Source organism: Tamandua tetradactyla, chromosome 4 (assembly GCF_023851605.1).
Source record: "Tamandua tetradactyla isolate mTamTet1 chromosome 4, mTamTet1.pri, whole genome shotgun sequence".
NCBI lineage: Eukaryota > Metazoa > Chordata > Mammalia > Pilosa > Myrmecophagidae > Tamandua > Tamandua tetradactyla.
Genome location: NC_135330.1, coordinates 107342573 through 107630930, shown reverse-complemented (window position 1 = coordinate 107630930; position 288358 = coordinate 107342573). Strand labels below are relative to the sequence as shown.

Genomic DNA, 288358 nt, shown 5'->3' with positions numbered 1-288358 from the left:
AGTCAAGGAATTTACTTTGGTTTTAAAATTAATATTCAATTTTTAGAGTTAGAAATTTGAAAGCTTAATTCTTCCTTAAACTTTTAAACTTAGTCTAAACCTCTTATTATTCTAAGTCAACAAATTAAAACAAAATCACGCTTAAGAGGGCCTTTGATGAATGTTTTAATGATTTAAAAACTTAATTAAACTTTGCCCTATATTTAATTTCTATTTAAAATTAAATATTTTGATTTTAAAAGTATGTTAGTTGTCCGATGTAACAAAACTTTTCTGAAGATTTCAATAAAGCTCACAAATCTATAAAAGAAACTTTAAAAAATATGGTTATTCTTTTAAATAATTCCAAGCACATAATGACAGTAAGATTTATATTTGAAATCACAAGTCTAAATTAATTACCCAATTAGCAATTTTAAACTGGAATTACAAGGCTCTTATAAGCCAAAATTGCTTAAACATTTTAAGTATGCTCAGATTCCTTCTAACTCTATCAAGGGAATGACTTGGAAGTTGTAACAAGGTAGTCAGACAAATAAATGAAATATATTCATTCAAAGGGGTGTTATTTTAATAGCCATTCAAGTTGTATCGTCCTAAGATACCAGGAAAAGTACGAAATTTATGCAGGAGTCCTTCAAAAGTTTTTTAGCTAGAAAACATATTTATATACCAAGATATGACCCTTTATGGATGTTGAAAGGATAATAAATGAATACTTCAAACAACTCTATGCCCACAAATTTGATAACTTAGATGAAATGGACTAGTTCCTTGAAATTCACAAAAGGAAAAATAGATAACGTAAAGGGCCCTTTATATTAAAGAAATGAAATTAATAATTAATAATTTTTGAAAAAAGAAAGCACTAGGCCCAGATGATTTCACTGGTGAATTCTACCAAACATTTAAGGAAGAAATGATTCCATAATCTCATCCAGAAAGCAGGGGGAACACTTCCTAACTCAGTCTATAAAACTAACAATATTCTAATACTAAACCCAGATAAAGACATTTAAAGAAAGACAAACGACAAACCAGTATCTTTAATGAGCATAGATGCAAATATCCTCAACAAAATATTGCCAAAGTGAATGCTGCAATGTATAAAAAGAATTACACAGCATGATCAGATGGAATTTATTCCAGGTTTGCAAGGCTGGCTCGGCATTTGAAAGTCAATCAATGTAAGCAAATCAAAAGACTGAATAAAAAAATAAAGTTGAAAAATCATATAATCATAGCATTTGATGCAAAAAAAGGTACTTGACAAAATCACCCAGTCATGATAAAAACTCAGTAAATTAGGAATAGAGGACTTCCCAAGCTTAATAAAGAATACTAGAAAAATCCTGCAGCTAGCATCAATGTTAGAGATGAGAAACTATAGGCTTTCCTCCTTAAGATCAGTAACAAGGCAAGGATGTCCTCTCTCATCACTCCTATATAATGTTGTATTGGAAGTCCTAGTTAGTGAAATAAGACAAGAAAAAGAATGAGAAGACATAAAGATTGGAAATAAATAAATAAAACTGTCTTTATTCACAGATTACCTGATTGTCTATGTAGAAAATTCCAAAGAATCAGCAAAAAATCCATGGAGTTAATGAGAGAGGATAGCAAGTTCTCAGGATACAAGGTTAATAAGCAAAAATATTGCTTTCCTATACACCAAATGCAGACATGTTATATGTACAGGATCTATATGTGGGAAACAACAAAGCATTGAAGAAAGAAATCAAAGAAGCTCTAAATAAATGAAGAATTATGCCATGTTCCATGTTCATGATTGGAAGACCCACTGTTGTTAAGATGTCACTTCTTCTCAACTTGATCTATAATTTCAATGCAATCCCAATCAGAATCCCAGCAGTTTATTTTGTGGATATTAACAAACTGACTCTAGAGCTCATATGGAAAAGCAAAATATCTAGAATAGTCTACAAAATACTCAAAAAAGAACAAAGCTGGAGGTCTCAGACTACCTGATTTCAAGACTAACTATACAGCTATAATCAAGACAAGGTGTTATGGTATTGAGAGACTAGGCACGTAGGCACACAGACCAATGAAGAAGAATAGGGAGCCCAGAAATAGAGCTGTACAAATACAGTTAACCAACCTCTGACAAAGGAGTAAAAGTAATCCAATGGAGAGAGCATAGTCTTTGTTTTACCACGAAATGGTGCTAGAATAATCAGAGAACTATATGCAAAAAAATGAATTTAGACACAGACCTTCTACCTTTCTGTAATTGATTTTGAGCTGTGATTTTTAAGTTGGAATTTCAATTAATTTTTCATATAGTACAGGAACATTTACAAGAACTTAAGATTCAGCGTATTCATAAACTTTTTTATCAGCTATGCAAGAATTATTTAAAGTTCTAAGGAAAGTTTGCATATTAAATAGAACTGAACTACTTAAAAAAGAAACTTGAATATATTAAATTTAGTTTTAAATATTCAAACAATAGACTCAATATTATCCAAAGCGCTTGAAAATGATCATTAAAATTTGCTAGAATTACAAACATAATATTTGTACACTGAACCTAAAAGTTTAAGGAATAATGAGGTCTCTGTGTTCTTTCTTCTTCTTCTTCTTATTTTTTCTATATTCTTATAAAAATGGAATCAGGTGCTCAATTAGAACCCTTGGTTCATGACAAATTTTCATCATTGGTCCATGTCTGGTGTTTATTCTATTGGTAACTTAAATAGATTTAATGCATTAATATTAATTTTTAAAACCAAAGGAAACCTCAGCATCATCTTTTCTTAATTCCAAAACTGTCTTTGAACACATAGTTCATATTCACAGGATGAGGGTGGGGTGCATAAAGGTCTAAAATATGTTTTTGTGTATAAAAATAACTGTTTAGAAATAGCAGCATTTAGCTTATTTATTAAAGGCAGGGCATTTGAACCCCAAAAAACAAAACAAAACAAAACTAAAAACCCACATCAAATGGAAAAACACTCTCTAGACGAGGTCTCTGTTGTGAAAGACCAAAGGATAGGACCTTTAAAATAAAGACTCCTAGAACCTGTAATATTAATTGACTAGATAACTAAATTTAGTGGGATGGTTCCTCACACAGGAAGCCCTCAACATGGCTGGAGGTTATGGTTAGATTAGTGAGACATGGTTTGGGCCATCTAAGTGAAAATGTTTGGAAGGCATTTATAGATATAAGACTGGTGTCTGTGAGAACTAGGGCTTGGAAATAATACTGTGGGAAACACCATCTTAGAGTCAAGAGCTGAAGTCCTCAGGACTGTGGTGACTTCCCTGGTGGGTGGGGTGGAGACCAGTCTGTTTCCTGCCAAATCTTCTACCCTTTGCATCATCTGCCTTCCTTCCTTTCTTCCTCTTTCCCAGGAGATGAAGATGGCTCTTCTTGGTTCAGTAAATAATCTACAGATGAAGAGGATGTCTTGTTAGAGGACACAGAGAGATTCCTTTGAGAACCCAAAGCTGTGGGAGACACAACCGGAAGAAAGCATCCCTGTGTAGCTACATATATTCAAGAGCAATCCACTATAAGATCAGTTTTCAGGGCTAACTTTTTGTCTTCTAGTGAATGCATGCACAATCCAAACTAGTTTACCTCTGTGAAAGAAAGAGGGAGGGTGAAGGAGAGAAAGTCGGTGCTGAGAGGAGAAATCAAAGGGAACACTGTGACCAGGCTAACCGGAGGCTGCCTCAAAATTGCTGTTTCCACTTAGGCAGACTTTCCCATGCTGAAAAATTGCATTGTATGATAACTTTACTACTGCTTATAAAAACTCTCTGAAAAATTTATAGAGAAAAATTGGCCAATAGTCAAGAAATCGCAAAATATAGGGATGTATATTCCCAGGGCATTTCTGAAAACATAGTGTCTCCACATTTTCAGCTTCCAAATTTTGTGATGTCCTCCTTGGCCTCTGACACAGACAAACCTTCTTAAACTAGAGGCTGTCAGTTTCTCAGTTAAAAATGAAGTTGGGATTTGTTTACTATGGACACACTAAGTGCTTAAAAAATAGTTCTAGAATGAATGATAGTTGTGACAAGATAACTCATAAACGTGCAGTCAGATTGTGTTAATTCTAACAAACCTCACTCAAATAAATTTCCATTTTGTAATGGTTGGGGATGATATCTGTGTAACATAACAAATGGTTGTGTTAAATAAACCTGTCTTTGATATGAACTCTAGAGAGTTAGATTGACCCAAAGCGCTGTCTTGAACACCACTGCAATGAAAGTTTAAGGCTGAGTTTTGACAATTAGATGGTTGTGTTAACTTTCAGGGTGATAGGAGTTAAGAGGCATGGAAGCAAGCACCTTACTCTTTTTTTTTTATAAAAAAGAAACAGATTGAAGGAGTTAAGTAACTTGCCCAAGGTACAGTTGCAAAGAAATACCAGAGCTGGGATTAGAACAGTGTCTCCAGAGGGTCGTTTTCTGCTGCACTGATTGTTTCCCACTCACTGTGAAGGCAAAGAATCAAGAAGAGGTGTCTCATTTCAATGCTTAAGCAATTAAATTCTCTTTTGAGGAAATCTGTCCAGGTGCATTTAGGTGGAATTCAATTATAACACTGTTTATAAGCATGAAACCTACAGTACAAATCAGTTTTTAGTTTGCAGATTAAACAAGCCCATCATTCACCTGCAAAATACAATTTTTGACAGTACTCACTATCAAGGGCATCTTGAACTACACATACAACTTAATAGACACTACAAATCAAGTAATTTGCACAAAGTGAAGGGTTTGCGGATAGATTCAGCCCGCAGTAACACGCTTGGTTCCAATGACTGGAAATAACCACCCTATTTTGCAGCTAACATTTAGCACTTTCAGTGGAACCAAACAACAATAGCTAATAATTTTCATAATTCTTCAGTGAGGTGTTACTGTCTTCACTTTACACATACGACTGGAATTCTGAAAGGTTAGTTGATTAATCCACCTTAACTTAAAAACTATAGTATAATACTACATATAGCATAGGTGGAGCAGTATTGAAGGTATTTTGTTAACATTTTTTTCTTGAACAGAACATAGATTATTTTAGCAGTTTTATTGAGATATAATTGACATATAATAAACTGTATAATATACAACTTGATAGATATTAACACATATGTACACCTGTTAAAAATATCATCATAATCAAGATAATGAACACATCTACTATCCCCCAAAGGTTTTTTTTTTTTTTGGAAGGTTTTTGACAAATTTTATTATTCCAAATCCCAGCCAAAAAATTCTTTACATTTCACATATAGACCCATATGTTTAAAACTCAAGCATATTCTAGGTTGATATGTCAAAGCATGAGGATATCCATAATAGACAATATGATTTTTTTAAACATTTTTTATAAATTTTTTTTCTTTTTTTCTTTTTTTATTAATTAAAGGAAAAAAGATATTAACCCAACATTTAGAAATCATACCATTCTACATATGCAATCAGTAATTCTTAACATCATCACAGAGATGTATGATCATCATTTCTTATTACATTTGCATCGGTTTAGAAGAAGTAGCAACACAACAGAAAAAGATATAGAATGTTAATAAAGAGAAAAAAAATAAAAGTAATAATAATAGTAAAAAAAAAAAACCTATAGCTGAGATGCAGTTTCATTCAGTGTTTTAACATGATTACTTTACAATTAGGTATTACTGTGCTGTCCATTTTTGAGTTTTTGTATCTAGTCCTGTTGCACAGTCTGTATCCCTTCAGCTCCAATTACCCATTATCTTACCCTGTTTCTAACTCCTGCTGGACTCTGTTACCAATGACATATTCCAAGTTTATTCTCGAATGTCGGTTCACATCAGTGGGACCATACAGTATTTGTCCTTTAGTTTTTGGCTAGACTCACTCAGCATAATGTTCTCTAGGTCCATCCATGTTATTACATGCTTCATAAGTTTATCCTGTCTTAAAGCTGCATAATATTCCATCGTATGTATATACCACAGTTTGTTTAGCCACTTTTCTGTTGATGGAGATTTTGGCTGTTTCCATCTCTTTGCAATTGTAAATAACGCTGCCATAAACATTGGTGTGCAAATGTCCATTTGTGTCTTTGCCCTTAAGTCCTTTGAGTAGATACCCAGCAATATCATTGCAATTCTATATTCAGCTTTTTGAGGAACTGCCAAACTGCCTTCCACAGTGGTTGCACCATTTGACATTCCCACCAACAGTGGATAAGTGTGCCTCTTTTTCCGCATCTTCTCCAGCACATGTCATTTTCTGTTTTGTTGATAATGGTCATTCTGGTGGGCATGAGATGATATCTCATTGTGGTTTTGATTTGCATTTCTCTAATGGCCAGGGATATTGAGCATCTCTTCATGTGCCTTTTGGCCATTTGTATTTCCTCTTCTGATAGGTGTCTATTCAAGTCTTTTTCCCATTTTGTAATTGGGTTGGCTGTCTTTTTGTTGTTGAGTTGAACAATCTCTTTATAAATTCTGGATACTAGACCTTTATCTGATATGTCGTTTCCAAATATTGTCTCCCATTGTGTAGGCTGTCTTTCTACTTTCTTGATGAAGTTCTTTGATGCACAAAAGTGTTTAATTTTGAGGAGCTCCCATTTATTTATTTCCTTCTTCAGTGCTCTTGCTTTAGGTTTAAGGCCCATAAAACCACCTCCAATTGTAAGTTTCATAAGATATCTCCCTACATTTTCCTCTATTTTATGGTCTTAGACCTAATGTTTAGATCTTTGATTCATTTTGAGTTAACTTTTGTATAGGGTGTGAGATATGGGTCTTCTTTCATTCTTTTACATATGGATATCCAGTTCTCTAGGCACCATTTATTGAAGAGACTGTTCTGTCCCAGGTGAGTTGGCTTGACTGCCTTATCAAAGATCAAATGTCCATAGATGAGAGGGTCTATATCTGAGCACTCTATTCGATTCCATTGGTCGATATATCTATCTTTATGCCAATACCATGCTGTTTTGACCACTGTGGCTTCATAATATGCCTTAAAGTCAGGCAGCATGAGACCTCCAGCTTCGTTTTCTTTCCTCAAGATGTTTTTAGCAATTCGGGGCACCCTGCCCTTCCAGATAAATTTGCTCATTAGTTTTTCTATTTCTGAAAAATAAGTTGTTGGGATTTTGATTGGCATTGCATTGAATCTGTAAATCAATTTAGGTAGGATTGACATCTTAACTATATTTAGTCTTCCAATCCATGAACATGGTATGCCCTTCCATCTATTTAGGTCTTCTGTGATTTCTTTTAACAGTTTTTTGTAGTTTTCTTTATATAGGTTTTTTGTCTCTTTAGTTAAATTTATTCCTAGGTATTTTATTCTTTTAGTTGCAATTGTAAATGGGATTCGTTTCTTGATTTCCCCCTCAGCTTGTTCATTGCTAGTGTATAGAAATGCTACAGATTTTTGAATGTTGACCTTGTAACCTTCTACTTTGCTGTACTCATTTATTAACTCTAGTAGTTTTGTTGTGGGTTTTTCTGGGTTTTTGACGTATAGTATCATATCGCCTGCAAACAGTGATAGTTTTACTTCTTCCTTTCCAATTTTGATGCCTTGTATTTCTTTTTCTTGTCTAATTGCTCTGGCTAGAACCTCCAACACAATGTTGAATAATAGTGGTGATAGTGGACATCCTTGTCTTGTTCCTGATCTTAGGGGGAACGTTTTCAATTTTTCCCCATTGAGGATGATATTAGCTGTGGGTTTTTCATATATTCCCTCTATCATTTTAAGGAAGTTCCCTTGTATTCCTATCTTTTGAAGTGTTTTCAACAGGAAAGGATGTTGAATCTTGTCGAATGCCTTCTCTGCATCAATTGAGATGATCATGTGATTTTTCTGCTTTGATTTGTTGATATGGTGTATTACATTAATTGATTTTCTTATGTTGAACCATCCTTGCATACCTGGGATGAATCCTACTTGGTCATGATGTATAATTCTTTTAATGTGTTGTTGGATACGATGTGCTAGAATTTTATTGAGGATTTTTGCATCTATATTCATTAGAGAGATTGGTCTGTAGTTTTCTTTTTTTGTAGTATCTTTGCCTGGTTTTGGTATGAGGGTGATGTTGGCTTCATAGAATGAATTAGGTAGTTTTCTCTCCACTTCGATTTTTTTGAAGAGTTTGAGGAGAGTTGGAACTAATTCTTTCTGGAATGTTTGATAGAATTCACATGTGAAGCCATCTGTTCCTGGACTTTTCTTTTTAGGAAGCTTTTGAATGACTAATTCAATTTCTTTACTTGTGATTGGTTTGTTGAGGTCATGTATTTCTTCTTGAGTCAAAGTTGGTTGTTCATGTCTTTCCAGGAACCCGTCCATTTCATCTAAATTGTTGTATTTATTAGCGTAAAGTTGTTCATAATATCCTGTTATTACTTCCTTTATTTCTGTGAGGTCAGTAGTTATGTCTCCTCTTCCATTTCTGATCTTATTTATTTGCATCCTCTCTCTTCTTCTTTTTGTCAATCTTGATAAGGGTCCATCAATCTTATTGATTTTCTCATAGAACCAACTTCTGGTCTTATTGATTTTCTCTATTGTTTTCATGTTTTCAATTTCATTTATTTCTGCTCTAATCTTTGTTATTTCTTTCCTTTTGCTTGCTTTGGGATTAGTTTGCTGTTCTTTCTCCAGTTCTTCCAAGTGGACAGTTAATTCCTGCATTTTTGCCTTTTCTTCTTTTCTGATATAGGCATTTAGGGCAATAAATTTCCCTCTTAGCACTGCCTTTGCTGTGTCCCATAACTTTTGATATGTTGTGTTTTTGTTTTCATTCACCTCCAGGTATTTACTAATTTCTCTTGCAATTTCATCTTTGACCCACTCATTATTTAAGAGTATGTTGTTCAGCCTCCATGTATTTGTGAATTTTCTGGCACTCCGCCTATTGTTGATTTCCAACTTCATTCCTTTATGATCCGAGAAAGTGCTGTGTATGATTTCAGTCTTTTTAAATTTGTTAAGACTTGCTTTGTGGCCCAGCATATGGTCTATCTTGAGAATGATCCATAAGCACTTGAGAAAAAGGTGTATCCTGCTGTTGTGGGATGTAATGTCCTATAAATGTCTGTTAAGTCTAGCTTATTTATAGTAATATTCAGATTCTCTATTTCTTTATTGATCCTCTGTCTAGATGTCCTGTCCATTGATGAGAGTGGGGAATTGAAGTCTCCAACTATTATGGTATATGTGTCTATTTCCCTTTTCAGTGTTTGCAGTGTATTTCTCACGTATTTTGGGGCATTCTGGTTCGGTGCGTAAATATTTATGATTGTTATGTCTTCTTGTTTAATTTTTCCTTTTATTAGTAGATAGTGTCCTTCTTTGTCTCTTTTTTTTTTTTTTTTTTAAAGGAAAGACAGAGAGAAGGAAGGAAGGATAGAAGGAAGGAAGGAAGGAAGAAAGGGAAACATCTTTTTTTTTAAACATTCTCTTGTTTTATTGTATTTTGTTTTTCCGTTTTTTGTTACATGGGCTGGGGCCGGGAATCGAACCGAGGTCCTCCGGCATAGCAGGCAAGCACTTTGCCCGCTGAGCCACCGCGGCCCGCCCCTTCTTTGTCTCTTTTAACTGTTTTACATTTGAAGTCTAATTTGTTGGATATTAGTATAGCCACTCCTGCTCTTTTCTGGTTGTTATTTGCATGAAATATCTTTTCCCAACCTTTCACTTTCAACCTATGTTTATCTTTGGGTCTAAGATGTGTTTCCTGTAGACAGCATATAGAAGGATCCTGTTTTTTAATCCATTCTGCCAATCTATGTCTTTTGATTGGGGAATTCAGTCCATTAACATTTAGTGTTATTACTGTTTGGATAATATTTTCCTCTACCATTTTGCCTTTTGTATTATATATATCATATCTGACTTTCCTTCTTTCTACACTCTTCTCCATACCTCTCTCTTCTGTCTTTTTGTATCTGTCGCTAGTGCTCCCTTTAGTATTTCTTGCAGAGCTGGTCTCTTGGTCACAAATTCTCTCAGTGACTTTTTGTCTGAGAATGTTTTAATTTCTCCCTCTTTTCTGAAGGGCAATTTTGCTGGATATAGGAGTCTTGGTTGACAGTTTTTTCTTTTAGTAATTTAAATATATCATCCCACTGTCTTCTAGCTTCCATGGTTTCTGCTGAGAAATCTACACATAGTCTTATTGGGTTTCCCTTGTATGTGATGGATTGTTTTTCTCTTCCTGCTTTCAAGATCCTCTCTTTCTCTTTGACCTCTGACATTCTAACTAGTAAGTGTCTTGGAAAATGCCTATTTGGGTCTAATCTCTTTGGGGTGCGCTGTACTTCTTGGATCTGTAATTTTAGGTCTTTCATAAGAGTTGGGAAATTTTCAGTGATAATTTCTTCCATTAGTTTTTCTCCTCCTTTTCCCTTCTCTTCTCCTTCTGGGACACCCACAACATGTATATTTGTGCGCTTCATATTGTCCTTGAGTTCCCTGATACCCTGTTCAAATTTTTCCATTCTTTTCCCGATAGTTTCTGTTTCTTTTTGGCATTCAGATGTTCCATCCTCCAAATCACTGATTCTGTCTTCTGTCTCTTTAAATCTATCATTGTAGGTATCCATTGTTTTTTCCATCTTTTCTACTTTATCCTTCACTTCCATAAGTTCTGTTATTTGTTTTTTCAGTTTTTCTATTTCTTCTTTATATTCAGCCCATGTCTTCTTCATGTCCTCCCTCAATTTATCGATTTCGTTTTTGAAGAGGTTTTCCATTTCTGTTCGTATATTCAGCATTAGTTGTCTCAGCTCCTGTATCTCATTTGAACTATTGGTTTGTTCCTTTGACTGGGCCATATTTTCAATTTTCTGAGCATGGTTCGTTATCTTCTGCTGGTGTCTGGGCATTTAGTCAGATTTCCCTGGGTGTTGGACCCAACAGGTTCAAAGGGTTTTCTGTGAAATCTCTGGGTTCTGTTTTTCTTTTCCTGCCCAGTAGGTGGCACTCGTGGCACACATTTGTCTGCGGGTCCCACCAGTAAAAGGTGCTTTGGGTCCTTTAACTTTGGAAAACTCTCGCCGTGGGGGAGGTTCACCAGCCGAAGCAGCTTGGAAGAGTGCCAGCCGGCCCGGGGGTCCGAACGCGAGGAGGGTCGCCGGCCGCCGCAGCCCGGGAGAGCGCCCATCTGAATTTCCTAGTTGGCCCGGGGCGCCAAGCATGGCGGGAGGGCGCCAGCTGCCGCGGCCTGGAGAGTGCACCGTTCCTAGCCAGACCGGGGAGTCACGTGTTTGCAAGGGACCCCCCGGTCACCGTTCTCCGTGGCCTGGGGATTTCTGATCCAATTCTCTCAGTTGGTCTGGGGGGCCGCGCGTGGTGGGGGTGCCAGCTGCCGTGGCTTGAGGGGACCGCCTGCCCAATTCTGCCAGCTGGCTCGGAAAGGAGGAGGGGAGGGACTCTGGCTGTTTGCCGCCCCACCCCAGGAAGCCTGCGCCCCTCCGCGATCTCACCGGAGCAGGTTCTCCGAGCCAGTCAGCCATTCCAGGATGGGGTACACTGTGTTTTTGATCTCTGTCGTGGCTCCGGGAACTGTTCTGTATCATTTCTACTCCCCTAGTAGCTGTTCTGGAGGATCAAAGGTGAGGATGTCAAGGCTGTCGAGGACTGTGGCGGAGGAGCTGGTGAAGGTGGAAGAGGGCACGGTGGTGGTTGGAGAGCCGCCACGCCACTCCCTGCCCCGCCCCCAGCTCCTGAGGGCCTCTCCAAAGGGATCCCCCAAAGGTTTTTTTTACCTCTTTGTACTTCCCTTCCTACCCATCACTCTCCAGGCAATCTGTTGCTACAGATTCATCTTCATTTTCTAGAAATTTATATAAATTGAAACATACAGTGTGTACTCATTTTTATCTGGCTTCTTTCATTCAATGAATTGTTTTGACATTCATCTATGTTCCTGAAGGTGTTAGTAGAGCAATTCCCTCTTATTGCTAGGCAGTATTCCATTGTATGTGTTAGTAATATCAGTCTACCTCTAAGTGATATTTGCCAGTTTATGCATAGTATAAGAACCTCACAAGACTATACTTTCATTTCTCCCCTCCTGGCCTCTGTGCAATTGTGCTTCTGTGTTTTACATCTTTATAGTTTATAAATGCCACAGTCTATTTTTAGTTTTGATGAAACAGCTAATTTTCTTCTGAAGAGACTTAAATAATAAGAAAAAATTTTATTTACCCACATAGTATTATTTCCAGTACTCTTCATTCCAATGTGTAAATTCATATTTCCATTTGGTATCATTTTCCTTCTGCTTGAAGAAATAGTTGAGGGCAAGCCTCTGCAGGTTACCAGAATCCTGTTTTTGTGCAGTGCTCCCCTCTCAAGAACTCTTCCCTGCGAACTTGCTCTCTTTGGATGTTAATTCTGTCTCCTCTGCTTTTGGAGTCTGCTGGAAATTGGCTTTGTTTCTTCTTTCTGTACCATGTCCTGGAAATTCTCTCAAAGCAGTAAGCTGGGATAATCATAAGTCTTGCCTCAGTTACTTCCCCTCTGTTAGGGATTGATCATAAAATATCTTGACAACTGATATTTTATGTATTTTGTTTGTTTTTTCATTGTTTCAGGTGAGAGGATAAATCAAATCCCTGTTGCTCCATCTAGGCTGGAGGTAGAAATCCAAGACTCAAATGGAAATGAAGACTCAAGGCTGTTCCTGAACTATGATTTTAAAAATAGTTTGTGTGTCCAGAAAAGATGGATAACTTGCTACTGTTGATTTCCTGAGGATTCCCTAGTGGCTAAACACAAAATGATATTTAATAATAGCTAAGCAAGATGGTATGGGCTGAAATCAGGTTGTAATATCAGCTCTTGAGAGAATTAGACATTTTAAAAATTTGCCTTGTATTTAAAGATGAAAATGTAATCAAGAAACTTTATTGACTCTAAGGAGAATTAATCATACATATCAAATTTACTTTATATGATATCATCAGGGAACATAGTGTTCTATATAAATGAATTTTTCAGAAAATTGGAGCTTACTTTGTAAAGTGCTCCAGCTTGTCTTATTTCAACCATTTTTTGATGACTAATGCTAAAATGTATTTAAAAATTCTGCCTTCTCTTATACACACTCTGATAGTTATATCACTTAAAGCTTTCTTAATGATTTCATGCCACGTCTATGGAATTTGTTTTATTGTTCCATCATGGTCTTTGTGACATAGTGAATACTGAAATGAGCAGGATTGTTTGTCCCTCTACAAAATGGCTCTGACTATAATATCTTAGAATTGTGTGTTTCTGTCTTTTCCTTTGTCAGACTGTCAGAGGTCACTTTCCTTGCTTTTGTTACATTTGTTCCTATTTTTAGCACATTTACTAGGTCTAATCTATTGAGGATTAGGAAGCCTAAATGTCAAGTTTGTTAGAATGGTTTGTATAGCAACAATTACTAGTGACTGATTCAGGGTGTTGAAGCATGTGTGTGAGTTGTGAGGTGCATGCCACATTTTGATGGAAAGAGTGAAAAACCCACGAACAACTTTCCAGCCTGTCTCCCCTGCAGTGGGGATAAGGAGGTCTTATGTTTGAATGGTGGAACTGTGTTGATAGAAACAGGCTGGATCAATGAGTTACTTCATGGAGAGCAGTAGCCTCGAGGGCATTAAACCATTGTAGAGTTAGGTTGCTGGGATTTGGTAATCTTTGTTATAGCAGGATTATCTAGCCTATCCTAGCTGATATTGAATATAAGAAAAGAGTGCTGGAATCTGAAAAGCTGATTTTGTGTAAATTGCATGATGAGTGTTGGTGAAATGAACTTAATGAAATTCAGTTTGAATGCTCAGAGGACTTTTTACTCCTTAAGTCTGGAGTCTCAGTTATTTTCTGAATAGTTGTGGTTCCTATATAAGCAAGACGTTTCTCACTTAGAATTGAAAAACTTAGTAACTTTATTCCATTAGGATAATTCTGTCCTGTAATTTGTCTTGATAGAATGAGATACTTGGTGAGGAGGTAAAAATTTCTTTGGAAGGCTTTAAAAACAAGAGTATGTTAAGAATGATTGCAAGTATTCTGGATGGTCTATTTATGATCTTTTCCTTTTCTTTTGTCACACTCATCTAAAAGATTTTTGAGTGCAAACTTTAAAAGTGTGGATATTTATTTATTACTCACATACATATATAACTTACAAATACATTTGTAAATTAAAAGCATGCAAAATTAAAAAATTATAAAGGATGAAATAAAGTTGAAGCAAACAGTATTTAAAAATGATTTTAAATTTTAATTTATTACCAATATGAAAACTATTTTGCTCCCACTAAAGTCATTATTAATAATTTTTAAAGTAAGTAAAAAAGTTTTATATTTGAATTTTATTCTATTGTAATAGTTTTCATTCATAATGTGTCCAATGAAAGAGTTCTTAAAAGAACAGAAGAAGGCTCGACAGTACGATTTTCTTCTTATTTATAAACACTCGCTTCATTAGTGCCAGCAATCTTCAATACATGGGTTTTTGCTGGAATCTTTTAAAGATATGTGTCCATTTTGTAAGAGTTACTTTATTTAAAATGAGATGACATTGCTTTTATTTTTATTTTAAAAAATATTTTTATTGACACATCTTTACACACATTCATTCAGTATATGGTATACAATCAGTGGCTCACAATGTTATCACATACTTGTGTACTCATCATCATGACCATTTTTTAGAACATTTGTATCACTCCAGAAGAAGAAATAAAAAGAAGGAAAAAACTCATACATACCATACCTCTTACCCCTCCCTCTCATTGACCACTAGTATTTCCATCTACCCAATTTATTTTACCCCTTGTCCCCACTATTATTTATTTACTTTTTATCCATATTTTTTTACTCATCTGTCCATACGCTGGATAAAAGAGCATCAGACATAAGGTTTTTGTAATCACACAGTCGCATCATGAAACATATCTTTATACAATCATCTTCAAGAATCAAGGCTACTGAGGGTGGGCCACGGTGGCTCAGCAGGCAAGAATGCTTGCCTGCCATGCCAGAGGACCCGGGTTCAATTCACGATGCCTGCCCATGTTTAAAAAAAAAAAAACAAAGAATCAAGGCTACTGGAACTCACCTCAACTGTTTCAGGTACTTTCCTCTGGCCACTCCAATATACCATAAGCTAAAAAGGGATTATCTATATAATGCATAAGAATAATCTCTTGACTCTGCTGGAAATCTCTCAATCACTGAAAATTTATTTTGTCTCATTTTTCTCTTCCCCTTTTTGGTCAAGAAGGCTTTCTCAATCTCTTGATACCAAGTCTTGGCTCATCCTGGGATGAGTTCTGTCCTACATTGCCAGGAAGACTTACAGTCCTGGAAATCATGTCCCACCTAGGGGGGAGGGCAGTGAGTTCACCTGCCAATATGGCTTAGAGAGAGAGACAACAAAAGAGGTTCTCTGGGAGTGACTCTTAGGCATCATATTCAGTAGTCTTAGCCTATCCTTTGCAAGAATAAGTTTAATAGGGGCAAGCCCCAAGATTGAAGGCTTGGCCTATTGATTTGGTTGTCTCCACTGCTTGGGAGAACATCAGAAATTCTCCAAATAAGGAAGTTGAATATGTCCTCCTTTCTCCCGAGTTCCCCAAGAAGACTTTGCAAATACTTCTTTATTCACTGCCTACATTGCTCTGAGATATATCAGGGCATAACACTAACCTGGACAGACCAACACAATCTCAAGCATTATTCGATATCCCCTGTTCTTATGGTTTTCAACTAAACTGACTATACAAGTTAAATTAAGAAATGCACTACCCAAAATATATATTTCGCACCAACATAAACATCTCTCCCTTTAGTCTCAAACAGAAATTGAAGTTTTAAGATATGGGTAATATCATCCTTCTTCCTGAATTCTGCTTTACCTTTGTCCTATCCAGATTAGTGCCCTTCATATCTCTACTCAAAGTCTGACCCTTTTTACAACTTTTTAAACAGTAGCTCTATGGAGTACTGCTGACTGTCATAGCTTCAGAGCTCTAACTCTGGGTCTCAGGTGTCCCATAAATACCCAAGGTTTCTGGGAATGACCAGGTTATATACAAACCACTCAGTATATCAGAATTTAGAAATAACAGTTACCTGTTATATATATATTACCAGTTTCTCACATATGTACTCCTGAATATATGTGACTCCTATAAGAGCTTATAATCTAGGACCATTTACAATAGGCCCCAACCTGATAACCCATGCTCTTGACTTCAGTTCACCAAGTTTTTATATTATAGTTAGTCCATATGAATTGAGGCACGATAATATTTGTCTTTTTGTTCCTGACATTTCATTTAACACACAGTCCTTAAGTTTCATACACCTATTTATATGTCTCACAATTTCATTCTTTCTTGTGGCTGCTCAGAAGTCTGACATATGCATATACCAAAGTTCCCCGTCCCATTCTTCATTTGTTGTACCCTTAGGCCACCTCCATTCATTGTGAATCATGAACACTGCTGCCATAAACACCAGTGTGCAAATGTCCATTCATGTCTCCACACTCTTCCTCCAGTATATACTGAGCAATAAGGTTTCAGGATCATCTGGCAACCCCACTCCTAGCCTCTGGTGAACCACCACACTGCCCTTCAAGGGGCTGCACCTCTCAGTTTCCCTACTAATAGTGAATAGGTACATCTCTTTCTCCACATTTTCTGTAGCACTTGTTTCTCTGTGTACATTTTTTTTTTTTTTTTTTTGCATGGGCAGGCACCAGGAATCGAACCTGGGTCTCTGGCATGACAGGTGAGAACTCTGCCTGCTAAGCCACCATGGCCTGCCTCCTCTGTGTTCATTTTTTTTGGGGGATTCTGGGTGATTTTATTTTATTTTATAAATCTATGTTTTTTTTTACATTTTCTGCAGTTAACCATGTACCATTTTTTATTTAAAAACCAATTTTACTACCTATAAAAATAAAGAAGAGTGTGCATGGGTGGTACAGTGGTAGAAGACTCGCCTTCCGTGCGGGAGACCTGGATTCGAGTCCTGGACCATGCACCCTGTTTCTAACTCCTGCTGGACTCTGTTACCAATGACATATTCCAAGTTTATTCTCGAATGTCGGTTCACATCAGTGGGACCATACAGTATTTGTCTTTTAGTTTTTGGCTAGACTCACTCAGCATAATGTTCTCTAGGTCCATCCATGTTATTACATGCTTCATAAGTTTATCCTGTCTTAAAGCTGCATAATATTCCATCATATGTATGTACCACAGCTTGTTTAGCCACTTGTCTGTTGATGGACATTTTGGCTGTTTCCATCTCTTTGCAATTGTAAATAACGCTGCTATAAACATTGGTGTGCAAATGTCCGTTTGTGTCTTTGCCCTTAAGTCCTTTGAGTAGATACCTAGCAATGGTTGCTGGGTCGTATGGCAATTCTATATTCAGCTTTTTGAGGAACTGCCAAACTGCCTTCCACAGTGGTTGCATCATTTGACATTCCCACCAACAGTGGATAAGTGTGCCTCTTTTTCCGCATCCTCTCCAGCACTTGTCATTTTCTGTTTTGTTGATAATGGCCATTCTGGTGGGTGTGAGATGATATCTCATTGTGGTTTTGATTTGCATTTCTCTAATGGCCAGGGACATTGAGCATCTCTTCATGTGTCTTTTGGCCATTTGTATTTCCTCTTCTGATAGGTGTCTGTTCAAGTCTTTTTCCCATTTTGTAATTGGATTGGCTGTCTTTTTGTTGTTGAGTTGAACAATCTCTTTATAAATTCTGGATACTAGACCTTTATCTGATATGTCGTTTCCAAATATTGTCTCCCATTGTGTAGGCTGTCTTTCTACTTTCTTGAAGAAGTTCTTTGATGCACAAAAGTGTTTAATTTTGAGGAGCTCCCATTTATTTATTTCCTTCTTCAGTGCTCTTGCTTTAGGTTTAAGGTCCATAAAACCGCCTCCAATTGTAAGTTTCATAAGATATCTCCCAACATTTTCCTCTAACTGTTTTATGGTCTTAGACCTAATGTTTAGATCTTTAATCCATTTTGAGTTAAATTTTGTATATGGTGTGAGATATGGGTCTTCTTTCATTCTTTTGCATACGGATATCCAGTTCTCTAGGCACCATTTATTGAAGAGACTGTTCTGTCCCGGGTGAGTTGGCTTGACTGCCTTATCAAAGATCAAATGTCCATAGATGAGAGGGTCTATATCTGAGCACTCTATTCGATTCCATTGGTCGATATATCTATCTTTATGCCAATACCATGCTCTTTTGACCACTGTGGCTTCATAATATGCCTTAAAGTCAGGCAGTGCGAGACCTCCAGCTTCGTTTTTTTTCCTCAAGATGTTTTTAGCAATTTGGGGCACCCTGCCCTTCCAGATAAATTTGCTTATTGGTTTTTCTAATTCTGAAAAATAAGTTGTTGGGATTTTGATTGGCATTGCATTGAATCTGTAAATCAATTTAGGTAGGATTGACATCTTAACTATATTTAGTCTTCCAATCCATGAACACGGTATGCCCTTCCATCTATTTAGGTCTTCTGTGACTTCTTTTAACAGTTTTTTGTAGTTTTCTTTATATAGGTTTTTTGTCTCTTTAGTTAAATTTATTCCTAGGTATTTTATTCTTTTAGTTGCAATTGTAAATGGGATTCGTTTCTTGATTTCCCCCTCAGCTTGTTCATTGCTAGTGTATAGAAATGCTACAGATTTTTGAATGTTGACCTTGTAACCTTCTACTTTGCTGTACTCATTTATTAACTCTAGTAGTTTTGTTGTGGATTTTTCCGGGTTTTCGACGTATAGTATCATATCGCCTGCAAACAGTGATAGTTTTACTTCTTCCTTTCCAATTTTGATGCCTTGTATTTCTTTTTCTTGTCTAATTGCTCTGGCTAGAACCTCCAACACAATGTTGAATAGTACTGGTGATAGTGGACATCCTTGTCTTGTTCCTGATCTTAGGGGGAAAGTTTTCAATTTTTCCCCATTGAGAATGATATTAGCTGTGGGTTTTTCATATATTCCCTCTATCATTTTAAGGAAGTTCCCTTGTATTCCTTTCTTCTGAAGTGTTTTCAACAGGAAAGGATGTTGAATCTTGTCTAATGCCTTCTCTGCATCAATTGAGATGATCATGTGATTTTTCTGCTTTGATTTGTTGATATGGTGTATTACATTAATTGATTTTCTTATGTTGAACCATCCTTGCATACCTGGGATGAATCCTACTTGGTCATGATGTATAATTCTTTTAATGTGTTGTTGGATACGATTTGCTAGAATTTTATTGAGGATTTTTGCATCTATATTCATTAGAGAGATTGGTCTGTAGTTTTCTTTTTTTGTAATATCTTTGCCTGGTTTTGGTATGAGGGTGATGTTGGCTTCATAGAATGAATTAGGTAGTTTTCTCTCCACTTTGAATTTTTTGAAGAGTTTGAGGAGAGTTGGAACTAATTCTTTCTGGAACGTTTGATAGAATTCACATGTGAAGCCGTCTGGTCCTGGACTTTTCTTTTTAGGAAGCTTTTGAATGACTAATTCAATTTCTTTACTTGTGATTGGTTTGTTGAGGTCATGTATTTCTTCTTGAGTCAAAGTTGGTTGTTCTTGTCTTTCCAGGAACCCGTCCATTTCATCTAAATTGTTGTATTTATTAGCGTAAAGTTGTTCATAGTATCCTGTTTTTACCTCCTTTATTTCTGTGAGGTCAGTAGTTATGTCTCCTCTTCCATTTCTGATCTTATTTATTTGCATCCTCTCTCTTCTTCTTTTTGTCAATCTTGCTAAGGGCCCATCAATCTTATTGATTTTCTCATAGAACCAACTTCTGGTCTTATTGATTTTCTCTATTGTTTTCCTGTTTTCAATTTCATTTATTTCTGCTCTGATCTTTGTTATTTCTTTCCTTTTGCTTGCTTTGGGATTAGTTTGCTGCTCTTTCTCCAGTTCTTCCAAGTGGACAGTTAAGTCCTGCATTTTTGCCTTTTCTTCTTTTCTGATATAGGCATTTAGGGCAATAAATTCCCACTTAGCACTGCCTTTGCTGCGTCCCATAAGTTTTGATATGCTGTGTTTTCATTTTCATTCACCTCGAGGTATTTACTAATTTCTCTTGCAATTTCTTCTTTGACCAACTCGTTGTTTAAGAGTGTGTTGTTGAGCCTCCACGTATTTGTGAATTTTCTGGCACTCCGCCTATTATTGATTTCCAACTTCATTCCTTTATGATCCGAGAAAGTGCTGTGTATGATTTCAAGCTTTTAAATTTGTTAAGACTTGCTTTGTGACCCAGCATATGGTCTATCTTTGAGAATGATCCATGAGCACTTGAGAAAAAGGTGTATCCTGCTGTTGTGGGATGTAATGTCCTATAAATGTCTGTTAAGTCTAGCTCCTTTATAGTAATATTCAGATTCTCTATTTCTTTATTGATCCTCTGTCTAGATGTTCTGTCCATTGATGAGAGTGGTGAATTGAAGTCTCCAACTATTATGGTATATGAGTCTATTTCCCTTTTCAGTGTTTGCAGTGTATTCCTCACGTATTTTGGGGCATTCTGGTTCGGTGCGTAAATATTTATGATTGTTATGTCTTCTTGTTTAATTTTTCCTTTTATTAGTATATAGTGTCCTTCTTTGTCTCTTTTAACTGTTTTACATTTGAAGTTTAATTTGTTGGATATTAGTATAGCCACTCCTGCTCTTTTCTGGTTGTTATTTGCATGAAATATCTTTTCCCAACCTTTCACTTTCAACCTATGTTTATCTTTGGGTCTAAGATGTGTTTCCTGTAGACAGCATATAGAAGGATCCTGTTTTTTAATCCATTCTGCCAATCTATGTCTTTTGATTGGGGAATTCAGTCCATTAACATTTAGTGTTATTACTGTTTGGATAATATTTTCCTCTACCATTTTGCCTTTTGTATTATATATATCATATCTGAGTTTCCTTCTTTCTACACTCTTCTCCATACCTCTCTCTTCTGTCTTTTTCTATCTGACGCTAGTGCTCCCTTTAGTATTTCTTGCAGAGCTGGTCTCTTGGTCACAAATTCTCTCAGTGACTTTTTGTCTGAGAATGTTTTAATTTCTCCCTCATTTTTGAAGGACAATTTTGCTGGATATAGGAGTCTTGGTTGGCAGTGTTTCTCTTTTAGTAGTTTAAATATATCATCCCACTGTCTTCTAGCCTCCCTCTGTGTTCATTTTTGAACAGTTTTATTCACACATCATATAATCCAATCTAAGTATATGAATGCACCTTCGCCGCAATAATCTATATGAAAGCATTTTCTTTCCTTCCACATAGAATCCCTAGCTGTTTTAGTTTGCTAGCAATACAACAGAAACGAAACGGCTTTTTAAAAGGGAAATTAATTAAGCTGCAACTTTACAGTGCAACAGCCGTGAAAACATCCAAATTAAAGAAAGGATATAGAAATGTCCAGTCTAAGGCATCCAGGGAAAGATACCTTGGTTCAAGAAGGCTGATGACATTCAGGGTTTCTCTCCCAACTGAAAAAGCACATGGCAAGCATGGTGACATCTGCTAGCTTTCTCTCCAGGCTTTTTCTTTCATGAAGTTCTCCCAGGGGTATTTTTCTTCATATCCAAAGGTGTCTGGCTACATGGGCCCTCACAGTTCTCATGGCTGTCTTGCAGCTCTGTTGTTCTCTCCAAAATACCTCCACCTTTTAGGATTCTGGTAAACTAGACCCACCTGGAATGGGTGGAGTCACAACTCCATATAATCAAGTTAATACCCACAATTGGGTATATCACATCTCCATGGAAATAATCTAATTGTAAGATTCCAACCTATATTATTGAATAGGGATTAAGAGAAATGGTTGCCTCTACATGATGCTCAAGATTAAAACATAGCTTTTCTAGGGTACATAATTATTTGAAACTAGTACAATATTCCTCCCCCCTACCCCCCAGTTGTTGCATTTAGTTTTGTCATAAAATGCCTTTGTTACATTCAATGGATGCATATTACAATGTTACTGTTGACTATGGACCCTAGCTTGCATTTATTGTACTTTTTCCTGTATACTGTCCATTTTCAACACCTTGCAATGTTGACTTTCATTTGTTCTCCCTCATGCAAAAACATTTTTTTATTTAAACATTTAATCACCATCATTCTCCACTCTAAGCATTCCTAAATTATACCACCCTTGTCCTTATCCTTTGTCTTTCCTTTTGGTTTCATACATGCCCCCAGCACTTCTCCCTCAATCATACTCACATTCAGCTTCATTCAGTATACTTTTATTATGCTACAATCAGATAGTATTATGCTATCCATTTCTGAATTTTTATAATCAATCCTGTTGCATACTCTGTATTCCTTCAGCATCAAATACCCAATCTCTACCCTATTTCTGTCTCCTGATAACCTGTGTTCTTAACTTCAACCCTCAAAGTTCATTCATTAATGTTAGTTCATATTAATGAGACCACACAGTATTTGTCTTTTTGTTTCTCGTCAGTTTCACTTAGCATAATGTCCTCAAGGTTCTTCCACGTTGTTACATGCTTCATAACTTTATTCTGTCTTACAGCTGCATAATATTCCATCATATGTATATACTACACCTTGTTTAGCCACTCAGAAGTCCATTGATGGGCTTTTGGGCTGTTTCCATCTCTTAGCAATCATAAATATTCATAAATAATGCTGCTATAAACATTGGTATACAAATGTCCATTTGTGTCCTTGCCCTCAGGTCCTCTGAATAGATACCTAGTAATGGAATTGCTTAACCACATGGCAATTTTATAGTTGGTTTCCTGAGGAACCACCAAACTGCCTTCCAGAATGGTTGTTCTATTTTATATTCCCATAAACAGTGAATAAGTGTGCCTCTTTCTCCACATCCTCTCCAGCACTTGTCATTGTTTTTTGATAATGGCCATTCTAGTGAGTGTCAGATAATATCTTACTGTGGTTTTGATTTGCATTTCCCTAATAGCCAGTGAAGTTGAGCATCTTTTCATGAGCCTTTTAGTCATTTGTATTTCCTCTTCTGAGAAGTGTCTGTTCATGTCTTTTGCCCATTTTGTAATTGGGTTGTTTATCTTTTTGTTGTTGAGTTGAAGAATCTCTTTATGTATTCTGGATACTAAACCCTCATCTGATATGTGGTTTTTCTAATATTATCTCCCATTACATATGCTGCCTTTTTACTTTCTTGAGAAAGTTCTTTGATGCACAAAAGCGTTTAATTTTTAGGAGTTCCCATTTACCTATTTGTTTTTTCAATGCTCATGCTTTGGGTTTAAGGTCTAAGAAACTTCTTCCTATTACAAGATTTATAAGATATTTCCCTACATTTTCTTCTGAAAGTTTCATGGTCTTATCTCTAATGTTTAGGTCTTGATTCATTTTGAGTTAATTTTTGTATAGGTGTGAGATACAGATCCTCTTTCATTCTTTTGCATATGGATATCCAGTTCCCCAAGCAACACTTACTGAAGAGGCTACTCTGTCCTACGTGGACTGGCTTGACTGCCTTGTCAATCAATTCTCCATAGATGAGAGGGTCTATTTCTGAACACTCCATTCTATTCCATTGGTCAGTATGTCTATCTTTATGCCAGTTCCATGCTGTTTTGACCACTGTAGCTATGTAATATGCTTTGAAGTCAGGTAGTGTAAGACCTCCCACATTACTTTTCTTTTTCAAGATATTTTTAGCTATTCAAGGAACCCTGCCCTTCCAAATGAATTTTGTTATTGTTTTTTTCTTTTTCTGTTTTTTTTTTTTTTCTATTTTGGGATTTTAATTGGTATTGCACTGAATCTATAATTCAGTTTGGGTGGAAATGACATTGAGCTATATTTACTCTTCCAATCCATGAACAGGTATGCCTTTCCATTTATTTAGGTATTCCATGATTTTTTTTTTTAACAATTCTTGTAATTTTCTGTGTATAGATCATTTGTATCCTTAGATTCATTCTTAAATATTTTTTTTTTAGGAATGAATTTTGGTTTCTATTGTAAATGGAATTTTTTCTTGATTTCCTTCTCAGATTACTCACTACTTGTGTACAGAAACACTACTGATTTTCAGGTGTTGATTTTGTACCCTGCCACTTTGCTGTACTCATTTATTAGCTCTAGTAGCTTTGTTGTAGATTTTTCAGGATTTTTGACCTATAGTATCACATCAGCTGCATATAGTAAGAGTTATACTTCTTCTTTTCCAATTTGGATGCCTTTTATATATTTTTCCTTGTCTAATTGCTCTGGCTAGAACTTCCAGCACAATGATGAATAACAGTGTGACAGTGGGCATCCTTGTCTTGTTCCTGATCTTAGAGGGAAAGCTTTCGGTCCTTCCCCATTGAGGATGATGTTAGCTGTGGGGTTTTCATATATTTCCTTTATCAAATTGAGGAAGTTTCCTTTTATTCTTACCCTTTGAAGTGTTTTCATCAAGAAAGAATGTTGAATGTTTTCAAATGCCTTTTATGTATCAATCGAGAGGCTCATGTGGTTTTTCTGCTTTCATTTGTTGATATGGTGTTTTAGATTATTTGATTTTCTTATGTTGAACCATCCTTGCATACCTGGAATAAATTTCACTTGGTCATGGTGTATAATTCTTTTAATGTGCTGCTGGATTCAATTTGCAAGTATTTTGTTGAGGATTTTCACATCTATTTTCATTAAAGAGATTGGTCAGTAATTTCCTTTTCTTATTATATCTTTGGTTTTGTTTTTAGGGTGGTGTTGGCTTCATAGAATGAGTTAAATTGCCTTCCTTCCTTTTCAATGTTTTTGAAGAATTTGAGCAGTATTGGTACTAATTCTTTCTTGAATTCTTGGTAGAATTCACATGTGAAGCTATTTGGTCCTGGATTTTTCTTTTTTGGGAGCTTCGATGACTGATTCAATCTCTTTACTTGTGATTGGTTTGTTCAGGTCATCTATTTCTTCTCAAGTTGATGTTGGTTATTCATGCCTTTCTAGGAAGTTGTCCATTTCATCTATGCTGTTTAGTTGTTAGCATATAGTTGCTCTAGTATCCTCTCATTACCTCCTTTATTTCTGTGGAGTCAGTGGTTATGTTTCCTCTTCCATTTCTGATTTTATTTATTTACACCCTCTCTCTCTCTCTGTCTTTTTGTCAACCTTACTGAGATTTTTGTCAACCTAGCTAGTTCATCAATTCTATTGATTTTTCTCAAAGAAGTAACTTCTGGTTTGGTTGATTTTCTTGATTGTTTTCATGTTCTCAATTCCATTTATTTCTGCTCTAATCTTCGTTATTTCTTCCTTTTGTTTGCTTTGTTAGTTTTCTGTTCTTTCTCTAGTTCTTTGAAGTGAACAGTAAATTCCTCAATTTTTTCTCTTTCTTCTTTTTGATATAGGCATTTAAGGCAATAAATTTCCCTCAAAACTGCCTTTGCTGCATCCCTTAAATTTTGATATGTTGTGTTTTCATTTTCATTTGCCTCAAGATACTTACTGATTTCTCTTGTAATTTCTTTTTTTCTGACGCACTGGTTGTTTAAGAGTGTGTTGTTTATATTTGCATATTTCCTGGTTCTCTGCCTATTATTGATTTCCAACTTCATTCCATTATGATCTGAGAAAGTGTTTTAAATTTATTGAGACTTGCTTTGTGACCCAACATATGGTCTATCCTTGAGAATGATCCATGAGCGCTTGAAAAAAATGTGTATCCTGTTGTTGTGGGGTGTAATGTTCTGTAAATGTTTGTTAAGTCTAGCTCATTTATCATATCATTCAAATTCTCTGTTTCTTTATTGAACCTTTGTCTAGATGTTCTGTGCATTGATGACAGTGGGAAATTGAAGTCTCCACTATTATATAAGATGTCTATTTCCACCTTCAGTGTTGTCAGTGTTTGCCTTATGTACTTTGGAGTATTCTGGCTTATGCCATAAATATTTATGATTGTTATGTCTTTTTGTTGAATTGTTCCTTTTATTAATATATAGTGTCCTTCTTCATCTCTTTTAATTGCTTTACATCTGAAGTCTAAATTGTTGGACAACTCCTGCTTTTTTCTGATTGTTGTTTGCATGAAATGTCTTTTTCCAATCTTTCACTTTCAAACTATTTTTGTTCTTGGTTCTAAAATGAGTCTCCTTTAGACAGCATATAGATGGGTACTGTTTTGTAATTCATTCTGCCAGTATATGTCTTTTGATTGGGGAGTTTAATCCATTAACATTTAATGTTATTATTATAAAGGCAGTAGTTTCTTCTACCATTTTGTCTTTTGGATTTTATAATGATATTGCTTTTAGACCTACTTAATCTAACACATTGGTTTTGTTTTGTCCAAAACTGTTTGTGTTTGGAATTCCCATTCTTTCCTCAATAAATGACATATGGCACCTGAGAGTCTGATTCAGCAAGATGTCAGTGTCAATTCATATAATACATTCCAACACCATTAAAGCTTAATTTCTTGGCTTGTAAAAAATAAGAAGAAATTGAAAATGAAGTTCTAATATTTTCTTCCCATATCACAATGGGTCATTTTGTTCTCTGTTTAGGAGACCATTGGTGAAATGCCTTTCTATCTTTAAACTGCTACATCATAAAGAAACACATTGTATCCTGCTCACCATGATGATCAAAATTATATTGCGTTTTCTGATTACCATGTTTGGTCTCCAAGATGGCAGGTGCCGTCTTACTTACCATATACTCTACATGACTTGGGATTGAAAAGAGATAGTTGAAAGCATATGACAGCCTAACAAGTAGAGGATGACGTAGTATTAGCAAGAAGACATAGACATTATTGCTTAGTCTTATTGTTCTGATGTTATTTGTTGATGAAAACTGTGGGAGGACATGACAATGCATATAAACAGGAGAAATTTCATCATTATTCGTGCTTCTTTAGAAAAAGCCAGCAACAGAAAATTATTTCCAAAGTATATAAACCACCTATGACTAATCACAGAATGACCAGTGTTACCCTTGTAAGGTGGAAATCAAATGAATTAAGGACATTTCCCACTAATTTGGGGTATATTTACAGCAATATTACACTCTTACTCAGATTTTCCTAGTGCAGGTGTCCACAATGTTTCCAAGTTTAGGACATTTTGGAGCCTACACATTTTCTCCCATTGGTGTTTATAGCCCACACTAAATAGAATTAGTAAAATGGGCACTTGGGTTGCTAGGCAATCCTTATACTTATCCTTAGCTGGATCCGTTTTTGTTCACTTCAGCAATGGTTTCAGATCTTTACAATCACTTACATCCAATAAATATTGACTAAAGAATTCTCCATAGCAGTACTGTACCCACAATCTCACATCCATGCTTTCTTCAGTCTCAGCAGATAAGTCAAATTTTCAACTCTTCATTTAAATTTCCTCCTTTTCCTTCCATATATATCCATTTCTTCACATCCTTAAATCTTTCTCTCCTCTCTCTCAGGAAGAGGCATCCTTCCCAAATTTATCCTCACTAATTGGTCTTGTTTATGAAGATCTTCCTGCATTATTAGGACCTTTGTTAAATATCCTGATTCTTTTATATCTTCAGTCTCTCCAAACGGAGCCTTCTGTCCAGAAAGAAATCTAATCATTATACCAGAGCTATCGTCCCTTTCTCCCTTAAACCCTTCAGTGGCCACTATTACTTTTAGGATATCCTAAAAAAGAAACTCTTCATCATGGCTTCCAAAGCCCTACATAATCTGGCTTATGCCTACCTCTCCATTCTTACTTTTTATGCAGCCCTCTCTCTGCTTCACATACACTGGATTTTCAATCTCTCAAACACGTCTTAGGCTCCCACCATAAGGCCTTGCATGAACTCTTTCCTATTTACATAGCAAAGTCCTGTTCTCTTCCATTTTAGCTCAAGCATCATTTCTGTAGGGAAGCTATCCGTGACAATGTCCGATTCCTCTATTATAGACTCCCATGGCCTGGCATTCATCTTATCCTTAGCTCTTGTCATAATTGCCTTTTTGCATTTATTGTCTATGATTATTTTATTCATGCTGACACCCTCTCTGAGCTATAAACTTTATGAAGGCAGGGGCCTGCCTGATTGTGCTCACCATTTAATATCAGAGTCTGGCCCCATATCTGATACTTGAGAGGTGCTCAGAAAATAATGGATGATGAGAAACTGCAGTTCCTCTCTGAGTTCAGTGGTGATCTCCAAATTGCTACATTTAATACTTCCTCTTTCCCTGATTTTATCCCATTTTAACTTTGCCATATTTGACTTTGCTAATCATCCATCCTTCCATTTCCTCCTTCCTTAACTCAGCCTTGTGTTTGTTAACCTCATCTCTTCCTTCTTTATCTCTTTTACTATCTTTTGAGCACTTCATTGTGGATCATCAATAAATCTTTGTTGGATGAATGAATGAAAGGGAAGTTTTCCTTAGAGTTCTGCCATTGGTTTTTTTCTCTCCTTCCTCTGCTTTCTTTTCCTTGGTAATCTTAACCTACACCATGGCTTCACTGTCATCCACATGTTGGTCTAGCCCTGTATTTCCAGCTGATTATCTTCCTGGAGTTGACATGTCGATATCGTAAACACAACACAGTCCAAATCAAACTAATTCTTTTACCTAAATGCTATCCTTCTCCTTTACCCTTGTCTTGATGAAGTTTCCTCCCACTCAGTTTGGAGGCCCTGAGCCCAAGATCTTAGTTCATTCTCAGCTCCGTTATTCCTCTTCAACTATTATAGTGTTGAGGCACATGAAATGTCCCTTTCCAACACCCCCATTTCTGTGTCCCTAGCCAGTATAGCCTCAATCTGTAGTTTTCAAACTTTCTTTTTAGAAGGAAAGTCCTTTTAAAATATGAACTCTTCCATAGACAGTTGTTATATAAAATGGGTGAAGCAAAGTTGCTCTAGTTGAAGGTGAGGAAAGTGATCTCAGCGCAATCCTCTTGCTCAACAAATGTCCTGGAAGAAGTTGTGGAACAGAGTTTAAAATCTCTGGCCAATGCAACTGCAACAGCTTTTAAAAAAACACATTAAAAATACACTTTTTCTTCATATATGAAACATGTAGAACATAGACACACCTTACCTAGTTAATGCAGCAATTAAATTAAATATAAGGTCCTTCGCATGTGACACATACTCAGTGACACCTGTAATCAATCTTATTCCTTAAAATCTTTCTTCATACTAACTTCTTATTTAAACCTTGCTGTTTCTCTCACACAGCTCTAATTAATCATGCAATTTAGACACTTAATATCAACTCTCCTCTTATTTCCATTCTCATTCTCTTGTTAGTCCAGACCTCTTGCCAGGCCATTTTCTGAGTAGCTCTTCTTCCACCTGTCAATTTCCCTAGAGTTGATCTGTATAGTTTATTCCCAGCTCAAACTTGTTCCTTAGCTCTACAATGACCACAAGACAAGTTCAAACACCTTAGCTTGGTGCTTAAGTTTCTTACCTTCACCCAAGTCCTTTCTTCCTTACTCTGTCATACAGACCCTCAGCTGAAGGCAAGTCGGGTTCTTTACTGCTCCTTGAATGCACCAGGCACCTTCCCACAGCCACTCCATGTATTTCCTCTTGTTCAGTGGGAAAAGCACTCTGATCTCTAAGTCCTTGACATTGTTTAAAGTTTATTTGTCAAGTCCACTATGTCTCACCAATTTCTGGAACTCCAACTGGGCACGCTTTTGCTTGTTTTGAGCTTTCAGATGCAGCATGGACCCCAAGAGGAACCAATTAATTCATTTATTCATAATGAATCCATGCTCATTATTTGTGGACTCCATATATGTGAATTTGCCTATTTGATAAAATTTATTTGTAACCCCCAAATCAATATGCGTGGCATTTTTGTGGTCATTTGACAACATGCACAGAGGGGCAAAAAACTCAGTTGCCTGATGCACTGAATAAGGCAACATTCTTGTCTCAGTTCTCATATTGTACATGTGTCCTTTTTGCAGTATAGTTAGTGCCATGTTTCTCACATTTCTATGCTTCCTGTTGGAGATTTTGCTGTTTAAAATGGCCCCCAAGTGTGGTATGGTAGTGGTATCTTGTGTTCCTCAGCAAAGAAGGCTGTGATGCTCCTTAAGAAGAAAATACATGTGTCAGATAAATGTTGTTTAGGCATAAATTATAGTTTTTTTGACCATGTGTTCAATAGTAATGAAACAACAGTATATTTTGAGTAAGGTGTCTTTGTACAGAAGCACACATAAAACAAGGCTATGTATTGATTGGTAGAAATGAAAATGTTGTGACCAGAGGCTTGCAAGATCCTATCAGTAGTCACTAATTCAGTGTTTGCACTGACTTGCGTAAATAATGAGAATCAACTCTGTGTATGAAATACCAAGCGTGGGCTTGGCCTTCCAGTGGGTGCTGGGGATACAATGGTGATCACGATAAACATAGCCCCCGCACGCAAAGAGATTATATCTACCAGGGATGACATAATGAAAGGTAGTTGTAATGAAGTGAAGTAAGCACCATGATGGGGGAATGCAAGGAGCTGTGGGAGTACATAGCAGACCTACATAATGCAGGGGCATCTTGGGGTGTCAGGGCTGGCTTCCCACAGCCTGAGACCTAAAATGTTGAATTGAAGTTAAGTAGGTGATGAGAGGGGCAGATGACTCCAGGCCAGAGAATCAGCCAGGAAACATCGCTGTTGGATGTCTGGAGGCAGATTTTCTGGAAGGCAGAGTTGCTGGAGGTGGAGTAGGCATTAGTATCAAGGTTTAGCTTTAACTTAAAAAGAACAAGGGGATTTTGGATAGGCTCGTTCAAGATGCTAATGCTTTCTCCATCCCTTCCTTGCCTCCCCCCACCTTCCCCACTTCTTAAAATGTGCGTACAATTCCTTTTCAGTTTTGATACTCTTTGGAATTAGTCTCTCACTTCTAAACTGGAAGCCAATAATTTAATCTGCAGCAGGTGATTTTCGGCAACCCACCAGGAGCCTGCCCCTCCCCCAACTCCACGTGACAACCCCAAATGATTCAGAGCTGCATAAGCCTTGAAACCACCTAAACCCATCCCAGAGACCTCACAACTCTTTTTTTGTTTTAAGTCATCCGCAAACAGAAGAATTTCGTGGGTTTATTTGATCTTTTTATGTTGTTGTTTTCAGGATGTAACTTTTCTCTTTTCCTCTCAAGCCTGGGTGGTAGGCAGTTATCCAAGAGAGGAGAGGTCTGGAGTCTTTGGCAAGTCCCAGGATACACTTCAAGGCCAGATGAACATACAGGCAAATGGTCTGGGATATCTTTATGAACACTACTCAGATTACTTGGCTGAAATCTTTCTCTTACATCACATCTCAATGGTTGTAACAACACAGTTTGATAAAACATTTTCTTTAGCAATCATGTCACAGTTATTAAGATATAACCTTGGGAACTCCTTACATGATTTAATTTCTCTTTGAACTAATTTCTTCTGATTTTACAGACATGTACCGGGTTTCTTCCCAGACACAAAGGAGTTTTTAAAATGGTAGTTGTATGGAATCTCTGCTTAGCAGAATTCTCTACTAATTTTTGAGTAGTTTTACCTAGAGGTTAATAGTAGAGGCAAAGAGAGATAAAAAGTGATTTGTGATGGTGTCACCTTTCAGTGATAAAATGGAGATAATAAAATATCCATGGAAAAAAAAGATCTGTGATTTCTTACTTGGAACTCTGGGAACCAGATATATTTAAGAATTCAAAATTTTAGAGATATTCGAAAGATAACTTGGTGTCCATAATTCATATTATCCCAAGAAGGGTCTGGGACAGCACCCTATAATCAAGCATACTGTATCTGTAATGGAACATCTGAATATTTACATCACATGGAATAACCTCATGTCAGTTCTCCAAATGAGTTTTGGTGCCAAACTTAGGAAAAAGACATTTGGTTTTTAGAGTATTCGGGTTTCAGGATTTCTGATAAGGAATTGTGAACCTGTCCTCATCATTTTACTGAAAAATTTGCTGTATTAGATGTGATGCTGATCATAAAAATGGTATTTCAACATCAGATATTATTATTTTATTGCCTAACTTAATAGCATTGGCATATCTTTGACCCATATCTGTTTGCAAGATCCTTTTGGGTTATAAAGAATGTAATTTTTGTGCCTGGAAAATTCAATATACTACTCTGTGATCTTTCTATCAGCTGCTCTTTGCTGAGCTGGCTGGCTTTCCAATATGCATTTCCTTCAGTACAAAATGCAGAGGTTTTTCTCTCCAGATGAACTGTCGAACACTTTTTCTAAAGTTGGGGCTGGGCTTGTGACTAGTTGATTGTGCTGGTCTGGTGGGCATTTCAGGTTTATTTAAGTGTCTAGAAGCCGTGCTCCTGGGAACAGTGGAAAGAGGAAAGTGCTTGGAATTCTCAGAATCTCTGGATTCGCACTGTGATTTCTGTTTCTTTCTAACCATGGTGATGGTGGTAGTCAATTCATTTAACTTCCCTGAGTCTTAATTTCTCAAAGTTAAGATAGGAATAATAACTGCCTCTATTACTTCTTAGGCAGGGAAGTAATACTTTCTTCAGAATAAAATGAGATGATGTAGTCGCAAGCAAGAAGATGTTCTGGAATTCACATTCAAGAAAAGGCAGCTATCTAATTTCAAGGACAGTACATATTTATGGGAGTGTCTATTGATAAATCTTGGGTTGTATGGCTTTATTCCTGCTTAGATCTGGACAAGGACAATTAATCGAGTGTCTCCTGTATCAGGAACTGCAGCAAGCAGGCATCCTTGTTTAATGCTCACAATGCCCTGTTCTAGTCTGCAAGCTGCTGGAAAGCCATATACCAGTAATACTATATCTTCTGGGAGTAACTTTTCTCTTAATTCCTATTCAGCACTATAGGCTGGAAACTTGATTAAATTATCTCCACAGAGCTGTGATTCACTCATTTGTGAGTACTGACCTTTCATTAGAGCGAGATGTGTCTCCACTCATTCCAGTTGGGTCTTGATTTGTTTCCTGGAATCCTTTAAAAGAGGAAGCATTTTGGAGAAAGCTTCAGAATGACAAGAGCCACGGGGAGAGCCCACACAGCTCTGGAGATGAAGAAGGAAAATGCCCCTGGGGGACCTTCATGAAACAGGAAGCCTGGAGAGAAAGCTACCAGATGTTGCCATGTTCACCATATGCCTTTCCAGTTGAGAGAGAAACCTGAACATCATTGGCATTTTTTTGAGTGAAGGTTACCTCTTGTTGGAGTCTTAATTTGGATATTTTTAAGGACGTGCTTTCATTGGGACATTTTCATGGTCTTAGAACTGTAAATTAGCAACTTAATAAATTCCCTTTTTTTAAAAGCCATTCTATTTCTGGTATATCGCATTCTGGCAGCTAGAAACTAGAACAAAGGAGAATTTATTAAGTTGCAAGTTTACAGTTCTAAGGCTGTGAAAATGCCCAAATTAAGGCAAGGCTATAGAAATGTCCAAATTAAGACACCAACAAGAGGCTACCTTCACTCAAGAAAGGCTGATAAAATTCAGGGTTTCTCTCTCAGCTGGAAGGATGCATGTCTAAGTCTGCTAGATTTCTCTCCCAGCTTCTTGTGTCATGAAGCTCCCTCAGGGGTATTTTCCTTCTTCATCTCCAAAGGTCTCTTCTGGCTTCATGGACTCTAAACCTTTTTCCAAAATGGTTCCCTCTGAAAGGGCTCCAGTAAGAACCCCGCCTTGAATGGGTAGAGACACATCTCCATGGAAACCATCTAATCAAAAGTTACCACCTGCAATTGGGTGGGTCACATCTCCATGGAAACAATCAAAAAGTTCCCACCCAGCTATATGGAATGAATATTGGATGAGGATTAAAGAACTTGGCTTTTCTGGGGTACACAACAGATTCAAACCAGCAAACACCTCTTTGAGGTGGCTGCCATTATCTCCACTTGGAAGATAGACTTTGCCAAGATCACACCAGTAACTGGTATCTGAGTCAGGATTAAAATCCAGATTTGTTTGATGATAAAGTCAGCATTCTTTGTAAATTGCAAAGAATATTTGCAATGGTGACTGTCTGTGATTGTGTTTTTGCAGATTGAGAATAAGATGGGAGTTCATGGAAATTTAGGTAGCTCACTTTGCTTGATTGTAAATTCCACACGGTATCAATAAATCACCCACTGTGGAAGCTCATGTTGAAACGAGCCATTATCTGGTGCTTTGGGATATCTTCATCCATTCTCCTTTGTGGTAGAATTTATTCTCATCATACCATCCTTATCAATACACAAAACGTTTTCATGTGTTTAAAAGCTGGTTTCCTATTTGTTCTTCTTTCATGAGATGCACTACATTACTTTTCTTTACTATCCTCTTGGCCTAGTTGCTAGCTTTCCCTGGATGAAATGTTGAATTGAGAAACCCAGGTAACCTTCCTAAGCATGTTCCTTTCTTATTTGCAGTAATCATTCTGATTCATAGTACGCGCTTATCCATCTGTGGTGGCTTTCACCGTGATCCTGGGAAGCACATGAAAAGAATGGGTTGGGTTGGCTAATGGGCACTGTGGATTCTCTTTATTTTAATTTCTGTTCTCCTTTCTCTGTCTGTCTGTCTGTCTGCATATCTGTCATTCAAGAAGAACAGAGCCTCTGACACCCCTTTGGCTGTGAGAAACAGAGAGGCCAAGGGCTGCGAGAGGCATGAGTCCTCTCAAAAGCCTCCCACATCCCATGATCTGCCAATTGGGATTTCACTCTGGAGCATAAGATCATCTATCTGAATTCAGATAGGTGAACTCTGCAACCTCCTGGCTGCAGACTTGTGTCTAAGTGTCAGTGGCCCCAATAAGGTAAAATACCCAAAGAAAGTAGTCTTGGTACAAAGGAATTTAACAGACTATGGGTTTTGAGCAAAAGAGAGAACAACATGGATTCCAGCTTTCCTATGACTTCCTTCTGGCTGGTGGTGGTCAGGACCAGGAATTAGGATGTGCATATCAAGATGACTAAGAGCTTCCCTGGCAAGTGTCACATTCTCTTAGCTGCTCCTTACACCTTGAATTTCCTTCATTTCTTGCTTTCTCTTCTTCATAATTAATTTGAAAAATATTTGTTGAGCTATGTCTCAGATCATGCTCCAATGCATATGGAGTCCTTTCCTCGTGGAACTCGCAGTCTGGTGGGGTACACAGATGTTAATCAAATAATTGAATAACACATCTAAAATTGTCACTGAACAAGAGGTGTTTGCTACTCTGCGAATCATGGTGGTTAAAGGAAGACTTTCTTTTTGTGTGGTGGATTCACCAATAGTGGGTTATTCACTTCTTCTATCCTTCTTCTTCTTCTTTTTTTAAAAGATTTTTATTGATAGATCTTCACACACATACATTCCATGCATAGTGTACAACCAGTGGGCTCGCCATATCATCACATGGCTGTGTATTCATCACCATAATAATTTTTTAGAACATTTGCATCTCTCCAGAAAAAGGAATAAAAAGAAAAAAGAAAAAACTCATACATCCCACACCCTTTACCCCTCCCTCTCATTGACCATGAGTATTTCCATCTACCCAATTTATTTTACCCTTTTATACCTCACTTCTTGTGAGCATTATGGCTTTGGTTACTTTTATTAGGTCTTAAAATCAATATCTTAGTAAGAAAAATATTAACTATGTAGTCTGTTAGATGGATTACTGAACTGCACTTAATTTTGAACAGTGAAATACGTATTTGGTTGTTTGAAAAATGTAGCTTCTTGGGGGTGCAAGAGTGGTTCAGTGATAGAATTCTTGTCTGCCATGCAGGAGACCCGGGTTTGATTTCCGGACCATGCATTTTTCACAAAACAAAACAATCAACAAACAAACAAAAAATTCAACAAGATGGTGCTGCAATAATGGGGTACTCACACGGAAAAATAATAAAATGTGACCCCACTGTACAGCATTCAAAAGAAAAAAAAAGTAGCTTCTTTTCTTGATTATATAAGCAATGTAAAAGTATTGTAGAAAATTTGGAAAATCCTGAAAAGTACAAAGAATAAAATGAAAATTCCCTAGAAATATCAGTGTTAATTTTTGATATATATCTTTCCATGCTTTTTCTAGACATACATATATTTTAAAATATAATTAGGACCATATTATAAATACAATTTTGCAATCTCTTTAAAAACTTTTCATTGAATTTTAAACCTTTATTATGTCATTAAATAATCTTAAAAGGAAAGTTTATTTACTGCATTATATTCTATATTTGAATGTGCCATAATTGATTTAAATATTCCTTTATTGTATGCTATGATAATTCTATTTTTTCTGCCATAAGTAATATTGTGAAGTACATATTTCTGTAATTTATGACAATTTACTGAAGCTGGATTTTGGGAAGAAAAATAATAGGGTCAAAGGCAATGAAGTTATAAGTCTTGTGATAAATATTTCAGAATTGCTTTCCAAATAGATAATATTAATCTAACTTCCATTAGTAAAGTGTGAGAGTGGTTATCTTACTGGTTACCTTATCATTGCTGATCATTGCTAATTAGATGATTGAAAAATATTATTTTCTTTTAATTTGTTTTTCTGGTGGAATTAAGCTCTTTTTATGTGTTTGTAAGCCAGCTGCACTTCTTATGAACCTCAGTTCATGTTCTTTGCTTACTTCTTTATTTGTGGTTTTCAGTACTTTTCTTATTGTTTGGTTAAAGCTTTTTGTTTATTAAAGGTGCCAATCTTTTGTTGTATGCAACAGTTTCAAAGGCTTTTTGTTGAAACAGAAGTTTTAAATTACTGTGTTGTCATATCTACTTACTTTTTTCTTCTTGATATCTTCTATCGCATTTACATTCAGAAAATCTTTCCATATCCTGAGAATCAGATAACATTGTGCCTATGTTTCCTTTTTGTTTGTTTGTTTTCATGGGGAGGCAACAGAAATTGAACCCGGGTCTCCAGCATGGTCGGCGAGAACTCTGCCTGCTAAGCCACCATGGCCCACTCTGTGCCTATGTTTTTAAAGTTGCATAAATTTTTATTGTGGTGCTCATGAGATACTTCAGCATCTGGGGGCAGTGCTCACTGTGACATTTCTGAACATGACGTGTGGTCAGTACATGCTGGCCTAATAGTTTGATCTCAGTGGTCATTGGTTGCTGGGGCAGTGTCCTTTGACAGGGGAGTGTTGTCCAGTAAAACAAAGGGGAGAAATATCTTCCAGATAATAGGATGAGCTCATGAAATGATATAGAGGTGAGAAACAAAACCCTTGATGTGGCAGGAATGCCTCTAGCAGGAGTTGCAAGCACATGCTGAGAGGGTAATGGATTAGACTTAGCCTGGTCCTAAAAGGTCTCTAAGACCATGCCGAGAAGCTTACAGTTACATCAAAAAGGGTGAGAAGTCATTGAAAGGTTTTCAGGAGGCAAGTGACAGGATCAAATTGACTTTATGAAATCTAGGTAGATTACTTAAATTTGCTCTAAATAGCATAGAGGAGATTGGAGAAGATGAAATTCAAGTCTGGGCCATCTGTTTGGAAAAAATTAAGTCTTCCAAGTCAGCTCTTAGAGGGCTTGGGTCAGGGCACCACAAAGACCAAAGGACATGTCAGGCGTGGAGTTAGGTATGAGTTTATTAGGACTCACAGATAGGAGAAGATCTTCTACGGTGGCAGCTGGCCATGGAAAATGAAGGTTAGCGCTCTGCAAAAGGGGTGGGGAATGCAAAGGCTTCTAAGGCTTTAGGACAAAGGTGGGAGAACAGAATTTCAGCAGGGTCTTGTGCCATGGGGTCTGAGGTTTGTTAGCAACAGTAATCAGGGGAGGGAAATTTCGGTGCTTTCCTGCCCCCTGAGGTCTGATGACCTTTAATGCTTGTTCCCGGTCATGTAGGTGACTACATGCAATGACCTACTCTCCATAAGGAGGAGAATCTCGGGCCTTGGATACCCAGAGTTAGTCTTTCCAACAATATATAAGAAATGTGGGAGGCAGTATCATTTTGGGCTAGAGAGGAACAGATCCAAGGCATTTTTAGGTGGTAGAATCTGTCCACTCCATTTCTGATCTTTTGTTGACTTTAAATAAAGACAAAGGAGGCAGCACAGCACAGAAGAATAAAGTTCCAGAGAGGGAGTCAGGCATCAGCCGCCATTTCCCTGGTCTTTATTGATTCCTTCCTCCCTGAGGGTCTCTATTTTCTCATCAGTAGAAGGCTTCTTTGGACTAGATGATTGTTAAAATTTTTAACAGCTTTAAAATTTCTGAGTTCTCATCGTTCTAGGTGCCAATTGAAGCATTTTGAAACTGTAAAGTCATCTGAGAAATCTTGTGAAAACAGGAACTTGCACTTTTCTAGGACTTTTTACTTTCTGTTTTTGGAACATTTAAGCTAGGGAGAACTCTAGCAAAGGGTCTGGATGAGTCAGCTGCCTGCTCATGGTGGAGTTCTCTACCTTGTCCTTTCACAGAGGGGAGTCTCCACGGCCCAGGCATGAGGCAGTTTGTTTAAGGAGAATTGAAAGCAGATGCACAAATGCGTCCATGCTGGAACTAGCCTCATACCCTGCTGTCTTATGATCAAAAGTCAAAGGGCCGACGTGCTCAAAAGTGACAACCTTGTAATAAATTAAATACAATGATTGCAATCAAAACCCATGGTTCAAATCCATTGGCAATTTTGGTAACACTGGGGGTTTGGTTCATTCAACATGGAAATGCTCTGTGGCGCCTTCGTCCTTGAGACAATGTGGCTTAGTCTCATTTTTAATCTTTAGTGGGGGCAGAAGATCTGAAGAAGGGAACAGTAAATGAGAAGTGCCTTGCATTTCAGAAGCCCCTGTCTCCTTGATGCTTAGTTTGCTATTTTCTGTCATTTTTGTCTGGAGGCTTTAGACTTGGGTCCACATTCTGCCGTCTGCTTTGCAATCTTATCTAAGGAATCTATAAGCAGCTTAACCCTGTCAAGAGAGGATTGTACTGAAACTGCCTCTTCAGGAAGCAACTGCATTCCACTCCTCAAGCCATTAGCTGTGTCTTACTTACAGGAAGCTTCCATCTTATCAGAGCTGCATCATAAGTAATGGAACATGCTGTCTGGATCCATTTGAGTGTTTCCATAGATTATTTGGACATTTCCAGCTTCATGGACTAGACAGAAGACCCTTGACCTCTGGGATGACAGCACGGAGGCCAGATATGGCTTCTTGTAGTCAGCCAGAGGAAGCCCATAATTACTCTACAGCTGCTTTCTATTATTTTTGTCGCGAAAATCTCTGGGTGTAGTCACCAAGTACATGGGAAATGAATTCATTTTGTGGGGTGGGAGTACCTTAGCAAGAAGAATTCATTCCTCAAGTGGAAAACTTTTAAGTTAATATAAATAAAGTTTTATCTGCCTATGATCTTGAGAATGAGTTTTTTTTTAAAGCAGTTTTATTCAGATATGTTCACATGCCATACAATCTATCCAAAGTGTTTAATCAATGGCTTTTAGTATAATCACAGAATTGTGTATTCATCACCACAATGAATTTTAGAACATTTTCATTACTCGAGAAAGAAAAACCTCATATCCCTCAATAATAACTTCTCAGTACTTCTAGCCTTCCCCATCCTTATGTATCCACTAATATTTTTTAAAAATATTTTTGAGATATCTTCACACACCATATAGTCCATCCAAATTATACACCCAGTGGCTCACAATATCATCACATGGTTGTATATTCATTGCCATGATCATTTTTAGAACATTTGCATCACTCCAGAAAAAGAAATAAAAAGAATAAAGAAAAAAACCCATACGTCCCATACCCCTTACTCCTCCCTGTCATTGACACTAGTATTGCAATCTATCCAATTTTTTTTTACCTTTTGTGCTGCCCTATTATTTATTTATCTTTTGTCCTTATTTTTTTTTTACTCAGATGTCCATACCCTAGATAAAGGGAGTGTCAGTCATAAGATTTTCACAATCACATGGTCACATTGTAAAAGCTCTATGGTAATACAATCTTCTTCAAGAGTCAAGGCTACTGGAATACAGTTCAACAGTTTCAGGTACTTCCCTCTAGCCGCTCTAATACACATAAACTAAAAAGGGATATCTATGTAATGTATAAGAATAACCTCCAGGATAACCTCTTGACTTTGTTTAAATCTCTTAGCCACAGAGACTTTATTTTGTATCATTTATCTCTCCCCTATTGGTCAACAAGGCTTTCTCAATCCCTTGATGCTGGGTCCTGGCTCATCCCTAGGAGTCATGTCCCACACAAGGGGGAGGGCAGTGAGTTCACCTGCTGAGTTGGCTTAGAGAGAGAGACAGAGGCTGCATCTGAGCAACGAAAGAAGTTGCCTGGGGGTGACTCTTAGGCATAATTATGAGTAGGCTTAGCTTCTGCTTTGCAGGAAAAAGTTTCATAGGGGCAAACCCCAAGATCAAGGGCTCAGCTTATTGAATTGTTTGTTTCCACTGCTTGTGAGAATATCAGGAATTCCCCAAATGGGGAAGTTTAATATTTCCTCCTTTCTCCCCAGTCCCCCAAGGGGACTTTGCAAATACTTTTTTTTTTTATGCCCAAATTACTCTGCAGTGTATCAAGGCATCACACTAATCTGGACAAACCAACAAGATCTCATTCCTTATTCAAGATTCCATGTAATATGGTGTTCCAATAAACTGACCATACAAGTTAAATTAGATAATGCACTATCAAAAATACAAATTTTGCACTGAATAAATATTTCTTCCTTTGGTCTCACACAGAAGTTGAAGTTTTAAAATATCATTCTTTACCTTGTATTTTGGTTTACCTTAGTCCCATCCAGATCAGCTTCATTCATATCTCAAGTTGAAATCCGATCACTTTTTTCAAGTTTTTTAATAGTTGCTGTATAGGGTAATGCTGACTTTCATAGCTTCAGAGCTCTAACTCTGAGTCTCAGGTGTCACATAAATGCCTGATGTTTCAGGGAACAGCCAGGTTATACACAAATAGCTCAGTATCTCAGAATTTAAAAATAACAGCTCTAACTCCATAATAGATGTAACTACCTAAGAGCTTACAATCTAGGAACTTTTACAATAGGCCCCAACCTGATAACCCATGCTCTTGACTTCAATTCTCTGAGTTTGTATATTACAGTTAGTCCATATGAGTGAGGCATGATAATCTTAGTCTTTTTGTTTCTGACATTTCATTCAACATCCATTCAAATAGGTAAGTTTCACTCATCTAATTGTATACCTCACAATTTCATTCCTTCTTGCAGCTGCTCAGTAGTTGGTTGTATGTACGCACCACAGTTCCCCTTTCCAAGAATGAGTTTTTAATTAAATTTTGATACTGAAAATTCATCAGTTTCTTTAAGGAAGTAAATTTAGGAAAGACTTAGGTTAACATTTAATTTTTCATGTACTTAAGATTCTTCCTGGTAAACTTAAAGACAAGGTTGTGTGTCCGATATTTATTACAAGTTGTTTAAGCTTAAAAATGAAATTTCTTGGTCCTTCTCACTCTTGTAGAAGCAGGAGTCTTCACAAACATTAACAACCTGCACATTATGAAGTCACCACTTTTGTTCTGTGCTTTAAAATAAAAGCAAATGGATGGCCAATTTAAAGCCAAGCACTTTCAATTTTGTTCATTCTGTTCATTCAACCTGAAAGCCCTTTTTTCTCAATTTCTGCCTATGAAAGTTTGAATTCATCTTTCAAGATTCAGATCAAATGCCACCTTCCACCATCTCCTAGGATAGATCTCTAAAATCTTAGAGATCTTAGGAAAGGAAGCAGTAGTCACCGGTAACCTCCAAGGTTGTTGGTAAAGAAGTCATTCTATGGAAATCTCATATCTTCTTTTGGCATTATAACTCATCTGGAGATAAAGGAAATGAAACAGGTATGAAACTTCTGGATTTCAGAAAGTCTTTGATAAGGTGGACAATATGATAGTACAAATAGGTGGCTTCCTAACTGGCTGAAACAAAAAAAATTACTGATTAATGATGTTTTGGTTATTAAATTGCTTCCTGTGGAATACTGCCAGCTTTTATTCTTAGCCCTGTCTTAGTGAAAAAAAAACATTAAATGTATCAGTCAGGATGGTGTTAGATCATGCTGCAGTAACAAACAACCCTTGCCCCCAACTTTTACTGGATTAAAACAATAAAGATCGATTTCTCTCTCACATCACATGTTCATCCTGAGTTGACAGGGGTAGTGAGGGACTTGGTGCCAGGGTCATACTCACAGTTGAGAACATGACTGACTGCCCAGGCAGAGGGAAAAGAGAAGGGAAAACCTGCATGAATGCAGTCACCTCTAACCTCAAGCAGGTGAGAGTGCAAGCTGGTCACGGGTCTGGAAAGAGAGAGCTGGCATGTTTGCAAAGAGCGCTCATGACCACCATGGCTGATTTGGATGGAAACATAAAGTATCAATGGGTGACATGAAGGTGGATATACAGTGAATGGGCTTTCTGGTAAAAAGACCCGTAGCAGGTTCTGGGCTCTTCTGCTTATTCTTTCTATTTCTCTGACAAAATCAGTTAAATTTCCCAGGTCTCAGTTTCCTCATCTATAAAATCTGATTATCAACGATATCAACTTCTCAGGCTGGTTGGAAAGTCCTGCCTGGCTGATGCTGGTTCTCTAAGCTCAAAGACAAGCTATATATTGGTGCTTTGTTCTTAGATGCACAAAAGATTTTTATTGTAAAATCTTTATTATGGATGGCACCATTTATCAATTTAAAAATTTGGCTTCTTTCAGGTTTAATGTCTTTTACTTTGAATTATATTTTGCATTTGCCTGATATGTGCTTGCCAATCTTAAAAAAATAATGTGCAATTCTTCTTATTCTAGATAAAACTCATATGGGTGGTTCACTATCATTTGTCTAGTCTGAAAGCCTTTGGTTTTTAGCACAGGCATTTGATATATTTGCATGTATTCTTGTAACTTCTGTTCTTCTTTTGGGCATCATGATCTATATTTTCTGTTTTTGCATTTCTCTTTTGTTCTCATCTGTGCTATATATACTGTTTGCTTTGCACTTCCCTTTTTGAGTGTAAACATCCTGTTTTTCACTCTACTAATGCATAGGTGAAAGAAATGAAATCCAACCATATAAAACCCATATTTCTTTTTAAATCTTTTAATGTGAAACACTCTCTAACTTAACAGGAAAGTTGCAAACGATATGAAAACAACACAGAGAACTCCAATATATTCTTATTCTTTATTTTTGGAGGACAATCCAGGATGGCTGGGTCATATGGCAATCCTATGTTTAACTTTTTGAGGAACCATCAATCTGTTTTCCACAGTGGCTGTACCATTTTACATTCCTACCAACAATGTATGAGGGTTCCTATTTCTTTGCATCTTTGCCAAAAATTTTATTATCTGTTTTTGTTTTAAAATAATAGCTGTCCTAGTGGGAGCGAAGTGCTATCTCACTGAGATTTTGATTTTGATTTCCCTAATGGCTAATGAAATGATGTTGAGAATCTTTGCATGTGTTTATTGGCTCTTTGTATATATTCTTTGGCCCTTTGCCCATTTTTATTTTGGGTTGCCTTTATGTTGTTCAGTTGTAGGAGTTCTTTAAATATTCTGGATATCAATCCCTATCAGATATACGGTTTCCAAATATTTTCTTCCATTCTGTAGGTTATCTTTTCACTTTCCTGACAATGTCCTTAGATACACAAAATATTTTAATTTTGATGAAGTCCAATTTATCCATGTGTTCTTTTGTTGCTTATGCTTTTGGCATTAAGTCTAAAAATCTATTGGTTAATATGAGGTCCTGAAGATATTTCCCTATATTTTCTTCTAAGAGTTTTAAATGTTGTTTTTCCATATTGAGTTAATTTTTGTATGTGGTGTGAGAGAGAGGTACACTCTCATGCATGTGGATATGCAACTTGCCCAGCACCATTTGTTGAAGAGGTTATTCTTCCCTCCATTATGAAGACTCGACAACCTGGCCATAGATATAAGTTTATTTCTGAACTCTCAATTCTCTTCCATTGGTCTATATGTCTGTCTTTGTGCCAGAACCACATTGTTTTGTTTATTATAGCTTTTTAATAAATTTTGAAATTGGAAAGTATGAGTACTCCAATTTTGCTTTTCTTTTTCAAGATGTTTTGGCTATTCAGGGCCCTTTGCCCTATGATATAAATTTGATTACTAGCTTTTCCAGTTCTGTGAAGAAACCTGCTGGAATTTTTATTGGGACTATATTGAATCTATAAATCAATTTGGGTAGGATTGATATTTTAACAATAATCTTCCAGTCTATGAGCACAATATATCTTTTCTTTTACTTTGACCTTTAATTTCTCTCAGCAATGGATTAGATTTCTACATACAAATCATTTACGTCTTTGGTTAAATTTTTTCCTAGATATTTGATTCTTTGAGTTGTTATTTTAAATGGTATTGTTTTCTTGATTTCATTTTTAGATTGTTCATTCATGGTGAATAGAAACATCATTGATTTTTGCATATCAGTTTTGTACCCTGCCACTTTGCCAAACTTGCTTACTAGCTCTAGAAACTTTCTTGTAGATTCTTTCGGGTTTTCTGTATATAGGATTATGCCATCTGCAAATAAGGAAAGTTTTACCTCTTCCTTTCCAAATTGTGTACATTTCTTGTTTGCTTAATTGTTCCAGCTAGAACTTCCAGTAAAATGTTGAATAACAGTGGTGAAACCGGGCATCCTTGTCTTTTTCCTCATTTAAGGGAAAAAGCTTTCAGTATTTCATTATTGAGCATGATGTTTGTCATGAGTTTTAAAAATGTCCTTTATTATGTTGAGGAAGTTCTCTTCTATTCCTAGTTTTCTGAGTGTTTTATTCAAGAAATCTTATTGAATATTGTCAAATAAGTTCTGCATCAATTGAGATAATCATGTATCTCTCTGGCACAAATTCCAATTGGATTCTCAGAGAACAGACTCACTGCTATGCACCCAAACAACATATAGCAATTTCCTGGACCCACACGGCAAACGGGACCAGCTGGGAGCAGGTAGTAGCAAAGGCAGAGATAGAAGGCAATCAATATAAATGTCTTATTCTGTGGCAATGTGCGAAACAAAATGGTGTCAGACTAGGGCAAAATGTGAGATGTACTCCAGGCCTGAAGCATCGCTGTAGTTTAAGGAAGATAATTTAATTTTCTATTGGAATCCAGAGTACCACATTTTCTAAGGTTTTGTTTTATTGGATGGACAATTTTTCTTAATTTATGGTATTTCCTTTGTTAGTTTAGGTGATTTTGGTGGGAAAGATTTCAGTGTATCCTCTTCTATTTCAGCCAGAAGCCCAGGGGGCATGTTTTTGTCCTGAGGACAGTGCTCCAAATCAAAGGACTTGTGTTTAGGAATTTCAAACACCAGTTGGCAGGCAGGGGAATCTGTCAACCTTCCAGCCTGAAACCAGGATGGACAGAAGCAGCCATTTGAGGGCGCAGATTTAGGTGCGACCTCTGCCTGTGTTTATGAGAAAGGATGGCTGCGGACCTGTTTGCAAAAATCTATGCAAAACATTTGCAAAAATCAAGCATCCTAGAGAAACATAAATACACATTATGTAGCAAACAGAATTGGGGTAGGTCTTGTGGAGCTAAGGCATTAAAAAAAAAACAAACATAGCTCACAGCTTTAATAGTCAGGCACAAACTGCTTCAGAATCTGCCAGTGGCAGCTGCAGCGTCTAAACAAACACCCAGCGTGTTGCTCGTGCGCCGCTAGGCAAGGCCAGGGAGCCGCGGCTTTTCAGCCACACCTGCTCTCCCAGATGGCCGCGGCCACCAGCCTCCACTCCGCAAGGAAGGACAGTCCCGGATTGTTTCACAGAGGTTCACTGATGGGAAAATAACTATGGATCACCTCAGGCTAACACTGTGGGAACATTCTCCTGCATTTCCGTGATCATGCATTAGAAAAATTCCTGCTTTCCTTTTTCTTTCCTTTCCCTTTCTTTTCCTTCCTTCCTTCCTTCCTTCCTTCCTTCCTTCCTTCCTTCCTCCTTCCTCCCTTTCTCATCCTTCTCTCCCCACCCCCATTCTCTCTCTTTTGTGTTCCCTACAGAAGACACCAGGTCTGATCACCTTAAGCCTTTTGCAACAAACTTGGGGCACAAACCCATTCACGGGCACCAAAGTGAATTTACACAGTTCTCCATGAAAACTGCCAGTGACTAAGGATGGGGTGACCCTGAGGATGGGGTGAACCAGAGCTGGCTCTGGGATTTGAAATTTCTGCCAGTCCCCATGGGGTTTGGGCTAAATCTAAAGGGTCACTGAACTGCATGTGCTCTTTGACTTTCTGAATCTCTTTTCTGTGATGGCTTTCCCAGCATACCCCCTCAGTTCTTTCTGTGTCCTCAGTCTCCTTGATGCTCTCCTTTCCCCAGCTCCTGAGACGTTATTGTCTTCCTTGGCCCTCATCCCCTCTCCCTCTGCACTTTGTCTGCGGGTCACCCAGTCCCCTCCCTTCAGGCCCACATCCATGCTGCTGCTGCTTCTGGGACTTATTCTCCTGAGTCTACCCGCCCCCCCCACCCCAGCACCTCAACTTCTCTTGTACTTGTGTTCTCTCCTTGTACTACACCGTGTGCCTTCCTCCTCCTAGAATTACCTGTCTTCCCTTGTCCCAGCCATGTCCTCTCTCTCCTTGGTGTTTCCTCTGATTCCAATGCCTTACCTCTCTTTTTCCATCTGGAAAAATCTTCATTTAGAGAAGCAATCCTGCTCATAAGCTAAAAGCTCTGTGAAACTTTACCCAATCTGCCTCCGGGCTGCTGGAATTAATTGCTGCCTTCTTCAGTAACATAAACTGTACAGAGCACCAACATAAACCGTACAGAGCACCTGCTGGATTCCCGAGCACAGCCTGAGGCACCAGGGACCCTTAGGAGCTCCAGGTCTGGTGTGAGAGATTGACAAGTGGTTAGTTAGCAACTGAAATGTGGCAATAAAGATGATAAGTGTGAAGTGCTGTAGGAGGAGACTCCCATTGGCAGGGAGGAAAGGGGACCAAGTTGAGTGAAATAAACCAGACACAAAAGAACAAATATTGTATGATCTCACTGCTGTGAAATAATTAGAATAAACACATTCATAGAATCTGACACTAGAATATAGGTTACCAGGGGCTGGGGTGGGGGGATAGGGAATGGGGAGTTAAGGCTTAAATTATACAGAATTTCTATTTGGGGTAATGGAAAACTTTTGGTAATGCATGGCAGTGATGGCAACACAACATTGCGAATGTAATTAACAGCACTGAATTATATATTTGAATGTGGTTAGAAGGGGAAATTTTATGTTGTACATATGTTACTAGAACAAATTTTTTTTTCCATAAAACCTCACCATAGGGCTGTACAACACAAATAGGGAGCCCTAATGCAAACCATGGGCTATCGTTAATAGTATAATTATAATCATGTTTTTCTATGAATTGCAACAAATGTCCCACACTAATATGAGGTGTTAATTATAAGGGAGGCCTATGGAAACTTTGCATATTCTGCATGATTTTTCTCTGCACACCTACAACTTCTCCCCCAAAATAAGATGTATAATCTTTAGTGTGTCTAAAAATCATGAACTATTGAATAAATGTATTTGTTCAGGACTTCTCAATTCAGTCAAGGAAAAAGAAGTGTTGTGGAGGCACAAAGAGGGTAGTCCCTGACTCTCTATCTGGGGACATCTCAGGTCTATCAACCGTGTGGAGCAGAGTGTGGCTCTAAGTGATACTGAGAGAGCGCTCCCAAGCCAAGGGGCACCCTTTCCCATGCAGATGAAAACCCAGCATGACTTCCTTCTTGTTTAACCCACCTTGCTTCCAACCTTGACTTCGTTCTTCCAAACACATCCATGGTCTATAGCTTCACAGAGTGGAGACAGTTTCATTCCTGCTTTCCTTTTCTTTCCAGATCTCAGAGGGAACTCATTCCCTGACCTCAACGTCTTTGACTCCTTCACCATGACGTGGGGATATTTGCTAAAAAAATTGAGCAGAATAAAAACACATCTCTTTCTTTTCTTTTCTTTCTTTCTTTTGTCACCATACAGGGCAGAGACAGCGTGTTTCTGTGTGCCAGCCTTGGATGGCTCTGAGATTCTTGGTTTGATTAGATGGCACGGGAAGAGGTATGTGTGCAAGCAGTCAGTGGATGGGCCAGCCTATGTGTACATTTTTCTAGCCATTCTCAAATGGTGCCAACACGTGGTTTGCTTCCCTTAAAACCCTCTCTTTGGAGCACACTCTCTACTTGAGAGCCTGTTTCTGGTGGATCTATGTCCCTTCCCCATGGACTTTGTTGCTGCCTCCTGCTGCTCTGACGGTGGAGTCCTTTTCTCTGGTGAAAGTGAGCCCACATCCCTGTACCCTGTTGCACAGGTTCATGTGAGGATCAGCCTGTGACTCTAAAGCTTAGTGGAGAGAAGACACCTTGTTCAGGGCATAGGACTGTGAGGGGGAAATCAGTCTTTGGGTCAGCACCCCTTCACATAGTATCTGGCAGGTTTCAGGGAACTGACATAAGATCATGCATTTGAGGAGAGAAGGAATTTTAGCAGTCATCTAATCCAGTGCTCTTTTATAACAAATAACAAGTGGAAGCCCAGAGGGATAAAGTGGCATGTCCATGGTTTGCAGTGAATTGTTAACGAGCCTGTCTGTTAGCCAGATTACATGGCATCTTTGTTCAGGGGTGCTCTTTCTACCACATGGTCATCCATGGAGCTCTGCTTGTAATTGCTTGCAATTATAAGCCTTAACCCTCTGTGATGGTTTGGAGCTATGTACTCCAGAAAGAAAAATATCCTTAAGCTTAATCCATTCTTATGGATGTAAATAGGACCTTTGACGAGGTTAAGTCAAGGTGTGGCCCACCTTATTCAGGATGGGCCTTAATCCTATAATTGAAGGCCATATAGGGAAGGCCACAGAGAGAGAAAAAAAGCCACAAGGAGCAACAAAAAGCTAGAAGTCAACAGAACTGAGAAACCAGTAGAGTCTACCATGTGCATTGCCATGTGATGGAAAAGTCAAGGACCAAGGATCACCGGCAGCCAGTTCCAGAATGCCACAGTCTTCCAGGAGAAAGCATTGCCTTGATGACACCTTGATTTTGGACTTCTTGCCTCAAAACTGTAAGCTAATAAATCCCCATTGTCAAAGCCAACCCACTGCATGGTATTTGCTTTAGCAGACAGGAAACTAAAATACCCTCATTCTGATAATTCTCTGAGGTAGATATATCTTAATGTATAGTTGAAGAAACTGAGTTTCTTCAATTGAAAAAACTTCAGCAGAAAGTTAAATAACTTGCCTAAGATCACACCAAACCATTCTAAATCTAGATATTCTCACTTATATAATGGGAGTAAAATATCAATTTATGGAATCATAAGGCATTAGAGAGATAAAATTTGTGAGATCAGATGATATTGTGAGATGCTAATTTATGGGTTGTTTTTCTTCACACTCCTTTTTACTTTGTGACCCACTCTTATTTAGGCAGCTAGATAGGAGGCCATCAGTATTTCAGAGAGAAAAGAGCCAGAGAACAAGGAAATTGAATAACTCTTAACCCTTACATTTAAAACTCTCTTGGTCCATGACGTAGATATTTATCTTTTTTTCTTCTGTTAAGAGTTCTGATAACCTTCTATTTTGGGGGATTCACCCCCCCAACCCCATGACCAGAGTCTTGTGGAAGGTAGCCTCTTGCCTCCCATATGGAAAGACACAGGAACTAGTTAGTCCATCTTTCTGCCACGTGGCAGCTAATATGTGGACATGCAACCTCAGCTTGAATGGAGGGACCCAGAGCCGAGGGAGAGTCAGTGGTTATCCACAGCACAGCAAAGGTAGGTCTGATGGTGGCCAGGCCCTATTTATCTGGTGTTTGGTTTCTGCTGTCAAACCATTTTGAGCTAAGTTTAGGCTTCCCAGTGATGACAGTGAACCAGTGATGGATCACTCCCTCTTCTGCTTAAGTTAGCTAGAATTGTTCCCACCAAGAACAATATTTGAAACCAAATGAAACCAAAACTGCAGAACACATTTTGTACAAGAGAGAAGTGATAAAGCCCTCTGGGCTGAGGCAGAGGGATAGAGAGCTGGAGAGGAAGGCGGTGGGATCTTTGAGAAGGGGCTGTGTGTGTCCCACTCCACCAGTAGAGCGGGATTCCGAGGGGGATGATAACAGACCATACAGAAAAATTGGGTTCGAGGATACAGGGGATGTGTATGTCCCATTCTCCTCTGTAGCCCTGGGAGGGCTGTCTCCTCCACAATTTCCCAGGGAGAGAAAAAAGACTGGAGCAGCCCACCAGGTCTTCTGTTGCACTCAGAAAGCTGAGTTTTCCTATGTCCCAAGGAAGGTGTGAAGTTGGCCAAGAGAAGGAGGGAGGATGAAGCTAAATAGTAATAGGAGAGCCAGTGGGCCTGAATGAATCTTAGGGTTCTACCCAAGAAGCTTTGCAGCAGAAGGTCGATTGGTCTATATTGTCAAAGATAAGACACCTCAGCAATACCAGCCTGGAAAGATGGAAACTTGGGAACCAAGCAGGACCAAATGATGCAAGATATGCTGAGAAGGAGGACAGTTCCAGGGAACATAAAACACCTGTACACCTAATGCCGATGCCAAGACATTCTACAAACACCATGGGACTCAGAAAAATGCAGGAGAGAACAGGAAAAGGAGGGGAGGTAGAAAATCCAGAACCGACTGAACAAAAGAAGTAATGATTGAGAAAACACCTCGTATTGAGTTTGTCTAGAATTGAGTAGGTTGAGTTCCCTAGTATTGGTGAACTAGGACTCTAGAATGAAAAAAATGATTGGCATTTTTGCTTGTCAGAGATGTGTGGGTCTTGATTAAGGAAAACTGCTTTCAGTGGATCAGGCTTTAGGCAGGTGTTATTAAAGAAGAATCCAGTACCATCCTGGCTGGATCACCCAGCTGAATATTTTCACCCCTGAGTCACATCTCCATGTGATGGTTATAGGGCAGCCCTCAGCTTTCTGGAGATGGCATATGGGTCTGGTGCACAAAACCACATGCAGCTTGGAAGTAGCCACATTGAGAAACTAACCAGGGGTGAAATGACCACCTGAGAAGTGTGAAGAAAACCATCATCACGGGAACAGCAGCGTCTCAGATTAAGGCATACCTGTTGGCAGAGAGAACCAGGAGAGTCATGGGGCCTCCATTTTCTTTCCTTCTTTTCTTGCCATCTCATACCTTAACAGCATTTTTATTTAAATTTAGAAAACTAGTTGCAAACTGGACGTTGAGAATGACTATTAACCCTTGTCATGGGTTTGAAGGGCTGATTATCTGATTATCTTCTTGAGTTTAGCAATCTTACGTAGCTTAGAGATGCTTAGCATCACCTGAAATTTTCCATCACCAGGACTTTCTATTGTTCTTTGAGATTCAGTTTTCTCAAAGCAGGGAGAGTCAATGAGGACATGGCTTATGTGGGTTGTTGCACGCTGATGTGACTGATGGTGAAAACAGTTTAATTTGGGACCTTTTCCAAGCATTAACAAACAGGACCACTACTCCAGAGAGTCCAGTGTGCTGAAAAGAAAGAAGTAGCAGAACCAATGACTGTTATGAACCCTTTCACTTCTCTCCATCTACACACACACATGCACACATATGCACACATTCTCACAGATCAGTTCCTTTTCAACACAGCACTAAGTATGCCACTTTGGAATACAACTGTGTGGGTCTTCACTGTACTGCACTCACCCTGGAGCCTGAAGATTTATGTGGTGTGTGTGTGTATGTGTTTGTGTGTGCATGTGTGCACATGTGGGTGTGGGGTGATGGGAATGAAGTGAGATTGGAGTTAGGTAGAGGACCTGTAGAGTGTGCTATGGAACTTTGGTAAGATTGATTTTTTTCTGAGCCTAAAGTTTGGTGTTTGGTCCCTTCTGGGATGAAAATAGGTGTCAGGCATAGTTCTGACAATATCATTGTAGATTAATGTCTACCTTTGAATGAGACTTAGTGGGTCTGGTCACTCAGGGCACCTTCAGATTGGGGATGCATGAAGTTTGTGAGTGGCTTGCACAGACCTCTCTGAAATATAGGATGTGTCTGAATCTTGCTTGCATGCTGACAGTGGGAAACCCTAGCCATGGTGGTCTCCTACAGTGAATTTTTAAGGAGTAACTTGACTAAGCCTGAGTTTGGGGCATTTGGAGATTTAATTAGAGCTCTGCAATAAATCTTTTGTATGAGATTTTGACCAGTCCCCTGAATCTCTCTGTGCCTCAATTTCTCTCATGAATACAAGATCATTTAACACTCTACTCACTCCTTCTTAGGACTGATTTAAGGATTAACTGGAAAAAAAAAGACATCAAAGCCCTTTGATTCCTAAAACGCTTCATGAGTAGCTCAGGTACACTCTCTCAATGGCATTTCATTTCCAAACGTTAATTTAATATATATGCCCTCTCCTGACTGCTATAATTCTTAAGATAATGGTGTGACTTAGGTAATGCAATGTGAAGAGAGTATCAGCCTGTTGTTGGATTCTTTGGGGCTTAAGGCTGAACCCACTTGATGCCAAAAAGTCAAATACAAAGAATTAAATCAAACATTTAGACATTCCCACATTCTAGTTTCTTGATATCATGTAGGCAAATTATCCAGGTGATTACATAAATTGCATATTATTTTAGCACTGTGTTCTGCATGATTGTGAGTTGTGTTGTGTTTCTGTGAAGTGTGAGTGGCTAGATTATGAAGAAAGAAATCTTTCTTTTTGGATATGTTTTCAGTTTCAGAGCTCAACTCTGTGGCAAATTCTGGTTTCTTTGCTCTAGACTTGCAGGTGCTGATTTCTGTTTCTCCTTTCCTCCTCTGATGCCAGATCTCTTTTTGTTCTAGTGCCTCTCACCATGAGGCTGGAGACCGATGGGCTGAAGTGATTAAGGCTCAGGGACCCCTTGGCATCAGCCCTGGTTCAGCAGCACCTGCTATTCCTTTATTTCTTGTTTTACTCAACTTCAGATCCTGCCCGTTTACTCCTCTGCCATCTGGCAGCCATCCTACATTCCATTCCATTACCGCAGGGATAAGACCGGGGGCAAACCAGAAATGGCAGTTGCTTTGGTTTGACAGACCAACTTCCAAGGGGCCATGCCCCAGAATCTCAGGAGATGTTGCACATAAGGAGTAGTGGGTTTGTTGAGATTGGCGGGGCTAGGCTTGGAAATCCAAAAGCTAGCTTTCCTCTGTGCTCTGCCCCTAAATCCCACTCACTTTGATTTTATCCTGAGAAGGACACGCAACTTTTACAGAAGTGCAATATTTGGGGAGCCAGTGTGTGTGTGTGGGGGGGGTGGGGTGGGGTGGGTGTGGGTGTGGGTAGTGGGTAGTGGTAAAACCACCGTTAGCTTTGTGGTCAGGCAGACTTGGGTTTCATTTGCAGCTCTGTTACTTATTAGTTTGACTCTGAAAAAGTTACTTGGCTCTCTAAAAATGTGCTTTTTAAAATTTAAAGAATATCTTAAATACAAAAGCTATTTCATAAATTTCCAGTGTATTTTAAACTCCTAACATAAATATCCAATTTAATAAACAAATATATATATACAAAATACAGTGCATAATATATAATAACAAAAAAAAATAGATAAGCATTTGCTAACCTCCCAAACTAAGAAATTGAGTATCACCCAAAACTTTGAAGTTCTTCAAGGCTCTTCTTGGTGGTCTCTTCCCATCCTTATCCTGAACTACTACCCTAAATTTTGTGTAAATTGTTCCCTTGCTTTTCTTTGCAGTTTTACCATTCATGCAGCTCTCTAAACAATATGTTAAGTTTGGGGAGATTTTTGAGCTTTTTAGAAATGGAATTCCACTGATTCTTTTCCTTCAACCTTTAATTTTTTATAACTTTTTACAGTGAGATATAACATATACACAAAAGAGCAATAAATTTTAAAGTACATTTTAGCAAGTAGCTATAGAATAGATTTCAAAGTTTGGTATGGGTTACAATTCCACAATTTCAGATTTTTCCTTCTAGCTGCTCCAAGACACTGGAGACAAAAAGAAATATCAATATAATGATTCAGCAGTCATACTCATTTGTTAAACCCTAACTTCTATTATAACTCCTCCTTCTCCTTTGAACCTTCTCCCAAATCTTCAGGGATATTTAGGCTATGCTTATGCTAACCTTTTCATATTGAAAAGGGGTGTCAACAAAGTGGGGTAGGAGAATGGAACTGGTTGACGTTCTTGGGGAGACTGGCCCATATGGGTTTCAGGACTTATCTGGCCTAGGAACCATAGGAATGTTTTAGCTTTCTGAAAAGTAAACTCAGTGCTTGAAATCTTGATAGGATTTCAGATAGAGCCTTGGGTGTTCTTTAGGGATAACAGGAATGATGTTGGTTGGGATTTGGCAATTAGCATTATTTAGCTGAAGCTTACATAAGAGTAGCCTCCAGAATAGCCTCTCAATTCTACTTGAATTCTCTTAGTCACAGATACCTTATTTTGTTACATTCCCCTGCTCCCCTTTTGATCTGGAAGGCATTGCCAATCCCATGGTGCCAGGGTCAGGCTCATCCCTGGGAGTTGTGTTCCACATTGTGAGGGAGATTTTCACCCCTGAATGTCATATCCATTTAAGGGGGGAATGTAATGATTTTCCTTGCAGAGTTTCACTTAGAGAAAGAGAGGCCATGTTTGAGCAACAAAAGAGGTTTCCTGGAAGCAACTCTTGGGCATAATTATAGGTAGTCTTAGCTTCTCTGCTACAAAAATAAGTTTTGTAAGGGCAAGCCTCAAAACCAAGTGCTTGGCCTATTTTTGGGGAGTCCCTAATGTATGAGAGAGTACCAGGGGTTTCCCGGGTGGGAAAGTTTAGTAGTTCCATATTTTTTCTCTAGTCCCTCAAGAGACACTCCCAATACTTTTAAATTTTGGGGCCACCATAGTCTGGGATGTATCTGGGTATTAAATTTAGCTATATGGAATTACAAAGCCTCATTCTTGTTCTGGGATCTGTGTCTTTGGGTTATTTAAATGAGCTATCCAAGCAGGTTGATTTAGATTGTGTGTTATAGAAGATTTAGATTCTAGATACAATAAACCTCTCTGCCTTTGGTCTCATACAATAGGTGAAGCTCTAGAATACATACACTTTCATCCTTTGCCCTGTATTCTGATTTATTTTACTTCCAACTAAATTGGCTTTGTTTTTATCTTTAGTTAAAGACTGACCACTTTTTCAGTTACTTTAACAGTTGTTGTATGTAGCAATGCTGACTTTCAGAGATGCAGAGCTCCAGCTCTGGGTCTTTGGTGTCACAGAGGTCCCCAAAGTTTCAGGAAAATACCAGCTTATACCACATATAGCACAGTATCTCAGAATCTAGAAATACGCTTACAACCACAGATTCAGTGTGACTGCTATAAGAGCTTACAATCTAGGCTCTTATAGATTTTCATATAACTGTTTTCTAAGAGAGACCACACTATATTTGTTCTTTGTTTCTGTCTTATTTTGCACAACATAATGTCTCCAAGGTTCATTCACTTCATTGAGTGCCTCACGACCTCATTCCTTTTCGTAGCCATCCATATAAATTCCATCATGTGTATACATCATAGTTTGCCATTCTGTTTCTCAGTCATTGTACCCTTTAGCCCCTTCCATCTATTTGGCATCATGGATCATGTCCAAAATAAACAATCTGTGTCTTACAGTGTCCTCACTTAGTTCTACAATCATCAGCACTCTCAACTTCAGATAATTTTCATTGGTCCAAAGAACCAATAAACACAGCCTCACAGAATATCAAATCTAAGCCTCCCCTTATCTCTTGTCCCTCCACCCCCATTATTTACCCCCAAATATTGCTGCAGTACTCTTGATGTCTTCCTGTTACACGTAGCGTATAGTATGTAATAGTAGTTTTCTCCCTATATCCCTCTATTGTTGATTCTTCCTACAAGACCAAAGCTTGGAAGAAGTTCATGCAAGAACTTATTTATAATTGTAGGGGTAATCACTTGCATACATGACTCTACACAACCCTTTTCAATACGGTGATTCACCTTCAAAATGACAATGTTACGTATAACCCCACTAATGAACTACTTTCACTTCTGTCCACTCTGTCACAATTAAGTTTATCATCACTGGGTAACTGTTCACCCATCTCTATCTTCTGTGTACCTCTAGGTCCCCTATATTCTACATTGTAATCCTCTGAGTTTACCTCTACCAGAGTCATAATAATAAAATCATACAGTATCTACTTTTTTGTGTCTGGCTTATTTCACTCAGCTTTATGTTCTCAAGTTTCATCCATATTTTCTTATGCTTCAGGACATCATTTCATCTTACTGCGACATAATATTCCATCATATATACACACCACATTTTGTTTATCCACTCATATCTTTTTTTCTTTTTTGCATGGGCAGGCACCAGGAATCGAACCTGGGTCCTCTGGCATGGCAGGCGAGCATTCTTGCCTGCTGAGCCACCATGGCCCACCCTATCCACTCATCTCTTGATGGGCTCTTAGATTGTTTCCATTGTTTGGAAATTGTAAATAGTGCTGCTATTTTGGTATGCAAATCTCTATTTGTATCATTGTTTTCAGCTACTCTGTGGATATTTTGATTATTGGTTTTTCCAGGTCATAGGACCACTTGATATTGAATTTTCTGAGGAACCGCCAAACTGTCTTCCACAGCAACTGTACCATTATACATTCCCACTAGCAATGAATAAATGTTCCAATTTCTCCACATCCTTTCCAACATTTGTAACTTTCTATTTGTTTAATAGCAACCGGTTTTATAGGTGTGAGGTGATGTGTCATTGTAGTCTTGATTTGCATTTCCCTTATAGGTAATGAAGATGATCATCTTTTAATATGCTTTTGTATTTGCTCTTCAGAAGAATGTCTATTCACATCTTTAGCCCATTTTATAATGGGTTGCTTGTTCTTTTGTTGTTTAGTTGTATAATTTCTTTGTGTACACAAGATATCAAATCTTTGTATGATTGGTGGTTTCCAAATGCTTTCTCCCATTGTGTTGGCTGCCTCTTCAACTTTTTGACAAAGTCCTTTGAGGCACAGAAGCTTTTAATTTGGAAAAGTTTCCATTTATCTATTTCTCTTCGTTATTTGTGCTTTGGGTGTAAAGTTTAGGAAGCTTCCTCCTATTACTAGGCTTTGAATATGTTTCTGTGTATTTTCTTCTAGGAGTTTTATGGTACTGTTTCTCATATGTAGGTTTTTGATCCATTTTGAATTAATTTTTGTGTAGGATGGAAGGTAGGGGTCCTCTTTCATTCTTTTAGCTATTGGTATCCAGTTCCCCCTGCCCATTTATTGAAAAGACTATTCTTTCCCAGTTCTGCAGATTTGGGGGCCTTGTCAAAGATCAATTGACCATAGATTTTGTGGATTATTTTCACACTCTTGATTCTATTCGGTCAGTATTTCTTTGTGCCAGAACCATGCTATTTTGACCACTGCAGCTTTATAATAAGCTTTAAAGTCATGAAGTATTAGTCCTTCCATTTTGCTCTTTTTTTTAAAAGGCTATTTTTACCTTTTTGAGGTCTCTTTCCCTTCCAAGTAAATTTGATAACTAGCTTTTCCAAGTTTTCAAAATAGGTTGTTAGAATTTTGATTGGTATTACATTGAATCTGTAGACCAATTTGGGTAGAATTGACCTCTTAACTACATTTCAACCTTTCTATTCATGAACACAGAATATCTATAGATGAGCACAGAATATCTTTAGGTCTTCTTTGATTTCTTTTGGCAATGTTTTGTAGTTTTCTGTGTACAGGTTCTTAACATCCCTGGTTAAGCTTATTCCTAGATACTTGATTCTTTTAGTTGCTATTTTGAATGGATTTTGTTTCTTAATTGTATCCTCAGTTAGGTCATTTCTTGTGTATAGAAACAGTAATCTTTAAACTGAAACTTCACCCAAAGAGGAAGAGAGGTTTTCTCTTGTACCCTGGCTCCAAACCACGGTGTCAATTACTCAGAAATATTGATCAAGCTTCTATTAAAGAACATGAAAAGGATGTAGACAACTCAGGTCTTCATTTAATAGTAAAGGGGAAGGGAAACATGAAGGTCCGCTGAGTTCCAGGCAAGGGGTAGGTACTTTCCTATATGTTTTTTCCCACAATAGGCCCTTCAAGGTAGATTTTAACACTTGAGTTCCTACAGATGGGGAACCAAACCTAAAGAGGTTGAGTCAGAAAACTTAAAATACATTTCAAATTCTGATTGTGTTCCAAGTATTGTCCTTGAGGACAAAATGAATATTACAAGATTTATGCCCTCAAAAATTTTATACCCAGTTTGACAGGGGAAACAGATATGAATATGTCTGCTACTGCATTTTCATGTGTTAAAGACTGTGACAGAGTTATATTCTAGGTACACTGAAGGCTTCTCAGAGGTAATACACTTAAACTGAGTCAAGAGCTTGTCAGGTAGCAAGAAGTGACATTCCTGGCAGAGAGGACAGTATTAGCAATGGATGCGTGAGATACATTCTGTTTCTTAAGGACATGCAGGGAGTTTGGTAGCTGATGTAGGAGATTACAAGGGGTGGGGCAGGGATTAGAAGAAGATGATTTTTGGTGACATAGGCAGGGGTTAGATCTTAGAAGACTCATAGGAGTCCATTAAAGGAGTTTGAACTTTATGGAAACCTTTGTAAAAGTGGTGAGTGACATGAAAAGGTTTTGGTTCTAGAAAAATCACCCTGATGGTTATGCATGTAAATTAGAAGGACAAGGCTTGGACCAGGAAAGTAAGAATATGGCAATGAGAGGTCCAGCAAGATATGAGGAACCCTGAATTAAGGCAGAAACATTGAGGATATATTTAGAATCGATTTGGGTTTTGGTGACTAATGGACACTGTGGGTGAGAGAGTGGGGGTGATCAGGATGACTCCTTGGTTTTTGTTTCACTTATAAACTGAATATTATCACCATGCACCACAATAGTGAACAAAGGAAATGAGCATGTTTGGGTGGAGCATGACAATGTTTTCAGGGATGGGCATGCTGAATTTGTGGTCCTTGTACGACTTTGAAGTAAACATGCCATTAGGTACTTAGACCTCTGAGGGTGACCTGCTCATTTTCTTTTGCCTGGGACTTTCCTGACTCCCAAGAAATCCCTTAGTCCCATGAAAACTGAGGAAGTCTAGAATTCAGTAGTCTGGTCTAGAGACACAGATTTGGTATTTATGGACACCATTTATATGGGTGAATATTCATAGAAAACGTGGACAGTGAGAGGAGAATGTGGCCAACATGGCTCCCAGACAGACCAACCTTTGATGGGTAGTAGAGGAAGAGGAATTCATAAAGGAGTCTTGAAAGGAAAGCCCAGAGAGGCAGCAGAAGATCTGAGAAAGTGAGATTATTGTGAAAGCCAAGGGAGAAAAATGTGTGTAAATGAAGGAATGGTCCCCTGTGTCTAAGACTCCAGAAATAGTGACTATTGGATTGGCTTTTAGAAGTGGATGGGAATTTTAGCAAGAGCAGCTTCATTTTGTAATAAAGAATGAAATCAGAAGGCAAGGGTGTGACTGGAAGGCAAGGGAGGGAACACATACATTTAAGAACCTTTATGGTGAAGGGATAAAGAGAGAGGAGCTATCTGTATGGGAAATAAGGATGAGAAAGGATTTGGATAAATTAGAGAAATCCTGGCTTGTTTAAATGGTGAGAGAAAGAAATTAGTGGAGAAAGAGATTGAAGGGGTATGATGGGGGAGGGGATATCTGTTGGAAAAAGTGGGAGGAATGAGATGTTTTAGTTTTTAGTTGCTCATGCAAATACCATGCATTGAATTGGCTTAAACAATGGGAATTTAATAACTCATGGTTTTGAGGTTAGGAAAATGTCCAGTTCAAGGCATCATCAAGGCAGTTCTTTAGAAGACGGGCATTCTGGGGCTGATTGCTGGTTATCCTTGGACTTGGGCTCCTCTGTCACATGGCAATGCTCATGGTCGTCTTTCCAGGTTCCTCGGGTACATACAGTTCCAAAACCACCACAGGATAAAAACGATGGACTAGAGCAGATCTCTATTCCGAGAACAAAGATACGGGTGGAGAGGGGTGGTGTGGGCAAGGCCATGCAACCAGTAAGCCACCACAGAGCTGGGGACTAAATCAAGGTCTGCCAGACTTCAAAAACCATATTTTTCCCACCTCATCATAGAGAAATACATATAAGTTCAATAAAAATGATATGCCTATATGCACAATCACTTTGCACTCCACACAGACAGACATGTGCTATGGGTAAAACTGGGGAAGTGATCAGAGAGATTGGAACCAGGTGTAGTTTCATTCTGGGGAGCATAACAGCAAAGGTGAAGTTTGAACAGAATTCGTAGAGAATGGAAGAATAAGGGCAAGACAAGAGTTGGTATGGTTTTTTTTTAAAGATGTAAGTGGTTCTCCAAATCAAATTACTATGAAACTTTCTTTGACTAAATAGGACATTTACTTCATAGTCTTACAACTATATAAATTCTCAATAGGTGAGATGCATGTCAACATGTGCTTCTGCCATGTAGTAGCAGGGCTACTAGTCCCCTTCTCTTCCATATGCACGTTTCTTCTTCTTCCATAGCAATAGAACTTCTGAGATGGTGGCTACTCAGCAAACACTACATTTCCTAGATGTTAGTTTTCTTGACCAGTTTCAAGCCAATGGGATGTGAGGAAGAGTGATATGAGTCACTCTGGGGTGTGCCTTTGGAGAGATGTGCCCTCCTTGCCTCTTTTCCTCCATCCTGTTCCCTGAAATGCAGTGGTAATGATGAGTCACCTTGGACCATGCAAATGAGGGCACCATCCTAGGGATGTAAGTAGAGCCTGGGTCCCTAGCAGTGAGGGTCTGCCTTGCCAGAGTCCTAGACTGTTTAAGGACTATTACATAAGCCACAATTATTTTGGATTTAAGTGACAGCAGTTGAACTATACACTCCACTGCTCATACATAAGATAAACAAAAAATTACTTATTTTGCTTGCTAGATTCATTACTTGGTGAATACGTTTTCAGTTATAGTCCTTTATTAACGGTTTCCAGAGTGAAGGGCCTCATGAATTTACATTCCTTTGCCTGCAGCCTAGCTCAGTCGTACCTAGTTAAAAATTACCAACCAGGGAAGGTGCCACAGGCTCAGTCTTGGTCCATTATCCCTACAGATCATCTTTATTATTTGACTCTCATGTGCAATACATATCTTGTTCTCCATCTACCTCATTTTTAAAGGAAGCTTTGAGGAATTGGTGATCAAATAGCATTGCATTTATCTCTGAATAACAGAAAATCAAGCTAGACAGTGGCTTAAAGCCAGGGTTTTAATTTTTCTTTTGTGAAATGTGTCCATCTCTCCGTTTCCACAAAGTAGGCAGCACAGAGTTTTACAGTACAGTCCAGGTACACTCAAGGATCCTTACGTGCCCCCCCCCCCCCCACACCGTCTGCTTTCTGCTCAGCGACCATTAACATGTGGTTTTTGTTCTCATGCTCGTCACCACGTGGTTCACATTAGGCATCGCATCTGTGTTCCAGGCAGGAAAAGGGGGAAAAGTGGAGGAAAAAGTATAAGACATCTGAATCAGCTCCCCCCTTTTCATAAAAATTTTGTGGTTGTGTGTAACATACATACAGAAAAGTGGACACACTATATGCTTCGATGCATGTTTACAAAGTGAATACTCCAAGGTAACTGACACCTAGAATAAAATGTTTGGCTCCAGTCCCCTGAAGGGTCTCTTATATTTCCAAAGCAACAGCATAGAATAATCTTGCCTAATTTATGAAATCATCGAATATGAACTCTTTGTGCCTAGCTGCCTTTGCTTAATACAACACCTATGAGATTCACCCATAAAATTGCAGGTAGTTGTAGTATTTATTATCCCCACTGTAGTATTCCGATACGTGACTATAACTTTTTCTTAAATCCACTCCACTACTGGAAGGCATTTGGGTATTTTGCAGATTTTAGCTATAATGAAATAGTGCTGCAATGATTATTCCAGTACTAGTCTTTGGAGAACGTACGTTGTATTTCTGTGAATTTATACCTAGGTGAGTAATTACTCAGTTATGGATTATGCTCGTGTTCAGCTTTGGTACTCCAAACAATTCTCCAGAGTATTTGTACCAATTTACTAACCCACTAGCAGTGTATAAAGTTCTGGACATGCCCCAACCTTGCCAATGCTTAGTATTAACTGTTTCTTTTGTTTTAGCCATTCTGATCAGTGTGTAGTAGTATCATATTGTGCTTTTTATTTGTATTTCCATGAGGAGTAGTGAATCAACTGAAGTTGAGAAATATTTCATATGCGTATAATTATTGACTAGTTGTATATTCTCTTCTGTTCAATTCTTTTGTCCTTTTTTCACTGCATTGTCTGCCTTTCTCATGTTGTTTTGCAGAGTACTCTATATCTCTGAATATGAGTCCTTTGTTAGATAAAAGTGCTATAAACATTTTCCCCACTTTGTCAGCTGCTTTTTCATTCTCTTAGTGGTGTCTTCTGATGAACAGAAGCTCTTAATCTTGCTATTGCTTAATTTATCATCCCCCCCCCACTGTTATCACTTTTGCTAGCCTACTCCAAAGTCATGTTTTGAATTTTTGATTCTAAAAGGTTTATTGTTTTTTCACATTTGGATCTACACTACATGTGGAATTAATTTTTGTATTGTGTGTCCAGATTTATCGTTTTCCTTGTAGCTCCAATACTATTCACTGAAAAGACCATCCTTTCCCTGCAGCACTGCTGTATTGCCTTTGGTGTAAATCAGGCATCCCTGTTGATCTGGATCTGTTGTTGGACTCAATTCTGCACCTCTGGTCCATCTGCATATCCTTGGGTGACTCCCTGAATAAAACGGGTCTTGAGAGAAAGTGGTTTAAGCTCTCCAGTTTTCTGCTCTTTCCTCTCCAAGGTTACCTTGACTATACTTTGTCTTTGCAATGCCACACACATTGTAGAATCGGCTTATCTGTTTCTACCCACCCAAAAAACCTTTAGTTGGTGCTTTTAAAAAGTTTTCCTGGAAGCCCCATCTCATCATGTCTGGGTATATCTCATTGGCTAGAACCGTCACATGATTGCATCTCATTGAAAGTGTGACTGGAAAAGATATTGTTTTAGCTGGGCCACTCCAACAAAAAGGTTTTCTTAGTAAGGTAAAAGGGAAGAATGAGCTTTGGACGGGCATCAAGGTCTGACACAGTTGCTAGTTCTCTAGAACCAGTGGGGATGAAAGAAGCCGAGCGGAAGTGGTAGGCTTCTCCTGTCTACCAGATGAGCAGAGTTCCAGGCTTTAGCAGTCACAGCTGGAATCCCACTGGCACAGTTCAGGTCAATCAGAAGCTATTATTATACCTGACCTGCTGGGATGGGGCCGAGCAGGAAAGAAGGTCTCAGCAACTCTTCTGGCAAACTTATGGGGTGGCCAGAGAACAGCACCCCCCCAAACTCACTTGTGATTGGATGGACCTGGGAATCCGAGAAAAGCATTCCATTGCATCCTGACCCAATTCATCACTGGTGAGAGAAAATTCTTATATTTGCTTTGGAACAAAAGAACATAAAATAACTTCTTGAAGGGTTTAAATGGTCAGACATAACTTCAAAAAATCCATAATCCTGACCATTCTTAGGACACTGGACTCTCATGCTTATATAATTATATAATTAGTTATTTTAATATGAATTAAATTATTTTTATGTAATCAAAAGTATTAACTCAAATTATTAATTAAATTAATATGAATATTTAATTTAAATATTTATTATTTTTACATGTATTATCAACCATACACTTTCTGCTTTTTTTTTTTTTAAGCTGTTTGAAGTTAGCGAATTTGAGAGTGAGAACTAGAGCCCTGGGTAATCCGCGCCTTGAAAAGAAGGAGATGTGACTTCATCTGCTCTCTACTACACTGGCTGTAACTGTGTCTTTTAGACTGTGACCCAATTTAACCCAAAGAAAAGATCTAAGCCCCCAGCCCCCTCATCTTTATTTAAAAGTAGCAGGCATATAAAAGCACGCTGTGTTAGTTTGTGTTCTCTGAGAAGCAGACACCAGGCTGGGATTAAATGTGTAAGGATTTTACTGGGAGAAATGCCCATGTAAGAGAAGATAGGGAGAGAGCTGGGAGAGTCCTTCTACCACAAGCCAGTCTAACCCCAGCTGAAGGAGAGAGGGAAGGAACATCATGGAACAAGGTAAGGAAGGCGCAGCAAGACCAGTGGGGGAACTACCAGCCAAGGTCGGCCATCTGAAGAGTCCCCTGATTCCCAGTGACAGCCTGACTTCGTACCCTGCCACCCACCCATTCGTTAGCTGGGAGCAGCCCGTGCCAAGTGTAGCTTTGGTGCAAATGTGAAGCTGGACAACCGAGCGCAGCAGCTGGAGTTCTCGGCCAGTTATATTCCCTGTAGTTGGAGCTTTGCAAGGTGCTTTCTCAGTTCAGCTTCAAAAGCTTGGTCAGCCTTGCCTAGAAATAGAAGACAGTGCTGGGATTCCCCGTACTTTTGTGACATACAAAACTCCAAGTTGGTTGACATTTGTTGCCATGAATAACTTTAGGCAAGGAATTAGAAGAGAAGGGAGAAAGTATATTGTCCCCAGCAGTCTGAAATATAGAACTGAGTACCTTATGAATTAATTATTTTCTTTTAAAATTTTATGGGATTTTCTCAGTTAGGTGTTCCTGAATCATTTTCTTAAAAATTAAAACAAGATTTCTTTCAAGCAGATTGACTTCACAGGTTTGAGCATATCGCCATCAAACATTTGGTGTTTTTCTGTAAACCTGCAACTTCTCAAATAATAATAATAAAAAAAATTGGTGTGCAGCAACATAGCAGCACAAATAGATGGCAGGTCTCTGGCCTGTGACATGTTGACAGGTTCACGGATGAGCCTCTGATGTTTTACAAACAAGGAATCTGGGCCTAAGGGGCAAGATAGCAGATATCTGGGAATCAATTTTTCAGTACTATTTTTCTTTTTCACACCATCAAGTCCTGGAATGGGGAAGGACAAGCAAGCACCACGGCTAAGCTCTGAACTTGTCCCAGGACGTGTCCGAGCGCGTCACATCCACGCAGCAGGGCCCTTCAAACTGACCTCCTCTTCTGTCACCTCAATAAATCACAACTTGGGCTGATAAGGTGACGTCATTTACTTGAAAGCAGAATGGAGGCGCTCAAATGAAAATGGATTGAATCCTAGGTTTGGGTTTTGAACACTTCCTTTAGCAGCAGGGCCATGGGCTGAGGGCAGCCTGAAACAGGTATCTGCGCTGAACAAGAGTAAGAGACAAAGAGGCTCATGAGATAATTGTACTCGGTTCACTGTTTTCTGCCTGAAAGGCCTGGGAGAAAAAGGGGGATGTCCTGAGTGATCTATATTTTCTTGCTGACTTTCTCCCTTGTCATCATCAGTGATTTAGTCAGTGACATTCCTGACATTTCCCTCAGGAAGAGAGTTCTTGCCTTCCCTGCCATTACTCCCCCTCTGAAAAAAAAAGCCAACAGTATCAGGAAGTTTCCTCCAATGATTTTCATTTTCTCAGATGATTTTCTTACCGTAATTCATCTGCCGTGAACAATGCTAAATTTTTTTTTTAACTCCATTGATTTGCTTTCCTGATACCTATGAGCCCTTATTCATCATTTGAACCTTCGCATACTCTGGATTTGGCCTTCTTTCTCTTTTCTGACCTAGGGGCAGGTCAGTCATTTGAGGGGATCTGCCACTCAGATGGTTTCATCTAAAGCTGTCAATCTTTTGCATTTTTCCCACTAGTTCTTGACAGGTCCTGTGACCAAAGGATACGTTTTCTTGAGCTCTTTCCAAAGGAACCTATTCAAAAGTAACAATTTCCTTGCCTATTTGGATCTATTCCCGCAGCAGCTTGAGGCTGAGTCCCTTGCTCAGTGATGGGGGTCGGGGTGGAGGGGGCGCTATTCCCGCAGCCGACAAGCCTCAGGCATGTTATAAAGCATTTGGAAACCAGAATAGCCGCCTTGGGAGCATATGCGGGGAAGTTCCAAGACATTGCACAAGAGGAAAAGGGAAAGCAAGAAAAGGGTAATTTCATTCTTTTCCCTTGATTGCCCCTCGCAGAACTTTCCCTGCCCTCCCTCCACGAGGGGTTAGCCAGGGCAGCTGGTTGCAAGGCTGCAGCTGTTCTGAGTTGTTGACTTTAGCTTAGGAGAGGGTCCCTTGTGGGAAACGATGCAGTATCTGCACCCGGGAATGGGCTTACAGGTGTTGGGGAAATGTTTTCTTTCCTCGCCGTTACGTGACACTCTGTAACAGACAAGCTATTATGTCGGACCGGCTGATGTCAGGGAAATTTGGGTTTTACCGGGCCCCGGGCCTCTCCCTTGCCCCGTTCATCTCACACCTGGAGCCGCTGAAAAAGGTTTGCTTATTGCTTGAGCCGAACGAGGGTGCATTTTCCCGATATTCTTGTCAACCTGCTCCCTGCAAACGGCGCTGGGTACGTCCACAGAGAGGGAATACCGGGTCCAGGACCTTTAACAGGCTGCTTCAAGTAGGCCGGATTGAAATGGGTTTTTAAAAATATGGGTGTGTGACAAATATTACCTTTTCAAGAGAAAAGAGCCTACTTGAGTCAAAACAAGGAGGCCTGGTATTTGTTTGTTTGATGAAACAAACAGTGAAAAATGCTTGAATTTGGGTCCCAGGTTCGGCCTGAGCACATGCTGATGTCTGTTGCTGACCTCACTATGGGGTTTCAGTCGCTGGTGGTGTGGGTCACGTGTGCAGGTCACACTCAGTGCAGTAATTTGAACATATTAATACCAGCAAAGAGTTCCCCCCCCCCCGCCCCCCACAACTCCTTTTCCCCTTAGACTTTGGGTAACTGGGGCTCCTCCTCTGCTCCACCTGAGACCCCTCCTTCCATACCACCAAGACCCTTCTAGACTGTGCTTTGACACCGGACTTTCCTACCCAAAAGGTCCTGGCCCCGTGTCAACCCTGGTGCCACACCCTTGTGGTGAGCTGTGGCTCTATTTATTTGAAGGTGAAGGGGGAGAAATGACAGAGACTGAAATCCTGTGCGTGTACTCAGAGATCCTCAAAACGCAGCTCAGAGCTGGGTGAGAGGACATGGGGTGGTCACAGTTCATGTGGGTTGCCTAAATATCTAATATCACAGATATTTAGAATGAGGCTTATCTTAGTTGGCCAGTTTGCTGTGGCAGGTACCACTCAATGGGTGGCTTAAACAATAGGCATTACTGTCTTATGGTTTTTAGAGGCTACAAGTCCAAAATCAAGGCATTCATGGGCCATGCCTTGTCCCAGAGTCTGTGGCATTCTGGGTCACCACAATTCTTGGGGTTCCTTGGCTTGCATCTCTGCCTCCACCACACAAGGATCTGTCTCTGTGATGGTCTGAAGGTATACGTACCCCAGAAAAATAGGTTCTTAAATCTAATCCATTTATGTGGGTATGAACCCACTGTAAGTAGGGGCTTGGGAAGAAGTTGCTTCAGTTAAAGCATGGCCCACCTCAAAAAGGACTATTGGAGTCCTTTATAAATGGAATGAATACAGAAAGAGAAGAAAAACGAAACAAAACAAAACAAAACACATGGAAGCAAGAAGCTGCAATCAAAGAAACCTGAAAGAGAAGGGAGAGACCAGCAGATGCTGCCCTGTGCTTTGCCATGTGACAGAGGAGCTCAGGATTGCTGGTAGCCAGTCTCTGGGAAGAGAACAGTGCCTTGATTTGGACATTTTCTTGGCCTCAAGCAGTAAGCCAATAAATTTGCATTGTTTAAACCAACCCATTTCATAGTATCTGCTTTAAGCAGTCTAGGAAGTTGAAGGATTCTCCTTGATCTCCTCCTGTGGCTTTCTCTGACTTCGTACATCTGAATTTCTTTTACCTTATAAGGACTCCAGTTGCATGGATTAAGGGCCACCCTGATCCAATTTGGCCTCATCTAAATAGTATCTTAGGAGATCCTGTTCATAAATGAGTGAGTACTTAACTAATTATAACGTCTTCAAAAATGCTATTTACAGATGGGTTCATACCCACAGGACCAGGGGTTGGGACTTGAACATGTCTCTATGGGGGATGCGATTCAATCTCAACAGGCCTGCATAACATACTGTCTCTCCTCTCTGCTGTGCAATGCTTCAAAAGAGATGAATGAACGTGAGTTTTAATGAAAAAAAAAAATACAGGTTAAGTTTCCTACTCATTCCAAATCCTAAAAGCAGGTGCACAGGAAATGAGACTGGAGGAAAGCAGAATGTGAAATGGACCAATTTAGTTTCCCCTTTTAAGGGATGTGAATTGCTTCCCACAGCAGATAGCATATTTATTCAAATGTTATTCAATGATAATTTGAATTTTCGGAAGTTGTTTTATTTGGGTAAAATACATCCAAAAGATCAGCAGTAACCTTTTGTTGCAGTACCACAAATGATGAACTCTATTTAAAGAAACCTATGAAGTGTGCCGGGGTCTTGGAGGCTAAGTAGGATCGGGGTCATACATAGCCACAACTCTTAGTTCAATCAGACTCGTGGGCTGATTTGACAATTCATCTATAGTACCCAGTCTAGTAACCACTCAATAAACACAGCATTTAAAAAATCGACCCTGTGTCTGGAAATGTGATCACAGTAGTTGATCCAATAGTCCAAGACCAAATTTCCTGGTATTTTCATCGCATAGAAAACCAACCTGGGATCTCAAAGCCTGACTTGCCATAGATACTTTAACATGATAAAATGGAGCTAACGTCTCCATTTCCTGTGCAAGTCACTTAGCAATGACACTTTGCATTGGTGTGCAATTGTTACAATTGATGACAGAATATTAAAATATTAATGTTAACCATAGTCTATAGTTTGCATTCACTATTTTTTCCCCCATATACCACCCTATTATTAACACCTTGTAGTAGTGACGTACATTTGTTCTAGTTTGTGTCGGAGCATTCTTGTACAATTTGTACAATTAACCACAGTCATCTTCCACAACAGGGTTCACTATGTGATACAGTCCCATGCTTTACAAAATTTATTCTTTACTTGGGTTGTCATGAGAAAAATTTGAAAAGCACGAACCTAAGACAAGTGATTTGATGGTGGATTTCTAGGCACATAACAGGCATCAGGAGAGAAGCTGAGGGGCAAGAGACCTTCTTTGCATAACTTCCACTACCCCATTTAGGCAGCTACCCTCCCACTTTGCCCACTCATTATGCTCATCCCTCCTTGTGTTGCTCATTTGTCTTTGCTTTGTAGAGGTCCATGATGAAATCAAACTATTCCTCAGTGAATAATACTGTTCTGCTTGTAAGATGTTTTTATCCACATTCTCCCACTTAATTATGGATTCTAGAGTCCAGATTCAAGGCCCATCCCAGAGGAGAGGCTGTCTTTCTGCCTCTAAGTGGCCTCCAGCATGACCTTATCTAGTGGGGTTTTATATTCAATGTTAATATGGTCATACAGAAGTTCTTTCCTGTGTATGATTAACTAAATAGTCTTCTCTTTTTAACTTTTGTAGTTAGATTGCTATTGCTTTACTGGAGCAAATGTACAATTGGTGTCATGACATCTTCAGTAGTGAAGGGTTGAATTAGAAGGGGATAAAATTGAGCAAGTCGGAATGGCACTGTAGAATTAGCATAACAGGTAAAAGATGGCTCCTTGCTGCTAAGCAGCTCGATAGAGGAAGGAGTGACCCAGCATTGTCGTCCCTTCAGGCTTCTGGGGTACTCCCTGAGGAATCACAGACTCAAGTGACCAACTGCTTCCCAAGGGGCTGTTCATTTTTAGTGCTATTTCACCACCATTCCAGAGCCCAACTATTGCCACTCTGGGGTCCTGCTGTTGCTAATTTAATTCCATTCATTTCAATCCCATTGCTACTAGGTAAAAGCTTACCAGTATTACTCCCTTGAAAATCTATTGAGACAGAGTGGAACTCGTAGATAAAAAGGGGGAGGGCTTACCTCTAGGGTGTTTGGTTACTGGAACCTATTTCTTTTCAGACGTCTTCTATCACGTAAGACCTGGCCCATGCCAAGGAGGGAGCCATATTGGATTTGTTGTCCTGGCCGAAAGCTCCCTACACTCACCTAAATCTGCAGTGGAGAAATCCTGGGCTCAGAAGGAGTTAAGCCATGTATCTGCACAGTGTGGCTTTGTTCTGGCAATGTCCCATCAGTTTAGGTCATTCCTGATGATTTCACTCTCCCGGTGACATCAGGTTCCAATCTCCTGAAGGTGAATTCATGTGCGAGTGCTTCGAGACACTCGCTTCCTGAGTTCCAGGCCATTCCCACTGGTGTGTGGACAGAGAGTGTCTCTCTCAGGCCACAGTCTGGCTGTGCACTCATTTGTGCTTAGCGTGTCGAATTACCAGGCTGACATGACCTCACCAGCTGGCATAGCCCAGCTCAGAAATGGAATGTGCTGGTTGCAAGCAAAAAACTGAAAGCTGACATTAACTCCCCCTCCACCAGGCCCAGGTACAAAATAAAAGCGTTAAAGGGATGTCTTGTCTGAGTCTCATTTTGATATTTTTCTAAGTTGCTCTCTCCCTCTATTCCTTTTAGGTAGCCTGCCTGTGGATTGTAGTTTTTAGTCTTTATTGTAGTTTTCAGTAAGTAATACCCACTAACTCTTGAAATTGTTTGACTGCTGATGGTATGAATTAAATCTAAGATCTTAAAACCATTTTGTGTAGCTATCTTGGCAAGTCTGTGAAATAAAGGAACCTATTCACCTTCTAAGATAATTTCTTTTCCTTTGCCTTTGAAATGTCATGAACGAATAAAAGGGTGGACATGAAAACAGCTTGGGCTTGTTGGTCAGGTGCCAGGAGTTGGCTTTGACAATGAAGGTGATGCTGTCTATATACGTGCCCAAAGTTTTCAGGGGTGCACATGCCTCTAAGGCATTGCTGGAAGGCTCTCCAGAGTTTGTTTAGTCCGTGGCCATTGTAAGCACATTTTATGACACTTACTGTTTCTCTCCTGTCTTCCACAAGCTGCGGTGATACCCATTTATGTCAGCAGGGATTTATAGTGCCACGTCACCTCCCTGACCCCTCTTATAAGCCTGGAACCTCCAGTCCTAGGAAGGAATGTATTATCCCTGGGCTCCTGGGTTCCTGGACCAATGTGGAGCAGAGATCAGAAGCATTACTGCAGAGGAGCAGAGACTTCACTCTATTTCCAGAATCTTGAGACTCTATTTCCTCATCTGATTAATGGCTCTTGGCACTGAGCAGCAGCTTCTGGGGTACAGAGCTGTCAGGCTACATGCTGAAGTTTAAAATCATGTCAGGAAAATTTTATGCCAGTGCTGTATTGTTAAGAGGAGAGATTGGTGTTTAAACAGGCCAATAAAATGCTGCTTTCACTATTGATCTTCATTTTATATCAAAGAGAAAGAAAAAGAAATGAAAAGAGCTTAAGAGCATAGCTACGTAGTTATCAAATAATCATGACCACTTGTCTCAGTTTTGGGGTCAGCCCAGAGGCTAAAGGGGTACTAAAAATATACTCCTTTTTTATTTTTAAACTCTGCCTCTTCACAAAATAAAAAGCGAGGCTCTCATTAGTTGAAGGAGGATGACTTGCAAATCTTTTGTGAAATGCAGCCGTGAGTAGGCTTTCTGAGTTTCATATCTGTTTTGGTGGGGGGTGAGGAAGATTGGCTACGTCAAAGGAAACTGGTGAAATCTTAGTCCAGGATGCTGACATTCTTATCAGTCACATCTGCTCAGGCACAAAAAGACACCAGACATTTTTTTTTTTTAAAGTCTAAGACAAAGTAAACCAACTTCCTATTTCCTCCTGATCCATCTCCAAGGAAGTCAAAATGTTTGAGACATTTCTTTACAAGTGCATCCTCAACTTTATTTTCTTCATGATTCAAGTGGAGAAAAATTAGAAGAATAAAGAAAAAATCCCTGAAGACATTATTAAAATAAGCGAAATAATAATAGTAAATATATCTTCTCATGCTCAAATTCCCACTTGATCTAGTCTTGCAGTATGGTTATTATATGTTTGCGCTTATTTGCCTTCCCATGAAAAAAAGAAACAGCACTTCCATGTTTCCAAGGAGTTGGAATTTCCCACCTCCCTGCTTCCTGCAACTTCTTGGGGAGCCCAAAAGTAGAGTTTTCTTGTTTGGCTGAGAAGACGGAAAGAGCTCCTTGGTAGCAGTGGAATATCTCACGTGGCAAGTTGGAGATGAAAGTACTGATGGGTGTCTGCCTTTGGTGGTGGCAGTGGGGTGTAAGGGAGCAGAGTGATGGAAGAAGGACCCTCAGATGAGCCCTGTATCTTTTCCACATGTGCTGTTGGGGTGGCTCCTGGAGAGGGAGTTCATGAGAGGTGCAATGATGTTTGCTTTTGTAGTGGAGAGAAAAGGCTGACAGTGTCTGTAATAGCAAGCTAGGTAGCCTGTATCTAATATCCTTATCTCCAGCCCTTTTCTGTAAGCCAGTGGGTTTTTTGATGAGCATGCCTAGCCCTGAGTTTGCTCAGACCACCAATGGGACATCCTTCTCCTGCATTTGGGATCAGAGGTTGACTTCATTGTGCCCACTGTTTCACCAACTTCCCCTGACCCCCAGCCCATCCAAGCCTCAGGGACTGAGCAGTCCTGAGGGTACCAAAGGGAGAAGGTTCTCCACCCCAATCTCCTTCCTGGAGTCTCCTTCTTAGACTGGGGCCATGTCAAGCTTGTGCCGTGCTCATGCCAACTGAAGAATCAACATCATCATCATACTAAATATAGACTTGGGAAGATTGCTGGTGGCTGAAAGTATTGGGGAGAGGGAAGCTGCCCCCAAAAGGAGTGGTGTGCATGTGGACACCCAAAAATAGATGGAATGTGAGTGTGTGTCATTCCAGCCCTGCCACCTTCTGCCACCTGACTCTGGGCAAGGAAGGGCCCTAACCCCTCACAAGATATTTTATTTGTCCTGGAACACTGACCTCAGTGTGTTGGTTCTGAAGGGAAGATGCAATGCAGCCACTGGAATGTAAGCACTGCTGTAGTAGGTGCTCAATAAGTATTGGTTAATGAATTAATATAAGAGCCAACATGGCCAGAAAATATTGTTAAGACATCTTCCCTATCTAGAAAGCCAGCTTAGGAGCTCCTGATTATGTGTGCATAGGCTTGACCTCCTGCCTGCCCACCCTCCACCATGCTGCCTGGAGTTCATGACCTGGTCTGGGACTAGAGACATCGATGTGACATTCCCACCCAGAGGAGTCACCTCAAAAGGCCTCATGCCAGCCCCAATGGACAACCAAAGCCTGCAAGTTCCATATGTCTTCATATGGTAGCTTTACTGGCACACACGGGCACTCAGTAAGTACTTGATGAACTGCTGAAGTCAACAAGAAACTTGATGTCAAATAAACCCTGAACGTGAAAACATGAAAACAGAAGGATTTGAATAAAGGATAAAACATTAAGTTTCAGTGTCTCCAGGGAAAAGAAACATGTAGTTCTTTGCAAGTACCCATCTCGATATACATAAATCAGTATACTTACTTTCTTCCTATTTTACATGTTTTAATAGTGCAGATATGGGGACAGGCTTTCTAAATGGGCTAAATCTAAAGGAGGGGATCCATAATTCTCTCTGAATGGGGGATCTTAATGTAGTGTCTTTTTGTCTTGAAGTTTAACTTCTGTTAATAGCAGTTAGGAAGTTAACTTCCATAGAGGTGGTGGCTTGTCAGATATTTTTTCCCTGCAATATCTTCATCAAGATGCTTCTTGTCAAAGAAGTAGAGCCATTGGTTTATTCATTCTACATAGTTTGTAGTGATAAGGTTGTTTCTTTTCTTCTTTATCATCTCTCTCTGTATGTCTCCTACTTCCCTCCACTGTGAATAGTGATTTATGCGTGACCTGTTCACCACTGAAACCTCAGTGCCTTGCCCAAGGCCTGGAACACAGAAGATGCTTAATGCTTGTGTGTTTAATGAACAGATTGGTGTGAATAAATGATGACTAGTGAGAAACATAACAGTGCCTGTCCTGACTCGGTTTATTGCACTGGATCCTGAAAACCATTGTTGGATATGAAAAAAAAAACAACTTAAAGTCAATTCTCGAGTGATTTTAGTTCTGCAATGGGTGATCAGTGTTTGGTCTATAGCATCTTTATGGGTATTGCTCATACATCATGCATAGAAGCCTGTCCAGGGACTCTGTTCTTTTTTTTTTTCAGAATTTGTTTTGGTTTGCTAAAGCTGCCAAAATACAATATACCAGAAATGGATTGGTTTTTATAAAGGGGATTTATTTAGTTAAAAGTTACAATCTAAGACTGTGAAAATGTCCAAATTAAGGCACCAACAAGAGGATAACTTCTTGGAGGAAAGGCAGCTGGTGTCTGGGTTCCTCTGTCACATGGTGTGCTGATTTAAAAGGATGTGTGTCCCCTAGAAAAACCATGTTTTAATCCTAATCCCATTTTGTAAAGGCAGCCGTTTCTTCTAATCCCTATTCAGTACTGTATGTTTGAAACTGTAATTAGATCATCTCCCTGGAGATGTGATTTAAACAAGAGTGGTTGTTAAGCTGGATTAGGTGACGACATGTCTCCACTCATTTAGGTGGGTCTTGATAAGTTTCTGGAGTCCTATAAAAGAGGAAACATTTTGGAGACTGAAAGAGATTCGGAGAGAACAGAGAATGCTGCAGCACCACAAAGCAGAGAGTTCATGAGCCAGCGACCTTTGGAGATGAAGAAAAATGCCTCCCGGGGAGCTTCATGAAACCAGAAGCCAGGAGAGAAGAAGCTAGCAGATGATGCTGTGTTCACCGCGTGTCCTTCCAGATGAGAGGAGAACCCTGACTGTGTTCACCATGTGCATTTCCAGATGAGAGAGAAACTCTGACTGTGTTCGCCATGTGCCCTTCCACTTAAGAGAGAAACCCTGAACTTCATCGGCCTTCTTGAACCAAGGTATCTTTCCCTGGATGCCTTAGATTGGACATTTCAATAGATTTGTTTTAATTGGGACATTTTCTCGGCCTTAGAACTGTAAACTAGCAACTTATTAAACTCCCTTTTCTAAAAGCCATTCTGTTTCTGGTATATTGCATTCCGGCAGTTAGCAAATTATAACACATTGAAAGGCACATGGTGATGTTTGCTGTCCTTCTCTCCCAGTTTTTGGTTCAAGCTGCTCTCTCAGCTCCTGTGGGTCTTTCTGGCATCTCCAAACATCTGTGTTCTCCCCCAAAAGTCCCTCTCTTAAAAGATTTCAGTAAGTGGATTAAGATCCACTTTGAATGGTCAGGGTCACATCTCCATGCAAACAGCCTAATCAGAAGGTCCACCCAAATAGGTCTGCACCTATAAGATTGGATTAAAATAATATGGCTTTTCTGGGGCACATAACAGTTTCAGATCAGCACAGCCTTGAAAAAAATTGTACTTTTGTTGTGTGTTTGGAGTTTTTGGCTCACGATTATTTTTTGAGCATCATCTATGCAGATCTCTAGGGAAACATAACCAACAGGAGATATCTGTAAATATTATAAGATATTTTAAAGAATTGCTTCATGCAGCTGTGGGGATGTGCAAATCCAAATTCTGTAGGGCAGGCTTTAAGGTGGAATTTTGTTGAAGGTTTTTGATGAATTCCCCAGGAGAAGCTGGCTGGCTGAAGTACAGAGAGAAACTCTTTTCTGACTGCTGAAATCATCACTTTTCTTCTTAAAGCCTTCAACTGATTGGATGAGAATTCTCTCAGTGCTGAAGGCAAGCTCCGCAGTTGATTGTAGATGTAATCAGCCATAAAGGCAATCATCTTACTGATGATTTAAGTACATGAAATGCCCTCAGTGCTTTCTTTTTTTAAAATTTTCTAGTGTAATTTTTTTTTAATTTAAAAATCTCCACTCACGTTCAGTTTATACATGATGTACAATCAATGGCTCACAATATCATCACATAGTTTGTATTCAGTATCATGATCATTTTTTAGAATATTTGCATCACTCCAGAAAAACAGAAAGAGAAAAGGAAAAACTTATACATGCCTTACACCATACCCTTCCCTCTAATTGACCACTAGTATTTCCATCTACCCAATTTATTTTACCCTTTGTCCCCCCATTATTTATTTATTTATTTATTTTTTATCCATATTTTTTACTCATATGACCATACCCTGGATATAAGGAGCATCAGACACAAGATTTTCACAATCACACTGTCACATTGTAAATGCTGTATCTTTATACAATCATCTTCAAGAATCTAAGTTACTGGAACACAGCTCAGGTACTTCCCTCTAGCCACTATAGCACACCATAAACTAAAAAGGGTTACCTATATAATGCATAAGAATAACCTCCAGGATAACCTCTTCACTCTCTTTGAAGTCTCTCAGCCACTGAAACTTTGTTTTGTCTCATTTCTCTCTTCCCCTTTTTGGTCAAGAAGGCTTTCTCAAGCCCATGATGCTGGGTCCCGGCTCATCCTGGGAGTTCTGTCCCACATTTCCAGGGAGATTTACACCCCTGGTAATCATGTCCCACATAGGAGGAAGGGCAGTGAGTTCACCTGCCAAGCTGGCTTAGAGAGAGAGGCCACATCTGAGCAACAAAAGAGGTTCTCTGGGGGTGACACTTAGGCCTAATTTTAAGTAGGTTTAGTCTATTCCTTTGCAGAAATACATTTCATAGGAGTGAACCCCAAGATCGAGGGTTTGGCCTATTGATTTGGTTGTCCCCACTGCTTGCAAGAATTTCAGATGCCAGTGCTTTCTTGACCAGACAACTGGACACCAAAATCTGGCCAAGTTGACAATTGAACTTAAGCATCACACATAGCTCATTTATCTTTTACTGCTATATATTATTGCATTGTATACATATAACACAATTTATTTATTTATTCTATTGTTGGATTTTTCCAGTTTGGGCTATTAAAAATGATACTGCTATGAGCATTCTTGCATGTGTCCTTTGAGACATATACCTTGGAGAGGAGATACTGAGCTATGGGACTTTAGTGTCTTTAATTTTAGTAGATAATGTCTGACGACTTTCCAAAATGGTTGTACCTAATTTTTTCTCCCACAAGTATTATAGAGAGTTTCAATGATTCACATCTTCACAGACATTAGTGTTGTCAACCTTTAAGAGTTTAGTGATTCCTGCCGGTATTTCCTTATGGTTTTAATTTGCATATTCTGATTACTTATCACATATACAATGGAGTATCTTTTTACATGTAAATTAACCATGGGGATATTGACAGAGTGGTTCCTTTTCAAGTTTCTTCCTCATTTATCTTTCTGTTGGGTTGTTTGACTTTTCTTATTGACGTGTAATAGTTGTTTATATATCCTAGATATGAACACTTTGTTGGTTATATATGCAGGTATCTTGCCTTACTCTTTGAATTCTTTAGAGTCTCTTTTGATGAACAGATGTTCTTAATTTTAAAAATGTCAATTTCATCTGTTTTCCTTTAACAGTTAATAATTTTTATGTCCTGTTTAACAAATCTTTCTCTTCCCAGAGATTATGCATATATTCTCCTATATTACCTTCTAACAGGTTACTGTTTTGTCTTTTATGTTTGATCTATAATTCCCCAGGGATTGATTTTTTTTAATTAATTAAAGAAAAAAAGAAATTAACACAACATTTAGAAATCATTCCATTCTACATATGCAATCAGTAATTCTTAACATCATCACATAGGTGCATGATCATCATTTCTTAGTACATTTGCATCGATTTAGAAAAAGAACTAGCAAAACAACAGAAAAAGATATAGAATGTTAATATAGAGAAAAAATTAAAAATAATAATGATAGTTAAAAAAAAGACACAAACAAACAAACAAACAGAAAAACAAAAAAAAAACCTATAGCTCAGATGCAGCTTCATTCAGTGTTTTAACATGATTAATTTACAACTGGGTATTATTGTGCTGTCCATTTTTGAGTTTTTGTATCTAGTCCTGTTGTACAGTCTGTATCCCTTCAGCTCCAATTACCCATTCTCTTACCCTGTTTCTAACTCCTGCTGGACTCTGTTACCAATGACATATTCCAAGATTATTCTTGAATGTCGGTTCACATCAGTGGAACCATACAGTATTTGTCCTTTAGTTTTTGGCTAGACTCACTCAGCATAATGTTCTCTAGGTCCATCTATGTTATTACATGCTTCATAAGTTTATTCTGTCTTAAAGCTGCATAATATTCCATCGTATGTATATACCACAGTTTGTTTAGCCACTCGTCTGTTGATGATCATTTTGGCTGTTTCCATCTCTTTGTAATTATAAATAACGCTGGTATAAACATTGGTGTGCAAATGTCCATTTGTGTCTTTGCCCTTAAGTCTTTTGAATAGATACCTAGCAAGGTATTGCTGGGTCTATGGCAATTCTATATTCAGCTTTTTGAGGAACAGCCAAACTGCCTTCCACAGTGGTTGCACCATTTGACATTCCCACCAACAGTGGATAAGTGTGCCTCTTTCTCCACATCCTCTCCAGTACTTGTCATTTTCTGTTTTGTTGATAATGGCCATTCTGGTGGGTGTGAGATGATATCTCATTGTGGTTTTGATTTGCATTTCTCTAATGGCCAGGGACATTGAGCATCTCTTCATGTGCCTTTTGGCCATTTGTATTTCCTCTTCTGAGAGGTGTCTGTTCAAGTCTTTTTCCCATTTTGTAATTGGGTTGGCTGTCTTTTTGTTGTTGAGTTGGACAATCTCTTTATAAATTCTGGATACTAGACCTTTATCTGATATGTCATTTCCAAATATTGTCTCCCATTGTGTAGGCTGTCTTTCTACTTTCTTGATGAAGTTCTTTGATGTACAAAAGTGTTTAATTATGAGGAGCTCAGTTATTTATTTCCTTCTTCAGTGCTCTTGCTTTAGGTTTAAGGTCCATAAAACCGCCTCCAATTGTAAGTTTCATAAGATATCTGCCTACATTTTCCTCTAACTGTTTTATGGTCTTAGACCTAATGTTTAGATCTTTGATCCATTTTGAGTTAACTTTTGTATAGGGTGTGAGACATGGGTCTTCTTTCATTCTTTTGCATATGGATATCCAGTTCTCTAGGCACCATTTATTGAAGAGACTGTTCTGTCCCAGGTGAGTTGACTTGACTGCCTTATCAAAGATCAAATGTCCATAGATGAGAGGGTCTATATCTGAGCACTCTATTCGATTCCATTGGTCGATATATCTATCTTTATGCCAATACCATGCTGTTTTGACCACTGTGGCTTCATAACATGCCTTAAAGTCAGGCAGCGTGAGACCTCCAGCTTCGTTTTTTTTCCTCAAGATGTTTTTAGCAATTCGGGGCACCCTGCCTTTCCAGATAAATTTGCTTATTGGTTTTTCTATTTCTGAAAAATAAGTTGTTGGGATTTTGATTGGTATTGCATTGAATCTGTAAATCAATTTAGGTAGGATTGACATCTTAACTATATTTAGTCTTCCAATCCATGAACACGGTGTGCCCTTCCATCTATTTAGGTCTTCTGTGATTTCTTTTAACAGTTTTTTGTAGTTTTCTTTATGTAGGTTTTTTTTTTTTATGTCTTTAGTTAAATTTATTCCTAGGTATTTTATTCTTTTAGTTGCAATTGTAAATGGGATTCGTTTCTTGATTTCCCCCTCAGCTTGTTCATTACTAGTGTATAGAAATGCTACAGATTTTTGACTGTTGATCTTGTAACCTGCTACTTTGCTGTACTCATTTATTAGCTCTAGTAGTTTTGTTGTGGATTTTTCCGGGTTTTCGACGTATAGTATCATATCGTCTGCAAACAGTGATAGTTTTACTTCTTCCTTTCCAATTTTGATGCCTTGTATTTCTTTTTCTTGTCTAATTGCTCTGGCTAGAACCTCCAACACGATGTTGAATAATAGTGGTGATAGTGAACATCCTTGTCTTGTTCCTGATCTTAGGGGGAAAGTTTTCAATTTTTCCCCATTGAGGATGATATTAGCTGTGGGTTTTTCATATATTCCCTCTATCATTTTAAGGAAGTTCCCTTGTATTCCTATCTTTTGAAGTGTTTTCAACAGGAAAGGATGTTGAATCTTGTCGAATGCCTTCTCTGCGTCAATTGAGATGATCATGTGAATTTTCTGCTTTGATTTGTTGATACGGTGTATTACATTAATTGATTTTCTTATGTTGAATCATCCTTGCATACCTGGGATGAATCCTACTTGGTCATGATGTATAATTCTTTTAATGTGTTGTTGGATACGATTTGCTAGAATTTTATTGAGGATTTTTGCATCTATATTCATTAGAGAGATTGGTCTGTAGGTTTCTTTTTTTGTAGTATCTTTGCCTGGTTTTGGTATGAGGGTGATGTTGGCTTCATAGAATGAATTAGGTAGTTTTCCCTCCACTTCGATTTTTTTGAAGAGTTTGAGGAGAGTTGGTACTAATGCTTTCTGGAATGTTTGGTAGAATTCACATGTGAAGCCGTCTGGTCCTGGACTTTTCTTTTTAGGAAGCTTTTGAATGACTAATTCAATTTCTTTACTTGTGATTGGTTTGTTGAGGTCATCTATTTCTTCTTGAGTCAAAGTTGGTTGTTCATGTCTTTCCAGGAACCCGTCCATTTCCTCTAAATTGTTGTATTTATTGGCGTAAAGTTGTTTATAGTATCCTGTTATTACCTCCTTTATTTCTGTGAGGTCATTCGTTATGTCTCCTCTTCCATTTCTGATCTTATTTATTTGCATCCTCTCTCTTCTTCCTTTTGTTAGTCTTGCTAAGGGCCCATCAATCTTATTGATTTTCTCATAGAACCAACTTCTGGTCTTATTGATTTTCTCTATTGTTTTCATGTTTTCAATTTCATTTATTTCTGCTCTGATCTTTGTTATTTCTTTCCTTTTGCTTGCTTTGGGATTAGTTTGCTGTTCTTTCTCCAGTTCTTCCAAGTGGACAGTTAATTCCTGCATTTTTGCCTTTTCTTCTTTTCTGATATAGGCATTTAGGGCAATAAATTTCCCTCTTAGCACTGCCTTTGCTGCGTCCCATAAGTTTTGATATTTTGTGTTTTCATTTTCATTCGCCTCGAGGTATTTACTAATTTGTCTTGCAATTTCTTCTTTGACCCACTCGTTGTTTAAGAGTGTGTTGTTGAGCCTCCACGTATTTGTGAATTTTCTGGCATTCCGCCTATTATTGATTTCCAACTTCATTTCTTTATGATCCGAGAAAGTGTTGTGTATGGTTTCAATCTTTTTAAATTTGTTAAGACTTGCTTTGTGACCCAGCATATGGTCTATCTTTGAGAATGATCCATGAGCACTTGAGAAAAAGGTGTATCCTGCTGTTGTGGGATGTAATGTCCTATAAATGTCTGTTAAGTCTGGCTCATTTATAGTAATATTCAGATTCTCTATTTCTTTATCGATCCTCTGTCTAGATGTTCTGTCCATTGATGAGAGTGGTGAATTGAAGTCTCCAACTATTATGGTATTTGTTTCTATTTCCCTTTTCAGTGTTTGCAGTGTATTCCTCACGTATTTAGGGGCATTCCGGATCGGTGCGCAAATATTTATGATTGTTATGTCTTCTTGTTTAATTGTTCCTTTTATTAGTATATAGTGTCCTTCTTTGTCTCTTTTAACTGTTTTACATTTGAAGTCTAATTTGTTGGATATTAGTATAGCCACTCCTGCTCTTTTCTGGTTGTTATTTGCATGAAATATCTTTTCCCAACCTTTCACTTTCAACCTATGTTTATCTTTGGGTCTAAGATGTGTTTCCTGTAGACAGCATATAGAAGGATCCTGTTTTTTAATCCATTCTGCCAGTCTATGTCTTTTGATTGGGGAATTCAGTCCATTAACATTTAGTGTTATTACTGTTTGGATAATATTTTCCTCTACCATTTTGCCTTTTGTATTATATATATCATATCTGACTTTCCTTTTTTCTGCACTCTTCTCCATACCTCTCTCTTCTGTCTTTTCATTTCTGACTCTAGTGCTCCCTTTAGTATTTCTTGCAGAGCTGGTCTCTTGGTCACAAATTCTCTCAGTCACTTTTTGTCTGAGAATGTTTTAATTTCTCCCTCATTTTTGAAGGACAATTTTGCTGGATATAGGAGTCTTGGTTGGCAGTTTTTCTCTTTTAGTAGTTTAAATATATCATCCCACTGTCTTCTAGCCTCCATGGTTTCTGCTGAGAAATCTACACATAGTCTTATTGGGTTTCCCTTGTATGTGATGGATTGTTTTTCTCTTGCTGCTTTCAAGATCCTCTCTTTCTCTTTGACCTCTGACATTCTAACTAGTAAGTGTCTTGGAGAACGCTTATTTGGGTCTATTCTCTTTGGGGTGCGCTGCACTTCTTGGATCTGTAATTTCAGGTCTTTCATAAGAGTTGGGAAATTTTAAGTGATAATTTCTTCCATTAGTTTTTCTCCTCCTTTTCCCTTCTCTTCTCCTTCTGGGATACCCACAACATGTATATTTGTGCGCTTCATATTATCCTTGAGTTCCCTGATACCCTGTTCAAATTTTTCCATTCTTTTCCTGATAGTTTCTGTTTCTTTTTGGAATTCAGATGTTCCATCCTCCAAATCATTAATTCTATCTTATGTCTCTTTGAATCTCTCATTGTAGGTTTCCATTGTTTTTTCCATCTTTTCTACTTTGTCCTTCACTTCCATAAGTTCTGTTATTTGTTTTTTTCAGTTTTTCTATTTCTTCTTTATATTCAGCCCATGTCTTCTTCATGTCCTCCCTCAATTTATCGATTTCGTTTTTGAAGAAGTTTTCCATTTCTGTTCGTATATTCAGCATTAGTTGTCTCAGCTCCTGTATCTCATTTGAACTATTGGTTTGTTCCTTTGACTGGGCCATATTTTCAGTTTTTTGAGCGTGATCCGTTATCTTCTGCTAATGCATTTAGACAGATTTCCCTGGGTGTTGAATCTAAAAGTTTGGAAGATTTTTCTGTGAAATCTCTGGGTTCTGTTTTTCTTATCCTGCCCTGTAGGTGGCGCTCGTGGCACACGTTTGTCTGCGGGTCCCACCAGTAAAAGGTACTGTGGGTCCTTTAACTTTGGAAAACTCTCGCCGTCTGGGAGGTTCGCTAGCCGAAGCGGCTTGGAAGAGTGCCAGCCGGCCCCGGGTCCGAACGCGGGGTGGGTCGCTGGCCGCCGCAGCCCGGGAAAGCGCCTGTCCGAATTTCCTAGTCGGCCCGGGGTACCAAACTTGGCGGGAGGGCGCCAGCCACAGCGGCCCGTCTGGGAGAGTGCACCATTCCCGGGGAGTCACGGGTTTGGAAGGGCCCCCCACCCGGTCACCATTCTCCGCGGCCTGGGGATTTCCAATCCAATTCTCTCAGTTGGTCTGGGGAGCCGCGCGTGGTGTGGGGACCGCCTGTCCAATTCTCCCAGCCAGCCCGGGAAGGGGGAAGGGAGTGACTCCGGCCACTTGCCGCCCTGCCCGGTGAAGCCCATGCCCCTCAGCGATCTCACCAGAGCGGGTTCTCTCAGCCAGCCAGCCATTCCAGGATGGGGTACGCTGTCTTTTTTATCTCTGTTGGGGCTTTGGGAGCTGTTCTGTATCGTTTCTACTCCCCTAGTAGCTGTTCTGGAGGAGAAACTAAGAACAGCGCGTCTTACTAAGCTGCCGTCTTCTCCGGAAGTCCCTTTAGTATTTCTTGCAGAGCTGGTCTCTTGGTCACAAATTCTCTCAGTGACTTTTTGTCTGAGAATGTTTTAATTTCTCCCTCATTTTTGAAGGGCAATTTTGCTGGATATACAAGTCTTGGTTGGCAGTTTTTCTCTTTTAGTAGTTTAAATATATCATCCCACTGTCTTCTAGCTTCCATGGTTTCTGCTGAGAAATCTACACATAGTCTTATTGGATTTCCCTTGTATGTGATGGATTGTTTTTCTCTTGCTGCTTTCAAGATCCTCTCTTTCTCTTTGACCTCTGACATTCTAGCTAGTAAGTGTCTTGGAGAATGCCTGTTTGGGTCTATTCTCTTTGGGGTGCGCTGCACTTCTTGGATCTGTAATTTTAGGTCTTTCATAAGAGTTGGGAAATTTTCAGTGATAATTTCTTCCATTAGTTTTTCTCCTCCTTTTCCCTTCTCTTCTCCTTTTGGGACGCCCACAACACGTATATTTGTGCGCTTCATATTGTCCTTCAGTTCCCTGATCCCCTGTTCAAATTTTTCCATTCTTTTCCTTATAGTTTCTGTTTGTTTTTGGAATTCAGATGTTCCATCCTCCAAATCACTAATTCTATCTTCTGTCTCTTTAAATCTATCATTGTAGGTATCCATTGTTTTTTCCATCTTTTCTACTTTGTCCTTCACTTCCATAAGTTCTGTGATTTGTTTTTTCAGTTTTTCTATTTCTTCTTTTTGTTCAGCTCATGTCTTCTTCATGTCCTCCCTCAATTTATTGATTTCATTTTTGAAGAGGTTTTCCATTTCTGTTCGTATATTCAGCATTCGTTGTCTCAGCTCCTGTATCTCATTTGAACTATTGTTTTTTTCCTTTGACTGGGCCATAGTTTCAATTTTCCGAGCGTGTTCCATTATCTTCTGCTGGTGTCTGGGCATTTAATCAGAATTCCCTGGGTGTAAGACCCCGCAGTTTGAAAGATTTTTCTGTGAAATCTCTGGGCTCTGTTTTTCTTATCCTGCCCAGTAGGTGGCGCTCGTGGCACTCATCTGTCTGCGGGTCCCACCAGTAAAAGATGCTGTGGGTCCTTTAACTTTGGGAAACTCTCGCTGTAGGGGGCGGTCTCCAGCCGAAGTGGCTTGGGAGAGTGCCAATCCGAATCTCCCAGCTGGCCTGGGATTCCGTGCGCGGGGAGTGTCGCCGGCCTCCGCGGCTTGGGGGAACGCCTGTCCAAATTTCCCAGCCTGCCCGGGGTGCCAAACATGGCGGGGGGGCGCCAGCCGCCATGGCTTGGGGAAGTGTTTATCCACCGTTCCCAGCAGGACCGGGAAGCACGTGTTTGGAAGGGATCCCGGTCGCCATTCTCTGCGGCTTGGGGATCTCCAATCCAATTCTCCCAGCTGGTCCGGGGAGCCGTGCATGGTGGGGGGGCGCCAGCTGCCGCGGCTTGAGGGGACCGCCTGTCCAATTCTCCCAGCCGGCCCGGGAAGGTGGGAGGGACTCCGGCCACCTGCCGCCCCGGCCTGGGAAAGCCCGCGCCCCTCGGCGATCTCACTGGAGCAGGTTCTCCCAGCCAGTCAGCCATTCCAGAATGGGGTATGCTGTCTTCTTGGTCTCTGTCGTGGCTCTGGGAGCTGTTTTGAATCATTTCTACTTCTCTAGTAGCTGTTCTGGAGGAGGAACTAAGACCCGCACATCTTACTAAGTCGCCATCTTCTCCGGAAGTCCCCAGGGATTGATTTTTGTGTATGGTGTGAGGGAGGGAGTTTAAGTTCTATTTTTTTCCATATGGAAATCCTATCATGCCACTGTTTTGGTGAATGGATCTCCCTTTGTTTCTCTCATGTATATCTTTCGTATATCTCTTCATCTATGTATCTACCTGTCTGTCATTCTATCTATCTACCTATCTATCTATCATCTATCGATCGATCGATTGATCGATCAATCTATCTATCTAGCCATCCATCCATCCATCCATTTTTTCTGGACTCTATTTCATTATTTTATTCATCTGTTCTTGGGCCAATACTATACTGTCTTACTTACTGTAGCTTTCTTAGTTAGACTTGATATCTAGTATACGCAGTCTTTCCAACTTTTCCTTTTCAACAATGTTTCTTAACTATTTGTGGGCTTTGCATTTACATATGAATATTAGAATCAGCTGATCAATTTCCCCTACTAATTTCCAAAGTTGGTATATTGATGGGGATTTCACAGAATCTCTAGATCAGTTTACTGAGAACTTATATCTTTACTACACTGAATTGTCAAACCTGAAACAAATTCCCTCTGTTTACTCAGGTCTTCTTTATTTTTACTCAGTAATGTTTGAGTTTGCTTAGTTAATTTTTGTGTATAGTGCAAGTTATATAGCAAAGTTCTTTTTTTTTGCATAAAGAGTGAAAGGTTTAGGAGGCAAAAGGGTAAGAAAGAAGGAAGGCAGACCAGGAAATTTAAAGTGGGCAGATTTATTTCTGTGCTCCTCGGTAGAGCTTACCAAACCCAAGATGGAGAGAGGTCAGTCCATGCCTGGGTTTTGGCGCAGACAGCTTTTAAGGATGGAGGTCAGGTGACGTCCAGAAGGGGCAGTTCATTAGTTCTGGAAATCAGGTTGGGAGGGGTGACACAGCCTCAGCAGCTCCAGTTGAAGTGCCTTTCCCCATTACCCTGACCTAACATTCTAGCCTTTTTGTGATAATAGGACACTGAGATCTTTCTGGCTACTTCCTGCTGTACTGGGGCAGCGTGGGGTTATAGGCTGGAACTGTCATGGCCAGGGGAGTGGGGAGGCTGGCGGTAGGAATCTGGTGAGGAAGGCAGGTGATAATAATTATGCAGGAGCATTTGGTTGACTGCTACCCAGGAAAGTTCTTTTATGCATCCCTGGAGGAATTTGAGGAGACAGGGAGCTAGGAGAAAAAAGAGACAGATTAGGATAACCAGACCTAGTAATGGGAGGAGCCATGTTGCCAGGGGAGAAGAAAACCAGTTTAAGGCAGAGTTGGTTCCTTGCTTTCTGTGGTAGAGTTCCTCCTTTAGTTTGTTTAAGGTTTAGATATTTTGTTCCACGAGACCCAACTCGTTGATGTAATAGCAGCATTCCTCTTGGAGGAATATACACATTCCTCCTTTTTCGGCTGCCAGCAGGTCTAAGGCCCATCGATCTTGAAGAGTTACCTGGGCTAGTGAGTTGAGTTGGCGTTGTAGAGAGGAGAGGGATTCTGATGTCGATTCCAGGGCTACCTGTAGTCGAGTTTCAAAGTTTTGAGAGGTTAAAATATTGTGTCCCAGCGCCCCTCCTGCTGTGGCTGAGGTTGCGACCAAAGCGGTTAGGCTGATGCCTACTAGGAGAGGAAGAAAGGCAGCCCTTTTTGAGCGAGGAGAGGGTAGTAGCCAAGTTAGTTCGGACTCCACATAGAGGGTCATTTGAGGAACAATAGTTACCAGGAAGCATGGTCCTGGGGCAGTGGAGTTAAGGCACTTGGTAAGAGCTCCATTACACCAGAAATATTGTCCTTTGGGAGCATGGGTGGTGTTGTGGATAGTGACGTTAGTCTGGCACTTGCTATGACGTTTTGTTTGAGGGTTTTTTATCCAGTGTAGTAAGTCTCCTAATTTGGCAAGAAGATCTTGCCCCATTAGTGGGCTGGGGCAAGAAGGCATTACTAAGAAAGAGTGTGTAATGGGATACCCTTCTATTAAACATGTAAGCAGTCCAGTAGTTAAAGGGTGTGAAGGATGACCGTCTAGGCCCATAACCGTGACTGGGGAAGGAAGGAGTTAACCTGAGTAAGAGGGGAGGATGGAAAAGGTAGCCCCTGTGTCTACTAAAAGGGAGGTGGACTTACCCGCTACCCTGATTGTTACCCTGGGCTCAATGAGAGTGATGGGGGTTGCTGAGGTCAGGCATTGTCAGTCATCAGTGGCCAGGCCCAGAACTGCCAGCAGTGGGTTAAGGGTTGGAAGGATGGTCCCTCCACGGCCAGGTGCCAAGGGGCAGTCACTTTTCCAGTGTCCCTTTGTACCACAGAGAGGGCAGGGTCCCTTGGGCGGTCGAGGATTGGGGCACTGGTGGGACCAGTGTCCATCGAGGCCACATTTGAAGCACTTTCCTGGTGGTAGATTAGTCGTAGCTGGCTTCTTCTCCATTGAAGTGAGCCACAGAGCCGCAATCAGGGATTGAGTTTGTAAATTCACCTTTCAGCGGTCCTGGGATTCCTTTTATGCCCTCTCTAGTTCATCATGAGTACTAAAAATTTTAAAGGCCGTGTTTACCAGGTCACGAATAGGGGCCTGAGGACCGTCCTCAATTTTTCTAAGTTTGTGCCTTTTATCTGGAGCCGATTGGGATATAAAGTGTGTGGCTAAAACAGTTTTACCAGTCTCTGAGTCAGGGTCTAGGCAGGTATATTGGGAGAGGGCTCCTGTGAGCTGGTGTAGAAAAGCGGCCAGGTTCTCATCAGGACCTTGGGTGATTTCCCTTAGCTTATGGAAGTTTACTACTTTATGTGAAGATTTCTGCATGCCTGCTCTGAGGCATGTAAGCATTTTGTCCCATCTTGTCTGCCTGTTCCTCCCCACTGGAGTGTCAACCTGATATTCCCACCCTGGCTCTTGGTTTGGCACTGCCTCAGCCCCTACCGGCATGGTGTGGTCGGTTATATGCACCTGGTTAGCATGAGCCCTGGCTGCATTGAAAATGTGGTCCATTTCATCTGTAGTGAGGAAAGAAGAGCAGATTACATGAATGTCATGCCAGGTGAGGTCATAGGCATTAGCCAGTTATTGGAATTCTTTAGTATAGGTAGTTGGATCGTTGGAGAAGGAGCCCAACCATTTCTCAATGTGTGAAAGATCGGCCAGAGAGAAGAGAGTGTGTACCCGAATTAACCCTTTGGGTCCCACAACCTCCCAGAGGGGACAGAGTAAAGTACTTTTTGAGTGGGTGTGGGAGCTTATGGGTGAGGGTAGCGAGGAACTAGCCAGGCGCAGAAGAGCCGAAGCAGCGGGTGGGGGCCATGCCGGTAATGGGAGAGCCTTTGGAGTAGAAGGAGGAAGGGAAAGAAAAGTTGGTGGCTGGATTGAAAGATGAGGATAAGATGGTGGTGAGTGTGCTGATGATGCAGGGGGGGAGGAAAAGGGGCAAGATGACGGCTAGACTGCTGCATGGGTAGAAGGAGGGAGTGAAGGATAAGATGGCAGTTGGAATGCTGCCGGAGTGGGGGGGAGGAAGAGAGGGATAGGATGGCGGCTGGAGCGCCACCGGTGGAGAAGGAGGAAGAGAAGGGCAAGGTGGTGGCAGGAGTGCTGCTGGCACAGAAGGGGAGAGAGGAGGGCAAGATGGCAGCTGGGACGTCACCGGAACAGAAGGAGGAAGAGAAGGAGAAGATGGCGACTGAAATGTCACTGAAGCAGAAGGAGGGAGAGAAAGGCAAGATGGCGACTAGGATGTTGCTGGAGCAGAAGGGGAAGGAAAGGACAAGATGGCAACCAGGATGTCACCAGCACAGAAGGAGGAAGAGAAAGGCAAGATGGCGACTGGAGCACCGCTGGAGGGAGGGAAGGGTAGAGTGAGGGAGAGGAGGATAATTTTCCAAGATGTGGTGGTGGCCTGGTTTTTTAAAGGAAGAGGAATTGAGGGGGCCAGAAAAGGAGGAAGTTTCATTGGAGAGAAGTGGGGATTTGGAAGTTTCCTTGGCTAGGAGAACCTGAGCCTTAGAGCAGGAAGTACAAAGGGAGGGGTGGGAGTGCAGAAGAAAAAAAAGCCTGGATATAAGGAATTTCGGCCCATTTGTTGTTCTTCTGGAAAAAGTTGCGGAGGTTTGTAAGGATATTAAAATCGGAAGTCCCATCCTCAAGCCAATGAGAATCATTATCCAATTGATATGGGGGCCAAGCCTTTTTACAAAAGTAAGTGAGGCGTTTTGACTGGATGTCTGGAAGTAAATCCAGTGTGGATAGGTTTGTCAGAAGACAATCCAGAGGAGTATAAGATTTGGTTTTTGAAGATTTATTGCCCATACTGATGGGTCTCAAAGGAGAAAGGACTGGCTCAGGGTAGGTCAGTGTCCCAACACCCTGAGAGAGTCCTCAGAGCTCTTACGAGTGGGGGCTCGTCTCCCCAGCGGACGTCTCACCCTGGTTTGAGGCCCTTTCAGGTCCTGGAACTGAATTTGGGAGGGAAACAAGAAGTGGGGTGTTCCCACAACTTTTCGAGTCCCAGAAAAGGGAGTGAGGCTTGCGGACATCCCCTTCACCTCAGCCCTCGGAAGAGAACCTGACGTGAATTCACGATTTTCAGAGAGTAATTTACAGACAGGCTTTCTTGGAACAGTGAGACCTGGCAGCAGGGCTAAGAGGGAAGGGACTTACCCAATCTGTGGTGGATGTAGCGACAGGCTGAAGGATCCCTTGTCGCTGGCTATGTGGAGGAAGGAGGAGAGAGGAAGCCAGGGCACCTCTGGCCAGGCAGGTGGCACCTGCGCTCCTCTCCCAGGTTTTGGCACCAAGATGAAAGGTTTAGGAAGCGAAAGGGTGAGAAAGAAAGAAGGCAGACCAGGAAATTTAAAGTGGGCAGGTTTATTTCTGCACTCCTGGGTAGAGCTCACCAAACCCAAGATGGAGAGAGGTGAGTCCGCGCCTGGGTTTTGGCGTGGGCAGCTTTTAAGGATGGAAGTCAGGTGTCCGCAAGGGGCAGTTCCAGAAGCCATGCTGGGAGGGGCGACACAGCCTCTGCAGCTCCAGTTGCAGTGCCCTTCCCTGTTCCCCCGACCTAACATAGATATCCAATTGTTCCAGCATCATTTGTTAAGAAAGGCTATTGTTTCTCCATAAAATTGACTTTGTTACCTTTGTTGAAAATTAGTTGTCCGTATATGTTTGTTTGTTTATGCACTTTCTTTTTGTCTGTCTTTATGCCTATATCACACCATATTGAATACTGTAGCTTTATAAGTCTTGAAATCAGGCAGTGAAAATGCCCCAATTTTGTCCTCTTTTTCAAAGTGTTCTAAGTCCTTTGTATTTCCATATGAATTTTTTTTTTGCAATTTTATTGAGATATGTTCACACACCATACAAACTACCTGTGCCAGTTTGAAGCTATTATGTACCCCAGAAAAGCTATGTCTTTTAATCTTCATTCAATATTGCTGGATGGGATTATTCTGATTGTTTCTGTGGAGATTGGACCCACCGAGTTGTGGGTGGTAACTTTTGATTAGATGGTTTCCATGGTAGGGTTGCATACTGGAGTCCTTTGACAGGGAACTATTTGGGAAAAAGCGTTAGATCCTCCAGTATCATCCTATAGTTGTAAATACATCCTCATGATCAGTTTTAGAACTTTTCATTATTTCAGAAGAGAAATAAAAAATTAAAAATAAAACCCAAATCCTCCCATACCCCTAGCCCCTGCTATTGTAGACCCATAATATTGGTGAGGTATATTTGTTACTATTGATAAAAGAATATTAAGATATTACTGTTAACTCCAACCAAAATTCCTGCAAATCTTAAAAAATACCTAGGGCATTATATAAGATTCTACAAAGGTTCCATGCACTGAAGTAACTTTCCAGAAACCTACGACCTGCAGATGAGTCCCTGGATCAGGTAAGATCTGAAATGCAGAGGGGCCAGCCTCTCCAGAACATCTATCCCCCTATCCCATATTATTCATAGCCCTTTGCATATGAAAAAGTTAGGATGGGTATAACCCAAATACTCCTAAATAGTGGGAGAAAGATCAAAGGTGATGATGTAGTTATACAGAGAAGTTACGGTTTAGCAAATGAATATGATCACTGAATCATTAAACTGATATTTCTTTTAGTCTCCAGTATCTTAGAGCAGCTAAAAGTAAAAACCTAAAATTGTGGAATTGTAACCCATTCCAAAGTCTGAAATCTGTTCTACAACTAACTGCTGCGATGTGCTTTGAAATTTATTGCTTTTTTGCATATATGTTATTTTTCACAGAACAGAAGAAAAAAGAGAAGGAGGAGTATAGCAGAAAGTAGGATCCAACAAATGAATATGATTGTTGAATGATTATATTGCCATTCCTTTTGGTCCCCAGTGTCTTGGAGCAGCTAGAAGAAAAAATGAAAAATTGTGAAACTGTAACCTATACCAAACTTTGAAATCTGTTCTATGACTACTTGTTAAAATGTACTTGGAAATTTGTTGTTATTTTTGTATATATGTTATATTTCACAATAAAAGTTAAGAAAAGGAAGTAAAAAAATTATTACTGTTAACTCTAAGCCATAGTTTTCCATAGGTACACATTTCCCATATACCCCTCAATTGTTAATCCCTTATAATAGTATTGTACATTTGTTCTAGTTCATTAAATAAGTTTTAAATATTTTATTTTTTACATTTATACAGTCAATCACAGTCATAATCCACCAAAAGATTCACTATTAGACATTCACATATTTTAATCTCCAACTTTCCTTCTAGGGGGCATATATAATAAAGTTCGTCTTTTCACCACATTCACACCATTCAGTACCATTAATTATTCTCACAATGATGTGACACCATCACCTCTGTCCATTTCCAGACATTTAAGTTCACTCTAGTTAAAACTTCTGCACATATTAAGCAACCGCTTCTCATTCTTTAGCTTCACTCCGTATCCTGGTAACCTATATTCTGTATTTTATGTCTATGACTTTACATATTTAGTTCAGATTGTTGAGTTCATGCATACATATTTGTCCTTTTGTGCCTGACTTATTTCACAGAACCTAATGTCGTTAAGTTTCACCCATGTGTCTCATGCTTCAGGACTTCATTCCTTCTTACTGCTGAAAGATATCCCGTTGTATGTATATGCCACATTTTGTTTATCCATTCGTCTGTTTATGGACACTTGGGTTGTTTCTGTCTTTTGGCAATTGTAAATAGTGCCACCATGAATATCGGTGTGCAAATGGGTGTTCACATCCTTGCCTTCAACTCTTTGGGGTATATCCCAACTAGTGGGATTGCTGAGTTATAAGGCAACCCTATACTTAACTTCCTGAGAAGCTGTTGCATTTTACATTCCCACCAGCAGTAAATAAGTATTCCTGTTTCACCACACCCTCTCCAACACTTGTAATTTCCTGTTTGTTTAATAACAGCCCTTCTAGTAGGTGTGAGATGATATCGCATTATGGGTTTGATTTGGATTTCCCTAATAGCTAGTGAGGTTGAGCATCTTTTCATGTGCTTTTTAGCCATCTGTATTTCCTCTTTGGAAAAATGTATATTCATGTCTTTTGCCCATTTTTAATTGGGCTATTTGTTCTTTTTATTGCTGAGTTGTAGGATTTCTTTACATATTCTGGATATCAAACCCTTATCAGATATGTGGTTTACATTTTTTTTTCCCATTAAGAAAGTTGCCTTTTCCATATGAATTTTAGTGTCAGTTTCCTTAGAAAGCCTTCTAAGATTTTGATTGGGACTGTATGCTAAATCTATAGAACAACTTGGGAAAAATGCAAATTTTAATATTATTGAATCATCCAATCCTTGAACAAAGTGTAGCTTTCCATTTATTTAGATCTTGAATTCTGTCAGCAATGTTCTGTAAATTTCAGTGTATATATCTTACATATCTGTCAGATTTATCACTAAGGATTTGTCTTTTTGATATTTTATTTATTTATTTTTTTATTAATTAAAAAAAGAGTTAACAAAACAATTAGAAATCATTCCAATCTACATGTACAATCAGTAATTCTTAATAACATCACATAGTTGCATATTCATCATTTCTTAGTACATTTGCATTGATTTAGAAAAAGAAATAAAAAGACAACAGAATAAGAATTAAAACAATAATAGAAAGAAAAAAAAACAAAAACAAAAACAAAAAAACCTATACCTCACATGCAGCTTCATTCAGTGTTTTAACATAATTGCATTACAATTGGGTAGTACTGTGCTGTCCATTTCTGAGTTTTTATATCCAATCCCGTTGTACAGTCTGTATCCCTTCAGCTCCAATTATCCCTTCTCTCTCTTTTTTTTTTAATTAATGGAAAAAAAGAAATTAACCCAACATTTAGAGATCATACCATTCTACATATGCAATCATTAATTCTTAACATCATCACATAGGTGCATGATCATCATTTCTTAGTACATATGCATTGGTTTAGAAGAACTAGCAACATAACCGAAAAAGATATAGAATGTTAATATAGAGAAAAAAATAAAAGTAATAATAGTAAAATCAAAACAAAACAAAACAAAACAAAACAAAAACCTATAGCTCAGATGCAGCTTCATTCAGTGTTTTAACATGATTACTTTACGATTAGGTATTATTGTGCTGTCCATTTTTGAGTTTTTGTATCTAGTCCTGTTGTACAGTCTGTATCCCTTCAGCTCCAATTACCCATTGTCTTACCCTGTTTCTAACTCCTGCTGGACTCTGTTACCAATGACATATTCCAAGATTATTCTCGAATGTCGGTTCACATCAGTGGAACCATACAGTATTTGTCCTTTAGTTTTTGGCTAGACTCACTCAGCATAATGTTCTCTAGGTCCATCTATGTTATTACATCCTTCATAAGTTTATTCTGTCTTAAAGCTGCATAATATTCCATCGTATGTATATACCACAGTTTGTTTAGCCACTCGTCTGTTGATGGACATTTTGGCTGTTTCCATCTCTTTGTAATTATAAATAACGCTGGTATAAACATTGGTGTGCAAATGTCCATTTGTGTCTTTGCCCTTAAGTCTTTTGAATAGATACCTAGCAAGGTATTGCTGGGTCTATGGCAATTCTATATTCAGCTTTTTGAGGAACCGCCAAACTGCCTTCCACAGTGGTTGCACCATTTGACATTCCCACCAACAGTGGATAAGTGTGCCTCTTTCTCCTCATCCTCTCCAGCACTTGTCATTTTCTGTTTTGTTGATAATGGCCATTCTGGTGGGTGTGAGATGATATCTCATTGTGGTTTTGATTTGCATTTCTCTAATGGCCAGGGACATTGAGCATCTCTTCATGTGCCTTTTGGCCATTTGTATTTCCTCTTCTGATAGGTGTCTGTTTAAGTCTTTTTCCCATTTTGTAATTGGGTTGGCTGTCTTTTTGTTGTTGAGATGAACAATCTCTTTATAAATTCTGGATACTAGACCTTTATCTGATATATCATTTCCAAATATTGTCTCCCATTGTGAAGGCTGTCTTTCTACTTTCTTGATGAAGTTCTTTGATGCACAAAAGTGTTTAATTTTGAGGAGTTCCCATTTATTTATTTCCTTCTTCAGTGCTCTTGCTTTAGGTTTAAGGTCCATAAAACCGCCTCCAGTTGTAAGATCCATAAGATATCTCCCAACATTTTCCTCTATCTGTTTTATGGTCTTAGACCTAATGTTTAGATCTTCGATCCATTTTGAGTTAACTTTTGTATAGGGTGTGAGAGATGGGTCTTCTTTCATTCTTTTGCATATGGATATCCAGTTCTCTAGGCACCATTTATTGAAGAGACTGCTCTGTCCCAGGTGAGTTGGCTTGACTGCCTTATCAAAGATCAAATGTCCATAGATGATAGGGTCTATATCTGAGCACTCTATTCGATTCCATTGGTCGATATATCTATCTTTATGCCAATACCATGCTGTTTTGACCACTGTGGCTTCATAATATGCCTTAAAGTCAGGCAGCGCGAGACCTCCAGCTTCGTTTTTTTTCCTCAAGATGTTTTTAGCAATTTGGGGCACCCTGCCCTTCCAGATAAATTTGCTTATTGGTTTTTCTATTTCTGAAAAATAAGTTGTTGGAATTTTGATTGGTATTGCATTGAATCTGTAAATCAATTTAGGTAGGATTGACATCTTAACTATATTTAGTCTTCCAATCCATGAACACGGTATGCCCTTCCATCTATTTAGGTCTTCTGTGATTTCTTTTAGCAGTTTTTTGTAGTTTTCTTTATATAGGTTTTTTGTCTCTTTAGTTAAATTTATTCCTAGGTATTTTATTCTTTTAGTTGCAATTGTAAATGGGATTCGTTTCTTGATTTCCCCCTCAGCTTGTTCATTACTAGTGTATAGAAATGCTACAGATTTTTGAATGTTGATCTTGTAACCTGCTACTTTGCTGTACTCATTTATTAGCTCTAGTAGTTTTGTTGTGGATTTTTCCGGGTTTTCGACGTATAGTATCATATCGTCTGCAAACAGTGATAGTTTTACATCTTCCTTTCCAATTTTGATGCCTTGTATTTCTTTTTCTTGTCTAATTGCTCTGGCTAGAACCTCCAACACAATGTTGAATAATAGTGGTGATAGTGGACATCCTTGTCTTGTTCCTGATCTTAGGGGGAGAGTTTTCAATTTTTCCCCATTGAGGATGATATTAGCTGTGGGTTTTTCATATATTCCCTCTATCATTTTAAGGAAGTTCCCTTGTATTCCTATCTTTTGAAGTGTTTTCAACAGGAAAGGATGTTGAATCTTGTCGAATGCCTTCTCTGCATCAATTGAGATGATCATGTGATTTTTCTGCTTTGATTTGTTGATATGGTGTATTACATTAATTGATTTTCTTATGTTGAACCATCCTTGCATACCTGGGATGAATCCTACTTGGTCATGATGTATAATTCTTTTAATGTGTTGTTGGATACGATTTGCTAGAATTTTATTGAGGATTTTTGCATCTGTGTTCATTAGAGAGATTGGTCTGTAGTTTTCTTTTTTTATAATATCTTTGCCTGGTTTTGGTATGAGGGTGATGTTGGCTTCATAGAATGAATTAGGCAGTTTTCCCTCCACTTCGATTTTTTTGAAGAGTTTGAGGAGAATTGGTAATAATTCTTTCTGGAACGTTTGGTAGAATTCACATGTGAAGCCATCTGGTCCTGGACTTTTCTTTTTAGGAAGCTTTTGAATGACTATTTCAATTTCTTTACTTGTGATTGGTTTGTTGAGGTCATCTATGTCTTCTTGAGTCAAAGTTGGTTGTTCATGTCTTTCCAGGAACCCATCCATTTCATCTAAATTGTTGTATTTATTAGCGTAAAGTTGTTCATAGTATCCTGTTATTACCTCCTTTATTTCTGTGAGGTCAGTAGTTATGTCTCCTCTTCCATTTCTGATCTTATTTATTTGCATCCTCTCTCTCCTTCTTTTTGTCACTCTTGATAGGGGCCCATCAATCTTATTGATTTTCTCATAGAACCAACTTCTGGTCTTATTGATTTTCTCTACTGTTTTCATATTTTCAATTTCATTTATTTCTGCTCTGATCTTTGTTATTTCTTTCCTTTTGCTTGCTTTGGGATTAGTTTGCTGTTCTTTCTCCAGTTCTTCCAAGTGGACAGTTAATTCCTACATTTTTGCCTTTTCTTCTTTTCTGATATAGGCATTTAGGGCAATAAATTTCCCTCTTAGCACTGCCTTTGCTGCATCCCATAAGTTTTGATATGTTGTGTTTTCATTTTCATTTGCCTCGAGGTATTTACTAATTTGTCTTGCAATTTCTTCTTTGACCAACTCGTTGTTTAAGAGTGTGTTGTTGAGCCTCCACGTATTTGTGAATTTTCTGGCATTCCGCCTATTATTGATTTCCAACTTCATTCCTTTATGATCCGAGAAAGTGTTGTGTATGATTTCAATCTTTTTAAATTTGTTAAGACTTGCTTTGTGACCCAGCATATGGTCTATCTTTGAGAATGATCCATGAGCACTTGAGAAAAAGGTGTATCCTGCTGTTGTGGGATGTAATGTCCTATAAATGTCTGCTAAGTCTAGCTCCTTTATAGTAATATTCAGATTCTCTATTTCTTTATTGATCCTCTGTCTAGATGTTCTGTCCATTGATGAGAGTGGGGAATTGAAGTCTCCAACTATTATGGTATTTGTGTCTGTTTCCCTTTTCAGTGTTTGCAGTGTATTCCTCACGTATTTTGGGGCATTCTGGTTTGGTCGTAAATATTTATGATTGTTATGTCTTCTTGTTTAATTGTTCCTTTTATTAGTAGATAGTGTCCTTCTTTGTCTCTTTTAACTGTTTTATATTTGAAGTTTAATTTGTTGGATATTAGTATAGCCACTCCTGCTCTTTTCTGGTTGTTATTTGCATGAAATATCTTTTCCCAACCTTTCACTTTCAACCTATGTTTATCTTTGGGTCTAAGATGTGTTTCCTGTAGACAGCATATAGAAGGATCCTGTGTTTTAATCCATTCTGCCAATCTATGTCTTTTGATTGGGGAATTCAGTCCATTAACATTTAGTGTTATTACTGTTTGGATAATATTTTCCTCTGCCATTTTGCCTTTTGTATTATATATATCATATCTGACTTTCCTTCTTTCTACACTCTTCTCCATACCTCTCTCTTCTGTCTTTTCGGTTCTGACTCTAGTGCTCCCTTTAGTATTTCTTGCAGAGCTGGTCTCTTGGTCACAACTTCTCTCAGTGACTTTTTGTCTGAGAATGTTTTAATTTCTCCCTCATTTTTGAAGGACAATTTTGCTGGATATAGGAGTCTTGGTTGGCAGTTTTTCTCTTTTAGTAATTTAAATATATCATCCCACTGTCTTCTAGCCTCCATGGTTTCTGCTGAGAAATCTACACATAGTCTTATTGGGTTTCCCTTGTATGTGATGGATTGTTTTTCTCTTGCTGCTTTCAAGATCCTCTCTTTCTCTTTGACCTCTGACATTCTAACTAGTAAGTGTCTTGGAGAATGCCTATTTGGGTCTAATCTCTTTGGGGTGCGCTGCACTTCTTGGATCTGTAATTTTAGGTCTTTCATTAGAGTTGGGAAATTTTCAGTGATAATTTCTTCCATTAGTTTTTCTCCTCCTTTTCCCTTCTCTTCTCCTTTTGGGACACCCACAACACGTATATTTGTGCGGTTCATATTGTCCTTGAGTTCCCTGATACCCTGTTCAAATTTTTCCATTCTTTTCCCGATAGTTTCTGTTTGTTTTTGGAATTCAGATGTTCCATCCTCCAAATCACTAATTCTATCTTCTGTCTCTTTGAATCTATCATTGTAGGTATCCATTGTTTTTTCTATCTTTTCTACTTTGTCCTTCACTTCCATAAGTTCTGTGATTTGTTTTTTCAGTTTTTCTATTTCTTCTTTATGTTCAGCCCATGTCTTCTTCATGTCCTCCCTCAATTTATCGATTTCGTTTTTGAAGAGGTTTTCCATTTCTGTTCGTATATTTAGCATTAGTTGTCTCAGCTCCTGTATCTCATTTGAACTATTGGTTTGTTCCTTTGACTGGGCCATATTTTCAATTATTTGAGCGTGATCCGTTATCTTCTGTTGGCGTCTGCGCATTTAGACATATTTCCCTGGGTATTGGATCCAAAAATTTGGAAGATTTTTCTGTGAAATCTCTGGGTTCTGTTTTTCTTATCCTGCCCAGTAGGTGGCGCTCGTGGCACACGTTTGTCTGTGGGTCCCACCAGTAAAAGGTGCTGTGGGACCTTAAACTTTGGAAATCTCTCGCCGTCCGGGGGGGTTCGCTAGCCGAAGCGGCTTGAGCCAGCCCGGGGTCTGAACGCAGGGAGGGTTGCTGGTCGCTGCAGCCCGGGAAAGAGCCCGTCCGAATTTCCTAGTCGGCCCTGGGTGACAAGCATGGTGGGAGGGCACCAGCGGCAGCGGCCCGCCCGAGAGAGTGCACGTTCCCCGGGAGTCACGGGTTTGGAAGGGGCCTCCCCCACCCGTCACCGTTCTCCGCGGCCTGTGGGGTTTCCGATCCAATTCTCTCAGTTGGTCCGGGGGGCCGCGCGTGGTGTGGGCGCCAGCCGCCTTGGTTTCAGGGGACCGCCTCTCCAATTCTCCCAGCCGGCCCGGGAAGGGGGAAGGGAGTAACTCCGGCCGCTTGCCGCCCCGCCTGGTGAAGCCCGCGCGCCTCGGCGATCTCACCCGAGCTGCTTCTCTCAGCCAGCCAGCCGTTCCAGGATGGGGTACGCTGTCTTTTTTATCTCTGTTGTGGCTTTGGGCGCTTTCTGTATCGTTTCTACTCCCCTAGTAGCTGTCCTGGGGAATAAACTAAGATCCGCGCGTCTTACTAAGCCGCCATCTTCTAGGAAGTCCTGTCTTTTTGATATTATCTTAAACAGTTTTGTATATAAATATCAAGTTCTGATTTTTCATTTTTAGTATATTGAAATGCAATTGATTTTTGTGCATTGATTTTGTATACTACAATCTTCCCAAACTCATTTATTAGTTCTATTAGCATCTTTGTACATCCCATGAGATCTTCTACACAGATGATCATGGAATCTATTTCCTTTTACTTTTCTTTTCCAAACTATAATTTCTATTTTTTGCCTTATTGCACTGGCCAGAACATTCAGTATAATGCTGAAGAATTGACTTCCTTGACTTGTTCCTGATCTCAGGAGGAAAACATCCTGTTCCTCACCATTAAGCTATAGTTTTCTTTTTTTGTAATGTTTTGTCTCATTTGGGTATCAGTGTAATGCTGACCTCATGCAATGAGTTGGGAAATATTCTCTCTTCTTTAATTTTCTGAAAGTGTTTGTGTGGAAATTTCTTTCTTAAATGTTTAGTTGATATTGCCAGTGAAGTCATTTGGGTTTGGAATTTTCTTTGTTGTAATACCTTTAAGTACAAATTTAATTTCTTCAGAAAATATAGGGTTAAAAAAGAAACCAGTTTATTTTTGTGTGGACTTAGGTATTTGTTCATTTCATCGAAGTTGTCAAATATATTGGCATAATGTTTTCACAAAATTCCTTATTTTCCTTTTAATACCTGTAGAACCTGTAGGGATGTTACCTCTTTCCTTGTTGATATTGATAATTTGTATCTCCTCTCTTTTTTCCTGATTAGTCTGGTTAGAGAATTATCAAGTTTATTCATCTCCCCAAAGAACCAGCTTTCGGCTTCATTGATTTTAGCTGTCGTTTTTCTTTTTTCTGTGTCATTGGTGTCTGTTCTGATATTTATCAGCCATTTTCTGGGTTAGGGTTGTGTGGAGAAACAGAACCAACAGGAGAGATCTGTAATTATGAGATTTATAAAAGTGTCTCACATAACCCTGGGAATGGAAGAATCTAAAATCCATAGGGCAGACTGTGAAGCTTGCAGTTCTGATGAGGTCTCGATGAACTCCACAGAAGAGACTTGCTGGCTGAAGAAGCAGTGAAAGAGTTTATCTTCTCCCTTAAAAACCCTCCACTGATTGGATTATCTTATTGTGGCGGGCATGCCATAGTTGATTGCAGATGTCATCAGCCACAGCTGCAATCAACGGACTGATGATTTAATACATCAGCCTTCCAGTTTATCAACCAGCCAGGAAATATCCTTGCAGCAATGGTCAGGCCAGTGCTTGCCTGACCAGACAACTGGATGCAATCATTTGGCCAAATTGACACCAGAACCTAACCATCACAGTCCACCCTTTCTCAACTTGGCAGCTGTACACATCACCTTGAAACATGCTTAATTTCCAAATAGAACACAATAGCAGGCATGTTTCTCCTAGCAATACACAGCTGTCCTGCATACAACCAGAAATGTACTACATCTCTCCAGAATAGGGTGCAAGTCCTTAAGTAACATTCATTCTTGAACCATATCCTATGACTTAAATTCTATAACATGAATGGTAAAACTTATGTCATATGATATGAAGAAAACAAGAAATTTGCTTATGTAAAAATGCAAACATACTCAAAACAAAATAGGGAGGAAATATTCATACAATCACAGTCCTCATTTCTATAGCTGGTCACTTGGTCATAATTCACGTTTATCATTACCTTCTTCTATTACCCATTCCATGTTCCCTTTATCCTCAGCAAGCACTTCAGCTGACTGTGGTTCATTGCCAGGTGGGGTGACTCAGACCTTCATTCCTGAACTTTTTGTGCCATTGGCAATCCTGCCTGAATTGGGTTGTTGCAGTTTTCCGTTGACTGTAATCACAGGGAATGGTAGTGCTAAGAGACACCCTAGGGGATCACCTGTATTCCAGGAAAACCTTTCTTTACTTCCATTATGTAGTTGCAGTCCTATTTCCCTTTGATGGAATCAATCATCCCAGACAGAAGAGAAATCCCCTTTTGTGCTTGTTGATTCAGTGTCATGAGAAGCTCAAAGTGGCCAGGTGACAGTCTTAATTTCCAGTTCAATGGAATCATTGTTGTGTCTCCAGGAAGGAAGACTTCCTTTTGGAACTAAGACATGTAGACAGCAAAGCTTAAGGTTTCAGGGACAGGAAGCAAAAATTGTCCTAGTGGATCACTAGAGGTGATAGTGAGTGGTGCCACCCCCATTTCCACCCTTGATTCCTGGAACCATGAATCCTGGCAATGGGAGAAAGAACACCACACAGTGGATGCTGATTCAGAGCATACACAGCCTCCTGGAGAACATTGCCCCACCCCTGCAAGATATTGCCACTTAGTTGATACCATAATTTGATCTCCAAAAGGCCATTCCGCATTCCATGAATCTAGCTGCCTCTGGATGATGGGGAACATGAGAGGACCAGAGAATTCTGTGAGCATGTGTCCATTCCTGCACTTCATTTGCTATGAAGTGGGTTCCTTGATCAGAAACACTTGTGGAATACAGTAATGGTGGATAAGGCATTCTATAAGTCCACATATGGTAGTTTTTGCAAAAGCATTGCATGCAGGGAATGTAAACCCATATCCAAGTATGTGTCTATTTCAGTTAGAACAAATCATTGTCCCTTCCATGATGGAAATGGTCCAATGTAATCAACCTCTCACCATGTAGCCAGCTGATCACTTCAGGGAGTGGTGCCATATTGGGGATAGAATGTGGGTCTCTGCTTTTGGCAGAGTGGACACTAAGCAGTGGCCGTAGCCCGGTCAGCCTTGGTGAGTGGAAGTCCATGTTGCTAAGCCTATATATGTATAACCTCCATAGCTACCACCATGACCACTTTGTTCATGAGCCCATTGGGCAATGGCAGGAGTGGCTGAGGAAAGAAGATGACTTGTATCCACAGGATGGGCCATCTCACCGACTTGATTGTTAAAACCTTCCTCTGCTGAACTCACCTTCTGGTGACATGGGACACAAATATCTTCAAGTTCTTTGTCTTCTCAGAAAGGTCTATCCACATACCTGTCCCCAGACTTCTTAGTCATCAATTTTCCCATCATGCTTCTTCCAATTCCCTGACTATCTAGCCAAATCATTAGCAACAGCCCATGATTTAGTATACAAAATGCATTTCCTTCCAAGCAAAATGATCAACCAGATGCACTGCTTGAAGTTCCACTCCTGGGAGGATTTCCCCTCATCATTGTCCTTTAAAGACATCCCAGAATGAGGTTGTAGTGCTGCAACTGTCCAATTCTGGATGGCCCCTGCATATTGTGTGGAACCATAGGTAAACCAGGCCTGAGTTTTCTCTTCCTCAGTCAATTGACTATAAGGAACTCCCCAAGAGGTGATAGCTCTGATCTGAGAAAGAGAAGGTAATATGGCAAGAGAGGGGACTATGGGTATTTGAGCCACTTCCTCATGTAACTTACTTGTGCCTTGAGCATCTGCTTGAGCCCTATCTCTACTATACCATTTCCATTTTATGATGAAGTGCTGCTGTACATGCCCAACTTTATGGCTTGATGGGTCAGACAACACCCAGCTCATGATAGGCAATTCAGGTCTTATTGTAACTTGGTAGCCCATGGTTAAGCATCCAGTTTCTACTAAGGCCTAGTAGCAGACTATAAGCTGTTTCTTAAAAGGAGAGTAGTTGTCTGCTGAGGAAGGCTTTGCTCCAAAATCCTAAGGGTCTGCATTGTGATTCCCCTATAGGGGACCTGCCAAATGCTCCAGACAGCATCCCTATTTGCCAATGACACTTTCAGCACCATTGGATCTACTGGATCATATGGCACAAATGACAGAGCAGCCTAGACATTTTGCAGAGCCTCCTCTTGTCCTGGTCCCCACTCAAAACTAGCAGCTTTTCTGATCACTCAGTAAAAGGGTCAGAGTAGCACACCAAAATGAGGAATGCATTGTCTCCAAATTCCAAAGAGGCCAAGTAGGCATAGTGCCTCATTTAGGTCGCAGAAGCGCCCAAATACAACAGCTTATCCTTAACCTTGGAAGGGATATCTCGAGTTACCCCACATCACTGGAAATCTAGAAATTTCACTGAAGTGGAAAGCTCTTACTTCAGTGGAAAGAGAGCTGAATGGGGATGTGGTGAGAATCAATATCCCTGCATCCTTCAAGTCTGTAAGAGTGGCACTAATCTCTGCAATCCTTTCTGGAATATGGTATTACTTCTGATTCACTATTTTGCTGGGTAGGGCAGTTCCAGTGGCTTCCACTTGGCCTTTCCTTCTATAATATCCTCACTCCATGAGTCAGAGAACCAATGTGGGGATTCTACCAGTTGCTAAGTATGTCGATTCCAATTATGTTTCTGTTAATGCCCTGTCTAACCCCTCAAGCTACTACATTGAATATAACATCTCTGCTTTTTGGGCCTGTGCTGTTTTGAAAGGTTGTATGGATCCTAGAAAAGCCATGTTTTAGTCAAAACCCCATTTCATAAAGGTAGAATAATCCCTATTCAATTTTGTATGTTTGAAACTGTAATCAGATCATTTCCCTGGATGATGTGATTTAGCCAAGAGTGGTTGTTAAGCTGGATTAGGTGACATGTCTCCACCCACTTAGGTGGGTCTTGATTGGTTTATTGGAGTCCTATAAAAGAGGAAACATTTTGGAGAATGAAAGTGATTCAGAGAGAGCCAGAGAAGATCAACATAACCATAAGGGCCCACAAACCAGTGACCTTTGGACATGAAGAAGGAAAATGCCTCCCAGGGAGCTTCATGAAACAGGAAGCCAGGAGAGAAAGCTAGCAGATGATGCCTTGCTCACTATGTGCCCTCCTAGCCAAGAGAGAAACTGTGACTGTGTTAGCCATGTGCCTTACCAGATGAGAGAGAAACTCTGAATATCATCAACCTTCTTGAAACAAGGTATTGGTACCTGGATGCCTTTGATTGGACATTTCTATAGACTTGTTTTAATTGGGACATTTTCTCGGCCTTAGAACTGTAAACTAGCAACTTATTCAATTCTCCTTTTTAAAAGCCATTCTGTTTCCAGTATATTGCATTCTGGCAGCTAGCAAACTAGAACAGGACCTATATCAATAAATCCAGTTTGGTCCAACTTTATATTTCTTCCACCATTATCCCACACCTTAATATCCATTCCCACACATATTCCCCTGATTTCTGTCTATATAGATTGAAAAACTCAGGCAGTTCTTTTGGAGTATAGCATACATCCTCATGGGTCACACTTTGTACCTCACCTTTCAGGGCGTGTTGGACTTTAGTCTAGTTATAGGTCTTGACAAAAAGAGGCATGGTGGGGATGGGTCATGAAAAGAAATAGAAGTGTCTTTCAAGCCAATTACCTCAGGGCATTCCATTGCAGTTTCATCTGGTGAAACAGGATTAGTCACTCTAGGCAGAGGAGTGAGGGCTGTTTCTCCAGGGGAGGTGGTTACATGGTTACTAGGCAGTGAAGGCTTAATCTCATTAGGTAGAGATTGCATGGCAGATGCCTCTGAGGAGACTGGGGGTGGTAAGCTATTTCCTCAAGCAGGCTGGAGGTTGAGAATCTCTTTCCTCAGGGCAGTCCATTATGAGTCTATCTAGCAAAGGCTCAGTAGATTCCAGGGATCCCAACTCCCCATCACCATCATTATCAAGTCATATATCACCATCCTACATTTCAGAATCCCATTCTTTTCCAATCAAAGCCCTTACTTTAAAAGCACACACCCTGCAAGGTTGATATTTTAGTTTACGTTGTAAATTTGCTAGTCACACAATGAGGTTTTGTATCTGGTTTTCAGAGATCTCAAGTCTGCGACCACAGAAAATACATTTTCTTTTGGGGCATACATGGAAACTTTTTCATCATTCATGTGTCACTGCAGTTTCAAATTTGAAGCCTTCAGCTTGTCCCTTTCCCTCATCACTGTATCCAGCATATCTAACAACATTCAACTGACATCATTATACCTCTTAATTCCACAAAAGTCCATAAAGGTGCCCAGAACATTATCACCCAGAGCTTTGCCTTGTATAAGTGTACAATTATCAGACTCTAATGCAAATATTTTGAGTATCTCTTTTGCTAATTCATCCTGTGGACTGTCAGTGTCATCTTGATTATTGGAAACAGAGTCAGTAGGGCCTCTGAGTCTAGTCAGAGTAGAAAACCAATTGTAAAAACCCATTTTTAAGATTCTGCCTCTCAGGAATCACTCCTGGTACCAGCTATGTTAGTCAGGGTTCTCTAGTGAAACACAACCAACAGGAGAGATCCATAAATATGAGATTTATATGGTGTCTCATACAACTGTGGGAATGGAAGAGTCAAAAATCCACAGGGCAGGCTGTGCAGCTGGTGGCTCCAATGAAGGGTCTGGATGAACTCCACAGGAGAGGCTCACTGGCTGAAGAAGCAGTGAAAAAGTCTCTCTTCTCCCTTAAAAACCTTCCACTTATTGGATTATTGTCTTGTGGGAGACACACCTTAGTTGTTTGTAGATGTAATCAGATGCAATGAACTGACTGGTGATTTAATACACCAACTTTCTGGTTTTTAACCAGCCATGAAATATCCTTGCAGCAATGGTCTGGCCAGAGCTTGCCTGATCAGACAACTGGGCATAATCATCTGGCCAAGCTGACACCAGAATCTAACCATCACACTTAGTTTGGTAGATTCTTAAGTTGGAAGCTTGTGTTATTGATTTGACACCTTTCTTCGTTTCTAATATAGACATTAGGATTATAAATTTCCCTCAAAATACTGCTTTAGCAGTATTCCACACATTTTGATATACTGTGTTTTCATTTTCATTCAGTTCAAAATAATGTCTAATTTTACTCATTTCTTTCATGACCTGTGTTATTTAAAATTGTTTTACTTAGTTTCTAAATATTTGGGAATTTTGCAGTGTAATATTGCTATTGATTTCTAATTTGATTTCATTGTTGTCAAAAACATACTTTTTGGAATTTTTATCCTTTTAAATTCTTTGAGTCCTATTTTATGGCCAAGTATATAGCCTATCTTGGTAAATGGTCTATATGAACTTGAAAAACAATGGGTATTTATTGGGTTTTTTAGTTGCAGTGTTCTGTAAATATCAATTTAGGTCACTTTGGTTGATTGTGTTTTTCAAGTCTTCTATAACTTTACCAGTTTTCTCTGTACTGATTCAACCAATTATTGAGAAAAGGGTATTGAAATATCTGACTACAACTTTGATTTGTCTTTTTCCCTTTTCAGTGCTATTAGTTTTATTTCTTCATGAATTTTGAAGCTCAATAACTAGGTGCATAAACACTTAGTATAGCTATGCGGTCCTTATGAATTAATGGTTAAAAATCATCTTCATTCCCAGACATCTTCTTTTCCCCAAAATTTACTTTTTAAAATACTAATACAAAATGTTGGGTTAATTTCTTTTTTCCGTTAATTAATAATAATAAAAAAAACTAATACAGCCATTTCAGGCTTAAAAAATTTGGTTTTTTTGAAATATCTTTTTCTAGCTTTTTACTTTTAGTCTATTTGTGATTTTGTGAAAAGTGTGTTTCTTCTTGGCAACCTATAGTTGAATTTTACTTTTTAAATTCTACCTGGAACTCTCTGCCTTCTAGTTGGGATGTTTAGACCATTTATATTGTGATTATGGATATGGTTAGGTTTAACTCTTTCACTCTGCTATTTGTCTTATATTTGTTCCATCTTTTCTTTGTTCCGTCTTCCTCTGGATTGAGATTTAACAAAAATAATTACATTTTATCTCCTTTCTTGTTTTATTAGCTATATGCTTTGTTTTGCTATTTTAATGGTTTCTTTAAAATTTTGTATTTTCATAATTCTTTAGGGTTTTGATATTCGTATTTAAGTGATTACTGTCTACTTTCAAATGATATTAAACATTTTCACACATAGTGTTGGCCAACTACAGTAGTACACTTCCATTTCACCCCCTTGATTTTTGTGGTGGTTTAAAACTGTATGCATTCTAGAAAATCATGTTCTTAAAGCTAACCCATTCTAAGTAGGGTCTTTTGGTGAGGCTACTTCAGTTGAGGTGTGACCCACCTCATTCAGGATGGGTCTTAATCCTCTTGCTGGAGTCCTTTCTAAATGGAATGAATACAGAGAGAGAAAGAAAAAGCCACAGAAGCAAGAAGCTGAAATCAATGGAACCTAGAATTGAAGGGAGAGACCAGCAGCTACTGCCATATGCCTTGCCATGTGGCAGAGGATTCAAGGATTGCTGCAGCAGGTCTTCAGGAAGAAAGCATCACCTTGACGCCTTGATTTGGACATCTTTGTGGCCTCAAACTGTAAACTAAGACACTCCCATTGTTTATGCCAATGCATTTTATGGTTTCTGCCTTGAGCAGCTTGGGAAACTAAAACAATTTTTATGCTATTGTTGTCATGCATTTTACTCAATCATATATTATAAACCCCATAATACCTTATCATTTTTGTTTAAACCATCAATTATGTTTTATACAGATTTAAGTATATGAGAAACATCTTGTGTATTTACCATTTATGAGTCTCTTCATTCCTTTGATCTATCTTTCCCGCTGGTATAATTTTCCTTCCGCTTCAAGAACTTCCTTATCATTTATGCAAGAACTTCCTTATCATTTATGCAGTGTGAATTGGCTAGTGATGAATTCATTCAGCTTTATGTGTCTGAAAACATCTTTAGCCCACCTTTGTTTTTGAAAGATATTTTCACTTGGATAGAATTCTCAGTTGCTAGTTTTTTTTTGTTTGTTCATTTTTTTTAACTTCAAAGATGTTGCTCTACTGTCTTCTTGCTTTTATTGCTTCCAATTTTATTTTTGTTCCTCTGTATATATCATGTCTTTACCTACGGCTGTTTTTAAAGATTTTCTTTCTTTGACTAGCTTTGAGAATTTTGATTATGACACATTTTGGTGTAGTTTTCTTCATGTTTCTTGTCCTTGAAGTTTGTTGAGCTTCTGAGATACATGGATTGATGGTTTTCAGAAAATTTGGAAAAATTTTAATCATAGTTTCTTTGGCATTATATTGGCATTATTTTTAATGCCTCTTTTCTCTGTCTTCTTTTGGGCACTCTACTTGTATGTGTGTTAGATTGTCTGAAGTTGTTCCACAGCTCACTAATCTTAGTTCATGTTCATTATTTTCTTTGTCTTTTTTTCTCTCTGTGTTTCACTTCAATGATTTTTTTTTATAATGTCTTATCTGCTATTATTCCCTTTCAGTGTAGTTTTGTCTTGGACATCGTGGTTTTCTTCTATAAACTTTGCTTTGGATCTTTTTAATATCTCCTATGTCTCTACTTCACTTTTTGAACATATGGAATACAGTTACAATGTATGTTTAATGTCTGTCTGCTATTTCTAATATCTGTGTCAATTTGGGTTGGTTTCACTTGATTGACTTTTCTCCTTGTTATTTTCCTTTTTCTTTGCATGCCCAATAAATTTTTATTGAATACCAGACATTGTAAATTTTGCCTTGTTGCATGGTATTTATGAATTTTTTTATTTCTGTAAATTTCTTGAGGTTTGTTCTGGGATACAGTTAAATTAGTTAGAAACTGTTTGATCTGTTTAAGTCTTGCTTTTAAAATTTGTTACACAGGACCAGAACATCACTTAGTCTAGGACTATTTATTTCCTACTGCTGAGGAAAGACCTTTCTGAGTCCTCTTCCCAATTTCCTGGGGATTATGCGATTTTCCATTTTGGTTGATGGGAACTGCTGCTTTTCTTCTCCTTGTCTCCTTGTAATTTTTTTGGATAGTTCTATTCCTGGCTTCTGTTAATTTCCTCACAAGCATGTGCTGGTCAGTACTATGCTGCATACTCAAGTGGGACCCTCTATTGATGCCAAGAGTTCTCTCCCCTGCAGCTCTTTTTTCTTCAGGGCTTTGTCCTACCAACTTTAAGTGTGTTGGTCTTTCCTAACTCTTAGCTCCATCTTATCATCATAGGGGATCTGTCGGGCTCTATCTGCATTCCCCCTTCCTGTGCCTGTGGACTGTTTCAGGGCAATAGGCTGGGGCTATTTTAGGTTTCTTTTCATTCTTTTCTGACCTGTATCTACTCTTGGATTCTGTTATGGTAATTATTCACTATCATGTTAACTCTCTTATACCATTAAGCATATGATTTTTATATTTTGACAGGTTTTCTAGTAGTCTTTAATGGGCAGTTTGGTAGGATTTACGTACCCTGCAATTATTAAGATAAGAAACTCCAACCTTTAAATTTCAACCAACATTTTTTCAGAAGGGTGAGCAGTTACTTCAGATTTGGTGGGGTCTTCAGGTAGAGTCTACGTGGGGTTCAGAACTGGTCATTTCACATGTCTAACATTTCTGGTGGAAGGGGGACCACTTCTCTGATGAGTACAGATAAAATGATTAAGAGACAGTTCATCCAGAGGTGAGAAGGAGCCCGGCATGATGAGCCTGACCCAAGAACAGAATCTTGGTTATCGGAATGGAGGGGAGGTAGTGAATATGATGTCAATCACTCATATTTGTTTCCTGCCCAGCAGCCGTGGATTTATGGAGAGTGGTATATATACACACATAGAGAGAGAGAGTTCACAGAAGGTTAAAACAGTAAGTTCACTTTTACTGAAAACTGCAAAAATTAGAGCCAGGAGACCTTCCATCAACAGGTGTGAGCAAGAGTTAGTGAAATTTGAGTTATTACTCCTAAGGTGACCTTTTAAACACCTCAGACTGGTGAGGCTCAGGGAAAATCAGGTTCCACAGGGCCCAGGTTATCCTGGGTCCAGCCGAGGCTTTACATGGTTTAATTAACAGATGAGATCCTTGGCACAAGTCCATTGTCTGTCAGGAACTGGCCTGGGGCCAGAAACTCATTTAACCTTGACCCTAGAATGTCCATCAGATGGCATAGAGCTCTTGCTTGGGACTGCTATTTTTCTGTACTGGTACTCAGAGAGACTGACTTAAGGGTCCTTAAAATTTTACAATGAGTCATCCATAAGGCCAGTTTTGCTGAAACTTAATGTGTTGGAACTGTCTGGGGACAATTTGTAGGTCACTGGAGGCACTGAAAAGATGTTAAAAATATTAATACAATGCATAAAATGAAAGGCAAGTAGTGGAGCTACGAGGAAGGGGGGTTGAGTAAACAACACCCAGTGAATACAGCTCCAGTTTAAGAGATGAAATCTGCATTTCACTCAGTAGAAGGTACATATCTGTATTGCATTAACTCAGCAATTCTAGCTAAAACAAAGACAGGATGGCAAATATTTAAACAGTGATTAAAACATTGCCCAGGCAATAGGAAATGCCTGCTCTTGCCAACTGTTTGCTTGGACGAAATAAAATAAATGAGGGGCACACAAACCACGGCTTTCTGGTTGCTCTCAGGGATCTTTCTCTGGCAGAGAGGACAGCTCCCTCAATCATTAACGTAAGCCCTATGGGGCTCACTGAGAATAGCCTAAGAAACTGAAAACTGTTAACAGTTAAAAGGGTATGTAAAATATGTTTATCGTTTTACATATTTTATGTATATAAATGACAGGGTACAACGAGAGCAGATTTTCCTGCCAGAAGGTTGAATTTTAATTCAAAACAAACCGGTGTTTGATTTGCTAATATAATTCTCCCCCCACCCTCTAATTTGACACTTTGCCAGTTGTTAGTCTAACTGCAGGGGTGGCAGCCTGGGATTCTACAGCCCTTGAGGGAAACTTGAAGAAAAGGTTGCCATTATTAATTACAGTGATGCTGTGATTTAAAGTAATGCTTTGTCCTTTGGAAGACCTAAAATGATATGGCAGCATAGAAGGACTAGAATATGTCCCTCAAACCTGTATTGCATTTTGGTGTGAGGTTAAAGCTCAACATTGCAATCATTTTGTAAGTGACACTTGCAAATTCTAAGTCTTTCTTTTAGTCAGGATGGCCATGCTTTCATCAAAGCCCACTCATCTTGAGAGTGAAATTGTTTTGTGTTGTTGACCCAGGGCAGTAATGGTGCTACTGGGCTCTTAGGTAGACAGGCAGCTGGCCTGGGGCTTAGTTCATGTCAGTAAATAGCATTTCCTATCACATTCATAGCACTGGACCAAATGCTTCAGGTGAGCAGCCAAGAGATGGGTCAGGGGTGATCCTGTCCTTGAGCAAATGGGACCCAACGAGGATGTGTGGCATGTACAGCACTGGAGATGGAGTGTGGAATGGAGAGGTGGTTGGCACAGACAAAGTTTCTGCAGGAGACAGATTTTAAGTTGATTCCAAAATGTTGTGATGAATGTCCTCAGTGACAATTGATGAAAAAATTTCCCCAGTGGATTCTTAATGGGGGAGGGGCTGGTGCATATCTTTCTCCTCATAGAATACACTCATTCAAATAATATGAGGTAGCCCCAACTTAATAGTCACTCTCTTTATTACTCGTAGGCCAGTGAAAGTACAGTCTTGGTTAATTACATAGATAAAAAGGAATTTGAGATGTAGGATGTGAAAGCCAAGAGTCTGATGGCTAATTATTCCACATCCAACACAACTCTCCTAACCCAAGTAGCAGTTCTAAAACCCAAGTAATTAGTACCCTGATGCAGCTTTTCTTTAACGTGCTAGAACAGACTCTCTGAGTTTGCTGATTTAGTGCAAATTTGGATCCAGCATCCATCTAGCAGTTCATTCCAACCCTCGTAGCCTCAAAAATAGAACATTTGTTTCCATGCCCAAGGTGGGCGTGCAGATGGGCTCCAGGAAACTCCCAGGTACTTCGCAGTGCTCCAAGGTGGGTATGCTCCAAGAAATTTCCATGTTCCTGCTGGTTTCAAGTCATACCAGAGCCATATCCAGTCTCCAAAAAGAATATCTGACCATCTCTCTCCCCTTCAAAAAAGTTTTGGGGGTTGCTTACTGCTTATAGAATACAGTATAAGCATGATGTTTTAATAAGCCCCTCTCTGGGCTCCTCTCCTGCCATACTCTCCTTTAGATGTACATCAAGTTACGCAAAATCCCAGTGCATGCTTATGAATCCTTCCCCAGGACTTTAACTTATTATCCTTTAAACTTCAATGCCCTTTCCTTCCTTTTCTACTGGTGAAACTCTAACTTATTTTCAAAACTTTGTGAGGGAACATTGCCTATGAAAGACTTCTCTGACCACTGCTTTCAGATATACTTAATAACCTCTTTCTTTGAATTATTTTTACATACTTCTTTATTGTGTATCTCATATATGCTGGTTTGAAAGTATTATGTACCCCAGAAAAGCCGTATTTTAATCTTCACCCAATCTTTTGGAGGCAGCTGTTTCTTTTCATCTTTAATCAGTATTGTAGGGCAGAAAATTTTGATTAGACTATCACCACAGAGATGTGAGGCACCCAATCTTGGGTGTGACCTTTGATTGGATGGAGTCCTCTTGATTAGTTTACTAAAATCCATTAAAAGAGGAAACATTTTTGGAGAGGGCCAGAAACAACATAAACTTCAGAGCAGAGTGGACACAGGTACTGACACTTGGAGAACAAAAACGCAGATGCTTGGAGATGCTTGGAGCCCAGCTGACGTTGTCATGAGATGTCAAACAAGCCAGAACCTGGAGAGAGCCAAGGGAAGCCTAGAGATGAAAACCAGCCCCAGAGAAGCAAAGTGAGGAGCCCCCACAGGAACAGAGGCTGAAAGCAATGGAGCCCAGGAGCAAGGGACCAGCAGATGCCAGCCATGTGACTACCCAGCTGACAGAAGTGTTCCTGATCCATTGGCCTCTCTTAAGTGAAGGTAACCTCTTGTTGGTGCTTTAATGTGGACATTTTCATGGGCTTAGAACTGTAAACTTGTAACTTATTAAATTCCCCTTTTAAAAGCTAATTCCTGTTCTGGTATATTGCATTTTGGCAGCTTGCAAACTAACACATCATACCATATTTAATGATTTGTTTATAAGTCATCTTTTAATCAACCTGTGGCCTCCTTGAGGGCAGGAACTATGTTTTATTTATATTGAAATGCTCAGTAGTAAGGACAGTGCCTATGGCAGATGATTAGTAACTAGCTAAATTAATTTGCCCACTCAAATATTTATTGAGCCTTTATATGTACTAGGCATTGTTCTGGGCACTGCTAATATGGCAGTAATCAAAATAGTCAAGGACCTTGTCTGCATGGAACTCACGGGCTGGTGGGGAAAGCAGATGATAACTAAAAAAAATATATATATATATATATATTTTATGTACTTTCAGGTACATAAAGAAGGGCAAGAGTCCAGAGAAAGTTGGTTGTTGTTGGATAGGGATTCTTTTAAATTCACAAGTCAAGAGATGATCAAATGAAACCAAGTACCTTTGCAAAAAAAAAGCAGAGAAATCTTTCTAGCCACCTTCTATTACTGATAGCTTTTGTCCAAGTCCACTTAACATGCAGCTAGAGAGAAGCAAGATGGGAGGAAGGGAACAGGTGGGAAACTCCTGTATGCCAGAATTGGGCTGGGAATTTTTCATTCATCAGCTCCTTGGGTTTTCACAACACTCTACGCTTTTTTGGGGGGGATGGGGGTGGACGGTGCATGGTCCGGGAATTGAACCTGAGTCTCCTGCATGGAAGGTGAGCATTCTCCCACTGAACCGCCCGTGCACCCTTTAAAACACCTCTTGATAGAAGTGCTATTACAGCTAAGTGAGCACCTGAACCTCAGGGAGACCAAATAAGGTCTACTTTGATAACTACTTATCAAGTGCCCACTTTGTGTCAAACCCTGTTTTGCGTGTGTGGGACACACCAGTGAACGAAAGATGAAGTTCCTTCCTTTTTGGAGCTCATTTTCTAGTGGAGGGTGGGGAGCAGGAGACAGACAATGAAAAATAAACAAAGTGTACATGTAAGTTATAAACTTTGTTAGAAGGAGGTGAGTGAGATGGAACAAAATAAAGAGGATTGGAATGGCTGGGGACAGGGGGGAATATTTTCAGTTTTAACAGGGTAACTAGTTATATGGTCTTTTAGAGTTGAAGTGAATTATTTGTCAGTAAAGCATGTCAGCCACGAAATTGTGCAAACTTCCCTGACCTCCACATTTTGCCAAAAATATCTCTGGCTTGCTGGAATTTTGAGAGTGTATTAGGTTTTCCAGAGAAACAGAACTGATGGCGTATATGTGTGTGTGTGTATGTATAAATTTGTTTTGTATAAATTTTATGATCTATTGTAGGAATTAGCTCACATGACCATGGATTGGCATGTCTGAATCCCATAGGGCAGGCCACAAGCTGGGAAATCTGATGAAGATTTTGAGGAATTCCCCAGGAGAAGCTGGCCAGCTGAAGTAGAGATAGAAATTCTTCTTTCTGCCTGCTGAAATTGTCAGCTCTCTCTTTAAGGTCTTCAACTGATTGGATGAGACTTCCCTCATTGCTGAAGGCAATCTCCTCTGTTGATTGTAGTTGTGATCAGCCAGAGATGCAATCAACTGACTAATGATACAAATCCACAAAATATTCTTACAGTAACAATCAGGCCAGTGCTTGCTTGACCAAACAACTGGACACCATAACCTGGCCACATTGACACATGAACTTAGCCATCACAGTTCAACCCTTGTTAACTTGGCAGCTGAACTTAGCATCTTTAAGCCATATTTAATCTCTAAATAAAAACAATAATAGGCATACTTTTGCCTAATGTAATTCAACTGTCCTGCATACAACCAGTAATGCACTAGCCCTTTCCCCAGGAAAGGATGCAAGTCCTTGGGTAATTGTCACTGTTAAATTTGATATCTTATAACAAATACTGTGCTTTGTATTTGTTATACAAAACATATAATAAAGGAAGCTAATAAAACTTATGATAAGGGGAAAAGATAGGGAAGAAAGGTAAGATATTTGCTTAGGTACATATATAAACAAAACCATAATAAAATAAGGAATAAATACTTGTAACCACTATAATCCTCATTTCTGTAACTGCTCATGTGAACATAGCTCATGTTTTCATCTACTATCTTTCAATACCCAATTCCACTTTCCCTTTACCCTCAGCTGGCTGTGGTTCTTTGCCTGATGGGGTGAACGAAACCTTCATTCTTGAGGATTCTGGGCCATTGGTAGTCCTACCTGGATTGGATCATTACAGTTTTCCATTGACTTTAATCACAAGGCATGGCAGCACTAAGAGATGCCCTAGGGGATCTCCTATATTCCAGGCAAACTCTTCTTATATCCACTGTGTATTAGAAAGCCTATTTCTGGATGAGAGTTAGAATCAATCACCCCAGACAGTTCAGAAATTCCCTTTTTGACTTTTGATTCAGAAACATGACGAGCCTAAAGTGGTCTGGTGGCAATCTTAATGTCCAGTTCAATGGAATCATTGTTATATCTCCTGGTGGAAGCACTCCTCTCTTTGGATGTAAATTCTGTAGACTAGCTGAACTTAAGCTTGGGGGGCAGGAAGCAGACATTTTTCTAGTCGATCACTAGGGGTAATAGTGGTGTCACTCCCATTTTGGTGCATTGATTCCTGGATGCGTGAATCCTGGCTATAGAAGAAACAGCACTATGGAGTTGATGCTGATGTACAGCCTGTTGAGACCATTACCCCAGTCCTGAAAGGTATTGCCACTCAGTTAGTACCATAATTGGGTCTTCAAGAGGTATTCCACTGTTCTGTTAATCCAGCTGCTTCAGGATGTTGGGGAACACAGTAAGGCCATTGAATTCCATAAGCATGTGCCCATTCTGGCCCTATATTTACTGTGAAGTTAATTCCTTGATCAGAAGCAATGCTGTAGGAAAATCATGACAGTGGGTAAGGCATTGTATAAATCCATGGATTGTAGTTTTGGCCAAAGCCTTGCATTCAGGGAAGGCAAATCCATAACAGGAGTATGTGTCTGATACAATAAGAACAAAATGTTACCCCTTTCATGATGTAAGTGGTGCAATGTAATCAATTTGCCACATGTAGCTGGCTGATCACTTCGAGAAAAGGTGTCCTATGGGGGACTGAGTGTGGGTCTCCGCTACTGGCAGATTGGCCACTCAGCAGTGGCTGTAGCCAGGTCAGCTTTGGTGAGTCCATGTTATTGAGCCCCTGCATAACCTCCATCCCTACGGCCACGGCCACTTAGTTCATGGGCTCATTGGGCAATAACAGGAGGTGCTGTGGGAAGAGGCTGATTGGTATCCACAGAACGGGTCAACTTATCCACTTAATTATTAAAACCTTCCTCTGTTGAAGTCACCTTCTAGTGAGCATTCACATGGGGCACAAAACATCTTCAGGTTTTTTGTACATTCAGAAAAGTCTTTCCACTTACCTTTTCCCCAGACATCTTTGTCATGAATTTTCCAATCATGTTCTTTCCAAGTTCCTGACCATCCAGCCAAACCAATGCGTATAGCCCATTAATCAGTATACAAATGTACCTCTGGCCATTTCTCCTTCCAAGCAAAATGAACAACCAGGTACTCTGCTGAAAGTTTACCTGCATATCATGCAAAACTGTCTGTAAACCAGATCTGAGTTTTCTCTTCCTCAATCAATTGATCATACGGAACTCCCCAAATGCCATAGCTACAGTCTAGAGAAGAGAAGGTAACGTGGCAGGTGTGGGCATCATGGGCGTTTGGATCACTTCCTCATGTTACATACTTGTGTCTTTAGGACCTGTTCTATCTCACATATGCTGCTTCCATTTTATGATGGAGTGCTGCTGTGCATGCCCAAACATTTGACTTGGTGGCTCAGACAACACCCAATTCATGATAGGCAAACTCAAGTCTCATGATAACTTCGTGGCCCTTGTTTAAACACTCAGTCTCTACTAAGGCCTAGTAGCAGTCCAAAAGCTTTTTCTGAAAAGGAGAGTGGAGATCTATGGCTTGGGTCCAAAATCCTAGGGGTTTGCCCTATGGTTCTCCTATAAGCACCTGCCAAAGGCTCCAGACCGCATCTCCACTTGCCACCAAAACTTCCAGCATCAGTGGATCTGTGGGATCATATGGCCCAAGTGGCAGAGCAGCTTGTACAGCAGTCTGGACCTGTCGCACAGCCTCCTCTTAAAGAGTTTTGGTCCACACTCAAAACCAGCAGCTTTTGTTTTGATGACTTAGTAAATGGACTAGAGAAGCACACCCAAATGAGGAATGTGTTGCATTGTGTCTCTTTTTCAGTTGTAGGAGGGGCCAGATGCAATAGCTTATTCTTTGCCTTAGAAGGGATATTTTGACATGCCCCACACTACTGGATCCCTAGAAATTTCACTGAGGTGGAAGCCTCCTGATTTTTGTTGGATTTATCTCCCACTTCTGACATGCAATTGCACTAGTAAATCCAGAGTAGTTGCTACTTCTTGCTCACTAGGCACAGTCAGCATAATGTCAATGGCATAATGGACCAGTTTGATGTCTTGTGAAAGGGAAAGGTGATCAAAGTTCCTGTGGATTAGATTATGACATAGGATGGAGAATTGATATATACCCCTGAGATAGGACAGCAAAGGTGTATTGCTGGTCTTTTCAGCTGAAAGCAAGCAAATTGTTTTTGGTGGTCCTTACTAACAGCAGTTAAGAAAAAAGCCTTTTCCAGATAAATAGTTGCAAACAAGATACCGGGGAAATGTTGATTTGCTCAAACAATGATACCACATGAAGCAGCAGCTGCAATTGGACTCACCTTTGTCTTTTACAAAAATCCATTGTCAGCCTCTAAGATCCATTTTATATTCTGCATAGGCCAAATAGAAAAATTGAATGGGAATGTGGTGGGAATCACCATTTCTGCATCTTTCAAGCCCTTGTTGGTGGCACTAATCTCTGCAAGCTGCACCCCCCCCAGGAATGTGATATTGCTATTTATTTACTATTTGCTAGCTAGAATCAGTTCTAAGGGCTTCAGCTTGGCCTTTCCTATCACTCCAGAAGTCAGGGAACCAATGTGGGAATTCTGTCAGTTCTTGGGCGTGTTTATTTCAATTATACATGCTAGAACTGGGGAAATAAATATAGAATGAGTTCAGGGAACAACGGGACCCACTGTGAGAATTTTAGCCTGAGCTAAATTCATAAGACTTGTGGACTGCAGTGATGTTTTGGGTGTCTTGAAATTAATGTCAGTTCAGAGCCAGTGTCTAGTAACTACTAAAATGTATGATTATCTCCTTTTCCGCAGAGCACATTCACCCTGGCAAAAAGAGGTAGGTCTGTTTGGGGAAAGCTTGGAGGAAGAGTAACAGTGTTAATTTTTGGCAGTGTAGTACGGTCCTTCCTGAAGGGTACCTGACCTTCCCTACATTCAATGGGCTCAGGGTCTGTAAGCTGTCTAAAGTCTGGAAATTGAGTGGCTGTGACTCTTTTTGTGATTCAAGTTGGGTTTCTGTTCACCTGACCTAGAACTCTTCTGCTTACACAAATCAAGTAGGAATTTAGTGGCTTGCCCATCTATTTTTACTTCCAGGTACCCTATGATCTACTAACCAATGGTATAGGTCTCTGCAAATCATACTCTTTTGATTGCTGCATCGAGTCTGCTGTTCTTCATGGTAGCCACACCCACCTAATGTTTGGTGATTAAGTGCTACCATTTGGCTTCCGCCAACCCCAGATCCAATCATCCTCATTGTGCTTAAGGATCTAAGTTCAGTAACAGAAGTTCCCACAGTAATATCTGACCTACAGAGAACAGCCACCACAGAACTCTTCAGGGAAGATGGAGTTACTCTTACAAATTTATTCCTTACTGTCCTGGTGAAAGGTGTGTTCCCTGGACATTCTTGTGTTGGGTGAGGAGGTCTTACATAATAAATCTTCTAGAACATTCCAATCTCTCTTAAGTCTTTGGCTCTCCTCATCTGCATTATACCAGTCTGACATCTCTACTTCAGACAACATCAGCCTTCTTTGGTTTATGTTTCAGCCAACCATCCAAACAATGCTATAGTATTGAATCTAGAATCTCTCAGTGGGCCCATATCAATAAATTATCCCATACCCTTAATATGCATTTCCACAATATTCTCCAACTTGTCTATATAAATTGGAAAAATCATGCAGTTCTTTTGGAGTGTTGTGTACCACCCCATGGGTTGTACTTTTTGGGGCCTGTTAGGACTTCAGTCTAGTTATATAGGTCTGAAAGAAAAGAGGTGTGGTGGGAGGTGGGTTATAAAAATTAAGAGTTTCTTGCAAGTCACTACTTCAGAGTTCCATTGCTGTTTAATCTGGCAAAACAGGGTTAATCTCTTCAGATGGAAATGTGAGAGCTGTTTCCTCAGAGCAGGCAGTTATAGGTTTGTCAGGTACAGCTGGGTTAATCTGTTCAAATGGAGGCAGGATGACTTCTCAGGCTGGACTGGAGGCTGCTACAGAGTAGACTAGAGTTCGGGTAGGTGATTCCAGGGCAGGTGGTTACAGGTTTACCTGGCAAAGAAGACTCAGCAAAGTCTAAGTTTTCAATGTCCCCACCATTGTCATTATCAAACCATATGCTACACTCTAATGATTAGTATTGTAATCCTTTTCAATGAGCACCTTCACTTAACAGTAAATACCCTACATGTTTGGGAGTCCAGTTTATTTTGTAATTCAGCCACTTGCCCACAGTGAAATATCTGTTTTTCAGCTATCTCAAGTGTGCAGCTACAGAGTTTCTTTCAGGTTACTTACAGAAACTTCCTTCCTTTATGTAGCACTTAAGCTAGGAATTTGAAGCCTTGAGCTCATCCCTTTCTTTAACACTGTATCCGTCATATTTGAGAACAACTAGCCAACATCACTATAATTTTTCACCCTACAAAACTCTTTTAAGATATCAAATTACTCTTTCTCATAGCTTTGCATCTTATAAGCAATTGTATAGCTGTATCCAGTGGAGATATTTTGAGTGTCACTTTTGCCAGTTCACAACATGGACTTTCAGGGCCATCTTGATAACTGAAAATAGAGTCATTAATGCCTATTAATCTAATCAGATTGGAGAATTAATTTCAGGAACCCCAGAATGAACTCAGAAATGTCATCATTAAGATTCTGTTCCTCAAGAACTTTTAATGGTTCCAATGTACGAATTAGGGTTCTCCAGAGAAACAGAACTGCCAAAGAAACATACCCACATATATGTATGTATCTGTGTATGCATATACATATTATATTTATTATAGGAATTGAATTATGCAACCATGGGGATTGGCAAGTCTGAATTCTGTAGGGCAGGCTACAAATTGGGAGCTCTGATGAAGGTTTTGATGAATTCCCCAGGAGAAGCTGGCTGGCGGAAATAGTCTTCTTTCTGACTGCAGAAATCGTCAGTTTTCCCTTTAAGGCTTTCATCTGATTTGATGAGACTTCTCTCATTGCTAAAGGCAATCTCTTTTGCTGATTGTAGATGTAATCAGCCAGACATGCAACCAACTGATTAATGAGTTAAATCCATGAAAGGTCCTCTCTGTAATAATCAGGTTAGTGCTTGCTTGACCAAACACCTGGGCACCATAACCCAGCCATGCTGAAATGTGAGCTTAACCATCACACATGGGAATTCAGTATCTTTTTGCAATAATATTCGCACACTAGCGTAGAGAGATTTTAGTGCACTAAGGTAGATGAAATGCCACATGGAAATGCCCAGAGGAGCTGCTTTTCAAGTATGTAAGACAGACAACCCAGGAGAGGTGCTGCAGGTTAGGGAATAGGGTCAATTAGATGGTTGATGGTGAATGAGAATAGGGTTTTTATTGTTAATTATTTATTTGCTCATTCCTTTCACTCCATGAGGGTCAGTTATGGATAGTTGCTGGGAGTTGGAACAGAAAAAATGACTGCCTTCAAAGAATGCATAATCTACTGGAAAAGTCAAAACATATAGCCATTGGGAATATCTAAACAACAATGCTATGCAGTTTAAGATTAAATTCCCAGATAAGTGATAGAGACCATTGGCATTATAGACAAGGATGATAGCCAAAGTATTTACTAGGTACTGCACAGGCCTCAGGATGAGTGCTGGCTCAAGCTGGACACACTCTGGGAGTGAACATTGGGCCACATGACCAGGCAGGGTGCAGAATATCAGCTCTGGTTATTGGAACATTGAGGAGCCAAGGTTCTTGGGACCTGGGAGGCCAGGGAGTTCCAACTGAGCTCGGAGAGGTGGGTAGGGAGAGAGGAATAGTGTCATGATATATATGGGATTCTTGGAAGATGATTCTGATAGCTGTATGTAATGGAATAGAGTGGAGAATCAGAGGAAGAAAACTGATGAGGAGGCTTTTATGGAAACTGAGGTGTGAGGTGAGGGAATGGGGCACACAATAGAAGAGAGAAAGACCAATCCACAACACAGGAAGAGCTGAGGGGTATGCAGAAAGTAAATTCATATCATACTGCTAAGAGCCAAGATATTTGTTCAGATGTGACTAGGAAGCATAGTAAAAGCCAAAATCCTTTGCACTCCTTCTCTGAAATTTCTCTCTTACGACCCAGAAAGGGAATTTGAAAATGATATTTATGAAGATACCTTGCAGATTAAAACCAAATTCTCCACGGGAGTGGCTTTACTAACAAGAATAGTTTAAGGTCTGCAATATTTGAAGTCACAGAAGTGGGCATCTCTGGTTTGGGTATTGAAAAGCATTATAAATTCTTTGAAGGTCCAAGCCCTGGACATCTTATTTCCAGGAGTTGCATCTTAGAAACTAGGGATCCAGAGTTATGGGAAGTTTCCTGACCTACTATTTAAGCAAAGCCCAAGTTTATCTCCTTGTTAAAGCTGGAGGTCAGACACTCCATTCTTTGGTTCTGTAGCTAGTCAAGCTTTATGTAGAATTTTGGAGGCTTTTAGAGTTTCCTTTCTGTGGTTTTAGTTTGCATACTAATCTCAAACTCTTTCGTCAAGCATTTGAAAAAAGGAGGAAGGAAGGTCTATGACTGAATGCATTTAAGCTTTCAGAAAACTACTCAAAATGATGAGTGTGAATGGTAAAGGGAGATGGTAGGTGAGTGGGGGGAAGTGAGTTGGAGTTTATGAGTTTAACTGAGAAGACTTTCCAAATACTGCTAGATAAATTTCGCCTATCAGAAATGCATTTGAGTGAATGTGCTTCTGGTTTAAAGTGTTAAATCTAAGAGTGATCACATTTTGTTCTTTCTGTATGGTGGAGTAATGTGATCAAAACCCAACTGGGATCAGCAACTCTCAAGGAACAGACTTCACAGGGAAGGAGGGGAGGAGCTTTTGAAGCTCCGACCTACAAAGGGAAATTTAAGCAGGCCAGACCCAGGCAGGATGGTTATTTCTGAACAGTGAGAGAGCTGCATTGAATATCAGGACAGGTGTGAGGCAACTGGGAGAAGTGGAGGTTGACACAAGGCCCAATGCAGAGGTGAGAGGACACCAAAGACAAGAACTTACCATATGCATGACTCTGAGTATAGAGATATACAAAACACAGTTCTTGTCCTTTGGGGTTCACAGCCAGAGAAACAGGCAAGTAAGGGAATGATTTGGTTGGAAGGTATTTAGTTAAAGGAATTTACAAACATCTGTAGGAACAAGGAGAAACAATAATCACTAACACTAATGGAACATTTCTGTGCCAGATACAGTGCTGAGTGCTCTGAATGTATTATCCCAACAGTTCTATGGTGGGCGTATTCATTATTTTCTATTTCACAGATAAGGAAACAGTTCTTCTTAACAAGATAAGTAATTTTGCCTAAAGGTACAAAGCTGGTAGGTGGCTGAGCAAGCATTCACTAAACAAATATGGTTCTCAACAAATCCTGGGATTATTGAGTATGTGAGTATCTGTGTGCTTTTGGGAAGGGGTGTCTAAATTTTGAAGTTCATACTAAAATGCTCTGAAAATTCTGAAAAAGAAGTATAATAAGGGGATTAGACCTACCAGACATTAAAATATTACATAAACCTATGATTCTTTAAGCACTATGATGCTAATACTATGAATAAATAAATAAATAATACAGAATAGAGAGCACAGATGGAAATACATGATAGTTATGCAGTGGGAATGGAGTATATGATAAAGACTGCATATCAGATGGGAAAAGGCAGTTTATTCTATAATCATGGGAAGCACACAAACAAATGATACCCTACTTCACTTTGTACATCAAATATGTAAGTATAAAACAACTGAAACCATAACAGTACTAGGAGAAAACAGTAGAATTTTTAGTAATTTACTATAGGAAGTGCTTTCCAAGCCTGCCACAAATCTCTGTAGTTGTTTAAAGAAAAGGTTAATGAAATGAACAAAATGAAAAGAATTTTTGTCATTAAAAACACCATAAACCAAGACAAAGGTAAGCAACAAACTAAAAAGCATATTTTCAATATATGACCCAGATAAAGCACTACTTCTTAGTTTGTTTCCTTAAGTTATTTTATGAGATATGCATGTATTGTAATTGATAAACCCACTGATTTTATTCAGGTTTCCCCAGTTTTACCTGTACTTATCTGTCTCTATGTGTATGTGTGTGTGTGTGTATTTGTCTATTTAACTCTATAGAATTTTATCACGTGTAGAATTTTATTGTTTATCCAGCACCATGGTCAAGATAAGAAACAATTCCATTGCCTCACACTACTTCCATACCTGCAGTCTCCTCCCAGAACCCTGGCAACCACTAATCTCTTCTCCATTTATAATTTTTTCATTTCGAACATGTTACTTAAATGGACTCATACAGTATCTAACTTTTTTTTTTTTAATTGCATGGGCAGGCACTGGGAATTGCACCCAGGTCTCTGGTACAGCAGGTGAGAACTCAGCCACTGAGTCACAGTGGCCGGCCCCTAGTATCTAACTTTTTGAGATTAACGTTTTATGCACAGTATAATTCCCTGGAGACTCATCCTGGTGGTTTTGTTCCACCAAACCACCATAGGAACAAACATCAATAGTTTGTTCCTTTTATTGATGACATTCCTTGGATGGATGCCCCAGTTTGCTTAATCATTCACCCATTGAAGCACATCTGGATTGCTTTCAGTTTTTAACTAGTATGAATAAAACTGCCATGAACACTGGTGTGCAGGTTTTTGTGTGCACATATCATTTCTCCGAGATGAATACCAGTGTGTAATTGCTGGGTGATAATGTAATTGCATATTAGGTTTTTTTTTTTTTTTTTTTTTTGGCATGGGCAGGCACTGGGAAACGAACCCAATATTAGGTTTTAAAAGAAAGTGTAAAGCTGTTATTCAGAGTGGTTATACCATTTTATAAACTTTAAACAAAAATTCAAAGATCTCCTAAAAATCAATTTAAAAAATCGATAAAAATTAATAAGATCAAAAAGCCAAGGAGAATTAGCTAAAAGAAAGAAAAGACAATTCATAGAAAAATAAATTCGAATGGCTCTTTACCATTTGAGTAATGGTATAATATGAAAAACGCAAAATGAAATTATGGTAGATGTCATTTTTTTTCACTTATGAAACTGGCAAAAAGTTTTAGAACATATTTGGTGAGTGTTTGGGGAAACAGGCAATCTCATACATTTTTTATTGACATGTAAGTTAGTAAAACTGTATGGAGAACAACTTAATAATACTTATGAAAACTGTTAATCCCAATACCCTCTGACTCAGCAATTCCATCTCCAGATATTTCTCCAATAGATAAACTCATATGTGTATGAAATTTATTAATTCATTCAACAAATATTTATATACCAGACACTGTTTGAGATGCTTGGCCTACATAATGAATAAGATTCCTGTCCTTGTGGAAGTGATATTTTAGTAAGGGGAGACAGATCATAAATAATAAATATAATTAATGAATAAATGTTAGACTATGTTAGGAAATGATAGGTGCTTTGGAAAAATGGGGCAGGATGAAGGTGATTGGATGTGCAAGAGTGGGCAAGTGTAGGCTGGAATTTTAAATGGTTGGTTTTTGGAATTGGCTTCACTGAGGTCAATTTTGAGCAACACATGGAGATGTAATAGAGATAATTAGTGTTCACTGAATATTGTGCCCCCTCCCCCCACATTTTCCAGGCCTTTTGCAAGCAGGCAGGGCCATGCAGCTAGTTTTGATCAACTCTCTCATGCCCTCCAGCTGTCTCCTCCCTGCCATGGCAACTGCCGAGACCTCCTGGGAAGATGTTGGAGTGAACATGGAAGCAGCCTGACCTCTCTGCTTTCTTGGAAGGAAGCTAACCTCATGAACCACCTACAAAGGGCTTTTATGTGTTTAAGCTACTGAGATTTTGAGGTTTGTAACCATAGCCTAGCCAAACCTACTAATTCAGGAGGCAAGGGAGTTTGCCATATGGGTATCTAGGAAAAGAGTGTTTGAGGAAGAAGGAACAGCAAAAGACCCAAGGCAGAAATGGGGTTTGGATGTTCCAGTCATGTACATAAAAGGCTATTTATTGACACACCATTTAAGTAGTAGAAGATCAGAAACAAACAAATGTTCTCCAATAAGGGACCATCAGTGATTATGGTACATAATCGTCAATGATGAAGGAAATAATAGACAGTCCAGGCCCTTATACAATGATTTTGAATGATTTCCAAGATATATAAGTAAAAATGTAAGATGGGAATAATGTGAGTAACATAATATGGTTTTAGATAAGTGCCCTATTTTTAATGAAAAAATAAGTGCGCACATGTGTATGCATATTTAAGAATAAGGTACTCTTCTGGAAACCTTAGGGTGTATTATGCATAAGAAATGGAGGAGTATCTCAGTCCTCAACTGGGGGTGATTTTGTCCCTTAGGAGACATTTGCAATGTCTGGAGATGTTTTCGGTTGTCATTGCTGGTGTGGAGATTGCTCTTGGCATCTCATGGATAGAGGCTGGGGTTGCTGCTCAGTATCCTAAAATGCACAGGACAGTCTCATGAACCAAGGATTATCCAGCTCAAAAGGTCAGTAGTGCCGAGGTTGAGAAACTTTGGTTGGTCTGGGGTGCCCTGACTGAAAGATTTCATCTGGACCACTCTAAAATGGTGAAATGCACCGGTGTTTCACGTCAGGCTTCATTGCATCAACTCTTTCCTCCTCTCTGGCATATGAGCTGTAGTTGTCCCAGTGACCAGCTGTCAGAGGAAGATCTACGAAAAAAGATCTTTGAAAAAAGATCAATGAAAAAATATTTTCATTGGCTTCCTTTGACCAACTCTTTATTTTTGTTGGTTACAAAGAAAATACTTGCTTTTTATCTTCTAGCAAAGGACCCATCTGTAGTCAAATATGAGTTTTGGTTATAATAAATAAATTGCTTCATCAAATGGAAAAAGTATCATAAATGGCAACAGATGGAGCTTAGTGCTGACTTTGGACTGTGGCAAGGTCTCCTATAGGACATGCGGCGTTCTTTGCTTTCACCTCAGAGCTGTTAAAACAAAATGCTTACAAATTAGAAAGTAAAGACCATGGCTTTAATTGTTCTGATAAACCAGGAAAACCGACTTCGGCTTATTGGATCTATTATTGAACACTAATTAGCTCTGGGGTTTGACCATTCCGAGGTCTATGGTAAGATAAATAATGTTTATGGTTTTTTGTAATGTATCAAATCATTATTTACAAAATGCAGTGTAGGATGAAATGCTCTCCCCTCTCAGCTCAGACCACAGAGTGACCAGGCGCTCATTCTGGGGTTGTGATTGAAACACTGGAGCCCAGCATGGGTAATCTTCACATAGACTCTTGACCACAGATGTCAGAGCACTTAGCAAATGTCTCAGACCCTCATAGACTCCTTGACGGTTTCCTGACCAATACCCTTAATATCGCCATGGGAGCTTTGGATGGAGTTGAGGAAGGGTAGCATTAAATATACTGAGTAATCTGAAAATGAAGGGTGGGGGAATTAAAAGCCAGTTCAGTTGGGTTCAAGAAAAACTTTGGAGGATGTCAGCATTTTCCATTTGGGGGAAAAGAGATGTCTTTTTAAACTTTTCTGTAAGAGAACATGCTAAAATCTCATCAGTGCATACATGAACTGAAATATTTCATGAACGGAGAAAACTTTTAAACCATCAACCAAAAAGTAAACATCAGGCTAATACGTTGATTGAGACAAACAGATGTAGCCTAAGTTTCCTTATCTGTGAAATAAGAAAAAAGTCCCTTATCTGAAACTCTTGGAGCCAGATGAGTTTCAGAATCCAGAATTTTAAACATTTCAGAAAGGCAATAAAGTGCATTTGCCATCTGTTATGTAGGACCTGAAGATACCTTGAGGCAGCATCTCCTAAGGAAACATTAATATTTCTGTAGTGATATGTGCACCAAATGGGTTAATGCCTATAAATAATAAAAAAATCAGGTCAGTTCAGGTTTTGCTGTCAAATGGGTTTGCTTGACTTATAAAACTAACTTTGTTTTCAGAGTCTTGGGATTCCTGAATTGCAAACACGGGGTTTCATATCTGGGTCTATCTCAAAGGTAGTAAGGATAACATACTAAAGTAGATGAACTGTGCAAAGTGCTGGCCTGTAGTAATGTAGTGTCTGGCTATTGCTTTTGTTATCATTAGGTTGAGACATAGGAAATTGCTGTTTCTATAGGTAAAAAATGAACAAATACTATAATATTATCACTATGGAATTCTTTAGGATTGCAATATTTTTTAGCCTTATCTCTGTTCCTTTTCTTTTCTTTATTTTTCTCTCCTTCCCCTTTCCTTCTGTCTGTCTGCTCCCCTCCCTCCGTCTCTTCCTCCTTCCTGCAGTGTTTTTACCTTAAAATTTTTTCTTATAAAAAGCGATGCAAGTGGTCATCTTTGACCATTTTTGATTACTGAACAGGCTCCTTAAGCTTTGTCTACTTGTATATGGGTAGAAAGCCTTTCTTTATAAGGATAAAAAACAGAAACAAAATAAAACAGTAAAACAAACAGCTGGCTTCTTACTAGTCTGAGATTCCAAGCTCTTCTTACCCAGCGAGACCCAAGTGTTCTAACCACAATGATTCTGATGACAAGGAATTCTAGAGCTGGCAGTCTGGGCTGAGTCACAGGGATTTGAGTTGGATCAGCATGGAGTTTGGGCCAAAGTCATGGTGAGCTGGCATAAAACGAAACAAAACACAGAGCAGCCAGCTGGTCAACCACATCGGAATTGTACCTAAATGACCTGCTACCCATAACTCTTTTTCCTGGGCCCCCTTTCTCTGACTGCATACTCTTCTCACTGCAGACCTCTTAGCCACTCTCTTAGATGATTCTGTATCTATGCTTCTCCCTTTCCCTGCCTTTTCTGGCTTCTCTTCTTGTAGTTTCAAATAATGTTAAGGACCCTCTACAGGGAAAGAAAGATCCACAATGTTTTATTTCCAAAGCTGATTATTTATTTGTTTATTTACAAAGTTCTATATCTCTAAAATGACCTTGCTAATTGAAAGTTACTTTTATTTTAACTAATATGTTTAACATCTCCTGGATTTTACAGTAAGAATGAATATAGACTAATGGTGATTTATCGTAATTCCTCTGATGGAGATGAAAATCTTAATTAACCAAATAATTTATGCTGAGAATAAAGGCATAGAAAAATGGAATAAAATAATTGTTAATTGTTATTTACTTCTGTGATAACTGTTTGGAGCAATTCTTAATTGGGATTCTGGGGTTAATTGATGTTAACAGGTGTTTTGGGAAAAGGGATTCCATGGTCAAATAACTTGAGAAACTTTGCTTTGAACAAAATCAATTTCCATCACTGTAGAATCCTCAAAGCTTTCAGTATACTGTTATTCATTATGAATCTCCAAGAAGAGATTGAGGTTGTAGAAATTCCCAAGACTGTTTGAACATGGAACCCTTCCTTTTGCTGACGAATTTAATATCTCACGAGACACTGCTATTCCAAGCAGCACAGTTTTGGCTCTGACTGGTTTCATTCACAGGAAAACTGCTCAATGGATAAGCCTTTGCACAGAATTGCCACAGTTTGGCCGTTCTGACTTCATGGCTGCTGGAAACAGAATGGGCCTGATCCCAGGATGGCCAAGTCATGGGCTGCCCAGCACTGAGAAACATGTAAAGGACCAGTCAATTAGTAGACACACAAAGAGGCTTCCATGAGGCAAGACCCCCTGAGGGTCCTTGAGTAAATCAAAGTTATCCATATACAGAAACTTCCAGAACAAAACAGAAAAAAATCCAGGTGATTCATAGGAATAATGATGAACTATAGAAGTAGAGTCAGGGAAAGTGAGTCACCAAGAGGGAGGTGAATTGATTACCTGGTCCTGAGGGGCACAGGGTGACCTATTCCTAGATAACTCTGGAAGTTTCTAGTTAGTTTCTGCCAGGCTGTGCTGTGCAGCTTGCTGGGTGCCCCAGGATTTTCCAGTTCAGTGAATCCCCATTATAATCTCTCTTTTATCCAATAAATCTTCATAATAAATTCCATCATATTTTGAAGTAAGCTTAGCCACTAAAAAAGTCCAACTAGTTGCCCTATGACCTGGCATTTCTGCCTTTTAAGATATATCCAGAAGATCTGAAAATGGGACATGAACAGATATTTACACATCAATGCTCAAAGCAGCATTATTCACAACTGCCAAAAGATGGAAATAATCCAAGTGTCCATCAAACAATGAATGGATAAACAAAATGTGGTTTATACGTATAATAGAATACTTAGCAGTAAGAAGGAATGAAGTCCTGAAGCATGTGACAACATTGAACATTGAGGGCATGATGCTGTGTAAAATAAATCAGACATAGAAGGACAAGTACTGTATGATTTCACTAATATGAATTAATTAGAACATGTAAACATATAGCCGTAAAATGTAGAATATAGGCTACAAAGAGATTGAAGCTAGAGAATGGAGAGCGGTTGCCTAATATGTACAGAATTTTTAATGAGGTTGAACTTAAATGTTTGGAAATGGATAGAGGTGATGGTAGCTCATTATTGGGATTATAAGTAACAGGGCTTTATTGTAGGTGAATTTGGTTGAATGGGGTTGGTTAGAGTTATGTCACCAGAAGGAAAGCTAGAGATTAAAATACGGGATTATATAACAGTGCATCTTTAGGTGGATGTTGTTTAAGAGTAACACTACAAAAATAAATAAATTTTTCCATGAACTAGTGCAAATGTATGACGTTTGTACAAAGACTTAATAACAAAGTAGTATATAGGGAAAAAATGCCCATTGTAAGCTACGGACTATAGTTAACAGTAATATCTTAATATTCTTTCATCAACAGTAAGAAGTGTGCCACACCAATTTTAGGGGTCAGTAATGGGGGGGATGGATTAAAGGGTTTGGGGTGTTTTGGGTTTTCTTGTTTTATGTTTACCTGTTATTTTTCTTTCTGGAGCAAGGAAAATGGTCTAAAACTGAGTGTGATGATATTGTGAAACCCTGTATGTTTTGGATGGATTATCTGGTAAGTGAATATATCTCAATTAAATTTGCAGTTAACAAAAAGTCCAACATTTCTGGTTTGTTTTGAAGACTATTATTTTTTTCCTTTGAAAAACAACTTATTTTTTCTTCTTACAAAAAAGATATGTGGCTATTCAGAAAAAAAATTTTTAAACCCAGTCAAAAGCAAAGCAGAAAATAAAAATTTCCTATAATCCACCCACTCATATAATCCCTGTTAGATTTTAGTATACAATGATTTAGCCTTTTCTTTTCCTCTCTCTGTCTCTAATTATCAAAATGGAAACACACTGTATATACTGTGATGTATTTTTCACTTAACTTTATATAGTAAATTTCTTTCCCTTTTTTTCCCACAATATATTTGATGACTATATCATATTCCATTGTGTGTCCAAGGTTTATTTAACTAATTCCTATGTTACACATTCTGGCCATTGATATTTTAATACTATAAATAATTCTGTGATAAATGCTTGAACATATCTGTGATTATGTCTCAGGACAAAGTCCTGGGAATGGAATTGTTGGATCAACGGGTATGCAATTTACACAATTTTGCTATTTATGGACAAATTGCTCTTCAGGAAGTTTGTGCTTATTTGCATGTCAGACCAGCACTCTCTGATGGTCAAACTTTCCTTTCTAGGTCCTCTCTCCCAGGTTTTTTTCCTGTCTCTGGCAGAACCTTCTGGGTTTTTATCTACAGTTGTCCCACCCCTCTGATTTTATAGGATTCACCCTCTCTGCAAAATTTTCTGCAAGAAAATTACATGCTCTGCACTTTTCAGCATCAGCCCCAGCTGCTTTGTCTCAGGATGCCACAGAAATGTTCCCTTTCTTTTTCTGCCACCAGATAGACAATTTCTGTTGAACTTCCCAAAGAGAAGGAGAGAAGGAGAGCAATGAACCTGTTTTCCTTTGCACCCCACCCAGCCTTAGGGAGAGAGCAGCAGCAGCAGTAGCAGCAAATCAAACTCGTGCCTCAAAAGATTTGCTTCCATTGGGAAATGAAAGAACCATGGTAATCAAGAAGCCCATTAATGGCAAGTAAACTCAGAGTATAAACCCAAAGAACGTCTGCTGCTTGAAGCTTGGTGTCGCATGGTCGCTTATGACTCATCTGATATCTCACACCTAAATTGTGCTTAAAGGTGACAACAACTCAGATTACATTCCTGATATTCTAGCTAGGGCGAAACACCTGTGGCCGCAGTCAGCAACCAAAGGATAATTGTGACAAATGAGATATGAGACCATAATAGAGGGAAATCAACACATCTGCTGCTTTTTTTTAATTGTGTAACTTTTCACCTCACCTGTTTAGGGGAACAGGACCTGAGGTCTTATTTGTGGCTATAAAACTCTCTTTTTTTTCTCTGGGTAGTCAATAGGGCATTTAAGGAAGTTTGCTGTCAGGTGGCAGTTTCTCTGCACCAAGCAAAGGCAGGCTGCAGTGTGAAACTCAAACCAGTTCTTTTTTACTGCTTGCTCGCCTCTCTTGTAAAAACTTCTGGGAGAAGTCTGAGGCTGTCTATTAAAATTTGTAGTTTGGGTTTTTGTGCATTACTTATTTCAGTTATTCATGTTCTTCCTAATCCAATTAGCTCATGCCATTGAGAATGAACTGCATTTCTCCATTCATTTGCTCACTCTTTCACTTGTTCAGAAGACATTTGTTGAACATCTACTATGTTCCAGGCTCTGCCTATTTGTTCTAAAGTATTTTTGAGTTTTTTATTTAAGGATTTTAGATCTGTCAAAAGCAAAGGTTTTAGATTCTTATAGATGATTATGCCTGATGCTACTACAACCTAAGTATTTACTTCCAGAAAACCTTCAAGTTCTCCAATCTTATGGTTGGGGTAGGAAATTTGGGGGACTACTGTTTAATTAAGTGAAAAGATGTGAGTCATGTTCTCATGTATGACAGAAAGATCATAGCCTCCCATAATATTTCCAAGAGGTTTTATTGTGGAGTGAGTGTGGGTTGGAGATTGGGCATACAGTCAAGTGTCTGTATTGCTGCTTGGCTCTCATGATATTCCTTGCTTCTTGAAGCAAAATTCTTGTGTTTGCGTTGCTTTCTCCCATTAGGAATATCATCTCTTTTCTTTAATTCCCACAAACCACCACCAATATAAGGCTGTTGTGTGAAGCAATTTTCTGAAGATTTTGGGGGTAATGCAGGTAATTACATACATGAGTAATTTCTAGAAACTTACTGGTCATTCATCATGTCACTGACTTGGCTCTTTGCCCTCTATTTTCTATCATGATTTTTGGGTCCCAATCTTTCTCTAGACTCTCTTAGTATTTCCCTTTTACCTTCATATCTGGATTCATATACCCTTTTTGAAGATTGTCATTTGAAATGCAAAATTTCCCTCTTAACAATGCAGAACAATCAATCTCTCCTGGATTTGTGCTAGCCTAATGACAATAAATTCAGAAGTCTTCCCCTTTCTTTTTCTGAAAGGGCCATCAAAACCATGAAGGCATTTTCCTTAACAAAGAATCATCTGGTCCTGAGTTATACCCCTCCTTTAGAAAGCAAATACTGAATAAAAGTTATCAGCAACCGTAGACTTCTATACCCAGTGAAACTATCTTCACAAATGAACATGAATAAAGACAATTTCAGACAAAAAAAAGCTGAGAGGCTTAACTCTCAAAGGTTCCTTACTAAAGGAACTTTCAAAGCATGTACTTTAGGAAGAAAGGAAATGATCCCAGAAGGATGTTCTGAGATACAGGAGAAATGTTAAGCAAGCAATCAACAAACAAAAAGGTAAACATGTGGGTGAATCTTCTTAAAAATGTAGCTGCATTTTTTTTTTGTTTAAAATAAGATTTTTTTCTTTTAATACATGTGATACTTTTATTATTGCTTTGCAGGGAAATCTCAACTTAAATTCTGTTGGTGATCTCTTCTCATTATGGACTCACTAAATGTGTTCATTTTCTTTTACAAACATTTTCAAAGAATCCAACCCTCCTACTGTAGTCATCAAATTCAGTATTTCTTGTTTTTCAACTAGATAAGAGGTCTAACAAGTCATTTATTGATTATTTGGACAATGAACATTTTACAATGATTTAGTGCAGATCAGAGATTATGTTGAACAGAAATGCTTTACAAAACCTCTGTCCAACTAAGGCACTCTAGTAAATATCTGTAGTCAGTGAATTCCTAGTATAACTGCTTAAAATTTAAGTTCAAGAGAACTACTATGAATGATTGAGTAAACCATGTAGTATAGGTCAGCAAATGAACAAACAAGACCTCAGAGATCAGATTCTGTGTAGAACCTAATGTTTTGAAGCTGGAAGGGCCCTCAAAGCTCTTCTATCCCAGAGAGAGAATCAGAGACCCTAGAAAATGCAGCAGAGGAGCAGTGATCTGAGATAAAAGAGATGGGCAGTACAAAAGCTCTGACCAGACACTCTTGCTGACAGAAGACTTGGAGATTTTGCAACTGACAAAGGTGATCTGCATTTCTCCAATTTGTACTTATCCTCTGGAGAACTTTTGTGAAGCCCTCTTTCCTTTCAAAGGCACAATTCTGTTGCTATAAGTAACAGCTGTGTAGCAACTATTATCATTTCCAGCTAGAACACTTTTTCCCTCCATAAAAGTATTGTCATCAGCTAACAATCATATCTGGATGAAAATATTTGGGGAAAATTGGAGCCAAGCCACAGTCATCAAAGATCATTGTTGTTGTTTTTAAATAAGTGGACAGTTTTACAAGTTTAGGGATTGTCCCCAAAGCTTGTGCTCTGAGGTTGGTCTTCACTGACATATTAACAGTGAGGGAGAAAAGTGATAAGGGTCACAGTCCAGGGAGGAAGAGCCACAGGGGTGTGGAAAGGTGAGTGCATGTGTGTGTGTGTGTGCATATGTGTGTTTGTGTGTGGGTAGGTTAGTTGAAGAAAGATAGTCAGCCATAGTAGAGAATGAAATGGCTGCCACACTTCTGTATTTGGAAGCAATCCCAAAATCTCTGTGTGGAAATTTTCTTTTATTACACATAGACATAATTGGAAATAGCCTCAAAGAGTTGAGTGCCTTAGTCTTCTGGGTTCTAAGTTTTCTAAGAGAATGCCTAGCTGGTTACAGTACCGCGCTGGCTTGAAACTATTATCTACCTCAGAAAAGCCATGTTCTTCTAATCCAAACTTGCTGGATCAGACCTACTGTTGGGTAGGACCTTTTGATTAGGTTGTTTCCATGGAGATGTGACTCACCCAACTGTGGGTGGGACTTTTTGAATTCTGCATATTTTAACCCGTCTTTCAAAAATTCCTCCTTTCTTAAATGGAGTGGGGAAAAATACCATGAAGATACAAATTCAGGGAAATCAAGGAAAGAACCAATGTCTTAGGTGGGAAAAAAGGTAGGATGAGACTGTCGCAGATTAGAAGAGACCAAAGAGAATTAACCAAGTGCTATATATGAACTTTGATTGGATTCTGGTTCCAAAACAAAACAAAAAGGAAAACACAGCTGGCAAAGATATTCTTAGAGCAACTGGGAAAATTTGATTACGGACTAGACATGAGATTATTTTATGGAATAATTGCTCACTTTCTTTCCTGTGATAATGGTATAATATGAGGATTAAGGAGCAAAATGTCCTTATCCTTAGGCCATGCATGAGTGGGAAAGGAAATAAAGCCAATATGGCAAAACATTGACAATTGTTGAATCTAAACAAAAGATGCAGAGGTGTTGATTTTAATATTCTTTAACTTTTCTGTAGATTTGAAAATTTTCATGATAAAAATTAGAAAACATGCAATAAATCAAACAAATAGCAATTCCTTCTATTTTTATTTTTTAATTTTCCTAACATGAATATTGTCATTTATATTATATTATTATCAATTTTTTTTGCAATTTAATTTAGAATATTTAGTTCTGATGATCTTATTTTATATGTTCTTAGGGTCTGTTTTATAAAATCAGGTAATGACTTTGGTCCTGGCTTGGGTAAAGGAACCCCATGCATATATTGACCAACACAATCAGATCAGGGTTGTTGACCTTCATCAACCCCTTCATTGTTGGTTCTTTAAAAAACATTTACATAGGAGACTCCAAGTTAAAATCTCCTTCTTTACTTTACCCAGTAGTCTAAAATGCTGAGAGTCACCCTTTCCTACATTCCATTGAAATAGTCATGAAAATAACAATAACAACAGAATGGAAAGTCAACAGCAGGAAAACAGCAGGAGAAATTTCCATGACTCCAGTATGGGTGGAGATCTGAGGCAGTACATCAGCAGGAGAACACCTGTACACCACACTGCAGACTCAGGAGCCTGGGCTCAAAGATAGCCCAATGGAGCTCAGGGACATCCATTGTGGTTTGTCAAAGGGAGCACAAAACCATGGGAAGACCCAAAGCAATTTCCTAAGTGTAAATTTCACATGAAGATTTGAGGAAAGTTACTTTTACATTAAAATAAATGTGAATATGTTATGGAGTGGATGCAAAATGGAGAGTCCAAAGAAACGTCATGCTTATTGAGGGCTAATTTGAGGAGTCCTCTGTGACTCCCAAAAGTATAGGTAGAAGGGTTTGTGAAGCTCTGTGTTATGATTTGTTATATGTAGCTTGACTAAAAAAGATTTTTTTTATAAGGAGAATATTTTCTGGGCCAACACTCAATATATATATATATAGCACAGACAGCATCTCTTTCTTCTTTGGATACTAGAAGGATGATATTTATCCATTGTGGTCTTTCATGAACTTGTCTCACTTATTTCCCATCATTGTTTTCTCCTTTCTCACTTATCAAGATTATTTCGATTTTTGACTTCCTGCTTGGGGGTTGAAGGGATAGGGCTGGACAGCAGGTATTGGAAACTCACATGTCTTTAGGGCCTAAGCAGATGCCTGTGAATGCGTGATGCTGGTTTAAGATAACTGGATGTTTGGTTTGCTAATGCTGCCAGAATGCAATATACCAGAAATGGATTGGCTTTTACAAAGGGGACTTATTAGATTACAAGTTTACAGTTCTAAGGCCATGGGAATGTCCAGATTAAGGCAGCAACAAAAGGATGCCTTCACTCAAGAAAGGCTGATTGCGTCTGGGACTTCTCTGTCACACGGGAAGGCACATGGCAGTATCTGCTGGCCCTTCTCTCCTGGGTTAGTTTTCAGAATGTCTCCCTCAGCTCCTGTGGGTCTTCTCTCTTGGGTTATTTTCCTTATAAATGTTTCTGAATCTCTCCCATAAAGGACTCCAGGAAAGGATTAAGACCCATCTTGACTGGGTCACAGCTCCACGGGAACAACTTAATCAAAAAGTCCCACCCAACAACAGGTCTGCCCTCACAAGATTGGATTAAAAGAACATAAGCTTTTCTGGGGTACATAACAGTTTCAAACCAATGCACTGGTATGGTGGTTACTGTGACAATGAAATGGTGAACATGTTTAAAACCTTGGACCAGCCTAGATGGATACTTTGTTATCTGAATCTGGATCTTCTAGGAATTACGAACCTTGCTCTGGAGTCACCCTGTGTGCATGTGGACCTTGTCCCCCCATCCCCTGAGATGCAGAAATCCATGTGTCAAATGAGACTGGTTTGCAGACACTGTCATTCCATTCATTATTCCCCTCCCAGTCAAGTGCAAGCTTGTTTGGCAAATTGAAAATTCATTTAAGAGTAGCCTTGTTTATCATGTATTGTCTCCTTTATAATGCTGTATGGAGGTCATCCAGATTTAATAAAAACACATTCGCTTTTTAAAATTTTTAGAACAAGTCATGCATGAGCATATATTTATTGTAAACACATTTTCCTTCTTGTGCCTCCTCCACTTTAAACTCTGGTTTTAATTCTACTCCTCTGCGATCCCCCTTGAACATGCACTCACAGATTCTTCTGGGTCCCTTAAAGCAGCTCTACTGCCTCTAAGCTGAGAAGATTGAGGGAAAGATGGAACACCATCACAGAATATTAAAAGTGGCTACTTACCAGGTTTGTATGTAAATATTAAAATACTCTGCATCATCAGAGCAGCTGTTGCAACTGAAAATCATTCTGCAAACAGGATCATTTTCTGAGTAGTTTATGAGCGAGGAAACAGCCCAGAGCTTTGGCATTTGAGTTACCGTTAGCCCACTCGGCCAATCTCCACATGTCACAGGCTGGAAATTTGATCTACAGCTCCCTCGAAGTGAGTCTTGCACTGGACACAGAAAGCTCTTTCCGCCCCCCCCCCCCCCCCCCATTTTGCCAAACATTAAAGGCACTTTTACGTGTGTTTTTAATCATGATTAGATTCAACAAAAATATTACATGCCTTCTTCCTAAGGGTTTCATGTCCTTTTCTTGGACTCATAGCCGCACATTTTAGGCAGCAAGTCCCCTATAGCGCTCTCTCCCTGCAGCCATCTGTCCTTCGTTCACCGGACAGGCTACATGCCTAAGATGGGGAGATTCTGGTTGAATTGGGCTGGGCTTAAACAAGCACAAGTGGTAGTGAAAAAAGTACCTTCCAATGGCCTTTCCTTTCAAGACCCACTGCTTCTTCTCAGCTTTCTTATCATCACCGTGATGTTTTCCCATATCCACTGATGATTTTCAAGGTGAATTAGAGCAGAAGCTGAAAGAACCTCCCATATTTAGAGAGGAGGAGGAACTTTCCTCACGGTGGCAGCTGCCCCCCCTGCCCTTTGGGGGACAACCTCCTAGTTGCCAGGGAGTATGTCTGGTGATGGTGAGGATTGGAGTCTCTCAACAATGGAAACTGGCATCATGTGCTGATACTTACGTTGTGGTGGCTGGGTCAGAAGGCCTGCTGTGCCATCAAGTCACCACCAGGCAATAGGTATCCTGCTTTCCAGCTACTTTGCATGATATCCAGACTTCCTGGCATTCATCTTGGCAGTCCAGAGTGCCTGTGGCAGCACCACAGAGCTCCGTTGCTTCGATTTTTTAATGATCCCCTAATCAGTGGTTGAGATACATAAGATAATAGTGGCTGAAGTAATATACTCTTTTGGGCTATTGAAAACTGAAATTTTTTTTTTTTTTTGCTGAAGATGGCTTGCCTATAGCTTAGTTATTTTTAATCAGAAATACTAGGAGCCCTGTCTATCTTGTTAGCCAACTGCACTATTAAGAATTACTGAAGTTCTTTTACCGTTTTAAATTAAAATCAGATACTTTTTTCTCCCTAAGACATCTATGTTTCTTATTTGATACAACTCTTGGGCAGCATATAGTTATTTTGGGTTTAGATTATATCAGTTTATGATTGACAAAACTAGTACAAATGGACAAAATCTTACATGTTGGGTTTTTCAGTCTTTCTGGGAGAGCATCAGCACAAATGGTTGCACCTAACAAATTTATTCTTATCTGGAGTGCCCAAAGGGTGTGAGGTCGGGGGCTCAGATTTGGCCTGGTAAACTGCAGAGTTCAAACCACTCCCATATGATACCCCAAGAAGCAAAACCCCAACTGCTGCCACCCATTTCTAGTTTTACAGAACGGAGATTGATGAAGGCACTCCAAATATTAGATTGGAGCATTACTTTTGTGATCATTTCTATGGGAATGTGTAATAGACTTAACTGGGTTCTGATTTCAGGTCAGACGCAACTTTGGCTTTGAACCCAGCTTTACCAGATTGGCCCCCAAGCCCCTTGCTTGCCTTTGTCCTTTGACAGCCAATGTCTGTGGCATAGGAGGCTCTGATTCTTTCCATGGGCAAAAGCCCTGGAGAGCAGCCTTAGTGAATCTCCTTTTGCTCATATGCTTACCAAAGGAGGGAAGATGGATTAGAAGTACTCCCAAAGACTTAATGGAATTTGGGGGTAAAATATTTAAAAGTTTAAATAAGCCTTTAAAAGGAGAACTTCCAGTGGTCTCCCTGTGGATGAAGGCTAACTATCTTCAACATATTCTCATTTCTGGGAAATCAGTCAATCCTATCAGTCCCCAAATATTTATAGAATGTTTCCCATCGTCAAAATCTGGAACACTACTGCTCATTAGAATAATTTTGTCTGCAGAAAGAACTCACCTATGTCAATGACCAGATTGTAACCACATAGAACGGGAAACCGCTTTAGCCTCAACTTTGCATTATGCCTTTTTGTAGCTCACCGAGGGAGGGAATGCCCTCCAATCCAGACTCCAAACTAAGAAATTAAGTAATTCCACGACAATGATAATTTTAGCTACAGTTCAAGGAAAGTTTACAGCTTTAAGACAGGAAATGGAAAACAATGAGTATGAAAGTATAAAATGAATTGAGCACATAGCTTTCTGTTACATTTGATACTCAGTGGTACATATAGTTTACTTTAGGAAATAAGGCTTGTTTGAAGGGCCAATAAGTTCCCCCTTTTTTTATTGACATGGAAATTGGAGTAATGTCTCATGTACTTAGGACTTAGGTTTTCATTTCTTTGTAAATTTCTAATTGGGGAACTTTAATATACGTCAAAAAAGATTTTTCTTCTTTTAATGTTTACATACAATCATATGGCAGGATGAGCCTTTGCAGTGAATTAGAATCTGGGTAGTAATAATATAGCATTCACATTTTATTTTGATTACAGTGAATTAGGCTCTGTGGTAACTCTTAGAAAGTACTTTCTTCTTTAACTTAATATTATGATGCAGGTACTATTGTTATCCCTATTTTACGGATAAGAAAACTGAGGATCAGAAAAGTTATATAGTTGTATAGTTTGCCTAACACATAGCTAGGCAAAGAGAAACCCAGATGAGAAACTCAGATCTGCTTGTCTGCAATGCCTCATACTTTCCTTCTATATAATGCATATTATAAACTGAAGTTTGGGAACTCTTGGGAGACCACAGGGTGATATTTAAGGGATGTTTAATGAGTTGCACCCACTGCATTCCCATATTACTTGTAGGTTTTTTTTAACATAAAGAATAAGATAACATAAGAGAAGTCTGTCTTTTAACGTAAGAGAAGTTTGTCTTAGTCACAGCTGCTATAACAAATTACCAAAGATTAGTTAGTTTAAACAGCAGGAATTTACTTATTTTTTCGCAATTCTGGAGGCTAAAAATTCAAAATCAGGGTGTCAGCTTTCTCTGAAGTCTGTGGCATTCTGATGGTGGTTTGCCCGCAATCCATAACTCAATTTCTGTCTTTGTCACATGGCCATCTTTATCCCTATTAAGTGTGTCCAAATTTCCTCTGCGTATAAGCACACCCATCATATTGGGTTAAGGCTCATCCTAATCCATTTGGCTTCATCTTAACTAATAACATCTTCAAAGATCTTAGCTACAAAAGAATTCACATTCGTATGACTAGGGGTTTGGATGTGAACACGTCTTCTTTGTAGGTGACATGATTCAAATCATAAACTCAGGTCTTCAAACTGAATGAATTTGTCATGGGCTGTTTCTCTGTTATTTATGTTTTAATAGAGAATGTGGCTGGAATGGCCACTTTTTTTCCCTGGGCTTCAAGGACTTTAAAAGTGGTCTGCCTGTTCTAAAGTTTGGAGAGCTCTGCATTTCAGCATTGGTGGTAAGTGTTGTCTTAATAGAAATTGTTAGGGTGCAGTGGAAAGATCAGAGGATTTGTAGTCTAAAGAAGGCCAGGCATACCAGATCTCATCCTCTCTTGCAGTCTCATTTTTCTCATCTTTATAATGAAAGTGATACCAATACCTCCTTGGTTGAGGGTTGTTAGCATTCAATTGGATAATACATATAAAAGAACTCTGTGAATTGTTATTTCTGGAAGTATTTTAAGTCTTCTACACTGCTTGATAACATTGGGCTGGTACTTTACATTCTCTTTTTCTAAGGATATGTTCAAGTCATTTTTCTGTGAGAGCACTATCCAAAGGGATCCTGGAAACAGAGGGAGCATTCATGCTTGGGAGAGTTTCATAAATGGATTGTTTATAAAAGTGAGCACAGAGTTGAAGAAAAACAATGAGGGATGTTGCAGTATCCCAGTAGGGAGACATTACCATCACTAAGATTGAAGGTACAGTGGGGAGGTAGTTTACCCAAACTGAGAAGGAGAGTTTTTGGAGAAGACTACCTGACAGGAACTGTAGTCTTTGAAGGAGGGACACAGAAGTCTCGATAACCCACAGAAATCTATTAGAGAGAGAGATCTTGGGGAAAATAACCTGACCTTACTTTCTTCTCTTTCCTTCATCTCCTGCAAGTACTTACCATTAGTTGAATCCAAATGAAAGTCAGAAGGCAAGAGAAGTCTTGCTGCAACCCATACATGTCAGATTCTTAGAGCAGAAAATGGGGTGGAGAAGAGTGGAGAATGGATTTAGAGAACCAAACAGAAGACATTTAATACATCCATGTGGCCCCCACAAAATTAATAATCTTCAGTGCTTTTGTCAGATTTGGCTCAGAGTCAACCCCAATGCATAATTATGTCTTTGTTGGTTCAACATATCTTTCTGTACTTTTTCCATTTCTAGAAACTTTCATTCTCCATTTCCAAGCTGACTTGTGTTCTTTTGCTCCTTGAAGTCTTCTTGCTGTGAAAATAGCTCAATGCAGTATGTTAATTAAAACTATTAAATGTCTTATGCCTAATTGTCATTTAAAAAATGCATACTGATTTTGCTTCTTGGAAGGCTGAGTTCTTACTAGACTGATCACTGATAAAAAATACAAGAACACCTATCTAAAAACATTGGAAGGTGAACAAATGCAAGCAGATTATGGAATGTTGGCACAGTATGAAAGTACAGGACAAAGTAAGCTACCCCTTATTTATGGTTTTTAGAATAAGAACAGGCCACTAGGCAATGCCCATAGTTTTTCTGGGCTTGAGAACTAGAAGAAAGAGTTGAAAGCAGTCACAGCTAGATGAAGTTAGAGAGAGCTCTCTAGAAAGAGAATGACTTAGAAAGAATTTCCAAATTTCTGGTTGACTCCTGAATCATGGCTGCATGTGAGAGACCACAAGCAGCTCAGTCGAGAATAAATGAACTGAACTATGAGTTATTGCCCAAAGGACAGAGTTTGAAGGTTTTCCAAATAAAAAATAGCATACACTTTGGGAGAAATATAACAGAATTCATAGTCTCCTCTACCAAACATTCACAATGCCTAGGATACCATCAATATTTACCTGACATACAAAGGACAAGAATGGGATTCTTGACCTGGTCTCAAGATAATCAGCCTTGGTTTCACTAGATCAATCTGGTATTACTCATAAATTGAAATTAACAGACATGGATTTTTAGCAACTATTATAAATAAATGAAGTACAGGACAATATGGTCATAATGAAGGAAAGTATACAAATATCTGAGAAGAGAAATAGGAACTACAAAAAATAACCAAATGAAAATTTAAAAATAAAAAATACATAATATCTGCAATAAAAAGATCACTGGATGGGCTTAATAGGAAAATGGAGATATAAAGAAAAACAAATAATGCATATTATTCAGTGAAGCCAAAGATAAGATAGCTGAAATTATCTGAAGAACAGAAAAGAAAAAGAGAGGAAAAAAATGGGAAGAGCCTCAGGGATCTGTGGATAATATCAAAAAGTCTAACATATGTGCAATTGGAGCTCAGGAGAGGAAAGAGAGGATGGCACAGAAAAATATTTGAAAAACCAATTACAAAACTTTCCCCAAATTTTTAAAAGACAGACATTTGGAAATTCAAGAATCACAATGAATACCAAGCTGGATAAATAGAAAGATAACCATGATTAGGAGTATCATCATTAACCTCAGAAAAGAAAGGGCAAAGAGAAAATCTTGAAAAGACTTAGAGAAAACACATTATAAACTGAAAACAACAATCTGAATTTTCACTGACTTCTCATCAGAAACTATGATGACCAGAAGATAGTACAAACATCATCTCTTTGCTGAAAGCAAAAAATATCAAAACAGAATTCTCTATCCAGCAAGACATTTTCAAGAATAAAGGTGAAACAGACATATTTACAGGTAAAATAAAACTAAGAGAATCTGTTTCCTGAAGACTTGCACTACATGGAATGCCAAGTAAAGTTCTCAGGCTGAGGGGAAATGATACTAGATTCAAAATCAGATCTTCAGAAAGAAATGAAGAGTATCAAAATTAGTAAATATATTGGTAAATGTAGAAGGTGATTTTTCTTATTTACTGTAACATCTGTATGACTGTTTGGAGCAAGAATTATAGCATCATTTTGAGGGATTTATAATATTTGGAAATTTAATACATATGAAAAATATACAATAAAAATGTGTGTGTGTGTGTGTGTGTGTGTGTAATTGGACCTATATTTTACCTAAAGTGGTACATTATTAACTGTTAAGTATACCATGAAAAGTTAAGGATGTTTATGTAATCCTTAGTGAAAGCCTAGAAATGCAAATAGGTGAGGTTGAAAAGCCAATAGATAAATTAAAACAGAATTCTAAAACATATTTTTAAAGAAAGCAGAAAAGGATGAACAGAAGAACAAAAAACTAGAAGTAGTAAAAACAATACAAATTGTCGACTTAAATCCAACTACATCAATAATTATGTTAAATGTTAAGAGGGGGAACACTACAATTAAAGGGCAGAGATTGTCTGAATAGATACAAAAAAGCATGACTCAAGTCTATCTGGTTTATAAGAAATACCTTTTAAATACAAAGACACAGATTTGTAAAAGTGACATGGATAGAATATGATAGATCATGCAAACAGTAAACACACAAATGTGCAGATGGCTATATTAGTGTCAGATAAGATAGACCTCAAGCACAAAATATTACCTGATATAAAAAGGGATATTTCATAAGATGAAAGAAAGGGTCATTCCATCAGGAAGATAGTAATTGTTAAGTATGTATGTGGCTAATAACAAAACTACAATACATAAAGCAAAAATTGATGGAATTAAAGGGAAAATAGACAATTCCACAGCCACCATTGGACATTTTAATACTTCTCTCAGCCATTGATAGAACAACTAGACAAAGGAATCAGCCACAGTATAGATAATCTGTATAACATTAACTGCCACCTTAATCTAACTGATATTTATGGAATACCCCTCTCAACAACTACACAATTGTTTTCAAGCACACGCCATGTGTTCACAAGATAATACATATGCTGGAGTGTAAAATGAGTCTCAAAAAATTTTAACAGAGGGAAATCATTCAAGGCATGTTTTCTGACCCCATGAAATTAAATTAGAAATCAATAACAATGTCTTGGAAAATCCGAATATCTTAAAACTAAATGGCACAGTTCTAAATAATCAGTGGGTCAAAGATTTAAGCATGTAAGAGTTCTAGCTTTTTTGTTTTGGTAGAGGTTCTAATTGCCTTTTATTGTAGTCTCTCTACACACACATATAACCAGCAGTAAACACTCGCGGAACTCAATTATAAAAGTATTTACACTTGGAAAAAGACATGGTTACAGGCTGCTCAGAAATGCAGAGAATGTCAGAGCAACTTAGGCTGTTTCCCTGGCTTACTTTCTAAGTCCTTTCTTAGTCCTATTCCTATAACTGGAACATCTCCAATTAATTCCCTAAGGTATGTTCACTCAGCAGCTTCTTGCTGTGCTTCCCCTGTCTAGCCTTTGAGTATTAATGCTGCTGCCACAACAGCTCTGAGTCCTTGAGTAGTTTTTGTGTGGTTTTCATGGATTCCTTCTTTGGTCTACTTCTTATCAATCCAGTCTTTTGTTTTTTGATCCAGACATTATGACAGCTCTATTTTTCCTCTTTCTCCTTGTATTAAATGTAACATATCAACCCTATAATCAGGCCAGTAGCATTGTGCAACATGTACAATTATTAGATACTTTACCTATGCAATTTTTTTGCCTAACTTGTGTCATTTCCCTTTCCCAGAGGGGAAAATGGAGGCTCAGTGAAGACACAAAGAACATAAGTGATGAGATTCTCTTGGATACAATCTAGATAGGGAAATAATATATGGTATGAAAAAAGTTATAAAATTAATAGCAATATATATACACTGGAATTACTAAACATTGCAAAGAGAAATTAGAGACATAAATAAATGGAGAGAAGCTAAATTCTTGGATTGGAAGACTCGATATTGTTAATATATCAATTCTCCCAAATTGATCGGTAGGTTCAATGCATTCCTAATCAAAACTCCAGCAGGATTTTTTTTTTTTTGTAGACGATGAGACACTGATTCCAAGATTCATATAGAAATGCAAAGGACCTAGTGTGGAGTGAGTTGTTATATGGAGCATTTTGGGAACTCAGGCTCAGGCACAATTTTCAACAAATGGCTGCTTTATTACTTACATAACACAAAGGGTCAAAGAAAGCAGGGGAAGAGACTTCATTTTGGCCAGTCTTTCAGGGAGGCCAGCTGCTCATTTAAGGGTTGGTGCATGGCAGCTCCACATACCCAAATTCGCATCAGAGAGGAGAGAGAGAGGAATACTGCCTGAAAGAGGAGTATTTATACAATGCCAGGGGAAGGGGGCCCTGCCGCTAAGAGTTTCCCCTCTGATAAGCATCTGGGGCTGTTTGTTCCAGTTTCTGGGTTTAAAATATGGCCAGGGTTCTCTACTAGACTTAACATCTCCCCTGGACTGTGAACTAAAAGCATACTGAAATATCTGCACACGTTAGAAAGGAGCAGGGGTAGGCGAAGGCTAAAACAACACTAAGTGTGTCCCTGACTTTCCCAGCTCCTAGAACAGCTTAAACAACTTTGAAAAGGGACACAGTTAGAGGACTTACATACCTGATTTAAAAACTTATTATACAGTGATAGTAATCAAAATAATGTGATAATTGTGTCAAGAGAGATAAATAGGTTAATGAATCAGAATACAGAGTGAGAAGTAGAACCATACATATATGGTGAATTGATATTTGATAAAGGCACAAAGGCAATTCAATGGAGAAATGATATTTTTTTCAACAGATGATTCTGAAATAATTAGACATCTATATGCATACATCAAAAGAAAAAAAGAAAAACTTTGATGTGCATCTTACAACATATACAAACTCAAATCTGGATCATAAACCTAAAGGTAAAACCTAAAAATGTCATAGATTCCATATCAAACGCATAATCCAAAAAGAAAAAACAATAATAAATCAGATACCACAAACTTCAGAATCTCTACTCTTTGCAAGAGATTGTTAAAGGGAATGAAAAGACAGGGTACATACTGGAAGAAAGTATTTGCAAATTATATATCAGATAAGAGACATTCATTCAGAATACTCAATATTAAGAGATAATAAAACTCTATAATAAGAGAATAAACAACCCAATAAAAATGGGTAAAAGATGTGAACAGGTATTTTACTGGAGAAAATACACAGCTAATAAATAAACCCATGAAAAGATGTTCAACATCATTAGTCATTAGATAAATGCAGTTTAAAACCACAATGAGACACTACTTCACACCTTATCGAAATGGAGGCTGATCCTGTTAAGTGAAAGATGTAGAGCAACTGGAATTCTCATACATTGCTACTGGGATTGTAAAATGGTGCAACCACTCTGGGAAACAATTTGGCAGTGTGTCCATCAGGGCTCTCCAGAGAAACAGCAGGATACATATATAGAATATATGTGTATGTGTGTGTGTAAACATTTGTATATATACGTGCATATGTATTTATATATTATATAGCAATAAATATAGATATAGAGAGTTTTATTATAAGGAATTGGCTTCATGTGATTGATTAGACTGGATTCCACAGGGAAGGCTGGAGACTAGACGCTCTGATAAAGCTAATGTTGAATACTTGAGTCTGAATTCCTTCCTTAGACTGGAAGCTCAGGAAGGAGTTGAGGATGAAGTCTTGAGGCAGATTTTCTTCTGTTTCTTGAAGCTCTCAGTTTTTAAGACTTCCACCTGATTTAATGAGGTGCACTCACATAATGGAGGCACTAAAGAGGGCAAACTGTTTTTAGGGAGGGTAAACGGTTTTACTTAAGGTCAACTGATTATAGATGCTAATCTCATCTAATAAATACATCCACAATAACCACTAGGGCAGTGTGTGACTAAACAACCGGACATTATAACCTAGCCATATTGACACATAAAATTAACCATCATAGGCAGTTTTTAATGAAGCTAAACATGTGCTTAGCATTTCATCCAGCAGCTATCCTCCTAGCTGTTTACTGAAGAGCAATGAAGATACATGTCCATATAAAGACTTGCATAATATTATTCATAGCAGCTTTGCTGTAATAACCAACCCCTAGAGACAACCCAAATTTCCATCAGTTGATGAGTAGATGAACAATTTATGGTATGTCCATACAATGGAATACTCAGCAATAAAAATGAAAGAACTATCAATACATGCAATAACATGAATGAAACTTGAAATAATTATGCTGATTAAACAAGCAGATAAAAAATGAGTGAGTACATATTGTATAATTCTTTCTATATAAAAATCTAGAAAATGCAGACCAATCTGTAGTGACAGAAAGCTGATTAGTAGTTGATTGTGGATGGGGAGTGGGGAGCACTGGAGGGATTACAAAGGAGTTTGAGGAAACACTCAGAGGTGATAGATTTGTTCATTGTCTTGATTGCGATGACAGTTTCATAGTATGTAACTATTTCAAAATTTATCAAATTGTAGGTTTAAAAAAAGTCAATTAGCCAAAACTTCTTGGCCTTTTGGCTAAGATCGAATGTAAAAAAAGTCATTATACCTCAATAATGGTGCTAACTTAGCAACAATAGTAGGGGATATTTATTGAGAGGCAGGAGGTGATAGTGTAGAGATTGGGCTCTGAAGCCAGAACACCTGGGATAACAATTCTGACTCTTCCACTTACTAGTTGCTTGACTTTGAACTGGTCAGCCTCTCAAGATCTGTTTTTCTTTCCCCAAAAATGGAGATGCAGTTCCTACCTCAATGGCTTGTTGTGAACATTCAACTGGTTTTGTAATTAGAAAGCTCTTCATTTTTATTAGATAAAGCTTCCAGAATGCAACACACTAGAGATGGATCGGCTTTTTTTTAAAGGGAATTTATTTAGTTACAAATATACAGTTCTTTGGAGGAAAAGCAAGTAGCTTTCATCTGAGTTCCTCTGTCACATGGGAAGGCACAGGGTGACACCTGCCGGCCTTCCCTCTTGGCTTCTGGGTTTAAATGGCTTTCCTGGGCCACTTCCTTTTCACATCTCCAAATGTCTGGGTCTGAGCTGGCTCTGAGCTCACGGCAGCATTGTGGTGGGCTGTACTGACCTGTTTTCTCTTCCTTCTGATTTTTCCTTTTAAGCCTCACTCGCTGTGGATCATACTCCCCTCGGCCAACCACAGATGTAAGCAGCCATAGATGAAATTCAAATGTTGCTGATAATTTAAGTCCACAGCAACAGAACAACTGGGCATCATCACCTGGCCAAATGACACTTGAAACTACTAGACTCTTACAATACTCCCTGTCATATAGGAAATATTAGCAGGTGTTAGAAATTATTATGTGATGGTCATTGTGCTGAGTACTTAACAAGAATTATCTCACTTAAACTTCACAGCCCTGTGAAATATGTACCAATATTTTTATGTTACAGATAAGAAAATCAAGGCGAAAAGAGGATGTATAACTTATCCAAGGTTAGTTACACAGGAGGCAAGTAGAAGAACCTGGAATTGAATAAAGGCAGTCAAACTCCAGAGTCTTCACTTTTAATCCTACAAATATATGCTAACATGTGGGACCCTGACTCAAGTACTAAAAAGAAAATTGTTGGTACTCATACAAGGGGTAGGAGTTTCTTCCAGGAAGCCTATTTGTTGCTCAGATGTGGCCTCTCTCTCTCTAAGCCCAACTCTGCAAGGAAAATTGTTGCCCTCCCCTCTATGTAGTACAAGCCATTCAGGGGTGAAAATATTCCTGACATTGTGGGGGTGTGACTCCAGGGATGAGTCTGGCCTGGGCATCATGGGATTGATAGCACCTTCTTGATGAAAAGGGGGAAAAGAGTAATAAAATAAGACATTAGTGGCCAAGAGAGAACAAATGGAGTCAAGAGTCTGTTCTGGAGGCTGTTCTTATGCAAGCTTCAGTTAGATAGTGCTAATCATCATGGTTTCCTAAACCGCAATCAACATCATTCCTGTTGACTCTTAAGAACACCTGCTGGAACTGAGACTCTATAAAGGTTCCACGAACTAGGTTTGACTTCCTGGAACATATAATTAAGGGTTCCTAGGTCAGATAAATCCTGAAACTCAGAGGGACTAGCCTCTTCATGATTAACAATTACTTACATCCCCCTACCCTTTAGTGTGGATACCCCTTCTCAACATGAAAAAGTCAGAGCAGGCATTTCCCAAAGATCCATATAGATTGAGAGAAGGATTAGAGAAGGAGGAGGTATGGCAGAGAAAATGGGATTTAACAGATGAGTATGACTGCTGTATCACTATATTAATATTCTTTCTAGCCTTCAGTGTTTTGGAGCATCTAGGAGGAAAAATCTGAGATAGTAGAATGGTAGCCCATGACAAACTCTGGGATCTGTCCTGTAACTACTTGTTGAAGTATGCTTTGAAAATTATTGCTTTTTTCTTTGTTTGTTTTGTATATATGTTATATCATAGAATTAAAAACAGTTAAAAAAAATTGCCTACACATTGCCCATGTTTTCTAGGACATTATTATCTGAGATGTGTGGACCAACTGGAGACCAACATGTTTGGGCAGCTTTCTATGAGTTCCTTTGTAATTATTCCTGGCAACTGGCTGCATACTCACCAACCCTGTTTCTTCTTACCGGCACAGAGTCAAACTGTATTTCCTTGCCCTCTTGTACCTAATGAGTCATGGGACTAGTTCTTGCTGGTAGAATGTGAGCGAAAGTGCTTGTGCTGTTTCTAGGCAAAGGCAGGTAAGAGTGGGTGGGCTTTCTTTATACTCTACTTCCCATCTCCTTCCCCCACCCCATTTGATGTTTAACATATAGTAGCAACAACCTGAAAGGAACCTAGTTCCTGAATGACTGTCTAGAATAGAATCCTATCACAGACATTGTGGGGCCATCTTTGATGTGTTAAGTCACTAAGATTTTGAGTTTTGGAGGTTGCTCATTATAGCAAGTATCATGTCCTATTACCTTTGTTGGCATAGCCCATCTCTAGGAATTTCTGACATATGGGACAATACATAGGTCAACTATCATATTTGGAGAAGACCAAAGAGTTGTTGGAGTAGAAATTTAATTAATAGGAAATAATGTATAATTAATAGACGATAATATATGAATGACACATGGGAATTAAATGTTCTATGCTGACAAAATTCCGATATTTAAATATCCTCCATCTGACTCATGGTGGCTGAGTGGTGACACGTATTCTTTCAAATTCCCAGATGGTCTTTGCTGTATATGCTTCCTGTTTCTTGGAGCTTCAGGTGTGGGCATCAACTCTAGCCTTTCTAAGACCCACAAGAAATTTAATCACCTCTGTTCCTTTCAAATGTATAATTGCATCCCTGGGTTGCTCTGAAACTTGCCACTTACCTCTCAAAAATCTGTTCAAAGGGGCAGGTTGCTACCATCCGATTTTCAATGGTCATTTTTAATTCCTTCTTACTCCTTAAAGGTTTACCTTCCAATCATTTTAGTAATTTCCCATCCGTGGTATGTCTTCTTTTATACTGAATCCTATCTATAACATGACCATTGTGGTCTGTTGATGATGTTCTGGTTCCCGGCCAATTGCAACTGGATTGCAACTCTGTCAATCTCCTGGCATCAGAGGCTTCTCTTGGCTCCCCAGGCAGTCCCAAAGCTTACTGCTTTAGGGCCATCTGCAATAGACTAAATACATAGAATTATATATTTTTTGTTTCATTTCTTCCTTTACTAATTATGGGTTTAAAAGAAAAAAAAGTTCAGAGATAATATCTTTAGGCTTCTTGAGTTCAGGAGGTTTTGGGAGAGAACAGCTGTCCGCAAAGATGGACAGTGAGGATCTCATGCCATTGTCATGGGGAAGGAGCTAAGCTGTGGGCATCTGGTTCTGGGCACCTATTGCTTTTAGCTAAAGGTGCATTCCAGAAGGCTACCTATGGAGGAATGTGGGAGACCTGATCCTCTAGTCCTGTTTTAGTTTACTAGCTGCTGGAATGCAATATACCAGAAATGGAACAACTTTCTCAAAAAGGGAGTTTATTAAATTGCAAGGTTACCATTCTAAGGCCATGAAAATGTCCAAACTAAGGCATCCAGGGAAAGATACTTTAATTCAAGAAAGGCTGATGAGTCCAGAATACCTCTGCTGGCTGGAAGGGCATATGACAACATTTGCTAGCCTTTTCTTTTCATTTCATAAGGTTTCCCTTGGGTATTTTTCCTTTTGCATCTCAAAAAGTCTCTGGCTGTGTGGGCTCTGTCAGCACTGAGCTTTTTCCAAAATGGCTCCATCTCAAAGGGCTCCAGTAAGCAACACTACCTTGAATGGATGGAAACACATCTACATGGAAACCACTTAATCAAAAGTAACCACCCACAAGTGGATGGGTAACATCTCCATGGAAACAATAAAAAAGATCCTACCCAGCAATATTGAATAAAGATTAAAGAAATTGGCTTCTCTTGGGTGCATGACAGTTTCAAACTAGCATAGGTCCATGATCTCATTTATCGTTAAGGAAACTGTGCCCTAGAGTAAAAATGAGAGCTCTCAAAGTGTGGTTGTCAGACTGGTGCAGATCTACAAAACATTTCCTACTGGTTAGTGACACTGTAGGCTCAGAACAAGAAAATTCTACTGTGATTTGATAGAATAATTTTAAGTCTGTTGACCCTAATAAAAAAAATCTAGGCTTATATTTTGTGTTCCTTTAAATTCTTTTTTTTTTGGTGATGTATTCTATTTTAAAAATAAACTTTAATTTTAGAACAGTTTTATATTTACAGAAAAGTGACAGGCAGTAAGACAGTTCTCATAAAACTGGCACTCTGTTTCCCTTTTATTAATATCTTACCTTAGTGTGGTATATTTGTTAAAATTAATGAGCCAACATTGTTACACCATTATTAATTAAAGTTCATACTTTATTCAGATTTTCTTAACTTTTACCTAAGAATTTCTGTTCCAGGATTCCATCCAGGATCCCACATTCCATTTTGTGATCATATCACTCTAGGCTCCTCTTGGCTGTGACAGTTCCTCAGACTTTCCTTGTTTTTGATGACTTTGACAGTTTTGAGGAGGACTGGCCAGGTATTCTGTAGAATGTCCTTCAATTGGGATTTTTCGGATGATTTACTCATGACTAGACTGGGGTAATAGGATGAGGGGAAGAGGACCACTAAGATAAAATGTTGTTTTCATCCCATCATATCAAGGGCGTTTGCTGTCAACATGACATCCTTGCTGATGGTAACCTAGGCCACCTGGTCGAGGTTGTGCTGTCAGGTTTCTCCACTGTTAACTTGTTCTTTGTTCCCCTTTCCATACTGTGCTCTTTGGAAGAAAGTCACTATGGGCAGCCCATACTTAAGGCATGGGGAGTTGTAATTTATTTTATTGTACTTTATAAAAATATTGGTTTATGATAGACTGAAAGTGGAAAAAGTAAAGGTCCTTGATACTGTTAATTTGAGAAGCACTGCTCAGGGCCTGCAGAAGATTCCCTGGGACTGAGACCACAATATCTTGGCTCCAATCCCAGGTTCTTCCCATCCCTCTGAGCCCAATCATCTGATTATGGGACCAAACTATGGCTGGCCAGTAGCACCATAGATGACCCCATGTCTACTTCCATAGATCTTAAGGAGTGCTTCAAGACTTGGTAGAAGTTTCCAGAACATCAGGCACCCTGCACCTTTTATTGCTAGTTTGTCTGGATACTGTTTTAGATCAGTTTCAGTGTCAAAAAAACTCAAGGTGGAGGTTCAACACTAGGAGATTTATAAGGGAGTGTTCTCAGGAGCATCTTCTAAGACAGCAAGGGAAGTTGGGTTGGGTAGAGAGAGAAGTTGCCATCAGAACAGGAGCCTCCATGAGCCTTATTGGGAGCTCTGGACCTGGGGTGGGATTCAGGGCTGCTTTTAATTGAGGCAGAGAAACCAGAAGCCAATGTTCAGAAATACTATCAGCTGCATCCCTACACTAACCAGGTATTGGGTGCTGTCTTTGGAAGGGAGGTACAACCTTGGGAATGGACATGACCTCAAAGGGACCAAATTGAGCCATCAGCAGCCAAGACTTCTGGCAGCTGGAGCACTGAAGGCCTGGGTAGACCTGCTGGGGGCCTTTGGATGGCACCCCATAGAACTTGCCACAGATACCATTACTCTTTCTATTTTGTTTGTTTTTGTGTTGTATCTAGATTCTTGGAACCAAGAGGTTGTTTGCTGTGAAACTCCTTGCACTAATGGTTGTAGCTGGTGCCTGCATGTACTACTTTCACTTTGGGTATGGATAAGGAAAGTGATGCTGGGGAAAGAGTTCAGAGGAGAAGATTTATGTGGTCATGAGACATGATGCAGATGATTTGAATTTGTACCTTCTACCTGCTTCTGCGATTCACAGGGGTCTGTGTACCTCCATTATCAACATGTCCCAGTGCACTAAATGTGGCTTTGTACAGAGAGAAGAAAGTTGGAACTTCAGCAGGGAGGAAGGCATATGTGCCTGCAGTGAAGAGTACAAATACATACTTAGCGAAGCCACACAGAAAGAAGCTGCAAGATCACTTTAAGCTTTTTTTTTTTTTCAGGGAAAGGGAGTGTAAGTGACAGAATTATTTTTATTGATCAAGGATTTGGCTCTTCTGTCTCTTGTTTTTCATGGGGTCTGTAGTTTGCTCTTTCCCACCCATTTTGATTGGAAGCGGAACAAAAGAACTTTAATAACAGGGCAAAAGAAGGAATTTTAGAGCAGAGTAAACTTGGCAAAAGCAAATTCTTATATAAAAAGCAAGTTTCTTCTACCAGGCACCTTGTTTCCCTAATTCTGTCTGATGTTCATCACTTTTGTGCATTGTAATTTGAATTCAGACATAGTTTTTTTTCTCTCAGCTTCTCCCTGAACTGGAGAATGCTTTGAATGAATGGATGATCACAGACTGGATAAGATGTTAGGAAAATCTTATACCTAAGAAAGGAGATGCTAAAGAAACAGAGCCCCTTTCCCTCAATGATTCTTTTCCACCTGATGCTTCAGGATTTGACAATCCCCATTTGGCTGATACGTAGCAGCAAGATTAGAAAGCACTGAAATGTGTTTTTTTCCTCCTCTCATGTGCTAGAACAATTTTTTATAAGAACCACAGTTTTTACATAATAACCACAGCCATCTAGAAATAGCTAGCATTTGAGCTTTTTAAAGTGTTCGGAACTGCGTTCAGTGCTTTATATGCGTTATCTTAGTTTATGCTCATGGCTCAATGATGTGAGTGCTCTTATGAACCTCTTAGAATGGATGGTGAAGCTGAGTCTTGGAGAGGTTAGGTTTGGTGCCTACTGGGATTCAAGTCTAGATGCAGATGCCAACTTTTGCACATTTCTATACTTCTTCATGGGCTATGGGATTGGGAAGAGGCAGTGGTTTGAACAGGGACAACAAGAAAAGGCCTCAGACAACAAAAGGCTCCTAAGGAGCCCCTATCAGCTCTTTCTTGCAGCTCGAGCCATATTTGTTTTTATTTTGTATTACTCTTTTTGGTTTTGGGTGCGTGGGCTGGGACTCAAACCCAGGTCTCCTGCACGGCAGGCTAGTATTCTACCACTGAACCACCCATGAACCCTGTCATATTTATTTAGATATATATATTTTTAGTCCTTACAAAAGAGACCAAATGGGCAACTGAGAGTCAGGACCTTAGGGCTAAATGTGGGAAATGTGGTATTGATTTGGGAATCTATGACAACAAGTTCATACAACAAGGCTAAGACTATAGGTGTTGATAAGATATACTCAAGGAGAGAAGGTGCATCAACGAGGTGAAAAGGTTGAGGTTGGATTCCTGGAAACCAACATTTAAGGGGAGTGTAGAGGAAGATGAATTGATGGGGAGTCCAAGAGAAAGAGCCAGCCTTTCTGAGGTTATCCAGGAGAGAGGAGCAAATGATGAAAAACTGCCAAGTTAGGTGGCATCTTGCCTTCCAAGAGAGGAGAGAAGGAAGAGAAGACAGGTGGGAAGACAGATGCTTTCGAAAGTGGAAAGCAGTAAACATGAGGAAGATGATCAACCTTGTATGTGCTTAGGAAAGTGGAAGAATCTTCAGGTTTTTCTGGCTTGATTTTTTCCTTTCCAGGGTAGTCCATTAATAGCCATACTCAGATGATCTCAAGTAGGAGCACTTCAGCTCAAGAGTAACCCAGTTACAGACCCTGCTATAAAAATGGCATCTTGACAGGGAGAGTCCTGTTTGATTAGCCACTGGCTAATTAGCTAAAGCTGTGGCTGCACCATTGCCAGCTCTCACATGGCCCTGTTTTTACCCTCCTTGATCGCCTTCTCCAAACTTTCTTGGGAAACCAGTGGGGTAGTTTCACCATTTGACTCTTACTTTGCATAGAGTAGTTTCAGGTTTGTGATCAAGTATTTTCCACCTGCCTCCTATCAGTGGGGCATCCTAGCATAGGTGGCAGGGAGACCTGGGCCCACTTCTCTTTTGACTGAAAACTTTGGGCAAAGCCAACTCTGGGGGACTCTAATGTGGCAAAAAGCACTCTCTAGAATCAGACTCCTGCTAGACATTTTAGATCCACGTTTTCTGGGCACAAGCCTCCCAGGGTTCTGTGCCTTCCAGAATCTTCCTGCCTCATTTCTGAAACTGTTATGTGGATATTATGCACTTTGAAAACATTTGAAACTCCTAAGTCAATGGAGTAGGATTTTAGCACCCGAAATCTCTCATTTTATGGACAAAGAAACTGATGTTCAGAGAGAGCTGACTTGTCCAAAGCCACAAGGTTAGGATCTGAACCCAAGTCTTCTGTTGCTAGTTGAATGTTCTCTATATAATGGCGTCTTCATCCTGCAGTCGAGGATAGCTCATTACAGAAATGTAAGGGGAAAAGAGGGCACCCTCTCTCCTTTCTCCACAGTTCTCACCAAATTTGTGTTTCTTGCTCCCACTTACTCAGGATATAATTTTTGCTTTCCAGGGAAGGGAAACCATAGCTCACCCCATGGCTGAAACCAACTCAATCTTTTGAATCTTCTCTATATTTATAATCTGCTTCTCATAGTTTTAAATATTAGTGAACAAGGTCTTCTTTCCATAGTTAGAGATGTTACCCACAAGATTAAATCTTGGAGAAACTGTATTTAAATTGGAACCAAATTATAAAATATTGACATAATATTTTCCTGGGAGCTGGGTGGGAGTGGGAAGAGATTATAGCAATAATAGTGGTTCAGCGGGTGTTTTATATACTCTAAGTTTATAACAACACAGGGCTTGGTTTCATTTTATAAAAAGGAGACTGGGGCATGTAGTAGTTAATTAACCTAAAGTCCCCTTGGATTGTGCTAAGTGTTAGCGCTGGGTTTCCGATTTTGGTTTATCAGGCTCTAATGCCCAGGCTCTTTTGACACTGAGGGGTTCTGTAACTGGATGCAAAAATTTCCTTGAGAAGCTTGTTTAAAATGCACAATTTCACCCCATCCAGAGATACTAACTCAGTAGGACTGTAGTAGGGTCAGGAATTATGTTTTTAACAAGTACTTCAGTGATTCTCCTGTACAACTTATTGGGAACCATTGCAGGGGGGAGACAAGAAAACAGGGGCCATGGGTGCGGGTGGCAGATTCTTCTCTTTGACAGTTTGGAGCAAGGCCAGCTGTGCTTCGCAGGCCACCTAGGCTCTCCAGACCTATCTGAATAGCCTCTGACCCGTAGGGGGTCCTCCCACCAGCTATGTAAGAGAACTGCTGCTGAACTTGCACTAAGGCAAGGCTTTCCTGCATGGAAATCCAAGGAAGTTTCAGGGTTAAGAATTTAGTCCCTGGTTTTCTTCCTCCAAAGGTAGAACTGGTTGTAACCATATTCTCATCCCGGAGACTGGATTTCCTTGTCTCTGTATTTCCAGGGTCTAGAACAAATGGCTGGTTCATGATGGTCCTCGGTGTTCACTGGGTCAGGAAGGAGGCAAAGTAGAGCATTCAGTCCTAATGGGTTAGGCCGGACTTCCAGTTTTAAGTATGTCCTCTCTGGGACTTATACTCTCTTAGGGAGTTGTTCCTCTTGTAAGTAACTCTGAAGAGGGCATAGCTGAGGGCCCACTGTGGTGAATTGAATCATGTACCATGTACCAATAAAAGACATATTCTCAGTCTTGATCTTTGTTCCTGTGGTGTGAACCCATGGTAAGTAGAACCCTTTGAATGTGCAATATCAGTTAAGGTGTGGACTCAATTATGAACACAATCTTCTAAATCCTTTTTAGTTGTGGCCAAACTGAATCAGAGTGGTTATTTCTTTTGCATGAGCAGGCACTGGAAAACGAACCCGGGTCTCAGGCATGGTGGGCAAGAATTCTGCCTGCTGATCCACTGTGGCCTGCCCCATGGTAAGTTTTAATCCCTATCACTGGAGGCCTTGTAATAAGAGGAAATTTGGGTGCAGTCAGTGAGAGAAAGCCAAAGGAAAAAGCCAGAAGTCAATAGAAGCTGGACAAGGAAGCACAGGAGAGAAATCACTATGCGACAGAGGCAGAGATGCCTGCCAAGCAACCCCAAGTCCCTGAAACTTGTAAACCAAGTGCCATAACATTACAGACTCCAGGGAGAAAGCATAGTCTATTGACCTTTTGATATTGAACTTCTAACCTTCAAAACCATGAGTCAATAAACATTTGTTGTTTAGCACATTGTATGGCATTTGTCATAGCATCTGGACAAACTGAGACACCAAGAGTCCAGATGTGGCCAGTTTCTTAAAGAATACAGTAGTGAGTCTGTGTGGTAGTTTTTTTTTTCCACTTCATAATATTTTATAAATTGAATCTCATTTACGGTGGGAAAGTATTGTAGAGATTAAATTTCTAACCTAGTCAATCTCTAATTAATTCCTTACTTTGGCTGATCATTGATATTTCAGGGGACTACCTCCCAACTCAGAATCAACCACAACTGTCATTAACTTGCCTTCTAGTATTTCTCCCCAATTATTAGTAAGAAATGAACAATCAAGTGACTCCAAGAGCCTGAAGCTTAATCAAAGGATCTGGTCTTCTGATCCAGAGAAGAAGTAACATGTTCCAGAGCTCTAATTTCTAATTTCCTATGCTTTTGAACCTCGAAGTCCTCTGATGTGGAGACCTCTGATGATTTTCAATAATATGATTCCATAGTATATAGAATTCCCTGCAAGCTATCATTTCTGCATCCTTGCTCTCTGGGAGTTAGCAAGGCACTGATAGCTGCTCTGGTTCAGAATCAAGGGAGAGGAGGCACTTGAGGGCTGCTCTCCTATGCCACATGTTCTCAGGTTCCTCTTCCTTCCCTTCCTGCTCTTTCTCTCCCCTCTGCTTTAGCCAAGCTTTTCTTAATAAGATCAGAACTTATTCTTTGGTATGTGGGAGTATGGCAGAGGGGAAGTAGCTCAGAGAGCCCCCACTTCAGAGTCACTTTTGTTCAGACAGCTTGGACCAAAACTGGCATTTTTAAGGTTTGAGGCTATGTAACGACCACTTCTCTCATGTGGCTATTGGTAGCTACACATTATAAGGATAAGGATGAGGAGACGAGAGACCCCACGTTAGAGAAATTAGTATTTGTAATGAAAAAAACCTTATAACATATCTAAAAATAAATCTAAATAATTTTCCAATGGATGAAAGTAAATCATCTACTAGTTTGGTCCACACAATGCTCATTCATTCATTCATTCATTCATTCATTCACCCACCTAATGTGGTGGGCACTGTGTTAAGAGCTGGGTGTATATTGGTGATTATGCCGCAGGCTCTGCTCAGTCTCGTGACTGTGAAACAGATGTTTCCAAACAGTGTGGCTGTGTGGGGTTGGGAAGTCAAGAAGGTTCTTGACTTATAATAAAAATACTTAATCATTTTACCAGTATTTCAGAGCTGTAGAATATTTCAGGGTGAGAGAAAAATCAGAGAAGTAACTCCAAAACGCTAGAGTATTTCAGTTGAAAAACTGGGACATGACAAAACTAATTTTCAATTCGGAACTACTTAGTTTCAAAAGAGGAAAACAAAATCACCTTAAGAGAATAACACGAGCTTCAAAGCAAGTGCCATCACAGGCAAAACAGCCAGCTCCACACCTAACATACATAGGGCTAAGGGAAGCTTCAGCTTTTAATGTTTAGTGGTTCTTAAAATCTCAACTAGTGGACATTATTTTGAGATAGAAAAAGTCTATTTGTTCCTCAAGTCCAGTTCACTTAAAAGCAGGGGATGGATTCTGCTTCCATCTTCCAATGCAAGTGAGTTTCCACTGGGTAGAGACCAAGCATGGACAATTTCAGCTTGAAATGATTAGTTTCTGGAAATTTTCATTGAGTGGAAACAGCCATGTAGAGCTGTGGGTCTTTGCTACCTGGATCAATAATCTTAGCTAGTTAAGATTCCTGCCAAGGAAAAGCAAAGAAGGTCAAATTTCATAGCTCTAATGAACCACTGGAAACTGCCTGCACGTGTGTGTGCGAGGTTCATTTTTAAAAATGATTTATAGAAACCAAAGCCATCATTCGAATAAGAATAGTAGCTGACATTTATTCATCATTTATTATGCTGGCCACTGTGCCGAGTGCTTTATATACATTGACTTATTTAAAATCACAACGAGCTATGGCCAGACACTATTACAATTTCTACTTTAGAAATGCCAGCATGGGGGCACAAAAAAGGCTAAATAATGAGGATAAATGTGTCATTAGCTTGGAGAATGACTCAAATTTCAACCAAACTTATTGTTGGGTTTTCCTTCTCAAGTTTAGTGTGCTCTCTTTTGTGTTCACAGGTTACTGGTAACCTCTTAATCCTTTGGACAAACGCCAAATTTTGAATCCAGAAGACAGTTTTGAAACCCACAACATGAATTGAAGAAGCTAAAAGAAAATCTAATTTTACAAATGGAATAATAACAGTTTGGAAAACCCACTGCTTTTTCTGGGTTTGCTGTTGGGGGACTTTGCCATTTTCTCCAAGCATCCCTTTAATTTCTTCTTGTGATAAAAGGTAGCAAGTTGCAACCGACTGATTCTTTTTCTAGTGAATGACACGTTTATCTTACCCTATAAAGCGAAACTTTCATCAATTCCCTAATGCTCATGGCATCTGAAATGTAAATTTTGCTTCTTAGAGTGTTGGATCTCCTACAGCTTGGCTTCCCATCACTCCTATTCAAATGTACTCTAGTACTCTGTCACTCTCTCTGCTTTGGGCTGGGTTTCCAGGCTATTCTTTGAACACAATGTTCAACCCTGCTTTGTTGCTTTTGCTTAGGCTGTTGTCTCCTTGTTGTGTCCTTGCAGGACCACACTTCTGAATGACTCCAGAACGGAACTATTAATCTCTATACTTTTATCGCTAAGTCAATCCTGGCCCAGCCCTTCCAATCAGATTGCCTTCAAACATAGAGTTGGATAAGAAAATTTGTATTCTGGCACCAAGGAATCATGCTGAATCACATACGTTCTCTGAGTCTCAAAGAAGGCACATTGTCTACTATAAAGCAATAATCAAATGATAGGAGAGTGTAAAGGACTCCAATTTTCTGGCTGGGTGTCTTATTTAGTTGTGATCAATTCCCACCTCCCACCCTCCACCCAGATAACCATCATCTCCAGAAACGTGCCTGCCAATATGTGGGGATGTTTCAGAATTTGTGTCAGAAGCCAGCGTTCAGAAACAATATCAGCTGGACACACACATTTCAAAGGCAAAGACTTTTGGAAACTACCACTATATTATTTTTCACTTTAAACTTCTCAAGTTTAAGTGAAGCAAACTCAGGGCAGGGAGTTGGATGGATTTGCCTTTGGCCACAGCTTCAGGCTGTGGAGTAAACAGGAGAAAAACAGTATGCGCTAAAGGCTATTAGTATTTGCCAAACCATAGTGTTTTTTTTTTTTTAATGCATGCATACATTGCACAAATAGTCTGGCATTATAAAAAGGATCTTTTAAATACTGCAGTCTTTTATCCAGAACATTATCAAGAACTTTTCGTTAAAAATTAAGATGCCTTAGAAACCACATAAAACTTTAAAGGCTCTACCTTTCCACTTAGCCTTTTCAAAGGCACCTGAGGAGAGACAGTAAAATTTTCAAACAGTTGGAGAGCTTGGCTGAGAAATACTCCCTGCCAATTTGTCCCTATGTTGACCCAAGCAGCCATATGCCACCTTGTTTTTGGTTATTTCAGCTGCTGTGAGGTGTGGTCTTTCAAACACACCTGCCCTGCCATCTAAGTTCCTTTAAATAGCAATAGTAGGTAGAATGAGGTGTGCTTCTGCCAGCTTGAGACTGCAGCTGAAGCTCTGTCTGAGCTCCCTGTTTATCCTGAAGTTGTCTTTTATTTCAGAATCTGCCTCAGATGTATTCATTGGCATCATGGCATCTCTCTGTTTAACTCAACTGAACACAACATGGTCTTGTTTCATTTGGGGACCCTCCATCAATCTCCCTTCCTGTCCCCTGCCTTCCTTCTCCTCCTTTCTTTCTTATTCACTAACGTAGAAGAGTACTTCAAAATGTTTCCTAAATGTACTTCTTTTTATATTCAAGAGCGACTGCCATTCTCAGATGCTGTGATTTGGCTAAGAAATCCCATATCATTCCATACCCTTTCTTGACCCCCTACACCTTTCCTGGTTTCCTCACTTTGATCCTGTCTTCTCAGCTTTTGCCTTTTCCCATAATTTAATCTACTATTTTACTATAAGCTCTCAAATTCCCTTCTCTTGGGTATTCTCTTGTACTTTTTTTTTTTCCCTCTAATTATAACGTCAAGACTTTGGGCCCAGGTTGCAAAAGACATATGTTTCCCTGATTTTTTTTTTCCAGTACGGTCCACCGGACTTTCTTTACTATCAGCTCTTTTTAGTGGAAACTCCTGAAAGCTCTGAATAAGCTGTTTCCTGAGATTCTAAGTTTTGCTCTTTGGTTGGAGCGCTCACCCAGTCTGGACAGAGTCTTGAACTCTCTGGCTTGTTGATGTGCTTATTTCATTAATTAAACATTTGCTGAGTACCTTCTCCATGCAAAACAGTAAACTGGGTGCTGAGGATACAGAGAAGAATGTGATGCAGACTGTGTCCAGAAGGGGCATGCATTCTGGTATAGAAGACAACATAAGCATGCATGATTACAACACTTTGGGTCAAAGTATAAGGGAGTGGAGTTAGAAGAGGGGGTATGGGATGCTCCATCTATTGCTGGAGAATAGAATGCCTCATTCTGCAAGGAGGAGGTAGCAGGGAAAGTGTCACCAAAAGCTTGAAATTGGACTGAGTTGTGAAGCATGATTAGGAGTTCATCAGGGAAAGTAAGCAAGGACCTTTGTGGTGGATGCAACCGCATACGCAAAAGCTCAGAAGTATAGAAAAGAGTTGGCTATGTCCATTCTGTTTAGTGTCCTTGAGAAAGATCATGAGCTTGTCCTCATATGTCTCCTGCCAGCCATACAAGCAGGATTTGCTTTGATTGGGTTTTCAGGACATGTTTAAGTGAGTATAGCTGGTGTTTGCACCTGGGTAGCTGGGGCAGGGAAAGGGATCAAAGAGTATGTCACCTGCAAGTTTTGCATGCTGAAACATAGTTCCTAGGTTCCCTGGGCTTTTTGCAGAGGACAAAGAGCTTAAAGGCAGATTGTGCAGCCCATGGTGAGCCAGTGAATGATTTCAATAGTGGGACACCTGGGCAGCCCTGTTTATTGGGCTATCACATCCCTTTGTGACTCTCCTTGGGATTGTCCATGAGGGATTAGGGTGAAAATGTGGGGTTTTTAAGCATTTTAATGTGATCCTAATTGCATTTTGTTTTTAGTTTTTAATAAAGTTCTGTTTAAAAAGGCACAAGATAAAAAAATTCCGTTTAACAGGCACCCTAATGTTATAATACTGGGAATAAGGTTTAGCAAGACCATGGTTTATCTCCTTCAAGTAAATGCAATGAAAGGTGCTGTTGGAATGGGAAAAGAGGGAAGGTACATATATACACGAGTGTATCATTTTATTTTTCTATGTAGCCAGTAGTTCCACTCTTTGGAAGTAATTGCTGAGCTGCTGGCATCTTTGTCTAATAACCTCCTCATATGATAGCTACACTGCTCCAAACACAGTACTGACATCTGAGCCAAACATTTTTCTGTTTCGTTTGCAAGAAATCGAACTGACAGATATACCTGTCTATTTGGATTCCAAGAAAACGTCTTGTTAGAAATGTGTGAAAGTATATGACAGTCGCTGAAAATGTTTCAGATACAGCAATAAATTGATTGTGGTTCTTGGACCAGATGTGCAGTGTGTTTAGAATTTATTGCGCTTCTCTGTATCTCCGCTCAATGCTTAAGTAAATAGAAAAAGGCTTTGCCTTTTCTATGAAACCCCTTATGTGAATGAAAGGCTTTTTTGAACAATTTAATGATTGGAAATTATAGAAATCATGAAAATTGGAGATATTTACTCTCCTTTGCACCCTCTGTGTAGCTGATAAAGTTCACATTAAGAGCCTGTTGTTTTTGTTCTTTCCTGAGGTGAAGAGAGAGTCTTAGCTGGCAGCCACCATAGGTTAAGCCACGCTGCATTTTCTGTGCTCACACAGAAGCCAAACAAATGTACTTCAGATCTGAATGTCGTATTTTAAATCACTGCCTTGCAATCTAACGTATGATAGAACCTAATCGGAACTCCGTTGGTTAAAAAGGCTGAAGGAGACCCTCCTTTTACTGCAAATCCCTGAGAGTTTCAACCCAGCACTTAGGAAAGGTGTTTGAAAAAGGACATTTGTTTTTCTACGTGTGTTCAGTAAAAGATCCGTCTGAACATAGAAATGGTCTGTCTTAAGGGGTCTGCTCCTTTATCTGCTCCCATTTTCCATTTAAATTCGAGAGGTGCGTTGTCAAGAGTGGCTAAAGCCGTCTCATTTCCCTGCCAACTGTGATTATGTTTCCTGGCTTTTTGATACTTCTGGGCATTTCAATTGTTACTACTTCTGGCGTCCTACGCATTACGGTGCCAGGAATTCTGTAGAATTCTATGCTTTCTTCAAGGAGGCAAGGGGGCAGTCCATTCACGATCAAAGGGATCATACACGAGACCTCATTTAAGGTGCACAGCAACCCCCAGCTTTGCAAGGGGCGGTCCTGTCTCCATTTTAGGACCGATGACGTTGAATCTCTGGTAGTTCAGCAACCGGTATCCAGAACCCACACTCTCCCTTCCACCTCACCACCTGGCTGGCTGGAGCGTCAAGACTTAATGAGGAAAATGGAACATAAGGATGGAAAAGAAAAAATTTTTTTTCATTGCAGTTCCAATTATGTCATCATTGAAGAGAAAATGGATCACAGCACGATACAGAGTTCAGTCAAGAAGGCCAGAAAAATTGTGAATTTTGAATAAAGATTAATATAGGCACCATGGCACTAAAATACCATGCGAGTTAGAGAAGGAAACGGCACGCGACTTGCAAACACTAAGGCTTTGCGGAAGAGGGCCTGAGCTGTGCCTGGAAGGATGAAGACAGAAATCTCAGGTGCAGAGGCATGGAAATGCATGCGCCTGCGGTGCTCCAACTTCTGTCGCCGGCCAGCCGCAGGGTGGGAGAGCCCGGGTGGAGCAGGGAAGATGATGTGGTCTAGGGTAGGGGCAGACCATGAAGGACCCCGGATGTGAATAGAGCGTTGGAGCCTTGCAAGAAAGAGCGCATATGTACACGCGCGCCAGACAGACCAGGAAAGATCTTAGAATGTGGAGAAAAAGTGCCATTTAACTTGCCGTTGGGGAGCTGTACCATTTTGAATTTTCCCTCTGCAGCAAGAAAAAGTGGTGTTTTAATAAGGCAGAGAATGTCACGTTTCTTTATCCACCAGGGAATAAAATAAGTCAACCTCTTTGCTGAATTGAAAGTGTCAGCGAGTTGTTGGCAAAAGGAACAGATTTCCTTTGAGTCCCGTGGGAGAAGGAAAAAGCACGGGGAGCTGGGGGCGAAGGGACAAGTGAAGGGGGAAATGAGTCCAGACCACCACAATCCGCCAGTTTCTCTGATTTTCTGGAGGTTCTTGGAAAGTAGGAGGTAGATGAAAATCTGAAAGAAAGGAATTCTGGAGCAAATTCCCAGTGAACCCAGAGAGCAGCACAGAGTCTGTGAGTCAGCTCTTCAGATCTGCGGTAAGAATTGGGATTTGAGATGGGGCTGTTCTTGCAGAGCATATAATTTCTCAAATGTGACCAACACATGTTTGTTGACTATTGTGTGCAGGCACTGTAGCATAAAGTGTAAATCCATAAAGTGTAACTTCTCTTCCTTTTTCTTTTTTTGTTTATAGGGAGACAGAGCAACATATTACGAAAAGTTTGAAAGTATTTGTTACAGAAATTAATAACATACAATTTTAAAATTTGGTTGAAGATGTAATAGGTGACTGACGAAGAACCCTGTCAAACATGGAAGAAAGGTGCACACCAAACTCACACCTGCATTTTTCTGGTGGCAGGAAGGAAGCAAAGGAGTTTATTTCAAATGTGTGAAAAATTAATGCGCTATTTTCAGTGTGTGCATAACGTGTGGTAGACAATGTGCTACATGATGAGAAACAAAGAAGCCATTCAGGAAGCTCACGGTCTATTGAAGGAGGCAGAAAAATGTGTAATGCGAAGGGTCAGTGCTACCATATACAAAGAGTGGTGGAAATAAACAAAAAGGGTGATTCACACAGGCCAGAGAGATTGGATTAGGCACTCTGGAGAAAATAACATTTGAGTTGGGATTTGCAGTATGCGTAGGAGTTCAGTTGGAGATGGGGGAACTGGAATGAAGAAGAGTGATGAGGGGCATATTAGGTGGAGAAACATACAGTTAGTTGTAAGTGGAGAAACATCACGTACCTAACAAACTTTCCATAGACTAAAGTGAGTATGCACAATGTTTGTGAGGAAATGAATAAGAAATGGGGCTGGAAAAATAGAGATAGGTGGCAACAGCCTTAAATTCTTTGCTTAGGGAGCTTGAAATTTATTCCTTAGATTAGTGTTTTTCAAGGTGTTTTTTTCCTTTTCATTTCATAATATGAATCCTGCAAGATGTCCTGGAAGAAATGAGTTCGATGTAAATTTGAGAGATACTGTAAATATTTATTCTTCTTCTTAGAAATGCACAATATTTCTGCTATCCTAATGCATTTTTGCATTGCAAAAGCTCTGAGAATTCCTGATAACAAACAAGAGTACAACAACACAACCAAATAGTTTAGCTTTGTTTCACTCATTGCTTCTCCAATATATTATAGCTATTACAAGGCCCCCTTTTCGTATAAAGCTGTCGATTCCTCGCAACTAGTGTTCTCCTAACCTAGGCTGAGAAATGAAGCTGAAGACCTGTGGGAACCACTGAGGTTTTTTTTAGCAGGAGAAGGATCTTATCTGGACCACACTGGAGAAAGATATCTGGGGCCACCATGGAGGCCAGAGTGGGGGTTGGAGCCCCACACGGGGACACAATGCAAAAAACTGAACATAATACTTGTAAATTCTCTGCTATAGAACTTATCTTGTGCTGTAAATTTTCTGTCTCCTTGCCCGGGCTGTGAGTTCCTTAACTTAGTCCTCATTGTACCCTGGTCCAACCCACAGTAGGTTTTCAATAAATACATACATGGATTAATTTTTGGAGGAATGAGCTGTTGTAGTTGTTTGGTTAAGAGATCAGAATTACAAAGCTATTGTCAGGAAGGTGTGAGATTCTTTGGGACTCTAGGGAAAAACAAGATCTTTGGGGCTAGCAAACAAGAAAAATAAATTGCCTAAGTGAGGTTATTTCACAGCTCTTACTTTTTATGTTGATTCTGATAAAGCAGTGTGGCTAACTTAATTTTTATTTTTTTTCATGGTCAGGCACCAGGAATTGAACCTGGGTCTCCGGCATAGCAGGCGAGAACTCTGCCACTGCGTCACCATTGCCCCCTCAACTTAATTTTTGTCGTTGTTAAATGTGTTCTTTCATGTGGGTGTATCACTGATAAGTCCTTTTGTCCACATGAAATGTTTGTTTTCTTACTTTTATGAGAAAATAAAAATTTTTAAGGGAAGTGTTGTTTAACATCTTTATACAGACGGAAAGGTGAAGTAAGGAGATTAAATTGTGAGCCTTTTGTTGTGGATTGACAATTATTTTATCAGATAAAGGAGATGTTTCCTTAATGTTTATCACAACATGCATAGAAAAAGCAAAACAGAGAAAGAGGACAAAAGTCCATTTACAGTTCACTTTGCTCCCAGATTTTACAAGGCAGGACTTAGTCTAAAAGCAAAGCTAAAAGAAAACTAGATAAATGGTTCCGCAGACAGCATCACCCTTATCACATTTGAAATGGCAAAGCCATGGTGCTTCAATTTAGCTTTTGAAAGGTGGAAGTATCCACTTCAGCTTGGCCAATGTGGCCTATAGGAAATGGACTCAGAAATCAACCCACAGGGCTATAGGAAATGACTCAGAAATCAGACCAGAGCTTCTTGAGGCTGAGTCCTGCCTTTGGTGAGGCTGCAGGGTCCCAAGGTGGTGTGGTGTATAATATTTTGAGTATCAACTGATATTTCTGTGTCTTTTGGTACTGCTTCCACTTAGTAAACGAGGCCAGTCTGGGCTCCTTGCCTTAAGGAAGGTAGGTCACCGAGCAGGCATGGAAAATGAGGTCCATCCTTGACTTTTGAGTTCCAAAAGCCTAGCTCTCTCAGGAGACAGAAAAACCTTGGGTCATGGACAATAGATGAGTTAGAATACCAGGGCCAGGCGCCAAAGGAGGAAAAGATTCCATGGTATGGGAAGCCTTGGGGAATTGTGGGGGCTGCTTCGTTGACCCCATCCGACTCCCTGCCCAGCCCCAGCCCTGGGGAGGGATAGATTCGTGGGAGCTGAACATGCACAGGTCCTGGGCCTCATTTTCTGGACAGAGTCCAGAGGGGAAATGGTCGAAAGGGGAGGAAGGGGCTGGGATAGAGTCACTTTCTTGTGGCTCAGTTTAGTGCTTTGGGACAGCACTGCATTTACTCATAGCCTAGAATGGCGTGGGTACAGGGGCATGGAGTCCTGGGCACCAGAGAGGAGCCCAGGAGAAGCAGAAGCAGAGGCGGAGATGAGAACATGGGCCAGGCAGTGGTGAGCTTGCTGGGCAAGACTGGGAGGTCCCAATGGCATCTCAGCAAATGCCACCAAGGACAGATAAGCCTGAGGACTCAATTGACCCCCTCCATCCCTCATCCCTGCATTCTTGGTACTGCTCAACACCCCCAATCTCTTCTGCCATCCCTTCAGAAAAGAGAAATCCAGTTGTGTTATAGAAATCTAAAGTCACGTGTTCTGCACACTAAATCTTGGGGTTAAGTGGCAAGCCTGCTTTTTCTCTAATAAAGAAAAATTTCGTATGAGGAAATCTGGTCAAGAATGGGTTTTTCTCTGTTCGTCAGAGATCAGATATGCATTCAGCTCAGGCAAATACAAAGAGAGGTTTGTTGATAGGAAACACAACCATCTCTTTGAAACCAAGAACAGAAAATATAGTTAGGTCTGAGAGCGATTCTTGGAAAGTGACACATAAGGCTGTTTTCACTGTCACTTTCACCTCTCTCCTTGTGCATCCCCTTCTCTCCTCATTTTCATCTCCTTCTGCCACCCCAGCCCTCACAGTCTGAGCGGCCAATCTCAGGCCATGCAATTGCTCCTTCATGTCTAAAAGTTGGGTCCACACAAGAATCTGATTGGCTCCTTTTGAATCACTTGGCCACTCCTGGACCCACCCCTGGTTGAAGTGTTGCTGTTCAGTGGCAACCACATTTAGAGCAAGGATGGAGGGAAGCAGGGATACCGGGAAGTTCAATCCATGGGCATCTGTCCAGCAGTACTTGGAATGGCATTGTCTGGATGTGTGTGGGTCACATCTTACATGGCCAAGTGCAATGTCCTGTCCCAGAGCCCTGCTATCCTCCTGTTGGATAAATGCAATAAAATGGTGGAATTTAGTGTTATGATTCACTTTGAGTGAAGAGCTTTCTGGGTCATGTGGGTGCATGGAGCTGGAGAAGAAGAACTGACCTCGGTATTTGTGAATGTTCATGGAGAACAGAATGAGGTTGTCTTGTCGAGTTGGGTGCTTCCGCATGGACTTGGGTGGAAGCTTATAAATACAGTGGTTTCTAGCGCAGGCTTTGATGTCAAGCAGACCCAGATTCAAATCCATCTCAGCTAATAAATGGGATATTGGGCAAGTTGATTTCTCTACCTCTCATCAGGGAGATTGCTCATTCCTACCCATAGGCCTGGTTTTCAGGATTAAAGAAACAATGCTGGTAGGACAGGTCATGGTGGCTCAGCAGGCAGAGTTCTCGCCTACCATGCCAGAGACCCGGGTTCGATTCCCGGATTTAGTCTAATGCCTGGTGCTTCCTAAGAGCACAGTAATGTCGACAATAATGTGCTGGATGTCGATTTTACTACTAGTGGTGATAAACATGTGAATTATGCAGTCATTTAATGTTAATGACCCATTATCAATAGGTCAAACCCTTGATCTTGAAGCTTACTCTTGTGAAGCTTAGCCTACCTATAGGCATGCCTCAGAGTTACTTCTGGAGCACCTCTCTTGTTGCTCAGATGTGGCCTCACTCTCTCTAAGCCCAACTCTGTGAGGGAAATCATTGACCTCCCTCCTACATGGGATATGACATCCAGGGGTGGAAGTCTCCCTGGCAACATGGGAGATGACTTCCAGGGATGAGTTTGGCCCTGGTACCATAGGATCAACAATTCCATCCTGACCAAAAGGGGGAAAATAAGTGTAATTAATAACGTATCAGTGGCAAAGAGAGTTCAAGTAGAGTCAAGAGGCTGCTCTGGAGGTTGTTCTTATGCAAGCTTCAGGTAGACATTGCTGCCTATCGTAAGTTGCCAAACCCCAACCAGGACCGTTCCAGCCAATCCTAAAGAACACCTAGGGCAATATATAAGATTCCACAAGGGTTTCGTGGTGCACTAGAGTAACTTTCAAGAAATCTACAATTTCAATATGGACCTTTGGGCCAGGTAAGTCCTGAAACCTAAAGGGCCCAGTCTCTCCAGAACATCAGATAGTTCCATCTCCCTACCCGGTAATTACTGACAGACCCTTCCATTACGAAAAAATTAGAATGGCCATAATCCAAACATCCCTAAAGAGAGGGATAGAAAGATCAAAGGTGATAGTGCAGAGAAGATAGGATTTCACAATGAATATGATTGCTGAATCATTAAATTGATATCTCTTATAGTCTCCAGTATCTTAGAGCAACTAGAAGTGAAACCTAAAATTGTGGAATTGTAACTCTTACCAAACTCTGAAATCTGTTCTACAACTAATTGTGCTGCTGTGCTTTGAGATTTATTGCTTTTTTGTATGTATGTTATTTTCACAAAAAAAGGAAAAAAAGTCGATTGTGATGATAAAAAAAATATTTAAGCCCTCTAGCCTCCTATATTCTGGAGCAGCCAGAAGGAAAAATCTGAGAGGATCGTATGGTAGCCCATGACACACTCTGGGATCTGTCCTGTAACTACTTGTTGAAGAGTGCTTTGAAAGCCATTGCTTTTGTCTTACTTTGCTTTGTATTTATGCTATATTATACAATAAAAAAGTTAAAAAAAATTGTTAATGGCCCATTATACAAAAAGCATATACATAAAAGGTCACTACTATTCCTGGTGCCTGCCTATGTTAAAAAAAAGGTGGCTATGTGGTGAGGGTTTATTAATTAGTTAAAATAAAATCAGGATCACCATGTTATACCAAAACGGATACCAGTAATAACTAATGACAAATACTATGATGATGGCGATGGAGCTGATGGTAATCAAGCTGAATCAACGAACCTGGATTAAATTAGTTTAGGCTTGTGTGGTGTAGGTATGCATGTATGCATTCTATCTGATTTTGATTTTATTTTAAGTCTTTTTTCTCAATTGCTTTTTCCTTAGCTTCCTGACCCTATTGTGACATCTAGCGAGATGTGATTTTCTTCGAGCTACATGTTTCATAAACACAATACATGTTTATATCTGACTGTGCCCAGTCTGCTCTTTATTGGCCTGCCTTTCTATAGCTCGCTATTAATCACTCATGTCTTTGGGGTTATATAGAAAACAATTTATGTTACAAAATAAAATTCTCCCTTGAAAATGTTTGCCCAAGGAGTTAGGAGGGAGGAAATCACAAACTGTTAGTATTTTCCCTTAGATGGATCTAAATATTAACATTCCCTTAGCTTTAAAGATTATTTTTGTGCCGCTCCTTTATAAACAATTGAAGTACACTAACTTTTCTGTTGTCTCAAGTTCTGTCTACAGCATACCCGAACAACTAAGCTTAAAAAAAAAAAAAAAAGGAAAACTAATTGAACAGGTTATTTGGCACTATGTATAGAAAATAAAAATGTTTGAGCAGCTTAAATCATAATTAAAAATGCAACATTTAGTGAATGGATTTAAGTGTTTAAACACAATGTCAGGCTCCCTCACGCAGTGGAGGGAGTTCCTGTTTCCAGATTTCATTGCAGTTGTATTAACTGTCCAGTTGTTAGGACCATGGCAGCAGCAGTCGTCGTTATAGAAGGAGGAGATGGAGGCAGAAGAAGAGAAAGCTAGTGTGAAAATAACAACAGGAGTCGTTGTGCATGTGGAAGTTATAACGCTACTGGCTAACATGTGAAGACACAATTCTAAGCACTGCCTGTAGAGGGACTCATTTAATCTGTACAACAATCTGATAAGATAGAACTATTGTTTTCCCATTTCACAGAAGAGGAAACTGAGACTTGGAGAAGTGAAGTAGCTAACAGCAAACAAAACTTGAAGGACAATAATGACAGCTAATATTTATCAAATGTTACCTGCTTCCAAACTCTTGATGTGCGTCACCTCATTGAATCCTCACAAGATTCTGAGGTGATAGGATCTTTCATTCCCCCCATTTTACCTATGATGAATTCGAAGTTTTTAGGAAGGATAGGGATTAAATGGCCAAGAGGGGATTGAAACCAGGCGTCCTAAGCCAGAGCTCCAGACTTGCCTTTCACTTTGGAGTTTGGAACTGGTGTCTTATAGGTTCTACTTGAATGGATTTGTAGAGAGAGGGAAACCTTCTAAGTGGAAGGTGCTCCCTCGGGGGTGGGGAGAATCTGGGGAACCCCCTCTCCCCAATGTGGTCCCTTCCTAAGCAACATCTTCTATTGCCTGTCCTGAAAAGCAGATGCTGTCCTTCTGAGTGATCCCATTGTACCCCTACGGTAGGGACAGGACCGGGGTAAAGCAAGTGAAGCACTTGGCTTGGGTGCAAAGAGTAAGGGGACAAGAAAAATCCAATAATCAAGATAAATAGCATTTTAATGCGATATTTTCAAAAAGCATAATTAAGGCAAAAAAACCCCTTGATGAACGAAACATCAACATTTCCAGTAAACATAGGAGCAGTATGACTCTGGATTGCCTGGATGCCAGGCCTCAGATGGAGACCAGGCAGGAGGATAAGTCTGATGCAAGCTGTGGTGGTTTGGAGCTGTGTGTGCCCCAGAAAAGCATGTTCTTAAATGTAATCCATTCCTGTGGGTGTGAACCTATCCAAAGTAGGACCTTTTGATTAGGTTAGTTCAGTTAAATTGGGACCTGCTTCAATCAGATGGGTCTTAATCCTCTTACTGGAATCCTTCAGAAGTGGAATGAAATTTAGATAAAAATATAGAGAAAGCCACAGAGAGAGGAGCCAGAAACTGAATATCAGTGGGATCAGGAAGAGAAGGGAGAGACCAGGAGAGGCCACCATGGGCACTGCCATGTGCCAGAGGAGCCCAGGACCAAGATTGCCGGCAGCCAGCCCCAGACGCCAGTGTTCAGGAAGAAAGCATTGCCTTGATGAGGCCTCGGTTTTGGACTTCTAGATTCAAAACCATGAGCCAATAAATTCTCATTGTTTAAGCTGAACCATTGCATGGTACTTGCTTGAGTAGCAGGGAAACAAAAATACTGGCCCTTGAGTTATGGCCACCCTGCCACTCTCATTCTCTGTAGACCTTCTTTGGCTCTTAATAGCATTCCACTCCTCTGTCTGGCTTTCTACACTGTTGCACACACAGGTCTCTCTCAAAGAGTCTGCAGGAGGCGAGAGCAGCCCAGGTGGCAGCACTTTTGCAGGTTCACCAAAGCAAGATTTCTTTCTTCCATGTTACTTTTAAAAAATGAGTTGACAACAGGGGCTTGAACAAATATTTGTACACCAATGTTCATAGCAGCATTATTCACAATAGCCAAAAGGTGAAGCAATCCAAGTGTTTATCCACCCACAGATGAATGGATAAACAAAATGTGATATAGACGTATAATGGAATGCCATTCAGCAGAAAAAAGAAGTTCTGATACACGCGACAACACGGATGAAACTTGAAAACATTGTGTTGAGTGGAATAAGCCCGATACAAAAAGACAAATATTATATGATCTCACTGATATAAAAAATGACTAGAATATAAAGATTCCAGACAGAAAGTAGAGGAGAGATTACCAGGGGTCAGGGGAAAGGGGAATAGGTAGTTACTGCTTAACAGATACAGAGTTCCTTATTGTAGTAATGAGGAAGTGTTGGTATTTGATGTAGTGATGGTAGTACAATATTACAAATGTAATTGATATCGCTGAGTTGTACACATGAAAGGGGTTACCATAGGAAAGTTTGTGTTGCATATGTGTTACCAAAATGAAAATTGAAAAAACAAAAAGTAGAACACAAAGAGTGAACCCTAATGTAAACTATGGACGACAGTTAAAATGTGGTTTATAATAATGTTGTCTCATGAATCGTAACAAATATACCACACTAATGCAAAGTGTTAATAATAGGGAAAACTGTGAATGGGGGCTACATGGGAACTCTGTACTTTCTGCATGATTTTTTTAGTAAATCTACAAGTGCTCTAAGAAAAAAAAAGAGTGAGAGAGAGAAAGAGACACGGCTAATGCCTTTCCAATTTTAGTTCTGCATATTGGACAACTCTTGGTTTCTCTTTTCGTATTTACTGCTTGGAGTGTCAACTTAAGGAAGCACTGGCCCTGCAGCTGGCACGTCAGCGGGTACACATGTGTCTTGCTGATGGGTTTCCAAAGGCCCAGGGAATTGACCAGTCCCAGTGGCCTCAGGCTCTGTGCCCTCTACCCAGCGATCATGCCGCTGAATACGAATTTAGCTGCCTCCCACCCCAGAAGACAGTCCATTTATTTTTTTAAAAAATATTTTCTTTGGGCTCCTTTAATCCTAGGGGACATTTGCTTGATGAATAGCAAATAAGTTCTCTAAACCAGACTGGTGTTATAAATATCCGTGGCATTAATTCAAAACATTTGCATTGGAAACTTTTTTTTTTCTTAGAGCAAAATGGGTGACTGACTTAACCTCAACATTTGGGATATGATTTTCCTTAAAATAACTACAACATCCATCTTTCTTTCTTTTTTTCCTGCTGGTGTGTCAATTTCCTAATGAGAGGTTGGGTCCCTTCAGTACCTTTGGTCTCCATGGTAACAATTTCATGTGTTTATTCTGGCTTACTGAAATAAAACACTAAGGCGCAGGGCAGTGACTCATTTCTGATTGGGGGTTACTTCTAATGAGAGGATGATTATTTAAAATTTGATCACTGACACAAAAATACTATGTGCTTAAAAATAAGACCCCTGGTGAGCCTTTTAAATGACAAATTAGAAAACACTGAGACAGTCAGAGGTTTCCAAATGATGGCTCTTTCTTCGCAGGTGCAGGTGTTTTTGGGATTATTATTATTTTCATCCATGTATAACTGACCTTGATTCCTTGCCATTCCCTGCCTGGTACCAGGAGCTGAGTAATGCATTAAGTAATGGATTAAAACATCTGGATTGTCGAATGCGGTTCTAGGAGTTTGGGCCTTTGGTATATGCATTTGAGATGAACTGCATCAATATAGTACAATAAGTCTTTCCAGGATGGCCACTGGGAGGCCAGCTGAGCAGGAGATGTTGTTACTGGTCTTCTCTCTCTACCATTACCCTCAGCTGTGTGTTGGGTCCCTAGGAAGGCAGAAGGGGCCTGCAGTGTTTCATGAGTGTTGCCTGGGGGTGCCTTTCTCTCCTCATCTGTAAAATGGGAACAACATTAGAATCTGCATCCTAAGGCACGTGATGATTAGATGCGATAACAACACTCACATAGCCTTCAGTGCAGTCCAGGTTCTCAGTCAACACCAAACAATGTTGGCTGTTATCGATAATCAGTTTCACCTTCATTTTGAGATCATCCCTTTGTTCTTTGTATGGAGTTCCTTTGCCTTTGAGCAAATTGTTTAAAACTAAGGTAAGACTGAGCTGCTAGTGAAATTTGTACTTTAGAAGAACAAAAACCAGTTCAAATAAGTGTGGACATGTCCATCTGGGCTCCTGAGAGCTGTGGGGGAACCTCACCCTCTTGGGCACTGGCTCCCCGGATTAATGGCCCAGCTCAGGCAGTGGGCCCCTGGCTCTGGTTGAAGCTTGATTGGTATTTGAGATATAAAGCAATCTAAACTGAGCTGGCAGAACTGGAAGTCAGCTGCACCCCCGTTAGCCCTTTGCAGTGGCCAACTCTTTATGCTTCCATGAAATACCATGGGATGAAGCAGACTGCCTGAATGTGAGCTGTGTGGGCTTGCAGGGAAGTGCAGAAGCAGATGCTATCTTTTAGATATCATTCTGGGGGGTTGCATGAGGCTTTTTTCTAGGTACTCTTGAAAATTCATCCTTTTGGTGGCTCTTAGTAAAATCTAGACGCAGAAGCAGACTGCTAGATCAGCTCTGAACATGACTGACAAGATTCATCTCTCAGAGCTTACATTCGAGGTGGCGGAGAAGGATAAGAAATGAGTCAAAAAAACATAAGAGAAAGAAAATAATTTAAAAATACTAAATGCTGTGAAGGAAGGGAAAAGCACATTGTAAAACCTTCCTGTATTGCTGCAAGGGGAAGGCTGTGACTTTTGCAGGTAAGGAGGGTGGACATCTCTTTCCAGTTACTTCTAGGACTCTTCCCTGTTGTGTTAATACCAGCTCAGCCTTCCCTCAGGCTGAGCAGTTGACTCAGCTAAGAGAGAGTGGTCGCTGTTTTTACTTTAGTTGCAAATACTAATGTTGGTAGGGCTGCTAGTCTCGATTAACTGTTATAACGACTGTTTTTATCTTCATTGTCAGAAAACACAGCTTTGTAAACTGATCTGATAACAGACTGCCTTTTGTTTATCAAGCATTGCCTGGGTCTGGTGTTTCCCAAAACACATTTTGGAAAAGAGTGTTTTAGAAAATGCAGTTTGAATGGTCCTGTGGTATGAATTTCTGAACAGTAGTACGTTTGAAGAGAAATATTCCAGGTAAGGAATCGACATTGGTTGGCTCTCCTAGGGTTTTGAGTGTTTGGTTAAGACCACAAGTTTTAATTTTATGATTCCTTACGAACCAGAAACCACCTTCACCCTATTTGTCAATGTTGTTTCAAAGAAAACTAAAAAAACAAAGCAAAATAAAACAAAAAATAGTTATTTGATGGCAAAAAATATAAGTAGATTCCACCTTAAAGGTTAGTACAGAATAAATGGGTATGAATCAGGCTTGTTTCTAGGTTTCTAAAAGGATAAAAAATGACACAGCAATACCTTGGGGAAAATGTCGTATATGTCAAAAAATCTCTTTCTCTTTTCCATTTTCTGTCTTTATCCCGTTGTAGTTCTCGAACATTTTTTATTTTAATTCAAAACAAGCATGTATTTCTTCTTTGCTTGAAATATTTAAAAATATTATAGGTGCAAAGGGAATTAACTTTCACATCCGTTCAGCTCTCACATCCTTCAGCAGAGAGTGCAGCAGTCTGAGCCCAGTTTTATTGCTCTAGGGACCTGACCATATTCAGCTTTTCCTGATCATCTCAAGCTATGAATTACATGAAATCTTGTTAATCCTCTGGGGACACATTTGAGTCACAGTGTTTTGGTAGTAGGGGTGAAGAAAAGTTGTGGTGTTCTAGAAAGTGATTTTGATGAGGCTTTTTAAAACTTGCTGTTTCTTTTGTCTTTAAAAATATTGGAAATTATGTCCAAAAAGCAGTGTGCATACACCATGCTGAAGAGTGACTGAACGGTTATATTAGGGAAAATTTCTTCCACCTCCCCTGTAGTCAGTGTAACACTGGGCCTTGTAGCTAATAGGTCAAAAGTGTAAAGATGCCCAGGGCGGTGTGATGGTGGCTCAGTGGTAGACTTCTTGCCTGCCATGCAGGAGACCCAGGTTCAATTCCTGGTGCCTGCCTATGCTAAAAAAAAAAAAAAAAAAGAGAGATGCCCAGCTGCTGGGTGAAATTTAGAAGGAGCCAAGAGCTTCAAAATAGTCAACTTTGGCTCATGAATTTCCAATGCAGTCTGGAAGAAGATGCTTCTTTACATCTCAAGCCAAAAAAGAGATAATGGTGAGGGGGCCCCTTATTTCCCATCACACAGGTTACTCCCCCTCCAGTTCTTTCTGTATGTTCCTTAATCAAACTCTGCTCCCCAAGTTTGCTGGCCCTCTCTTATTTGGGGGCTATTCCTTCAAATGTGGATCCCAATATTAATGTGTATCAGAATCAGTGCAGAGCTTGTTAAAATGCAAATTCCTGGGCCCCTTCTGCCACTGTAAGTTCTGATTCTGTAAGTCTGTTGTGAGCTCGGAATTCTTCATTTTGCATTAAGAAGCTTCTCATGCATGTGATTTATGGGCCCATTTTGAGAGACGTTGATATCTAGTGATATCTTAAACCTTGCCTTCCGCATGCATTCTGTCTCTTCTTCTGCCTTGGCCCTTGTTAGAACAAAAACAAACAAACAAAAAAACACATTTCTCCAGTATAGGGCAATAGGGATTGAGCGAGCTTCTTGCTAAAGTCATAGAATATGACAGAGATGATGCTGGTAAAATATGGTCTCTCTTGAAAAAATTGTAATAACAGATTGTCCTGCCTCCGAGCAGTAACTGATAAGCCCTATGGAAATTTCACTCCCAGTTACAGAGGACTTGCTTGTATTGGACAAACCCTCTTACCATGAACAATTAGAGAAATTGGATAAAATATAAAAATAAGTTGTCTGAAGCCTCAGAGAGATACCAAAGCAGTGAAAAGTTGAAACACCAAGATCCCAGGGAGCAGGGACGTGCAGCTAAACATTCAGCTAAACGTTTTCCTTTGCATTGGTTTTCCTTTCTAGGCATTCGACAGTTCATGATCAGTAGTCAAAAAGCCGAGAGGTTGAGCTGAGTTCAAAACTTGTCAAGGAGAAAAGGTCTTGGTAAGCAAGCTAAGCTTTCAGATGGGAACCCTGAAAAATTATTCTCTAGGAGTAAAGGCGGGCCAGAAATAGCTCAGTCCTCATATAGACTGGCCCAGCCTCAAATCAACTTGAATCTCTAGCTGGATTAAGGGAACTTCCCTATCCTATTTACTTGCCAGATGCAAAACAAATCCTCAGTGGAATAGAGAAAATTGCTTGGAGCCACAAATTATCGTCACAATTTTTCAGATGCAATGTCCTACATTCAATCATCAGTTGTCAGGCATGCCAGAAAAGAAAGCCAAATGACTGAACACTGAAAGGCAAATCAGACAATGAAGACTGACCCACACCCCCGTCCCCCTAGAAATCTAGATATTGGGATTATCAGACAGGGACTTTAGAAGAACTGGAATTAAAATAAAAAGAATCAAATGAAAAATAGAACTAAATTGAAAAGTTCAACAGATGGGATCAAAGGCAGATTGTTAGAGTTTATGAGAGGTTTAGGAAATTGGGAGATGTGTAGGTAGCGATAGGCATACTGAAGCACAGAGAGACATAAAGATGTAAAATGCTAGAATGAAGAGAAGAGACATATGCAACTTAAGAAAAAGGTGTAATATTCATGTAAACTGAATTCCAGAAGAAGAGGAGAGAGAAATGAGACATAGGCCTCACTGAAGGGATCAATAAGAATTTTCCAAAACTGATGAAAGATAAGTCACAGTTTCCCATGGTTAACCTTAATTTGGGGAAATACAAATAAAATTACATCTGAATACATCACAATATAAATGCTGAAACCCAAAGACAGAGAATAATAAAAGGAGACACAGGGGGAAAATTACCTTCAGAGGATCAACAATAAAATGAAAACAGCTAAATTCTCAACAGAATCAATGAAACCCAGAAGACAATGGAATGACATCTTCAAACTGATAGAAGAAACTAACTATCTGCCAAGATTTCTATACCCAGTGAAATTAGTAATAAAATATATTTCCAGACCAAGAAATACAGAGAACTTTTCACCAGCAGACCGGCACTAAAAGAAAGTACTTTAGATAGAATTAAAATGATCTTAGCTGGAAGCATGGAATTACAAGAAGGAAAACAGTACATTGGAAAGGATGAATATGTGGGTAAATATAGATGTGTTTTGTTTTGGTTTGCTAAAGCTGACAAAATGCAATATACCTGAAATGGCCTGGCTTTTAAAAATGGGATTCATTAGCTTACAAATTTACAGTTCTAAGGCCATGAAAATGTCCCAATTAATGCATCAGCAGGATACGTTCTCTGAAGAGCAGTTTCTGGTGAGCTTGGATTTAGAGCAGGGCACATGGAGGCACGTGCTGGTCCTTGTCTCCAGGGTTTCATAGCTGCAGCTTCTGGCTTCTCCATCTTGGCTTTTACTCTAAACTTTTCTGGGTATTTCTCTGAGAGCTTCTCTTAGTTTTATCTCTTAGTTTGCATGTATTTTATTGTCGTGTAAAGGACTTCACTAAGAGGATTAAGACCAGTTTGAATGAGATGGGTCACGTCTCAATTGAAATAACCTAATCAAAAGACCTACAGTAGGTCTACACCCACAGGAATGAATTAACATACTTTTCTGGGATCCATAAAACCTCCAAACCATCACATATATTGACTATTTCAAAATGTAATTAAAAAAAATTTTTTTTTTATAAACAACGAACAAACACAAACATTCTTGACATACAAAGATTCTTGACATGGTTACAATCAATGACTCACAGTATCATCACATAGTTGTATATTCATCATCAAGATCATTTTTTTGAACATTGGTATCTCTCCAGTAAAAGAAAGAAAAAAGAAAAAAGAAAAATTTCATACATGCCATACTCCTTACCACCCCCTTTCATTGACCACTAGTATTTCAATCTACTCAATTTATTTTAACCTTTGTTTCCCCTATTATTTATTTCTTATCCATAAAAAATGCAGTATTTTTTGAGGCTTAAATATCTAAACATATAAATTAATATTCTAAATGAATGTAAAGAATATAAATACATGACAATGACCTAAGTAGTAGGAGGGGCAGTTGGAGATGCAGTATTCTAAGATCCTCGCATATTTTTAGAGGTGGCAAAATAATTTATATTAGATTTTAATTCAAACATCGTGTTGCAATCTCTAAAGGAATGTATAACTGAAAGAGTGGTGCTGCTATTCACCACCTACTGATAACGATACTTATGCTTACATAGTACGCTACAGGGTCCGTGATGCTTTCACACAATTTGAATATCTCCCTATCCCATGGCCCATTCATTGCTCAAATACCTATTGGGTTATTAAACTTAATATCATAAACTTACTTCATTACCTTCCCTCTTCTTTACTTACAGGAGAAGGCATGTAACAAATACCCTTTGCTAGTTGTCTCCTGTCCACCTCTGGCCTCTCCCTGTTCAAGATCTTCCTCTCCATAGTTTCTGTTTATCTGTTGATCTATTGCTTGTCATAAAACATTTGTGGTCTCCAAAGACTCAGGCACTGTGCTAGATGCTCTCTCTCTCTCTCTTTTTAATAGAAAGCTTTTGGATTGTTTGTTTTAGGGCCATTTTAGGTTTACAGAAAAATTGTGCAGAAAGAACAATGTCACCATCAATCCCCTCTCTATCCACCCACACCCATATTCCCCCGTTACTAACATCTTGCATGAGTGTGGTACATCTGTTGCAATTAATGAACAATATTGATCAATTATTGTTTATAGTTGACATGAGGGTTCTGTGGGTTTTGACAAATGTGTCATGTTGTGTGTCCACTATTATGGTGCCACTCGGAATAGCTTCCCTAAAGATGCCCTGTGCTGTACCTGCTCACCCTTTCCCCTCCCATTCTTTAGCAACCACTGATTTTCAATTATTTATTAATTTTTAATTGTGATAAAATATATATAACAATCATTTTAAGTGGAACATTCTTTGACATTAAGTAACTTTCACTCTATTTCCAGATTATTTCATCATCCGAAACCAAAATTCATAATCATTTATCAATAACTCCCCATTTTTCCCTCCCCTCACCCCTGAGAACCACTATTCTGCTTTCTGTTTCTACGAATTTGCATATTTTAAGTACTTCTTATGAGAAATTATTTACTATTTGTCCTTTTGGGCCTGGCTTATTTCACTGAACATGTTGTCTTCAAAGTTCACTTACACTGAAGCGTAAACCAACACTTCATTTCTTTTTATGGCTGAATAACGTATTATATGGATATACCAAATTTTATTTATCTATTCATCTGTTGATGAACACTTCGATTGTTTCCACCTTTTGGGTCTTGTGAATAATGCTGCTGTGAACACTGGTGTACAAATATCTATCCAAGTCCCTGTTTTCAATTCTTTTGAATACATTCCTAGGTGTGGTACTGCTGGGTATGCCAGTTTGAATCTTGTGGACCCCAGAAAAGTCATGACTTTAAATCTTCATTCAGTATTGCTGGGTGGGACCTTTCTGATGGTTTCCATGGAGATATGACACACCCAATTGTGGGTGGAAACTTTTGATTAGATGGCTTCCATGGAGATGTGTCTCCACCCATTCAAGGTGCGGTTGCTTACTGGGGCCCTTTAAGAGGGAACCATTTGGAAAAAGCTTTAGAGTTCATGCAGCCAAGAACTTTGGAGATGAAGAAAGAAAACGCCTCTGGGGGGCTTTATGAAACAAGAAGCCTGGAGAAAAAGCTAGCAGATGCCGCCATGTTCACTATATGCCTTTCCAGCTGAGAGAGAAACCCTGAATGTCATTGGTCTTATTGAACCAAGGTATCTTTCACTGGATGCCTTAGATTGGGCAATTCTATAACCTTGCTTTAATTCAGACATTTTCACAGCCTTAGAACTATAAGCACGCAACTTAACAAATTCCCCTTTTAAAAAGCATTTCTGGTATATTGCATTCCAGCAGCTTGTAAATTAGAACACTGGGTCATATGGTAACTTTGTTTATTTCTAAGTAATGCCAAACCATTTTCCACAGAGGCTGCACCATTTTACATTCCCACCAACAATATATGTGAGTTTCTATTTCTCCACATCCTCACCAAGATTTGTTATTTTCAGTCTTTTCAATAATATTCATCCTACTGCGTGTGAAGTGGTAGCTCATTGTAGTTTTAATTTACTTTTCTTTAATGGCTAATGATGTTAAGCATGCTTTCACATACTTATTGGCCATTGAATATCTACATTTTACCCATTATTCTAATCTGTGTTTTGATTGGAGAGTTTAATCCATTTACATTCAGATTAATTACTGATAAGGCAAACTATACTTCACAATTTTGATCTTTGTTTCTTGTATGTCTCATACTTTTTGTCCCCCTTTTCCTTCACTGCAGCCTTTTTTTTTAGCTATAGCTGATCTTTTGTAATGAAACAGATTGATCCCTTCTCATTTCCATTTCTGTACATACTTTAATTACTTTCTTTGTGTTTGCCATAGTATGGTGATTAGGCTGTGGTTTTAACTTGGCCAGGTGTTGGTGCCCAGTTGTCTGGTCAGGCAAGCACTGGCCTAACCATTACTGCAAGGATGTTTTATGGCAGGTTGATAAACCAGAAAGCTGGTTTATTAAATCATCAGTCAGTTGATGACATCTTTGGCTGATTACATCTACAATCAAGTAAGGGTGTGTCTCCCACAAACAAGAAAATCTAATCAGTTGAATTTGATTCTATCAGTTGAAGACTTTTAAGGGAGAAGAGAAAATTTTCAGTGTTTCTGCAGCCAGGGGCCTCTCCTGTGGAATTTGTGGAGACCCTTCATCAGAGATGCAGACTTGCAGCCTGCCCTACAGATTTTGGACTCTTGCATTTCCACGGTTGTGTGAGACACTTTTATAAATCTTATTTTTACAGATATCTCCTGTTGGTTCTGTTTCTATAGAGAACCCTAACTAATACACATGACAATTAAATTTAACAGCCTAAATCTATAGCTAACTTGTTTGAAAGGATACCTACTTAACTTCAATAGTATACACAGTCTCTCTACCACTCTTCCTTTTTAATGTTGTTTTTGTCACACTTTACCTCTTTACATTTGCATGCCATAACATAGATGTATAAACAATTAAAAATAAATCTTATGAGAAATAAGAAGTAGGGTTCATACCAATGATACAATAATACTGGCATTTGGAATTACCCGTGAAGTTACCTTTACTGGAGACTTTTATTTCATCATATGGCAGCATGCTACTATCCACTGTCCTTTCCATTCAACCTGTAGAGCTCCCTTTAGCATTCCTTATAGGGCAGGTCTCATGGTGATGAACTCTCTCAGCTTTTGTTTCTCTGTGAATGTCTTAAATTCTGCCTCATTTTTGAAGGACTGTTTTGCCACATATAGAATTCTTGGCTGGCAGTTTTTCTCTTTCAGTACTTTGAATACGTTTTATTACTGCTTTCCACTCCATGATTTCTGTTGAGAAATCAGCACTTAATCTTACTGAGGATCCCTTATATGTGATGAATAACTCCTATATTGTTCCTTTCAAAATTCTCTGTTTATCCTTGATTATGAAGTGTCTTGTAGTGGGTTTATTTGAGTTTGTCCCGTTTAGAGTTCTTTGGGCTTCTTGGATATATATTTTCATGTCTTTCATCAGGTTTAGAGGTTTTTGGCGATTTCCTCCAATATTATTTCTGCCACCTTTTCCTGCTCCTTTCTCCTGGGACTTCCATAACATGTACTTAGGTACACTTCATGTTGGCCATGGGATTTTTAGGTTCTGCTTACTTTTTTCATTCTTTTCTCTATCTGCTCTTCAGGACATTTGATTTCAATTGTCCTACTTGTAGTTCACAGACTCTTTATTCTGCCTGTTCAAATCTGCTGTTGAATGCCTCTGGTGTATGTTTAATCTCTGTTATGTGTTTTCATTCCCAGAAGTTCTGCGTGGTTCCTTTATAAAGTTTCTAATTCCTCATTTTTTTTTCTCCACACATCGTTATTTCCTTTAGTTCTATACTCTTGTCTTCCTTTAGCTCATTGAACTTATTTAGGAGATTTGACTGAATGTTCTTGATTAGCTGTTCCAACGTTCGTGCTTCTTCTGTTGTTTTAATTTGTTCTTTTGAATGAGCCATTTCTTCTTGTATCTTTGTAGACTTGTGGTCTTTTGTGGATGTCTAGGCATTTGATTATTTTGATGTGCTAATTCTAAAGTCAGTCTCTCTGTCTTCCCTAAGGTTTAATGAAGATTTGTTATGTGTTAAGGCTCCTTGTTAATGCTTAGACTGATTTATACTGAACCTTTAGATTGGCCCGTGGTTGACTATCTGTTTTTTCTCAGGTGTCTCTGAGCCCGCATCCTGCCCTGGATATGTGCAGAACTTTCAAGAACTCTCTATCATGTGTGGCTGTTTCCTTTCCAGGAGATTTCCTCTCCAGCTTCTCCTGGAGTCCTGTACTGTGTGCTCTCTGTTTTTATACAGTTTTCCTCTCCAGCATCTGTGGTAGCTCAGCCCCACTCCCACACACTGATCTACCCTTTTACTCCAAATTTCAGATCTGGGCCCATGCTGCCATTCAGTAGCCACATTCCCCTTTTCTGCATAGTTTTTCTTTTCCTGGTAAGTACGTTCTGACCTGCACTCAGAATCTATCTCTCATGGTGGCAGATGGGGCCGATGTACAAAGACACCCAATATTTTCATTTAGGTGCACCAGTAACCAGACTCCAGGGACTGGTTGCCAAACTGACACCACGGATTGCTTCAGTTTCAGGGAGCCTCACTGGTTGTGCACACAAACCTTTGCCTTGGGCCTCAGGGTCTTGGGATCAAACGTACATGGATTGCCCAACTGTTGCCATAGATGGATGGGTCTCCAGAGACTGGCAGTAGAACGTGCCTTAGCTATGGAGCTCCCAAATTGGTAAACTGGTCCCGTCACTCACTCTCCTACTGTGTGAGGGTGGGGTTTACTTTCCTAATTTAGTATTCATTGAGTCATTCTTTAGTTATGATCATCTTTCAGAGTCTTGAGAAAGTTGATTTTGCCTTTTAGCTAGTTGTTCCTAAGCGAGGAGTGTTTACCAGGATGTTCTATGCTGTCATCTTGAAGATGTCACTCTAGCCACTCTATTGTTATATTAATTAAAATTCTCACAAAACTCTGACAGGGGGAGATTATTATAGATAAAAGCAGTGAGATTGAGACTAAGTACCTTCCTAAAGTCGCACACAGCAGGTAAGTTGTGCGTGGGACCGGGATTTAAAACTCACACAAATAAACATCTTCTTTTGAGGGGTTTCTCAGGAGGAAAGAGCTTGGCTGGGGACACTGCAAATCCTGCCCTGAGTAGTAACTATGGAAGGGATGCTGTGCCCAGAGAGAAAAAGAGGAGGGAAAAAAGCACAGAACAAACACCCACTTTATGAACTTTAGAGCATATGGTGGAGAAAATCTGTTTTTGATGACTGATAGAGCAAAAGATGACTTTTGCTTTGATATTGTGAAATTTGCATACAAAGCAAAGAGAATATCCACTCCATTCGACTGGACATGAGAAATGATAAAGCCCTGAGAAGAGCAAGTCAACTGTGGACTTTGAGTGATCTAGGCAGTTGATGTCAAGGTTTCAAGCGGTGTACACAAATCACCAAGGGTCTTGTTAAAAGGCAGATTCTGATCCTGTAGGTCGGGGGTGGGCCCGAGAATCTGCATTTCTAATGCATTCGCAGGCCCGTGCCAAGAATGTGATGTGCCTGGAAAATGAATTGCACCCTGACATAGGTGGGGGTCTGCGGGTGCCAACTTAACAGGGGCTGACAGCTGTGGTTCTGGGGTAACTGGATGTAGATTTAAGACACTTGAAACTGAAGCCAACTCTACCACTTTCTAACTTTAAGCAAACCACTTCAACTTTTTGAGTCTTTTTTTTTTTTTTTTCTCTTTCCGAGAATGAGAACCAACAACATCCATTTACTGGGATGTTGAGAGGATTAAAATGAGATAATGATATGTGAAAGCACTTAGCAAACTACCAAGTATTAGACTTTAATCTAGCTTGGTCTCTGCACTCATCTGTCATTGCATAAAGTGGGATGAAGGCTGCTTTTTTTTTTTTTTTTTTTTTCTGCAATTTTTTTTTTTTATTAATTAAAAAAAGAATTAACAAAACAATTAGAAATCATTCCAATCTACATGTACAATCAGTAATTCTTAATAACATCACATAGTTGCATATTCATCATTTCTTAGTACATTTGCATCAATTTAGAAAAAGAAATAAAAAGACAACAGAATAAGAATTAAAACAATAATAGAAAGAAAAAAAAACAAAAAAAACAAAAACAAAAAACCTATACCTCACATGCAGCTTCATTCAGTGTTTTAACATAATTGCATTACAATTGGGTAGTATTGTGCTGTCCATTTCTGAGTTTTTATATCCAGTCCCGTTGTACAGTCTGTATCCCTTCATCTCCAATTATCCCTTCTCTCTTTTTTTTTTTTTTTTTAATTAACGGAAAAAAAGAAATTAACCCAACATTTAGAGATCATACCATTCTACACATGCAATCATTAATTCTTAACATCATCACATAGATGCATGATCATCATTTCTTAGTACATATGCATTGGTTTAGAAGAACTAGCAACATAACCGAAAAAGATATAGAATGCTAATATAGAGAAAAAAATAAAAGTAATAATAGTAAAATCAAAACAAAACAAAACAAAACAAAACAAAAACCTATAGCTCAGATGCAGCTTCATTCAGTGTTTTAACATGATTACTTTACAATTAGGTATTATTGTGCTGTCCATTTTTGAGTTTTTGTATCTAGTCCTGTTGCACAGTCTGTATCCCTTCAGCTTCAATTACCCATTGTCTTACCCTGTTTCTAACTCCTGCTGAACTCTGTTACCAATGACATATTTCAAGTTTATTCTCGAATGTCCGTTCACATCAGTGGGACCATACAGTATTTGTCCTTTAGTTTTTGGCTGGATTCACTCAGCATAATATTCTCTAGGTCCATCCATGTTATTACATGGTTCATAAGTTTATCTTGTCTTAAAGCTGCATAATATTCCATCGTATGTATATACCACAGTTTGTTTAGCCACTCTTCTGTTGATGGAGATTTTGGCTGTTTCCATCTCTTTGCAATTGTAAATAATGCTGCTATAAACATTGGTGTGCAAATGTCCGTTTGTGTCTTTGCCCTTAAGTCCTTTGAGTAGATACCTAGCAATGGTATTGCTGGGTCGTATGGCAATTCTATATTCAGCTTTTTGAGGAACCGCCAAACTGCTGAGGGCTGCTTTTGGACCTGAGTTTGGGGGTTAAAAGTTCCTAAGACTGAGAACAGCGGATGGAGGATCTTTGAAGTATGGAAGGAGAAAGAATGAGGGGCATGGATGGACCTGGGAGAGTGGAGGTCTGGGAAGGGAAGTGGATGTTCACAGGAAGAATGGCAATCTGGAGAACAGTGATTTTCAGTGAGCCTAAGGACAGGACATGAAGTGCAGTTACTAGGTATATTTTTCTCCAGCATGCATTGAAATGGAATACTATTGGGTGAATAAAATTAAGGTAGATATAATTCCATTAGCCTTGAAATATATATTGAGAAAAAAAGTAGTTCCATTTCCAGTAACAGGTAAACTAGATAACCTGAAAACTCTCCTGTTAAAAACACTTACAAGTACTGGGTAGAATAATAACAAATATTCTTTTAAATGCATAGCTGAACTCTTAATCAGGTGAGGTAAATACTCAGGGATACAAAACAGAGATGAACCTGAAAGTTGTGACAGTTATAGGTAGCTTTTTCTTTAATCAGCTTTTATTTTGGTAAATGGGAGTCCTGCAAGGTTGGAGGGAGGGCTTAGTCAGTCACCTGGTGGGAGGTGGGAACTGAGATCCCTCCCACCACAAGCTGGGACCCTCAAATGCCTCTCTCCAACTCCTTGACTTCTCCAGCTCTCACTGTCCATTCATCCATTCTACAGTTTATCAGCAAATGTTCATGCAGGATTTCATCTAGTCCCAGTAGAGGGGGGACCTGATCATATGCTTCACCATCTATGATTCAATGAATCAATGCATAATAAAGTATTTTGAAGATGGTAAAAAGTCTATGTAGACATGTCATCCCATAGAAGTGGCATGAATGAACTTATCTCAGCCCTGGTACCCACAGTGAGGTTTTGGGACAATTCCTTGACCTCAGCTGTTTCCTGTCACTCCAGCAGGAACTTGCTCTGTGTCAGGATATCGGGCACATTTGCATAATCCTAGGAAATATTTGTTTTAGAGTCCCCAGGTTCTCTGTACATACACCCTCATCTCCCGGGGCAGTGGCCTCCTAGTTTGCAAAGCCTTGGAAAGTGGGTTTCAGTACAGGTTGGTTTCTGAGTTCTGAGTCACCCCAAGTTCCAGGAATCCTATTTCTTATTCTTCTTTGGAATTACCCTCTCCATGGCCCCCACAGTCTGGTGGATATTGTGGAGATCTTTCTGAGGTATGAGGTAGTTTTTCAGACCCATGAGTAATATTGGAGGCCAAACGGAGCCAAGAGACAAATGAGAACAAATGAACTTCACCTGCAAAGAGCACGGGAGGGGGGTGAGGAGTCTGCTCGGTCTTGCGAGGGCTGATGGTCACGAGAAAGACAAAGCAGAGTGGAGCACTCCCCCTCCTACTGCTGAAAATCTAGCAATGCCAGTTACTGTCCAGCTCACAAAAGTGGGTGCTGTGGCTACTGGCTGGGCTCCCAAGTGCCTGCTTTTAGACAGAGTGAAGAAACGGAAACTGCAGGGAACTGCTCACTGAAACTCCCGTGGGGGATGGAGTTTCTCCCATTAGAAACCTTGCTGTTGGCTTCTCAGCCCTATAAACAGAAAGTCTAGCTTCTGAGTAATTTAAGTGGTAACTTAAGTTCAGCGAGATCTGCGCTGAGGGCCAATTTTTCCTCCAGTGCTATTATTCAAGAACAACCATTTGTCAGCAAGAGTAACGTAAAGGGAAGAGACCTTGCTTCTTATTCCTGGTGGAGAGAGAAGCTTGGGGCTGCGCGGCAGTTTGACCACATCAGTCTACAGCCTGTTTTCAAAGCTTGGGAAACTGAGCTGGTTGAGAGGCTCAGTAGGAGCTTGGGCCATCTGGGAGCCATTGTTGACAGCTGTTTACTGTGCAGTCAAGAATGTATTTTCAGGTTATTTGTTCAGCTCGGTGATTCCCTTTTAAGACATGAGATTGTTACAAGTTTATAGAAAGGGAAAGACTGGCTTCCTACATTTTTAGAAGGTAGCATAGACTTTGGTGCCAGACAAATGTGCATTTATAAGTTTGGGCATTGCCAATAGCCAGTTAGCTGAATGCAGGTTGGTCCCTTAACTCTCAGAGACTCAATGTCCTCATCTGCAAGATGGGAATGCTTGGCTTATTCCAACAGAAAGTGGATGTGTTGGGATTTAGTGACTTCTATTTTTTTGTGTATGTCTCTTAGGACAATTTTTTTAGGAAGTGCAAAATCAGACTTGCTCTAGTCCCTTGCACGTAAGCAGAGAGGTGAAGTTTAAGGGTGGGAGTGTTTGGTAGAAGCAATAGCCTTCAAGGCTGCATCTGGGGTTGGAAGGGGCTGCCAAATAGAGCATCTTGACTGTTGGGAGACTATAGTCAGCACTTATCTTAAAGATTGAGCAGGATATTGGAGTTTTGTTCCCTGAAAATTCTCATAGTAAATAGTAACTAGCTAAGCAATCATGGTAACATATAAATTTTGTCTTGATGGTATGAAAAGAATACTTATCATAACCAGTTCTACAAACCACTAGCTTAAGAAACGTTCAGTAAATTTTGGAGTGAGTGAATACTGGCCATGCAGAGCCAAAAGAATCTCTCACTTATATATCTGTACATTCATTCATTTATCAGATATTTACTGAGTTACTAACAGGGGCCAGGCATGGTAAGCACTAGAGATAGAAGAGGTCAGACAAAATTCTGCCTACACTAGGGAATAAAAGGAAATAAAATTAAATTTCAATATAGTGTTAAGTAGTTGTAGAGTAAGGCAATTAGGCTCTTAAAAGAGATCTAGTCTTTGTCCTAGTGGGGGTTGGGCAGGAATTTCCCTTGATGGAAGGGTTTTTGTCACCCCTGGTGGGCCCCAGACCATCTGATAATTTATGCTAACGAAATGACTCAGGTGGGGGCTGGTGCAAGAGAAAGACCAACCAGTTGATTAAAAGGTATGGCTTTGAGCCAGCTTCCCCAGGGAGGGAGGTGGACATTGAGTCAATCAATTATGCCTACCTAATGAGTCTCCAATAAAGACAATGGACACCAGAGCTTGGGTGAGTTTACTGGTTGGTAATTCACCTCGATGTGTCCAGACTGAGACACACCCTGACTACCCAGGGAGAGGATACCAGAATTTTCATGTTCCTTCTTCTGGCTCATCCTGATCTGTATCTTTTTTTCTATAATAAAACTGTAATGAAAAGTATGGTGCTTTCTTGACTTCTTTGAGTCTTCCTAGCAAATGATCAAGTCTGTGAGCTTAGTGGGAACCTCTGAATTGGTAGCCAGATGATCAGTTTGTCAGGATCTTGGGTGGCCCGGGAATCCCTAAACTTGGGGCTGGTGTTTGAATTGCAAAGAGGCCTGACTTGGGATTGGGCCCTTAGCCTGGGAACTTGGCCTAACCCTGGCTAGTTAGGGTCAGAATGGCATGGCAGTTGGTGTCAGACATCACTGAAGTGGTAATAAGACACTTTGGGAAAATGTAAAGCAGAGAAAGGAGGTAGACAATCATTATTAGGTACAGAGGTCAAGGAAGGCATCTTTGAAGAGATGGTGTTTGGTCAGAAATTTGGATCAAGTGAGGGAACAAGCCATGGGAATATCAGGAGGGAAGTACTTCTAAGGCAAAAGAAACAAGTGCAAAGGCCTGAGGTGAAAGTGTGTTTGACATATCCGAGGAACACGCAGGAAGTCTGTCTGGCCAGTCTGGGGAGTGAGGGGGAGAATGGAAGAAAACAAAGCCATACGCAGGAAGAATGCCAGTCCAAATCACATGGAAACTTTCCAAGGCAACCCTCTATCTTAGTGTCCAAACAGGGGAACTTGAGAGTGAGGGAGGACATTAAATAATTATGCCAGAAGAATAGCCGTAAACAAGGTTTGTGCCAGAAAACCTAAGGCCTATGGTTATTCCATAGGGGAGGACTTTGGACTTTATTCTAAGCATGAAAAGAAGCCATTGGAGGAAAGACCATCTGATTTATGTTTTATAAAGATCACTTAAGCTGCTGAGAGGAGGGTAGATTATGGGATAGTAAGAATGGAAACAGGGAGATCAGTTAAGCGGCCACTGCAATAGCCAGGAGAGAGATGACAGCTTATCTTTAAATAGGGCTGACTTAGAAAATTTTTATTTGACTCCACACTGAGCTCATCCTGAATGCACAATCCTCGCGTTCATTTCTGAAGCAGCATTATTTGTTCTTGGTACTAAATAAAATTGGGGGGGGGGATCATTGATTCGAATGGTCTGCCTTCCAAAGATGGGAATGGGTTTGTGGTTGTATGCGGGTGCTCCCTGCAGTGGTTTACTGTGCCCACCTTCTACTCCTTTGCTCCTCCCCAAGGAGAGTGGAAGTATCAGTCTCTCTTTTCTTGCTTCATTTTTGTAGTCTTTGGTTTCAGAACTGAATGTCCTCTCTTCCATCTGGGGATCAAAATGTTTCATTTATCTTCCACAGTAATTTTGTGTTTGCCCCTTAGGGACATGCAGTATTTTCTTGGAGTTGGTTCAAAGGTCGTGATATGTGGATTTGGAATTGTCTAGTAGTCCTCAGAAAAGTTTTATTAGGTACATGGTGGACCTGGAAAAACTTGTTGGAACTTGTAGGTTATGTAACTTTTAGCTTCATTGCTAGAATGCTTGGGACTCTCACCCATGATTTCATTTCTCGTGAATGTGGATTTCATGCATCTGGTTGCTTGGCTGTTTTCAGAAAGTAGGGGAAATAGTCACATTAATATATCATCTTTTCCATGATTAGAAAAGAAACCTGAGAATGCTTTCCTAGCAAGTATGTAGACAGTTCCTCCAACACCTGTTCTTTTGAGTCATGAGATGTTTGAAAATAACCACACGAGTTCCTCTGTCTGACCTGGTCTTTTTTTTCTTTTTGTTTTTTTTGGGTGCCTGGTCTGGGAATCGAACCCTGGTCTTCCACATGAAAGGCAAGCATTCTACCATTGAACCACCTGCGCACCCAATAATGACCTGGTCTTTTGATACCTGCTGGAGCAACATAAAAATTATGCTACTATGATCCTTGCACCTTCAACTGACTTCTGTCCATGGATTCAAGTACAATAAGTTTCTATTGATTTGGAATGGGTTATTTTGGCTCCCTGTAATTAATCAACAGAAAATCAAACTTTTTTTATGTGTGCGTAAAATGCTTAATGGTACATTACTATTAAGTTAAGGAGTTGGGAATCTGATTCCCTATTTCAAAATACTCATCCACCCTGCTGTATTTTGAAAAGTTAAGAAAATCATCAAAAGTGCATCCTGGCATCATTAGAGTGAGAAAGTCTTCTGGATCAAAACGGGGAAGAGAAGTGAAACAAAATAAAGTTTCAGTGGCTGAGAGATTTCAAGAATCCAGAGGTCTTTCTGAAGGTTATTTGTATGCAGTGTATAGATATCCCCTTCCAGCTTTTGGTATATTGGAATAGCTAGAGGGAAATACCTGAAACTGTTGAGCTGCAATCCAATAGCTTTGATTCATGAAGATGACTGAATAACTATAGAGCTTTTAAGGTGTGACTGTGTGACTGTGAAAACCTTGTGACCGACTCTCCCTTTACCCAGTGTACAGACAGATGAGCATGGAACAAAGACAAAAGATAAAAAATAAATAATAGGGGGGATGCGATATTTTGTGTATTCTTTCTCACTTATATTTTCTCTCTCTCTTTTTGTTTTTGGAGTAATGAAAAATGCTCAAAAATCAGTTGTGATGATGAATACATTGGATGATTATATTGTATGTGGATATATATCTCAATAAAATTGTATTTAAAAAAAAGTGCATTCTGGAAAAAAGAAAACACCAATGGATAAAAGATTAAAAACAATATATTTAAAAAAAAATCCTCCTATCCAGAGAGAATCACTGCTAATATTTTCGTGCCCTTTTGTCTAGACTTTTTTTCTTATACAAACGTAGTTTCAAGTGTATTTTAAAATATACTGCTTTTTTTCCCACTTTTTTATTAATTAAAAAAATTAACTAACAAAACATTTAGAAATCATTCCAATCTACATATACAATCAGTAATTCTTAATATCATCACATAGTTGCATATTCATCATTTCTTAGTACATTTGCATCGACAACAGAAAAAGAAATAAAACGATAATAGAGAGAAAAAATAAAAATAAAAAAAACTACACCTCACATGCAGCTTCATTCAATGTTGTAACATAATTACATTACAATTAGGTAGTATTGTGCTGTCCATTTCTGAGTTTTTGTATCCAGACCTGTTGCACAATCTGTATCCCTTCAGCTCCAGTTACCCATTATCTTACCCTATTTCTATCTCCTGATGGTCTCTGTTACCAATGACATATTCCAAGTTTATTCACTAATGTTGGTTCATATCAGTGAGACCATACAGTATTTGTCCTTTAGTTTTTGGCTAGTCTCACTCAGCATAATGTTCTCTAGGTCCATCCATGTTATTACATGCTTCATAAGTTTATTCTGTCTTAGAGCTGCATAATATTCCATTGTATGTATATACCACAGTTTGTTTAGCCACTCATCTGTTGATGGACATTTTGGCTGTTTCCATCTCTTTGCAATTGTAAATAATGCTGCTATAAACATTGGTGTGCAAATGTCCGTTTGTCCTTAAGTCCTCTGAGTAGATACCTAGCAATGGTATTGCTGGGTCATATGGCAATTCTATATTCAGCTTTTTGAGAAACCGCCAAACTGCCTTCCACAGTGGTTGCACCATTTGACATTCCCACCAACAGTGGATAAGTGTGCCTCTTTCTCCACATCCTCTCCAGCACTTGTCATTTTCTGTTTTGTTGATAATGACCATTCTGGTGGGTGTGAGATGATGTCTCATTGTGGTTTTGATTTGCATTTCTCTAATGGCCAGGGACATTGAGCATCTCTTCATGTGCTTTTTGGCCATTTGTATTTCCCCTTCTGAGAAGTGTCTGTTCAAGTCTTTTTCCCATTTTGTAATTGGATTGGCTGTCTTTTTGTTGTTGAGTTGAACAATCTCTTTATAAATTCTGGATACTAGACCTTTATCTGATATGTTGTTTCCAAATATTGTCTCCCATTGTGTAGGCTGTCTTTTTACTTTCTTGATGAAGTTCTTTGATGCACAAAAGTGTTTAATTATATACTGCTTTTTAAAGTATATTTAAAAGTACTGCTTTTCAACCTGCTTTTTCCCTTTAATAATAACTTGTGTTCAGTAGAGGTAGCCCATTGGAATACATAAGAATCCCACACTAACCAATGGATACCTGCTTCCCACTTTTTCAAGACTGCCCCCCCACCCCCCACCACCATGTAAGAGGAAAATTTAAAGTCAGGTAGTCATTGCCACCCAACTTGGAAATTTCCTTAATGCCTTTGTAATCAACCGTGACTTCCCTTGTTAAGATCTGCTTGCTTGTGAATGTTTTTTGCCTCTTTCAATAAATCCTTCTAATGCTTTAATTTATATATGGTAAAGTGCTTGTCTTGATAGTGTTTTCTATTGATGTGTGAAAAAATTGAAATTAAGTAGTCTCTTTCTAGTTCTTTTTAAACTTGGGACTGGCTACTGAATTTTGTTAAATGCATTTTAAACATCTATTGATAAGACAACATGAGCATTTATCTTTTACATTTTCGCTGTGCTGGATCAAATGGGTATGTTTCCCGGTGTTGACCATCCTATTATTCCCCATTATTTTTGACATGTTGATAGGTTCTCTCTTATTTTATTTAGAATTTTTGTTTTTATGGTTATAAATCAATTGATTTATAGTCTTCTATTTTGCTTCTAATTTTTATCGTATGAATTATTGAAGTTTAAATATGAGAGTTTATGTGTATGTGTACATATATGTATGTCTATATACATATATATGTGTATATATACTTTTTAATTGAATGCATTTCTTGATAGCTTACAATTCTTATTCATTTTATGCCATCTAAATCTCTCCAAATCTGAGGCTTATCTTGAAGTTTTCCACTATCACTGATTGTTTATCAAGTTCTTTTTGCCTTTCTAATAGTTGATTATTTAAAAAAATGTATTTAGCTACTATAGTGTTTGGAAGCATGTTGGTTTATGAGTATTATAGATTCTTTAAAAAATTATTATTTTATCTGTTCATAATATCTTGTTTTAACCTATTGTTACATCTAATCTCAAATTTTACTTTGTATGTTATTAGTATTTTCACTCCTACTTTCTTTTTGTTTGAATTTGCCTGGTACATTTTTGACCAATTTTTTAAAAATGAGCTTTTCTATGATGAGTTTAAGTGTCTTTCTTGTTAAATAGACTATGTAGGCTTTATTTATTAACTTGCTTAAACCTTGTTGATGAGAAAATTTCAGCCCTTTTCATATATATATCAGTGGTTACACTAATTATATATATATATATCTCACTGATATATATATATTTACATGTATTGATTTATTATTTATTCTGGCTTATTTTTATTACTTATTTAACGCAGTTTACCTTCTTTTTTCTTTATCTTATTTTTTGCAGGTTTGATCAAGTCGGTAGGCATCTTATTTTTTTGTTGTGAACCTGAAAGTTAGACTACTGTACCTTCCATTCCGTTAAGAGTTACCTTCATTTTCCCCTTTTCTCATATCAGATGTATGAGTCTACTGTTATTTGGCACAAAGTACCCTGTTTGTTAATATCCCCATAAATATACACTGTTTTTCTCAACAAGGTACTCTATCCCTTGCCTATTTTTGCCAGTCTTGTAGGAAGAGGCCTGAGCAAACTCTCACTTCCCTTCCTTTCTCCTCTTTTTCTACCTTGTTCCAAGGAGACCTCTGGAACTCCTTAACTTTCCTTCCCTCCTCTTCCCACTCGCACTACCTAGTCTTTGCTGTCATAGTTTAGTACTCAAATTTTCTTCTGTTTTAGTCTCAAAGCCTCATAATTTAGATTTAATGAGATATGATATATTTTTTAGTTTGTTATATATACAGCCATATTTTATTTCTTTTTTTCAATCCTCTTGCATTTTATTTATTTTTATTGCCTTACAGAAGTGGCTGAAATGAACAGTAAGCTGTTGAATTAAGTAAGTAGAGTGGGCATTTTTGGCTCATAGAAATGTTTAAAGAAAACTTTTAATGTTTTAACATTTAGTAATATTTGCTAAATGTTTTGAATAAGTAACCTTTGTTAGATTAAGAAAATTTCCTTCTGTTCCAAGTTTACTAAGAGTTTTGTTTTTAATCATAAATGTTGGATTTTAATAATGCTTTTTCTTTGTATGTATCATAATTTCATTAATTGATTTTTCAGTGTTAATCCAACCTTATAGTTCTGTATTAAACCAATTTGGTAATGATATATTTTTCTCTATATAATGCTATATTTGTTTAATTAATATTTGTTTAGCAGTTTTTTGCATTTACATTTCTGAATGAGTTTGTTTTTATTTTTATTTAATTTTTAATTAAATAAATTTTATTTTTTATTTTGGCTTGTCCTTGTTGGGTTTTGCTATCAAAGCTATGATGGTCATATGTTTTTTTGCTCCCTTTATCCTCACTTTAACAATTAAAATATTACAGGCAAATCAGAAGTTCAATTTAATGTTCACTTCAAAGCTTCTCCCCTCACTCTTCCTAGGTCTGATCCATGGCCAAGGATACTTTCATATTTCTCTTAGTACTTTTACTTTTCTTCTCCCACTTTTTTTTTGCTGCTTCTGGATCCTCTAGGCTTGGGATTAGAGAAAGATATATTAAAAGAGCACAGGCTATAAGTATTTTAATTCAACAGTGGCAACAGCAGCCCAAATCCTATTTTTATCTTGTTTATGGAAGTCTCAAGGCTTTACCTCATTGGCAACTTTAGATATTAAAAAGCAGATTCTGGTATTTGTCTGTTTACAACTTTTAAACGTCTGCTGGATGTAAAAGTTTGGAATACAGTTGCTTGTCTTTAATGGATTACTCATTACTAATTTAACTATTCTATAAGTCTTTCCACTCTGAACTAAGATATGTTTGTTAAGATAATGTTAGCTTCTGTAACAAATTTAATGCAGGTTTATTTTATCACCTATGTAATGTCTGAAATTGGTTCCATTTCAATAGGATGCTCTCTTCTAAATAGTGATTCAGAACCTGAGTTCCTTCCATCTATGCTTCTGCCACCTCTATGCATGCCTTCTGTGGTTGCCTCACCCATCTGTGCCGAGTTGGCATTGCTTAGGGAGTGTTTTATTGGATTAGGCCTGGGGTCGGCACACATCACTTCCACTCACATTCCATTGGCTAGGACCCAGTGACACTCAACTGCAAGGGATGCTGGGGAATGCATCATAGTTTTGTGCCAAAGGAGAAGAGAAAAGACTTGATGAAATATTAGCTCATCTTTGTATAGGAATAATTTCCTTGTTACAAGAGTTCCATCTATTTAAATTGAAATTAATGTGCAGTGAGTACGGCTTTTCATCCCTCTTCTGTGGCAGTGTGTTGACATCATACGGCTAGTTCATTCACCCCTAAACAAGCCCTCAATGCGTAAATTGTTTGCAGGAATTAAAAAACAAAGAAAGATTACTTATCACACTAACACAAACACTCTTACAAGTTGCTAAGCTTGGGTTTTTGAGAAAATTTCTTGAAGGGTTCATTCCTTTATAATGAACATTTAAAACAAAATAGAACAGATTTAATAGAAGATGTTTTGGTCAAGTAGTGATTATTTTTATACCATATGAGATCCTGAGAAGTTTTTTACTTTTCCTTCTAAAATTAATTCTTGAATATCTTTTTTTTTTTTTTTTTTTAAAGACAGAGAGAAGGAAGGAAGGATGGAAGGAAGGAAGGGAGGAAGAAAGGGAGACATCTTTAAACATTTTCTTGTTTTATTATATTTTGTTTGTTTGTTTGTTTCTTACATGGGCTGGGGCCGGGAATCGAACCGGGGTCCTCCGGCATAGCAGGCAAGCATTCTTGCCCGCTGAGCCACCGCGGCCCGCCCTTGAATATCTTTTTAAAGACTTTTTTTTCATTTAAAAATAAGAACACAGAACTCAATTTCTGGAGTACTGATTTCAAACAAAAAGACATTTGTATAAAGAATCTTTTAGAGTGTTTATACGTGTGTCTGTGTTTACTATTTTTCTTACAAAATATCAAGCCCCTGGAGTCATGGGATACTCAGGCCCCAGGGACTCCAGTTTAATATTACTTTAATGGTCCTGACCTCTGCTCTGAAGAAGATTTGTATGGACGAGTCAGGCCTTGCATGTCCCATAGTCATCAATTTCGCATGAAATGGTCTTGCTGCTTGAGTTGTCTTCATTATTTCTGAGTTGGGTATCTATAAAATGTCTGTGTCTACTTGACAACCTGAAGAATTTAAGAGCAAACTGCTTGTGGGGATGATAGCACTTGAGAGCCAGGAGCTTTGTGATCTTACGTGTCAAAGAGTAAATCTCTCTATTTAGTTACCTGGGGTACTGACTTAGTTAGTGATTAGATTGATACCTTTTTCAAAGAATGATAAGTATTCTTCAACACAGCTGTGGAAATTGTTCTGTATGTTGCCAAACCAGCCTTGAACAATCTGTTGAGAACTTAATACTTTATTAAGTATTGTGCTCATTAATTTGGTGTCTTTTGTGTGTCTCAGTTTCTTACTATACTGTCCTCATTAGTAATGTCTATTTTAATGCAGATATGAAGAGGAAGGGAAAATAGCTTTATTGATTTGACAAGATTTGTTTAATGGTTGCTGTATATCAGGCATCTGAAATCAAAGGCATACTGGAATTAGTCCCTTGTGGAAACTTTCAAGGCTATCAGATGATGTTTGGATGACAACATGAGCATATTTTGGCCAAACGCAGGACTTAAGCTCAATAAGTAAATTTGGTAGTATGTTAGAAGGTGGAAAGTGTTATAGAAAAAAATAAACGGGTATGTGAAGTCAAGTATGATTAATATTGCAATTTTAAATATGCTAGTCATAGAAGGCATCACTGATTATGTGACATTTGAACAAAACTTGAAGGTGTTGAGGAAAGATCATTTCAAGTAAAGAGCACATCAAGGATAGGGTATTTTAAGCTTACATATTTAAGGAACAACAAAGAAACCAACTTACGTGACTGCTCAGAGTGAGCAAGAGAAGCATGGTTGAATAGAGGCCAGATAAGTTGAATTCAGGTTGGTGAGGAGGGATGAGAGACAGTGGAGGAGAGTAGGCACTGGCTAGGAGCAAAGCCTGAATTGCGTGGTGTCCTGGAGGCCAAGAGAAGAATCAGGAAGGAGGAAGTGGTACATTGTGTCAAGTGATGCTGATGTATCATGTGAAATATAGTCTGAGAACTAACTACTGGATTTAGATTTATGTTGAGTAGATTTCATGGGGTGGGGGAATGTGGAGGGAAACGGAGTCAAGAACTTTTTTTAAAAAGGGAAAGAAATTATAACATGTTTGTATGATGGTGACAATAATCCAGGAGAGAGGGAGAAATGTATGACATAGGAGTAAGAGGAGAGAATGAATGCAAGTGAGAAAGCATCCAGTGCATGTATAGAGAGGCTGGCCTTAAACAGAAACAATGCCAGCACATTTATGGGGAAGGCAGAATAAATGGGCAGAGACGCAGGTTGGTGGAGCATGTGGAACTCTCTTTTAATGACACCTATTTTCTCATTATTACAGAAAGCAAGACCATCAGGGGTGAAAGGGAATGGGAGAAGGCTTTTAGAACTTCGAGGAGAAAGGACAAGGTATGAAGAAATTTGGTTGTGAGAAAGGGAAAGTAGATGACCTGGGAAAGTGACATGATTACTGGGCATGATTTCAAAGGATTTTGAAAGGAAGAAGTGAAACTTTCCCTATCTGCAGATGGCATGATCCTATATACAGAAAAACCTGACAATTCCACAACAAAGCTGCTGGAACTATAAACAAATTCAGCAGAGTGGTGAGGTAAACAATCAACACATACAAATCAGTAGGTTTCTATATAATAATAATGAGTAATTTGAAGAAAAATTCCATTTATAATATCAAATAAAAATAAAATATATAGGAATAAATATAACCAAAGATATGTACACAGAAAACTACAAGACATTGCTAAAAGAAATCAAAGAAGACCCAAATAAATGGAAGGAATTCCATGTTCATAGATTGGAAAACAAAATATTCTTAAGATATCAATCCTACCCAAAGAAATTTACAGAATCCCAATCAAAATTCCAACAGTCTTATTTACAGAAATGGAAAATCCAGTCAGCAAATTAATATGGTAGGGTAAGGGGCCCTGAATAGCTAAAGCCATCTTGAAAAAGAATAATGAAGTTGGAGGACTCATACTTCCCAATCTTAAAACTTATTACAAAGCCATAGTAATTAACAGCACACTACTGGCTCAAGGACAGACATATAGACCAATGGAATTAAATTGAGAGTTCAGAAATCAACCCTTACATTTATGGCCAATTGATTTTTGACAAGACTACCAAGTCCATTCAATGGGAAAAGAATAGCCTCTTCAACAAATGGTGCTGGGAAAACTGGATGTCCATATGCAAAAGAATGAAGGTGGACCCTGATGCATGGTATACAAAAATGAGCTAAAAATGAATCAAAGACCTTAATATAAGAATCAGAACTATAAAACTTCTGGATAAACATAGAGGAGTGTGACGTTTTGAAGCAGTTATATACCCAAGAAAAGCAATATTCTTTTAATCCATTCTTGTGTGTGCAGACCCGGTGTGGGTGAGACCTTTTGATTGTTTCCATGGAGAGATGACCCACTTAATTCAAAGTGGGTCTTAATCCTTTTACTGGAGTCTTCTGTGAAGAGAATAAAGACAGAAAACACAGAGAGCTACAGAAACCAGAGAGATGAAACCAAGTGAAAGATGGAGAGAGAGAGAGAGAGAGAGAGAGAAACGACTTGGATCCGTTAAGAGAAGACCTGCAGGACACAGAGAATGCAAAGAAGTGTCCCTGGAGAAGCAAGCAAGGATACCCATAACCTAAAAGCAGTGGAACCTGGGCAGACAGCTTCCATGTGACAGAGGAACACCGGATGCTATTGGCTTTTCTTCAGCGAAGGTATCTTCTTGTTGATGCCTTAATTTGGATATTTCCATGGCCTTAGAATTGTAACTTGTAACTTAATCAATCCCCATTGTCAAAAGCCAACTCACTTCTGGTATTACATTCTTGCAGCTTTAGCAAACCAAAACAGGAAGAATCTTCAGGACTTTGTATTAGGCAATGATTTCTTAGACAAAGCACAACCATCAAAATTAAAACCTTTTGTAGATCAAAAGACTTTATCATGAAAGTAAAATGACAAGTTACTCAAAGGAAGAAAATATTGCAAACCACATATCCAATAAGGGTTCAATATCCAGAATAAATAAAGAAATCTTACAACGAAATTACAAAAAGACAAATAGCCCAATTAAAAATGGGCAAAAGACCATTAGAAATGGTTATGATATGATTAGATATTTCGGTAAAGAAGATATACAATTGGTCAAAAAGCACATGAAAAGATACTCAACATCATTAGCTATTAGGAAAATGCAAATGAAAACCACAGTGATATACCATTTCACACCCAAAAAAATGGCTACTATTAAAAAAAACAGAAAACTACAAGTGCTGGAGTGAATGTGGAGAAATAGGAATACTAAATCATTGCTGGTGGAAAATTAAAATGGTGCAACCACTGTGAAAAACAGTTTTGCAGTTCCTCTGAAAGTTGAGTATAGAATTGTCATATGATGTGGGAATCCAACATCTAGGTATGTACCCAGAAGAATTGAAGGCAGGGGTATGAACAGATATTTGTACACTAATATGCATAGAGGCATTATTCACACTTGCCAAAATATGGAAGCAACCAAAGTGTCCACCAACTGAAGAGTGAATAAATAAAATGTGGTATATACATACAATGGAATGTTATTCAACCCCAAAAGTCAATGAAGTTCTGATACATGTGACAACTTGGATGAAACTTGAAGACATCATCTTGACTGAAATAAGCCAGACACCAGAGGACAAATACGGTATGATCTCACTGATACAATATTACAATAATAAAATTCATAGAGTTGAAACTAGAATATAATTAACCAGTGGCAGGGGTGGGGTAGGGAATGGAAACCTAAAGCTTAAATTGTATTGGGTTTCTGTAGGGGTTTATGGAAAAGTTTTGGCCGTGGATGATGATGATGGTAGCACAACTGAATGTAGTGAACAGAACTGAATTATGTTTTTGAAGGTAGTTAAAGGGGAAATTTTAAGTTGCATAAGTGTCAGTAGATTAAAAAAAAAAAACCTCTACAACTGTGAACCTTATTGTAAATAATGGGCTGTCATTAATAGTACAATTATGAAAACATTTTTTCATGAATTATAGCAAATATACCACTCTAAAGCAAGGTGTCAATAATTGGGTGGTATGTAAAGATTATGTATAAAACATAATTTTTCTATAAAACTACAACTTTTTAATTAAAAAAAAAAGAATGACAAGAATTTAGGTCTGAGAGATAACTAAGGGTCAGATCTTGTACAGCCTTGCAGGCTGTGGTAAAGGGCTTGGATTTTATTGCAAGTGAGATGGACAATCATTGGATGGTTTGAGCTGTGGAGTGAAACTCCGTGATTTAGATTTTAAAAGATCATTTTGACCACTCTGTGTGTAATAGTCTAGCAAGAGTGGAACCAGGACTCAGGCTGGTTCAGTCGCCTAAGTGAAAGATGATGCGTACTCTAGGGCACAAGTGGTAGAGATGGAGAAGGGGTTGGACCTGAGATACAAGGTCGACCTGATCAGATTTGCCAGGTAAAGACAGACATCAAGGAAGAATCTAAGGTCTAATCCTCAGCAATGCATGAATGGTGGTGCCAATTCAATATCACAAACACCAACTATTCTGATATACTCAGCTAAGTATCAAAATGGTTTCATGTAAACTGAGGCTGGAGTCCCTTAAACACTAATGTTGCTAGTCACCTCACAATTCAAATATAAAGGGGGCAGATCTTGGCATAAACACGCATAAAGGAAATCTATCATGTGCAGTTGTACACTTTTTCCAAGTGTCTTAGCATACTTTCTTTTAATTTGATAACTCCAGGAATAATTAAGTAGATATAGACTTCATCTTGCCTCTAGAAGTATACTTGGAATGTCTTCTTTAAAACTAACAGAGTTCAGTTAATAATCTGGAGTGAGTTAGAATTTTCCAAACGGTACAACAAAGTGTATTTATTTTAATGGGGAAACTCTGCCGTATCCTTTCAGTATTTTAATGTTTTCAGTTTTCCTTTCTTTAAAGCTTAAGTAGAGTTGTCAAAGAGAAAAATGAATATACAGATCAACTTTAAAAAGAAAGACGACATCTTCCTTCTCTTTTTAATGAGCCACTTGTCTCAAGTTTCCTATTCTCTATTTTCTTGAAAAATTATTAGCCTTCTGAATGGGCCGATCTGGCTACATAATCACTTGCTATTTCATCTCATTTTTGTCAGTGCACCTTCAGGTCTAACAGGTAACAGCTGGTATCTTCTCTTCAATCCCCTTACATTTTGGGACTTCAGATGTTTCTGTAATAGCTCACTAATCAGAGAAAACCAAACAAAAGGACACTAAACACTTTCTTTAAAAAGGACAATTTGGTCATTTTCTTTATTGTGCTTGCAAATGATGCCACTAGGAATGAGGGAGGAAATGAACGTATTGCATGGGAACCTTTGTTTTGCAGTTTGAGGATATCAAGAAGCATTGTACCTGGGTCTTTTATTAGTGCTTTCAGTTAGTTCCTTCTGGTCCTCTTTCCTCTCAGCAGGGTAAAGGGCTAATTTCAGAGTAAAGGCAGTAAGTCATTTATTGCCTTTCACGTAATCAGGCCATGAACCTGATGGCTGCAATTGCTGGTTTTTAAAATTGTAAACAGCTGCCAGGTTTGCAGATTGGTGCTGGGGAGAGGGCACTTGTTATTGCTGACATAAAGACAATGCAGTGTAGAAGTTGAGAGCTTGGGCTCTGGAGTGGAACTTGAATACCAATTCTAGTGTCACCACTCTCTACCTGGTTAGGTCACTTAACTTCTCTGAGGCTCAATTTACTCATCTGTACAATAGGGATAATAATGTTACCCTATAGGGTTGTTGCAAAAGATTAAAATAAATAATATATCTTAAGCAATTATGCAGTGCCCTGCAGATAATAAACATTTTTTTTGAAAAGTCTTTGTCAAAAAAAAAGAAAAAAAAAAAAAAAAAAGAAGGTCTTTGTCAGACATATCCAAAGTCTGGTATTCCTCATTGTTAGTTTCTGAAATTTTATATTGTTCTTTTGTATGAGCCATCACATCCTATTTTTTGTTTGTTTTGTATTCTTTTGTTGCACACTCTACATTTCAATATTTCAATGTGTTAACTTTGAGATCTATTCCCCCAGCTGTCTGTTCCTTAAGTTATATCCTGTTAGTGATGTAGTGGAAATTTCTTTGAGTGACAGGAGCTAATGAAACAAAGCAATGCCAAAAAAAAAAATACCTTCTTTCAGTCTGCAAATTGGCTCTACATAGGCTGGTGCTTTCCTTCAGACTTTAGTCCTCCTACCAAGAAGCTCTACCTGAGGTGAAAGTATGGGGCATCTCTGTCTTTTCTAAACCTGCATCTTGTCCTGAACATGTACTCATGGCCTTATGAATTTCCCCATTTACAGGACTTTGAATGACCCCTCTACTCCCCATGGAATAGACTTTACCCCTCCTGTGTGCTCTATTGTATGTCTTAAAGCTGGTAATGCTTGGCCCACAGCCACTTTGATTTAATTGTTTCTTAGGCTGCTATAGCTATAAGTAAGCTGCTTCTGACTATAGGGCAAGTTCTGAGAGAGTGAGCCAGAGATGAGCGTCCTGCTTCTGGCCTTTAGGCTACCACCCAGTACACTTGCACTGACATAGAGGCACCCAAGAATATGCATATGTTTACATTGCTCCCTTTGGAACAGGGCCAGGGACCCTCAATTAAAGCAAAGGCCAGCACCGCACTGAGCCAGGGAGGGGGTGGCAGAGAGATCACAAAGGATGCCTGGGCTTCTCTTACTTTTTTATTGGTTGCATTTTCCTGATTCAGCACTCACCCACTTACTGCAGCCCTTTAATTGTTTTCTGCCAGTTTTTGCTAGCTGTTCAAAGATTTTGTGAGGAAACAGAACCTTGGAGTATCAGATACTGTTGTCTTGGTTGACTAGAAGTCCATATGAAACACTTGATAGTTGGTGGCTATTATAGTTTTTCAGTTTATAAATTTGTAATTTAAGGGGTGCAAGGTTGAGACAAATCTTAGATTAACAAGAATACTACTTTGATTTCTCTGAACCCCCTTGAAGGAGTAGGTCAGTGGTGATTAAAAAAAGTGCTCCCCAAACCAATGGCATCAGTTTCACCTAGGAACTTGTTAGATACTCAAATTCTTGAGCTTCATCCCAAACCTACTGATTCAGAAACATTGAGGGTAGAGCTCAACAATCTGTGTTGTAATGACTCCTTCCTGTAATCCTCATGCACTGTAAAATTTGAGAATCTCTGAACTGGACCAAGTCTTCATTCCAGGAAAATTACCTTCAATCTAAAACATTCTTAGCATAATTGACACCTTTTTCATGTGGTAACTTCTCAGCAACCTGTAGATGCTGAACTAAAATCAAACGACAATAATAAAAATACTAAATCTCTGTTCTTTATTGTGAACTTACTAGGTGCAAAGCACTGTGTTAACGTGCTTTAATGCACATTTAATATCATTGTGTTTGGCACATTGGACAAATGGGTGAGACCTAACAATCCAACTTCATTTCCTATTGTTTGAAGGTTAGCACGGTAGTGCTTTCTCCCTACCCTGTCAAAGAGTGGTGAAAGTATTTGAGGCCACCACTGTTAGGCTTCCTCATATTCCATGAATGGAACAGAAGACTGATGATTGTGTTAATCCTGTTGGATCCTTCCTGGCTGATGAGAAGGGAACCCAGTCCAGAAGGAGGGGCACAAGTTCCTGTCAGTTCTCCAATCACCTGGTGGCTTCCCATGGAACCTCCCAGTCTACAGAAGTAGTCCCTTCCACATAAGATGTCTTAATTCAATGAAATGTTACACACAGTTTTATTACTTCCTTGGAATAGTTTGTTAGGTATTGTTGTTTCTAGTGTGATTAAAATGACTGATATTCCCCTTGTGACATCAGTCAGAGTAAACCATGACCATGTGAAGAAAATATTTTGAATAAAACAAGACAGTACAGGGAACCATATAACAAACTTGATATAGTCAATATTTAGAGTTAACAAATGCTAACATTTTGCCATCTTTCTGATTTTACCCACTGCTGACCCCATTCTCCTTCCTCCTTGTCAAATGTAGACTCTTGAGAATTTGGTATGTCTTCTTCCTTTCCTTCTTTTATACATTTACTTTGCATACACATGCACATATTTATGTCTGTAAATACTACACTGTATCACATAGTATGCTTGATGAATGCTCCTTATTTATTTATTGAACCAAACTTACCTCTTCTATATCTTTGCATGTTTTTCAATCTGTTTGAGGAAAGTTAAAGTCTTGCACTATAATTGTGATTGGTCAGTTTCCCTTTGTAACACAATAATATGTGATTTATGTATCTTGAAGTTATCTTATGAAGTGAACATAGCCAAGTATCTGCAGGGATGGGTAGAGAAGTAGAGCATATGGATTTGGCAGATGTCAGACACCAGAGATAAAATAGGAGAAAAGCTGGGAATAAAAGCTTTTCCTTAAACTCTAAGCAAAGGTTTGACATAAAATAAACAGCAGGTCCTACTCAAAAAGTCAATGGAAAATAGAACTGAGGTGGGAGCTGAGTTGCTCTGTTGGATGAATGAGGAAGAGCAGGTACCAAGAAAAGTCAGCCGGATGTAACTCACCACCAACTTTTTAACTACTCCTATTGCAAAAGGGGCCAGATTTGAAAGTTCTATCCAGCATTGTGTGCTGGCAGGAAGCACTTCTTTTTGTTGACCGAAACACATCAGAGGGACTTCTAACATTTAATTAATTCCCACTGACCCTTTCATTGTGGAAAAATATACCTGACTTTTGTATGCTTCTTTGTTAAAAACATAATATCACTTTCATATTATCCTTTGTGTTTTGTGTTCCAGAATGGTGAATTATTCCAGTTGTCTTACTTAAACCTGACTGTTACTGTCTGGAGGACACTTTCCTGAGTTCAGTTTACCGGGTAGCTGTTCCCTGGAGATCCTTGTTTCTGGTAGACTTCACCCTGGGCAGAAATACTCCTATTACAGTACTCAGTTTATCTGTAGATGAAAACCTTTGCATCTTAAATAAAACACTCAGCTAGCGGGGTCATGTTTGACTCTGTTTCTCTTCATCAGTGCTTCCACATCCACTTGCCAAGTCTGAGATTGCGGTTCAGACGCTTGGAGGGTAAGGGTGCTTTTCATTGAATGTGAAAATAGCATTTGGCAGAAGGCTGTTTTGCTCAGTTACTCCAAACTAATTTACCTTGGGGAGCAGAGACCAAGTCTGAGATATTCAAGACTTTAAAAGGAAACTTAAAAAAAAAAAAAAGTACATGTAATTATAAGCAATTGACAAAAGGGAGTTTATGATAAAATTTATTTTTCAATCCTGACAGGGACATTCTCTGCTGTAAAATCTGCAGCTCTCTCACAAGCATGAAGAATGTATAAACCCTCTCCCCTCATTCATTTCAGATCTCTCGATTTTGGGTGAAAAAAATAAGCAAAGTTTATGGTGAGGTTTATTTTAGTAAAATAGGCTATTACCCCGATGATTCAAGATTCTGCCTTTCTGAGCTCCCTGCAAATATTTATCTCTTTTATTTAGTTTATGTGAATGAAAGGGACTTTTGGGGGTGTGTGCCAAATATTCTGTATAACTGCACAGTTTTAAATTTTAGTTTCTTAGTACAGACTCAGTATCTAAGATGGCGTGACTTTTTAGTCTCTGAAATCCTTATAACAAACTTTACAAAATCTGTTGCTGAGTCTGAGGGTTTTCCTCTTTGGTCATTTTCATGCAATTAGATGTTACCGCTCCAAATTCTGCCTGGTAGAACTGACACCAGATCCCTCCCATGAATATCCACCGCTTTTCCAAATTCAAAAATATAGAATAAAAATAGCTAAATTAAGCAGGAGATTATCTGAGAGTTTTCAAGGGAAGAAAGAACAAGAGTCCAATTAGACAGCATTCCCTTTAGGACTGAGGCCTAATTGCACCCATTCCACAATACTCCAATCTGAGAGCAGCCTCCAGACTTTGATTAGAAGTCTCTTTGAAAAATCACTCAGAATTCATTTTAAATTCAGATATTTTCCAGGGTAGGTCTTAAACACTGGGGCTTCAGGCCAAATTGCTTAAAATTCCTTTTCCCTGACTTCCTTTTGTTTGCTAGCAATTTCTCTCCTTCTCAGTTGAAGATGATCTAGTTACCCTACAAAGTTGGTAGAGTGTGGACCTACTAAGCTTGTCTATAGACACTCAGCTGAGATAAGCCATTTTGCTTTCTCTGCTGCCCTTCCAACAGACAGCAAGCAAGAGAGCCTGTGGGCTGCCATGCATTAATAGTGGACATCTCTACATGACTGGAAGCTGTCCATTTAAGAGGCAGCCGTTGGTCATTATATTTACAAAGAAGAATGATTTGTGCTCCACTTCCTTCCCCAACGAACTATGAGGTTGACAGCCAGAAATTTATCTAAAGCACAAGTCTAAATTTTTAAATCAAGAGATATTACTAACACTCAGCAACTTGTTTTCAAAAACAATAATTTGCGTGACACTTTGTTTGACAATGTGGGAGATTCTGCATTTTACACATTAGAAGGAGATAGGAGATGCAAATCCTAGCAGCTATAATTCCAAGAAGGATATTATAAGGGTCCTGTGAACAGCCCAGACAGTGTTAATATAGTGACCCTTTCTAGCAGGGGTCAGGGAAGGTTTTCCTGGAGAAAGTTGAGTTAGTTAGTTGCAATGAAGAGTTTTCTTAAGAGACAGGAAATGTCAATACACAGACACATTTAAGTTCTACTGGACTACTTTATACAAAACATGATTACAGATAGAGCAAACTGCATGAACAAGACCTGGAAGTAAGGAAGAGCAAGTCATGATCAAGTTACATTGGGTTTAAAGGAGTGGGAAAATGGTACCAGGGAGTATGACAATGGAAGGGTGAGGTAGAAGGCCAAAGATGCAGGGGGAGGCCAGCTCATGAAGAGTCTTCACTGATGGGCTTTTGCTGGCAATGGAGTTGCCAAATTTGGGCAGGAGAGCAGTAAGGTGACTGTGGTGTTTGCAGGATACTTATCATGGTGGCTGTGGAAAGCATCAGAGAAAGCAGCCTGGAGAGGAGGAGGCCAGCTAGAATATTCTTGCAATCGTCTGGGTGTGAAAGGCTTGAATTGGGACTCAAATCGCATCTCTACCTATTCCTACCTAAGGGGCAGACCCAGATTTGATGAGACTTAAAGATTATACAATTTTGGGGGGGTGGGGGTGGGGCTTTAAGAAAAAAACAAATTTACAAGTTAAAAATCACTGTGGTCCTTCCTCGCCTCTAACAAGGGTGTGAAAATGAGGGGCTCTGATGCCCACAGCTTCATGGTAAACTACACTTTGGTGGAAACTGTGAGTTGCTGAGGTAGAAGGATTTGCCCCTCTCATTATTGTTGAAACACATCTGCTTGCTCCAAAATGGGAGTTTAATGAAAACTGACTCAAGCTAGACAAATAAAACGGGACAAAGTCTATAAGCAGACACTGCCTATTTGTAAATATTTCTGCTTTACAAATTTTGAGTTAATAATTTACAACACCTAAAACATTTCTTTTTAAAAGTTTAAGAGCATGTAAATTATTGAAAGTATGAAAGGGGAATTAGCTGTGCAGCTTCTCAGGCCAGGCTAGCTGGGTTCGAATCCTAGGTCTGCTTAAGTGCTTAGTACAATGCCTGACACATAATAAGTGCTCAGTAAATATTAGGTGCTATTTTCATGAACTTGGATGAAAAAAATTAATTAACGTTTGTTGAATGCAAGATGGGTGTTCATTACTTTTAGACAGATTATTTGAGCAATTTTTGTTGCTGACACCTATATTCAGGTTTGCAAATTCAGTCCTAAAGAAGTTGCTTGTTGCCTGTGGCTTTCGGTTCCAGTGGTTTTTTCTTTAATGCAATTTTCTTTGAGATATATTCACATACCATATAATCATCCAAAGTGTACAATCAGTGGTTCACGGTATCATCATATAGTTGTGTATTCATCACCACAAATCAATTTTTGAACACTTCATTACTCCAAAAAAAGATATATAAGAATTAAAATAAAAAAGAACCCCGAGAACATCCTATACCTGCATTTTTTCCATGCATACACACATGCACCTATTATTTAAAATGGAGTCAGTGCTGCTTATTGTTTTGAGAATGCCTTTTCCTTTAGTAAAGTTTATATTTTTTATTTTGCCTTAGTGTTGGCTTTGATGCTTCTGTGTGTCCATAGATGCTTACTACCATTGAGTATTAACCAGACCCTTGCCTCAGGGTCATGTATGATTCAAGATGATTTCCTAGATTTTTATGGGTCAGAATTATCCTCTCATCTTAAAAACAATGGGTCTGGGAAAATGAGGCTGGAAGAGCCTGTGTGGAGGATGTCAGTCAGGGGCGTCCTCCTGACTTGATTATGAAGCTCAGAATTAAGCATGTGGGAGGCACCAAGGAGGCTGAGTGGGCAACGCCAGGAATCTTAGACTCCAAGGAGAAGCTGATCTCGAATGGAGGCCTAGGGCCTGGACCCAACTGAATCCTAGACCTGCTGGATGTCACACATGTGACCCTTGCCTTAGGGCTCTTTGTCTTTAATGGAACTTATTGGGTCCCTTTTCTTGTGAGGTTCAGGCTGTTTTCTTGAAAAGAAGGAATCATAACTTATTCTTCTCAGTATTGCTAGCACTATACTTGGCACATAACCAAGTTTGTGGAAAGGATGAAGAAAGGGGACCTCACTCACGATGATGAAGCCCTTTCTTTTCCAATATGGAACCAGGACTACAGGCTAAACAGGACCAGTCCATCTCATTTAGAGAGAATGAAATGTTGCCCCCTACTCCATCCTAAATGTAAACCAAACTGGAATGGACTTGGGAGTAGGGGGACTTGGCAGTTTGAGGGATTTTGCAAAACCTCTAAGAACTATTTTAGAATCTTTTGGGCTAAACTTTCCCTTTTTCTCTGCTTTTGTTTAACACCTCCCCTGAATTTAAATCCATGTGATTTAAATGGAAGCAGATGTCATTCAGACAGAGAAGAAATCCATGGTGAAATAAGGTTTGCTTGGTTGTTGTCCTGTTTCCCAAGATGACTGAAATATGGCCTGTGAATAGTTAGTTGTCTTGGAGTTGAAGTTTCTGTGACTCTTCTCTACTCTGTGTCTATTCCAGAACCTTAATTAAGGGCCCCAAACCTCAGTGATGTATCATCTCAGCTCCAGGTTCCTTCCTTTAGAACAGAAGTTTGCACCGGCACCTGTGCTGGGCTAGAATGCTGCACTTGGTCTATGAACTATTGTATTCTTCTAGAAAATTCAACCTCAAGCACTTAAACTATTTTATCCCCATATGATTTTGTAGCTGTATAGTAAAGAATTTAACTTTGCCCAAAGAGAGATCTAACCTTTGCCCTTGGCTTCTGGGGGACAAACTGAAGGCCTTGGAAAATCATGCCTATTATGAGTATATTAGAGAGCCTTGGGTCACTGGATAGTCTAACCGTATGGTTTGGGGTGAGGGCTGGCTACAGCAGAAAGACCAACAATATGATTTAGGATGAGGACTTTGGGCCATACCTGGAGTGATGGGGTTGGAGATTGCAGACTGAGATAGACATGTGGGCAGTTAATCAGTCATCCCTATGGAGTTGCCATGGAATGGATCTCCAAGAAAACTTTGAACATGGAGGCTTGGTTGAGCTCCCTTGGGTGGCAATCCTCCATCGATTCTAGGAGAGTAATGCTTTCCTGATTTCATGGGGAGAGGTCAACAGAAGCTTCACGTTTGGTATTTCTTAGTCTCTGCCCCATGTACTTCTTCCCTTGGTGATCTCAGTGTGCATCCTTTCCTTGTAATGAACTGAAACCTAGTATATAACAGCTTTCAGGGAGTTCTGAGAGTGCTTCTAGCAAATGACTAAACCTGGGGGTGCTTTGGGAACCCCTTTGAACTTGCATTTGATGTCTGAAGTGAGGGTGGTCTTGTGGGAAGTGTATTCCTTCCAACTTTATGGTTGTCCTGAATGCATCAGAGTAGCCAAACATTTCTTCATGTGTGGGAACAAAGTCCTAAGGGGGGATTCACTCTCAGAAATTCCACACAGATCTTGAGCTGTGATGATATTTTGTACTGTGCTAAGCATCTTTGTAGAACCTGTCACTAGACTGTAAGCTCTACAGGGACAGAGTCCATGTCTGTCTTATTTATTTCTGTATCTTCTATATCTGACATATAGTGGCCTGATAAAAATATGTTCAGTGTGTGATAGGGGACTTGGAAGTCAGAGTCATTCAGCAGAAGGTGTTAAAGTATAGTAGACAGGATTAAAATGGTGAGAATGCTAGTAAAGATACTACTGTAAAATCCACACAAAAGTCAACAATGCTACAACAACTCTTCTTTCAGAGAGAAGGCTATTTTAAAAGCATTATGGAAAATAATCCCATCTCATAATAGAACCTTTGGCTGGCCAGTGTGGTGGTGAATTTTGCATGTCCACTCAGATGATGTCCAGTTGCTTGGCTGAACCCTGGGCTAGATGTTGCTGTGGAGGTATTTTGTAGATGACATTAGCAACAATCAAAATTTGACTTTAAGTAAAGGTGATTGCCCTCAATAATGTGTGTTTCATGCAATCAGGTAGAGGTCTTAAAAGCAAATAACTATGGGTTCCAGAGAGAAGAAGAAATTTTGCTTCAAGACTATACCATCTATTCTTCACTGAGCTTCCAGCCTGCTGATCTTCCCCAAGGATTTTGGTCTCCAGCCTTCCATATCAATTCTTACTGGTATTTCTAGCCTCAAGCCTACCCTACAGACTTCAGATTTGCCAACCCCATGACTGCCTGAGCCAAGTCCTTTAAATAAATCTCTTACTATATATATATATATATATACACAAATATATCCTGAGAACCCTGCTTGACATAGCCAGGAAGTTCTCTCTGACAGGATTCAGTGACCCTCAAGATAGGTGATCTGATTGCCTCACTCAGAAGAGAAAGTTTGAAGAAACCTGAGTTTTCCCATACGCCTCCCTGCAGTCTTGGTGAGTGGGGAGGGGGAGGGATTGAGAAGCAGATGAATCTTTTAGGGTTGACTTGTGTGGTAGGCATATGGATTGTCACTCAATATCCATTTCAGCCTCCTTCTATTCTGCCTTGCTGTACTGCAGGGGCCGTAAAACTGAAAACTACATTTTCAGCCCCTTTAAAACCAGAGTTTTGGATGAAATTTGGATGGACTCTCAACCGGAAGGCAGGAGCAAGGCAGAGGCACTGCTTCTGCCGGCAAGGATGGGAGTGGAGGCATGTGGTTTTTGTTAGCACTGTTAGTAAATCCCCAGGGTCTGGCCACTCGCGTCATGGGCAATAAGAGACAGGGTGCCAGGCAGCCCTATTGTGGACCCATTCCTTAGTTCTGGTGACTGGCAGGAACGATGATGGCTGATGGTAGCAGCTGCTGGACCATGGTTGCTTGCCTATCAGTTTGTTCATCATGACAGGGGTGGTGCGTTTTGTAGCCCAGCTTCCCAAGCATCAGGTGGCAACCTTAGTGCCTGTTTCTGCTGTGTGGCTTGGGAGAGGCCCCTCAAATAACCCATTGCTTATTTTTTTTTAGCCCCCCCAATGCTCTGTACATCATAATAAATCCCTTTCTGCTTAAACAACCCATAGTGAATTCTTCTCTCTGTGATGGAACCCTGATTATGACAGCTTTTGAATGAGGGGATGAACCAAACTCTGAGTTAGATATTACCAAGGTTGGCCCTTTCCAGTGACTCTTGCCTCGGCTTTAGACAATAATTTGCAAAACTGCTAAGGTATTACTTTTGGTTGGTAAATTCCAAGCCATTGGGTATTTGTTTGCTTTATTCTTGTAAGTGGTAAGCAATTAGAAATCCAAGATTATGGATTTTATTAGGCTTAATGAAATGTTGACTCTGTTATGTATTAAATTCTGACATGTTTCAAAAAGTAGTGAGCTTAATACTAATTTAATTATCCATCCTGTGCCTGGTGTGTTATTAATGAGCCTTTGTGTCCTTCTTTATGGATTTCTAAAACATTCTCGTCTGATCCTTTATGTTTGAAGTAAGGAAGGTATTGCAAAAAAGAAAACTGAGATTCACAGAAGTATTATAATTTGTTAAAAAACAAGACATTAGTGGGCAGGCCACGGTGGCTCAGCAGGTAAGAATGCTTGCCTCCCATGCCCAAAGACCCGGGTTCGATTCCCGGTGCCTGCCCATGTAAAAAAAACAAAAACAAAAACAAGACATTAGTTAGTGAAAAGCAGAACCAGGCTTTTACCAGGTCAGAAAAGCCAACACCCAAAGCGACTGGCCTGATGTAAGGGGTTTCTTCCCCTAACCAGCAAAGGGCAGTCTGAGGCATCCAATGGGACTTTTAGCTCCCTTTTTGAAAAAAAATCAACAGGGAACGATTCATTGGGTCAGGAAAAAAGGTGCTCCTGCCTTTAGAGTTCCCAATTTCCTTGCAAAGACTGGTGGCAATGACAGAAAAGTTGGGGGTGGAAGGGAACGTGGAGAGACACGATTCAAGTCAAAGTGATTTTCTTGCAACATCTGTTAGCACTGAGGCGAGCTTGGGTTACAGCTTTATTCCATAAAAGAAGGATGTGAAGGCACCCTTAAGGAAAATACATTAGGAGACCGAGGCGGTGGAGGAGATGCTCAGAGGAGGACGCGTGGAGAGGGGAGCAGACTACCTGTTGGACTTGGTACCTCAGTTAACACTATTTTGTTGTTCTCGCTATTTATTTCTATTATTAAAGAGTCCTTCAAAATAACATTGTGGGTTTGAAACGGAATGGGAATGTAGTATTCTTTTCCATCAGATATCTCCTCAGCCCCACTGGCTAAGACTTTCCTGGACTTGGTTTTAGCTTTCCTGGTACATGAAGAGGTTTCCTTTTGCTGTGGAAGGATTTACATGCAGCCAAATGTTTCATGGTCCTATCTGTAATGTGCTTTAAAGCCTTTTCTGAAAGTGAAATTTATTTAAAGGAACGGCTGTTTCCTACTAGTTGGAACAGCATCTAGAAGTGTGAGTCATGCCGCTGGTCTCAGGAGCTTTGATAGCAGAAACTTGCAACAAGGCACATCTAAAGAGGTTAACGTTGTAGTGCTGTGGGTGTGTCCTCAGCAGCCCTACCCCTGCAAACCTAAGTATTTCCAGTGCCTTCTGTTGTTCTGTTTCTACGGGGAGGACAGAGCAATGGATGGATAATAGTAGCTAAAGCCTGTTGCAAACTATCACCCTAGAAGGTAAATTGATGGTTGGGAGGGTGAGCTCAAGGTTAAGTCTCTCTTTCCCAGGAACTTGCCTCAGAAACCACTGCCTGCTGAGCAGATGAAATCAGGATAAGCAAAGGACTGTTGCCATGTCCTTATATATAATGAAAATAGGGTGGCCTTAGCCTGCAGACCAATGTGGTTTGGAGTCAATTTGCTAGCTGTTGGATATCAGGTAAACTAATCTTTCTCAGATATAGATAAACCATTAAAAAGTTGTTGTGAGGATTAGAATGGTTTTTAAGGCACAAAACACATGCTGGGCACCTAGGAGGCAAACCACTAATGAAGATTAAGGTTATTTGCTGGTTATTTCCTTAACCAATGGTCTTTCCATGTCTCTTTGGGTGTCCTTTCTCCTCAAACTTACTCTTCCCAATTTTTCTATTTCTGTTAGGAGCATGAGGTTTTCATGCAGTGTTTCTATTTCTGGAGCTCAAACCCCCTGTAATTTAAAACATTATCCCCATAACAGCCTTGCAGAACAGGCAGCCAGGAGGGTTGCTGTTCTTATTTCAGAGATGGGAATAATGAAGTTAAGGGACACCAGGAAAGAAACAAAAAAGGGGAGAGAGAGATTAGCACCAGGGTCTTTCATCTGGGGGTTATGGGCATTACCTCCCTGAAAATGAATGCAAAAATCCAGTGTGTTTCAGTCAAGAGAAAGTCTACAGCTTTCATCAGATTCTCAGCTTAAGAATCAGGACCTCCTAAACTAGGGACTCAGTGGAGGCAGCGCATGGTTTCTGCACTCATGGAGAGAGCGTAGCAGTGTGGGGCACCGTCCAAATTTCCTGGGCTGCTTTCTAAAAATGCATATTTCTAGGTCCCAGCTCAGACTTACAGAATCAGTCTCAATAGCTGGAGCTGAGAATCTGGCTCGTTTCACGGCTGCTAGAATTTGACAGTCCTGGGTGGAGTAAAAGCCTGGCTTAGGGGTCAGGTCACCAATCATGGATCCATCACTTACAGCTGTGGGAACCTGGGGCCATTATTTCAGTTGTCTCACCTGCAAGAAGGGGAGACTAACCATGCCTCCCTTGTAGAATGTTTGTGAATATTAAATAAGATCATGTCTACACAGTGTTCAGCCAAATGCTTCATATGCTAAGGGCTCAATAAATGTTAAATGAAATAACAATATTTGTTTTAATGAATGTCACTATTTCATTAATACAATTAGGATGTTGGGAGCACTGAAGGTCCTACCTCTTTGTGGGAAATTCATGGATTATGGCCAATTGAGAATTTACTTCAGTTGTTTCTATGAGTTGTCTGGATTCCCACACGATATTTGTCAGTTATCCATCCTAAATTGTAACGGCATGAAATGAACAAAGCAGTTATATTATAGGTGATGGATAATTTTATTTTCTTCTTTTTCTTATTAGTTTCCAATACTTTTATTACCATGAGTATGGGTAACACTAAAAAGTACCCTTTATTATTTCAAAAAGACTCTTTTACTGTACAACTTACCAAAAAATAACTCATGGTTTATTAACTGGGATATTGTGGTAATTTATTTAGATAATTGATCAGGAATTTTACTCCTTTTATTACATTGTTTGAGAAGATTAGGTTCCACTAAAGTAACTTTGGCTTAAAGGGCCTTTTCAGGAACTGAAACAATTTCTCAGAAGGAAAACTTTCTGGGGAGCATGGCATTACTTTTGGAGGAATTAGAATTCTAGAGGATGCTGCCTGATGTTTGAATAGGCTGGCTAATTTCATGAAGGACTGAGACATTCATTTGAGAGCCAACAAAATGACTGGCAAAATCTTACAAAATACTCCAAATACTCTTCAGAAGGGCAAACTGTACTTTTCAGAAATGCTAGGCTTGTTTTTAAAGTTTTTTTTAAAAAAGAACTGGCATAGTTAACACATTCTTGTTTCAACGAATTTTATGTGTATACACACACACACACACACATACTAATATTTTCAACTGTAAGAGCAATGCACTACAGATTAAAAGTCAAAAGCTCAAATCAAGACCAGCAGCCAAGCCAAATGGAAAACCACAAAATATTGATAATGCTCTACTCCAGAGTTAAGTCTTTGTATTAACAATGGTTGCTTACTTTTTTAATGAGTTGCCAGTGGAAGGGCAAGAGGCAAAGTCCTCTGGTGACAATAAACTACTAAGTAAAGAAAAATACACAGCAAAAGAGAGCAAAACTCCAGAACATAAGCTAACGATGAGGTACAACATGAAATTCAGATTGAAAGCAAATTCATGTGTCCCAGAGGGAATATTTTAAGGAAGCGTAACTGTGAGATTGAATTAAAAGTGTGTGGTAACTCATCAGGAAAAATAAAGGATCGTGAACACAGAAGAAGCTGATGGGAAAAGGCTCAGTTTCTCTTTTCTTTCATCTGCTCTTGGATAGTTAATTGTTGTCAAGGTACCCTGGAGCTTCTTGCCAACCATCGCTCTTGACTTTGTGCTCTGGGTAGGATATTGCCCCAGCTTGAACTCAGTCTCTGAATTGCACCCTGGCACTGCAGGGTTCCCAGGTTCTGTGAAGGACCCACTGTATTCCAGGGACAGTGCAACAGTGTGATCAGGTGGGGGAAGAAACACCTGAGGAGTGACAGGAGGGGTTTGAGCGGTTGGGCCCATGAGTTGGTGAGTTGGTGGGTCCAGTGCAGGAGATGGGCAGAGCCGTGGTTTCTTAGTGTCTTCCATATACAGAACCAGAATGAAAACTGCCACCAGTGATGGTGAGCCTGCAGTCAAATCAGGTTGGTCCACCGTCGCCTGAGGAGAAAAGGACCTATCTGGAAACCCAGGTTATCTGTGTTCTTGGGAACCAATGTCAGTGGCCAGAATGCCCTCTATGTCTTGGTCTGAGGGAATTTTCTCTGCTCTATGTGTCCCCAAAGCCTTCCAAGACCTCTCCCCTCTCGATCACCCCTCTCAATTAGCAGCAACAGTCAATTTTAAGGCTGCAGTCCATACTCAACCTGGTTTTCAGCCCTGTTCTCTTCTCCAACGTACAGGAGTAGGACTGCACGATGGCTTCATGGTTACAACCCAGGTAAACTTCTAGAAAGCCCTGCTTCATCTCCAAGTGGGGCTGGCTGCCCCATGACTGCCTCATCTAATCTGTCTCAGAGTCTCTCTTACATGCACGTTTATGCTTTGTGTATTGTGTTTTCTGTCTTTGCTCTCACATAACTCTTACAGTTTTCCTTCTAGGTTTCACACCTAGGGTTCTTGTTAACTGTAATTGTTTCCCTTATGTCAATAGTAACTTTTATTATGGGTCCTGTAATCATTTTCTTTCATTGCCTCAACCCTTTTTCAATTTTGCTGAAGTCTGTGGATGATAACTTTTCCCACCTTCCACAAATTTCTCTGTCTCTCTATCTCTGTCTGTCTCTGTCTCTCTTTCTGTGTACATGAGGAATAAGAGGAAATCAAAAGGAGAGAGGGCCCCTTCCCTCTGCAGTCAGGGGCCTATAAGCACATTTGTGCTTTCCCAGCTCTTTTGTTATAGAGTGATGTCCAAGTACCCTGTGCCCTGTGTCCACAGCCTGAGACCTCTGGGTCTGAAGAGTGGACTTAGATGATTGGTGTACTAGCTCTTGGATGACTTGCAAACTTTATTTTAAAAATATAAATGAAAGTATCAAAGTTTTGAAAGGAATATTCCCGGGCATTAGTTCCCAATGGAGCATTTTCCTTTAACAGGAGTCTCCTTGAAAGCCTGCAGGGATGTGTTGAGGTTGGCCTAGCATTGGAGGAGGGAAGGACCAAAAACCCTTGCATCGCAGCTCCCGTCCCAAGCAGTACTGACCTCCGAGCTGGCTTCCCAGGGGCTGAGTTAGTCACATGCGTTTTCCACTGAGCCTGGATAAATCAAATGAGGAAATAGATGAAAGGTGTTGGTTTCCGACACTTAATTTCTCCTGCAGCCGGGCTAATGGGAAAACTCAAGTTTCTGCAGCACAGCAGGGTTGTATGAATAAAAGTAATAGTTGAAAGTTGGCAACTTAATTTGGGGCAATCAATCTGCTATCTCAAGGGAATGGTTTGGTGAAGTGGATTCAAAAGTAGGAATGAGATCCATGGGTTAAGATTTGGTCTTCTTCCAGGTTTGCTATTAGCGTGCTCTGTGCCTCAGTGCTATTTTCCTTGCTCTATAGAAGATACCACAACATCAGCTGAGCAGGTGTAAGAATTGACTAGCATATGTGAGGCGATGTATCGTCCTCGGACTTAAATATAGTACCTGATCATCTCATATCGTTGTACCCTAGCCATATCTGACACAATACATTAATGGTTATTAACAGCATATGATTGTTTTATTGTATGTGTTTAATTCTCATTGACAATATCTATATTGCCATGTGCTGTTTTAGCCCATATATTTTCCTTGGAGTACTTCTCCAACTTAATTATTTGCACGTGGTATTTCTCTTTGATTGTTTCTATGGTTTTTCCTCTTCTCTTTTCCAAGTGTTCTTTTTCTTGAATGTCCTTTCTCCATCTTTATCACCCTAGAATTTTATTTTAGTCTTGGGATTTATTGGCTCTCTTCTCCAAGATTTCATTACCAGTTCATCCCTGGTTTCTCAGGATCCCTTCACATGGTTTAGTCATTTTTATATGTCTTCAAACTTTTAAACCTTTGATTAGATAAATAAATACTCCAAAACACAAATGTTCTCTGACTGGATTAAAAAAGAAACCTCTCAGAAATGAATACAATTCTCATAAACATGTTTATGTATCATATTAAGTTGAAAAACAGGTGATGTGTTTAACCTTATACACTGTAGAAATTCTAAGTTTAATTTTTTAAAGATTGAGTAAATACACACTCAGAAATGCCTGTAATTCTTATAAGCAATTTCTATCCACCTGTCAACTGTCAATGTCAACCTCTATAAATTAACAGATGACCTGGCTTTGACACAGTGACTAAATGCTTGTTGTTTATAGCCAGAGTGATCTTGTGAGTGTCATATCCCGTTGGAGCTTAGAAAAACATAATTATAAATTTTATACAGAAAGAATACATAGAAAATAGAGGGTAGCAACAGTGGGTCTGTCTAGAGGTCCTAGGGACTCTACCCATGGCCAACTAAGCCAGCTTCCCTCTTCAGGATGGCCCCATGTTTTAGAGGTAGGGGACTCAGACAAAGCATTTAGTTTGTCAAAGTATTTTTACGAAACATCACACACCGTTCAGCTAAAACTTGTGGCCATAAAAAACATGGGTAATAAAGGCCAACAGTAAGAAATGTGGAGGCTGGAATATGGGTTGGAAGACATGGCACCACCTGTAACTTGAACAATTAACAGTTAAGAAACCACTATATATATGTCCTGCCCTAGAAAATTATATAAACACCTATGACTTAGTTTTTTAAAAAATATTTTAATTGAGAAATCTCTACACATATATATTCTATACTTGGTGTACATTCAATGGCTCACAATACCATCACATGGTTGTGTATTCATCACCACGATCATTTTTTTTTTAACTTTTTTATTGTATAGTATAACATATATACGGAGCAAAAATAAAAAAGTCATCATTTTCAAAGCACACTTCAACAAGTAGTTCCAGGACAGATCCCAGCGTGTGTCATGGGCTACCATACGATCCTTTCAGATTTTTCCTTCTTGCTGCTCCAGAATATAGGATGCTAGAAGGCTTAAATATTTTTTAACATCACAATCGACTTTTTTTCCTTTTTTTTTTTTGTGAAAAATAACATATATACAAAATAAGCAATAAATTTCAAAGCACAGCAGCACAATTAATTGTAGAACAGATTTCAGAGTTTGGTATGGGGTTCAATTCCACAATTTTAGGTTTTTACTTCTATCTGCTCTAAGATACTGGAGACCAAAAGAGATATCAATTTAATGATTCAGCATTCATATTCATTTGTTAAATTCTATCTTCACTGTATAACTCCACCATCACTTTTGATCTTTCCATCCCTCTCTTTAGGGGTGTTTGGGCTATGACCATTCTGAATTTTTCATATTGGAAGGTCTGCCACTAATATGGGGTAGGGAGATGGAAATATCTGATGATCTGAGTGGCTGGGCCCTCTAGGTTTCGGGACTTATCTGGACCAAGGACCCAACTGCGGGTTGGAGGTTTCTGGAAAGTTACCACGATCATTTTTTTTTTTTTAAGAGCATTTGCATCACTCCAGAAAAAGAAATAAAAAGAAAAAAGAAAAAAACTCATACATCCGATGCCCCTTACTCCTCCCTCTCATTGACCACTAGTATTTGCATCTTCTCAATTTATTTTACCCTTTGTCTCCTTTAGTATTTATTTATTTTTTATCCATATCTTTTTTAAACTCATCAGTATGACTTAGTTTTAATTCTTATAGTTTTATAACTTTTATTTAGTGGGAGGGGGGCATGAATAGAAGACGCCTTTATTTGGAAAGACGGTGAGTAGAAGGCACCGTAACTTAAGGGTGGCAACGAGAAAAGAGTGCTTCCTGGTGAGTAGGAGTACCTTTGTTTGAGGGGCGTGATGGGTAGAGACGCCCAGTTCTGAGGTCTGGAAAGGGAGGAGAGAGCCAAAGATGAAGGCTCATAGGTGGCCATGAAAGGAAATATCCACTTTGCATAATCATTCTCTTCTGTTCTTGGTGTTTTTTGTATATTCTATTAAATAAATAGCTTTATTCTATGAGTTCATGGTTACATTCTTTCTCCTCACCAGATTACAGGTTATTTGAAGGAATGGGTTGTGTCTTCAACTTGTAAATTTCTTGCACATGGCATTCAAAACGTACTCAATAAATTTTTATTGACTGAATGGATGGATACAATTTATTTAAGCAATTATTTACCTCAATTCAGAATAAGGATCACTGAATTGGTAGCAGTTTATAAGGAAAAGAGTGTGGGGGAAAATGGGTTAAATGGAGTGGGAGAAAGTGATGGAAGGGTTTACTTACACAGTATTCTTAGTAGAACCAGACAATGTTAGTTAAAAAAAAAAAAAAAAGAAGACATTCTTACAAATAAGCAAAATGTGAGTAAACTGAATTTAACAACACATTAAAAAAAAAAAAACACATCATGACTGTGTATGATTTTTTCCCCAGAAATGTAAGGATGATTTGGCATAAAGCAAGAAATCAGTCAATGCCACACATGTAATGCAAAAGATTAAGAAAGTAAAGAAGATAAACTATATCTCATTTGATATAGATAAAATCCAGTGCAGTCATGATTTTTTAAAAATGCTCTTTGAAGCTATATTAGTTTCCTATAGTTGGTGTAGCTAATCATTATAAGCTTAGTGGCTTAAATTTTTCTCTTACAATTCTGAATGCCAGAAATCTGAAATGAGTCTTATGGGACTAAAATCAAGCTGTCAGCAGGGTTGGTTTCTTCTGTAGGCTCTAGGGGAGAATTTGTTTCTTTGCCTTTTCTAGCTTCTGGATGCTACCTTCTTCCTCAGCTCCTGACCTCTGCTTTGCATCACATCACCTTTATCCTTATCGGTGGTGAAACCTCTCTTGGTCTCCCACTTGTAAGAACTCTTATAAATACATTTAGGGCCCTCTCAGATAATCCAGGATAATCTCTGCATTTTAAAATCCTTAGTTTAATCACTTCTGTGAAGTCCCTTTTGCTAGATAAGATAACATTCACAGGTTGCCAAGATTATGACCCAGACGTTTTTGGAGGCCCTTATTCAGTCATCCACAGAAAGTTAAGCATAAATTGGTCAGCTACTTTGTAGGCCAGTTGGTAGTATCTTACAACACTGAAAATGTGCATATCTTATAGTTGGGCTTTTAGTTCTGGCACATATGCAATGAAGACGTGGCCAAAGATGTCCATTGCAGAATTGTTTATATTAGGAAAAACTCCCCCATAAAGTTAAAGGGGCAGTCGGGGGGGGGGGGGAGCAGTGAAGTAGTTTTAGAAATAGTTCTTGGAGCCATACAGACTTAAAACTGAGTCCTGGTGCTATCATTTAATAGCTGAATGACTTCGGGTAAATTAGGTAACTTCTCTGGCTTACTTTTCTCATCTGTAAAATGGAGATAGTAACAAAAGCCACTTCAATAGGTTGTTATGAGAATTAAATAAGTAAATCCATGTAAAATGCTTAGCATGGTGCCTAATACACAAAAAGCTCCAAACACATTTAAAAGAATAGTAGTAGTAGTAATAATAAATGTAATTATAATCATAACAGTACAGTTGAACAATTAATCTAGCTCCTGACGGACATGCAATTAAATGTTTAAAGAACCGAAAAAAATTCTTATTTCTTCCATGTTGCTCCAGAAGATAGGTCCAGGACCCAGGTGGATATTAGAGATTGAGGTATTTTAAATAAATGTGAGAAAGAACCTTCTAACAATCACAGCTCTCCAATGGTAGAGCAAGCAGCTGAGCAAAAAGAAGAGAGAGAGAGAAAAAAAGAGAGAATTCCCTGTCTTTGGACATTTTCAAACAGTCTGGAAGACCATCTGGCAGAAGAGATTACTCTTTTGGTAGGAGTTAGAAGAAATAAATTCTAAGCTCTCTTCCAGACATGAAAATATAATTATGTTTTATTTAATTGAAATATTTGTATTGGATCTTTCTTTCAAAGTGGCATTTTGCTCTAACAAGGCAAACCACAAGGCAACCAAACAACATGGTGGGGGACCGTGAAAGGGTCTTTCTCCACTCTCCTCCATCCCCCCAATTTCATCCTTCTAGGGTAACCAATATTGGCAGCTTGGTTAAGATTCTCCTTCTTCTTTTCTTTATACTCCAACAAACTTACGCAAGCACACACATCCACTCTCCCCCTCTTCACCACCAGTTTTCCTAACATAGGATCAGTATGATCTATAGCATATATACATTGTTCAGCAACTTGACATTTTAAAATGATGGACATAGCTTTGATTTTTTTTTTTTTTTTTTTGCATGGGCAGGCACTGGGAATCGAACCCGGGTCTCTGGCATGGCAGGCGAGAACTCTGCCTGCTGAGCCAGTGTGACCTGCCCTAGTTTTTTGTTTGTTTGTTTGTTTTTTAATAGCTTTGCTTTTAAAATTCATACAGGAGAAATACATATGTGTGGAACACTGAGACAAATTTGAAAATTGCTTTATTAGACTTCCAGACTTATTATAAAATTGCTTAGGTTAAAAAGTGTGGCATTAACGGAAAACAGATCAATTGGTAGCCCAGAAATTATTTCAAATTCATATGGGAACTTGGCATTTTTATAAAATGATTCCTTCTCCTTCCATCTATGATTATTGCACACTGTAGGTAAAGACTGTTATATAAAAAAAAAATTAAAGATAAAATGAAGGAACTAAATATAAGATATTAAAATGCTAAAAGGCAATTCCTTGTATAGTCTTGGATGTGAGTGTTTTTGGAGATGGTTTCTAAACAGATAAGACACCCAGAAGCCAAAAGTAAAAGGTTGACAAATTTAGCTATATAAGAATTTAAAATTTTTGTTCAGAAAAAGACACAATAAACAAAGTAAACAATATATCAAATAGGGAGAAAATATGTACATGGACTGTCAAGGGGCTAATGTCCTTATTAAATTTTAAAAAATTCCAAAAATGGATTAGGAAGTACTAAATAACCAGCTTTATAAAATTATTAGAGAAGTTGTTTGTTTATAGAAAAAACATGCAGAAAGTAGAGAGCTCCCATATATCCACCCTCACAGTTTTCTTTATTAATACTTTTCAACTTTGCTACAATTGATGAAACAATATTACTATAATTATACTATTATTTGTTGTCCATAGTTTACATTCAGGGTTCACTGTTCATGTTGTACATTCCTATGTTTTTTTTTTTTTTAATTAAATAGCCCAGTTTTCAACTCGACAAAGTTGGTCAACAGGTATAGACAGAAGAGGAAATCAGGTGGCCAGTAAACATGTGGAAAGATGCAAAACATCACCAGTTATGGGGGAACTGAGAAATCAATGCAACGACAAGCTGGCATTTTCATTCACTATATTGGTAAAAACATAAAACACTTATCACATCTGGTGATAAATAAGAGTGTGGGAAAATAGCGCTCATAAATTGCTCTTGAGAATGTGAAATGTCCCCTTTGGGGAAAGTTATCTGGTATACTAAAGTAAAAACCAATCCTATTCTTTGGCCTATTATTTCTGTCTTTAAGAATCATCTGTAGAAATGAAACCCTCAGCAATTAAGAACATATATTCAAGGATGTTTGTTATAGTATTGTTTGAAGTGCTAAAAAGCTGTACAATTCATTAATGTGTATAATTAGGGGAAAGTTGGAAGAACTGTTGATACGTTCATACTGTAGAATATTGTGGCGGGTTGGATTATGTGCCCCCAAATAGGCAGGTTTGTCATCTTCAGCCCATCCCTGTGCTATGAACCCACTGTAAACAGGACCTCTTAAAGATGTGATTTTTCGCTGATGTGTGGCCCAGCTGAATGAGGGTGGGTTTTTAATCTGGATTATTGGATGTCTGATAAAGAGAACCTGGAATTCACAGGGGCTTGAAAGAAAAGGACATGGCCATGTGAGGAGAGGCAGAGCTAAAAATGAGGGACCCAGGGATTACCAGCAGCCAACACCAGAATGCCCCTGGCATGATTTCGGGAGAAAGTCTGGTCCTGCATTTGCAATTCTGGCCTCTGAACCTGTAAGCCAATAAAGACTTATTGTTTAAACCAAACCAGTTTGTGGTATTTGTAATAGAAGCTCAAGCAAACTCAGACAAATATTATGGGCTACTTTTGCATAAAAGAGATGTTCTATAGGGAACATCATAATACTTAACTGAGGTCAAGGAAACATTTTTTTATTTATAAATCAGCACCTGGTCAATATAAGAAATTCATAAAATAAGTGTGAAAAGTTATAAACTATATATGTTTCTTAGAGTTAGCCATTGTTAATATTTTAACCAATTTTCCAGCTCTCTTTGTGTGTGTATGTGCCCATATGTGTTCATATACCGACACAATACATTTGTGGTGTTACATGTATTCACACTTATACTTGATTTTTAAAAAAGATGTAGCATGAAGTTGTAAGCATTTTAAACATCCATTTTAAACATCCTTTAAAACATATCAAAATACTATTTTAAGTAGTTGAATCATAGTCCATCTTGGGGCTGTAGCACACTTTGTTTTAACCATCAGAAAGTAATGGATCCCTCATGCACTGATGGTAGAATGCAATATGACACAACCAGTCTGGAAAACAGACAATTTCTTTACAAAACTAAAAATGTGACTACGTTAAGACCCAGCAATTGAATGCTTGAGCATTTCATTTCAGAGAAATGAAGACTTATGCTTGCCTGTGCACAAATGTTCATAGCAGCTTTATTCATAGCAGCTCCAAACTGGAAACCACCCTTCAACAGGTAAATGATTATACCAAGTGGACTCCACCCATGCCACAGAAATCTACTCCTCAGTAGAAAGGAAGGAACCAGGGATGCATGCAATGACATGGGTGCATCTTTAGGGAATTGTGCTGAGTGAAAAAAGTAAATCTCAAAAAAATAAATCATACATGCTGTATGATTCCATTTATATGGCATTTCTTGAAATGATAAAATTACAGAAATCGAGAACAGATCAATGATTTCATGGGGGTAGGAGGGGGTGAGGGCAGGAAGGAGATGGGTGTGACTATTAAAGAGCAACTCCAGGGGCCCCAGGAATGCTTCTGGTGATGGAATGTTCTCTATCTTAACTGTATCTGTTTCAATATCCTGGGTGTGATATTGGATTGTCATTTTGTCAGATGTTACAGCACTGGGGGAAATTGAAGAAAGGGTACATGGGAGCTCCCTTTAGTCTTCCTTACAATTACATGCAAATCTACAATTATCCCAAAATAAGTTAAAATTAAAATAAATGAGTCAATGAACAGTCCCATCCATAAGCTCATGTGAATATCTGTCTGTATTCCTAGAGGTGAAATTTCTGTCTCAAATACTACAATATTTTTAAGACTCTTGAAGTGCATCGCCAAATTGCTTTTCAAATGGGGGATGCCAGTTTGCACAAGCTGGTATTTTCTGATAACATAGTAGTAGTTTGCAGTTATTTTTATAATAATAGTCAACATTCTCAAGTCCTTGCCTTTTATGAGGTACTGTCCTAAGCACTTCACCTCTCATTTAAGTTCCCCAGTAGGGCCATAGGGTAAGCCTTTTATTGGCCTCACTTTACAGATGAGGAAATTAAAGCTTGGAGAGGTTGAATAACCACCTACAGTTACGTGCTGCTAAGTGATAGCATAGTTTTATTTAATGCCAAAGCCAGCGTGGGTTCATCTCATGCTCTTATTTATTATATTATGTTTGCAACTAGGTATACTCTCTAAGGATTAAGAGAATCAAGCCTGGAAGGGAGATAGGAAAAAAGAATTGCTTTTTGAATAGTTCTGGAATCCTAGACAGTTATCTAGCGTAGTGGGACATAGATGACACTTCTAGAAACATACCTAACTCAAATCAGATTTTCCCATTGGTTCTCTGGCTCTTCAGAGGTCTGCAAAACTAAATGTTGAGGCCAATCCTTCCTATTGTTTCTTTCCAAGAAGTTTTCAGCTTGGTTGTAAAGCACTGAGGTACATTTCTATGAGAGGATTTAGCCCTAATTTTTTAATCATCATTTGTATCACACATGTTATGTTTCCAACTCATTGATAGGCCAAATGGAATGTGAAAATCAGGAAGGGTACGTATATGTTGTGCTTGTGTATGGCCCATTTGTGGGAGACTACTTGTTGTTACTCTGATAAATGTACCAAAGCTTTCATCTCCCGGTTGTTCCAAGTCAGGAGTTAATCATTTTTATTAAGTGTTTTCCAGAAACTGTTGTTTTAACAAAGTTTCCTTTTTGTTATTCAATTTTCAGATATCATTTTATGTACTGAGTTGACTCCTCTAGGAAAATGACATTTTCATGGTGGTCCTGTGGGTAGAACCATATTTCACTTGAAATTACTTACTTTGACCTATCTGTATAATTTCTTAAAGTATAGCTGATAACATTAAATTAGAGATAGACACTATCTCTGCACTTTTTCTCATACAGTGAAAGTTGTAAACCGATTTGTTTTGCCAGTCTTTTAGAAAAGATATTGGGTTAAAAATACTGAATGCCTGTTATATTGTGGATATGTAGGTTTTGATTGATTTGAATTGATTAATTAGCACAGCAGGACCAACATTCATTCATTTACTTATTTGCTTTAGTTTATTTTGTTAGACCTAGTCACATTATTTCACATTTCTGTAATTACTTTAGAGTACCGTTTCTCCTTTTCCAAAAATACAGTCCTGGGCTTTCCAATCTCTCTGTGTTATGAAAACCCTTACCCTGCCTTGCTTTCTTTTTCTTGTGCTTTTTCTGTTTTTTTTTTTTCTTGTGCTTTTGTGCTATACTTTTACTCTTTGGGAGAAGAGGACTCTAAATGATAAAGATAAGACATGAATGATTTATGAAATAGAATGATAATAGAGACCATATCTTTCCCCAATCTCTCTACTTCTGCCTTTCTTTTTTCTTTGGACTACTACTGCATATTGAGCATACATCTTCATCTAAGTGTCAAGAAAGACGCCTAGCTCATTTTACAGGGCTGGAAGCTCTCCACGTCTTCCTCAAGGCCAATGTTAAAAAGGATCGTAAATTGCCAAGAAAGCAAAAATAAAAATTTGGATTTAATGAACGTCTTATGGCAGAGGTGATGGAGTTCTTGGAAGTGAAAAGTAATTGGATCTAATTGTGAAGGCCGATTGTTTATAGCAGGAACATGTGTAGAATTTATGAGTTTGGAAGGTCTACTCCATACGAAATATAAGTAGTGTTGGCCTCAAGTGACCATATAAATAAATTGTGGCACTTCAAGTGATTCTCCTTATTGGGCAAACTATATTGTAGGAATAAACCAGATGACAGGAATACTGTTCCAAAGATGTTTCAGGCTCTTCTACTGAGAGGGGTCTGGAGTTAGAGCCTACACATGGTGCTTTTTGGCATATTTTTAATGACTTCGTACCATTCACATATGTAAGATGCTCAGTAGTCACCTCACTTCCGTGATTCTCAACAAGGGTGCAGCCAAGGGTGGGTGGTGGAGGGCATGCTGGGAATAGTGGCAGAATGCTGGGGCCTGCGGTCTAAAAACACTCCTCAGGAGGCTATTAGCCACCACCCCTCCAAGAGCTACCTGCCTCACTCATAATAAAAATAACTAGCCTAAGACCATAGTTAGGAATATAAGAAAATACAACATTAAACTCTATGCTGACAAAATGGAAGTTTCCAAAGAAATAGACTCTTTACTTGGAAAGTTGTGAATGACCAAGATTGATTCTAAAAGTAAAAAAAAAAAAAAAAAAGAATCATATACTCAAATACAATCCTGAAAAAAGTTTTAAATGTTAAAATTTATATCTAGATAAATAAGTAGGTAGGTAGATAATGATATATAGCAAATGTCGCAAAATGTTCAAAGTTGGTGCATCTGGGCATTTGGGTGGGGGTATGGTGGAGTTCTTTGTGTGTGTTTTGTAGTATTTTTGCAGCTGGCCTGTGAGTTTGAAATGATTTTAAAATAAAGTAAAAAAAAAGAAAAAAGACACATACAAAAAAAGGGCCCAGACCCATATGTTTCTATAGGCAAGTTCTTTCAAATTTTCTAAGAACAGATAAATCTGATGGTATACATAAGTTTTCCTGTTCTGTCATGTATGATCCCAGTATTTTTCAAAACAAAATACATGTGTATGTTATTATGCATAGAAAAAAAATGGAAATAAAATACCTCAAACTAGTAAAGACATTCGTACCTGGTTGGTGAGATTTGGGGTTTTATTTCTTCTTCACACTTTTTAGTTCCCAAATTCTCTATAATGAGCGTGGTTTATTTATATAACATAAAAATCAGTGCATCATCTTTCTTTGGAGGAAAGAAAGCAAATGTGGATACAATGAGCAGCAGGCTGCCAGCACAGTATGCAAAGTCTGTGACGAGTGTCCTCTTTGGATAAGTGAGGTCTTTTTTTGACCATGGTCAAAGTCAAAACCTCGGAGTGACTCTTGTCACTGTTGTTAATAAGACTTGAGTGATTTCTCTAGGCCAGTGTCCCCACACCCTGGCTGCAATTAGAATAATCTGGGATGCTGTAAATTTATCCCCTGCTCATTGGTATCGTTTTTGAAAGCTCTCCAGGTGATTCTAGCATGCAGCTAGGTTCAGGACTATTGTCAGAGGCTCACCAGGTATGTGTTAAACAGGTTTGATATTTGGGCTCAGAGCTGCAGCCAGAGAACTGGAAGTCTGTTGTCCCTCTGATGGCATAAGCCAAGGCAAGTGACAGTCCATCCCCACCTTTGGTCTGCTTGTTTGGCCCTTTAAGTGTAGGGGAAGAGCTTATGCTTTGCCAATGTGCTTGCCAGGTGTCCACTCTGAACATCTGTCCTTCACTGAGATACAATTTGAGATAATAGCTCTTTAGCAAAAATTACTCAGTATGAAGCTGTTTACATGAACTCTTCAATTCAACCCTTCTTAGGGAATGGGAGGTTTAATTTGGTTTCTAGTGATGTGCAATTCTAAGAATTTCCATTACACCTGGCCTGGATGTCAATTCTATTTCTTATCACTCAATAAAACCATTTATTAGGAAAATAGGGTTTCAAAGTGCCAGTCTGCAGACAATACGACCCTTGCAAATCATAAATGTCCCAAATCTTGTAGGACAGCTGGAGAGGTAACTGAGATATGCCTTTTCTTACTGCTCCTGGCTGGGAGCCAGGCCCTGAGATCCATCCTGGGCTGGGGAATGAGATGTATAGATGGTTGGAAGTCAAGGGGGAGGGACTCCGGACAGAGGCTGCTGGCTTCAGTCTGAAGCCTGGCTATGGACATGGGGCTTGTCAGGTCTAGATCTGCTCGGTTATTATCACAAATAGGAAGCCCAGGTTCTGGGCAGCATTCAAGGATGAGAAGCCAGGTGGGTTTAAGGAATGCGATACAAAACACTGCTCTATTATGCAGCTCTTGGCTTTTCATCTGACTCGAAAGGCAGGGTAGCTAGGATAAATTATCTGGCAAAGAATGGAGAGCAGAAACTCTTTCCTCTATCTCAAACAACTCTTTAATGTCCTGTTATGTCCTGTACATTTCAAATGATTTATCTTAAAATCTGAAGTCCTCTAGAGCAGTGAGAAAATCATTACTGCACCCATCTGGCTGCAGGACAATTAAAGTTTCATAAAACCCAATCTCTCTTTCTTCTTGTCCTTCCTCATCTAGTGAACCACAAAGATTTTGTAGATACAAGTATTTTCCATCAAGTGTATGAATAATACCACTTGGCAAAAGACCTTGAACAAAGAACCAAACTGCAATGTGTTGTAGTGACTTTACATTCAATGTGCCTTAATTACTGGCAAGCTTGACAAGAACTTATTCCCGCATGTGCCAACACTTTCTTAATACACTGTAATTCATCATATACGCATGGCTGAAACAAGGTACTCTACATCGTCATGCTCACTCTTCTCCGAGGGCTGGTCTTGAATTGCGTGTTCCACCCCGGCATCTTTGTCCGGTGAACAAAGAACAGACTGTGGCATTGAAACAGTAAGGCCTCTGGAGTTGATCAAAGTTGTACATCACTGAGCATTTCAGCCTGTACATCACAGCAGCGCACATCCAAGAAGTACTGCTTTATTGTCAAAAGGACATTCACTTAATAATGGCAGTAAATCCTGAAAAGCAGCCTAATTTTAGACAGAAGACTTGGCTAAGAGGGAATGCTATCATTTACCCTTTTGACAATTTTATTCATTGAGTTCATTTTCGTCCTTGTTGTGTGATTAAATGAACATAGGAATTTATTTTTTTTTAATTAAAAAAAAAAGGGAGAATACCTTTTGGGTTTGAGAAAGGAGGGCAGGAAAGGAAAAAGGAAGTCTAAATAAGTAATGCTGCACTTCAATTGGAAATAGAGTAATTTGAAATCTGGAGTTATGCTCTCTGGATCATCTCTTAACCCTTTGGCTCTTTGGAGTGAATTTAGAAATTAGCTGCCATTGGTCTCTGAGCCTGATTTGAGATGGTTTGGGAAAGAAATGGTGACTATGAGCCTTGTCTTAGGAAAATTGGTATTGGATGCCAAAGCAACTTTGCTTTTAATGGTTATTCAGATTGCTTATTTCATTTTGCATTTCAGTTTTAAAGTCCAGGAGACAGAAGATAAACTTATCTACTAAAAGTTTCAGATTGCATGTGACAGGCTTCATATGAATCTTGGGTAATGCAAGCATTTTAGAAAGTTCAGAAGGAAGGGGCCAAGGATCTGTGTATGGGAAACAGAAATTTTCTTCCTGATATTGTTGAGGCTTTGGGGAGATTCTTACCTCTGTGTCCTCCTTGCAATCCCTAAATCCAGTGCTTTGATGGGCACTCCTTTACGAGAAGTTGTTCAGATCCATGAATACAGTTATCAGTGGCATCTTGGTGGGAAAGGGAGACCTGCTATTTCGTATCAATCTTTTACATTACTTCACCTGGCATCTTCCAATTGGAGCAAATTCCTTGTGTTGGGGCTATATTGATGGTGCAAATTATATATCTGCCAAGTATGGAGTATGCATTCTAACAGGCAAAAGACTACCACAGCACAATCTGGATAATAACCAGCTTTATAACTATATAGGCACGTAGTCATTACATGATTATAGTGAAGTTAAGGAATGTAAGGAAGCACAAATTCTCCTGTCTTTTAGAGACTTGCCGTCCAGTTGAGTGGTATGTGTATGGATAAATGACAGCAGGAGCAACACTGAGAGTAAGTTCTTTGGGAGAGAAGAGGATGATGGAGGGTTGGAGATGGCTCTACAGAGGAGATACTACTGGAGATAGGCACTTACTGTGAAGAGAGCTCTTGGAGAAGAAGAGATAATGAAGTCCAGGAAGAGAGCAGAAAGGATAGACAGACTTCCTGAGGACACAATGTAGACATCTCTAAATAAAGCTTTCTGACTTTCTAGTGGGATGCAGAGTGTTAAAATATTTATCAACTGATAGTAAAGCAGGAGCTATATGTCAGAGCCCAACACATCAATTTCCTCCCAAACTTGCATTGTTTCTTGAGCTTCTTTGTTTTATTTATGGAAGCAACATCTCATCAGCCCTCCAAGTTCTAAATCTCAAAAAGATCTTTGCTACTTTCCTTCATTCTGTCACTGGCATCTGGTTGTATTCCAAAATTTTGTTGAGTTTTGATTCTGTACCATCCCTCCACGCCCTCCCTGCTGTTACTATTCCCCTGTTTCCTTCTCTCTCAGAGGGGAAATAATGTCTCCACTTGGACGTGCAACCTCCTGTCTTTCTGCATATCCATTTTATGCTGAGCTTTCAGATTAGGTTTTTTTGAAGCACTGCTTTTTTTCTTTTGATACTTTAAATATTTTTAATGTAATTTTATTGAGATCTATCCACATACCGTATAATCACCCAAACTGTACAATCAATGGTTTACAGTATCATCTTATAGTTGTGTATTCACCACCACAATCAATTTTTTGAACATCTTCATTACTCCAAAAAATAGAAATATGAATAAAAATAAAAAAGAATACCCAGAACATCCTATGCCCCTTATTCCCCCTATTATTTTTGTATTTTTTTTGTCTTTATTGTCTTACTCATCTGTTCATACACTGGATACAAGGAGTGTCAAGTCACAAGGTTTTCACAATCACATGGTCACACTGTAAAAGCTAAAATAATTATACAGTCATCTTCAGGAATCCAAGTTATTGGATTAGAGTTCAACCGTTTCAGGTATTTTTTTCTTGCAATTCTAAAATGCTAAAAACTAAAAAGGAATAATTATATAATGCATAAGAATAATCCCCAGAATGACCTCTTGTCTCTTATTTGAGTTCTTTCACCACTGAAAGTTTATTTTGTTTCATTCCTCATCCCCCTTTTGGTAAAGAAAGTTTTTTTCAATCCCATGATGCCAGGGCCAGACTCATCCCTGGGATTCATCCCACATTGCCAGGGAGATTTATGTCCCTTGGAGCCATGTCCCACATAGTGGGGAGGGCAGGGAGTTCACCTGCTGAGCTGGCTTCGAGAGAGAGGCCACTTCTGAGCAATTGGCAGTCCCCAATCTTGTGAGAATATCAGGAACTCCCCAGGTGGGGAAGTTCAATATTTCCATCTTTTCCCCAGTCCCTCAAGGGGTCTTTGCACATACTTTTTTATTTTCTACTCAGATTATTCTGGGGTGTATCAGGGCATTACACTAACCTGCACAAACCAACAAGATCTCACTCCCTATTCAAGTTTTCCATGTAATTATGCTGAAGAATAAACTGACCATACAAGTTAAACTAGATAGTGGCAATACCACTCTTACACTCTCCTGCTCAAAAACCTTCAGAGGTCCATGCAAGGACCTCTCCATTTTGACTCTATAGTTCTCTTCATGCTCTGTAATCTGGTTAAGCATAACTGCACCCCATGCTTTCCTTTCTCCTTAACTGTTCCTTCGGCTTTGAATTCATTGCCCATGATCATTGCTTAAAACATGATTGTTGAATCAATATATTGGAGTTTTGAATTCATAATTTTAATTTATTTGCAGCTTTTATGAATTGGTTAATAAAATAGTACCAACAAGAGTTAGGGATTAGTTTTCCGTAGAAGTATCCTATTCATACATGAGGCCAATATTTTAAGATTTCTGCCATTTTCATTAAATCTGTGACCCTATCGATGACTGATAGAATTAGAAATTCTTTAAATCACTTAATTGTCAGTAAAATTAGATTCTGATGACTGAAGGTCTAGCTATAAAATTACAGCCAGCAGAGAAATAAGAGGAAGAGAAAAACAACGCAGTAGAGTAATAATATGTTGCCATGCTGTGCTGCCTTAATAAGATAAGTGACCTTATCCCATGGTTTAATATAATAAAGACTTATTTATTGCTCACATAAAATCCAGTGCAAGTCAGGTAACCCTCCAGAGCAATTCTCTTCAACACAGGGGATCTGAGGTCTGGGTTCCCTCCATCTGATGATGTCACCATCTCAGCACATATTAATGCTTATTTTCACACATCACCTTCACTCATATTCTATTGTCTGAAACTAGTCACATGGCCATGCCTAACTGCAACGCACCAGAGAAGTACAGAGGAAGACATGGAGCATTTGATGAGCATTACCGTCTCAGCTGCAGAAAATAAAGTCAGTGAAAAGCATGTTTGAGAAGTCCCATGTTTTAACATGGAAGATAGTATGGTAGTCCTCATACTAGCATTGACTTTTGAAAGGGTGTTTACCAGGTATGCCTCAGTTTTCTTTGTATAAAATGTAATAATAATAACAATTCTAGCTCGTGAGATTGTAGAATAGATTCAGTAACACGATCTCTGTAAAGGCATGGAATAATGCCTGGGGCATTGTAATTTGAATTAATGCTAGCTATTATTATTATTAACATAAAAAACCTGGGAGAAGAGACAAAGAGAGCCAGGACTTGGAATAAAATTCCTTAAAAAAGGATCTCATGTATCCATGGCCAATGGATTTTTTATAAGGGTGCCAAGTTCACTCCGGAGAAAGAATACTCTCTTCAGCAAATGGTGCTGGGGAAACTGGATATCCACATGCAAAAGAAGGAAATTGGACCCTTACTTCATACTGTATAAAAATTTTAACTCAAAATGCATCAAAGACCTAAACATAAGTGCTAAAATCATAAATTCTATGATTAGGAATTGATTATTAGAGATGACAACACAAGCACAAGTAACAAAAGAAAAAACAGATCAATTTACTTCACCAAAATTAGAACACTCTGTGCATCAAAAGACATTCTCAAGAAGATTAAAAGGCAACCTACAGAATGGGAAAAATTATTTGGAAATCATACATCTATTAAGGTTTTAATATCCAGAATATATAAACTCCTGCTATAACTAGACAACAAAAAGACAAAAAACCCAAGTAAAGAATGGGTAAAGGTCTTGAATAGAAGTTTTTTAAAGAAGATATACAAATGGCCAATTAGCACATGCAAAGATGTTCAACATAACTAGCCATTAGGGAAATGAAAATCAGAACCACAATGAGATACCACTTTACAGCCACTATAATGGTTATTATTAAAAAAATGGAAAATAGTAGGCATTGGCAAGTATGTGGAGAAATTGTAAATCTTGTGCATTGCTGTTGGGAATATAAAATGGTGCAGTCACTGTGGAAAACTGTTTGGTGGTTCCTTAAAAATTAAACATAGAATTACCTCATTACCTGCCAATTCCACTCTTAGGCATATATCCCAAAGAACTGAAAGCAGTGACTTGGACAGATGCTTGTACACCAGCACGCAGAGCAGCATTATTTGTAATAGTCAAATGGTGCAAGCAACCCAAGGGAAGGATGAATGGATAAACAAAATGTGGTATATACATACAATTCACACTATTCTGACATAAAAAGAATAAAGTTTGATATGTACCACAATGTGGATGAGCCTTGAAATCATTATGCTAAGTAAAATAAGTCAGAAAAAGGACAAATATTGTATGATTCCACTTAATATGAAATATTTAGAATATGAAAATTCATAGAGAGAGGAAGTTGATTAGAGGCTACCAGAGGCTGGAGGTAGGAAAAAAGGGTGAGTTATCGATTAGTAGGTACAGATTATCTGTTTCAGGTGATGAAAAAGTTTTAGCAATGGAAGATGATGAAGATAGCACAACTTTGTAAAAAGAATTAATCCTACTGAATTGCGCACTTAAAAATGTTTAAAATGGCAAATTCTATATATAGATATAAAACTACAATAAAAACAAAAAAGCTTAATGAGAAAAATAAAATATTTGGCATATTTTAGCCTTGATAGGCTTTGGGTAAACAATCACAGTGGCCAAGTGGTCCATCAGGTAATTTCCTTGAGGAATAGGGATAAAGAAGAAATATAGCTATTTTGTTATTATTATTCTTTTAAATGGCTTTTCTAAAAATCATGCTTGGAATACCAGATTTCAAATTTATGGCATGATTAAAGAGGATTGGGCTGAGAATCTTTTAATTATTAGACTGTGGAATGGACTGAAGGATGAGCTTTTAAGACTCCCTGCCCCAGAAGATGCTAAAGGAATTCATTTATGAGTAAAACATACATCTGCGGTGTAAAATGGAGCTGAATATTCACAGTGGCGCCTGTCAAGGCAGAAAAGACAGATTGTAAGCAGTCTCTGGCTCTGGGCTACAGGATTGCAAGTCCTACCTCTGCCTCTTCTTAGCTGCACAACCTGAATCTCTCTGTGACTCAGATCATTTTCTGTAAAATGGGAATAATAATTGTCCCTACCCATCCTATAGGGTTGGAGTGAGGATTAGAGGCTTTATTATACTTAAAGCAATTAGAAAACACTAGTTATTCAGTAAGTGCTTATGACTTGCTAGCTGCTGCTATTATCTGTTGTTCTAGTTTGCTAGCTGCCGGAATGCAACACACCAGAGACGGATTGGCTTTTAATAAAAGGGATTTATTTCGTTAGTTCTTCAGAGGAAAGGCAGCTAACTTTCAACTGAGGTTCTTTCTTACATGGGAAGGCACAGGGTGATCTCTGCTGGTCTTCTCTCCAGGCCACTGGGCTCCAACAACTTTCCCCGGGGTGACTTTTTTCTGTATCTCCAAAGGCCTGGGCTGAGCTGCGAGTGCTGAGATGAGGAATGCTGAGCTGCTTGGGCTGTGCTATGTTGTGCTCTCTCATTGAAGCACCAGCCAATTAAGTCAAACGTCATTCATTGCAGCAGGCATGCCTCCTAACCAACTGCAGATATAATTAGCAGCAGATGAGGTTCACGTACCATCGGCTCATGTCCACAGCAACAGAACTAGGCGCCTCACCTGGCCAAGTTGACAACTGAATCTAACTACCACATCTATTGAGGACAATGAAGAAATATAAATCATAGTCAAGATGAGGAGGGGATTAGGATGCAAAGTAATGGTAAGAAATGGAGGGAAATGTCACCAGCTCTAAGCAAATCCCACCAGTGAGGAGCATGAAGTTGTGTAATGGCGTCTTGGAGAATGAGACGGAAACTGTTGTTTGAGTCATGTAGGCTCAGGCAAAGTCCCAAAGCATATGCTGCAGGAAGTGTGAGGTCGTGGATACCATAACCTAATAAAGTACTTTTCACCTTGAATTTCTCAGGTGGCTGGATTAGACAGCTGGAGAGAATGACATTGTTCTTTTCCAGGAAGGAACTACTTCAAACTAGTTTATTGCAAGTATGTCTGTGTTGATTAAATCAGAATGAGGTTCTGTCAACACACACAGCTGCTTACAGAGGTAGGGGTTCCTTAGTCCAAAGACAGGTGCAGAGTGGAGGACACCACCTGGCTCATTCGGGCCAAAATGTCACAGCAGAATGAGGGGAAGGAAGCTTTTGAATTTAAATGATCTGGAAAATTACTTTAATTTTCAACATCATTTTGCACATTACAGTCATACTTGACCTCTGCGTATTTTGGAAAAACAAGTTTTTGGATTGAGTGTGGCTGTTTTTTTTTTTGACCAGTCAATAAAGAATGTTTGATGCATTTTTATATTTCTTGGCATTATTTTTACTGTGTCAAACTAAACACAGATGCCTGCTACATATTCAAAGGAATGGCCTCTATTTTAAATTTTATTTTTCTTTAGGAGGAGGGAACATGGGTTCACTGGTAGAAGTAATGGAGGGGAAGTTTAGCACCCCTACTAGATCACACCACTATAGGAGAAGGGTATGGAATATCCTTTAAAAAGGCATTTTCAATCATATATTATTTATATTTCAAAATAAAAACTTTCATCTCCCTAACATAAACTTCTTAAAGTAAAGATCACCAACATCTTGGCTAATATAAAGAAGACACAATGATTCTTGATGGTTTAGGGGAAGGGGTATCATAATATATTAAAGAAAGGCATTTGGAAATGAACCAAGTTGAGCATCTCAACAGCAGTGAGAACATACTCTGGTTTGCCTCGGACAATCCCAAATGATGCACATAAGGAAGGCAGTATGGTGTAATGGAAAAGTTCCAAAGCTCAAAAAAAAAAAAAAATCAAAGACTTGGGCTCCTGTTGAGTTTTGTCATTTACCGATTCTGAAACATTGACCCAGTCACTTAACCTCACTGAGTCTGTCGTCTCATCTGTAAAATGGAAATAATAAAACATCCCTTTATCTTTCACAGGCCTGGAATATATATCGAGATAACTTTCCATTTGTAAAGTGCTAACAAGTAAAGACATTATCACTATAATGCCAGAGCTGCCATTCCTGATTTTGTCTTAAAGTAAACAGCCAAGACCCAATTCCCACCAGTACAGCACATGCATTTGTGTGTGTGCACACACAGATCATTGTTCAAATGCACGACAATTTGTGCATTTTTGGCTAAGGTATACAATCTGTTTTGCAAATGTTATTTCTACCTTTGCTTTCAAAGATACGATGAGAAGAAATACTTTAAAAAGTAGACGAAGGAAAATACCATCACTATCTGCTTTCTCCTAACCTTATCCAGCCATCCATGCCAGGTCTCCAATGACCTGTGCACAAATCCACTTTTGAGACTGTAAGCAATTATTTTAACTTTGCCTTAGACTCTTCTCCAGTAGTATGAAAATGTTTAATGTTCAGGTTTGAGATAATTTCCCTGAAAGTAACGGTTTTCTGCCTTTTCAGACTTCCTCGCATTGCTTCTGGTGTCTTTTTGGCATGAAGCAAACAGTAGGACATTGCAAATCTTCCAGGATCTTGTCTTCTCCCTTGGGAATTCACTGTTGTACTCTTGATCTTTGAACCCATCCATCCTGCTCCCACGGAGTGCCCTCATCTGATAATCTCGGTACAAGAAGAGAGAGATATTTATAGCACATCGAGTTATTATTCAGGCTTGTGGCTCTATGGTGAAATATTGGGTTTCTGCCTCCAAATTAGTAGTTTACTGTGTTTTCTTAAGTGCTGGAAATTTATGGAGTTAGAGTTGAATTTTTGTTCCTAAAACTAAAACAAAATATCATTTGCTAATTTCTTTCTATTTCTGTGTATTTGGATGGGCTTATATTATCTTCATAACATGTAAGAGTGCAAAAGAATTGTTTCCCCAATATCTGATTGCTTTTTGAGCTACTCCTTATATATCTTTTAGTAATGATGTTATCATCTCACCCAGAGATTACTAAAAGACAAAGCTATGTTTTACATAATACCACAAATATTAGTCATTTCTTGACCATGTAAGCATTTGTCTGACATTGAGGCAATTGGTGAAATATGAAGGCTGATAATTGTCTAGGGAACTTAAAATACTGCAAATCATTTAAAATCAGGAAAAACATCTATGTGTTTGGAACTTCTAAAGCTAATTTACAAGATCATAGAAGCTCGGGTTAAAAGGCACTGTGGCTTCATGATTCCAAATAATTCATGTAGGTACACCCTCTCTCAAGTTTGGGATAGCAAAACTCCCCACTCTTCAAGTGTGAGCTGCACATAGGAACGTCCTTCCAAAGCTACATTATGCAAAAGGGAGGGGAGAGGGTAACTTTTCAGTGGGAAACTCGACAAACACTACCTCAGCCAGGTGATCAAGGCCAATTTCATCAGAGATGAGTCATGATATGATGAGATGAAAATGGCATCTTCTCCCTCTGGTCTTCCTGTCAATAATCCATAACTCCAGCCTTACCAAGAGAAAAAGATCACGCAAATTCCAATAGTAGGGAATCTTACAAAATCCCTGGTCAAGGTAGTCAAGGTCATAAAAAGAAAGTCTGAGAAACTGCCCCAGTAAAAAAGAATCTAAGCAGACAGGCAACTAAATATAAAGAGATATTCTAGAACAGCAAAAGGGAATTAGGTAAAAACCAAGTTTAAGTCTAAAATCTGGACTTCAGTTAACAATAACACATAATTATTGTTTCATTAATTGTAACAGATGTAAAATGTTAATAGAAGAAATTGGGTGTGGGTGTATGAGAATTCTCTGTAGTATCTTATCACTTATTCCATAAATCTAAAGTTGTTCTAAAAAGTAAAGTCTGAAGATTTTTTTAAGAAGGCTTTTTGGCAACTACCCTGCTGATTCTCTCATGTAGCAATTGAAACTCTTTCCTATCTATCAAAATTCAGTGTCTTCTTGAATTCCTCCAATGATAGGCAACTCACAACTTCCAAAAGTAGTACTTTTATTACTGCACAACTCTTAGTGCTTTGTCTTGTTCATTTATTTGTTTTTTGGTAAGTACTAGTAGTTGCCAAAGAAATTTGAGATGGTCAAGTTTAGCTACTCCCCACAAACTCCCTTCAAAGTTTTAATTAATAAGTCTCAGAAGAGACTCTGCCCCCAAACATTTATTATATTATCATTCATTAACAAGCAAGAAAGCATGCAAAAGATAATGTAACCTGTTTTGTAAGTTTGCTGAAATCCAACCTTTCTTTTCTTTTTGGTACTCTGACTACCTACACCCTGTTTGTGAGATTCACTCCAAGCAGGCATGATACTTCAGAGGCAGGATTTTGTGTGCTCAGGTAGGCACTGTGAAATGAGAAATCTTCTTAAACCAACAACTGGGATCAGGCATCAGGTTGCATGACTTACTGGATTCTCAAATTTTGTTCATGCAAGAGTTTTTCTAAATTATTTTGACCAATTTGCATATTTTGCTACTTCTAATTTCACCAGTGAGAGCCCATTACTAACAGCCACTATGCTGTTACCTGTTTAACCAATAAAGCCCGTTACTGATGTTCAGAGTGCTGATTAGTAAAATATGGCTGAAGGACTTATAATAAGTCTTCTGGAGCATGACCTTTACTGATATAATGTGGGTGACCACCCTGGGACTATGCATTCTCGATATCATGGTAGCTAACCATCCTTAGAATGATAGGTTTTACTGGTATGAACATTATGTTACACTGATTATACTGAAAAGTTTTGTAGTGAATTACAGACAGTGGAAAAAGGAAATTACATTTTTTTAAAACAACTCAACCTAGAAATCTGCTTTTATGCCTCTTCTATTCATCCCTTCCTTTGAAGTACAAAGCAGTGTGCTTAAAAGTTGCATCAGAAGTGAATACTATACTTGGGTATGACATCTCTGAGAGAAAACTGCAAATATTGATAATTCTTGGGACTGTATGATGGGGGAGGAGGAGAAAGAGGGAGACTGGGTGAACATAGTGACAGAGAAGTCCTGTGCATTCAATGGCAGAGAACTACAGTGGGTTGGGGAAAATGGCATCTTCCTTTAATCTAGAGTTTTCCAATTGAGTTAATAATAGAATTACTTTTGAACAAAATACTTATTAATATTCCACAGAAGTAATATTCCATGCAACACAAAGTTCACTCCCTTATCCAGTACTATAGCAGAATGTCAACTGGGGTAGGGCTGGAACAGCATTCCTCTGATAAAAACAACGCAAAAATTAAACACCATCATTATAATAGGAGCAGTTATTTTTTTAGTACTTGTCATGTGCCAGGTATTACTTCTATTAAATTGTTCTAAGCACATTATATAGATCAAATAATTTAATCCTACAATAAATCTAGGCCATCTATTTATGGGCTGTGTGAAATGACTGAATATACTATCTCGCACTCTCTGGAAAAAGTTGATGTTCCATGAGAAGATGGTGAGATGGCAGAGTTAGAGAAAATATAAAGCAATTAAAAAGAATGAACATATAGGGAACTAGAGAATTGACTACAACTAGCATTCATATCTATGTACCCAGAATATTAAAAAGTACCTTTAGAAAATTAATTTAGAGTCTTTGCAGGTACTGGTACAAATAATATTTTATTAAATTCTTATTATCTTCTAAGCTTTTATTATTCTTTAACTGGCCCATAGCTGTATGAATAAGATATCATCTGTATAGAAGAAAAGTGGCTTAAATATTTTCAAATTCTGTCCCATAAAAATGGGGGGAATAAGAATTCTGGGAAGATGGTAGCAGTGGCAATATAGTTTGGCTATCTCTGAACCCTTCAGTAAACACAGTTGAGTAACAAAACTGCAAGAGTGAAATCTACAACAAAACAAAGAATCTTCACATACCTTAATATATGCACAGGTGGAGACAAAATCTTGAAACCAAAAAGACCTTATGTGATCACCAAAAAGAAAAACAGGGAATTGAGAGTTATGGTGGCCCTGAGAGTAATAGAATCTCCAAATTGCCAAAGCTACTCACTGGAAAGCTCAGTGTTTTACTTTGAGAGAAGCAACAGACACTGGGGAGGTGCTTAGCAGGACACAATTCATAGATAAGTACAAGGAAGACATAGTCAGATCTGATGAGTCTGTCACTGTCTGGCTCTATGAACTTTTTAAATTAACAAACTACAATTAGAACAAAGCCCTGGAATGAGAAGAGACTTCTGGGAGTAGAACTCAAATTGAGCTGGATGAGACTAACCGTGGCAAAGGAAAGGAAAGGAAAGGCCAAGCTAAGAATTAGATAGAAAAGCTACTCTGGAAAATCTCAGAGAGTATAAGACCATATTTTTGAATTTGTTTTTATATAAAAAAAAACAAAAACACAAGTTTTTCTAAAAATCATTATCCCATTTTAACATAAGCCACAGAAAAGGATTACAGTAAAATCCCACATAAAGTTAATATAAAAAAACAGAGAGGAAGTAGAATAATGTCTCTATAGACAACAAAAACACTCCAGACAGATTGGACTACAAGGCAGATAAAAACTTTAAAATAATACTACAAAATGAGTTAAATGAAATTGTGAAGACAATAATAATAGTTACGATAAAGAAATTGTCAAGAATATAATAGACATGATAGAACAACACAAATATAAGTTATAAAAACTCAAAAATGAGGATGACTGGAGAAAAATAAGATTTGGAAAGAGGGATGACAATTTAAGAAATCATTGGGAATAAAATTTAAATGTGGTTTCAATAATACAACCTAAACTAGAAGAAACCCAAAAGTGAATAAACACCTTGGATAATAACCCAAAGAAGTAGAAGAAACAAAGAAGAGAAATATTTTTAATGTAAAAGTAAATAAAGAGATTAAAAGGACTAGAAAGAAGGTGATAGATCTTGACGATAAGTAAGAAAGAGCCAACACATGAATAAAAGGAGTCCCCAAGAAAAGGATCAAAGCAGTGGAATAGAATGAAAAACAAAACAGTGGAATAGAATGAGAAGTCAAAATTACAATTCAAGAAAAAAAAATACTGATTTGAAGTTACTTATTGAAAGAGCATATTGAAAACTGGGAAAATTGACTCAAGACATAGTTTAGTAAAACCAATGGACTTTAAAGAGGAAAAAGATCCTTTGGTCAAGCAAGTAAAAAGATGAAATCACTTACAAGGAAAGGAAATCAGATTGTATAAAACTTCTCAACAGGCAATCTTTATTTCAAGCAGACTGTGAAGAAACATATGTGAGAAAATCAAGAATTGATGTATGAACCAAAGATATTATATCTTATCTAACAGACATTTAATTATAAAGGCCATAGGCAAACTGTTATGATTATGAAAAAAAAAACCCAACTCTGGGAAAATTGTTCCCAGACTTCAAGGCACCCCTACCATAAAACAAGCTTTAGGTATCTAAAATGACTGGAGAGACATAGACATAAGGACTGGAAGCATTACATATATATTTATCTAATGAATTTTATTTTTATAAGGGAGATACTTTAATATACAATGGCTAAAAACAAAACAATATAGAGAGCCACAAATATAAAAAACTTGGGGGATAATCAAGAAAGTATTAGAATAAGTAGAATAGGTTCATTTAGTAGCTTATAAGTTAAAATTGGACTAAAAGGACTTTATTTCAGTTACACACTAAGGAGGAAGAAGGAATTGGAGAAGACACGCTTACCGGCTAATATTAATAGTGTACAAATAATACAGAACCAACAGGGGAACAGCAAAAATAAAAAATAGTGGAGGTAACTAAAGGTATTAATATAAAGGTAACCATTACAATAAAAAATAACCCATTTTATCTATCTATCTATCTATCTATCTATCTATCTATCTATCTATCTATCTATCTATCTATTCAGGGAGAAAGGGAGACAGGATGAAAAAAAGATGAGAGCAAATAAATAGAGTGCATACTAAAGACTGAAAATATAAGAGTACATGCACATGCCCACGAAATATGGTAGATTGAAGCTAAAGAAATTAAATGTATTAGTAAGCATAAATGGGCTTAGCTCACTTATTAAGATAAAACAAATTGAGATTGGCTAGCCATGCAAAATCTAATACTATTTTGTGTACAGCGTAGATACCAAACAAAATATATTCAGAAAGTAAAGAAATATATATTTTAAAATAGGGCGATGGGTAGGTTCTGGTATCAACTTGGCCAAGTGATGATGCCCAGTCAGGCACTGGCCTGACCACTGCTGGAAGGATATTTCATGGCTGGTTGATAAACCAGAAAGTTGGTGTATTAAATCATCAGTCAGTTGCTTGCATCTGTGGCTGATCACATCTGTGATCAACAAAGGCGTGTCTCCCATCACAAGATAATCCAATCAGCTGAAGACTTTGTAAGGAGGAAGAGAGAATTTTTACTGCTTCTTCAGCCAATGAGCCTCTCCTGGCAGTTCTTCCAGACCCTTCACTTGACCTGCCAGCTTCACAGCCTGCCCTACGGATTTTGGACTCTTCCATTCCCATGGTTGCATGAGACACCTTCATAAAATCTCGTATTTGCAGAGCTCTTCTCTTGGTTCTGTTTCTCTAGAGAACCCCGACTAATACACTGTTTGCTTTTCACAAGGTAGAATTCAGACCTAAAAGTATCGAAACAGAAAATGAACACTTGATAATACTAAAGACTATAATTCACTATAAGGATATAATAGTTATTGATTCTTTTTTTTTTTTTTTAACTTTTTTTATTAATTAAAAAAATTAACAAACAAAACATTAAGAGATCATTCCATTCTACATATACAATCGGTAATTCCTAATATCATCACATAGTTGCATATTCATCATTTCTTAGAACATTTGCATCAATTTAGAAAAAGAAATAAAAAGACAACAGAAAAAGAAATAAAACGATAACAGAGAAAAACAAGATTATACATACCATACCCCTTACCCCTCGCTTTCATTTACCATTAGCACTTCAAACTAAATTTATTTTAACATTTGTTCCCCCTATTATTTATTTTTATTCCATATGTTCTACTCTTCTGCTGATGTAGTAGCTAAAAGGAGCATCAGACACAAGGTTTTCACATTCGCAGAGTCTCATTGTGAAAGCTATATCATTGTTCAATCATCATCAAGAAACATGGCTACTGGAACACAGCTCTACATTTTCAGGCAGTTCCCTCCAGCCTCTCCACTACATCTTGAACAACAAGGTGATATCTACTTAATGCATAAGAATAACCTCCAGGATAACCTCTCAACTCTGTTTGGAATCTCTCAGCCATTGACACTTAGTCTCATTTCACTCTTCCCCCTTTGGTCGAGAAGGTTCTCTCAATCCCCTGATGTTAATTCCCAGCTCATTCTAGGGTTTTTCTCAGTCCCTTGACGCTGAGTCTCAGCTCATTCCAGGATCCCTGTCCCACGTTGCCAGGAAGGTCCACACCCCTGGGAGTCATGTCCCATGCAGAGAGGGGGAGGGTGGTGAGACTGCTCGTTGTGTTGGCTGGAGAGAGAGGCCACATCTGAGCAACAAAAGAGGCTCTCCTGGGGGTGACTCTTAGGCCTAAATTTTAAGTAGACTTGACCTATCCTTTGTGGGGTTAAGTTTCATGTGAACAAACCCCAAGCCTGGGGGTTCAGCCTATAGCTTTGGTTGTCCACACTGCTTGTGAGAATATCAAGAATTCAACTTGGGGAAGTTGAATTTCTCCCCACTCTCACCATTCCCTGAAGGGGGCTTGCAAATACTTTTCCAGTCACTGATCAAATCACTCTGGGATTCATTGGGGCATCACTCTGGACAAACCAACAAAATCTCATGTCCTACCTGAGATTCCAAGTACTTATGACATTCAATCAAACTATCTACATGAGTTATATTAGGAAATGCTCTAGTCAAAATATAAATTTTGTAGCAAATAAACATTTTTTGCTTTAGTCTCACACATAAGGTGACATTTTAAAGTATTAATTGTCATCTATTTTCAACACCCTGCAATAATGACATTCCTTTGTTCTTCCTCAGGCAAAAACATTTCTTAAATTTGTACATTGTACATTTCACCATTATTATACACTCTAGGCATTCCTAGATTATACCATCTCGATCTTTACCATCTCTCTTTCTTTCTGATATCATTTATGTCCCCAGTCCTCCTCCCTCTATCATTCTCACATGCAGGTTCATTCAGTGTTTTAACATAATTACATTACTGTTAGGTAGTATTATGCTGTCCATATCTGAGATTTTATATTCAGTCCTGTTGCACAATCTGTATCCCTTCAGCTCCAATCACCCAATACCTCACCCTATTTCTATCTCCTGATGGTCTCTGTTACCAAGGAAATATTCTAAGTTTATTCACTAACATCAGTTCATGTCAGTGAGACCATACAGTATTTGTCCTTTTGTTTCTGGCTAATCACACTCAGCATAATGTCCTTAAGGTCCATTCATGTTGTTACATACTTCATAACTTTATTCTGTCTTACAGCTGCATAATATTCCATCTTATGTAAATGTCACAGTTTGTTTAGTCAACTGTATATTGATGGACATTTTGGCTGTTTCCATCACTTGGTAATTGTTAATAATGCTGCTATAAACATGTAAATGTCCATTTGTGTCCTTGGCCTCGTGACCTTTGAGTAGAGACAGCATATACATGGGTCCTGTTTTTTAAACCATTCTGCCAGACTATGTCTTTTGATTGGAGAGTTTAATCCATTAACATTCAGTGTTATTACTGTATGGGTAGTACTTTCTTCTACTATTTTGCCTTCTGGATTTTATATGTCATATCTAATTTTCCTTCCTTTTACCTTTACTCATAGTCTTCCTTTCTACACTCTTCTCCACACCTCTCTCTTCTGTCTTCGTATCTGTTTCTAGTGTTCCCTTTAGTATTTCTTGCAGAGCTGGTCTCTTGGTCACAAATTCTCTCAGTGATTTTTTGTCTGAAAATGTTTTCATTTCTCCCTCATTTTTGAAGGAAAATTTTGCTGGATATAGAATTCTTGGTTGGCAGTTTTTCTCTTTTAATAATTTAAATATATTATCCCACTGTCTTCTCGCCTCCATGGTTTCTGCTGAGAGATCTGCACATAGTCTTATTGGGCTTCCCTTGTATGTGATGGATTGCTTTTCTCTTGCTGCTTTCAAGATCCTCTCTTTCTCTTTGACCTTGGACATTCTGATTATTAAATGTCTTGGAGTATGTCTATTTGGATCTGTTCTCTTTGGGGTACGCTGCACTTCTTGGATCTGTAATTTTAAGTCTTTCATAAGAGTTGGGAAATTTTCAGTGATAATTTCCTCCATTAGTTTTTCTCCTCCTTTTCCATTCTCTTCTCCTTCTGGGACACCCACAACACGTATATTCATGCGCTTCATATTGTCTTTCAATTCCCTGAGTCCCTGCTCATATTTTTCCATTTTTTTCCCTATAGTTTCTGTTTCTTGTTGGATTTCAGATGTTCTGTCCTCCGGTTCATTAATCCTATGTTCTGCCTCTCGAAATCTACCATTGTAGGTTTCCATTGTTTTTTTCATCTCTTCTACTGTGTCTTTCATTCCCATAAGTTCTGTGATTTGTTTTTTCAGACTTTCAGTTTCTTTTTTTTGTTCTTTCCTTGCCTTCTTTATATCCTCCCTCAAGTCATTGATTTGGTTTTTGATGAGGTTTTCCATGTCTGTTCGTATATTCTGAATTAGTTGTTTCAGCTCCTGTATGTCATTTGAATTGTTGGTTTGTTCCTTTGACTGGGCCATATCTTCAATTTCCTTAGTGTGATTTGTTATTTTTTGCTGGCGTCTAGGCATTTAATTACCTTAATTAGTTTATTCTGGAGATTGCTTTCACTTCTTTTATCTAGGGTTTTCTTGCTGGATGAATTTGCTGTCTATCTGTTCTTTGACATTCTGTTCAGCTTTATCTGAACCTTTAGCTTAAGTTTTGTTTAACAGAGGAGAATTTTTCAGTTCTTGTTTTCTTGTTTCTTGCCCTGCTTGTGTGGTACCTTTCCCCCCACACTCACTTAGGAGGGTCTGCTTAGATATTATAGACCCCAGCCAGATTTTCCCAGACCAAACTGGCCTCCTATCAGGAGGAAAGAGTCACCTGCGTCGGTTTTCCCTGAGCATGAGACCCAGCAGCTTGAAAGACTTTCCTGTGAAGTCTCTGGACTCTGTTTTTCTTTTCCTGCCCAGTATGTGGCACTTGTCTGGTTGCAGGTCCCACCAGCATAAGATGATGCGGTACCTTTAACTTTGGCTGGGGGTTTGTTGGAGACAGAGGAGAGGTTGTAGGCTGGTTTTAATGGCTTCAAATTACCAAGCCCTGGTGTCTGAATTCCTTGATGGAGGGATTCCACCTGGGTGGGCCTTCACCCCTCCCCTGGGGAAGGCACAGACTCCAGATAAGTCCCCAAAAGAGCTCACTTCTGCCTATGCCTGGGGCAGTTGCAGCCTGAAAAGTCCTGCCACTGTATCCAGAGGCAGTCAAGCCTTTATAGATACACAGCCACAAAAACCTGTTTCCTTCTTTTTTTTCCCCCTTTTTCTGTCAGTCCTGCCCCCTTGGTGCCGGGGCAAAAATGATCAACCTCCGCTTTGATCAGGTTCACCTAAGCTGGGGGCCTATTTTTATTAGTCAGAATTTGTTAATTAGTTCCACAATTGGCGTTTGATTGTGCCCAGTCCCTGCTGCTGGTAAAGTCCTTTCCTTTCCCCTCTGGGAAACGGCCTGTGGGGAAGGGGCGCTGGCCGCTGCAGCTTTGGGAACTCACGGTTTTGGGGGGGTGCTCACAGCCAGTCCGGCTGGTCCAGACTGGGGTACGCTGTGTGTCTGGTCACTGACGTGGCCCCAGCAGCTGTTCTGTACTGTTTCTGGTTATTTAGCAGTTGTTCTGGAGGATGAACTAAAACACGCACGTTGTTAAGCCGCCATCTTGACCCAGGGAGTTATTGATTCTTATAGTCGCAATAGCACAACAAAGAATTCATAAAGCACAGCAACTAGGAAACACAAACAAAATTATGCCAGTAATAGGTCATTTTAATACACTTCTTTCAACCTAAGGTTAATCAAATGGATAAAAATATTAGTAAGGATACAGAAGTTATCAACAACATAATCATCAAGATTATATTTAGAATGTCTGAACCCAGACAACGGAGAATACACTTTGGGTTTAAATGTACATGGGACATTTATAAAAACTTATCATGTTTTAATCCATAGAGAAAACTTCTATCAGTGCCAGAGTATATAAAATTACAAATAATATTTTCTGACCACAGTGCAAAAAAACAGAAATTAAGAAAACAACCAAAATTAATGCTATTAATTAACTTCAGGGCCTAGGGGGAATAGGAATTGAAGAACTCTTTGAAAATAAAAAACATGACAAACTCTATGGAATACAGCCACAGCAGTCATTAAAGGAAACGTATGGCCTTAAAAATATGTATAATGATGAAAAGAAAAAAGGGAGAGAAATAAATGAGAAACTCAATTTAAAACATCATCATCACTGAAGACGACAAAAGAAAGGAGGATGTTCTTAATAAAGATAAAAGCAGAAATTAATGGATAGAAAACAGAAAATATAAATGTAAAGCAACAAAATAAATCCAAATCCTGTCTATTTGAAAGCAGTAGACAAAATAGACAGACCACAGGCTAAGCTAATCAAGAAAGAAATAGCAAAGCCACAGACATGCAAGGTTAGAAAAGTTATAAAATGTAGAAAAGTAGAAAAAGCTATCAAAATAAAGAAAAATAAAATAATCATAGGGGACTATTTGGCATATTCTATGCACATGAATATTAAAACTTACATGAAAATATATGAATTTTAAGAAAAATATAACCAAGCAAAATTGACCCCAACAGAGAAAGAAAGATTAAACTGAAAAATTGTTACAGAGAAAATAGAGAAGTAGTTAAAGAGCTGTCTTACATAAAAGTCTCTTAAGGGTTCACAGGGGAATTCAACAAAAACCTTCAAAGATAAAATAAACATTATTCTAATAGGATTCAGCCAGGCAAACAAGAAAGACTTTCAAATTCATTGTATGAAATGAGATATAGGCCCTCAAACTTTGCAAAGTTTGTGCTAAAAAGAAAACTATAAAATAATCTCACTTATGAATAGTGATAAAAAAATTGTTAAATAAAATATTAGCAGGCAAAATTTAACAGCATATTAGAAATAATACATCATGACCATGTGGGATCAAAATTCTTCTAGCATTAAATCCAAAGATCTGAGGGAAAAAAATCACATGATAAAGTCTCTGTGGATGCAGAATGGGCATTTGACAAAATTCAACATTTTTTCGTATTACAAAATACTCGCAAAAACAGGAATTGATGGATACTTTAAAATATGATGAGACAGCTCAGTGTCAAAGCCTCTTCCTTCATGGGAAAATGCTAGTACCTTTCCTCTAAAGTTCTAATAAGATCAAGAGAAGGTTGGCCATTATCTCTACCACCATTCAACCCTGTGTTGAAGGCATTAGCCAATGGAATTAGACAAAAGAAGGCAGTTAGCTGTGACGAATTGGAAAGGAAGAGGCACAACTATCTTTATAGATTATATCGGATCGTATGTCTGGAAATCCCAAAGGATCCACTGCAAATCAAGTGGAAAACTACTATAAATTACAGAAGAATTCTATAGAGTAGATTTTAAAACCAGCATACAAAAAATAAACAGACTTATTACATAAGACATTTTATGTAGATAAACATTTTAATAGATAAAATGGAAAAGAACACTTCACTTTTAATAGCCAATAAAACAAAATAAAATGAGATGAGATTAAATACCTAGGTGTATATTTAACAAGAAATATTTTTAAAATCTTGTAAAGAAAACTACAAACATCCTGCCCACCAAATACTTTACAAAAAAAAAGAATACTGTAACAGATGGAAAGCCATACTCTGTTCTTAGATAGAAAGATTCTATATTATAAACTTGTTAATCTTCCCTAAATTAGTTTATAAATTTAACACAATTCCAATAAAAATGACATAAAGTTTTTTAAAAAAATTTTTATAGTCAACTAGACAAGTTGATTAAAGCATTTATTAGGAATAACACAAATTAAGAATAGCCAGGAAAATAATTAATAACAGGGAATGGAGCTAGTGCACCCTGATAAAAAAAAAAACTCTGTAAAGCCTATAATAATTAAAAGAAGGTGCTTTAAGTATATGAGTAAACAGTTAGACTAATGGGCCAGAACAGAAAATTCAGAAACAGATCCAATTGCATATGCAAATCAGTGGGGAAAAGGACCTAAAAGTTTTATTGAAAAAGCTGGATGATTTTAGGGGAGAAAGATAAAATTGGATATATTCTTCACTCTGCACATCAAAATACATTCCAAAATATATCAGAGATTTAAATGTAAAAATGACACACAAGTATGAAAAGTAAACACAAATGGCAAAACTTTTCTAAATATGAATCAAAACTCAGAAGCATCAGTGGAAAAAATTGATGCATTTGTTAACATAAATACAAACAAATTTTGCATGATAGAAAGATCCACCATAAGAAAATCAAAACGACAAATGAAAACTGGAAAAATTATTCAAAATTTATATTGTGGACAAAGGGTTATATATCCCTTATACATAAAGAGCTTCTGGGTAGGCCATGGTGGCTCAGCAGGTAAGAATGCTTGCCTGCCATGCCCGAGGACTCAGGTTTGATTCTTGATGCCTGCCCATGTAAAAAAAAAAAAAAAAAGAGCTTCTACAGCAGAGGGAGAAAAACCAACAAACCTACAGAAAAATGAGCTAAAGCTACAGACAATTCACAGAATAATAAATTCAATACTCAACCTCATGCAGAGTAAGAGAAATGCAAATTAAAATTACACTGAGTTACCATTTCTCAACTATCAAATTGACAAAACCTAAGTCTAACAACACAGTCTGGGGTCATTAGGAGTGGGGCTTTTTTTGGCCTGAGGGAAAGGAAATAAGATGCTAGATGAGGGAGGTTAGGTAAAACTGCAGTATTCCTAAATTGAAATGTATTTTATCTAAAAAAATACCCAACATGCTAAAAAAAAGTACCTCCATCTTTTCAATGAAAATAAGTAAAAACAATAGCTAATTCCAGTGATAATAAGAACTTGTAGAATTCAGATTATTCTTTTAAGTCCCATTTCCCACTAAAAGGTAGCAGGGCTCTTTGGAGAATGGCTAATTCTTGGTTTGGGAAAGGAAATGTACACGATTGGCTTAGAACATTTTGTGGTCCCGGAAAGCAAGGAAGCTAGAGGAAGCTAAAGACTTGTTGGGTCTGATCAAAGGGAACCATTTTGAAGTTTTTCCACGGGCTAAATCTGGGCACCAATAAGGACAAAATCCTTAATGAATTGCCACACAAATATAGTTAAATCCGTGAGTTCTAACGGTACTGAAAAACCACATTGGGGGTCTTTGAAAAATCCAGGGGATGGATTTCTTATTTTGACAAACAGTAAATAGAAGTAGCTGGCATTTATTCTGCCTTTTCTATACTAACTGTATCTCAAGCTATCCAAACAACTGATGAGGTGAAATTTCACTTACAGATGGATTCTAGGTAATACATGAAAAATAAATAATAGAATTAAAGTATCATCATTTTGCAACCTCAACAATGGATCTAGGCAATAACCATCAATGGCTGCTAAAATCACCAAGAGACATTAGAGAAGAGAAAATTAGACAATATAGATGCCTCCTGATTGAATTTCACATTATCACTATGAACTATTCCTACCAAAAAATTGAGTCTGAATCCAATCAATTTTCTAATTACCAGTTTTGAGGATCACAGAAGACAGCAGAACAAGTTAAATAACACCACAAGGTTGCAGTCAGCAAACCCAAATTGAAGAACTTTGTACACGACAAATGAACCAATATTTTCAAAAACAGCAACTAAATGCCAAGGCAAAACAGGAGAGAAGGGGTGCCTTATAGATTAATATTAGCCAGTATCAATGTATGGACTTTACTTCTCCCAATTAGAAACAAAACAAAATAACAGTTAAAAAAAATCCATCTCTAAACACTAACAGGATATTTGATGCCATTAAGAAATAATTGTTGAAAAATATTTAGAGAAGATAATTATTGTGGTTTTGTTTTAAAAAAGAATCCTTGTATCTAAGAATCCTCAGAAATGTTTATAAGTGAAATGATATGATTTCTTGGATGTTCTCCAAAATCATCCAGTGAGACTGATTGGGGTATCAATGAAATAAAATTGGTGGTGAAACTATAATTGTTGAAACTGAGAATTTGGTATGTGGGGGCTTCTTACACCCTTCTCAGTTTAAATATGTTTGAAAATTTGTGTGATAGATAAGTTTAGAAAAATTAGGGTTATGTCTTTTTTTTTTAAAACAGTGGTTGGAGTTTAGGTGAAAAAGCATTAACCAAGTATAGGAGAATTGGGCTGCCATCTTGGTGTGCTAATTTCATTGAGCTCTTTGAAATGCTAAGGCTCCAAACACACTCTGTCAAATGCTTTTCCTTTTATTTTAAACATCATTTGTATCTTATAGGTAATTTAATTTAAATACTTCTGCTTAGCTCATTCAAATACTTTTTTTATGAGGACGTTTTGAGTTGTGATTTCTACTCCTTCAACAACAACAACAACGGGACACCAAAATGCTTATCTTTAGGCTGTGTTCTATCTAGAATTGAAGCTGTCATTTTGGCCAACATAGACAAAAACCGCTTCTTGAAAAAAAACACAGTTTCACTTAACATTGCTACATAAGAAACTACCCCAAAACTTAACGGCTTAAAACAACAACTACTTTATTTATTATATCTCTACCAGATTCCCCTACCAGGTGATAGATCTTCTGGTGTTTCTCAGGCAGGTTCACAGATGGCTAGAGCTGCAGCCACGACCGATGCTCAGTGTCCCAGCCTTTGGTGCTCCCCTGCATTGTTCTTCCTACTAGCATCTTTTAGGCTCTCTCCTTGTGACATCTTTCTCCAGCAGGGTGTTCTGGACTTCTTTTATGGCAGCTTAAGGCTTACAGGAGGGAGAAGAAGCTACTAGTCCTTTGCAAGTCCCAGGACGTTAGTTCCTCTGTGTTCTGTTGATCAAAAGCACTCATACAGGCAGCCCAGGTCGAAGGGGAGGGTGAGGTGAGTTCTGTCTCTTCCTGGGAGGAACAGTATGTACATACAAGGAGGAGTAGGAGTGTTTGGGACCGTCTTTGGAGACAGCTACTACAAAATGTCAGCAAAGTCAGAATGTGCTACGTATCGTGGCCTACTTTCCACAGATGCACATGTAAAATATACAAGAAGCATGTTTTGTTGCAGCCAGCCAGGTACCATGTGAATGACATATAGCCCCATTTTGCTTAATTGGAAAAATTACTTAGTAAAAGATGAGTGTATTTAAAAAGCTGAATGAGGGCTAAGAATGCATAAAATCTATATTTTAAAACTGTCCACCCCACTACATATCTCAAGACGGGTGCGATTGCTAAGTTAGCCATTCTATCCTGGCTGAATGGTATGTGGCATTTTTGAAGGGTGTGTGTGCACTGGTTTGAAAGGATATATGTACTCTAGAAAAGCCATGTTTTAATCTTAATCCCATTTGTAAAGGCAGACATTTCTTCTAATCCTTATTCAGTACTGTATGTTTGAAACTATAATTAGGTCATCTCCCTGGAGATGTGACTCAATCAAGAGTGGTTGTTAAGCTGGGTTAGGTGGAGATATGTCTTTACCCATTCAGGTGGATCTTGATTACTTTACTGGACTCCTATAAAAGAGGAAACATTTTGAAGAAAAGGAGATTCTGAGAGAGAAGAAAAGGACATAGCCACAAAAGCAGAAAGTCCACCAGACAGCGACCTTTGGAGATGAAGAAGGAAAATGACTGCCAGCGAGTGTCATGAAACAGGAAGCCAGAAGAGAAGACTAGCAGATGACACCGTGTTCTCCAGGTGGCCTTTCAGCCAAGACAGAAACCCTGACCGTGCTTGCCATGTGCCTTCTCACTTGAGAGAGAAACCTGAACTTCATCAGCCTTCTTGAACCAAGGTATCTTTGCATGGATGCTGTTGATTGGACATTTCTATAGACTTGTTTTAATTGGACATTTTCTCAGCCTTAGAACTGTAAACTAGCAACTTATTAAATTCCCCTTTTTAAAAGCCATTCTGTTCCTAGTATATTGCATTCTGGCAGCTAGCAAACTAGAACAGGGGTTATGCTCTGCCTTTGCTTTAGGCAGTTCTTCTCTGATTTGCCTCCTCAGTGGTGAAGACTGTGATTTTAAACCCACTAAATGCAAGGAAACAATGGGAGTCTTTCTTAGCTACTTGAAAAAGGTCATATGGAAATTGAGCGTTGGCATAGTTCCAGCTGAACATGCACGCATAGGCATAAATGAACATATTTAGCCCATCAGTTGTTACAGAAAAAGGAGACTTTTCCTATATTCAGATAGCTTTGTATTGAGCTTGTGTAAAGTAGGAAATAGAAGTGAATCATGGAGACTTTTACTTGATGAGTTGGAGCGGGGAGCTCTGAGAAGGCTCAATATGGAGATGATGTCTGAATCCACGGAGAGAGAGGACACCTACAAAATATGTCAATTTTCCTCTCAGGTTCCCAAGTAAGACAATCAGCATGCCAGAGCCTAATGACAACCTTTAAAGGCCTCTGGCACTTAAAAAAGTATGCCCTATACTACAAGTCAACAGAAAAATAATAAACTCTAAGTAAGTATTCTCCAATGTTCTGACTTTCCACAGTGACTACTTCAATTTTTAAAATTAAATATAAAATTCTTTCAAAGATTTTTTCCCCCATAAATTGAATTCTTGGGGCCTAAACACATGCATTGCTTTGGAGCAATATAGCAGTGGTTTATATCCATCTTTTCAGGAATTCCCAGCATTTATTCATCAATAAACTGGATAGGATGGGTCTACTCATCAATGTGTTTTACTGATGATAATTTTCACTGATCTAAGAGTACTTTTTAGGTTCCTAGGCTGCTCAAACAAATACCATGTAATGGTTTGACTTACATATCAGATATCGAACTCAATTTTCCCAAATTCTCTGCCATTAACACAGTTATCATTTTCTTCTAATGCCTCATTGGAAGTATCTTTAACATCTTCCTTTCTACAAAAGTCCTTTCAAAACAGTCTAGGCCTTTTTCTATCAAGAAATAGTTCTTTTCTATCAATTATTTCTTTTCTATCAAGAAATAATTCTTTCAGCCGTTACCCAATTCCAAAGTTAGTGCTACATTTTTGGTATTTGCAATAGCAGCACCCACTTTCCTGGTACCAAAATCTGTTTTAGTCTCCTATGCTGCTCAAGGAAATGCCATGAAATGGTTCAGCTTAGACAAAGAGAATTTATTTTCTTATGGTTTTGAGGTCAGGAGAAACATGCAAATCCAGGCATCAACAAGGTGGTGCTCGCTCCTGAAGACTGGCTGCTGGTGAGCCTTGGCTCCTCTGGCACATGACAAGAAATCTGGTGGCATTTGTTTATCTCTCTTCTCTTCCAGGATTTAATGATTTCAGCTTCTTGCTTCTATGGTTTTTCTCTCTCTGTTTCTGAAGTTCATTCCACTTATATGTCCTCCAAGATTAGGATTAAGATTCATCCGACTGAAGTGGGCCATGGCTTAATTGAAGTGATCTCATTAAAAGGACCTACTTACAATGGGTTCATATCCATAGGAATGAATTAAATTGAAGTGTGATTTTCTTACTTACATATAGCTCCAAGCCACCACAAATACTGTTTGCATTTATTTGGAATATAGTCGCTTTTGTGAGAAACTGGTGAGGCTAGATTATCCTCAGATTTCTGGAAAATATTTTATAATAAGCCTAGCCATGAAAGGAAGGATTATACTTCATGGATCATCAGGGGGGAAATCTGGTGTTCAATGCCATTATTTCCAGCAGCAAACATGAAAATACTTTAATCCATTTCTCACAATGTAGATTTCTAGATTTGCAAGTTTCTGCTTTATGACTGTCCTACATAAACAAGAAGGGATTTGAATGCGTGCTGTGGTATAAAAATCCAACACTACTTTCCAACAGAATGAGCAAATGAGTAAATGTGCATTGTAAATAAATAATGTCTGAGAACCTGAGAATTTGTGCAATCTGAATTAAAAATTAGGAAAGTAATGCATGGAATTGATGACTTCATTTTGGGCATGCAAGTCATTTTTCTGTTCATATTCTTTTTCTCCTTTTTTCTTTTCTTCTCTTTCTCCCTCTTCCAGCATCCCTCCTCCCTACTTCTAAAACAACACTGTTCTCAAAACTCTCTCAGGCCTTCTTAACTGAAAGCAATGACTCTGAGTCACTCCTTTATATTAAGTGAAACGCTCTTGCATGACTCTCCAGGGATGAAGTGATTAGCCCAGCAAGAAGCTGGTGGGCTCCGGTTGTCTCTGTGAGTGGTAGAAAGAATTAAATACAATTTTACAAAGATAACACTGAAAGAATGGTGTTTTCTTTCAAAATATGTCCTTCTCTGAAACATCAGCGCAGACATATGTCGAGATAGAAACCGGGTCATATTTCCAACAGTTGAAGACTCAGATTTCATCCAACAAGACTGTTTGTTCTCATGCCCAAACTGGATCCTACACTGTCTCGTTGTCTGGACTATAATGGAATAGAATATTAACTTCGGACAGTGGAGGTTGAGTTGGTGCCAATCTTCCTAATGAACATGTGGTTTCAATAATAATACAGCTACTTGCACATTCGGTGGCAAGGTGCCAGGTACTTAATGCTGAGGGGGCAACCCATGTAAAAAGTGCCATCTCCCTATTTGATTACATTTCCAAAAATGCTTGGGGTCCAGGATGAAACCCAGAAAACCGAGGAGTGTCACTCAGCTTCGGGTACTAGCAGATGAGGAGAAGCCTCCATGCTCAGATTCTGCAAATGTGAAGCATCTCAGAGCCTTGAAAGGGATAACGCTGCAGTGCGGAAGAATTCAGGCTGGCTCAGAGGGTGATGGGGTGTAGGGGTGGAGGATTAGGATTACTCCTTGTTGCAAGTTCCTGGTATTCTCAACTCTGCGACTTGAGGGTCTGAAAGCTAAAGACAGTGAAATGAGTTATAGTTTAATGATGTTCCCACTACACTGACAAAATGGATTCAATTACATAATGGTAGCATGAAATGTTATTAAGAAAAGGGTCCAATGTCTTGAGCCCAGACTTTTAGAAAAGCACGATAAGATGCTTAAAACAGCTGAAATGGCACATTTATAGGCTTTCTGGCCCTAGGTTTGTGGATGGGGAAAGAGTAGCTACATTTGCTCATGCTACAGTGCTAGTCCGTTATCAGGCATTTAAGGCTTGGAGAGGGGCTTGTTGGAACATATTTGGCTTGATTATTATATCTCAAAGGTCACTGTTCTTTTCAGAAATGCTTTGGTGAAATGCAGAGCTCAAAGGCTTGCTGGAGGCTTTGAAGGCTTGGAATGGTTTGGTAGGGCAATAGATTTTCTTGGAGACAGGATCCCTTCTCTAGCATGCCCAGGTTTAGAGGAAAGGCTTTTTTTCCTTCAATTCTATCTTTCCCTATGAACGAGAGGCTTTTTATCTTTGTTTTCTTTTTAATTTTGTACTGTGAGTTTTATTTTTTGTGGTGTACAGTTTTGACAAATGCGTAGGGTTGTGTTGCCACCCCCAAATTCAACATATGGAGAGTTCTATCACTTCAAAAAGGTCTTCAGGCTGCATAATTTGTTGAAAAGCTTTTCTTTATCTTTTGAATTACCTTTCCACCTTTGTCAAAGGTCATTTGACCACATTTGTGTGGGTCTTTTTCTGGACTCCAATCTGTTTCATTCATGTATGTGTCTACCCTTTTCTAAGTACCAAACTTTTCTTTTCTATTCTAATGCTGTAATAAATCTTGAGAACAGATAGTGTGAGTCCTCCAACTTTTTTTTTGCATGGGCAGGTGCTAGGAATTGAACCTGGGTCTCCGGCATGGCAGGAAAGAACTCTGCCTGCTGAGCCATTGTGGCCCACCCAGTCCTCCAACTTTGTTCCTTTTCTTTTTGTAAATTATTTTAGTTGATATTTACAAAAGAAAAATCATCCTGATATTTTGATTGAGATTACAGGGAATCAATTTGGGGAGAATTATCTTTGAACAATATTGAGTTTTCCAACCCACAAACATCATATATTTTTCTACTTATTTAGGACTTTGCTTTTTCTCCATTGTTTTGTAACTTTTACACCTAAGCCTTCATTTATTTTTAAAGCAGTTTTATTGAAATATGTTTATATACCATACAATCCATCCGGAATTCACAATCCGTAACTCACAGTATATCCACAGAGTTGTGCAATCATCACCACAATCAATTTTAGAACATTTTCATTACTTTTAAAACAAAAGCCCCATACCCGTTATACCGTCTTATTAATGACATTTAGCACTGGTGTAACCTTTGTTACAACTGATGAAAGAACTTTAAAATAGTACTGTTAAATATAGCCCATTAGGTGTATTTTTTCCCCATTTATCACCCTACTGTTAACACCTTGTAATAGTGATACATATTTGTTCGAATTCATGAGAGAACATTTTTATATTTGTACTATTAACCAAGTTATCATCATCCACAATAGTTTACTATTGTTATCAAGTCCCATAGTTTTTCCTCTAGCTTTCCTTCTAGTGGCATACAAGATCCCAAATATCACCATTCAACCACATTCACACACATAATTCAATGCAGTTAATCACACTCCTAGTAATATGCTACCATCCCCTTTACACATTTTGAAACAGTTACAATTCACTTCATTAAAAATTTAGCGCAAATTAAGTATCAGCTTCCCATTCTCTACCCTCATTTTATCTCCTGGGTATCCTGCATTCTAGAATTTAACTCTACAAGCTTGTTTATTATAATTAGATCATATTAGTAAGATCATACAAAATTTGTGCTTTTGTGTTTGGCCTATCTCACTCAACATGGTGTCCTCAAGTTTCATCCATGTTGTCACAATCTATAAATGTTAGTCTATAAATAGTACTATTTGAATTCCAATTGTTTATTAATTTTGGAAAATTCTTTGCATATTGACTTTTTATCCTGCAATCTTGCTAAACTCACTTATTAATTCTAGGAGCAATTTTTTGATAGAGTCCATGAGTTTCTCTCTTCAGACTAGCATTTTATCTGCAGGTAGAGACAGTTTCATTTCTTCACTTCACTTCATTTCTTGCCTTAGTGCATCAGCTAAGATTTCGAATATGATGTTGAATAGTAGTGAGAAAGGACATCCTTGTCTGGCTCTTGAGCTTATGGGAAATGCATCCAGTTTTTCACCACTAAGAATGTTAGCTGTGAGTTTTATGCTACATACCCACTAACAGTTTAAGGATATTCCCCTTTGTTGGGGATTGAATCTTTTCCTCTATAAAAACAAGTTCAGATCTTAACCTGCATGCCTATGGGCATGAAACAATTTGTAAATAGGACCTTTTGCAGTGGTTATTGCTTAAAGTGTGGCTAAATTGAATCACTGTGGGTTTTAGTACAATTGGAAACATTACAAGGAGAGGAAATTTAGGCTCAGTCAATCAGAGGAAAGCCACAGTAGAAGGCAAAAGCCAGAAAACCAGAAGAAGCCAGAAGTCGGAAGAAGATCACTCTGTCACAATGGCCCACCTTCACCAGAATGCTCCCACCCCTGGGAGAAAGTGTGGCCTTGCTATCAACTTGACTTTGGACTTCTAGGCTTCAAATCCATGACATGATAAATTCCTGCTGATTAAATCAGCCCATTGTGTGGTATTTGTCATAGCAGCACTTGTAGACTAAGCCTTTCTACACCATCTGTTGAGGGTTTATTATGAATGGTGACTGGAATTTGTAGAATGATTTCCATGCACTACTGAGCTGATCATATTTTCTTCTTTGCTTTGAAATATGGTGAAATACAATTGATTACTTTTTGAAATTTTGAACCAGTCTTGCATTTCTGGGATAACTCCTACTTGATCATGGTGTGTTCTGTTTTTCTTTGTATTGGTACCTAAAATTTGCTAATATTTGCATAGAATTGGTATTATTTCTTCCCTAAATATTTGGCAGAATTCTCCAGAGAAGATATCTAGGCCTAGAGTTTCCTTTGTTGGAATGTTTTAAACTATGAATAGAATTTCTTTAATAGATAAAGAGTAAACAGTCTCCCATCAAGATGTACAATTTGACAAGCAAAGTTTGGGCTAGGATTCAGCTCCAATTTGTTGCCTTGGCTATGTACCTTTCTGGGGTAAACAACCTGCCTAATTGTACAAAGCAGTACAGTCTGCTTTCAGTCTTGGGAAAGACTGAAAGCCCAACTTAACTTTGTTTTTGGAAGAAACAGGCAGGACATTTATTTCCCAAATTTACAGAGCTATACACAAAATCTTTCAAATTTATTGGTATAAAGTTATTTGCAGTAAACCCTTTTACTGCAAATTATCCTTTTAATGTCTATGGGGTCAATCCTGGTATTTATTGTTTACTCCTGACATTAGTAATTTGTGTCCTCACTATTTTTGCCCGATTCTGTCTGACTAGAGGTTTATCAATTCTACTGATTTTTTTTAAGAACTAGCTTGATTTTTTTTTCTCTATTTATATTTTTTTTTTTTTTTTTTTTTTTTTTATGTGAACAGGCACTGGGAATCGAACCTAGGTCTCTAGAATGGCAGGCGAGAACTCTGCTTGTTCAGCCACCATGGCCTGTGCTTTCTATTGGTTTTGTTTTCAATTTCACCTTTTATCTTTATTATTTCTTCCCTTCTGTTTGCTTTGGATTTAATTTGTTCTTCTTTATCTAGTTTCTTAAGGTGGAAGAGAATGTCATTAATTTGATAACTTTTTTCTAATATAAGGATCTAATGCTAAATTTTTCTTAAGCACTGCTTTAGATGATTTCCACAAAATTTGACATTGTGTACTTCCTTTTTTTTTTTTTTTGCATGGGCAGGCATAGGGAAATGAACCTGGGTCTTCGGCATGGCAGGCTAGAATTCTGCCTGCTGAGCCACTGTCGCACTGCCCTGTACTTTCTTTTTTATTCAGTTTGAAATATTTGTAAATTTCCCTTGAGACTTCCTTTTTAACCTGTGTGTTATTTAAAAGTGACTTAATTTCCAGATATTTGGGGAGTTCCAGATATCCCTATTATTGATTTTTAATTTAATTTCAGTATGGTCAGAGATCATTCTAGTATGGCTTCTTTTCTTTTAAATTTGGTAAGAAACTTTATGTGCAGAGAGATGATCTATCTTGGTAAATGGTATAAGTGCATTAGGAAGGAATGTGGATTCTGCTGTTGTTGAGTATAATGTTCTATAAGTTAGGTCCAGTTGCCTGATTATAATGGCAAGTTCTCCTGTTCATTTCCCAAGAGAAGAGGACTGAAATCCCATCTATAATTCAGGATGTGTCTTTTTCTTTTCTAAATTCCATAGGTTTCTGCTTATATATATATATATATATATATATATATACATACATACATATATATATATATATATATATATATTTTTTTTTTTTGCATGGGCAGGCACTGGGAATTGAACCTGGGTCTCCAGCATGGCAGGTGAGAACTCTGCCACTGAGCCACTGTGGCCTGCCCTGCTTCAATAATTTTTAATCACTGTTAATTGAATAGACATTTAGGAATGTTATATTTTCTTGGAAAGTTTACCCCTTCATTAATATGTTTTGTCTCTCTTTTTCCCTGGTAATATCCCTTTACCTGAAGTGTACTTTATTTTATATTAATGTAACTATGCCAACTTTCTTCTGATTATTGTTTGTGTGGTATATAGTTTTCTATCCCTTTACATTGAACTCATCTGTATCCTTTAGTCAAAATGAGTTTTTTGTAGACAACATATATTTCAGTCTTACTTTATCATACCATCTGACAATCTCTCTTTTAATCGACATATTGAGACTGTTATATTTAATGTTATTATTGATATGTTGGGTTAAGATCTGCCAACTTACTAGCTGTTTTCTATTTGTTACATCTGTTTTTGTTTATTTTCACTTGTTCCATCCTTTTTTTGAGTGATAGTTTAAAATTTTTATAATTTGTTTTTTATCTTAAATATTAGTTTGTTATTTACATCTGCTTTTTATTTACTTTTAGGGTTTGCCCTAAAGTTACAATATAATTTTTAATTGATCTGAGTCTACCTTCAAATAATATATTACTTCATATGTAGTGTAAAGAGTTTACAACAGTATATTCCTAATTCCTCCATCATAGTATGTGCTATTTTTGTCATTCATTTTAATTTTACTTATGCTATTGGCACCCAATAAATTACTACTATTTTTGCTTTATGTAGTCAGCTATCATTTAAAGCATTTAAAAGTAGAGAAAATACATTTTTAAAAACCTTTATCCATTCCCTTTCCAGGACTCTTCATTGCTTTGTGTAGGTCCAAGTTTTTGTCTGGCGTTATAGCCCTTCTGCCTGGATAAATTCCTTGAACATTGCTTATAGTGCGGGTCTGCTGGCAATGAATTTTCTTAGGTTTTTTTTTTTTTTTGGTCTTTATTTCTCCTTCATTTTAGAAAGATGTTTCACAGCGTACAGAATTCTGGGTTGACAATTTTAAGTCTGCGTTTTAAAGACATAACTCCTCTTTTTCTGGGGTGCATAGTTTCTGATGAGAAGTTTGCTGTAATTCTTATCTTTGTTTCTCTGACTTTTGGTTTGGCTAGTAATAAACTTTATTTTTCAGGTGAGTTTTAGGTTTATGGAGAAATTGTGCAGATAGTGTGGACAATTCTCATATATCACACCCAGTTTCGCCTATCATTAACATGTTGCATCAATATGGTTCATTCATTACAAATAATCATCCAATATTGATATATTGTTTATCAACTAAAGTCCATATTTTATTAAAAGTTCCTTAGCTTTTATCAAATGTCCTTTTCTGTTCCATAACCCCATCCAGAACAGCATGTTATATTTAATTGTTGTGTCCCCTTAGGCCTCTCTTGATTGTGACAGTTTTTGAGATTTTCCTTGTTTTAATGACTTTGTCAGTTATGAGGAATATTAGTTTTGTAGGATGTCCTTCAATTTGTCTTTGTTTGGGATTATGGATGTTTGAGAAGAAGACCACAGAGGTAAAATGCCATTTTCATCACATTTTATTAAGACTAAGTACTATCAACATTACTTATCACTGTTGATGGTAACCTTGATCATTTCGCCAAGGTAGTGTTTGTTAGGTTTATCCATTATCAAGTTACTCCTCCCACCCTATTTTCCATATTATATTATTTGGAAGGAACCCAGCATGCATGTCCTTAGGAGGACAAATTTATGCTCCCCTTTCCTTGAAGGCAGAGTACTTATAAAAGTATTTAGAATTCTTCTGCAAGGAGATTTGTCTATTCTTCCTCATTTATTTATTTATTCAGCCATTTGTTTGTATTTTTATTAATATGTGTTTTTTTGGCTACTTTAAAATCTTTTTCTCCTTTCTTTGTTTTTCAGCAGTTTGAATAAATGCCTCAGGTTTGTTTTTTCTTTTATATTGTATTGCATGTATCTTCTTTGGTGTTCTTTGTGTTTCTTGGATCTTGTGCATGGAATCTATCATTAATTTTGGAAAATTCTTGGCCATTATGTATTCAAGTATTTCTTCTGCCTTATTCTTTCTCTTCTTGTGAGATTCCAATTAAACATATCTTAGAAATATCACAGTCTTACATCACTTGGGTGCTCTGTTCTGCCTATTTTGCTTTGTTTTACTCTTTCATTTCTTTTTGTGTTTCAGTTTGAGTAATTTATATGGACCTGTATTCACATTTATTGATTCTTTCCTTAACTGTGTTGAATCTACTGATGATCCATTCAAAGGGATTCTTTATTTCCTCTACTGCGTTTTTTGCATTTCTAGCATTTCCATTGTGTTTCTTTTTTTGCTTCCATCTCTCTGCTAAAATGCCTCATATAATTCTGCATGTTGTCTCCATTTTCTACTAGAAACTTCAGCATAATAATTATAGTAATTTTAATTCCTTTTCTTACAGATTCAACATCTGTGCCTTATCCAATTGTGGTTCTATTAATTTTCTCTTGGTAGTGTGTTGTTTTTCTTTGGTTTCTTTTTATGCTTTATAGTTTTTGTTGGAAGCTGGATATGTTCTGTAGAAAAGTAGATAAATGATAAATGGTTTTGATGCTTGAAAATTGGCACGCTTTTCCTTCCACCAGGTCTTTCATGTGTATTATTGAGTCAATTTAATTATGAATTGAGCTGAGATCGGGGATTTGTGTTGCTCTGGTTATCACAGTGCATCGCAGACCTTAAATTCCTCTTGAGAACTTTGTGTTTGGAGTGGAGACTGGTTTTCCAGAGGACTTTTCTCAATATCTACCATCAGCTTTAGGTCTTCCTTTTGCCCAGTGCCTCAGAGAAGGTTTCTTTCCATGCTCTTTTAATTCTTCATACTACTATAACACTATGTGTTCCATGATGTTGGTTAGCCTGGGGGTGTTGAGCCAACAATGCATTTTCTGCTGTTCTCATTAATGCTCAAACTTAGAAAAGACACTATGTCCCTGAAGATCTTTTTCTATATGTTTTTAAATATTTTATTTTTAAGAGTATGGCAACTGCCCCTATAGATCTAGGCATCTGTAAGGAAGCATCAACTTGATACAGATTAATCCAAGAAGCATATTTGAGCATCTAATATGTCCCTGGCCCCAGGGCTATGGGCCAAAGGTACAAATGTGAATAAAACTTGGCTCATAAAATTCAGGAGCTCTATAACAGAGAACCACAAACTGGTAAAAATGACAACTTAATGTGTGTCATGATAGCAGTAGATCCTTTGTGCTTTAAAATCCAAAGGAGAGTCATTTAGCTCTATGTGACAGAAGATGGTGGCCAGGGAATTTTTCCTGGAGGAAATTCAGTCGTACCACCATTTTCTAGGATTTATTACTTGTGGTCCTTCAGGCAAGAGACAGTAGGTTTGAGATGAAAGACAGAGAGACCTGAAGTTTTGAAATAAGGATGTAGGAGGTAGATGAAAGAACTATAGAGAAATGCAGGTCCTTCTAAATGTGGGAGTCTCTGCATTATTTCAAGTATTTTCCTTTTGTCAACTCTAGAAAGATCAAGTTTTTGATTCAGACCCAGATTCAAATCTGGTTTTGAAATCTGTTTTTACCACCTACAACTTGAGTAGTATTTGAGCGAGTTATCTTCCTAAGGCTTGTTTTCCTCATATGTGTTTCCTATCTCATAGGGTTGCTGAGATCATTATGTGACATGCTGAGATCCTAGAAGATCCATAATGGGCTGTCGGTGTGGTGGTGGTTATGACTCTTATATGCAGCCATTAAATTTAATGGTTTCAGCCCTTTAGGTTCCCCTGATAATTAGCTTACTTAAGGTCTTCTGAGTCTTCTTAGAGATGAGAAACATCTGTCCTTCTTGTAGAACTTCTTCCCAGAGTGGTTGAGTCTCTGCTAATGGTGAGGAAGACAACTGGCATCCAAAGCAGACCTCATAAAAGCCTAACTGAGCACTCAACTCCTGTGGTCATCTCTTATACTCCTTAACATCTCAGAGTTTTGTCCAGCAAGCATATGGGACCCACAGAGTTCACAGCACCACAATATCTTGGTCATATGTACTCATCTGTTACACTCAACCACCAAACTGAAATAAGATATTTTCTTTTCTGGGCAGGATTCAGAGTGAGCTCTCTTAGACTCAACTGGCCCCTGCAATCAGGGTAAAAGGACTGTAATTGAAATGTCACTCAATGAGTTTGCCAAGAATAATGAAACTGAGATGACTACCTTGCCTTGTGGTGAGTTCTCTCCTTTGGAGATTAGCAAGATGTTCAGAGAGATGGGCAGAAGGCAACATTGGATGTCTTAGCCCTGCTATTTCCTTCAGTATATAATCCAACATGTTTTAGGAACTGAATATCAATGATAAGCCCATGACAGTTTCTTCTTTAGAAGATCAGGGTTTATCTTCTCCACAAACAGAGATTCTAGCCTAGATTATAGGAGCTGGGTGGAGGAGGTAGGGGGTACTTCCATGCCATTCTTCATTAATTCATTTAAAATTCTCAGTATTTTGCCTACCTTTGGCTAAGCTTCAGGGAGATAATGCTAGACTTTTTTTCCCTAATGGAATTTATAGTCTGGGAGGTTCAGAGTAGGGGGAGAGATAAGTATTAATCCAATGATGCAAAGATAAATGTACTCTGAAGGAGAGTTATCTGATTTTGGTGTTCAGGGAAGTCTTTCCCAAGTGAGATAATTTCTGAACCAGGTGAGCTGTCAGGGATGGGGAGAGGCTTCTTTCTCTATGGATAAAGTTTGAAATATTCACTAGACGGGTGGGAGAGAGAATTGATCAGATGCATGTAGGAATCTCGTTGAACCTTGTTGTGGTCATGATTGCTTATAGTGTTCATGACTTTACAATGATGCTAATCTGCTCTACATGTCACTTTCTTTGAAAATAATTGTATATTTAAGCTCAGACACAAAGGAAAAAAGGGCAGTTAGTGTTCCAGATTAAGTTGTATCCTTCCAAAAAGATACCTTGAAGCCCTAACCTCTGATCTGTGAATATGACTTTATTTGAATAGAGGGTCTTTGCAGAGGTAATCAAGTTGGGGTCATACTGAATTATCGAGGGCCCTAACCCAGCATAGCTGGTGTCCTTATGCAAAGAGAAGAGACAGACACAGATACAAAGGTAAGAGAGCCACTAGAAGGAGGCAGATATTGGAGTTATGTAGCCACAAGCCAAGGCATACCTGGGTATACCAGAAACTGAAAGAGACAGGAGTGATCCTCTTCATAGAGTTTTCATGGGAGCATGGATCTTTAAACCATCCAACGGTAATAAACTCTTCTACCTTGGGTGGTGCTGGACTTAGAAGTGGAAGTGGTTTCAGAGTTTAATGTGCACAGCTTTGTATTATGTAAGTTAAAATCTCTGTACAATGTTTGGCATGGTCCTAGAAGTGTTAACATGAGTAAATTTTAAGAGGGAGTAGATATTTCATTTCCTGGACCAAGAGAGTTAACCTGTCCCCAATTACTTAGGAAAGAAATTAGGTTTGTTGTTTAAAAAAAAAAACACCAGAGATGTGATTGGGAAGTCATCTTCAGAAGAATTAAATTAATAACCTAGGTACAGATTAAAACCAACCACATCTTGAAGGGCTTACAAAATTCTTACAATTTGAGAACTTTCTTATATTTACAAAAATAACTATTTCTTCCTTTACTCAAATGTACTGCTCCCAGGTACAACTCCTTTAGAGTGGTTTCTCTCATTCCAAAAACTGTTAACTAAAAGAGTTGTTATAAGCACCCCCCCTCAAGATACAGTGGTAAAATATAGGATTACCACAATAGGATAAATTGACTACAAGAAACATTTCTATTAAAAAATGCAGAGAAGTGGAAGCACATAGCAGCCACTCTCCATAGCAATTTGAATTTTAGCTAGGCACTTAGTGCCAATTGCTACTTAAGGTCCAGTCCTGCTTTCTGAAAACGTGATATTTGTCTCTACTTACTGGGCCATTTTTCCTTATTTATAAGAAATGCTATTTGCAACCAAGTACTTATCTCGACCCCTGACCTGGCACTTTTCATTTCAAACTGTCTTTGTAACTTTTAGTACAAGCTGGTGATGTTTATCCAAGTACAATTCTCTTAATAAATTTGTAGCTTGCCTATGAATCCTATTGTAATTCATTCATTTGGACAAATGCCACACTCATAAGTCTCTTAGAGTGCATCTGAAATCTTTCTGAGTTTTCAGAAAAGGTCTTACATCAATGTCTTTTACTTCATCTTTACCTTGAGACCACTTTTTAATTTGAGAAACTTCTGCTTGCTGGACAGATTATCCTAGGCACTATTTCCTCAAGACGCTTTTTAAAAAAGCTGAACAGTTCTGTTTCTAATTCCTCTGTCTTTATCTGTACCATATCATATGCTTCTAAAAGAAACTATTTGTAACCTTCAGTGTTCCATCTGGAAATCTCTTTAAACCAAACTCACTAGTTTATTAGAAATATATTCTCTTTTCCCAATTACTATGGATAACATATTGCCAAACTTTTTAACACTACGTATTACCAATCCTTTTTATTTCAGTCTCCAAAAACAATATCTTCATTATCTTCCCAGTCTCCATTAACAGCCTTCTCAAGGCCTCTGGCCTCTGTCCAATGTCTGGTCCAAGCCAATGTCACATGTTTTAGCACTCCAGCTGTAGGTACCAATTTCTGTGGTGGTTATCCATAGCCACATAACCATTCTCTCCGAAATGTAGTGACTCAAAACAATAATTTATTTTTCCCCTCTGGATTCTGTGGGTTGACTAGGGTCAGCTGTGTGGCGCTCACTTGGAATCATTCATGATATTGTAGTTAGATGGTGACTGGGAATGGCTTAGTAAGGCTTGAGTCAGTTGGTTGTTCACATGTTTCTAGTGCCTCTGCTAGGATGGCTTGCACAGTATGAGACTAGTTAGACATTTCTCTCCCTACATGTGGTCTTTCCATATAGCAAGCAAAGGCTACTCTTAGGAGGAAGGTCTTGCAGTATTTGGACTTCTTATGTGGCAGCTGGCATCCCCCAGAGCAGGTGCTTAATGACAAAAGTAGACTCTGCAAGGCCTCTTAAGACTGATCTTGGGCATTTGTACAGCACAACTTTTGTCACATTCTTTTGGTCATGCAGGTCAACTGGATTCAGTGTGGAAAGGGACCAGACAAGAACAAGGATACTAGGTGGTATGGTTCACTGGGGGCCATTTTTGGAGACTAGTTACAACTTGTGGACATGTCATAACTTATCTAATCATTCTTTCCTTGGTTTGTAATGACTTTGGGTTAATTAAAATTTGTTACTATTATAAACTTTGCTGCAGAGAACATCTCTTTCATGTGCTTTTTTTTTTTGTCAGTCCTTCTCAGTCATGATACTCTTTCATTTGAACATAAAAGAGGAAGTTTAGGGAACGCTACAGAATTAGTATAAATCTTCTGTGGAAGAAAATATGTTTAAGACTTGCTGATAAATTTTTGAAGAAGTAATAGTGAAGAGAGATTTGCCCCAGTGATTTAAGCATATGCTTTATAAAGCTACTGTAATGTAAATAGCATGGTACTTGCAGAGAGAAATACAAGTAAAGTAGTGGATGTTTTAGTTTGTAAGATGCCGAAATACAATATACCAGAAATGGAATGGGCTTTTAAAAAGGGAATTAATTAAGTTGTAAGTTTACAACTCTAAGGCTGTGAAAATGTCCTAATTTCCAAAGGCACAAGGGGAAAGAAAGTACCTTAATTCCAAAGACAGGGCCGATGGCGTTCAGGGTTGCTCTCTCTCAGCTGGGAAGGCACATAGTGGTGTTTGTTAACTTTCTCTCCTCATTTCATAAGGCTTCCTGGGGGCATTTTTCTTCGGCTCCAAAGATCTCTGGTTGTGTCGGCTCTATTGGTTCTAAGCTTTTTCCAAAATGGTTCCCTCTTAAAGGACTCTAGTAAGCAACCCCACCTTGGGAGACTAATCTCCATGGAAACCATCTAATCAAAAGTTACCACCCATGGTTGGGTGGGCCACATCTCTATGGAAACAATCAGAAAGATCCCGCTCACCTATACTGAATGAGGATTAAAGGACATGGTTCTCTGGGGGTACATAATAATTTCAAAATGGCACAGTGGAGTAGAGAAAAGTCTAGAAACAGACTCAAAATATGTGTAAATTTAAGATTTTATAATAATGGTATTTCAAATCAATTGGGGAAATAATCTTATTAGGATTATTGGTATTTTTTTAGAAGACTAAGTTTTGAATACCTGTGTCATACCATATGGAAAAACAAATTATATATGGACTAATGATATAGATATAAAATGGGACCCTATAAAAATATTGAAGAAATTTGAAAACAAAGTACTTTTAGAGTGATCTCAGAGTGGGTAAATCTGTGAAGCAAAAGAAAGATGTGTATATAAAATTTAAAACTTCTATATGATGAAAGACATTATATTGGCTTTTAATTTACAATTAAAAAGAAAAAATAGAATGGAAAAATAATGAACTGTGACCCTGCCATACAGCATACAAAAAGAAAGAAAAAATAGAATGAAAGAATATATTTGAAACACATATGAGAAACAAGAAACTAATATCTTTAACATATAACAAAATGAATAAGAGCTCCTTGATGTCACAGAATACCCAGTTTGTATTCAATTTCCCCTAGTTCTCTCAAAAATGTCTTTTTAAAAATGACTTATTGAGGTGAAATTCACATAGCATAAAATTTACGTTTTTAAAGTGAACAATTGTGTGGCATTTAGTATATTCACAACATTGTGAAACCAATACCTCTATAGCTTCAAATCATTTCCATCACTCCAGTGTAAAACCCTTGTCCCATTAAGCAGCTTCTTCCTATTTCCTCCCATGTGCATTAGTTTATCTTATAAGTTGTTGTCCTACCAGATATAGAATTTAACATCTCATTTTTTTAATGTAACATAAGATAAGCATTACTTCAAATCCTCATAAATTAATGCAAAACATCATTTTTGATGATTTCATAATATTCTGCCAAATGTGCATATCGTAGTTTACTTAACTATCCCACCACTATTAGAAAAATAATGTGGTTTGCTATCAAACTTTTTTTTTTTGCATGGGCAGGCACCAGGAATTGAACCCAGGTCTCCAGCATGGCAGACTATTAAACCTTTTGAATAAAAGTTTAATCATTCATATTTCATGCTTGTTTCCTTAGAGATGTTGTGGTAGTTAGATTCAGTTGTGAACTTGGCCAGGCGAAGGCACCTAGTTCTATTGCTGTGGACATGACCCAATGGTACGTGAACCTCATTTGTTGCTGATTACATCTGTAGTCGGCTAGGAGGTGTGCCTGCTGCAATGAATGATGTTTGACTTAATTGGCTGGTGCTTAAATGAGAGAGCCTAACGTAGCACAGCCCAAGCAACTAGGCATACCTCATCTCAGCACTTGCAGCTCAGCCCAGGCCTTTGGAGACACAGAAAGAAAACACCCCAGGTAAAGTTGTTGGAACCCAGAGGCCTGGAGAGAAGGCCAGCAGAGATCACCCTGAGCCTTCCCATGTAAGAAAGAACCTCAGATGAAAGTTGGCTGCCTTTCCTCTGAAGAACTAATTAAATAAATCCCCTTTTATTAAAAGCCAATCCATCTCTGGTGTGTTGCATTCCGGCAGCTAGCAAACCAGAACAGATATCCAAATACTTATTTTCAACATGTTTGCTAGCCACTTGAATTGGCCTTTGAGAATTGTCTGGTTTCTATCATTTGTGTATTTTATGCTACTGCTTTGTTTAAATATTAATCATTTGAATTATTTTTGGCTATTTTCCCCATTCATTGATATATTTTAATATTGATTAGTTTTATAAGTATGCTGAAGTTTTTCATTTACATATGAAGTCTACTACTCTCCTACTTTGTGACTTCTTCCTTATTTAAAAATTTTAGATTCAGTGGCACGGGAAACAATTTTTCAGCACATAGCTGACGTGTAGGTGTTAGAACAGGAGCATGCGAAGGTGTTTCATCTCTTGTGCCAGGCTAAGGAAGAAGGGAAGATAAGACAGGAGAGTGACATGTGACCTTCACGATTAGAGCAGCCCAGCTACAGTGACCGAAGGGAACCCTTGAAGGGCTTAGGTGGGCATAAGTTCTTCAGTTAGTTGCTTTGGGTGGCTATGGAGGGGCTGTGGCATTTCATCTGCTATGCTGTACATGCTGACAACTCAGCTCCTCTGCTTTGTCCCTCCTTCCCTAGCCAGTAACATTTCTGCCTCCTCCTCTCCCTACCTCCAGCTCTGTGGCATTATTCTATTGTCTGAAATACCAGCTGCATTTGAGATAAACCAGTGAAACACTAGCCTGTTTTTACCTCTCATAGGTTCAAGAAGTGGTCACTCTTTTACTACCAACCACCTATTACATACCAGGTACTCCTGGGAGGAGCAAAATAGACAAGGTGGTCAGAAATGGTCAGCTCAAGGGTTTATTTTGAAAGTAGGACTGAGAAAGGACTTGTTCAAGGATTGGATGTGGGTTATGAGCACAAGAGAAGCCAGAGACAACCCCAAGGCTTTTGCTATGACCCACCTGAAGCAAGATGCTGCCATATACTAAGATAACATAGGCAGTAAGAGAAGAAGGCTTGAGAGGCAGAGATCAGGAGGTCAGGTTTTGGACCTGTTAGGTTTGATTTGCTATGACCCATCCAGATGGAGATATATGAGTCTGGAGTTAGAGAGAAAGCTCCAGGCTGGAGATTTGCCAACAAATAGATGGACAAGACCACCAACAGCGTACCTAAAGAGGTGAAGAGGGTGAAGGGCTTGGCCTTGGGACCTTCCGATGGGACATTATTAAGAGGGCAGAGAGATGAGATCAAACCAGCAAAGGACATGGCAGAGCAGTAACCAATAAGGTAAGAGGAAAACCAAGAGAATGTGAGATTCTGGAAGCCCAACGAAGGGAGTTTATCTAGCAGGAGAGAATCATCAACAATGTTAAATGCTGTTAATAGGTCAAGTAAGATATAGGCTGAGAATTGACTTTTAGGTATAGCAAAATGGAGGTAATAGAGACTTTGATAAGAGCAGTTTCAGTAGCGTCTTGAAGGGGAAAGCCTGAAAGAAGTGGGTTCAAGAGAGAAATGGGAGAAAAAATTGGGACAGTAGAGATCTGCACTGTCCAATATGCTGGCATCCAGACACATGTGGCTACTGAGCATTTTAAATGTGACTACTCTGACCTGAAAGGTGCTTTAAGTGTAATAGACCTACCCAATTAGTATGAAAAAGAAGGTAAAATATCAATAACGCTTAAAGGTATTATATGCTCAAGTGATCATATTTTGGATATATCGGACTAAATAAAATATCTTGTTACAATTAGTTTCATTTGTTTCTTTTTACCTTGTTAATGTAGTTATTAGAAAACTTCACATCGTAGCTGTGGTTCGCATTATAACTTCTGGACAGCAGTGGTGTAAACAATGCTTCTGAGGCATTTTGTTACAAAGGGGAGTAGAGAAATGAAGTGGGAGCTGATGACAAAGTGAGATTAAGAGAATTTTTTGTTGTTTTTGAAATGGGAGAAATTGCATCATATTTGTATTAGGAATAGTGTAGTCGAGAGTGAAAATGGATGATGCAGCAGATGAGGGCAATTGCAGGATGGTGTCCTTGAGCAGGGGGAAGTATTTGGGTTCTAGCGCTCGAGCAGAGGGTTGGCCATAGGGTCATGGGCTGTTCATTCAGAGTCATAGCAAGAAAGGCAGAAGGCATTGTCTAGAAACAGAGAGCTGGGTATATACGGAAGTGTGACTGGTAAGAAGAGGGAAATTTGGACACAGACAGACACACAGAGAGAAGACAGCCATGTGACAATGGGGATTGAATTATGCCACAAGCCAAGGACCCTGAAGGACTGTTGGCCATCGGTGTAAACCAGGAGGGAGGCGTGGAATGGAAACTTCCCTACACACTGCAGAAGGAGAGGCCCTGCTGGCACCTTCACGTCAGACTTCCAGCCTCCTGTGAGACTGTAGACGTCTGTTGTTCTAAGCCAACCCGTCTGTAGTTCTTTGTTATGGCAGCCCTAGGGAACTAAAGAGGGGTAGGAAGGGTTTTTCTGATACATACCACAGACCACAGAGTTTGACAAGAGCTTCTGGACTGTAGGGTGGCTTGGAAGAGAGCATAAGAGACATCAAGGATTCTCTGGTAGCCCCTTCCCGAAGACAAAAAATGAAGGAACCTATTGGGTAACTCTCCCCACTCAGTCACCTCTTCTGTTTTATTTCCTGTTCTCAATTTTTTTCTATCAAAGCAGAAAATAAAAGACCCACCTCTCCCTCCTCCCTTTGCTCAGTGTTCAAGGCAGTTTCTCCTGCCACAGGGCAGCTTGCTTTCTAAGTTTAATTGCTGCAAACATGCTTGAAGCCAGAGCCTTTAGATGACCAACTCAGCCTTTTGTGCTTCTTGTTTTCCTTCTTCTCTGCCTTCGAGAAAGAAAAGGATGACCCTATCTATCCCAGCGGCTCAGGAGGAGGCCCGGGGCCTGGCTGGGGAGCAGCTTCCCCTGCGCTTTGGCTGCTCCTGGACTTCCGCAACCAGGCTTCTAAGAGAAACCACCGCTTCCTTCCCTGGGCCCCCCGGGCCGGCGTCGGAGGCAGTGAGGCTGATTCAAAGTTAAGTTTCACTTTGGGCTACTTTAAACATTTGCTTTATCCTAAAAGATAAAGGGATCCCAAATCTTTTCAGGTCCCCCTCGGGAATATAGGCTTCTTTGATGTCCCAGTATATAGTACCATTTTGAAACCTCTCTTCACATTATTAGTTGTAACCCCCAAAGGTCAAAAAATATGTTTGGATAAAATCCTTACTCTGATCTTTGGGTTCCCTGGGCTTAAAAGACAATAAGTCTGGACAATATTGAGACTGTTGGACATAAACCTACAACTTTTCTAATTCGTACGGAAAAAATAAAAAAAGACTGCTGGACAGCCAGCCAGGCTGGGCTCAACACTGACTCCCAGACTTGGCACTTTCAGAGTTGTCCAAATGATGATATACTGGTGGGAAAGCATAAGGGGGCTGAGGTGACCAGCTTAAAGTTGCAGATTTTATGTGAGGTTTAGCTGGAATCAGAGCAGAAAAATGACCCGTGTGCTGAATTCTGTTTTCTTCCCTTGCTGTTTTGGAACTAGAGCACATAAAAATACCTGAAGTTTATTTTCTGTGAAATATTTGCAGTTCACCTTTGAGCTCGTGAGCATCTGTACCTTAAAGACCATCAAAATGGAAGAGTTTACAAGAGGCCGTGAGTTGGCACAACCAGGCAAGGGAGGAGAAAGCCCTCGGTACAAGTAAATATTTTACTACACCTATATTTGCAGATTGTAACTGCCTTAAAGGACAGCCTTCTTTCTCTCTTCTGGTTTGCTTCCTCTCCTTTCCCTTTCCTTTGGCTTTCTTTCTTTCTGTCCTCCTTTTTTTTCCCCCCTCCTCAAATTAATTGTTTCCATTTGCTTCTACCTGCTTCTCTCATAGTTAACCTGTCAGTGAGTTATCTAAAGAGTTTACAAATTTCTCTAAGTTCGTCATAATTATTTTCTTGGCTGGATGTCCTTCTTATTCCGTGTGAAGAAGCAGTTGGAACTGGAAAGACTGGAACTGTAGGGTGTGTCGAGTTGAGTTACACCTGTTGTTGCAAAGCCAGGATTCATGAAACAAAACAAAATGATAAACAGTCAATCTTAATAAGCCGCCTGCCTCTTTCTCTGACTGCTGTCATCTCTTTGTACATGAGGTCTGGGTTTTGGAAGAGATCCCTCAACCTACAACCTCCCCACTTAGCACTGGATTAGTTTACAGTAAAGCAAAGTTCACCAGGAGGAGGTTCTTGAATCAGAGGCAATAATTTCTTTGGCTTTAAAAGACATTTGAAATTAAAAAAAAAAAAAATTATTAGAAAGGTTGTGGGTTTACAGAACAATCATGGATAAAATACAAGATTCCCATACACCACCCTACTATCAGCACTTGCATTGGTGTGGAAAATTAGTTACAATTGACAATAATACTTTTTTGTAATTCTACTACATTTTAAACAGTATTTTCATTTGTTACAATTGATGAAAGATTATTAAAGTAGTACCATTAACTATTTCCAAAGTTTATATAGGGATATTTTTCCCATATTCCCAACTTATGATTATTATTATTTTCACGCATGTCTTTATTTTATTACTCATCTGTCCATACACTGGATAAAAGGGGTATCAGTCACATGGTTTACACAATCACACAGTCACACAATAAGACCCATATAATTACACAGTCAATATCAAAGATCAAGGCTACTGGATTACAATTCAACAATTTCAGGTATTTCCTTCTGGTTGGTCTAATACACTAGAAACTAAAAAAGAAATATCTATCTAATGAATCCATAGCTACAATCATTTGTTAAATTCTAATTTCTCAGTTACACCTCCACCCTCTCATTTGATCATTCTCTCAATCTTCAGGGATATTTGGGCCATGACCATTCTAAGTTCTTTGGGCTGGAAAGGGGTGTCAACCTTATGGGGTAAAGGAATGAACCTGGTTGATTTTCTTGGAAAGACTGGGACCTCTGGGTTTCAGGGCTTACCTGGCAGAGGAACAATCTGGAAACTTTCGGTTTCTGAAAAAAATAAGGTTAGTAAAATTTCTATAGAGCCTTAGATAGAGCCCAGATATTTAAATTTTAACAGTAACTTTTTTCCCCAGTGGGATTTACCAGGAAATCCCAATAGGATTTAATTTTAACAGTGAGAGGTATAAGGGAACAAAACATGTTTCTAGACATGATCTAGACATGACAGTTTTTTGTATTTAATGTACAGTTGAGGGTTAGGGTTGGAGTTAGTGACCTGTCTTTGCAAATGAATGAATTTTCTTCATTTTTACAAGGCTGAAAAGCAAAGGGCCAGATGGGAAAGTACCCTAACTCTTTGGATGGGGTGCAAGGCACTGCCGGCCACTGCCTCATGGAGATTGGCACAGTTTTCCACTAACTCCATAAAGGATTGTAATTTAAAAATGCATTTGGGCTTAAAGTTCTGTCTTAATCAGCAATTCCATGGCAACATTCATTCCACCGTAAAAATTAGTGATCATTTCAGTTGGTCAAGGGAAAAACAAAAGAAAAGAAAGCAGAGATACAATTGCTTTATTCTGAAGATTCATTGAGTTTAAAGAAAAAAATATTTTGTACATGTGTGGCAAAGATTCTGATGTGTGGGCTCCCACATTCTGCCAGAGCTCATAGACCAGTCCCGGCTAAGTCCTGTCAGAGAAGAGGCCAGCCAACAAGAAGGAGTTTCTTTGCACTTTTGGCAAGAGACCTAGTTTCTCTAAGGCCTGAGAAGTCCGGGGGCAGTTGAGGACAGACACAACACCTACAACCATTGGAAAGCTTGTTCCCAATGTTAGCAGCATCTGGGTTGAACTTTTTTCTCCATTTAACTCTTGAGAGGGGAGAAAGAAAGTTCAAAGGGATGGGGTTTGGGGAGGAGGGCAATCTGAGTGCTTATTCAAAGGGCAGCTAGCACTTTGCAACTGGGAAGCCTCTGACATTGGGCTCTGGCCAAGGCACCTCATCCTTGTGCTCCTGTTGGCTTTTAACAGGCTCCACAGGCCTCGTGGCCACCCCAACAGCCAAGTCTGCTAAATTGTTGGATGGTTTTGGTGATGTGGGCTGAAGTCCACCATGGCTAAGTTAGGATCTCTGCGCTCACTTCATTTGTGTCACCCTGTAAATGAAGTCAGAATCCAGCACTGCAGATGGGAAAAAGATGGTTCTCTGCACTAAACTTTTCCATCTCATTCTGGTGGGAGTTATTCCCTTGCTTTATAACATGCCTCTGGGTTGATGATACCAACTCTGTATTTTTGAAGATTCAATGGGGTCTGAGTTTGTGCTGTTCTAATACTTCTGCAAACTGTTCCATGACCACGATTACCTTATCCTATGAGACATCTTTTTCCAAAAAAAAACACTTTACTTATGTTTAGACAAAGTATCAAAACCACAAATAATGGGATTCAAAGAGACAGTCACACACCAATGTTCATGGCAGCATTTTTCACCGTAGCCAAAGGTGGAAGCAACCTGAGTATTCACAGGTAGATGAACAGATAAACAAAATGTGGTATATACATATTGTGGAATATTATTTGGACATAAAAATGAATAAAGTTCTTTTACATAATACAACGTGGGTGAACCTTGAAAATATCATCCTGAGTAAAAGAAACCAGACACTAAAGGAGAAACATTGTGCATGAATTCCCTTCTATAAAATACCCAGAATAAACAAATTCATAGAGACAGAAAATAGATTCCATTATTGCTGAATGGCTGTCTCAAGATTCCTAAGACTGTTGTAGCAAAATACCACAAACTGGATGGCTTAAAACAACAGAAATGTGTCGTCTCCAGTTCTGGAGGCCAGAAGTCTGAAATCTGCAGGGGAGGATCCTTCCTTGCTTCCTTCTAGTTTCTAGTGGTTTCCTGGCCACCCTCGGGCTTCCCTCTCTGCCTTAATTGTCACGTGGTCTTCTCCTTGGTGTCTGTCGGCCTGTGTCCAGTTCTTCTTTCATTATAAGGACATGAGTTGTATTGGATTGGGGGCCAAGCTCCTCCAATAGCACTTCATCTGAATTGAAATGATTTCATCTGCGATAACCTTATTTCCAAATAAGCTCCCATTCTAAGATACCTAGGCACATCTTTTTGGGAAAAAATTGAACATGTAATAATGGGTACAAAGCTTCTTTTTGGGGTGATGAAAAATTTTTGGTAATGGGTGGTGGTAGCTGGTAGCACAAAATTGTGAATGCAGTTAATGCCCTGAATTGTACACTTAGAAATGGTTAAAGTTGCAAATTTTATCTTGTGTACATTGTTACAATAATACCATTTTAAGAAACACTTGAATTAAAGTGACAGGATGGCTGCATTTCCTTTTAATGCAGACCATTTGATTCTTTGGAAGAATGTACCCTTATTTGACATGCTATTTTCTATTGATTAAGGACTAGATTCTATGATTTAGACATTAACTTGTAGCTTTGTACCCAGTCATGATGCAAATGATTTCTGCCCAGTTGAAAAGATAACCTAAAGGTGATATGTCATTGCATTGTGTGACATTCATTGATTTCTACCTCTTTTAGCAATCTCATTCCAACATTTGCCCTCCAACGCCTTATTTATACCCAGCTCTCCAAATGCTCTTTTCACCAGGTTTAGCATTTTCCTGGTTCCTTCACTGATGAGTTAAATAAATCTTGGTTACATGCTCACTTTATATTTATATGGGAGCCATAGTTGTAACTTTTCAGCAATTCACTTTAAATTTCTTTCTTGCCAAAGCAGCCAGTGTTAATAATTGCATTTCTTTATTGAAGTTTTTCTTGCCAGCTAGACAGGGGCTCAGAAGTGTCAGAAGAGTGAGCACAAGACCTACACTGGGATAAACTAGAAAATGGCTTTCTGTTAAATGTAATCATAGAATTATTCCTTTAAAAAAGAAGAAGAAGATGACTAATTAACAATGCAGCAACCTATTTGGCTTCTAAGTATGTCCATGAATTTCAATTTAATGTGAAAGCAAAGTTGAGTACATGGTAATTCTTGGGCCAAGAATTACTAAGCTTCTGTTCATCACAACTCTACTATGCAAACACAAGGCCGGAAGGCTGAAGAGACCTCAAGGTGTATTTCCCAAAAGGTACAGCAGGAAGGCTGGCTTAGCTCACAAATCTGCAATTTCAACAAAAAATATTTAAAATAAAATAAAAATGAAAGGCCAAGTTTCCATAAACTCTGCAGTTTTATACCCACCTGCAGCCAAACCTCCTTCAGTTGGAGATGAGCCCCTTTTCTTGCAAAGGGTTTACTCTTTCAGCTCTGCTCTACCCTGGCAGAGTGGAAATGACTGTGGAAAGCAAGCCAGGGCCAGAATGCTCAATGATTCCTTTTCTTTCCATGTAGCTGTATGTGTGTGTGTGTGTGTGTGTGTGTGTGTGCATCTGCACGCCTGTCTGTATGTGTGTGTTCACCCCCTCACGGCACTGGTAAGTGAAATGCTTCAAAGATCAATTTATTTGGCAGTTTTGTGAATAGCAAGTGCCTCATTTCTGAAGTTTTGCCCTAAGGATTGGGACTTATTCTCAAGGACAGAGGTTAACATCTTGGTCGCTTTTGAAATATCTGGCATCTAGAAGAGAGATCAGCACGAATTAATCAATGAATGGCTGAATTGTATCGATTTTGCTTCTTCTTTTGCCCCATGTGAGAGGCAATGCTAAGACAAGTGGTAATCTCTAGACAGAAATTAAGGGAAGGTTAGGAAAGCAAACAATGTGTTGCAGTGCGTTCACACAGGCCACTGGAGTCCTGTTAAAAACCTCCAACAGAGTTTAATCGTTGTCACATTGCAAACTCTACCTTGAAAAAAAGAAAAAATTTAAGCTACAACCTTCCTCAATTTTCTCCATCGATGCGTGCAAACCCTCCATTGTGAGATCATCTGCTTGAGTCTGGCTTTAAATTATTCAATCATCATGTACTCCATTATATTTTGGTAGCCCTTTGGCTAAAATATTGGTGGTCCATCCTGGGAGTATAGAGACATCCTGGGGCTTTTCACCCTGTGACATTGACGGGTAACAGCTGGAGAAATCCTGCTGCTAGAGTTGGTGAGGCCCCCTCAATTTCTAGGAAATCTTTTCTAATTCTGGTTTTATACTTTTACGGGCCTTTGCTTCACATGTGGTCCATGTGTTTAGGGTCATTTCAATCTTTTAAACAAAATTGGTATCCAGCCTATTTATTTATTTATTTTTTGGCAGTGTTTTGAATTTTCACTTTGATGTCGCAATATTTCAGGAATAACCACGAGTGATTTGGTAATTCTTCCCGATATTTTATTTTAAACCTTAGGAAACCATGGTCAGTATCCACGAATGTTTATTGTGTGTTGGCTGGGAAGGAGCCCCATTCACGGCACTTTAATAGGCCTGCTCGGAAGGATCTGGATTTCCAAGATGTTCCATTACCTGGTTGGGGAGTCAGATATATCCCCAAAGAGATCTTCATTGTTTCCTAAGTTTTAAAATTATTTTAAGTTCCCAGTTTTTAAGGTCATTGTCTGCAGGACAAGAGCATTCAGTAGTTTTTTCCTCTATTACATGCTAGAAACTGTAGTTAGGCAGGCATTTTATATTGCACTTCCTAATTCCTCACACCAATCCACCAGATACGAGGATGACTAATCTTATTCCCATTTTAGAGATGTGCACGCAGAGGCTTAGTGAGACTGATCTGTTCCAGGTGGCACCCCAAGCTTGGAATTTGGATTTGAGCTCAGGTCTGTCTAATTCCACAGTCCCTCAGCTATACCATGTCTAGTTTTCTTTGTGGTAGCCTTTTGTAACTTCTCATTGGATAGTTTAGATGCCATCTGTCATGTGGTGATATATTTTAAACCTTAGCAAATGAGGTCTGCTTTGGTGAACAATTACTGAGTGCCGACTAGCTCTCTTGACATTTTTGTTGTCGTTATTTTATTATTTATTTATTTTTTATTTTTGTGTTTCTTGACATTTTACATGTCCATTTTGCATAGTTTGGATTTCCAAGTTATTTCATTAACTGATTACTTTGATCAGGTATGTCTCTGAAAGGGGATTTGAAGAGTGAACCTTATTTTAAATTACCAGTTGCTCACCATATTTTATTAATGGCTGAGAACACCCAGCACTTTTTGTTCCTTAAGTATTGAAAAATGATTGTTACCAACCCTAAATGAGCTTGGTAACAAATGTCTTCAGGCATCAATCAGTAGGACTATGTGCTCTCTGGCTCTTTTTGAATGTTTTCTGTCTCCCCACGATCTGGGTGCAGTGTGATGAGATGTTCTGCTGAGAAACAAACATTTAAAGAATAAACAGAGTGGACAGAATCAACAGAATAAATCCTGACTGTGGAGGAAGCTTTGCAAGATGGGCTCCTTTGCGGTCTTGACTAACTCACTCACCTGCCTGAATTGCCTAGTATATGCCCAGAGTTTTCTTTTTTTGAATTGGTGTAAATGGTTCATTGCAGCCAAGTCATTTGGCTTCTCACTAACCAGCACAGGGATTGAGACTGGCTTTGGGGGAAACTAGCAAACTTGGCAACCTCACTGAACAAACCTTTACCTCCCAAACACTTGCACATGTGCTGAGAAAGAAGGAAGGGAATGGTTCACGACACATGCACACACCCCACAGATACACACACAATCATTCACACACACAAAAACACACACACACATAAATAACCACAAAAATCATACACACACATAAATGCACACATAGTCACACAAACACACAAACATCCATACACACAAACATACACACAAATGCACACACAATCATCTATACTCACACACACACGCAAACACACACAAACACTCACCACATCAAACGTAAGCATACACATTCATTCACACATGCAAACACACAGACACACACACATACACGCAGAGAGAGATAGGACTACCTAATATAAAAGAAATGGATTTATTATTGTTAATTATTATGGCTGACACCTCGAATTAAATTACACATTCTTCTAAAAATTTTCCATTTTATATTTGTCAAATATTCTCTTCTGAGGGTCTTTAAATTGTACATTGCTCCATAAAAATGGAATAGTTGGCATTGTCATGTAAGTTGGGTTGGGGATGGGCAAAAAAAGGAAAATTGAAGAAGCAGTTGTCAAAAGTTACCAAAAAAATGAAAGAAAAAATAAAGCATGCATTCACTCATTCATTCATTCATTCATTCATCATTCTTGGTGATATATCAGTTAAACAAAAAGTTTTCCTGCCCTGGCCTTGCGGAACTCATGTTCTAGCAGCAGAGACAGACAAAGCAATAAGCAGTAAGCAATAATAGATAACTAAATCTTCTAGCTTGTTAAAAGGTGGCAAATACCATGAATAAAGAAGAAGAGCAGGGCCAGGGGCGTGGTGGGGGAGGGCTGCTTAGACCAGCTCAACTGGTGGTCAGGACAAGCCTTGATGGGAAGGCAGGAGCTGAGCTGGCAAGCACATGCAGAACAAGCATTCCAAATAGAGAGGCAAGCATTCACACAGGGAGGGTCAGCGATGTGATTGAGGACCAGCAAGAAGAGACCAGGGTGGGTGGAGAGGAGCCAGTGAGGGGAGGAAGTGGGGAGAGAAGTTACAGCAGCGATGGCCAGTGGATAGATCTTTCTGGGCCTGTGGGACGTGTGGGGACTTCGGCTTTCCTTTGGTATGAAACAAGGAGCTACTGCATGATTTTGAGCAGTGGGGTGTTCCAGTTTGCTAGCTGCTGGAATGCAAC

General features: G+C 38.8%; 1 long non-coding RNA gene across 1 annotated transcript; it reads left to right on the top strand.

Annotated features, from left to right (window-relative positions):
* The first annotated feature begins 66524 nt into the window (after positions 1–66524).
* LOC143679256 (uncharacterized) lies at positions 66525–70692 on the top strand. The gene is made up of 3 exons (XR_013173614.1): positions 66525–66646; positions 68075–68159; positions 70194–70692. It is a non-coding gene; the product is annotated as an uncharacterized LOC143679256 (long non-coding RNA).
* The last annotated feature ends 217666 nt before the right edge of the window (positions 70693–288358 follow it).